This window comes from Muscardinus avellanarius (genome assembly GCF_963383645.1).
Source record: "Muscardinus avellanarius genome assembly, chromosome: 16".
Lineage (NCBI taxonomy): Eukaryota > Metazoa > Chordata > Mammalia > Rodentia > Gliridae > Muscardinus > Muscardinus avellanarius.
Window position 1 is genome coordinate 59,076,881 of NC_137802.1, and position 243,793 is coordinate 59,320,673.

General features: G+C 47.1%; 1 protein-coding gene across 1 annotated transcript; it reads right to left on the bottom strand.

Annotated features, from left to right (window-relative positions):
* Positions 1 to 103,385: 103,385 nt before the first annotated feature.
* PECAM1 (platelet and endothelial cell adhesion molecule 1) lies at positions 103,386 to 242,304 on the bottom strand (the record flags this gene model as incomplete). Its single annotated transcript, XM_080714107.1, has 26 exons — positions 103,386 to 103,509; positions 104,476 to 104,557; positions 131,004 to 131,276; positions 134,762 to 135,067; positions 135,930 to 136,223; positions 136,289 to 136,416; positions 136,685 to 136,752; positions 137,761 to 137,846; positions 185,353 to 185,409; positions 189,587 to 189,652; positions 192,091 to 192,141; positions 193,654 to 193,724; positions 194,835 to 194,862; positions 196,176 to 196,283; positions 198,025 to 198,309; positions 200,358 to 200,633; positions 201,818 to 202,066; positions 203,149 to 203,421; positions 206,627 to 206,932; positions 210,890 to 211,183; positions 220,105 to 220,131; positions 220,215 to 220,364; positions 220,407 to 220,552; positions 230,291 to 230,358; positions 230,571 to 230,635; positions 242,217 to 242,304. The coding sequence occupies 26 exons, from the start codon at positions 242,302 to 242,304 to the stop codon at positions 103,386 to 103,388; spliced, it is 3,969 nt and encodes a 1,322-aa protein (XP_080570233.1).
* Positions 242,305 to 243,793: the final 1,489 nt, after the last annotated feature.

A 243,793-nucleotide genomic window follows, 5' to 3' on the forward strand; every position in this document is an offset into this window, starting at 1 on the left:
CTGCCTGCAATGGCTATTCTCATCCCATTTTATCAACCTCGGCATTTCAGTATGAATATTCTGTAGCTTTCAAAAGAGGCAGCTATGTAGATTATACCTGATAGGTCGGGTCCCCTCCCCCTACGTGACCCGCAGCAGGGACAGGAGGCAGAAACCAGAAGCGGCGATATCGTGAGAATCCAGGTGCCTTGCGACTCCAAACATCGCGAGACATAGTCCAGAGGTTGTGAGACTACACATGTTGTGAGAGAATCGGCATGCCTATAAAAATTCCGTACTTCTGCTCCGCCAGGTGACTCAGCTGGCCGATTGGGACTACGTGAGACTCTCCAGATGTGTGGCTCATAGGTCCCTTCCCTCATAGCCAGCTGACTCCCTGAAGGTGCCTGGTTCTTGATTAAAGCCGTTGTTAACAACCTGGTTGGTGCTTGCCTCCTTCGCAACTCCCTAGGTCCATTTTCAACATTTCAATACTGCTTCTTGGCAATAAAGTATTAAATAACCATATGCCTCCAAAATGTGGCTTCTTGAGGATTTTATTTAATTTTTAAAAATGCTAACCATAATCTACCTAATTTCTATAACTCGCACAGTTTGAAAAACACTGTATTAATAAAACATGTCTCAGATACCAGGATGTGTTATCCTCAAGGAAGTAGGGCTGTGTTCTCAGCATTAATTCCCATGTACACACACATAATCCCAGTATAAACTACAGCATTTACACAGATTCTAACAATGGAAAATAAAATGCTAAACATAAATTTTGAGTGATTTAATATTCATCAGGGCAGTTTAATGTAGCCATTTAAATTCATAATACAAATGTTAAAGAATTGCCTGCTTTCTCAAGCAAAAAGAAAAAAAAAGACTTTTTGTGGTATTAGGGATTATAACTAGGGGAATTCTACCTCCAAACTGCACCCCCAGCCCTATTTTGTTTTTATTTGGAAACAAGGTTTCACTAGGTTAAGGAGTCTCACTACTGCCTGGCTTCCTTCTTCTTTTTGTTTGTTAGTCCTAGGGATTAAGCCCAGGGCCTCTTGCACGCAGGGTAAGTGCTCTGCCACTGGGCCATCCTGAGTCAATCCGGATATCAGAAGTGATTTTTTAAATATTTTTCCTGGATTTCCTGGAGCACTGTAATTATATATATAATAAGATACGAAATGAGACATACACAAGCACAATGAGTGGGTGTGTTTGCCTCGCTTCCCACCCCGACCACCAGGGGATTTTTGTAGGAGTAAAACAAAGTACCTTATTCCCAAGCAGCAGTCTTTACATGCACTTGGTGGTATTTTTAGCTTCAGGGTTAAATTCCTTTATAGAGCACCTAATGTGTGTGTGTGTGTGTGTGTGTGTGTGTGTGTGTGTGTGTGTGTGTGTGTGACTGAGGATGGAACACAGGGACAGTCTACGTCTGAACTATACTCCCAGGCCTGATGTAACGAAGTTGTGGAGACTGGCCTTGAACCAGCATCCTCCTGCCTCACCCTCCTCTATACTGAGATTCCACTCGTGTGCCACCACACCCTGGTAATAAGCACCTAATTTCATTCCCCACCTTTTTTCCTGAAATAGTAGAGTATTTCTAAATTTCTGAAATACATTATTTTTTTTTGGTGGTACTGGGGGTGGAACCCAGAGGCTTCTACCTCCGGGCTATACTCCCAGACCTATTTTATACTTTATTTGGAAACAGGGTCTCACTAAGTTGCTGAAAGCCTCACTAAGTAGCTGAGGCTGGCTTCAAACCCGTGCGATCCTCCTGTCTCAGCCTCACAAGCGCAGGGATTACAAGCGTGCACCACCATGCCCGGCTCATAAAATACATTTTTGAAAATGTATTTCAAGGGACTCAAAATTTAAACCAAAAGGCAATATATTACAAGCCATTTGCGTCTCCAGGGGCGTGATAATGGCGCCACCTACTGGAGGATTCGAAGGTTGGTTAAAAAACATAATTTATTAACTGTCAAATTGATGAACAATGGCTTCCCCTAAATAAGTCTTTTCTATTTGGGACACTCATCGCTTATTTAACAGTTATTACTTTTATAAGTTATTTCTAATAGTGGCATATCATTGATTTAAAACATATAACACATCATATAGTAAGAATATATTAAAAGAATAAAGATACAACTTCCTATTTTCTCTCCCCATAGTACTCTATGTATACTCAAATAAATTAACTGAATAATACACAAATAAATATATAAACAGATTAGTGTATATAGGCATATGTATACTTTTATAAATAAATAGGATAAGCCGGGCGTGGTGGAGTACACCTGTAACCCACTACTTGGGAGGTTGAGACAAGAGGGTTGCAGGTTCACGGAGTCTCAGCAACTTAGTTTTGTGAGATTTTCTGCAACTTAATGAGACCCTGTTTCAAAATAAAAGAATAAAATAGTGCTGAGTGTGTAGCTCAGAGGTAGAATCCCCCTGGATTCTATCCCTGGTAACACACACACACAAATAATTTAATAATAATAATAATAATAATAATAATAATAATAATAATAATAGTAATAATAATGGAAAACATGCATATGGTGGGGTACACCTGTAATCCAAGTACTTGGGAAGCTGTGACAGGAAGATCAGAGGTTCAAGGCCAGCCTCAGCAACTTAGAGAAGCTCCCAGTAACCCAGAGACCCTGTTTCCAAATAATAAAATAAGTCTGAAGCTGTAGCTTGGAGGTAGAATGCCTCTGCATTTGGCCCCCAGTACCAAAAAGAAATAAATAAAATGGGCAAAGGATTTGAAGAAGCATTTCTTCAGAGAAACCATACAAGTAGCTAGTGAGCACTGAAGAATAGTACCAGTCATTCAGGAAATAAAAACCAAAACTGTAATGATTCAGAGGAACTGACATGGGCACGTCAACTAAGAGTGTTTGGGTCTTTTTATCCCTTTTTAAACATTGTATTTGTGTGTGCAGAGTGCGCGGGGTGCGGGGAGCTCGGTGGAGGTGTGTGGGCCAGGGAGGCGTCTGTTTTCCCTCATGGTGGAGTGGGGCCAGGCTTGGGTCAGCCTCGCCTCCTTCCTGGGCTCCGTCAGGGCAGTGGAGGGGGCTCAGCACACCTCTCTGCCCTCTCTCTCTCTCTCGCCCCTCGCCTCACTCAGCGGGCTTTGGCAGCTCTGGGACCAGACCACTTACAAAAGTTGCTGATCATTCTTAAGCCACCACAATACATTATTCAACTTGTATCGAGGCCAGACAGGCGCTCAGGGCATAGGTCCTCCACTAGTTTGGAGGTCTGGCTTCCAATGTCTGGTCGGCGGGCGAGAACGACAAAAAGGAAACAAGGATCCCCATTTTCCTGATCAATCTTTTGGGAACAGGAGTTATGAGATTGGGAAAGACATCTCAATCCCTTCTCAAAACTGGAGGACGACCTGGTCATCTGGGGGGAGATCCCAGTGGACCAGAGGACAATGGGTCACCAAGTGCTTGGATGTTTAGGTCCCAGTAGACCGGCAGAAAGAGAGGACCCAAGTCTGAAGAGGAGGCAAGAAGCTGGAACCCACTGACCAAGGGAAAGGGAGGGAGCTTACCCTGTTCGAAAGACTTCTGTGGGGTGCAGGACCGCTGAGCCAGAATGGTGGAGGGCAGGTGCGTGGCTATGGGGCCTGCAGTGGGGCCTGAATGGCTGTGGGTGCTGGTGCAGAGAGCTAAAAGGCGGCACCAGAGCATGGCGGCGGCCTACATGTGGCAGCGGGGGGCAGAGCCACGGCTGCGGGACCCAGCGGTGGGTGGTGGCCAGAGCATCTGTGAGATGCATGCCACCCAGGGAGCCCAACAGCAAGGGACCTCCTGGGGGAATGGCTGGTGGATGTGCTCCACCCAACGAGCCTGGTGCGGGACTTTGGGAACACCTGGTTTGAAAAAAAGTGGTCAGTCAAAAGACAATTGAGGTTTGGATCGGAGAGTCTGGGGCTCAAGGAGGAGTACAGCAACAAAAAAAGAGAAAAAAAAACAAAAACAAAAATCCTCACGGGTTTTGGCACCAAATATAACATTGAAATTGAGCTGGGGAGTTGCAAAGGAGGCAAACAGCAACCAGGTTATCAAAAACTGCTGCTTTAATCAAACCGGTCACCTTTGGGCAAGGTCTGCTGCCTGTGGGGGAAGGGACCAACGGCCATGCAGCAGACCCACACAGTCAAGCAGGGTCACGGTTGGTCGGCAGAGTCACTCAGCGAAGGGATGTACCCATGTTTAAAGGGGGTGGATGGGCTGGGGTGGACTAGCAGTGTGGGAATACCAGTTCTCTTGTGACATCCGGAGTCTCACAATGCCTAGAGTCTGTCTTGCTATGTTTGGAGTCTCGAGACACCTGGAGTCCCGCGGCATCTCCCTTCTGGCTTCTGGGGTTCTGCCTCCTATCCCCGCTGTGGGGTCCCAGGGGGGAAGGAAGGGACCTGACCTTTCCATACCCTTTAATTCACATGACTTGAGTTTTTAACAAATAAGGTTAAGTTTATTGGAAAAATAAAAGTAATAGATATCATTAAAGATTAACAGATTTTTTTCCAGGTTAGCCAATTACGATTATATTGTCTATTCCTATCTGATGTTTAAATTGCAATGTTCATTTTTTTAGGATTATTACTTGTTAAAATAAAGACTTAAAGTGATAATTGGCTATTAAAATAGATAAACAAGATAATAAGTCAACTTTTTAAAATAAATGGCTTATCTTTAAAAATAAATGAAGTATGTATAAGGAAGTCAAATGATAAACATCAATAGCTAACTATAAAGTATTCTTGGCTTAACACCAGCAAAAGACAATATATTGAGTCTAGTAAATCTGTTTTTACATATGAATGGAGCAGGTTAAGACTGCATTCATGCCAGGCAGGCGTGGTGGTGGCACAGTTTGTAATCCCAGCATTCGGGAGGCTGAGACCGGAGGATTGTGGTTGGGGACAGCCTCAGCTACTTAATGAGGCCCTCTGCGACTCAGTGAGACCCTGTTTCAAAATAAAGAATAAAAAAATAGGGCGGGGGGTGTAGCTCGGAGGTCAAATGCCCCTGGGTTCCATCCTCAGACCTGAAAAAAAAAAAAAAAAGATTGCATTCATTAGGATGTCAATTAAACATAAGATAACATAAGTTACTAAGAGTTAAAGTTCTGGTTGATATGTTAACATCTTGGTGGGATAAAATTCTCATTTTTTTTTGGTCAGTATACATTGCATTGCAATGCTTTCTGTGGTTGGGGCTAATATCTCTCATGTTCATGCCTTTCTTTTCCAGAATATCAAAGAAAGATGGTTCTACAGTCAATAAAATTCCTGACCTCCCCACATCTCCTTTAGATCACTTAGGATGAGACTTTCATTCCCTGGAAAGGCAGTGCCCACCCACGTTCCTTGTCAGCTCAGAAGAAGCTATAGAACATGGAATTTCATCCTTCATCAACCTTCATTAAGGGAGCAAAGTTTTGGTGGGGGAGTGGAAATTAGGTTAGGATAGAAGAAATAAAATATTAGGCAGAAAGGAGACAAATCAGGAAAAAAAGAAATGTAAAACCTGCAAAGTTCATGACCTCTAAGTTCACCCTATAGGATGCCTTCTGTCTCAGGCAGATGCGTCAGTGAGCCCACACCCTTAATCACAATGGCGCCTCTCTCCACCTGAGATTCCTGAGATGCTTAGTAAACAAAGGGTCCACGAAGAGGATAAACGTCAGACACCAGCCACTCACCGCCCCTTGTTGCCAGGAAACCTGAAGATTAAGAGGAAGTTCAGACTCCATTGAGTGACCCCCACCTATGCCCTCATGGGGGGTCTATAAAAGAACTGAAAAAGCTGCAAAGACTGTCTTGTCTAGACACTCTCCACCAACCACTTAAGATGATCTGCCTTCCCCCTCGAATCCCTCACTTTCTCAAATAAAACCTCTGTCTATTTCTCTGACTGGTGTGTCCTGAATTTTTTTTCTGCCACATAAGCCAACAGCTACAGAATTGTCATGTTTTTCCATGATAGTAGAATGCCCTGGGGTTCAATCCCCAGTACCAATAAATAAATAAGTAAATAAATAAATGTAATAATACATTGTATATTTTCTGCAAAATACATTTTGTACCTTTTGCCCATTCTAAATATATTTCATAAAAATTCAGAGGAATAGTTGTGTGTGGTGGCCCTACTTCTTATTCTTTGTTTTTGAAACAGGGTCTGACAAGTTTAAGAGGACCTCACTAGTAGCTGAGGCTGGCTGCAAACCTGGATCCTCCTATCTCAGCCTCCTAAGTACTGAGATTGCAAGTGTGCCACCGCGCCTGGCTGACCGTCAGAGATTTTTGTAGCACGTCTTGTAAAGGCTTTTCCCCCCTCATGTCATTTCCTGGGCGTGCTGGACCAGGATGAGTGAGGCTCCCTTCCCGTGGTCATTATCTTTTCATTTGGAGTCATTAACCAGCCCTCCATGTCTTCAGTTGCTCCCTGGTCAGTTGCCTTCTCTCTCTCCCTCCCTTCCTCCCCACACCCCTCTCTCCTGGCTTGTATAAGGCCCATTCTGGAAACACTAGGACTGTAAATCACACTTTCTCTGGACTGAAACCTCCAACACTCAGCTCAAGTAAACCTGTTCTCCTTATAAATTGATTATCTTGCTTTATCTCCCCCCCCCAAAAAAAAAGAACTCATACACAATGAGGTATTTCAGAGCTATTTTAAAAAGAAAGAGACAGAGACAGAGAGAAAGAGAAAGAAAGAAAGAAAGAAAGAAAGAAAGAAAGAAAGAAAGAAAGAAAGAAAGAAAGAAAGAAATGCCAGGCATGGTGGAACATGCTTGTAATCCCAGTACGTGGCATACTGAGACAGGACGACCACAGGTTCATGGACACAGGTTTAGCAACTTAATGAGACCTTCAGCAACTTAGGAGATCCTTTTTTAAAGTAAAAAAATAAAATAAAGAAAATAGGTCTGGGGGTGTAGCTTGGAGGTAAAATTTCTCTGAGTTCAATCCCCAGGAACCTAGTTCCCCCCAAAAAAGGTAGGCTAAGACAAAGGGTTACAGTTTCAAGATTAGCACACTGATACTTAGGGGATGCTGTTTCAAAATAAAACTGAAATAGGGCTGGGGGTGTAGCTGAGAGGTACAGTGCATCTGGGCTTAACCCCCAGTATAAAAAATAACTAAATAGTAAATGAAATAAAAATTAAGGTAGACTGGGTATAGTGCACAACTTTTATTCCAGCTACTGGGAGGAAGATCCCAGTTCAAGGCAAGCTTGGGCAATTTATTCAGATATGGCCTCAAAATAGAAAATTAAAAAAAGCCAAAGAGATAGCTCATTGGTAGGGTGCCCCTAGCTTCAATTCCCAGTGCTGAGGAAAGATGCAACTCGTGTGTGTGTGTGTGTGTGTGTGTGTGTGTGTGTGTGTGTGTGTGTTAGGACTGAAACCATGAGCATTGTATCCCTGAGTTATACCTCCAACCTATTTTATTTTTTATTTGGAAATAGGATCTCACTAGGATGATGAGAGCCTCCCTAAGTTGCTGAGACTGGCTTTGAACCTGCTCTCCTGCTGTTCAGCCTCCCAAGTGCTAGGATTATAGGCATGGGCCGCCATACCCAGCTAGTTCTCTATGTATTCTTTATGGAATATATTTATAATGGGCAAAAAGTACAAAACCATTTTGCAGAAAATATACGACAAGTTCTTCCACTTGATTATTTTTGGTCCTGAGGGTTGAACTCAGGGGCATTCTACTCTGAGCTACCTCCCCAGCCCGATCCGATTTTACTGTGTGTGTGTGTGTGTGTGTGTGTGTGTGTGTGTGTGTGTGTGTGACTGCTGATGGGACCAGGGCATTCTACCTCCAACATATACCCCCAGCCCTATTTTTATTCTTTATTTTGAAACAGGATCCAAGTCATGGAGGGCCTAAGTAACTGAGGCTTGTACAAACCTTTGATCCTCTTGTCTCAACTCCCAAATCCTGGGTATACAACTCCCAATTTTCCTTTTTTTGTTTTTTTGAAACAGGGTGTGGCTAAATTGCCAAGGCTGGTATCCTCCTGTCTCCACCTCCCATGTCCTGGAATTCTAGGTGTTCTCCACCATTGCCCAGCTTATCCTATTTACTACATCTGTGGTTCCTGTATTTTATAAATATATAAAATCATGCAGCCTTCACTGCAATTCAGTTTGAGGACATTCCCATCACCCCAGACGTTCCCTCCTGCCCACGGGTGACCTCCCTCCCCCAGGCCCAGGCAACTGCTGCTGTACATGCTGTGTCTATAGATTTGGTGAAAGCTGCATTTTTACATTTACTTGGCTGTTACCTAATTTAGTTAAAACCTAGGTATTTGCATAAAGAGTCTGCTTCTGTCCTTTTCAAGGGAGACCACAGAGGAGACTGACTGGCCACCTTGCGTTTGATCTGACATCTGGATGGCCTCAGGGTAGCAGGTACGTGGATTATCAGAATCTTTTAGCGCCTACAAATCACAGAGTCACCCAGTTGTGGCCAGAGCCCCGTGGCCTGTCCCGGCATGTAGGGGTATTTTCCAGCCCCCAGGATAGGATGAGAGGGGCTGTAAGACAGTCAGAGGGAACATTAAAACACACAAGCATTCAGGTGTGGTGCGTGTTTTCTGTAGGAAACATGGTCTGGTTTTGGCAAAGGAAGAATCTGTGAGAGCAGCCCTAAAAACTTTGAGGAATGCCCTCTCGCTCCTATCTGGGGAAGAAATCTCTGTCACAGATCTAGCTTCTTCTGTGGCAAAAGACCTACTGCAACACCTCTGTGGGCCTTTGTTTTTGTTTGGGGGATTGAACCCAGATTCCAGGTGTGCGCCACCACACACCTGATTCCCCAGGGCTTGCGGGGCCTTCTGGGTCAGGAGAGAGACAGAGCAACGTGGAGGAGAACAGTGGCGATTCTGGTGCTTTCAGGTGACCCCACTTTTCCCTTTCTTTGAGGCATCCTAAGTCAAACCAGGACTCTTATTTTTCTTTTTTTTTTTAAATTTTTTTATTGGTGCATTATAATCATACAACTTATTGGGGTAAAAAACTTGTGCGTACAAACATGTACTCATCGCTGATTATTTTTCAATAGTTGCAGAAATAAAACAGCCCACCGATGTCCAATTTGGGTTGAGCTGATATTTCCATGACTAGTAGGCTGGCTATGGCAGTTATTGACAGCCGGATAAGGACAGATGATAATCTGATCCCGATTGTTCTTGTTTTGTCTTGTTTGTTTGTTTTAAAATCCTAGTCTGGTGTTTTTCTCTTTTCTCTTTATCTTTTCAGAAAAATTCTTAAAGTGCACAAACAAGATCTGGGTAATTCTGCTTCTATCCCTGAGAACTCTCCCCTTGAATGTATACTAAATAAGTAAAAAAGCCAAAGTAAGAGGACTTTCCTAGCTTGTGTAACTTGAGTTTTTAATAAGTTTAAGTTTGTTGGTAAAACCAAAACAAGAGATGTCATTAAAAGATTAACAGATTTGAAGAGCATTCTAAGTTGGAGTTGTACCCACAGGTCTTTTTATCTTTGATTTTGAAACAGGATCTTGCTGGGTTGTTGAGGCTGACCTCCAATCTATGATCCTTCTGTTTCAGCCTCCCCAGCACTGGGATTGAAGGCCTGTGCCCCGTGCCTGGCTTCAACAGACATTAAGTGCTCACTCCATGCTAGGAACTATTTTTGGTGACAGGGACACAGCAGCGCAGCAAAACCTCCTCTACCTTTGAAGAGCATATGTTTTAGCTGAGGAAACAATACATGCACCAATATATGTCCATGTCAACTGGGCATGGGGCACACACATGAAATCACAGAACTTGGGAGGTTGAGACAGAAGGATCACAGATTTGAGGACAGCCTCAGTAACTTAGTGAAAGCTTGTCTCAAAAATAAAAAATTTCTGAGTGTGGTGGTGCATGTCTGTGGTCCTAGTGCTTTGAAAGCTGAGACAGGAGGATTGCAGGCTTGGATCAGCCTTGGCAATGTAGCGAGACCCTGTTCTCCTCTGCCCCCAAGAAAATAGGGTTGGAGTTTAACTTGGAGGTAGAATGTCCCAGGGTTCAATCTTCAGTATCTCCCAAAATAATAAAGACATCAATGTAATAAGTAGGCTGGAGAAAAGGCGGAGAAGGGTGTTAGGAAATGTCTATAGGGCACTACAATTTTATAGAAAATGGTTACAGAGAAGACCTCATAAGCTGGGCATGGTGGCGCACGCTTATAATCCCAGCATTTGGGAGTCTGAGACAGGAGGATCGTGGTTTGCAGACAGACTCAGCTACTTAGGCCCTTTGCAACTCAGTGAGACCCTGTTTCAAAATAAAGAATAAAAAATTGGGCTGGGACTGTAGCTCCAAGGTAGAATGACCCTGGGTTCCATCCCCAGCACTACCAAAAAAGAAAAGGAAAAAAACAAAGAGAAGGCCTCCTTGGATAGGTGGCATTTTAGAGAGACATAAAAGACCAAGTGACCAAGCTTTGTGGGTACCTAGAGGACGGTCAGGCAGCGGCAGCGGCCAGTCCAAAGGCCAGAGGATTCCTGCACACTGGTCATGTAGGACTTTGGGCTTTGACCAGGCAAGATGGGGAGCCAGCCAAGAGACTTTAACAGAGAGGTGGTGTAATATAACACATTCTAGGAAGGTCTGGCTGCTGTGTGAAGAACACGCACATGGTGAGGTAGTAGCAGTAATAGTAATAAGAATAATGACATTTTTTGTTCTGGAGATTGAAAGCAGGACTGCTCTGCCACCGAGTTACATCCGCAGCCCTTTTAATTTCATTTTGAGACAGACTCTTGCTAAGTTGCTGAGGTTGGCCTCAAACTCAGGGTCCTAGTGCCTTAGCTTTCTGAGTCACTGGGACAAGGGGCGTGCACCACCACACCTGGCAGAGTAATGGCATTTTGAAGTCCATGAGAAATGGGCACTTACCATGGGTATCTGCACATACCTTGTGTCTTCTCTTAATCTTCCCATCCTGTTTCCTTCAAATCCTTTCCTTATAATGGCTCCTTTCTCAGCATTTTCATTGAGTTTTCACATGCGCACCCCCCTCCCACAATCTGAGCACCTCCCATTATTGCAAAGAGCCTGGGCATTGGGTCAAGGACTGCCCTAAGTGGAGTCCATCTGGGCCTGGAATCTGTCCCCTCTGCAAAGAGGAAAACCACTGGAAGCATGATTGCCCTCACCTCTGAAGAGAAGTAAGGCCATCTGCTCCCATCACAGCTGCCCTCAAAGACACGGATGCCTGGGCTTGGCAGGAGCCCCTCTGATCAGCCCTCTAACCAGCTGGACAGCACAACAGAGGAGCCTGGTGACTCTTGACGTGGTGGGTAAAGATATCAAACTTCTTTTAGATATAGGGCTCAATTCTCTGTTCTAACTAGGCCCCTATCTAAAGAGACAGGCATTGTAACTGGTGTTGATGGCACCCCCAAGGCCAAAAGATTCACAGTGCCTTTAACATGTAGATTTATTTGTTTGTTTGTTTGTTTATTTATTTATTTATTTATTTATTTATGGTGGTACTGTGGGAGGAACCCAGGGACCTTCTACCTCCGGGCTATACTGCCAGACCTATTTTATACTTTATTTGGAAACAGGGTCTCACTAAGTTGCTGAGAACCTCACTAAGTACCTGAGGCTGGCTTTGAAACTGCGCGATCCTCCTGTCTCAGCCTCCCAAGCACGGGGATTACAAGCGTGCGCCACCATGTGACTAACATGTAGATTTAGAGAACTAATCTTCACCCAAACCATCTTCGTTCTCCACATGAAGAAGTGTCCCTCTTCTTCACTCGGAAGCAATTTTTTTTTTAATCTCATCTGGGAGCAACTCTTACTATATCACCAAAACAAGCTCCCCCATTCCTAAATGCATTAATAATAAAACCAATAAAAGGAAAATATATCTGAGTATATTTTATGTCAGGTAGATCCTCAGGACTAGGCCATTAAAATCTCAGGAAAGGCAATTCTCACCCTGTTTCTATTTCATTAAAATTCCCAAAAGTATACTCCTGTAGGCAACAGTATCCCAGCAAGCCAGAGGTACACTGAGGCCTCCAGCCTCTTATTAATAAATTTCTTAAATAATGATATTTCTGAGCCAGGCGTGGTGGCGCATGCTTGTAATCCCAACATTCGGGAGGCTGAGACCAGAGGATCGTGGTTTGCAGACAGCCTCAGCTACTTAGTGATGCCCTCTGCAACTCAGTGAGACTCAGTTTTAAAATACAGAATTTTTTTAAAAGCCAGGTGTTTTGGCACACACTTGTAATCCCTGCGCTTGGGAGGTGGAGACAGGAGGATCGCGCAGGTTCAAAGCCAGCCTTGCTGACTTAGGAGACCCTGTTTCCAAATAAAAATATAAAAAATAGGTCTGGGAGTGTGGCCCAGAGGTAGAAGGGTTTCCCGGAACCCCAGTACCACAAAAAAAAAAAAAAAATAGGTGAGGGGGTGTAGCTCGGAGGTCAAATGCCCCTGGGTTCCAACACCAGACCTGCAAAAAAAAAAAAAAAAAAAAAAGATGTTTCTACTTTGGGGCTCACAGAAAAATAATATGGCACAGATGCCTAAAACTTCTGAGTATTTATAAAATGCTATAAAACTAAACCTATACCTATTGAGACTTTATAGAATCAAGGCTCTAAAGTCAGGAATAAACCTTTGGATGCTGATATGACCTGAAAACACTATTTCTGTGAGTATTTGGAAGATTAAAAGTATTTTAATCTATTCAGCCTTATGTGGTGGTACAATCTTGTAATCCCAGTGTTTGGGAGGCTGAGACATTAGAATCATGCTTCCAGGCCAGCCTCAGCTACTTCATGAGCCTCTTTGAAAAAAAAAAAATTCAGTGAGACTGTTACAAAATCAAGAATAAAAAAATAGGGCTGGGAGTAGAGCTCAGAGGTAGACTGTCCCTGAGTTCTATTCCCAGTACTGCAAAAAAAGAAAAAAGTATTATTCAAAAGAACCAAAAATACTGAATCAAGATAAATTTTATTTTTGTGGGTTTTTCTTTGTAACTACTTTTTGTCCATCCAGACTAAAAATAGATATATATCAGCTTATTTTTCTCCTACTTTTTACATCATTCTTCCAGAGAAAAGCAAACTGGGCACAATATATTTATAAAGGTGCCTGTTGCATTTGTGGGCTACTACCCACTCCAGTTCATACAAATTACCTTGATGGGGGTCCTCCCTGCAAGGAAACGATTGGTTAACATCTAGGTGGGATAAAATTCTCATTTTCTTGGCAAGCACACCTGCATTGGAATACAATTCTGTTTACAATTCTGTTTGATTTACTGTTGTCAGGGGCTAATATCTCACATGTTTTGTTTTCCAGAACATCAAAGGATGATGGCTCTACAGCCAGCAACAAAACCTGACCTCCCTATGTCTCCTTTAGATCAGTCAGGACCAGCTTTTGGTTTCTCGCTAGTCAGGGCCTACGCCCCTTGTCAGCTCAGAAGTGATTAGAGAAGATGGAATTTTGCCCTCCATCAATGCTTCAGTTTAAGGGATTGAAATCTCAGAGGAGGAGAGAAATAAGGAGAGGACATCAAAGAGAAGTTGTTGAGTCCCCAAGTTCTCTCTCTTTTCTTGCTCTCTCTCTCTCCCTCTCTCTTTCTTGAGACAAGTTCTTACTATGCTGCCAGGACTCATCTTGAACTCAAGAGCTCAACCTCCTGTATAAACACCCGCTCGCCACCACACCTGGCCCTAGAGCTGTGGTTCAGATGAGGCAGGCTGGAACACGAACCAGACCAAAAACTATTATTATTACAATTGAAGTTGTTTTCATGGTTCTTCCCAGTAATTGTGAGGCTGAGACAGGGGGATCACAGGTTCGAGGACAGCTTTAAGAAAGCAATGAGACTCTCATAAACTAAGGAGACCCTATTTCCAAATAAAAATAAAATACAGATGAGGGTGGAACTTGGAGGTAGATTGAATCCTTGGGTTCCATACCCAGTAACACACACACACACACACACACACACACACACACACACACACACGAAGCTTGAATGTTTTCCATGGGAATCACAGCCTTATTTTCATGAAGAAAGAGTCTCCGAGAGGACCCCCGAAGACTCTGAGGAATGCCCCATTACTCCACTTTCTCTCTTTCTTGCAAAAGCCTCAGTCAGCTGACTTAGGTCCTTCTGTTGTAAAGGGCTATTGTAAAACCTGTGTTGACTTTTATATATTTATATATTTATTTCTTTTTTACTAGGGATGGGATTCCAGCCACGGGCCACCATTCCTGGTCCATCTGGGCCTTGATGTAAGATAGGGACATGGAGTCACGCAGGTGGTATGCACTGACATCTTCACAGGCACGTAACCACCAGGTACTGGGCTAGCTCAGGACCTCGGACAGATTTAAGAGGGGCTGGGCTCCCTTGGCTTGCCATCTGACAGCCCTTCCTCCTCCTCCATCCTCTGCAGGTGCGTCTCGGGCTCAGCCTGGAGCGCCCAGGTGTCCAGCCAACTCCGAGAGGTACACTGGGAATGTGTTGGTGGGGCCAGGGGAAGGGAACATCCTGAGCTGCCCGTCCCCGCTCTGCGCCTTCCTGGTGACTCGGCACCGTGGAAACTGAGCTCCCTTCCTCTCTGGTGGGAGCTGGGGCGCTGTTGGGGCTGCTGCAGAAACGCCACAGGGAGCAGCACAGGTCCCAGCTGAGGAGCCCGGGTTGGGCTTGGGACCAACAATCCCCAGGGCTCCCAGGGCTCCGGGGTCAGCGGGGAGGAGAATGTGGTCTCGGGCTGGACGCTGGCCCACTCTCCCCTTCCTTGGAGGCCTTCCTAGTTAAATCAGGTGTAATGTGGACGTAGGGTGGCTGCAGGCTGTCTCATTGCAGGCGGAGAACTGGGAGGCAGAGTCCCTCTGTGGAGCCGCTCCCTCGGCCACTGGCCTCGCTTGGGAGGCCCCTGGAGGAGTCTGGTCTTGGGGTTAGGGCTGGAGAGGGCTGCAGGGCACGGATGAGGGATGTAGGGGAGGGAGAGGCTGGGGAGGCCGCACACCTGAGCCCTGTCAGTCACTCCAGCCTCCACGGGGCTCAGTGTCCTCAGCTGGAGGCCGGTCATGGCTGGCTCTGCTGGGGTTGGTCCAGCTCACAGGCCACTCCTTAAAGGCCAGCAGCAGGGCAGGCTGCCTGGCATTCCACAGGCCCGGCCAGGTCCTGGATGAGAGGCACCAGGGCAGGTGGTAAGAGGGCTCCTGAGATGGGCACGGGGGCACATGACTGTAATCCCACTTCTTAGGAGGCTGAAATGGGAGGATAAAAGGTCTGAGGCCAGCCTCAGGGACTTCATGAGACTCTCAGTGGCTCAGTGAGAACTGTTTAAAAAGAGAAAGATAGAAAGGGTTGGGAGAGGGGGACATCAAAGGTAAAATGCCCTGGGTTCCATTAACGAAAGAGAGAGAGAGAGGAGAGAGGAGGGAGGGAAGGAGAGAGAGAGAGAGAGAGAGAGAGAGAGAGAGAGAGAGAGAGAGAGAGAGAGAGAGAGAGTCTCTCCCAGGAACAGTGAAGGGAGCTTCCTGGCCAGGATGCCAGCAGGTCACATTCCTCTCCGTGAGCGGGAACAGTGTTCTCTGCCATTCCCCTGATTTGGGAGGAGGGAAACTGAGCGTCGGCCTTTGGGGTCAGCCCCCTTGGCGTGCGCTCCGTAGCCCCGATTCCTCACATTTTGTCCCCCTTTTCTGGCGGGGGCATTTGGATGGTCCCCTTTGTGGGAGCTTTTGTGGCTCCCCTCGTGTTGGAATCTCGGCTAACTGGGAACCATGGAATCTCGTCTGGGCGACTCGTCCCCATCTTGGACGCGGGGTCTTGTCCCGCTGGCTTATCTGTCGTCTGCGGATTCCCACCCGTCTGTCTGTGAGCCTGTCTGTTTGACTCGGTGTCTGTACCTTCTTTTCCTTTGTGAAATGTCAATGCTGTGAGGGTTTCAGCTAAAAATGTTGCTTATGACTATAGGGGGAAAAGTAAAAAGAAAAAAGAGAAGAATAAAGACGAGATTTCACAGTGACACGATGGGGTTGCTGCGTGTAAGGCAGACGATGTGTGGAGTATTCTGAGTATGGTGCGGTCTGACAGTTGGAATTGTTTGGCTAAATGGAAAGCGATCCTGGTCTCCTTTTGGGAGCATTTGTGCGGTTGCTGGGTCCTGGGCCAAGGGAAGGGTACGGAGAATGGCCCTGCTACTAGTGTGTCGCAGTCATAAGAAAGTTGAAAAAAACTTAGTAAGCTTGGGATGAGATCGTCCTTTCTGCCACTGCCTTGCCTGTGGGACGGCTCCCCATGGCAGCAGCAGCTCCTTGGCCTCAGCAGCAGCGGCAGCAAGGGGGTGCCCTTGACAGGAGTCCCTTGCTGTGCCTCAGACTCTGCCCAGCCCTTCATAGTAGACACCTTTCTCCATGTCCTACAGCCTGGGCTGGGTAAACCCTACAGTTCCTCTCCATCCTGCTATGCAGAAAGCAGACCCTCCTCCCCATCTCCAAGGACCAAGGCCTCTCCCCTGCCCTGCAGACCCAGGACAGGGCTGTCCTCAGAGGGCTTTTATTCAGCCTGTCATTGCTGACATCTCCATTACTTTAAGAGGAAGAAATTTTTTCTCTCAATAGAACTTAACTTCAGCACAAAATTTTTTTCAAAGGATCCACTGTACCCTCCCCTCTTGCCCTCACAGGGATGACTAAGGGGCCTGTTTCGGTTGATCAGTGCCCTATTAAAGGGGAGAGACTCCCCCATTTAAAGCAATTAGTAAAGAAGCCCTTAGATGCTGGACATACAGAACCATCGACCAGCCCTTGGACACACCTGCCTTTGCTCTCCCTAAGAAACCTGGCCAGTGGGGACTCTTCCACGATTTATGAGCTTTCAGTGCTGTTATTCCGCCCATGGGGTCTTTGCAGCCCGGTCTACCAAACCCTGCTACGAGTCCTCAAGACTGGCCTCCTATAGTTATTGATTTAAAGGATTGCTTCTTTACAATTCAACTTGCTGATGCTGACAAGCAATTGTATATTTTGGTATTGACAATAAATAATGCTGAGCCCATTCAAAGACACCGATGGAAAGTGTTGCCACAGGGAATGATTAATCATCCCACAATAACTCAAAATTGTGTGTGTGTCTGTGGTGCTGAGGATTCAACCCAGAGGCATTCTACTTCAGAGGCACACCTTCAGCCCTATTTTACTTATTTATTTTGAAACAGGGTCTTGCTAAGTCGTGGAGGGCCTCACTGCGTTGCTAAGGCTGGCTGGCTAAGTCCCTCACCCCGCTGCATAAAAGGGTTCTCAAACCCAGGCAAGACAGAGGCATGGCAGGTGTCACCTGTGCTCCCCTCCCCTCCACACAAAGCAAGTTCATTCGGTAGTCTCTGGGGAAATCTAGTCATTTCCTGAGGCAAGATGAGGCTGGCCTCCAGCCTGAGTCTGGGTGCCAGGGTGTGGTGACTGGGACGTATCTTCTGCCCCAGGTTGACACTCTGTGGGATGAAGATGTGGTCGTGGATGCAGCTCGGAGCCCTGCTGACACTGATACTCGGTGAGACTTTAAATTCTTCCCTCTTCCCTTTAACTTCCCAAGAATCGAAGCTTCTGAAATAAACATTTCTTCTCTCTCTTCCAGGTGTCAGCATTGAGGCGAAAGACATCAGTAAGTCATTGAGTTTCTGTTTCCCTTGTTGTGTATTTTCCATGATTCTTAAAACTCCCATCAACCCCTGGGGTCCACGCTCAGCTCCCAGCACTGGGGCTCCAGGTGTGCGTCTCCACCCCGGCTCTGCTGAAACCTTAATGTTCCCTCCGGCCCCGAGGTGGCGGCTCACAGGCTGCTCCCACCTCATTGGCCACACGTTGCCCCAGGTCTTGGTGAGAAGAGGGCAGCTTGCTGTCCTGCGCCTCCTACTGGAGCAGCACCCACGGCAGGATGGGCTCGGTCCAGGTGGGCATTGGGCACCGCACTGCATAGGGCGGTCACGGGTGTGTGTGCCCCTCCATTTGCTCTAGCTTCCACCATCAAAGACATCCGGATGGAGAGCAGGCAAGGCTGGACGGTGCCCAACGGGCAGAATCTGACCCTGAACTGCCTCATGCTCTTCGGCAGCACCTCACAAGGCAATTCTCAGCACACTGTGCAGTTCTATAAGAACGATAAGATGATCCACAAGGTCTCCTCCACTAACGACATGGAGAGCATCTTTATTCCCCAGGCCAGTGTCCATGACTCGGGAACATACAAATGCGCTGGGTTTGTAGATGACAGTGAGATGGACTCTGATGTCTACGTGCTGACTGTGAAAGGTGAGTCCCTGAATTAGAACAGAGCCCAGTGGCCACTGCACGTGCAGCTTAAGTAGAGTAACCCGACGCATGGCAACACTGCCCCCTGCCGTCCAGCACCTTCTTGTTCTTCTTTCTGGCATTTTCCTGCAAACCTGCTAATGTATGCATGGCTTGGGTTTGATATAGGCCAGGACATTTCTTTTATTTCATGTGTGTGATTGGGGAAGGAACCAGGGCCTTTGCATGCCAGGGAAGCGCTCTACCACTGAGCTACACCTCCAGCCTTATATCACCACCACCACCATCATCGTCGTCATCATCAACATCATTATTGTTATTGTTATCTGATACTGGGGATTAAGTCCAGGGGCATTCCTCCTCTGGGCTACATCCCCAGCCCTTTTTATTTTTTCTTTTGAACCGGGGTCTCGCTAAGTTGCTAAGGTTCTTAAGTTCTGAGGTTGCCCACTAACCTGCGATCCTCCTGCTGCAACCTCCAAAATACTGGGATTACAGGTCTGTGCCACTGCACTGGGATTGTTAGGTTATTATATTTTGGTAGTGGATATTTAACCCAGGGGCATATCTCTATACTCCACCCCCAGCCCAATGTTATTTTTATTTTATTTTTATTTTTATTGTTTATAAGTGGAACATATTGAGAGTGGTGTACATTCACATTGAGCTTCATGCCCTTCCCCTTCCATTTCCCTCCCCCCCCTCCAAATAGAGAGTGTCCAGGGTAATCATGTTGTATTTATGCAATAGCAACTTGCTAGGTTGATGAGAGTCTCACTAATTTGTGAGGCTGTCCTTGAACTCATGATCCCTCTGCTTGGACATATTTTATATTTTTTCAGAGTTCATGGCCTAGTGCTGGCACAAACACACTTGGTTATTTCCTGAGAGGTAGCACTGGGTGTTTTGGGTGCATATAGAAGCCTCAGATGGATGGATCACAGCACGGGAGGCTCCTGTGACCAGACCACACTGGCCCTCACTGACTTTTCTCGATCTCCAAAGGAGTGCCCAGTCCCCAGGTGACGCTGGACAAGAAGGAGGCATCAGAAGGCGAGGAGGTGGCTGTCACTTGTGCTGTTGAGGAGAAGGCCCCCATGTATATTACGATTGAAAAACTTGAAGTAGATACAAACCTTGTCAAAGAAAAAACAGAGAAGTTATCTCAGCGTGGCAATGTTGTGACGATAAAATTCCCTATTGAGGAGGATGACCATGATCTAGTTTTCCGCTGCCAAGCTACAGTCATTTCTGTGATTGACACAGAGACATCAGAGTTCACCAAGAGTGAGCTGGTCACTGTGAAAGGTCAGAGTCCTGTTCCTTATTCTTTGTGGTTTCTGGGTGGCGGAGGGAGAAAGCACCCAGAATTGGGAAAGGGGCTGGGCTTTCTGGCCCAGGCTGCTGTTCTCAGGACATAAGGCCTGTTCCTATTCACTTCAGAGCACAGTTTAAGTAATATGTATGAAATATATGTACTTATGTTATATGTTTAGTTATATAACCTATGTCAATTTCCCAAACAAAAGTTTCAAAAACAGTACTTTCCCCTAATCTATATGATGGAGTTTGGGTATTTTCTAGGTAGAAACAGAGAAGAATTCTCTTTCGATTTTTTAAATACTGGCCATGACTCACCAGGTCAAGGTCTCCAATGAGGAAGCTGCAGTTTGGAAGCCTCCGATTTAAGCCATGGCAGCTCAGAGGCAGGAGTTCGGATCTGGGGGCACAGGGAGGAAGAGGGGGCCAGGCCCTCACCTCTGCCTCCCTCGTGGACTCACGTTGACCAAATAAATAGGAGATGCATGAGGCAGCCTGAGAATGATGGTGGAGGAGAAGGAGGAGGCAGAGAGGCCTGGGGTGTCCAGGACAGATAGGGCTCCAGGCCAGGAGCCAGGTGCTCTTAGGACCCGGGGCTCACAGAGCTGCCAGAGGAGGGAAGGGCTGGCGCCCAGGCAGCACCACTGTGACCTCAAGAGGAGCCCAGAGTGGGTCACAAATGTCCTCTTCTCTTGGACCTCCCTCTTACCTAAGTGAGTGTGTGTGTGTGTGTGTGTGTGTGTGTGTGTGTGTGTGTTCATGGAGCGCAGTGCACAGGCTTGGCCCAGTTCCAGCCCTGCCACTCAGGCTGCTGTGACCTTGGGCGAGTTGGTGACCTTGCCTGGGCTCTGAGTTGGAGGTGATGAGGGCACTCACCTCATAGGGCTCTTAGGACCATTAAGGGAGACACTGTGCTGTGAGCATTAGCAAATGCCCCGCGCAGATCAAGCACTCGGGAATGTTCCCTCATTTTCTATGATTGTATTCCATTTATCTTTTCTTTGTGCCAAACACTATCTAGATCCCAGACACAGGTCGTGTGACAGGATTGGGAATGAGAAAGCATTTGCACACTCAGAAATAATGGTAACAAGTTTGGTGTGATGGTGCACACCTGTACCCCCAATACTTGGGAGGCTGAGACAGAAGGATCTCAGGTCTGAGACCAGCCTCAGTAACTTAGCAAGGCCCTCAGAAACTTAGCAGATCCTGTTTTGAAATAGAAAATTAAACAGGGCTACAGGTGTAGTTTAGAGGTAGAATGCCACAGGCTTCTTGCTACTTTGCTCAGTCCAAATGGGGTGCGAATTCACTTGCGGTCGATCTCAGTAAAGATGGGGAAGGATAGAGTGAAATACTGCAGATTCTTATCTGCAGCGATTCTTTTCCTTTTAGGAGATAATCCTATTAGCGGCGCTCTTGAAAAGAATCTGATATGGATCGATGCTTCTTGTGCAATTGAACACTTTATTCTGAACACAAGATTTTTTATATATTCCCCTCTCCCAGTGAATTTCTAGTAAAAAAGTGCAAATCACCCAAAGTAAAAAAGAGAGATACACATGCAAATCACCAACCCTGGACAAGACAAAGGTAAAGGCCTGGGATATCACAGGTCTTTGTGATTGAGATCAGTCCCATTATCCCAGGTGGGTCTTGTGCTTCGACCCAGCCCCCTTTGGCCTTGAAGCTGCAGAGGCTTTTATTTGGCTAATTCCAGAGGAACAAAAGTCATACCCAAAATCACTTGAAGAGTCCAGTTTGTTTTTAAGAGTTTTCTTTAACCCTTTTGGAACTTTCATTCCTAGGGCTTAGTCCAATGTCCTTCTTTATCTATCAACCTCCTTTGAAATGAATGGGGGACGAAGTCCGAGATTCCAGCTTTCATATAGTTATCTTAAGGAAAATCCATGTTCCTTTATGATGATTTAGAGAATTTCAATGAATGTCTGCTGGATTTTGTCTGCAATACAATCTGCTGTCTGAAAGCTTAAGCAAACTCATAACACAGTTTAGCAGGTAAATACCAAGAAATAATATGAAGTTTTTAGATTTAGTTGTCAGATATATTTCTCTAGCAGCTGAGCATTTTTCCTCAAACGATAGGCTTATTAGAAGCCTATTCCTCTTTTAATAATCCATTTTCCTATCACTAACCCTCTGCAACTTCCTTTTCTTTTCTGATTACCCTAATTCTCTCTTTCCCATTCGGGACAATCTTAGGATAAGCTCTTCTTCATACAAAATACTTTCTTATTCTCACCATATTTTCTTTCTTTCCCCTTTACACATCTATTTTATGTCTTTTGTTTTGACATAGCTATTTTTAACCAGGTGGTGTCACTATAACTCCAGGCATCACTATTACTAGGTGCAAAGGCCAAGATTCCAAAGATAAGGGTGGAGTTCTGCATTCGTAATTATTGACTGGAATGCTGCCATTGCATCTAACTGATTTTTACCATTTTGAACAAAGCTGAAAGTTTACCGGAAAGTTTATTTTTCACGGACTCAGTTTCTCTCACAGTCCTGATCTTTCACCACCAGAGCAATTTCATGTGGAGAGTTAAAAGAATCATTACTAAAAGAATAATAGTTATGAAAGAATATCTAAGAGTGGAGAATACTTTTGGCCAGCGACCACACCTTCTCTCGGGGCTTATTTCTCACGTTGAGAATTGCCTATGGACTGCATGAATAAGAATGCAGATGCCTAGAGGGCAAAGTCTTGGCAGTAGAATGCCACTGGGTTTAATTGCCAGTATCACACACAGAAACATACATACAATAGTAACAGTTTCCCATGGTTTAACACAGTACAATGGGTTTATAGCATTTTTATTTAATGTTTCCCAAAACTCCAGGGGGTGGATATTTTGGTGCCCATTGTGTGGATGTGGAATCCAAGACTAGGAGGTTAATAACTCACCCTGGGTCACAGGGCCACCACGTGCAGGACGAGAGTCACCCCCAGGCCTGTTTGATTTCCAAACCCATGTGCTTAGAAGTTCCCTCTCATTCCACCCCTTTACCTGGCTTCATTTCTCTCTAAAGTACTTGTCTCCCAAAATATATGTTCCACCTTTCTGGTTTATTCATGTGTTCAGCTGCTAGAATGTGGGCTGCAGAAGTCAGAAGCACTGTCCACCATGTTCAACCGAGTGTGTGTGTGTGTGTGTGTGTGTGTGTGTGTGTGTGTGGATGGAGCCCAGGGCCTCATGCATGCCAGGCAAGCGCTCTGCCACCTCCCTACACCCCAGCCAACGCTGTGTCCTTAGCACCTGGACAGCAGCTGGCGGCAGTAGGAACGCAGTGCCATTGCCGGAGAGGACAGAGCACTGGAGGGGGCATTTCCAGGGTAGAGAGGGCACCAAAAAAAAAAACAAAACATAAGGGAAAAAAACCAGCAAAGGGCTCGACTTAGCCCTACTCTTGGAACTGTGCTGACCCACAGAGGCGCTGCTCACATCTGGCCAATCTGGCTTCTGTCCCATTCTCTGCATCTCCATCACGTCCCACTAACAAAAACTGCTTCTGCCTCAAAGGGTCCAAAGGTGACATATCCAGGGGGTGATGTGAAGTCTCTTGGAATAAGACCAAGAGAAAACCTCGTTCTTTCTTCCTTTCCTTTCCTTTCTATCCTTTTTTCAAGCATGAATATGTTTGGTTTTCTTTCCTCTCTTTTATGGGTCTGCAGTCTTCAGCAATATCAAATGTGGTTGAAATGACCCTTCTTACCTGGCAGGGACCTGGACATCTGATACTGACTCTGGTTTTTCTCTTTCCTTTTGAAAGCCAAAGAAATCCCCGAGGAGATGAGCATGGAGATGTCCAGGTGAGACCACTGGGGTCCAGGTGTCCTCTGCACAGCCGCCCTGCCCACCTTGGTGACACTGGTCAGCCCTGGACCTTAGGAGTCGGGCATTGGCGAGGTCCCTGGTGGTTCGGACACGGGCAGCGCTGGCTGGGCGGGCACAGCAGGGCCGGCCTGGGGTCCTGAGGCGGCACTGACTCCTGCTTGTTCCCTCTTCCAGCTCTGGGGACAAAGAGCCCAGAGAAGGTGTATAATGGGACCCAGAACACCAACCCAGTGAGTGTGGGCCCTGACTCTCAGGGTGGGCTGGGGGCGGAGTCCTGGGAGCCTGATAAGGCCTTGGGAGTGGGGGAGGGAAGGATAGCAAGAGGGGACAGCAGCTCTTTCACCAATTTCAAAATCTCTCTATCACCTGAAAAAAGCAGCCACAGCTGGGCGTGGTGGTGCACGCTTATAAACCCAGCATTTGGCCGGGCATGGTGGCGCACGCTTGTAATCCCCGCGCTTGGGAGGCAGAGACAGGAGGATCACGCAGGTTCGAAGCCAGCCACACGCGCTGGCTTAGGAGACCCCGTTTCCAAATAAAAATGTAAAAATAGGTCTGGGAGTATAGCCCGGAGGTAGAAGGGCTTCCAGGAACCCCAGTACCACCAAAAAAAAAAAAAAAAAAAAAAAAACCTAGCATTTGGGAGGCTGAGACCAGAGGATCGTGGTTAGCAGACAGCCTCAGCTACTTAGTGAGGCCCTCTGCAACTTAGTGAGACCCTGTTTCAAATTAAAGAATAAAAAATAGGTCAAGAGATGAAGCTTGGAGGTCAAATTCCCCTGGGTTCCATCCCCAGACCTGAAAAAAAAAAAAAAAAAAAAAAAAAGGCAGCCACAGAGCTGGGTGAGGGGCATATGCCTGTAACCCCAGTACCTAGGGGCTGACTGGAGGATCTCAGGTTTTCAGCCAGACTCAGCAACTTAGTGAGGCCCTCAGGAACTTAGTGAAACCCTGTGTCTAAATAAACAGGGGAGTGTAGCTCAGAGGTAGAATGCTCCTGGGTTCAAAGTTCAGTAAAAAAAAAAAAAAAAAAAAAAAAAAAAAGAACCCACAGGCTCCATGTCTTATTCCTGGAGTCACTGAGCACCCACCACCCTGTGAGAGCAGCCGGGAGCCCCCTGTGCCCAGGCACCAGGCGCAGCCTCCCTCACTGCCTCCTCGCCCTGTGGTGGCCCCACCCCAAGGTCCTGCAGAACTGGGAGCTGTGTCTGTGATGATCAGGCCAGGCCTCCTCAGTGGACTGGCTATGGGTGGGCTCACGAGCCGCTCCCGCTGCCTCTGCTCTCTGCCCAGCCTTGCTCAGCCCCATCCTCCACTGCTTCCTCCCTGCCAAGCCTCCAGGACTGAGTGCAGCACCCAAGTACTCAAGTACTCACTGAGCGCAGACCCCAGGCTGGGGCAGCACCCACAGGCTCATCCTTGTCTCATTACAGTATCAGTTCTGGAGGAATGAGAAGCACAAGGATGGCAGTTATGTACATTATTTTTGTGGTTCTGGGATGGAACCCAGGGGCATTCTACTGCTGAGCCACGTCCCCAGCCCTATTTTATTCTGATATTTTGAAACAGGGCCTCATTAGTTGATGAGGTTGGCCTCAAACCTGCAATCCTCCTGCCTCAGCCTCACAAGTACTGGGATTACCAGCATTTACCACCACAACCGCCCAGCCAAGGAGGACTTTCATATTCTGAAAGTCAATCCGCAAGCCAAAGGCATAAACAGGGCTGGGGTGTAGCTCAGCAACTTAGTGAGACCCTGCTTCAAAACAAAATATAAAAAGTTCTTGGTCCTTCTCCTTTGGACGTGCAGCGCGCTGGCCATGTGGCTTCTCTCTGCCCCTCTGTTTCCTCACCTGCCACAAACGAGAAGACCTAGCAAGAGGCCCAGAGCAAGTCCTTTGAAATGGCGCCCTCAGCCCAGGTCCTCGGGCAGCCTCAGAGCTCACAGTGGGGCAGCGAGCACAGGGGCCTGAGCCCTCCTCTCCCTCTCCTTTCCTCTGCTCCACAAAGGCCAGAAGACGAGAGGACTGTCGCCCTCAGCAAAGATGTTTAATAGGAAAATGAAATGTGTAACTTTCTTACCACTTTTTATTTTTTTTTTAATTTACTCCTTCCTAAGGAAATGGCCTCCTGAGGGTTGAGATGTCTCTGAGGGAGTCGCAAGAGCTTGGGAAGGAGGCTGAGCTGGTCCAGTCCCTGCACGGCGAGTGCACCCAGCCCCAATCCCCTTCCATGTTCACCTCAGTGATGCAGCCACAGGGCCCCGAGGGCTGTTGTATTGAATAAATTTGGAATTTACTCTTCACAGATATGTGAAACTTCATTCTCTGAGAGGCCATGTGCAGACAAACACCAGCAGCACACCAGGACTCCTCGGTCTCTGGCTCACGGAGAGGCCTGGCTGGGTCTCATCAGCAGCCCAGGGCCTGTGGGGCTTCCAAAGAGACCAGGCCAGAGGCCATGTGAGTCAGGAAACCCACGGGCCAGCCTGGCATGGAACACACCTGTGATCCCAGGACTTGGGAGGCTGAGACAAGAGGTTTGCAGGTTAGAGTCCAGGCTCAGCAGTTTAATGAGACCCTCAGCAACTTAGTGATGCTCTGTTTCCAAATAAAAAATAAAATAGGCCTTGGTGTAGCTCAGAGGTAGTATGTCTCTTGGTTAAGTCTTAGTGCCAAAATAAATTTATAAAATAAGTCAAATGTGGTGGTGAACACTGTAATCCCAGTACTTGGGAGGCTGAGACAGGAGGACCTTAGGTTTGAAGCCAGGCTCAGCAACTTATTGAGACCCTGTTTCCAAATAAAAATGAAAATAGTTCTGGGATGTAGTCCAAAGGTAGAAGGCCCACGGGTTCAATCCCCAGTACCACAAAACTAGTAATAATAATAATAGTAATAGTAAAAGAATTCGCTAGCAGGACATGCTGGCACACACCTGCAATACTAGTACTTGGGAGGCTGAGACAGCAAGTTTTCAGGTTGGAGGCCAGCCTCAGCAACTTAGCAAGACCCTTAGCAACTTAGACAGACCCTGTTTCAAAATATGAAATGAAAAGGACTGGGAGTAGCCAGACATGGTATCACACACCTATAATCATAGTACTTAGGAAGCTGAGACAGGAGGATCGCAATTTCAAAGATGGCCATGTTAATGGAACTCAAAGACAAGAAGGACTAGCAACTCTGATATCAGACAAAATATACTTCAAGCCTAAACTTATCAGAAGAGACAAACAAGTCATTTTTTACGGGTAAGAGAAACAACCCAGAAAGAGGATATGCTGATAGTCAACATTTATGCCTTAAACATAGGTGCAACCACTTTCATGAAACTAAATCTTCATGACATTAAGTAAGTCACACATAGATCCCAATACAATAATATCTGGAGATTTCAATACACCTCTCAATCTTCTAGACAAAAGGTCAGTAAAGATGCCTCAGACCTAAGGAACACTATAAACCAAAATGTTCTACTAGACACATACAGAGCATTCCTCCCGACTACTGCTGAATTAACATTCCTTTTGGCTGCTCATAGAACATTCTCCCAAACAGACCACATCCTGGGCCACAAAGTGAGCACTAGCAATTCAAAAAATGCTATATAACCCCCTGTATCTTTTCAGACTACAATGGAATGAAATTAGAAATCAATTATAAGACACAGAGAAACTTCATAAATTCATAGAGACTGAATTCCACACTGCTGAATGAGAAATGGGTCATAGAAGAAATAAAAAAAGAATTAAGAAATTTCTAGAAGCAAACAAAAATAGAGACACAGTATATCAAAATATCTGCAGCACTTGGAAAGCAATTAAGAGGGAAATTCATAGCACTTAGTGTTCACAAAAGAACAGAAAATTACCAAATAAATAACCTAATGACACAGCTCAAAGCCCTTGAAAAACAGGAACATTCTAATCCCAAAGCCAATAGACTGGAAATCATTAAAACCAGTGGAGAAATCAATGAAATCGAGAATAACATATATGTATATATTATATATGTGTGTGTATATGTGTGTGTGTGTATACACAGCCAGGTGTCATGGCACATACTTGTTATCCCAGTAGTTGGAAGGCTGGGACAGAAGGATAACGGCTTCATGGCCAGCCTCATCTACTTAGTGAGGCCCTCCACAACTTAGTGAAGACCCTGTTTCAAAATAAAGAATAAAAAATAGAAAATAGGGCTGATGGTATTGCTGGAAGGTAGAATGCCCCTGTGTTCAATTCTCAGCACCACAAACAAACAAACAAACAAACAAAACCACAAAAGCTGTCTTCTCAAACAAACGACTAACAATACTTCAGTTTTTAGGCACAGGTTAAAATTTTCTCAAGACTCCAAAGGCACAAGAAATTAAAAGGAGGAAGTCAGTATGTGTAACTTCATTAAACTGAAGAGCGTCTGTGCAGCCAAGGAAACTACCAAGAAGCTCAATAGTTAATCAGCAGAATGGGAGAAGACTTTTCCAGCTACTCCTTCAATAGAGGACTAATATCTATAATATACAGAGAACTCAGGAAATTCACTGCTAAAAAAAAAAAAATCAAAAAATGGGCAAGTGAAGAAAATAGATACTTCACAAAATAAGAAATAAATGACTAATAAATGTATGAAAAAATGTTCAACAATTAGAAATTAGAAATGTTCAACAACTAGCAATTAGAAAGCTGCAAAAAAACCCCCAAAACTCTGAAATTTTACCTGACCCCAATTAAAAGGGCGATCACTAAAAATACAAACAACAAATGCTGGTAAGGGTGTGGAGAAGTGGGAATTCTAACACATTGCTGGTGGGAGTGCAAATTAGTGCAAGCACTCTAGAAAACCATATGGAAGCTCCTCAGAAGAATGGGAACGAACCTACCACACGACCCAGCAATACCACGTCTGGTACCTACCCAGAAGAATGGAAACCAAACGCCCAGACCAATGCATGCCTACCTATGTTCATAGCCACACAATCACCACTGCCACACTATGGAACCAGCCGAGATGTCCACCAACAGAGATGAGTAGATTACAAACTATGGGATTGTTCACAATGGAATTTTACTCACCATAAAGAAGAACAAAATTATGTCATTTGCAGGGAAATGAATGGAACGGGAGAACAGTATGCTACGTGAGATTAGTCAGTCACAGAAAGTGGAAAGTCAGAGGTTCTCCCTATTATGTGGAAGCTGGGGAGAAAACGGGTCATAGGAGGAACTCCAGACAAAGGGGGAGAAAGCTCAGAGGAGTGAGGGAGGAGACCTCACCGAGGGCCTGGGAGGGGAGTGGGAAACTCCTCTATGGACATGACACACATACACAGACGTAAGTCAATCACTGCTGACATGGGGAGAAGGAAATGGGGAGGAAATAGGGTGGGAACCGGGGAGGGCTGAATGAGTGCTGTGTGCACGTACGTCTCTGCCACCCTGAACTACCACCGCATCAAGGCGTGCCATTACAGTGCACCAATTAAAAACAAAAAACTCTCATCAACCTAGGGAGACTGTTTCAAAAAAGAAAAAAAAAATAGGGCTGGAGGTATAGTTCAGAGGGAGATGCCCCTGGGCTCAATCTCCAATAACAACAACAAAAGTTCTCCACACACCAAAATCACAGCACTTGAGAGGCTGAGGAAGAGGATCAGAGGTTCAAAACTGGCATAAGGCACACAGTACATCACAGCACCGTAAATGTGATGTGGCTGAGCTGGGCCTGGGGGCACACGCTTGTAATCCCAGCATTCGGGAGGCTGAGACCAGAGGATCGTGGTTCCCGGCCAGCCTCAGATACTTAGGCCCTCTGCAACTCAGTGAGACCCAGTTTCAAAATAAAGAATAAAAAATAGAGCAGGGGTTGTAGCTCCGAGGTCAGATGCCTTTGGGTTCCATCCCCAGATCCCCCCACCAAAAAAAAAGATGATGTAGCTGGAGACATATTCAACATGCTGCTCACATTTATGGATTTTCTGGCTTTTAAAGGAATGTTTCTGGACTGTAGAGCAGAAGAGGAAGGCCAGGGATTGGACTTGAGCAGCGGCTTAGTGGTGACTTCATTGTACAAATCCTCTCCTGTGCCAGCTTCCCAGAACCATCTGTGGCATGAGGTCCCACCCAACTGCAGGCAATGAAGGGGCTCATTCTGGATGTCACCGGCCAGCAGGCTCTGAGGGACTCTCTCTGGTGACCAGAGAAGAGAGGTCTTGGAAAGAATCTGTTTTGCAGCAACCTTTATTCATTTAAGTATTGGTGAGTCAAAAACAACCTGGCTGACCCTTCTGGACACATTTCTTCTGAAACGCTCCTTTGTATTCATTGGCCCATGTACCTGTGCTCCCCAAGTGGACACCTCTGGTGATCTGAGTGGGCCCTCCCACCTGGGGCCCTTCCCCAGCTAGTGGTGGTGTGCACACCCATCATGAACCCTTTCCCCCACAGCCTTTGCGCGAGCCCTGGGAACTCACAGCTTTTTACTTGGGCTGCAGCCCTTCTAGCCCAGTGCAAAAGCCTTGTGGTACAGAAGCAAGAGAGCTAAAGGGCTGGACAGAGCAAGAGATGAGATCGGTTTCATTGCCGATTATGAGATAAAAATAAAAGTTGCCTAACTATACATAGATATATTTCTTCAAATGCCTGTTTTAGAGCCCTGCCATCACAGTCAGCAGCCTGTTAGAAATGTAGAATCTTAGGACCCACTCTGGGTCCAAGACAGAATCCTGGTTAACAAGATCCCACATGTTTCCTGGGAAAGACAATATGTGCCTTTAGAAATATATGGGAACAGCCGGGGTTGGTGGCACACGATTGTAATTCCCGTGCTTGGGAAGCAGAGACAGGAGTATCACGCAGATTGGAAGCTAGCCGCGCTGGCTTAAGAGACCCTGTTTCAAAATATAAAATAGGTCTGGGAGTGTAGCCTGGAGGTAGAAGGGCTTCCAGGAACCCCAGTACCACCAAAAGAGAAAGAAAGAAAGAAAGAAAGAAAGAAAGAAAGAAAGAAAGAAAGAAAGAAAGAAAGAAAGAAACTATATATATGGGAACATCTAGCGTCATGTGCTTCCCAAGCAAAGCCTTGTCTGATCAACACAGAACAACTTTGCTTGGCCTTAAATGGCCCTTTCACGGGGCTTTTACGACCATGGGCTCTAACAGCGCCACCTAGTGGAGACATAAATAAGGCTTACATTTCCAGGGCAAAGATCAGAAGCAGATTGAGTCTCATATTTAAAGTAATTACAGCTTGGACTTTTCAAAGTTGTGCACGTTAGAAAAGATCAAGTTGGCCGGGTGTGGTGACGCACGCTTGTAATCCTCACGCTTGGGAGGCTGAGACAGGAGGATCGCACAGGTTCGAAGCTGGCCTCAGCTACTTAGTGAGGCTCTCAGCAACTTGGTGAGACCCTGTCTCCGAATAAAATATAAAATAGGTCTGGGAGTGTAGCCCATCCCTGTCCCCAACTCCACCTATTTCTGCTGAGCTGATAAACAAGTCAGAAAAGGACAACTTCCATTTGTACCACGCTTAACAACTGACTGAGCCCCTTTGAAAACTGATCTCAGTTAAGGGTCACTTGATCAGAAGAGAAGGTGTGATCTTAGTTTTATAAATGAGGAAAGTAAAGTTCAGAGAGGTCTAGCACTTGCCCTCAGTCACATGGCTGGATGAGGGGCCATAACCAGCCCAGTTCCCTCCCCACTATCCAACAACTTAGAGCACAGATTTGCAATGTTAGCAGCACATAAGAATCACCTGGGGAGCTTCCAGACCCTCAGAGGCCTGAGGACCACCCCAGAGATCCTCATTTATTTGGTCTGGGTGAATCCTGACGCTGGGATTTTTTAAAGCTGCCCGGGTGCTTCTGATGTTCATCAGGGGCAGGACCACGCTAAGTGTGGCTGCTCCAGGACTTCTGGTTTTCACAGTGAATTCCCCAAGAGCAAAGCTCTTCAGAAACAATAAACAAATGCGGGGAGGTCAACCTGTTTTCAGTCTTCTCAAAGCCACAAAGTTCGTGCTGAGCGTCCTCCAATCAGGTGCTCAGGTCAGCCAGGTAAGAGAGTCTCCAGGGGAAGGGACGAGGTCACTGCTCCTCTGCTTCTGTCTCTTGAAAGAGCCTTGGTTGGTATTGCGGCCCGCGCTTGTAATTCTAGTACATGGGAGACTAAGACAGGAGGATTGCGGGTTCAAGACCAGCCTCACCAACTTAGGGAGCCCTTAGGAGAACTTAGAGAGCCTTTGTCTCAAAATAAAAGACGAAAAGGGCTGAGGGTATATGTAGCTCAGAGATAGAATGTCCCTGGTTCAATTCCTAGTACCCAAACCCAGGAGTCACCAACCGGGACTGGAGGCTGAGACACAAGCTCAAGCAGGGCTGGAGGTTTTCAAGGTGGGATGGGGCGGAGGCAAGAATAAATGTAGAAGTGGGCCTGGGCCCAGGGAGGGAGGGGTTCAGGGTCTTGGTGAGCCAGGTGATCCCGGTCAGCTGAGGGTGGACACATGTCCTGGAGCCAGGCGGGAAGCCAGAGGATGGGAGGCAGGTTGAAGGGCCCACAGTCCAGTCCAGGCCATATGGTGAGGAAGTTTCCTCCAGAACCACTGTTTTCTAGGTAAGAATCAGCCATAATAATCTCCTGAGGTGAGGGGAGGTTTCCAGGGCTGGAGAGGTCCCCAGTAGCCTAAGACAGAAGGAGGGGAAGGGGCTGGGGCGACCGGGGACCCAGAGTGGAACACCTGGAGCAAGCCTGCAAATCGTGCTGGTCTGGGGAGGCCTAAGGCATGGAGGCCCTAGAGGCCGGCCTCAGCCCTGCCCTGCACAGACCCAGTTCCCCCCACTGTGAGACAAGGCAGGGCTTGAGAGGAGGGGGAGAATCTCCCTTCCCAAGGTCTTCCCTGAAGGCACAAAGGTTCTAGGAACCCAAGGAAGGGAGCACTGGCTTCCACTTGAGGTGGGGAAGGAGACGGAAGAAGGACTGAGCTGGGAAACAGGAAGTTGGGAGCAAGTGTGGTGGGAGCCACCAGCCTGGGCTGTGTGCAGGGCAGGGTCTGGACCTCAGGGCACAGCCTGGGTGGGAGCTGGGATGAGGGCTGGAGAAAACCCTAGCAATGGGCTGTGTTACGGCGGGAGATGTTACCGGGGCCCTGCTGGTTCTGAACTGTAACCGTGAGATGTAACCGTGGGTTCTTGTTCTTAGCTATGTATAGAAAACAATAGCCAGAGCTCTGTAAGCTTAAGCAATTTTATTATTACAAAGATGAACAGATAGAAACAGATGTTAAAGCCCTACACTCCCAAAGTGGGGGGTGCATAGGAGTGACTTGAAAATAAGTCAGTGCAGTTGTTGGATACAGAACAGTTTTATAGACACATGGTCCTTCATCTTGCTCTACCAATAATCTTCTGACTTGACTAGATCCTCCCCTTCTTCAGGGCAGGTTTTTTGATGTGGGGATTCCTTCCTGTAGGCCTGTCCTGTCTCCAGTACAGACCCCAAGCCTTGTGTTCCACCCCAAAATGCGTTAATTATCAGAGTCTGGGATCTCTTGAAGGCTTATGGCAACCCCCCAAAAAAAAACAAAAACATCCTTGGGGAAATTTTGCTTCTTTTTAAAACTTAAAAGATCCTGGGATCCCTCTATTTTCTTGCAATCACCCTTAGTGCCTGGAATTCTGCAGGGTCTCTTCCCTGTCTGAATGCCTGCCCGCACCCAAGCTCTGGCTCTCTATCAAAACTATGTCTAAATACATTTTGAAGCCATTTCTCAATACTAGCACATTAATACCAAAGCTATTTTCTTTTTTGGGGGGTGGGTGGTACTGGGGTTCCTGGAAACCCTTCTACCTGTGGGCTACACTCCCAGACCTATTTGTATACTTTTTTTATTTGGAAACAGGGGCTCTTAAACCAGTGTGGCTGGCTTTGAACCTGCGCAATCCTCCTGTCTCCACCTCCCAAGCGCAGGGATTATAAGCATGTGCTGCCATGCCCGGCTACCAAAGCTATTTTTAAATACATTTTGAAGCCATTCCCCAATACTGGCACAGGCCGGACAAGAGCTAGCACAGTAAAGGGGGGCGTGCCTGGTGGTCACCACCTTTATCATCTCTTTTCACGCAATCTCAACTCCACACCCACTCCAAGCCTATGTCCTGCTGCCTTCTCGGTGTTACAACCAGAGGGGAAAAGGTCCAAGAGGCAAAGTAAAACTGGTCTAAAGGTGCGAGTCACAGCTAGGTGAGGTGGAACACCCCGTAATCCCAGCTACTGGGGAGCCTGTGGCAGGAGGATTGCAGGTTCAAGGCCAGCCTCAGACTGTGTCTCAAAAAACAACAACAATTCTAGCCTCAGCAATCCTAGTCTGTAATCCTAGTATGTAGGAGGCTGAGACAGGAGGATTGTAGGTTTGAGGATAGTCTTAGCAAGTAGTTAGACTCTCATCAACCTAGTGAGACCCTATTTCAAAATAAAAATTAAAAAATAAGGCCTGGGGTATAGCTCAAATGTAGAATGTCCCTGGATTCAACCCCCAGTACCACAAAACTAGTCAGAGGTCATGACAGCACATACCTATAATCCCAGTACTTAGGAAGCTGAGATAGGAGGATTGCAGGTTCAAGGCCAGCCTCAGAAACTTAGCGAGCCCTGGGCAGCGCAGCAGCAGACATTCCCTGATGTATTTTCCAGAATTATTTACTCTTTTTTTCTTCTCTGATTTATCCATGACTGCCTTGTTTTTCCCGGATTCATCCCATAACTGCTCCTGCATTAAATCATTTTTTAACAATATTTTGTTTAAAACTCTCAAGAAAGAAAGACTGTCTCCTCCCCTGCCACCCTGTCTTCTCTAATAATAATTCTGACTCTGAGACATTCATGCCAGAGCCTTCTGGTCTCACTACAGTAACGCTGTTTAGTAGAACAGTGGTGGAACTGAGGCAGGGCAGAGGACCTGGAACAGGAGGTATTAAAGCAGCCAGCTGCACCCCCTTCCTGTGAGGGGGGAGACAAGCAGGAAGGTGAAAGGCTGGTGGGTGCCAGGAAAACAACACCCTGAGCAGCCCAAGGGTAATCATTCAAATTAAGGACTGAAACTGTGCAAAATTCATTGCTTCCCCAAGACCCAATTCTGGCCAATCATGAAAGATAGAAAATCTCAGGAAGATTTAAAAGCCCTCTACCCAAGGGCTTAAAGGTCACATTCTCTTTCTGGAGACCCCCATTTTTGGGGGGGGGGGAGCTGCTTTGTCCTCTATCTTTCTGTAACTTAAAATAAACTTTCATATTTCTATACCCTTCCTAGTCCTTAGACTTAATTCATCAAAATCCATTGGACATGAACCCTCATTTCAGAACAACCGTAACCAAATGATTCCATAAACCAATCATGGAATCGCTCGCTATTTTATCACCTCCAGGATTCTGGCAAAAAGCAACTCACTGGGGCCTAAAAAAGGCAGATTCTAAAACACGCCAATTAGAACTGGGCTTAGAACAAGTATTTCAGCCTAGGCCTTCTAAAAATGACACGACAGAATAAACTCTAGTTTTCCACTGGAACATTTTCCTCAATCATTATAATAAATACAGACCTGAGCAATTTGGCAGGTGCCTGAATGGGATAGAAATACAAGAACTTACCGCTTGCTTTGCCCTTGTGGCTGGAACCTGAAAGAAGTAAAAAAAAAAAAAAATTGATATGAGAATCTATAATTCTCTTGAAATTTAAGGGTCAAGGGAAAGGCTTAGAGAGTTGGAGGATAATCAGGCCTCCACATTGCATGCAGGGATCTCTTCACAAAGCAGCCTCAGGACCAGAGGACACGCCTACTCAGGGTAGATGAGAAAACAGCTCTCTGGTAACTTCTGTGATGTCCACAGATTGCATAGCATGAAGATGACTAGTCAGCCGTATATCTTCTCTGAAAATGATTTGATATCCTGATTGACCTATAATTGATCTTGCTTTATTGAGAGGGAGAAGCCCAACTGACATTTGCCATCTCCCCCACCTCTCTTTTGTGGTCCTGAAGATTGAGCCTGGGGCATGCTACATTTTAGCCCCTTTTATATTTTGTTTTGTTTGGAAACAGGGTCTTGCTCGATTTCTAAGAGTCTCATTACGTTTTTGAGGCTGGTCTCAAACCTGCAATCTTCCTGTCTCAGCCTGCCAGGTGTGTGCCACCATGCCTGGCTCATCCCTCTCCCCTGCCTGGGCCTGGGGACCCCTCTCTCGTGGCAGGGTGAGGGGCTTCCTCCCTCCCTCTCACTAGCTTCTTTCCAAGCACCCAGCAAGACCCATCTGCTCTCCCTGGGCCCCACCCCCACTGAGGGGCTCCGGTCACGCTGTATAAATCTGGGTCTTGACTTTCCCTCTGTCAAAATAGCGGGGTTTTGTTGGGAGAGCAGCCGCCGGGGAGCAGAGTTTGTAACTCTGAAACGAGGGCGCTGTCTCCAGCTTCCACACGGGTTTTGGTATGGGTGACACCGGCACCTATGAGGTGCCCACACCTCCCGGAGGCCCCTCCGGCCTGCACCTTCACACACATCCTACACTGGGCCGCAGGGAGGTTTTAAGATACAAATCAGTGAAGAGGTTGGCCTGGAAACTGTCCTCCTGTCTTCGCCTCCTATGTACTGGGATGACAGGCATGCACCACCACACTCGGCTTATAGTTGCTTTTATTTTTATTCTTGGCTATTTATTTATTCATTTGTTTGTTATCTCTGATCTACAGATCTCCCAGGGACTTGGGAGAGACAGGGCTGGGAGAGAGAATGAAGGTATGAGGAACTTACGTTCCAGTGTACTTTTCATTACCCACCTTCTGTCTTTTTAGTTTTAAAGTCATATGAATATATTACCTATTATAAATTAAGTTGAGAAATTGAATCTTCAGATAAAAGCTATGCAGGCAGATGTTGTGGCAGATGTCTGTAATCCCTGTACTTGGCTCAGCCCTGCATGGAGACAGGATGATCACAGGATTGAGACCCGCAATCCTCAACCCTCAGCAATGCTGACCAAGTCAAATTTAGAAACTGCAAATGTATTTGGGATCTTAGGGATGGCAATTCTGGAGACACGGGTCATCAAGCTCTCTGTCAGGGTCCCAGAGAAGGCGGGAGCTTCAGTGGGCAGACAGAACAAAACCGAACAATTCCCTTGGTAGGAAATGCAATTGGAATCGAGAAAAAACAAGCGTGGTAAGATGGAGGCTAAGTGACCAATAGAAGATAGAGAAAGAATGCCAGTAATTTGTAACGTATGTCTGTAAAACAAGTGTCTGCGAGCCTCTAGACTTGCCCTTGGGCCTCCCGGGTCAAGGAGAGCCTCTGTTCTAGGGCGCAGTCAGAGGGTGGAGGGACCGAAACCAGCCTTCCTGGGCTGCGGCTAGACTGCGCACACGTCCTGCCTCCCAGGGGCCTCCGGATTCTGCTTGGAAAGGCCCTTTCAATATTGTTTTCATCATGATCTTTCTCCTTTTGTATTCAGGACAGTAAGACGATAAGGATGGAAACAACCACAGGAGTGATAATAGTGGCTGCTGCTGTGGTTCGGGTCCCAGCCTGCCCCATCTGACCTTCCTCTCTTGGGCCAGGTGTGGTGACGAGTGCGGTGTTTATACAGGAGGCTGAGATTGGCAACATAGCGAGACCTTGTCTTAAGAAAAACATGAGAGAGAGAGAGAGAGAGAGAGAGAGAGAGAGAGAGAGAGAGAAAGAGAAACAGAGAGAGAGAGAAAGAGAAACAGAGAGAGAGAGAAAGAGAGAGAGAGAGAGAGAGAGAGAGAGAGAGAGAGAGAGAGAGAGAGAGGGGAGACGAGAGGACACGACACTGATGTTCTTAGTAACTGAGCTGTCTTAATAAGCTTGGGGGCCCAAAGACTTTTCTTTGATGGCTCACCTCACCCCCCTTGTTGGGTGTTCAGAGCCCCAGTCTGGCCTCTTACAAAGGTTGGCAGTGACAGCCAAGCATGGTGGTACATGCTTGTAATCTCACTACTTGGGAGGCTGAGACAGGAGGATCCCAGGTTCATGGCCAGCCTCAGCTACTTAGTGAGGCCCTCTGCAACTTAGTAAGACCCTGTTTCAAAATAAAGAATAAAAAGCCTGCATGCTTGTAATCCCTGTGCTTGGGAGGCGGAGACAGGAGAATCATGCAGGTTCGAAGCCAGCTGTGCTGGCTTAAGAGACCCTGTTTCCAAAAATAAAATAGGTCTGAGAGTGTAGCCCGGAGGACAAAGGGCTTCCAGGAACCCCAGTACCACCAAAAAAAAAAAGAATAGCTCAGAGGTAGAATATCTCTGAGTTCCATCCCCAGTACCAAAAGAAAAAAGAAAAAAAATTTCTTAATGGCATGTTTTATGTACAAACCAAATAATGATTTGTTGTTTATCTGAAGTTTGAATCCTGGGAGATCTTGATTTATTTGACCCCCTCCTTGGGAGCCCAGGAAGCAGCTTGTCCCAGGAGACCTTGTGCAGATGCCAGGTTGGCATCAGGGACGGTCATAGTCCACTTCCCAACCTAATTCAAGTTAGAATGGAGCCTTATCTAAGTTATTAGTAACAATATTCATGCTGGGTGTGGGGGCACAATCCTGTACTCTCACGACTTGGGAGGCTCAGACAGGAGGATTGCAGTTTCAGAGGCAGCCTCAGCAACTTAGTGAGGCTGTCAATTTAGTGAGACCGTGTTTCCAAATAAAAAAATAAAATCAGTCTGGGGGTGTAGCTCACAGGTAAAATGCCCCTGGTATCAATCCCCAGTACCAAACACACACACACACACACACACACACACACACACACACACACACACACTATGTGGATATAAAGAAAGCCATGCAGCACTCTACCAGAAACATGTGCAGAAATGGGGATTGAACTCCAAATATTTGGATTCTACCTCCAAGCTACACCCCCGGCCCTTTTTATTTTGAAGCAGGGTCTTGCTAAATTGCTGAGACTGGTTCAGGTGCTGAGCTAAGCCCTTCATACATGTCCTTCTCCAGAGACCATAGAAACAGGATAATAGACCAGTCTTGGTGGTGCAGGCCCTTAAGCCCAGTGCTGGGAGGCTGAGGCATGAGGATCACAGGTTCAAGATGGGCCTCAGCAATCTAGTGAGACCATCAGCAATTAGTGAGATGCTGTTTCAAATTAAAGTTAAATAGGGCTGAGGTGTGGCTCAGAGGTAGACAGCCACTAGGTTCAATTCCAAGTACCACCAAAGAAAAGGGAGAGACGAAAAAAATAAGAATTTGCACTATGGAATCAGAAAGACCTGAGCTGACGCCTCGGATCTGCCACACTTAGAGTGTGACCTCAGGCAAGTGACTCTACCTCTCAGAGCGCCCCCCAAAATGGTGCCCCCTTTCCCGCCTCCCCTCTCTTCCTGAGATGCTCTGAGGATCAGCGTCCCCTTCAGCAGGCTGCCTGGGCAGCTCTCCTGTTAGCGTTTGTTCTCTGGAGTCTGCAAGGAGCTGTCCCCTAAGGAAATGGCCTGTGTCTTTCAGACCAGAAGCTGAAGGCCACCGGCGCCCACTTGCAAGGCCTCTGTCACCAGCCCGGCCCGGGCACTGCGTCTTCTGGGCGGCACCGAGACTCACCCAAGCCCAGCGGTTTTCAGGTGAGAGCCGGGACTCATTTTCTCAACGCAAACGTATTCTTCCTTCTTTTGTTATTTTAAGCTGCAGAAAAGACCTAATAAAACCCTTGGGAGTCTGGCAAAGAAAAACAACTTGAAATGAGATTGGAAGCTGCAAGTGACCACTGTGTCTGCCGTCCTAAAAACAATCAGTCAATCAGAGAGTTGCTTTAGAGCCTTTAATTTTGGGTACTAGGGATGGAACACCAAGATATACACCAGCCCTATTTTTATTCTGTATTTTGAGTCACGGTCTCACTAAGTTGCAGAGGGCCTCACAAGTTGCTGAGGTGAAACTGTAATTTCCTTTCTCACCTTCCCAAGTACTGGGATTACAAGGACACACCACCAAACCCCACTAGAGCCAGCGCATAAGTCAGCCAAAAGGATCTGCATTAGAAAGAGGTGGCCTGGCATGGTGGCGCACACTTAGGAGGCTGAGGCCTGAGGATCCCTGTTCCTGGACAGCCTCAGCTACTTAGTGAGGCCCTCTGCAACTTAGTGAGACCCTGTTTCAAAATAAAGAATAAAAAATAGGGTAGGGGTGTAGCTAGGAGTTAGAATGTCCCTGAGTTCTATCCCCAGACCCGCAAAAAGAAAGAAAGAAAGAAAGAAAGAAAGAAAGAAAGAAAGAAAGAGGTGACTGAGCCAGGTGTGATGGTGCACACCCCAAATCGTAGTACTTGAGAGGCTGAGATAGGAGGATCACAGGTTTGGGGCCAGCGTCTGTAATGTAGGGAGGCCCTCAGCATCTGAGTCCCAGTTTCAAAAAATTAAAAATTTAAAAAGGCTGGGGTGTAACTCAGAGCCCTGAATTCAATCCCCAACACCACACACTCACACGCGCACACGCGCGCGCGCACACACACACACACACACACACACACACACACACACACACGATGATCATTTGCATCTCTACCAGACAAATATCATTTGCAATTTTTTAGGCTTTTTTGGAGGGGGTATTGTGTACTAGTATTGGGAAGAGATTTTTTTGTGTGTGTGGTATTGGGGTTCCTGGAAGCCCTTCTACCTCTGGGCTACACTCCCAGACTTATTTTATATTTTTAATTGGAAACAGGGTCTCCTAAGCCAGTGCGGCTGGCTTCGAACCTGCGCAATCCTCCTGTCTCCGCCTCCCAAGCGCGGGGATTACAGGCGTGCGCCACCACGCCCGGTTGGGAAGAGATTTTAAAATATATTAATGTATCAGTATTAGGAAAGATTTCCAATTTTAAAAATATATTGTTTGTACTAGAAAAACCAGGATTGGTAGGAAGGAGGGACTTGTAATTTACATTTCTAAAGAGAAGGAAGAAAGCCAGAGCCAGGGATGGGAGGAAATCCCAGATCCTGGAGAAATAATTTAACACATCTTGGGGGGATGGAACCAAAGGTGTTTGGAGCTGGGGCTGCCCCCCCTTCTGGGGCAAATCTGGCTGCAGACAGCAGAAAACAGGGCTAGAGATAGGGCTAGAGATATCTACAGGTCAAAGGACCTGCCACAGAACTGGTCTGGATAAAAACACTCAGTATACTGGAATTCTTTGGTATTTTCACTAGAATTGCCCCCCAGTGCCCCTTTCCGGCACAGGGCTTTAACTATCTCCTGTATTTCTATCTTTTTAATAAACTTCTTTAAATCTTCAGCAACTGTCCAAGCTATGCATATTTATTCTTAGCTTAGGACAAGAATCCACGTTTTTTTTTTTTTTTCTGTTTTTGGTCATTTGGGGTTTTGTTATGGGTTGGGGGAAAGTGTGTCCGGGACCCTAGCAGGGGCCCCCGGGGAACAGTTTCCCCAAACCATATTCTCATAATCTGTAACATATTGGAGATGAAACTCTAAGACATTCTACCTACAGGCTGTACCCCAAGACCATTTTATTTTAAAACAGGGTCTTGCTAAGTTGCTAAGGCTGGCCTCAAACATGTGATCCTCCTGCCTCAGCCTCCCAGCTACTTCCTAGTACAGGTGAAGTACTGAACTACGACTGAACCACTTCCCAGTACGAGCATGAGCTGACACTCCTGCTATAGCGTTCTCTAGATTAGTATCTAGAGTCTGAGCCTTAGGAGTGAATCAGAGGCTAAAGTGGTCATCCCATCGCCTTGGCTGGCCCACAGCAGCTGCCCAGAGGTGCTCCCTGGGGCCCTACACCGCCCCCAGCTGCTGGGAGATTCAGCTGCTAGCCTTGGTGTATGGCTTGGAGTGCCGCCTCACTGGCCACTGCCTGGCGTGAAGGGAACGGCCTGTCCCAGGCTCACACCCCTCATCTCCCAGCTCTGGAGGGTCCTGAGCAGGTGATGCCTAGCTGAGTCCTCTTGCTTCAATCTGGGGAGATGCTGAGGGCCCCCCGGCTCCAGAGCTCTCCAAGGGCACTGAGGCCTCAGGTGCATATTGCCGCATCCTTCTTTTCCTATACATTAAAAATGGTCATTTGCATTTCTTCTTTTGTGAAGTGTATATTTAATTCGCTTGCCCATTTTTGATTGGGTTGTTTGTTTTCTTAGCTGTGAGTTTCCTGAGTTCTCTGTATATTTTGGATATTAGTCCTCTATCTGAGGAGTAGTTGGCAAAATTTTTGTCCCATTCTTTCGGCTCTCTTGAGGTTCTTGATGGTTCCCTTTGCTGTACAGAAGCTCTTCAGTTTAATGCAACCCCGTGTCTTGATCTGCCTTTTAGTTTCTCGTGCCTCTGGAGTCTTGTTGAGAATGCTTTTACCTGTGTCTATGTGTTGCAGTGTTGGACCTATGCCCTCTTCAGGAGCTGCAAGGTCTCTGGTCTGATTTCCAAGTCTTTGATCTATCTTGAATGGACTCTGGTGCAGGGTGAAAAAATGGGCTTTGTTTCCATTTTTCTGCATATGGTTAACCAGTTTTGCCAACACCATTTGTTGAAGAGGCTATCTTTTTTCCAGTGAATGTTTTTGGTCCCTTTGTCAAAAGTCGATTGGCCATAAGTGTGCAGATTTGTTTCTGGGTCTTATGTTCTGTTCCTTGGTCTATGTTTCTGTTTATGTGTCAGTACCATGCTGCAGTTGTATTCCTGTGGCTTTGTAGTATAGTTTGAAGTCAGGCATTGTGATATCTCCTGCAGGTTCTTGCTACTGAGAACTACTTTGGCTCTTCTGGTTTTTTTGTTCCAAATGAATTTAAGGACTGATTTTTCTATGTCTGAGAGGAATGACCTTGTTAATTTAGTGGGTATTGCATTGAATCTATAAATCACTTTGGGAAGAACGCTACTTTTGGGATATTTATTCTGCCTATCTAGGAGCATGGAAGGTCTTTCCATATCCTAAGGACTTCTTCAAATTCTTTTTTAAATATTTTATAATTTTCCTTGTAGAGAGAGGTCTTTTACCTCCTTGGTTAGGTTTATTCCTAAGTATTTTATTTCTTGGTGGGATGTCCTGAGTGGAAGCATTTTCTGGATTTCTTTCTCAGTAGATTTATGGTTGACATTTGGAAATCTTCTGATGTTTTTTTAAAATTGATTTTGTATCCAGACACTTTGCTAAATTTGTTGATCAGTTCTATAAGCTTTTTGGTTGAGTTTGTTTGTGTCTTCTAAATATAGTATCATGTCATCTACAAATAGTGATACTTTTAGTTCTTCTTTTCCTATTTATACTCTTTTGATTTCCTTCTCTCACCTCACTGCTCTGGCTAGAGTCTTGAGTACTATATTGAAAAAAAGTGTTGATAATGAGCATCCCTGTGTTGTTCCTGGTTTTAGGGGAAACTTTCTCAGATTTTCCCCATTTGAAATGATGTTGGCTGTGGGCCTGTTGTATATTGCATTCATGATGTTGATGTATGTTCTTTCTATTCTGATTCTCTACAGTGCTTTTGGGATGAATGGATGTTGGACTTCATCAAATGCTTTTTCAGTCTATTGAAATGATCATGTGATTTTTGTTTGGTTCTGTTTATGTGGTGAATTGCACGAATTGTTTTTCATACATTGAACCAGCCTTGAATCTGTAGGATGAACTCTACTTGGTCATGGTGTATGCTTTTCTTGATGTGGTTTTGAATTCATGTTGTTGGTATTTTGTTTAGTAGGTCTGCATTTAAGTTCATCAATGTATAGGCCAATGGTTTTCTTTTCTTGAACTATCTTTATTTGGTTTTGATATTGTGATGTTGGCTTCATAGTATTTGGGAGAGTCCCATTTCTTTCTATTTCATGAAATAGAATGAGGAATATTGGGATTAGCTCTTCTATGAAGGTTTTATAAAATTCATTTGGGGAACCATCTTGTCCTGGGCTTTTGTTTGATGGTAAGCTTCAATCTCTTTGACTGCTATTGATTGGTTTAAATTCTCTATATCTTCTTAACTCAGTTTAGGAAGGTTGTATGTATCTAGAGATTTTCAGTCTCTTTTAGATTTTCCATTTTGTTTGGGCATAGTTTTCAAAGCAATTTCTGATAATCCTCTGGATTTCCATGCTGTCAGTGGTAATACTTTTTAACCTCTTATTTTAGTAATTTGGATTGATTCTCTCTTTCTTTTGGTTAGGTTGGCTGATGGTTTATCTATCTTGTTTATTTTTTTTTATAAACCAGCTTTCGGTGTTTTTGATTTTCTGTATTGTTCTTTTATTGTTTCATTGATCTCTGCTCTTAATTGAATAATTTTCTGTCTTCTATTGTCTTTGGGTTATACTGTTCCTGTTTTTCAAGGGCTTTAATGTGTTTAATTAGGTTATTTATTTGGTGATTTTCTGTTCTTCTTATGTGATCACTCAGTGCTATAAATTTTCCTCTTAATACTGATTTAAAGTGTCCCAAAGGGGTTTTTTTTTTTTTTTTTTTTTTTTGGTACTGGGGGTGGAACCCAGGGGCTTTTCTACCTCCAGACTATACTCCCAGATCTAATATGTGTGTGTGTGTGTGTGTGTGTGTGTGTGTGTGTGTATGTATGTATATATTACTTGGAAATTTGCTGAGAGCCTAATTAGCTGAGTCTGGCTTCAAACCTGTGTGATCCTCCTGTCTCAGCCTCCCAAACACTGGGATTACAAGCGTGTACCACCACGCCCGGCTGTCCCAGAGGTTGTGATATGTTATTTCTCCATTTTCATTTGTTTCTAGGAATTTCTTAATTTCACCCCTTCTTCTATGATCAGTTTTTCATTCAGCAGTGTGGTGTTCAATCTCCACATATTTATGTAGTTTTTCTGGGTCTTCTTAAGTTTATTTCTAGTTTAATCTATTGCGGTCTGAAAAGATGCAGGGGAGTGTGTCACATTTTTTAATTTGCTAGTGTTCACTCTGTGTCCAGGATTGATCTGTTGTCTTCGAGTTCCATTGGCATGGATTTACCTGCTCCAGCCTTTCACCTATAGTTTGTGACTATCTTTACTTATAAAGTATGTTTCTTGTGGAAGCAGATAGATGGATTCTGGTTTTTAATTCATTTTGCCACCTTTTGTCTTTTGATCAGAGAGTTGAGGCCATTTATATTTAGTATGATTATTGAGATTATTTTTAATTTCTAACATTTTGAGTTCTAAATTTGGTTTTAGGTAGTGTTTGTCCTTCTTTGCTTAGTTGTTTGATAGAAGTGATTGCTTCTCTGGTTCATTCATTCATTCCTTCTTCTTTATAATTAATCTCTTTATTACTCTAGTGTTGGTTTGGAAGACATAAATCCTATGTTGGTGATGGGTACTGCTGGGACCAGACCCAGTGCTTATATAGGGGTCCACATTCTCCACAGGGCTGGGTTGGTCTGACTTCTTCACGATTACCACTGGGTGGTCTGTGGCACTCTCTGGAGGCCCTACTCAGACACTATTCCCTGGAGACTGTAAGCCTCTTGGCCTGATTGTCCCTGGGGCTATCTGCTAATCCATCCCTCTACTGTGTCATACAGCAGATTCTACCCCCACCTTTACCAGGGTGAACTGCAAAGTCTCAGACCTTGCAAGCCTATCACTTTCTGTGCAAGTCTCTGCAGCTGAGCTCATTGGTCTCCCATGTGGATGGCCACTTCACTTAAGCTGTTGAGGGCTGCTCTGGATCTTGGAAAGTGGAGGTGGGCTCAGCCACTACTATAGGATCTAGCAAGGCATTCGGACAGTAGGATCTCTGTTGAGTGTGTAGAGAGGTGCCAGCTGTTTACAATTCTGATGAGCTGCAGCTGCTTACTTTATGTCAAGTCATTGGTTTTCTTGCTGGGGGTCTCTGGAGGTCACAGTGCCAGAAGTCCTGGTGAGATTAGATAAAATGGTACCGCTCTTGCCCCTGGGGCTGCAGCAATTCCCAGGAAAGGGGCGCAGGGTACTTTGCTGCCCTGTTCTCTCTTCTGCTTTGTTTCTGCAGCCTTTCAACTTTTCATTGCTTTATTCATTTTTTTTCTGTTTTTTCTCCTGTCAAGATGCTCTTTTCACAGTGATAGATATAGAGTGTCAGTATGACTGAGATGTGTTGCTTTGCTCAGTTGCCATTTTCCCAGAAGTAACTTGCATTTCTTGATGACTCATGAAATTGGTTGTGTTTTCTTTGTTAAAAGACAGTTGTTTTGTTTTTGTTTTTGTGGTACTGGGGTTCCTGGAAGCCCTTCTACCTCTGGGCTAAACTCCCAGATCTATTTTTTATATTTTTATTTGGAAACAGGGTCTCTTAAGCCAGCGTGGCTGGCTTTGAACCTGCATGATCCTCCTGTTTCCGCCTCCCAAGCACGGGGATTACAAGATTTCACCACCACGCCCGGCGGTTAAAAGACATTTGAATACCCACTTTTGTAAACTACCTGCTTATATCTTTTGATTATTTTTAAATAAATTTCCTGGCTTTGTCCTATTGTTGTTTTTTTTTTTTTTTTTGAGGGTCTGGGGATGGAATCCAGGGACATTTGACCTCCAAGCTACACCCCCTGCCCTATTTTTTATTCTTCATTTTGAAACCGGGTCTCACTGAGTAGCAGAGGGCCTCACTAAGTAGCTGAGGCTGTCCACAAACCACGATCCTCCTGGTCTCAGCCTCCCGAATGCTGGGTGTCCTATTGATTTATAAGAGTTCTTTATGCCTTTTATGTTACTATATTACTGTAAAAATTTGTAAAAAAAAGTGAGAAAAAAGAAGTAGCTTTCTTCTCACTTTATGATAGTGTCTTGGTTGTATGTGTTCGGTACTGTAAACTTTTACTTTACAGTATATGCTTTCTGAGGCCTATAAAAGAAATATTTGTTTATGAGCTAAATGTGGTGACTTATGCTTGCAATCTCAGTCATTGGGAGGCTGAGACAGAAGGATTGCAGGTATGCGGCCAGCCTCAGCAACTTATGAGGCCTTCTGCAACTTAGACTCTGTTTCAAAATTAAAAAATAAAATAAGGTGGGGGTGTAGCTCAGAGGTAGAATGCTCTTGGGTTCCATCCCCAGTAAAACACACACACACACACACACACACACACACACACACACACACACACAGAGTAATCTTTGCTTATTCCAAGACCATATAAGTCCATAAAGATGTTTTCCTGTGTTGTACCTTTTCTATTTAGTTCTAAAATCTCCAATAATTTATTTTAATTGATGGTATGGAGGATCAAGATAAATTCTGTTGTATATAGATATCCCATGGACACAGCACTGTTGTCAAGATTATCTTATCTTATTTTTATCTTATTTCTTTATTATCTTTTTATCAAAAAGATTATCTTATTTTTGCATTGTTCTATAGTCCACCTGTATAATAAATCACATTGTCATATACATATAAGTTTGTTGCTGACTTCTCTGTTATTTTGGTCGATTTATGTAACATCCTATTGTTACCACAGCCACAGTTTGGATCTGAAATGTGTCTCAAAGGCTAAGGGGTTAAAGACTTGGTCCCACCTTGTGACACTAGAAAATTGTTGCTTTACATATTTTGAAGTTATCTTGTTGGCTGCATAAAAAATTAGAATTACTATATGATTTGTTTATGACTTTGTTTGTAGAATTATTGTATGATTTGTTTATAAATCTGTTAGTATTTTAAACTTTTTACCTCATTTTTTCTTAAAGTCCACATATTTAATATATTTATACAAGCAATCTTTAATTCAGATCTCTCTCTCCATTGTTATTATTATTCTCTAGATAATCTATGTTAATTTGGGTTTACCCACATACATGTTATGTTTCTGGGCCTGGATCTTTCTTACACTTCCCATATTCCATTTGAGACAATGTTTTTATCTGTCTGCAATACATTTTAGTGTTCCCCCTGGTTTAAGTCTCCTGTTGAAGAATGCCCTTTGTTTTTGTTCATCTAAAATATTTTTGTGTGAGCTCCATTCTTTATTATGAGATCCTGTTGTTGTTGTTGTTTTTTTTTTTGCAGTACTAAGGATAGAACCCAGGGCCTCTCCCATGCTAGGCAAGCGCTTAGCCACTGAGCTACATCCCCAGTCCTTAACTTACATGCTTGAAGAATGTGTAGAATGTATGGAACATTCTGTTTGGCAAGTACCTTCTTTAAGCACTTTCCAGATACCATTCTGTTTTCTTCTACCTTCTATTTGTTTCTGCTCAGGAGTCAGCTACGAGACCCTACTGTTATTCTTTTAAAAGTAATATTTTTTCTTCTTGTGATTATTTTTAATATTTTGTCTTTGTCTTTGGTTTGCAATGGTTTAATATGATTGACCTAAATTTCAACATGTTTTAACTTCTTAAAAATCTGTCATTTGGTTCACAAGGTATCTTGAATATGTGGCCTAATGTCTTGTTAGTTTTAGAAATTTTATCTATTATCTCTCCTTCTGGAACTCCAATTACATGGTTTTTAAGAAAACCTTATTATTGCTTCATTGTCTCTGTCTCTCCCCATCTCTCTCTCTGTCTGTCTGTCTGTCTGTCTGTCTGTCTGTCTGTCTCTCTGTGTCTGTCTGTCCCTCCCTCCCTCCCTCCCTTTCTCTTTTTTTGTCTTAGTGGGTACACTGTAGTCATAGGTCTTCATGGAGTACGAGATGGCAGAGGCATACATGTACACACCACTCACTTATTTAGCCCTTACCCAATTCCCTCCCCATTTCCTGCCCTGTCCCTCCATCTCATGATTGGCTTACTGATTGACTTTGATACATTTGTGAATGTACATCATGTACCTTAGGGAATCCCCCTCTTCCCATCTCCTCTCCCCTCAGTTAGGTCGCCTTATTTGCTCATCTATGGTTTCTCCTTCTTTGTCTAGAGTTCCTCCTTTGACCCTTTTTCTCCCTAGCTTCCAAATATTAAGGAAAGCATCCAATTTTTTTTTTACCTTTTGTGACTGACTAATCTTACTTAGCACAATGGTCTCCAATTCCATTTATTTCCCTGTAAATGATGTAATTTTGTTCTTCCTTATGGCTGAGTAAAATTCCATTGTGTACATATCCCATAATTTTTCATCTATTCATTTGTTGATGGACATCTTAGCTGGTTCCATAGTTTGACAATTGTGAATTATGTGGCTATGAACACAGATACACATGCATTAGTAGTTTCGTTTCCATTCTTTTGAATAGATACCCAGAAGTGGCATTGCTGGATCATATACTAGGCTCATTCCCATTCTTCTGAGGATCCTCCATACTGTTTTACAAAGTGGTTACGCTAATTTGCAATCTCACCAACAATGTCTTAGAGTTCCCACTTCTCCACACCCTCACAAACATTTGTTGTTGTTAGTGTTTTTAGTGATTGCCATTCTAGTTGGAGTTAGGTGAAATCTCAGGGTAATTTTGATTTGCATCTCTTTGATTGCTAATGATTTTATGCATTTTCATACATTTACTGGCCATTTGAATTTATTTTTGTGAAGTGTCTATTTAGTTTCTTTCTTTTTTCTTTCTTTCTTTCTTTTTTTTTTTTTTTTTTTTTTTTTTGCAGGTCTGGGGATGGAGCCCAGGGGCATTCGACCTCTAAGCTACACCCCCTGCCCTATTTTTTATTTTTTATTTTGAAACAGGATGTCACTAAGTTGCAGAGGTCTCACTAAGTAGCTGAGGCTATCTGCAAACCACGATCCTCTGGTCTCAGCCTCCTGAATGCTGAAATTACAAGTGTGTGCCACCACACTCAGATGGCTGTGTTTCTTAAGTTCTCTACATATTCTAGATAATAGTCTTCTATTGGAGGAATAGTTGACAAAATTTTTTCCCATTCTGTCAGCTCTCTTTGGGGTTTTTGATGGTTTCCTTTGCTGTACAAATCCCCAATTGTATTCAGTCCCTAATACTGCAAAAAGAAAAAGAAAAGAAAAAAAGCTGGGCCTCCTGGGGGGATGTTTCTTATATGTCATCATCAGTCATTCACAGGCGTGTCTGATGTCTGATGGTACTGAGAAGGACCTGCGGGCCATCCAAGAAATAAGCAGTTAGCCGGGTATTGTAGCACATGCTTGTAATTCCAGTACTTGGGAGGCTGAAACAGGAGGATTGCAGGTTTGTGGCCAGCCTCAGCCTTACTTAGTGAGGGCCTCTGCAAATTAATAAGACCCAGTTTCAAATATAAAAAAGACTAAAAAATAGGGCTGGGTGTGTAGTTCAGAGGTACAATGCCCCTGGGTTCCATCCCCAATACCTCTAAATACATACATACATACATACATACATACATACATACATACATGGATTAAAGCTTAAAGGTAGAATGCCCGTGGATTCAATCCCCAATACCAAAAAAAAAAAAAAAGTTGCAAGCCCCCCGTGGTGGTGGGATATTTCCTCAATCTCCAAGGGGTCCATCTGTTTGCAGGTGGAGCCAGGACAGGCCCAGGGCCGGGGACCTCCCACCAGGCCCAGCTCTGCACCCTGCTGGTTTTGCGACCTTTGGCAAAGCATGCCATTGATCTGGGCCTGTCTCCTCCTGTGTAAATGGGCACACTGGTACCTCCTCCGGTGTCCCTGATACCGCGCAGCCTTGTACAAAGCGCTCAACTGCGCCATCAAAACTGGATCCTCCGTCAAGGTTGCGGCTCCCTCCAGAGGTGGGGGACAGCGGGCGCGATGCCCCCGCCCAAGGCCACTCCCAACACTGGCCTCTCATACCTCAAGCCTGAGGGGGCCATTACTGAGAGGGTGGTCCGTGGGAGGTTAGCAGACACCTGCTCGAGTGCCCGGGACGTCCACATCTGTGTAAACCTGCCCCCATCCTGGGCCCCAGGCCTGCCGGAGCGTTGAGTTCAGCGGCTTCTAAGTACAACAGCCGGGTGGCCGCGGCCGGGCCGGCGCTGCTCTGCAGCCCTGGAGCCGAGGCCTCACGTTCGCTAGGATGGAGCCTTCTCTGTACACGAGGAAGGAGGGAGAGCCAAGGAGGGACCAGGCCTGTCACTAGGACTTCGGAAGCTCACGACACCCCCTCCTGGCCGCTCGAGGGACTGCACCCTGCGCAGCAGCCTCAGGGCACCCTGCGGGCCTCAGCCCAGGACTGAGAGCGCGCTGGGTCCTGACTCCTCTAGTGTTTGGGACAAAGCACAGAGTTACCTGCATCCTTTTCCCTCCTCCTCCTCCTCCTCCTCCTCCTCCTCCTCCTCCTCCTCCTCTTCTTCCTCTTCCTCCTTTCATTTTTGGTACTGAGGATTGAACTCAGTGGCATTCTACCTCTAAACTACACCCCCAGCCCTTTTAGTTTTTATTTTGGATTTTTTTTTTTTTTTTTTTTTTTGGTGGTACTAGGGGTGGAACCCAGAGGCTTTCTACCTCCGGGCTATACTCCCAGACCTATTTTATATTTTATTTGGAAACAGGGTCTCACTAAGTAGCCGAGGCTGGCTTCGAACCTGTGTGATCCTCCTGTCTCAGCCTCCCAAGCCCAGGGATTACAAGCATGCGCCACCACGCCTGGCTTTTAGTTTTTATTTTAAAACAGAGTCTCACTAAGTCACTGAAAGTCTCCCTAAGTTGCTGAGGCTAGCCTCCAACCCACCATCCTCCTATCTCAGTCTCCCAAGTACTGGAATTATAGGCATGTTCTACCACACCCAGCTGTCACTTGCATTCTTAAGAGCTAAAGGTGATAAACCCCTTAGAATCTCAACCTGAGGCATTTGGCTGTGAAGGAAGGTTCTGTGGGAGCTGGGTAAGGGATGTGGAGATGCTAGGTTGGGTGTGAGAGATAGAGAGAGACAGGAGACATGCCCAGGCTTGAGGCTTCAGTGTCAGGAAACAGACTCCTGGTCTCATTCTTAGGAAGCCTTGTTTTGATCCTCTTACTCAATACAGAAGTTAAGAACTTGAACACAGGAAGTGTTTCTGTGGAGATTTTTAAAAAAATTAAATGGTGAATGCAAAGTTGGCCCTGAGCTCCAGCCTCTCTGCCCACGATCCAGCCAGCGAGGGGAGGAGAGAACGTGCCCTTCTCTTCATCCCAAATGCGGCCGAATTGTCAAATGAGGCTTTGTTAAAAATATTAAAACCCAGAGGTCATGCTGAATCCAGCTCGAAAGCATGAAGACATTCTTTTTCTTAATACAAGTATATATTTGGAATATAAATGCAAATTTTTTGGAGACAGACAGGCTTTCCTGGACAGAAGGTTTTGTTTGTTTGTGTGTGTGTGTGGTTTTTTTTTTTTTTTTTTTTTTTCGGTACTATGGATGGAACCCAGAAGCATTTTACCTCTGAGCTACACCCAAACCCTATTTTTTTATCTTTATTTTTTGAAACAGGCTTTCACTGAGTTGCAAAGATCCTCACTAAGTAGCTGAAGCTGTCTGCAGAATCGTGATCCTCTGGTCTCTGCTTCCTGAATGCTGAGATTACAAGCATGTGCCGCCACACTGGCCACTGGTTTGTTTTCAGTACTGGGGATGGAACCCAGGAGAATTCTATCTCCGAGCTACACCCCCAGCCCTATTTTTATTCTTTATTTTGATACAGGGTCTCGCTGAGTTGCAAAAGGCCTAACTAAGTAGCTGAGGCTGTCCACGAACTGCAATCCTCCTGTCTTAGCCTCCCAAGTGCTAGGGTTACAAGTGTGAGCCACCGCACCACGCTTGTTTTTGTTTTTTTAATGAATCCGAGTCTCCAACCTCACTTTTATTGGCAAAGATATACAGAGTTTGTTTTTGTTTTTTTTTTTTTTGAAAGAGAACAAGGGATTTACTTACTGTTTTTGTAAAACATTTCAAGCATGCCTGTAGTTCCTTAGACAAGTTTATAACTCAAGGCTAGAACAAGAAACTGAGATAATTGTTTGATCTTTTGAAAAAATAACATAAGCAGAGAAAGCAAAAGCAGAACTCACTGCTTGTCTTAGAGTTCCACTGGCATGGTTTACCTTGCTCCAGCCCTTACCTTTAGTTTGTAACTATCTTTACCTGTAAGGTATGTCTCTTGCCGGCAGTAGATAGATGGATTCTGGTTTTTAATCCATTTTGCCACCTTATATCTTTTTATTGGAGAGTTGAGGGCATTTATGTTCAGCATAATTATTAGAGATGATTTTTAATTCCCAACATTTAGAGTCTTAATTTCTGTTTGAGGTAGTGTTTGTTCTTCTTTGCTTGTTTGATGGAAATTATTGCATTTTTGTTTCTGGCATTTATTATTTATTTCTTTTGTGCAGTTAATCTCTTTGAGTATTTTCTCTATTGCCGGTTTAGAAGACATAAATTATTTCAGCTTCTGTTTGTCATGAAAGATTTTTATTTCCCCTTCGAATTTGAGAGATAATATTGCTGAATAGAACATTTTTGGCTGCAACTTATTTTCTTTCAGAGTTTGAAATATGTTTCTCCAGGCCCTTCTGGCTTTCATGACTTTGTTTGGGAAGTCTCATGTGATTCTAAACTGGTTTGCCCCTGAATGTTATTTGGTCTTTTGCTTTTGTTGCCCTTAAGATTCTCTTCTTGGCTTCTACATTAGTCAGTTTGACTATTATGTAGCCTGAGGGACCTTTTTCTGATCTTTTCTAAAGGGGTTCTGTAAGTTTTCTGTACATGTGTATCAATCTCTTTTTTTATGTTTGAATTTTTTCTGATATTACTTCCTTGAAAATATTTTTGATCCCTTTGTTTTCACCTGCTATTCCCTCTTCTATGCCTATTATTCTTATGCTAGCTCTTTTAAGATGGGTCCATATCTCTTCAATTTCAATACTATCAAAATTGTTTTTCTTTTTTTTACTTTATTTTATTTTTTATACATTTATTTATTTATTTATTTATTTTCAGAAAAAATCTATCCTAACATGAAGTATGAACTCTAAACACCCAAAACATCTCAAAAATAACAAAGCTGGAAGATGTACATTTTCTGATTTCAAACCTTATAAAGCTACAATAATCAAAACACTGTAGTACTGCTATAAAGGCAGTTATATAAACCAGTGGAGTAAAATAAAAAGCCTAGAAGTAAATTCTTCCACATATGGTCAAGTTATTTTTGACAAGGTTTCCAAGAACATTTGGTGATAATAATCTTTTCACTAAATATTGTTGAAAAATAATAATTACATGAACAAGCATAAAATTGGACCCCTACCTAACACCATATATGAATATCAACTTAAAATAGATAAAGGACCTAAATGTAAATCTTAAGACTATAAACTTTTAGAAGAAAACTTGGGTCATAAATCTTTTTTTTTTTTTTTTTTTTTTGGTGGTACTGGGGTTCCTGGAAGCCCTTCTACCTCTGGGATACACTCCCATGGGCTACACTCCCAGACCTATTTTTTAACATTTTTATGTGGAAACAGAGTCTCTTAAGCCAGCGAGGCTGGCTTCGAACCAGCACGATCCTCCTGTCTCCGCCTCCCAAGCGCGGGGATTACAAACGTGCGCCACCACGCCCGGCCTGGGTCATAAATCTTCACAGCATTGAAATTGGCAGTGATTTCTTGGATAAGATTCCAAAGACACAGGCAACAAAAGAATAAACAATCAAACTTCATAAAAAATTTAAAAAATTGTACATCCAAAGACAATGCAAACACAATTAAAAGTTACTGATAGAATGGGGTAAAATATTTCCAAATGCTATATCTGAAGATATATTAATATGCCAAATAGAAATCCTAAAAATTAGTAACAATAAAAGCAAACAATACAATTTAGACTAGGTAAAAGACTAAAATAGATAATGAATCTCCAAAGATTTTTATATGACCAATAAACACATGAATATCACTCATCATTATCATAATATAACTAATCATTAAGGAAATACAAAAAAAAACTATAGTGAAATACTACTTCACATTTATTAGGATGGCTACTTAACATGAATTACCTTGCTCCAGCCCTTTACCTTGAGTTTGTTACTATCTTTACTTATAAAGTGTGTTTCTTGTAAGTAGCAGATGGATGGATTCTGGTTTTTAATCCATTTTGCCACTTTATGTCTTTTTATTGGGGAATTGAGGCCATTTACATTCAGTGTGATTATTGAGAGATAACTTTTAATTCCTAACATGTTAAGGTTTTATTTCTGTTTGAAATACTGTTTATTCTTCTTTGCTTAGTTGTCTGCTGGATGGAAAATCTTGTTTCTCTGGTTCTGGTGTGTATTACCTATTTTTTCTCTTTAATCTCTTTGAGTATTTTCTCTAGTGCTGGTTTTGAAGACATAAATTCCTTCAGTTTCTGTTTGTCATGGAAGCTTTTTATTTCCCCATCTAATTTGATAGAAAGTTTTTGCTGGAAGTTGTTTTCTTTCAGAGTTTGGAATATGTTACTCCAAGCCCTTCTGGCTTTCATGACTTGGTTTGGGAAGTCTGGAGTGATTCTAATTGGTTTGCCTCTGAATGTCACTTGGCCTTTTGTTTTTGTTGCCTTTAAGATTCTCTGCTTGGCTTCCACATTGGTCATTTTGACAATTATGTGGCATGGGGATCCTCTTCTCTGATCCTGTCTAAAGGGAGTTCTATAAGTTTCCTGAACCTGTGTATCGACCTCTTGCTCTATTTGGAAAATTTTCTGCTATTATTTCTTTGAAGAGATTATTGATCCCTTTAGTTTCACCTTCTTTTCCCTCCTCTATTCCAATTATTCTTAGGTTAGCTCTCTTAAAATGGGCCCATATTTCTTCAATGTCAAATTCCTGCTGTCGGATTTTTTTCTAAGTTATAAATTATGCATTCGTTTTTGGAGTGATCATCTTCTCTGTGTGGTCTAATTGATTGTTTCTAGCTTGAATTGATGTCTTTACTTAAATTATTGCATATTTTATTTCTTTTAGACTCTCTAAATTCTTTTCAAAAGTCCTGTATTATTTCTACAGTTATATTCCTGATTTGATCTTCTGGAGATCTCTGAATTTCTGTGTTATCAGGTTCTGATATTATGGGGTTGTGGGCATTCATTGCTCTATTGTTGTTCCTCTTTCCCATGATTTCAGAATTTTTTGCCTTCTCTGGGTTCTTTTCTGGGTCACCACAACTTCACTTAGTGTGCTCTGCATCTTGAGTTTGTTGTAATCTCAGCTGCCACTACTCCTTTACTGGGTTGTATCATAAAGTCTGAGACCCAGGGAGTTAATTGAGGCTGCGTGAGATCGTGGGGGTGCCGGGCTGGGCATTTTCCCACAGGGAGATGCAACTAGGGTGTGGCATCTCTGTCACCACTACTCCTTCACAGGGTTAGACTTCACAGGTTAGAAAGATTTCAGACCCAGGGAGATTATCAAAGCTGTGCAAGTCCCTGGGGGATGCAGTGCTGGGATTTCTCCTGTAGGGGGTCACAATTTCACTTACAGTTATTGTGAGCGCCGATCTGGAGCTGTCGTAGATGTGGTGAACTTGCCGTTGCTGGTGGCAATATGGTGCTGCTGCCATGCCCTCAGCCGTGAGGCTGGCTTTTCTGGTTTTGAGCTCTGTTCTGAGTCCCTGGAAGGCATGATGAGCTTGGCCACTGAGAGTTTTAGACGTTATTTGTGCTGGAAGAACTGCTGAATTACACCCAAATGACCCACAGCTGTTCACTTCAGTTCCTTGTTTACCTTTCTTCTCTGGAGCCTGGTGCTGTGAGGGAAGATGGTGCCAGTGCAGCTCCACAGCTGCATTGCAGGCTGGTTTCTTTTCTGGTCTTTGGTTGTTCTTTTAGTCTTCTTTTTCTCTGTCCCTTGTGTTTACATTTTTTATTTCTCTGCTGATAGTGTTTTCTGGCTATGCTAACTGCTGATTTTGTGGCAATAGAGATCTAGTGTTAGCAGGACTCATAAACGCTGCTTTTCTTGGTTGCCATCTTCCCAGAAGTCCTGTTTTTCTTAATTATATACTATATGTTCACTTTTGGAGTGGTCATCTTCTAAGAGTAAGATTCTATTTTCCATGTAGTCTAATCTATTTTTGATAGTTTATATTGATGCCTTCACTTCAATGATTTCATCATTCACTTCCTTTAGAACTTCTTTCTGATTTCTGTTCAGGAGGTCAGATTATTTGTTTATTTGTTCCTTTTTTTCCAGGCTCTTTCTCAATTATTTTTGAAAATTCTGTATTTTTTTTTTTTTTTTTTTTTTTTTTGTTCCTGGAAACCCTTCTACCGCTGGGGTACACTCCCAGCCCTATTTTTTTTTGCTGTACTAGAGATGGAACCCAGAGGCATTCTACCTCTGAGAAGCACCTCCAGCCCTATTTTTTATTCTTTATTTTGAAACCCGGTCTCACTGAGTTGCAAAGGGCCTCACTAAGTAGCTGAGACTGTCTGCAAACCATGATCCTCCTGTCTCAGCCTCCCAAATGCTGGGATTACAAGCGTGCACCACCACGCCCAGCCCTCCCAGCCCTACTTTATATTTTTATTTGGAAACAGGGTTTCTTTTTTTTTCTTTTAATTTTTTTTATTGGTGCATTATATTCAAACATCATATTGGGGTAAAAACTTGTGTGTACAAACATGTACTCATTGCTGATTTAACCCCTACCCAATTCCCACCCCATTCTCTCCCCGTCCCTCCCTCCCTTGCTTGGCTTAGTGATTGACTTCGATATGTTTAAGTACATTGTGTTGGAAACAGGGTTTCTTAAGCCAGCGAGGCTGACTTTGAACCTGCGCCATCTTCCTGTCTCCACCTCCCAAGCGCGGGGATTAGAAGTGTGCGCCACCACACCCAGCGTAAAATTTTGTATCATTTCTACTATTAATTTTCTGATTTGTTCTTCTGGCAATCTCTGCAATTCTGTGCTGGAGTGTTCTGTTATTGTGAAGTTGTAGGAGCTCATTGCTTCCTTGCTATTCTTCTTTCTCATGATTTCAGGTTTCTTAAGTTTGTATCTTTGTTGCTGTTGGTAGCTTTCTCTCCCTCTGTAGGTGTCAGCTGGTATACACAAGGGCAAGTTGTGTTGTATCCAATGGTGAAGGTTCAGTGAGGAGGAAAGTGATGAAGTAGTAAGTGCAACAATAGGGTGAAGTAGCAGATAGGATCAAATAGAATGAGAGTTTGAGTTTAGAAAGGTAATATATAGTAGAGGTTAGAGATTCTAGTACAATCTAAATGTAGATTATTTAGTGTAGTGAAATAAAGTGGATTTAATACAAGAAAAAAGAAGGGATGGAGAGAAGAGAGTAGAAATGGATGAGGGAATAAGCTTGTAAAAGGGGTGAGGAAGAGAGCAAACAAGCACACACAACTCAACAACAAAAAAACACAACAACAAAATAATACAACCCTACAAACATATGACTACTAAGCAGACTTATGTCTGCAGTCCTCCTGGGTCTGTGTAGATCCTTTCAGCTACTAAGATCCACATTCTATAATTGGTTCTTGAGTATGTGCCAAGCACTCTCATTTGCTCTGTAACCTAGAGTAATAATGTCAGTTTTTAGCCCCACTCTTTGGTCTTCTTCAATGATTGGGACCCTGGCCTTGTGTCTCTGTGCAAGCACCGAGTACTCTGGCACCTTTTCCACTGCAAGCCTAGGCCTCCGAGCTCTCAAAAATGACCTGTCTCTGAGACTCTCTCAGTCTGTGAGGGTGCTGGTATCATTGGGTGATCTAGTGTTAAGCACAGGTCTCCATGCTTCTCAGAGACCCTGAGCCCGTGTCTCTCCCCACCTGCATAGGTGGCAGGAGACACTGGGACCAGACCCAGTGTATATGTAGGAGTCTGAGTTCTCCACAGATAGGGCTAAGTTGGTCTGAATTCAACCTGGTCTCCATGACTGGGGGGTCTGTGGTCATCTCCAGAGGTCCTACTAGGGTCCTGAGCCCTGGAGACTTTAGACCTTTTTGCCTTATTGGCCCTGGGGGCTGTCAGTGAATCCATGCCTCTGCTGTGTCCAACAGCAGGCTCCATCCCCAACATCACCAGAGTGAACTGCAAAGTTTCAGACCATGGGAGTCTATTGCTTGCTGAGAGAGTCCCTGCAGCTACGCAGGGTGTTCTCTCATGGGGACTGCTGGTTCACTTATACTGTTGTTGAGCACCGTTCTATATCTCTGGAGGATGCAGTGAGCTCGGCCACCACTGCTGCACATCATAGCCAGGGTCTGTGCAGGAGCTTACCAATTAAAATTCAATGAGCTACAGGTGCTTAATTTATTTCAAGTCATTGGCTTTTTTTGTTGTTGTTGTTGATGTTGTGGTAGAAGGGATGGAACCCTTCTACCTCTGGGTTATACTCCCAGAACAATTTTTATATTTTTATTTGGAAACAGGGTCTCTTAAGCCAACAAGCTGGCTTTGAACCTGTGCGATCCTCCTGTCTTCACCTCCCAAGGGCGGGGATTAGAAGCGTGCACCACCACACCCGGCTAGTCATTGGCTTTTTTGCTGGGGATCTCTGGAGGCCACAGTGCTGGCAGTCCCCTCCCACTATTCTGTGAGGACACCATGCTCTCACTTGCCTCTGGGCCTTCCTGAACCTTCTCCCTCTGTCTGCTAAGTTCCTCACCCTACCCTTCCCACCCAGCACCCTCCACCTGTGTTTGGGTCTTTGGTGAGCCCCCAGCATCCTCTTGAACTTTTTCTGATTCCCCAAGTCTGTGCCGGAGCCCTCCGAGTACCTCTGTTTGTGGTTCATGTTGCATCCAGACCCTCGCAGCCCTGCACTGTGATTGGCGCCCCCTCCCCTGTCTCTGCGGGCCACAGGACTCCTATGACCTTCCTGCCTGCACTCAGCAGAGGAGGCAGGAATGCAGAGCACAATGGGTATAAGCTTTTTATGGGAATGAGCTGATAATGGGTTCATTTTGGACTTGACCATTCTCTGTCGAGGAAGCCTGTCTCATGCATGGAGGGGTTTTGGCAGTATCCCCAGTTCCTACCCACTGCCTGCCAGGAGCACATGCACCCAGGTGTGACAGCCAACAATGTCTCTAGAAACCATTCAGTGAACACTGGAGAGAAAACGCCTAGCTAAAACCCATGGCTCTCATGAACAAGTGTTGACCGCGGGGGCCCCCTTGCCACCTCGAGTCTAGCTCAGGAATGAGCTTGATTAATCCACCAGTGAATGCTGATGGAGAAACCTGCGTAGGCTCATGAGATGGAAGCCTCTCCTGGCTCCTCTGAAGAGTGAAATATTCTCCTAGGTGATATTCTACTAGGTGACTGTTTTGTCCTTTGGTGACCAATTCCATCACAAGGACACAAGAGGGCGCTGTAACCAAAGAGCTCCCTTACTGAGTGCCCTGGGGTCGGTGCTCAGACTGATGCTTGGTGATGTGGGCTGGTTTTGAGGCTGCAGCAGGGTCCTGGGTTTAAACAGTTTTTTTTTTGTTGTTGTTGTTTTGTTTTGTTTTTTGTTTTTTGACTGGGGGTTGTACCTAGGGACATTCTACCTTCACGCTACTGCCTCCAGCCTTTTTAAAATTTCTTTTATTTTGAAACAGGGTCTTGCTAAGTGACTGAGGCTGGCCTTAAAACTGCACTCTAATTATTTAGATAGGCATGCACTGCAAAGCTGACGTGGGCAATTTCTTAAGGCACTAAACTAAGGAAGTCCCTGTGTGTGGTTCCCCCTCAGAAGCATAGGCAGAGAAAAAAATAAAATAATACAACTTGAACCAGCTCCCATAGACAGGGCTTCGCAGTGGAGGAGCATCTTTGCAGCTTCCACGACACTGACCTTTCTCTAGAGGCAGCGAGGGACTGAGGGGTTGACACAGAGGCTCTTGGCTCTCCCCAAATCATGGACACGTCAAATGTGAAGGGCGTTCAAGGTCATGTCATCTGGCCTTTTAATCTTCTTTCCTCCATCTTGGCCCATGGCCCCAATACCTTGGAACTATATTTTTGTGATACAACTTTGTGTGTGTGCTGGGGGAGGAGAATCTCACTCTCATCCTGTGTATGTGTTTGTGTGTATGTGTTTATTTCAAACCCAATGCGTTCTGTCCTTGAGCTACACATCAGCTCTTTAAATATTTTGTTTTGAAATAAGATCTCACTAAATTACTGAGGCTGGCCTTGAACCTATGATCCTCCTGTCTAAGACCAAGTACATGCAGTCCAAATAATTAAGTTATATTTAGTTTAAGTTTATCCCAAACATTACGTGGGACATACTTATACTGAAAATTATTTGTTGTTTTGGTTATTATATCTACATTTATATTGTGGTACTGGGGATAGAACCCAGGGGACTTTTACCTCCGGCTATCCCCAAGACCTATTTTACTTTTGATTTGAGAACAGAGCTTGGCTGTGTTGCGGAGATTCTCACTGGGCTGCTGGCCGCAAACCTGTGATCCTCCTGTCGCACTCTCCCAATGATCGGGATTACAGCGTGAGAGTGTGCCACCACGCCCAGGGTATTTGTTGTTTATCTGAAGCTCAAATCAAACTGGGTATCTTGAATTTACTTATTTTAGGTGTGTGTGTGTGTGTGTGTGTGTGTGTGTGTGTGTGTGTGTAGTGTTACTAGGGATTGAACTTAAGGGTGTTTTACCTCCAAGGTACACACCCAGCCCTTTACTTATTTATTTTTGTGGTACTGGGGATTTGTTTGTTTGTTTTTTCGGTGGCACTAGGGATTGAACCCAGGTGCATTCTACCTCTGACCTACACCTCCAGTCCTATTTTATTTTTCTTTGAAACAGGGTCTCACTCTGTTGATAAAAGTCTCACTACTTGCTGAGACTGTCCTAGAACCTGCAATCTTCCTGCTTCAGCCTCCCAAGAACTGGGATTAAAAGCGTGCACCACCACGCCCAGCTTGCTTGCTATTTGTTTACTCATCCATTCACGTATTGTGGTCCTGGCCATTGAACCCAGAGGCATTCTACCTCTGAGCTACACATCAGTCTATTTTATTTTTTATTTTGGAAATAGGGTCTCACTAAGTTTTTGAGGGGCTCACTAAATTGCTGAAGCTGGCCTCTAACCTGCAATCCTCTCATCTCAGCCTTCCAAGTCCTGGGATCACAGATGTGTGCCATGCACACCTGACTCACACAGCCTCTGGCCTGGTCTCCATAGAAGCCCCACAGGCCTTGGGCCTGCTGATAAGACCCACCCAGGCCTCTGTGAGCCAGAGACCGAGGAGTCCTGGAGTGCTGCTGGTGTTCTGTTTGCACATGATCTCTCAGAAGATGACACTTCACAGATCTGCGAAACGTAAATTCCAAATTTATTTAATACAACAGCCCTTGGAGCCCTGTAGCTGTCTCTATTGTTGACAGGGAAGTGGGCTGTATGCGCTCACTGCTCAGGGCACTGGACCCTCTTCCCACGCTCTTGAGACACCGTCAGAAACATCTTAAGACCCAACAGGCCATTTCCTTAGCAAGAATAACTGAAAAAACTAGTAAGATGAATATACATTTCATTTTCCTATTAAACATCTTGGCTGCAAGCGACGGTCCTCTCGTCTTCTGGCCTTCAGTGGAGCAGAGGAAAGGAGAGGGAGAGGAGGGCTCAGGACCCTGTGCTCGCTGCCCCGCTGTGAGCTGTGGCGCTGTCCACAGGACCTGGGCTGCAGGTCGGCATTTTCAAGGACTTGTGTTCCAGGGCAGCTTGGTCCTCTCTTTAGTGGCAGGTGAGGTAATATAAGGGACACAGAGAAGACACGTGGTCAGTGCTGTGCACATGCAAAGGACAAGGACGATCCAAACTTTTTATTTTTTGTTTTGAAACAAGGTCTCACTAAGTTGCTGAGGCTGGTCTTGAAGCTCTGGTCTTCCTATCTCAGCCTTCCAACTACTAAGATCATAGGTATGTATTACCATGTCAAGCCTGCCTTTTAAAACTGACATCAAATACTCATCGTAAGGTAGAAATAATAGACTACCTGCTTGGAATCATTAGCCCTGTGACCCACCATCCATCTCATCCCCTTTCTCACTCAATACCATCCCCACTGAGAAGCTGAAAAGCCGAGTCTCTGAGGGCTGAGACGTCTTGGTGGAGGGCACACACCTGGTTTAGAGGCAGCACCAGGGCAGGCTCCATGTCTCCCACAAAGCCAGGGCTCCTCACCCCTCGAGCCCTATGAGATGGGTTCTAAGGTACCTAGGGCTCCCGCCTGAGGGAGCGGTCGGTCAGCTCGCAACTGCTCGGTGCTGAGTGAGCTGGAACCAGCCAGGGGACCCGAGAGAACCCACTGAGCAGGTGGCCACCCTAAAGCACAGGTAGGCATCTGCTCCTATGGCCACCCGGGATCGCCCAGAAGCTTCTCCAGCCCTCTGCTCGCCCGCCCCTCCTGCAGCCAACCTACCTGTGACCTTGACCTCGATGCTGCTGACCTTGGAGAGGTGACCATATTCCACTTTACACGTATAGTTGCCGCTGTGGTCCACCCGGGCCGTGACCCTGTACATGGCCGTGTGGCAGTATCTGCTGATCACGATCTCCTTGTCCTTCTGGATGATGAGTTCTGGAGTCTCTGAGGCCCACGGCTTCGCCTGGATGGTGCACCTGATGTACAGCTCATCGCCTTCCTTGATCAGGCCAGGGGGCCTGACGTGGACCGTGGGAACAGAGAAGACCTCTGCAAGACAGGAGGATGAGCGCTTGGCGGGGCTCACACCTGGCACCCTCTCTTCTGCCCTCTTTGCTGCTCCCCTCTACCCCACTCGGCTTCTCCTCATTCCTGTTAAGGACACGACCTTGCCTCCCCATCCCTAGGCCCGCCGGTGCCTTTCCTCCTGGCTCATGTGTGGCCTTCTGCCTTCCTCACTGTGATGCTCTTTCTCGAGCTTCTCAAAGGCCAACACCTCCTCTAGGTGTTCTCTACAGCCTTGAGAATTAGCCACAGGTGGGGCATGGTGGCCCATGCCTGTAATCCCGGTCCTTGGGAGTTTGAGACAGGAGGATTGCAGGTTCGAGGCCAGCCTCAGCCATTAGTGAGACTCTCGGCAACCTAGCAAGAACCAGTTTCCAAACAAAATGTAAAAAGGGCTGGGGGTGTAGCTCTGAGGTAGAATGCCCCTGGGTTCAATCCCCAGTATTCCCCCAACACCCCCCAAAAAAACCCACAGCAGGTAGAAATGGAGTCGGCTCCTGCCCACAGTAACGATTCTCATTCCACTTCAGGAACCTCGGCATTTCAGTATGAAAATTCTGTAGCTTTCAAAAGTGGCAGCTGTGTAGACTATACTGCTTCATGGCAATAAAGTATTCAAATAAACATATGCCCCAAAATGTGGTTTCTAGTCTATTTTATTTAATTTTTTAAAACGCTGGCCATGATCTACCAAGTTTTCATAACTCACACAGTTTGAAAAATACTGTATTAATAAACTAGGCCTCAGATACCAGGGTGTGTTATCCTAAGGGACATAGGAATAAATCTTCAGCACTAATTCCCATATATACAGACACAGACACACCACCCACACCGTAAACTACAGCATATACACAGATTCTAACAATGAAAATAAAATGCTAAAAGTAAATTCAGAGTGATTTAATATTCAAATATTCATCAGGGCTTTTTATATAGCCATTTAAATTCATAATAACAATGTTCTTTAAAGCCAAATGTGGTGGTGCACACTTGTAATCCTAGTACTTAGGAGGCTTAGACAGGAGGATCGCAGTTCACGGCCAGCCTCAGCTATTTAGTGAAGCCCTAGGTAACTTGGTGAGATCCTGTTTCAAAATAAAGAATAATGTGGTGGTGCACACTCATAATCCCAGCACTTGGGAGGCTGAGACAGGAGGATCACACAGGGTCAAAGCCAGCCTCAGCTACTGAGTGAGGCCCTCAGTAACTTAGTGAGAACTTGTTTCCAAATAAAGTATAAAATAGGTATGGGAGTATAGCCCAGACATAGAAAAGCCCCTAGGTTCCACCCTCAGTACCACACACACACACACACACACACACACAAAAAAAAAAAAAAAAAAAAAAGGAAGGAAGGAAGGAATAGGGCTGGGGTTATAGCTTGGAGGTAGAATGACCCTGGGTTCCATCCCAAGTACCAAAAAAAAAAAAAATTATTTAAGAAGTAGCCTGCAAAGCCATGCGTGGTGGCGCACGCTTGTAATCCCAGCATTTGGGAGGCTGAGACCGGAGGATTGCAGTTCCCAGACAGCCTCAGCTACTTAGTGAGGCCTTCTACAACTCAGTGAGACCCAGTTTCAAAGAATAAAAAATTGGGCTGGGGGTGTAGCTTGGAGGTCAAATGCCTCTGGGTACCATCCCCAGACCTGAAAAAAAAAAAAAAAAAAAAAGTAGAGTGCTTCCTCTGATGGCTAAGAGGCATTGTATCTCCTGAAGGTCTTATGGGTACCTAAATTTGTCCAAAAGAGACATTGTATCATCAGATACAATCCCCCCACCAGCAGCCACCAGCCACAAACCTATGCTAATTCTATATATTCATCTACTGATATATAAACATACTTAATTGTAAAATCTTTTTCAATCAAAATTTCAGCCGGGTGTAGTGGCGCACACTTGTAATCAAAGCATTTGGGAGGCTGAGATCGGGATCACGGTTCACAGACAGCCTCGGCTACTTAGGCCCTCCATAACCTAGTGAGACTCTGTTTCAAAATAAAGAATAAAAAATAGCTTGGAGGTAGAGTGCCTCTGGGTTCCATCCCAGACCCACAAAAAGAAAAAAAGAAAGAAAAATAAAATAAAGAATAAAAGAAAAAAAAGAAAAATTCAACTGACTATGAATTCTCAGTATCAGTTGTATCTAAATAATGCATTTTCTTTTTCTCTTCTGGTGATAGGATTGAATCCAGGGATATTATACCTCTGAAGTACACTCCCAATCCTCTTTATTTTATTTTGAAACAGTGTCTCACCAAGTTGTTGAGACTGGTTTCAAGTCTACAGTCCTCCTGTCTCAACTTCCATAATACTGGGATCACAGGCATGTACCACCATGGCCAGCTATGCTTTGTATTATTAATAATGGAATATGAGTTAAGCATCAAGCTGATGATGTGGAAACACAAGTTGTATTTTTTATATAATTACATTAATAAGATATAATTCTTAGGTTAAAAATAGCCTGCTTTCTCCAGCAAAATACATGAATAAATAAAAATTAAAAGGATTTTTGTGGTACTAGGGTTTGAACCCAGGGGCATTCTCCCAGGAGGTACACCCCAGCCCTGTTTAATTTTATTTTGAAACGGAGTCTCATTAGGCTGTTGAGGCTGTCCTTGAACCCTGGTCTTCCTGTCTCAGCCTCCCAAGTACTGAGATTGAAGGCCTGTGACACCAAGAGGCTTTTCTCTCCTGTTTTGTGTTTGTGTGTTTTCAGTGCTAGAGATCCAATTCAGGACGTCTTGCAGGACCTCAAGCATGCTAGGTTCGTGCTCTGTCACTGGGCAATACCCTCATCAGATGATATTTTTAATCTTTAGTGAGGTTCAATATGTTCCTTATGTTTTTTAGTCTATTACATTTTTCCCATAAATTGGCTGTTATCTTTTACCCATTTTTATTGCTTCTGATTAATTTATTCGAGCCCTTCATAAATTAGAAGAATTATCTCTTTGTCAGAGGCGTTCTGCCAGTATCTCTCCGTGTGGTGTCGTGTGTGTGTGCTCAAGCCTGTGACTCTCCTGTCTCAGACTCTCAAGTACTGGGATTACAGGTGGGTGCCACCATGCCCAACCATACTGCTACACTTTTAAACAAGTTATCAAATAATGAGTTTGATAAGTCTCCGGGGGGTTTTGTAAAAAGAATACTCCTGTTGGGTGTGTGTGCATGTACATGAGTAAAATATATAAATACATGTAGGGAAAGTGTAACCCACCACATGAGAGCTTTGCTCTGAGTAGTGGCGGAAACAATGGCTATCACTATACTCTTTCTATTCTACCTTTTTTTTTCCCTGAAAATTCAACTGAAAGCACATGTTTTATAATTAGAAAACACACACACACACACACACACACACACACACACACACACACACCACACTCACGGGCAGGTAAGAGGGAGGTCCAAGAGAAGGGGTCATTTGTGACCCACTCTGGGCTCCTGCTCGAGGTCACAGTGGTGCTGCCTGGGCACCGGCCCTTCCCTCCTCTGGCAGCTCTGTGAGCCCCGGATCCTGAGCGCTCCTGGCTCCTGGCCTGGAGCCCTATCTGTTCTGGACACCCCAGGCCTCTCTGCCTCCTCCTTCTCCTCCATGATCATTCTCAGGCCACCTCACGAGTCTCCTATTTATTTGGTCAAGGTGAGTCCACGAGGGAGGCAGAGGCTGATTGTGCCCCAAGGTAAATAGGAACAGGTCTTAACATCCTGAGAACAACTGCCTGGGCCAGAAAGCCCAGCCCCTTGCCCAGTGCTGGGTGCTCTCTCCCTCCACCACCCAGAAACCACAAAGAATAAGGAGCAGGACTCTGACCCCATACGGTGAGCATCTCACTCCTGGCGAACTCTGAGGTCTCCACATGTCGCCCAGAAATGACCGCAGCTTTGCAGAAGAAAATTAGAACGTGGTCCTGCTCCTCAATCGGGAATTTTATCGTCACAGAGTTGTCGTGCTGAGAAGTTTTCTCTCGCCTTCGCTTTACAATGTTTCTATCTAATTCAAGTTTCTCAATCATGAAGTGTATCGGGCCCCTCTCCTCCTCGACAGCACAAGTGACGGCCACCTCCTCGCCTTCTGTCGCCTCCTTCTTGTCCAGCGTCACCCGGGGACTGGGCACTCCTTTGGAGAACGAGAAAGGCCAATGAGTGTCAGTTTGATCTGGGCACAGGAGCCTCCTGTGCTGTCGTCCACCCATCTGAGGGTTCTCCCTGCACCCCAAACATGCATTGCTACCTCTCAGGAAATAACCAAGTGTGCATGTGCCCGGCACGTGCCATCAACTCTGAAATATACAAAATATGTTGAAGCAGGTAGATTGCTAGTTCAAGGACAGCCTCGGCAAGCAGTGAGACTCTCATCAAACCTAGCAAGACCATTTCCAAATAAAAATAAAATAGGGCTGAGGGTATATCTCAGGGGTAGAATGCCCCTGGGTTCCATTCCCAGTCCCAAATAAATAAAGAGAGCAGATAGATTTATGAGAAATACGCTCACATATAGCTAAACAACGGAGAATCATTCTAGTAAATGCACCTAGGTGATTTCACCAAGCCAATGGAGTATATGACCAAACCAAGATGGCTATGATAGCACTTGGCGATTTTCTCTTTTTTAGTAGGGATGAACCCAGGGCCCTGCACAAGCACTCCATCACTGAACCGCACCCTCAGCCCTTTGCTTTGAGACAGGGTCACACCCAGTTAAGAAGACTGGGCTCACACTTGGTGATCTCTCAGTCCCAGCCTCCCAAGCACCGGGATAAGAGAGGTGTACCACTGTGCCTAGCTGGCCCTCTGACCTCACTACAGGTAAATCCCACTCCCTGTGGAAAGAGCGTGAAGCTCGAAGGACTTGGAGTGACTAACTTTGCTTTGAAAACCCTGGAGCCTTGAAGAATAAATGTGGCTTGCCAGATAATATGTAGGAAGGTTTTCTCAGAGAGGAGCCAGTGTGCACAAACTCAAGGAATTTAGAAAGAGCCTATCTAGGTGGGGTGGTGCACACCTGTAATCCTAGTACTTTGGAGGCTGAGAAAGGAGGATTGTATGTTCAAGGACTGATTCAAATGAGTGATACTCTTCAAAATAAAAAAAAATTAAAAAGGGCTGGAGGTGTAGCTTGGAGGTAGAATGCCTCTGGGTTCAATCTCAGTACCATGGGGTGGGGGGGGGTAAGAAAAGAAAATAAAAAGAAAGAGAGAGAGAGAGAGAGAGCCTACCAAATTCAGTGTGGCAGTATACACATGTAATTCCAGTATTTGGGAGGCTGAAGCAGGAGGATGGCAAGTTAAAGGCCAGCCTCAGAAACTTAGCCAGACCTTCAGCAACTTAGCAAGACTCTTTCAAAATAAAAAATAAGCCAGGCATGGTGGTGCACGCTTGTAATCCCAGCTCTTGGGAGGCTGAGACAGGAGGATCGCGCAGGTTTGAAGCCAGCCTCAGCTACTTAGTGAGGCTCTCAGCAACTTAGTGAGACCTTGTTTCCAAATAAAATATAAAAATAAGTCTAGGAGTATAGCCCAGAGGTAGAAAAGCCCCTGGGTTCCACCCCCAGTACAAATAAATAAATAAATAAATAAATAAAGTACAAAATAAAAAAGGGCTGGGGATGTAGCTTAGAGGTAGAGTGGCCCTGGATTTCCAAACAACAACAACAACAGTAGTAGTAGTAGTAGTAATTAATAATAATAAATTAAGACTGGGGTGTAGCTCAGTGTAGAGCACTCGCCTGCTGTGCACGAGGTCCTGGTTCCTTCCCCAATGACACACATACTTTAAAGAAGAGAAATGGCCGGTCTATTGGGAAGACTTGGCTACATTTGCAGGACAGGAAAATGCCAGAAAGGACGCGAAGGGCCTGGGCGCGGGGCCGGTGCGGCCGTGCACGCGGCCACTCCTCTTGCAGCTGCCTCTGGCCTTCGTTGGAATTCGGGGGCTCACCTTTCACGGCCACCATGTAGCCCCCGGTGGTCTTCTCCAGTTTGTTCAGGATCACGGTGCATTTGTACGTCCCTGAGTCATAGACCCGGGCCTGGGGAATGGAAATTTTCTCCATGTTCCTCCTGGAGGAGACGTTGTGGACCATCACGTCGTCCCTATAGAACAGCATTGTGCGCTGGGGCTTGACATTGGAGGTGCTGCTGATGTCCACGACGCACCTCAGGGTCAGGTTCTGCCCGTTGGGCACCGTCCAGCCCGGCTGGCTCTCCATCCAGATGTGATTGACGGTGAAAGCTAAAGGCAAATGGAAGAGCGCACACACACCCGTCATCTTAGAGAGGACGCTGGCTGGGGACCGTCACCACACACGTGTGCTGTTAGCACATCTTGCGCAGTGCAGCGTCCAAAAAGTCTGCAGGGACCGAGCCCATCCTGCCGTGGGTGCTGCTCTGGTAGGAGGCGCATGAGAGCAATGTGGCAGTACAGGGTGGAAGCAGCCTGTGAGCTGCCACCTCACGGCTGGAGGGAACATTAGGCAGGGCTGGGTGTGGTGACGCACACCTGTAGCCCAGTGCTAGGGAGGCAGAGGCAGGAGGATCCCAGGTTCAAGGACAGCCTTAGCAAGTAGTGAGACTCTCATCAACCTAGCAAGACCCCATCTTAAAATAAAAATAAAATGGGGCTGGGGGTGTAGTTCAGAGATAGAATGCCCTGGGGTTCAATTCCTAGGACCAAAAGTTAAAAAGATTTAGGCAGAGGTGGGTGTGGCGGCACACACTTATAATCTTGGAACTTGGGAGGCTGAAACAGGAGTAGTGCTGATTCAAGGCCAGCAACGTACTGAGACCCTGTTTCAAAATTAAGAATGAAATTCAAAGGGCAGGGGGTTCTGTGTGGAAAAAGAGCACCCCTGGGTTCAGTTCTCAGTACAAGAGGAAGGAAGGAAGGAAGGAAGGACTCCACTAGACAAGTGTTCAAAACTCATCACTTACTATGTGACCTTGGGCAGTTATACCCCCTAAATCCGGTTTCCTCGTTTGTAAGACGGGATGGTAATATAACATATTTATAAGAGAGTAGTCAGAAAGTACCAGTATATTGTTTGCTACACAGTAAGTTCTAAACAGTGGCAACTATCTCTATTCTGAACCCAGATAATCATGCCCCAAACTCTCCTTCCCCACCTAGACCTGATCAAATTCTTACAATTCTTCCTTTCATTCTTCCTTCCTTTTTCTTTTCTTTTTTTGGGGGTGGGCACTGGTGATTAAACGCAGGGATATCTGAGCTACACCCCAGCCCTTTCTATTTTTTTTTAATTTTGAAACAAGGGGGTCTCACTAAGTTGCTGAGGCTGGCCTTGAACTTGCAATCCTAATGTCTCATCCTCCCAAGTATTGAGATTGCCCTTGTGCTCTGCTCTTTGTTTCTTTTTAAAAGGATTTTAATTTAAGACCTTTATTAACAGGTACTTCCAGCCACCATGGGCTACCAAGAGAATTCCAGCAACTAGAGATCACATCGGGAGACAGAGTTCCAGTGGTGGCTGACGGGAAGAAAGACTGCCTAGAACCACATACTTCTCTGGCTCTTTTAATCAGTATTTCTATCAGCTGGTTGGTGGCAGGCCACTGCTCTGAAAACTTACCAGGATAAAAAATTGGCCAGGGCTTTTTGTCTATGCTTCAGAGAATACTAGGGAAGGTTTAGGTTTTATTTTTAATTTTTTGTTTCCAATTTTTGGTACTGGGGGTTGAACTCAGGTGCATTCTACCTCTGCCCCTAGCCCATTTATTTATTTGTTTAATATTAAATTTTGATACTGAATTTGCTACGTTTTGGTGCTGGGGATTGAACCCAGAGGTGTTCTACCTCTGAGCTTTATCCCCAGCCTTATTTTATTTTTTATTTTGAAACAGGATCTCACTAAGTTGCAGAGGGTCTTGCTAAACTACTGAGGCTGGCTACAAACTTGCAATTCTCCTGTCTCAGCCACTCAAGAACTGGGTCTGCAGCCTGCTCCACCACACTTAGTGCCTTCTCTGGTATTTTTGTCTCTATTTTTCAGTGCAGGAAATGGAACCTAGGCTTTGCAAAGGCTAGGCAATACTCTCACTGAGCTGCACCCCAGCCCCTGGTATTTTTATCTTAAACAAGGGAGCCAGGATGTCTGAGGGTCTGAAGGGGCCATGCGCTCCATGCCCTGTCCTGCTAGGCATTCCTTTCCTTCCTCCTCAGCATTACTTAGAGCAAACATTCCAGGGGCTTCTCTGTGCCAGGTACTGTCCACATCCTGAGTGGTGCAGAGGAGAGTGAGGCTGGAGATTCGGCCACGGGGAATCTGGGTCTGTGTTCACAACTCTCCCTGTTCTGAGCTTTCCAGTCTCGGCACTGTTCCTCTCTGGGCTTCCTACTGACCGGGCCTCACTCTTTTTCTTTTACAGAAACCCTAGCATCTGGGGCCAATTTAAAGCCACCATGGCTCCAGCCAACTTGGTCTTCTGTACAGTGCTTACACACATCTCCATGTATAGATGGGTTCAGTAGATGCACGGCTACCATGGCTATGATCAGCCAGCAGAGATGATGGCGAAAGGAAGGCAGGACAGAAAAGGAAAAGCATTTTATAAGATCGATGAGCCCAGGTCTTGGCCAGGAACCATGGCACACGCCTGTCATTGCAGCTACTCTAGAGGCTGAGGAAGAAGGATTAAAGTTTTGAGACCAGCCTGTGTCACTTAGCAAGACCAGCCTGGGCCACTTTGCAAAATTAAAAATGAGAAAATAATAAAGGCTGGGGATATAGTTCAGAGGTAAAATGTCCCCTGGATTCAATCCCCAGTATCAAAAAAAAAAAAATTAAAACAAACAAAAAGGGGCAGACAGGAGACTCTAGAAGACTCTCTAGGATTGGGGGAGAAGGGATGACAGCATTCTAGAACAATCAGGATGATTGATAGCCTTGTGAATGCACTACATGTCACTAATAGTCCATTTTTAACTTATTTTTTGTTTTATCACAAGTTTTAAAAGACTTGCTTAAATCAGGTGCGGTGGTGCATTCTGTATTCCCAGTACTTGAGAGGCTCTGAGACAGGAGGATTGCAGGTTTAAGGCCAGCCTCAGCAATGTAACAAGGCCCTTAGCAGAACTTAGTGAGCCCCCATTTCAAAATTAAAAATAAAAAGGGCTGGGGGTATAACCCAGATACAGAACACTCCTGGTTCAATCTCCAGTACTAAACCATAAGTAAAAATAAAGAAATAAGTAAATAAATAGTCTCCCCTGGAATAGAAGGAGAAGGAGTTCTTAGAAGGAATAAGTCTAAAGCCGGGCGTGGTGGCGCACGCTTGTCATCCCCGCGCTTAGGAGGCAGAGACAGGAGGATCGCGCAGGTTCGAAGCCAGCCACGTGCGCTGGCTTAGGAGACCCTGTTTCCAAATAAAAATGTAAAAATAGGTCTGGGAGTGTAGCCCGGAGGTAGAAGGGCTTCCAGGAACCCCAGTACCACCAAAAAAAAAAAAAAAGAAAAAAAAGAAAAAAAAAAGAAGGAATAAGTCTAAAAGGTCAAAGAAGGAGGCTTTCAGAGCCTGAGCCATCACCAAAGGCAGCAAAGTATCTCCGTTGTTATGGTTGGGGGAACTGTTCCGGGGACCTCTGTTAGGCTCCAAAACTGTTCCAGTAGCCGCGGGTTCTTATTCTGAACTAGGTATAGATAAAATGCTAGTCCAAACTCTTACTGAAAGCTTAAATGAGTTTATTATTACAAAGATGGAAATATAGAAGACAGTTTAATACAGCCCTATACTATCCCTAAACCGGAATAAGAAGTTACTGATGATTCCTGGATACAGAGTATTTTATAACCAGTCTTCTGACCCGACTAGATCTGTCCTTTCTCCAGGGCAGGTCTTTTGATATGGAGATTCCTCCCTGTAGATCTGCCCAGTCTCTGGCCCAGACCCCACACCTTTTGTTACACTCCAAAATGTGTTGCTTATCAGGAGTCTGGAATTCCCCCACATCCTTGAGGAAGTTTGCTTCTCTTAGAAATGTAAAAAGACCCTAGGCTTTTGGGCTCCTTCTATTCTCTCGCTAATTACTCCTGATACCTGGAAATCTTGTCACCCTTTCCTTGAAGCTCCTGGCTTTTATTTTATTTTTTTTTACTACCAAAGATATATTTTGAAAATTGAAAATATTTCCCAATACTGGTACACCCATCATGGAAGGACCACAAGTGTCCCTTGCATCTGACGGGAGTGGGCCTGTGGAGAGGAGATTCCAGACAGGTGCATGGGGCTGAGGCTGCACTACTGTGATCTAGGGAGGGAGGGACTGGCAGCAGGAGGCAGAGACTCTCAGATTCTAAACTAGCCTCCAAGTTGAGCAGGAAGGGAAGTGGATACATAGAGGGACATCAGATAAATGGAGGGGGCAGGTTGCTTGTGTTTGATTTTTCTTCTTTCTAAAAACACAAGAGTTATGTGGGGCATGCTGGCACATGCCTATACTCCCAGCTCGGGAGGCTGAGACAGGAAGATTATAGGTTGAAGACCATTCCCAGCAATCTAGCAAGACCTTGTTTCAAAATAAAATATTTTAAAAATGGTTGGAGGTGTAGCTTGGGGATATAAAATGCCCCTGAGTTAAATGTCCAGTACCAAAAAAAAAAAAAAAAAAAAAAAGCCATAACCAAACTGTACTAGTTTTGGGAAGAGGTTTCAAAATGTATTAATGTACAAGTATTGGGAAAGATTTCCAATTTTGAAAATATATCATTTGTAAAGAAAGTAAAGAAAGCCAGGATCCAGAGAAAAGGGCCTCTTTACATTTCTAAAGAGAGACAAACTGCCTCAAGGATGGGAGCAAATCCCAGATCCAGAGAAGCAACTTAACACATCTTGCGAGTACAACAAAAGGTGTGAGGTCTGTGCCAAGACAGGGCTGCCCCGCCCGACCCTGCCTTGAAAGGGGCATATCTGGCTGGGCTAGAGATAGGGCAGCATATCTACATATCAAAGGACCTGCAACAGACTTGGTCTGGATAAGAACAATCAGTAGGTGGAGACTGTGGGTGTATTCACTCAAATGGCATGGGGCTTTAACTGTCTTCTGTATTTCTATCTTTTTAATAAACTTCTTTAAATCTTCAGCAAGTGTCCAAGCTATGTATATTTATCCTTAGCTCAGGACAAGAACCCCCGGTTTTTCTGTTTGTGTGGTTGTATTGGTGCAATTATTTCTCCCCTCACACACCACAACATATTTCACCATAACACAAACTAAACAATCAAACAAACAAAACACAAGAGTTACCAATTGAGGCTGGAGGCTGAAGGAAGAGCCAGGGCTGCTAGAGGTTTTCCAGGTGGGGTGGCGGGAGGGGCAAGAATAAATGCGGATGTGGTCCTGGTGATGGGGGGAGGGGTCCAGGGTCTAGTGAGACATTGGCCTCAGTCAGCTAGGGGTGGCCTTGTGCCCTGGAGCCAGGAGAAACCAGGAGGATGGGTGGGGAGGTAGATGAGCCCCGTCCAGGGGGAAGTTGGGGCAGTTGCCTCTAGACAGGCTGTTTTCTAGGTAAAAATCAGCAAATCCATCTCCTGAGGTGAGGGGAGGCAGTTGGTGCTGGAGGAGCCCCAAAGGGTTTTTTTTTTTGGTGGTGGTACTGGGGGTGGAACCCAGAGGCTTTCTACTTCCAGGCTATACTCCCAGACCCATTTTATATTTTATTTGGAAACAGGGTCTCACTAAGTTGCTGAGAGCCTCACTAAGTAGCTGAGGCTGGCTTCGAACCTGCGCAATCCTCCTGTCTCAGCCTCTCAAGCGCGGGGATTACAAGCGTGCGCCACCACCAAAGGGCTTATAAGTAAATAATATGGAATCACTCACTCCTTTATACCTCCATGACGCCAACAAAAAGCAGCGCCCCCCCCCCCAGGCCTGGAAAAGGCCAGTTCTAAAGTGCTGATTAGAACTGGCTTAGGACAAGGTTCATCTTAAGCCTCCAAGGCAGAATTCCTGCTGCTTTCCCACTGGGGTGTTTTTCTCAATCACTATGAATATCAAACCCGAGAAATATGCGGTAAGAATCACAGAAAAGATGCTATGAAGCAAGATAGAAACACAGTGACTTACAGCTTTTTTTCCCCTCGAGGCCGGAACCTAGAAGAGATAAGAGAAATAGGTTGATTTCAGAAGCTTTGGTCTCATGAAGTTAAAGTGAGGGGGGAAGAGAGTCAAACTCACAGAGCAGCAGCAGCGTCAGCAGGGCTCCGAGCCCCCTCTCGGCCCACCGGGCCCACCCGGGCTGCATCCTCAGAGTGAAGACCGCAGGGCGCAGACGGTTCTGCCTCGGGGCCACGTGGCGGGGCAGAAGGCGTGTGCCACTTGCCACCACCGCTGGTAAACAGCCCTGGGAAGAGCAGAAGCCACTCTGGTCACCTCTCTGGAGCCCACGGAGAGACTGGCTGGGGGGCTGGTCAGGTAGTGGTGGCCACTGCTGGAAACCCAGAACCATGAAGCCTGGGCCGGCCTGATGTCTCCTCAGGAAATGGCTGGCCTTCCTGAGAGACCACTCAATGCAGTCGCTTTGCTTAAAGGGGGAAAAAGCCAAGTGACACTGGCCCGCCTGGTTTTGAGCATCCCTCTGTCTCACTGGGTCTGGGGACCCCTCTCTCGTGGCCGGGCAAGGGGCTTCCTCCCTCCCTCTCGCTGACTTCTTCCCAAGGATGTCTCTCATTGACCAAAGAGGGTGATGTCACCAAGCAAACGAAGAGCATTATGAAGACTCTAACACTGGCCTCAGAGTTGATGTGCGGGACGAATCCCCTGCCCACTGCAGTGGGTCTCACCCAGCCAGAGAATGGGCCTGTCCTAGCGTGAAGTCAGAAGCCCGAGGTCTCAGTCTCTTCTCCACAGCTCAATGGCTGCAGTAATTGGGGCTGATGTTCCTCACCTACAAAGTGGGAACTGTTACGGTGAAATATGTTGCGGTGTGTGAGAGGAGAAATAATTCCCCCAACACAAGCACACAAACAGAAAAACCGCAGGTTCTTGTCCTGAGCTAAGGATAAGTATACATAGCTTGGACACTTGCTGAAGATTTAAAGAAGTTTATTAAAAAGATAGAAATACAGAAGACAGTTAAAGCCCCATGCCATTCAGAAATGGCATGGGGGGGGGCGACCCGAGTAAATACACCAGAAGACCCCGCATGCTGAGTGTTCTTATCCTGACCAAGTCTGTGGCAGGTCCTTTGATGTGTAGATATGCTGCCCTATCTTGAGCCCAGTTTTCTGCTGTCTCCATCCCCATTGGATCTGTTCCTCGGAGGCAGGAGGCAGTGGGGGCAGCCCTGTCTCTGGGCACAGACCTCCACACCTTTTGTTACCCTCCCAAGATGTGTTAAGTTGCTTCTCCAGGATCTGGAATTTCCTCCCATCCTTGAGGCAGTTTGTCTCTCTTTAGAAATGTAAAGAGACCCTTTTCCCTGGCTCCTGGCTTTCTTTGCTTCTCTTTAGAAATGTAAAAAGGGACTTCAGGGAAGATGGCGACCGAGAAAAGCAGGGCTTAAGAGCCCCGCTAACAACCAATCTCCATTACCACAAAATCAGCGCCTTTCATAGCCAGAAAACACCATCACCAGAGAAACAAAAAAATCACCAGGCTCCAGAGAGAAAGCGGACTGAGATCAGAGCTCAGAGCCACAGAGGAGATACACTGGCCTCACGCCCGAGGACGCGGCAGAAGTGCCATACTGCCAGCGGCAGCGGCAAATTCACCGGACGGCTACAGCAAGCCGAGGTGAGCTGTTGCGGAACAGCCAGGCGGGATTTCTCACTGCAGGTAAAATCTAAAGCTCCAAGTGGCTGAGCTCAGCACACACTGTAGGGATTCAGAGTGGAAATCAGAACCAAGAAGAAACACGCCAGCCTCACGGCTGAGGGCGTGGCAGCGGCACCATATTGCCACCGGCGGCAGCAGAAGAGAATTCACCAAATCCAGTACAGCTACATCTGCGTACTCAAGAACAGTGAGTCAAATTGCGGGCAACAGAGGAGAAATCCCAGTACTGTACTCCCTGGGACTTGACCCAGTGGGGGAGGGGTGGTGGCAGATATCACACCATAGGAGAACACCCAACCTGGCACCCCCCACAGTCTAAAGCAGCCTCTATCGACTCTCTGGGCCGGAGACTCTGTGATACAACCCAGTAAAGGAGTAGTGGGGTTTGAGATACTACTGACTCGAGATCCAGAACACCTTAAGTGAAGTCATAGTGACCCAAGGGAAGAACCCAGAGAAGGCACAAACTTCTGAAATCATGGGAAAGAGGAATAACAATGGAGCAATGAATGCCCACAACCCCACAACATCAGAACCCGATAAAACAGAAAATCAGAGATTTCTAGAAGATCAAATCAGGAAAATAACTGTAGAAATAATAGAGGTGCTTCGAAAAGAATTCAGAGAGAGCCAAAAAGAGATAAAGGATGCAATTAATGAAGTAAAGGCCTCAATTCAAAGCACAAACAACCGATTAGACCCCATGGAGAACAGAAGCTCGCTCTTAGAAGATGATCGTTCAAAAAATGAATGCATAGTTTCTAATTTAGGAAAAAATATCCAACAGCAGGAATCTGATATTGAAGAAATATGGGCCCATTTTAAGAGAGCTAACCTAAGAATAACTGGAATAGAGGAGGGAAAAGAAAGTGAAACCAAAGGGATCAACAATCTCTTCAAGGAAGTAATAGCAGAAAATTTTCCAAACATAGAGCAAGAGGTCGATACACAGGTCCAGGAAACGTATAGAACTCCCTTTAGACAGGATCTGAGAAGAGGATCCCCACGCCACATAATTGTCAAAATGACCAATGTGGAAGCCAAGCAGAGAATCTTAAAGGCAACAAAAACAAAGGGCCAAGTGACATTCAGAGGCAAACCAATTAGAATCACTCCAGACTTCCCAAACCAAATCATGAGAGCCAGAAGGGCTTGGAGTAACAGATTCCAAACTCTGAAAGAAAACAACTTCCAGCCAAAAATCTTCTACCCAGCAAAACTTTCTATCAAATTAGATGGAGAAATAAGAAGCTTCCATGACAAACAGAAACTGAAGGAATTTATGTCTTCAAAACCAGCACTAGAGAAAATACTCAAAGAGATTAACTACAAAGAAGAAATAGGTAACACACACCAGAACCAGAGAAACAAGAGTTTCCATCCAACAGTCAACTAAGATTGGTTATCTGTGGAGATTCATTATTTATGTTAGTCTTTTACCTATCTTTAAATGGTATTGTTTGCCTTTATTGTTGTTAATTTTTAGGGTTTCTAGTTGGAATATTAATATACCTTCAGATATAGCATTTGGAAATATTTTATCCCATTCTATTAGTAACTGTTAACTCTGTTTACATTATCTTTGGATATACAATATTTTTTTTTAGGGAGTTTGTATACTCTTTTGTTGCCTGTGCCATTGAAATCATATCCATGAAATCACTGCCAATTTCAATGTTGTGAGGTTTTATGACCCAGATTTTCTCCTAAAAGTTTATAGCCTTAAGATTAATATTTAGGTCTTTTATCTATTTTGAGTTAATATTTGTATATGGGATTAGGTAAGGGTCCAACTTTATTCTTTTCCATGTAATTATTATGTTTCAACAATATTTAGTTAAAAGATTATTATTTTCACCACCAAATGTTCGTGGAAACCTTGTCAAAAATAACTTGACAATATAGGGAAGAATTTAGCTCTAGGCTTTTATTTAACTCCAATGGTTTATATATCTGCCTTTAGAACAGTACTACACTGTTTCAATTATTGTAGCTTTATATGGTTTGAAATCAGAAAATATATGTCTTCTAGCTTTGTTCTTTTTCAAGATCGTTTTGGGTATCTAGAGTTCATATTCCATATTAGGATAGATTTTTTTTCTGAAAAATAAATATATAAATATATGATAGTTTCACTTAAAAAATAGAAAAAAAATATTCTCTGGTAAGAAAGAAAGTAAAAAGAAACATTGAAGTGTTATCTTTAAGTCATCAAAAGCTTGGTATCAGACAAATGAAACTGTTATGTGAGATTATCATTTTTAATTTTGGATAAATTGCTATAATACTAGATGTCAACCACTAAGCCAAGCATGGGAGGGAGGGATGGGAAGAGAATGGGGTGGGTATCGGGTGGGTGCTGACTGGGCGATGTGTGCATGTATGTCTACAAAAGTTTGTATCCCACTATGATGTATGAATACAGTGCACCAATAAAATAAAATAAAATAGAAATGTAAAAAGGCCCTTCTTCCTGACACGCCTGGCTTTCTTTAGTACAAATGATATGTTTTCAAAATTGGAAATCTTTCCCAATACTGGTACATTAATACATTTTGAAACCTATTTCCAATACTAGTACAGGAACAGTCCACCATCTACCCATCACCCGCATCTGCGAGGAAGTCCAAACCAGAGCCAGTCTGTGGAAGCACATCGGCTGGCAGAGCAACGTATTGACCGATTCAAATTTAGAAACCGCCAGAGTATTTGGGGTCTTAGCAACTGCAATTCGGGAGACATGGGTCATCTAGCTCCCTGTCAGTGTCCCAAAGAAGGCAGAGAAGCAGGAGCTTCAGCGGGCAGGCAGTTCAAAGCAGTCAAATTTCCTTGGCAGGAAATGCTGTCAGAATTGAGAGAAAAACAAGTGTGGGGTGACGGAGTCAAAGTGACTAACAGAGGAAAAGAAAAGAATGCCAATAACTTGTGAAATATATCCAACAAACAAGCGTCTGCTAGCCTCCGGACTCGCCCTTCGAGTCTCTGGGTGCAAGGTGCTTGTTCTGGACGTGCAGTCCCAGGGTGGAGGGACCGAGCCACCCTTCCTGGGCTGCAGCTCCACCCTGCACAGGTCCAGCTCCCAGGGGCTCCCGACTACGCTCTGGAAAGACCTTTCAGTATTGTTTTCATAATGACCTTTTTACTTTTACATTCATAACAATAAGAACATGACAGTGAAAACAACCACAATAGTAATGATAATTGTTGGTCTGATTCAGGTCCCAGCCTTGTCCCATATGACCTCCTGCTCTTGGGCCACCTGTGGTGGCCAGTGTGGTGCTTATACAAGGGGCTGAGCTTGTGAGTTCAAGATGGGCCTTGGCAACATAGGAAAATGCGTCTCAAGAAAAAAGGAGACAGAGAGGGAGGGAGAGAGAGCACGAGTGCTGATGTTCTTGGTAACTGAGCTGTCTTAATGAACTTGGGGTCTCAAATCCTTTTATTTGATGTCCCCCTTTTGGGCTATCAGAGCCCCAGTCTGTCCCCTCGAAAAAGCTGGTGGTGGTAGTCAGGTGAGGCAGTGCATATCTATAATCCTACAGATTCAGTTATAGATAATTTCATACCACGCCCTGTCCCAAAGTAGAGCGGGCATTTAAAGTATTAAAACAGGCAGCTTCTTACAGAGCCCAGTCTGCCAGAGAGCAGGCTGCTGCTGAAAATGCTGGGTTGGTATGGCAACAGAGAGAAGAAAAGTTGAAGGCAGACCCCGAGAGAAAGTCAAAAAGTTACAGACCTGGAAGCCGGGCATGGTGGCACAGGCTTGTAATCCCAGCATTCGGAGGGCTGAGACAGGAGGATCCGGGTTTGCGGCCAGCCTCGGCTACTTAGTGAAGCCCTCTGCAACTCAATGAAACCCTGTTTCAAAATAAAGAATAAAAATAGGGCTGGGAGTGTAGCTCAGAGGTAGAATGCCCCTGGGTTCCATTCCCAGTACTGAAAAAAAAAAAAAAAAGTGGGCCAAGTCTATTGGCAGGACCACAAAATACTAGGCACCTGCATTTGGTGGGAAAATGAGTCATCAGCATAACAATCCAGAACCCTATTTATGATCAACAATTTTAAGAAAGAGCAGAGTTTCGGTTCTGAGCTCTCTGATACACCCTGTTCTCCGGCTTGGTGTTCCTCTCTCCCCCTGACCCTCTTTCTCTTTCTTTGGACAAAGGAGCTGGGCGTGGTGGCTCACACTGGTAATCCCAGTGATGGGAGGCTGAGACAGGAGGATCACAGGTTCCTGGCCAGCCCCAGCAACACAGCCAGATCCTCAGCAGCGCAGTGAGGCTCTGTTTCAAAGTAAAGAATAAAATAAGCCAGGCGTGTATTTTGGAGGTAGAAAGCCCCTGGGTTCAATCTCCAGTACAACAACAACAAAAAGGGCTTATATAGTATTTGGGGCCCAGCAGGTAGGTGCCATTCTAGGCCTGGAGGTGTAGGTCAACCCTGTCCTGTCCTACCATCCAGCCTGCCATCCAGAAAGTGTCTCAAGTTTTAAAAAAGAAACAGGTGGGGAGCCGGGCGTGGTAAGTGTGTGGATTTGTTTCTGAGTCTTCGATTCTTCTCCATTGGTCTATGGATCTGTTTTCATTCCAGCACCACGCTGTTTTTATTACTATTACGCCCCTGTATTCCCAGTACTCGAGGGGCTGAGGCAGGAGTGTGTAAGAGCGCACACTTGTAATCCCCGCGCTTGGGAGGCAGAGACAGGAGGATCGCGCAGGTTCGAAGCCAGCCGTGCTGGCGTAAGAGACCCTGTTTCAAAAATATAAAATAGGTCTGGGAGTGTAGCCCGGAGGAAGGAGGGCTTCCAGGAACCCCAGTACCACCAAAAAAAAAAAAAAAGAAAGAAAGAAACAGGTGGGGAATTCCAAAATCAATATCCCAGCAGCCTTCACATCTATTAGGCAGATAGTTTATCAATAAAGACTCATGTTGCGTCTAAGCGTCCCTCAAACTCATATCCTAATGATGCACAGCTTACCCATGTGAAGACTGCAATAAATTCTTATTTGGGGAAAGAATTACAGAGGGGCCCAGGCCTCTGCACTGGCGTTTAGGGAGGAGGAGGCAGGTCAGGCCTGACAAGGCCTTTCATCAAGGTCATGGCCAGGAAAGGGCAGCCCGGGGACCCAGAATGGCTGGGGTTTAAGGAATGCACAAGGCCTGGCAGCTCAGTGGAGGGACAGCGGTGGGGCCCAGCACAGAGCGGATGGATGGGGATCAGAGCAGAAGAGGGTGGGCAGAGGGCACATCCAGCTCCCGGGCAGGAAGATCCCCAGAAACCAGCAAGCACCTAAACATAAGCCGAGACACGCTGGCCTGGTCTTTTGGTCATTAAGGTTACTAGTGTGCTGGAACTCTAAGACGTTCCATGAGAAGGATTTCTAGGTCTCAGCAGGATGTCTACCCAAGTCTCTCCTGGGTCCTCCTGGAGCGTGTGTGTCGGCATTAGCAGAACGATGACACTCACGGTTTGTGAAATGGTGCATCAAAAAAGTTGAACCTGTGACCCTCCTGCCTCAGCCCCTCGAGTACTGGGAATACAGGGGCGTAATAGTAATAAAAACAGCGTGGCGCTGGAATGAAAACAGATCCATAGACCAATGGAGAAGAATCGAAGACTCAGAAACAAATCCACACACTTACAGCCGATTGATTTTTGACAAAGGGTCCAAAAATATACACTGGAAAAAAATAGCCTGTTTTTTTTTTTTTTTTTTGCCAAAACAAATGGTTTTGGCAAAACTGGTTAACCATATGCAGAAAAACGGAAATGAACGTAACCGATCACGCCGGGCTCTGCAGCGTTCTGACTGCAGTTTTGGCTACAGGTAATAGGGCCGTGTGGGATTTGGTCCCCCTAAGGCACAAGGGAGTAATAGTGAAGCTGGTGAATACGTTAAAAATCTGCGAACCTATCGACAGGAATATCGTGGCTGTGATATCACTCTATAGTTTAACAATGTAAAATTGTAAAAGTGGGGAACTTTGGCAAAGTGCCGTTATTTGCTATATTATTATTATTATTATTTACTATAAAAGCATGAGCAGCTACCATTACCTCAGTAGAAATATCTATTTCAAGACACAGTGGCCAGTTTCTGGGGTAGCGCGGTGTTTCTGCTGGGATGATCCCCGGGTCAGATGTTGTGGGATTGCTGCATTTCGGGGAGCCCTGCACCCTTCCATTCTGCAGTTCTCCCGAGGTCTTTTGACAGTGAGACCCTTCTGTCCGCAGAGTACTGTGCAGAGGTGCCCACGTCCTCCCAGGAAGAAGTGGGGTGTGCGTGGCTCTGCAGCCTTGTGCGCTCCTCATTTTTTTCCCTAAGGTCGGCATTTCCCCAGGATCTGGGGGTTCAGGCTGCTCAGCATAAAACACAAACCTCGCAGTGGTGCGTGCCTGTAATCCCAGTACTTGGGAAGCTGAGACAGGAGGTTGCAGGTCCAAGGTCAGCTCTTGCAACTACTGACACCCTCAACAACTTAGTAAGAACTATTTCAAGATTAAAAAAAAAAGGGCTGGAGGTGGAACTCAGAAGTAGAACATCCCTGGGGGCCCTCCTCAGTGCCAAGAAAATGAAAAGCAAGTTGGCTTTTCATACTTAGAATGTGGAAGAAACTCAGAACCTTTGCTAAGGGGGAGAAGGAACAGACATGCTCCGAACAAAAGAAAATTCTAGCTATGAAGCAAACAGGACCACGATGGACCTAAGAAAGGTCCGTGGGTGTCCAAGGCAGAAGCCTGTTCTGGAGAGGAATCGGACGTCCCCGCTCCTACATGAAGGCTTCCCTCCGCGGCACGCCAAGGTGCCCTGAGCTCCCCTCCACCACCTGCAGGAGGCCTTCGAGACGGGTCCCTCAGCTCCCTAATAGACAAGGAGCCCACGGCCTGAGGCGGCTGCCACTTGCAGGCGTCCAGCCAGCGAGCTGCCCTCACTGTTTTGAGAAACCTTCCTACCTCTTTTTTTTTTTTTTTTGGTACTGGGGATGGAACCCAGGGGTATTCTACCTCTGAGCTATGCCGCCAGCCCTATTTTTTATTCTTTATTTTGAAACAGGGTCTCACTGAGTTGAGAAGGGCCTCACTACTGAGGTAGCTGAGGTTGTCCTTGAACCAAGACCCTCGCTTCTATCTCAGCCTCCCAAATGCTGAGATTACAAGCGTGTGCTTCCATATTCGCCTTTTTAAAAAAAAATTTCATTACTGGGAATGAAATCCAGGGCATATTAACTTTGAGCTATACGACCAGCTCTTTCTCTTTTTAGACAGTTCTCACTAAGCCTCTGAGAGTCTCATGAAGTCCCTGAGGCTGGCCTCAGACCTTTGATCCTCCCATCTCAGCCTCATAAGAACCGGGATTATATTCATGTGTCCCCGTGCCCAGCTTCAGGAGCCCTCTTACCACCTGCCCTGGTGCCTCCATCCAGGACCTGGCTGGGCCTGTGGAATGCCAGGCAGTCTGCCCTGCCCTTTGCCTTTAAGGAGTGGCCTGTGAGCTGGACCAATTCAGGCAGAGCCAGCTCTGACCAGGCCTCCCGCTGAGGACACTGAGCCCCGTGAAGGCTGAAGTGACTGACAGGACTCAGGTGTGCGGCCTCCCCAGCCTCTCCCTCCCCTGCATCCCTCATCTGCATGCCCTGCAGCCCTCTGCAGCCCTAGTCCCAAGACCAGACTCCTCCAGGGGCCTCCCAAGCGGATGCCAGCGGCCGAGGGGGAGGCTCCACAGAGCGACTCTGCCTCCCAGTTCTCCACATGCAATGAGACGGCCTGCAGCCATCTTACACCCACGTTACACCTGATTTAACTGGGAAGGCCTCCAAGGAAGAGGAGAGTGGGCCAGCGTCCAGCCCAAGACCCCGTTGTTCCCCTCCCCACTGACCCCTAAGCCCCAGGAGCTCTAGGGAATCAGGGGATTGTTTTTCCAAACCCCAAGTTCGGCTCCTCTGGTACAAACCGCTGCCACCCATTATGTCTTTTCCAAAGCGTGAAGGAGGAAGGAATTTGTGACCTGTGCAGACCTGGCACCGATAGTGCGCCCCCACCAGCTTTGATGGAGAGGAAGGGAGCTCAGTTTCCACGGTGCCGAGTCACCAGGAAGGCACAGAGCGGGGACGGGCAGCTCAGGATGTTCCCTTCCCCTGGCCCCGCCAACACATTCCCAGTGTACCTCTCGGAGTTGGCTGGACACCTGGGCACTCCAGGCTGAACCCCAGAAGCGCAGGCGGAGGACGGAGGAGGAAGAGGGGCGGCCACCTGGAGGCGAGGCGAGCACAGCCCCTCTTAAAGGTGTCTGAGTTCTGAGCTACCCCCAGTCACCCGGTGGTTACGTGCCTGTACAAGGTGTCAATGCATACCACCTGCGTGACTCCACACCCCTATCTCACATCGAGGCCCACATAGGTCAAGCCTGGTGGTCCATGCCTGGAATCTGGGTTCAGTCCCCAGCACACACACACACACACACACACACACACACACACACACAAAGGCACACACAGGTGTTGCAATAGCTCTTTTACAACAGGAGAAGCTAGGGCTTGTGACAGAGTTTTCTGCCAGAGACAGAGGAGCCAGGAGGGCACTCCTGCAAGTCCTCAAGTCCTCTCAGAGACTCTTCCCTTGCCAAAATCAGACTGTTTCCCACAGAAAACAGTCAAGCTGTGTGTGTGTGTGTGTGTGTGTGTGTGTGTGTGATGTGTGTGGTGTTACTAAGGATTGAATCCAAAGTCATTCTGCCTCTGAGTTATACCCCCAGCACTATTTTATTTGGAGTGAGGGGGTCCCCTTAGGTTGATGAGAGTCTCATTACTTTCTGAAGCTGTCCTTGAAACTGTGATCCTCCTGTCTCTGCCTCTCAAATACTGGGATTACAGGGGTGTGCCGTCACCCCGAATGTTTTATTTCTTTTTGTGTGTGTGCTACCTTTTTAATGCTCTGAAATGTCATTTTTTGTCCCAGTTCTCAGGCCTCTAAACTTTGCCTGTGCTGATCCCTCCACCTGGAATACTGTTCCCTACTCCTTTGGTCAGCAAACACACCTAGGGAGATTCTCCGTCCTCCTTCCCAGCGGCTCAGGTGCCTTGTTTTCTGGGGTCACACACTGATCACACCTAATCAAGGGCCACACAGAGTGGCGGTAAGAGGAAGGCCCTGGAGGCCCAGGCCAGCTGAGTGTTCCTGGGGGACTCAACTTGAGCTTGGTTGCTCATAGGCAAGATGCATATGGTAGCATGTGCTTTGCATGTTTGTGAACATTACATGCTAATATACATGAAGCACTTAGCAAATGAATTAACCTTGTATGTGCGTTCACGTGTTTATGTATGTGTATAATACTGATAATTCAACTCAGGGGCAGTCTACCTCTGCATTACTCCCCCATCCCTATTTTATATTTTAATTGGAAGCAAGGTCTCACTAAGTTGCTGGGGGGGGGTATCTCACTAAGTTCTGAGGGCTGGATGGCAAACCTGCAATTCTCCTGTCTCAGCATCCAAAGTGCTGAGATTACAAGTGTGCGCCACCACGCCCAGCAGAATTAACTGTGTTAAACTGGGAAGCATATTTCATGTGTGTTCCTAGACCAAGGTGCTTTGGCCTTTAGTGGATATTGAACAAAGAGGTGATTTTGAATCCATAGGTGTCTGGAAAATAGCCATTCATGGATTCAAAGACATCCCAAGTTAAGTTACCCCAATACTAAGCCCAGACAGCCAAGGAAAAGTATCTGTGGTTTTAACATGCAGTGTGCCTGCCTGCCTGCCTGCCTGCCTTTCTTCTTTCTTCTTTCTTCCTCTCTCCCTTCCTTCCTTCCTTCCTTTATCTTTCTGTCTCTGTGGTTTTAACATGCAGTGTGCCTTCCTTTCTTCTTTCTTTCTTTCTTTCTTTCTTTCTTTCTTTCTTTCTTTCTTTTTCTGTCTCTGTGGTTTTAGCATGCAGTGTGCCTGCCTGCCTTTCTTTCTTTCTTTCTTTCTTTCTTTCTTTCTTTCTTTCTTTCTTTCTTTCTCTTTCTGACTCTCTGTCCTTCCTTTTTCTGCCTCAGCAACTTGGTGAGGCCCTCAGCAATGTATTAAGAACTTGTTTCAAAATAAAAAAATAACATAGGGCCAGAGTGTAGCTTGGTGGATGTCCCTGAGTTCAATACCTAGTACCACCACAAACAAAACAAAACAAAAAATACTATGCTTCAGGGTGTTCATTTGAAATGGCTGCCATCCTCATGCCCCTTTAATCCACACAGTACTTCAGGGTTACCTTAGCAGAGATCCCAGGAGCCAGATCATCAGATTCTGGAAGGACTGGTCCTTCGCAGTATTTGAGGATCCTCATGGGAGAGAGCCTCTCCCATCACTGTGAGTCTGTTTCCATGGAAACCTTACTCTTGATTCTTAGGGAACACCTTCTTCCCCTCTCATGTCTGGCTACAATATAAAAACTGAACCATATATTATCCATCACATGTTGATTGAGGAAATGATGGTTGCTCCTTATTTGTAAAGTATAAATAGGTTATTAAAATTAAAAATATATAAGTGAAAATTTTTCTATTTTATCTTTTCATTTATTTAAATTTCAGCTTCTTGTTTTAGACAGCTCATGAGTTCAAGATGAGCCTTGGCAACATAGCAAGACATTGTCTCACAAAAAATGATAAAAAGAGAGAGGCAGAGAACTGATGTCCTTGTTTACTGAGCTGTTTTAATGAGCTTGAGAGCTTACAGCCTTTTCTTAGATGCCCCTTTCTTGTTGGGCAATCGGAGCTCCAGTCTGGTTCCTCAGAAAGTTTGGGGGTGGTAGTAGCCAGGTATAGTGGAGCACTCCTGCAATCTCCCTACTTGGGAGGCTGAAACAGGAAGATCACAGGTTGGAGGCCAGCCTCAGCAACAAAGGTGGGCAGCTGGGCCAGGACGAGGCAGGCTACAGTCCTAGGGGGTCTGTGCTGTCCACCCCCCTGGGGACCCCCACCCAGAGACAGGGAAAGGATTGCACTGACTCGTGGCTGTAGGCAGTGTTATCTTTGGAGCTTCTTCCTCCATCCAGAAAAAGAAATTATATTTTACTACTGCTTTGTCTTAAATAGGAATATATTATGATTAGATTTAAAAATTTTTTTTGAGTTAACAGTTCTATTTTAATTATCCTGATTTTAAAAAATCCTGTAATGGTGCCCCACATTGTTGGGCACCAAAACTGTAATGGCTGTGGATGTCAGGGTGAGTTCTTGTTTTTAGCTAGTTTAGAAAAAATAGCCAGGACCTCAGCAAGCTTAAGCAAAGTTTATTATTACAAAGGTAGAAAGAAGGGACAGATCAGTAAAGCACTACGTCAGAGAAGACATAACGGAGTGCCTTGAAGGTAAGACACTGGGGTCTCTGAACACGTAACATTTTTTAATAAGAATTTATTATCTCCTGTTTCCCATCCTGCTTAGCCAATAGTCCTCTTTTCCCACCAAAAGCAGATGCAGGCTTGCCAGTTATCCCTGCTGTGTAAGCCTTTTTGATAGCCTTCTTTGTCCATCCTCATGGGGACAGACAGTTCTGATCAAAATGTATTACTTGGTTCATAAAGTCAGAGGGCTGTACGGAAGGAGCCTCTTTGAACAAAGCCAGAGAGATGCACAGAAGAAACCCGCTTGGTCTTTGGTTTTAGCTTTAAAGCATGCATTGCCTACTTATGTTCTTGGTGAGTCCATAGCCTTTCCTTATATCTGTCTGCTAAAAAGTTGCTTATTATGTTAAAACTTGTCTTACAACAAAGAAAAGAAAGATACGGGAATATAATCTTTTAAGGTATGAAGGTTTTGGGCTATAACTATTTTGTGTAACTAATACTTGATGTTGGGTTAATAGAGTTTGCCTGTTTTCTTTAACTTTAGCCTAAACTACTGTGAAAATCCATATAATAGTGTCCAGCTGGGCCAGCAACCAACTCTTAGCTGACCCAGGTCAATTCTGGCCGCAGCTCTTGGCTGACAGCTTAGAGGCAGAGAAAATGATTTTATTGTTTTGCTTAAGTATGAAAGCATGTTCTCATTACCAATGAATACAGTTCTTATCAACAATCAATACAGGCTCAATCCCCATCAAATCCCATGCCTCACTGAAAATGTTTTTTTTTTTTTTTTTTTTTTTTTTCACATGGGCTTGGCAGTCTAGTGGAGAATTGGGGCCTCCCAAATCTAACAAAGAAGATGGCTCTGACGGGATGAGCCACACAGTGACGTCAGGGGCCACGGCCTGTGAGCTTCTCCTGGAGTGGCCCAGGCTCTGACCTGAGAACAGGGAGAAGAGCTTTGCTACGTTTGAGGTAGTGAAGCAAAAAATGGTGTTCACACACTTTTCTCAAAACCGGGAAAGCACAAGCAGCAACATAAAAAACACATCATTAGCCGGGCGTGGTGGCGCACTCTTGTAATCCCCGCGCTTGAGAGGCGGAGACAGGAGGATCGCTCAGGTTTGAAGCCAGCCGCGCTGGCTTAAGAGACCCTGTTTCCAAACTTAAAAAAAATATAAAATACGTCTGGGAGTGTAGCCCGGAGGTAGAAGGGTTTCCAGGAACCCCAGTTACCCCCCCCCCAAAAAAAGAAATACATCATTAGTCTTCATTAAAATTCTATGTTGCAAAGGACACCATCGGAAGAGTGAAAGGTAATTCACAGAATGGGAGAAAATATTTTGAAATCATGTATTTGGCCGCCACATGTTGGCCAGGTTCCCTTGGTCATCAGGATACCAGCATGCTGACTCTCTAAGACATGGTAGGGGCAGGGTTTCTGGATAACAGCAAGTTGTCTCCCCACATCTCTCCTGGGTCCCCCTGGAGAATGTGTTGGCATTGGCAGAATGGTGAGATTCGCGGTTTGTGGAAGGATTGAGATAAAAGGGTTTTGGTCAAGGTCTCAGGTGGAGTGCTGCACGGCTCCCTCCTCTTCTCTTCCCTTCTAACACGTTGATTGTTGGCTCAGATAAAGACACCCGAGAGTGGGCTGACTCATCTGCTGGGTGACACAGCACTAGGGAGAACAGATAAGAGTTCAAATGATAGGATCCAAAGTCATAATGTCAGGAGGGTGAAAATGGACCGAAGATGGACACATACTCGGACATTAAGTTCCTCAAAGCTGACCCTTCCAACTCACAGTGATGAGACATAGCTTGCCAGCAGAATGCGTGGAAGGGACTGGCGAGTTTGAAGGTGGGTGGCTGCCGCCTCCTTCGTAGCACTGACCAGAGGGTTCAAAAGAGCCGGGCCTGTGGTGCACGACTGTAATTGTATTGACTGACCAACCAATTGATAAATGGGTATCTGCTATCAGGAATGCTGAAATAAATTTGGTTAATAAGCTGGGCAAGCCGGGCGTGGTAGCGCAGACTTGTAATTCCAGCATTCGGGAGGCTGAGACCAGAGGATCGCGGTTTGCGGACAGCCTCAGCTACTTAGTGAGGCCTTCTGCAACTCAGTGAGACCTGGTTGCAAAATAAAGAATGAAAAATAGGGCAGGGGTGTAGCTCAGAGGTCAAATGCCCCTGGGTTCCATCCCCAGACCCCCCCCCTCCCACCAAAAAAAAAGAAAAAGGAATAAAGAAAAGAAAAGGCTGGGCAAAGGGACACACACCTGTAATTCCAGTACTTGGGAGGCCGAGACAGGAGGATCCCAGGCTCAAGGACAGTCTCAACACGTAGTACAGTTCTCATCAACCGAGACTCTGTTTCAAAATCAAAATAACAGGAGGCATTGGTATTGGTATAGTGGCGAGCCTAGCTGCCTTCCAAAAGAAAAATAAAATAGGGCTGGAAGTGTAGCTCAGAGATAGAATACCTCTGGGTTCAATTCCCAATACAAAGAAGGAGAGAAGAAGAAAAAGAAAAAAAAAAAAAAAAGAAAAGATTCTAAAGGACTTGAACCCGGATTCCAGGCGTGCAGCACCACGCCTGGCCAGTGTGGACCTTGATGTGAGATAGGGGTGTAAAGTAAAGCAAATGGTATGCACTGAAACTTTACAGAGGCCTGTGGTAACCCGGGAGTGGCTGGGGGTAGCCCAGGACATCAGGGGTGAAGGGTTCATTCCACACCTCAGCAACTCAGAATCTGCAGGGTCCTTGGCCTTCATGGCAAAAAGAATTTCAGCACTTGCCAGTCAAAGACAAAGTCAGAGGTTTATTTAGAAAAGTGAGGGATATACATTCAAGGGAGAAAAGTAGCCATCTCAAGAGGGAGAGAGTGCATGGTATCTTTACGATCCTTGTTTTTATAGGGGACCCCCCGGGGGGGTAGTTAGGAATGCATGGCAGGAATAAGGTGACTGGTCTTTTTTATGACTCCTCAGGTTCTCGCCTTTCATTGGCGGGTGCTGGGGGATGTCTGGCCTTCACAAGCAGTGAGACTTGCTTTGGGGAGCTTTTGTTTGCCAGGCATCTCAGAAGGTTTAGGTGTAAAGATAGGTATTAGTATTAAAGGTGTGTTAGTATTAAAGGTGTGGATCATTAAGGGCTTTTGTCTAAGAAAGTGCAGACCCCATAAGATAAAGTTAAGGATTATAAAGTTTATACATTTTAAAACTATATTTTCCCAGTTCTTCTTTCTACATAAAACTTTACTTCTCCTGTCCTACCTCATCCCCCACCTGAGACTTCAAACCCTTAATCGTAAAGGTTGGTGAAGGTTAGAGTCTGTCTTCTGTAGCTTCTTCAGTGCCGACAAGGTTTGGAGGTGCTGCCTAGCCAGGGACCAGACTTCTCATGTTAACTGACCTAAAGGAGACAGAGAAACTGGTCTTAGCTATTGAGCTGGGTTCTGAAGTCAAATTGGAAGGTAGCACCATTGAAGGACACAGCGCCAGGAACGTGAGGATCTGAGGTGGTCTTTCCTTATGTGCCTAAAGGGCTTCCTTGTGTCCATCGTGGGAAGCCGGCATCGGACCTGCTGAATGGATGTTCATAAGCCTACTTATTTGGTCAACAATGCCATTTGTCTACTTTTTAATTGTATTGCAATTGCAGTTATTGCCCCACTTTATGGGAGACCCCCCCCCATTAGCTATTTTATCATCTTTAAAGTTCCTGGTTTAGCAAAAACATTTTCATCATCAAAAGAAAAAGATTCCACAAAAGTGAAAAGGAGCAAGATTATTGGTTTATAGTATATATAGAAGAACTTAAACATGTTCTAGTTGTTTTTATTTTTTTATTTTTATTTTGTTTTGTTTTTACTTTGAACAGAAATCATGAAGCCGGGCATGGTGGCACATGCTTGTAATCCCAGTACTTGGGAGGCTGAGACAGGAGCATCGCGGGTTCAAAGCCAGCCTCAACAACTTTACAAGGCCCTCTACAATATAGTGAGACCCTGTTTATAATAAGAAATAAAATCAGGCTGGGGGTTTAGCTCAGAGGTAGAATGCCTCTGGGTTCAATCTCCAGTACAGAAAGAAAGAAAGAAAGAAAGAAAGAAAGAAAGAAAGAAAGAAAAGAAAGAGAAAGAAAGAAAGGAAGGAAAGAAAGAAAGAAAGAAAGAAAGAAAGAAAGAAAGAAAGAAAGAAAGAAAGAACTCTCCAGTATTTTATAGGGATAGAAACTTTTTTCTTTTAGGGTACCAGGATCACTCAAAGCTTCTCAGGGTTCCTCCTAGACTCCTAGGAAATCTATGAGGTCATTTCCTCTACCAGTTCTGCCATCTGCCAGGATGGGTTGTGGTCTTGCTTCCTCTGAAACATAGGGAACATTTCCCTCTCCAATAAACATCCTTTTTGCAGAGTATGTACTTGTGGCTCCCAATCTCTGGGACCTATTAGGGAAAAAACAAATCTCAGCCTCTGGGGATGATTAGGGGGCAAAACAAAACCCTAATAGGACAAAGAAATCCAGTGCGTATAATAGATCTGATAATATTTGGTGACATAAACATGTTCCCTTTAAGTTTGAATATATATAATTACCCATTTTTAATCAGACTGGCAGAATTTGGAATGCCAAGTGTTCAAGCACCTCAAAGTTGTGTGTGAACTTTGCACACAAATATAAACCTTAAAATATAAACCCTTTAAAAACCTTAAAAATAAACCTTTTTAATATATACTTTTTATGCCTGTAAAAGAGCCTCTGAGCTAGCTTGGGGATCCTTAGAAAGGAGAAAGGGAAAAAATAAAACAAAAAAAATGCTCCTTAAAAATAATATCTCTGAGATCCCCCAAAGTAACTTTGTGTGCTTTGTTTTTTTGTTTTGTTTTGTTTTGTTTTGTTTCGGTCCTGGGGATTGAACTCTGGGGTGTTCTATCTCCAAGCTACAGCCCCAGCCCTATTTCTTATTTTTTTTTATTTTGAACCAGGGTCTCACTAAGTTGCAGAGGGTCTCCCTAGGTAGCTGAAGCTGGCCACAAAACTGCGATCCTCCTGTCTCAGTCTTCCAAGTACTGTGATTACAAGCATGCGCCACCCTGCCCAGAGTTTGTGTGCTCTTAAAACTTATAACCTCACACATGCAAGATTTCAAAACTCTATTTTCCTTTCCTTCCCAATTTGTCTCCTTTCTAATATTTTATTTCTTCTATCCTACCTCACTCCTGTCTCAGCTTCCCAAGTAGTGAGATTAAAAAGTAGTACTGCCAACCTTCTGAGAGAAGTTGTTGAGCCCAAGTTCTTGGTAACTGAGTTCTATGTAACTAAAGGGAGAATCAGTCTCTCCTCTTCTCTTCTCTTCTCTTCTCTTCTCTTCTCTTCTCTTCTTTTCTCTCTCTCTCTCTCTCTCTCCCTCCCTCCCTTTCTCTCTCTCTCTTTCCCTCGCTCTCTCTCTTGAGACAAGGTCTTACTATGCTGCCAGGACTCATCTTGAACTCAAGAGCTCAACCTACTGTGTAAAAACCTGCTTGCCACCACACCTGGCCCAAGAGCTGTAGTTCAGATGAGGCAGGCTGGGAGCTGAACCAGACCAAAAACTATTATTATTACAATTGCAGTTGTTATAAGGATCACAGGTTTGAGGACAGCTTCAGAAAATAGTGAGAGTCTCATGAACATGGAAGACCCTATGTAGCTCAGAGGTAGAATACCCCTGCGTTCAATCCCCAGTAACACACACACACACACACACACACACACACACACACACACACACACGAGGCTTGAATGTTTTTCGTGGGAGGACCCCTGAGGACTTTGAGGGATGCCCCCATCGCTCCATGTTCTCTAGCAGCAGCCTCAGTCACAAGACCTAGGTCCTTCTGTTGTAAAAGCGCTATTGCAAAACCTGTGTTGATCTTTATTTATTCATGTTTTTGCACTGGGGTTTGGATTCCAGCCACGGGCCACCATTCCTGGCCCATCTTGGCCTCGATGTGAGATAGGGGTGTGGAGTCACGCAGGTGGTATGCACTGACACCTTTCACAGGCACGTAACCACCGGTGACTGGGGTAGCTCAGGACCTCGCACACCTTTAAGAGGGGCAGTGCTCGCCTCGCCTCCAGGTGGCCGCCCCTCTTCCTCCTCCGTCCTCGGCCTGCACTTCTGGGGCTCAGCCTGGAGTGGCCAGGTGCCCAGCCAACTCCAAGAGGTACACTGGGAATGTGTTGACGGAGCCAGGGGAAGGGAACATCCTGAGCTGCCCGTCCCAGCTCTGCGCCTTCCTGGTGACTTGGCACCATGGAAACTGAGCTCCCTTCCTCTCTGGTGGGGAGCTGGGGCGCTGTTGTGGCTGCTGCAGAAAAGCCATGGCGAGCAGCACAGGTCCCAGCTGAGGAGCCCGGGTTGGGCTTGGGACCAACAATCCCCAGGGCTCCCGGGGCTCCGGGGTTAGCTGGGAGGAGAATGTGGTCTCGGGCTGGATGCTGGCCCACTCTCCCCTTCCTTGGAGGCCTTCCTAGTTAAATCAGGTGTGACGTGGGTGTAAGATGGCTGCAGGCCGTCTCATTGCAAGCGGAGAACTGGGAGGCAGAGTTGCTCTGTGGAGCCCCTCCTTCGGCCACTGGCCTCGCTTGGGAGGCCCATGGAGGAGTCTGGTCTTGGGGTTAGGGCTGGAGAGGGCCGTAGGGCACAGATGAGGGATGCCGGGGAGGGAGAGGCTGGGGCGGGAGGCCGCACACCTGAGCCCTGTCAGTCACTTCAGCCTTTACGGAGCTCAGTGTCCTCAGCTGGAGGCCTGGTCAGAGCTGGCTCTGCCTGGGTTGGTCCAGCTCACAGGCCACTCCTTAAAGGCCAGTGACAGGGCAGACTGCCTGGCATTTCACAGGCCCGGCCAGGTCCTGGATGAGAGGCACCAGGGCAGGTGGTAAGAGGGCTCCCGAGCTGGGCACGGGGGCACACGACTGTAATCCCAGTTCTTAGGAGGCTGATATGGGAGGATCAAAGGTCTGAGGCCAGCCTCAGTGACTTGTGAGACTCGCAGTGGCTTAGTGAGAACTGTTTAAAAAGAGAGAGATAGAAAGGGTTGGGAGAGGGGGACCTCAAGGTAGAATGCCCTGGGTTCCATTGATGAGAGAGAGAGAGAGAGAGAGAGAGAGAGAGAGAGAGAGAGAGAGAAAGAAAGGAGGAGGAGGAGGAGGAGGAGGAGGAGGAGGAGGAGGAGGAGGAGGAGGAAGGGAGGAAGACGGAGAAAAAAATCCCAGAAACAGTGAAGGGAGCTTCCTGGCCAGGATGCCAGTAGGTCACCTTCCTCTCCGTGAGCGGGAACAGTGTTCTCTGCCATTCCCCTGATTCGGGAGGAAGGAAACTGAGCGTCGGCCTTTGGGGTCAGCCCCCTTGGCGTGCGCTCCGTAGCCCCGATTCCTCACATTTTGTCCCCCTTTTCTGGTGGGGGCATTTGGATGGTCCCCTTTGTGGGAGCTTTTGTGGCTCCCCTCGTGTTGGAATCTCGGCTAACTGGGAACCATGGAATCTCGTCTGGGCGACTCGTCCCCATCTTGGACGCGGGGTCTTGTCCCGCTGGCTTATCTGTCGTCTGCGGATTCCCACCCATCTGTCTGTGAGTCTGTTTGTCTGACTCTGTTTGTCTGTACCTGCTTTCCTTTGTGAAATGTCAGTGCTGTGGGGAAAGCTAAAAGTGTTGCTTATGATGTGGGGATAAAAGAAAAAAGAAAAAAGAACGAGAGAGAGAGAGAGAGAGAGAGAGAGAGAGAGAGAGAGAGAGAGAGAGAGAGAGGTGAGACTTTACAGTGACACGAGGGGTTGCTGCGTGTAAGGATTGTGGCAGACGATCTGTGGAGTATTCCGAGTGTGGTGCGATCTGACAGTTGGAATTGTTTGGCTAAATGGAAAGAGATCCTGGTGTCCTTTAGCGAACATCTATGAGGTTGCAAGGTACTGGACCTAAGGGAAAGGACAGCCGCCCTCTGGTGTCCTGGCCAGAAGAAAGTTGAGAAAGTTAGTAAGCTTGGGATGAGATCATCCTGTCTGCCACCACCTGGCCTGCGGGGCGGCTCCCCACGGCAGCCGTAAAGTTCTCATCAGGCTAATGAGTGTTGCTGCAGATGTAATGATGGCAATTCCTTCTCAGCAAAGAGAGAGGGGGCGCCCCCTCAAACTTCCCCAAAACAATCCTAGGGTCACTCCCAAGCCTTTCTCTGTTAGACAAGTGTCACGTTTCTGACATCTCAGCGCCACGGCCGCAGAAAGTCCCAACCTGGCCTCGGCAATAAATCAACACCAATTCTCAAAAGAAGTCAGGGTTTATATGGACCTTTTGTGGCATGGCGGCCTTTACCAAGATGAATGGCAGGCATTCTTTTGGGGTGATCTGGAAATAGTCTGAAGGAAATTAGAGTCGCAACAGAGTCATTGGCTCAGATTATGAGGAGGAACTACAGGTCAGCGTTTTTTATGTTTTTCTGCCATTATTAATACCCTTTTGTGTTTCAAATAAGCTTCTAACACAAAGAGTTACTCATGGTTTTGGAAGTATGAGTCAAACATATTTTTTGGACTTCTTGATAAACTCTTGTTAACAGAGTTAAAGATGAAAGTGTTAGAGAATTAGTGATGCGGGGGCAGGTGTTGCTGGTTTTGCTCAGAAGGACTGGCCTTCTTCTTGACCGTTACAACCAACTTCCATGACAGTCCTTGGTGTGGAGGACAAGCTTTTTTCCTACATAGTGCCCGGCTTCTTTGCTGTGAAGGTCCAAGACTTCATAAGGCTTTTATCCAGCCTGTCGTTGCTGACATCCCCATTACTTTATTGGAGGCAAATCTTCTCTCAATGGCACTTAACTTCAGCACAAGATAATTTCACAGGGGCCACTGTACCCACTGTGGTACTGGGGATTCAGCTCAGGGGCATTCTACTTCTGAGGCACACCTTCAGTCCTATTTATTTATTTATATTGTGAAATGGTCTCGTTAAGTCGTGGTAGGCTTCACTAAGTTGCTAAGGCTGGTTGGCTAAGTCCTTTACCCAAACCCAGGCAAGACAGGGGCATGGCAGGTGTCACCTGTGCTCCCCTCCCCTCCACACAAAGCAAGTTCCTGCGGTAGTCTCTGGGGAAATCTAGTCGTTTCCTGAGGCAAGATGAGGCTGGGTGCCAGGGTGTGGTGACTGGGACGTATCTTCTGCCCCAGGTCGACACTCTGTGGGATGAAGATGTGGCCGTGGATGCAGCTCGGAACCCTGCTGACACTGATACTCGGTGAGACTTTAAATTCTTCCCTCTCCCCTTTAAATTCCCAAGAATCGAAGTTTCTGAAATAAACATTTCTTCTATCTCTTCCAGGTGTCAGCATTGAGGCGACAGAAATCGGTAAGTCATTGCGTTTCCGTTTCCCCTTTGTGATTCTTAAAACTCCCATCAACCCCTGGGGTCCACGCTCAGCTCCCAGCACTGGGGCTCCAGGTGTGCATCTCCACCCCGGTTCTGCTGAAACCTTAATGTTCCCTCCGGCCCCGAGGTGGCGGCTCACAGGCTGCTCCCACCTCATTGGCCACACGACTTGGTCCCGACGGGCATCGGGCACCGCACTGCGCAGGGCGGTCACGGGCGTGTGTGCCCCTCCATTTGCTCTAGCTTCCACCATCAATCACGTCTGGATGGAGAGCGTGCCAGACTGGAGGGTGCAAAACGGGCAGAACCTGACCCTGAACTGCATCGTGGACGTCAGCACCACCTCGCAAGTCAAGCCCCAGCGCACGGTGCTGTTCTATAGGAATGACGAGATGATCTACAGCGTCTCCTCCACGAAGGACACGGAGAGCATGTTTATTCCCCAGGTGCGAGTCCATGACTCGGGGATATACAGATGCTCCGTGATTCTGAACAACCATGAGGAGACCACCAAGGACTACGTGGTGGCCGTGAAAGGTAAGTTTCTGAATTTGGTGGAGGCCAGTGGCCACCACGCGTGCAGCTAAAGGAGAGTCATGGATTCGTGGCAACACCGGCTTATCTACCTGGCATTTTCCTGAAAACCTGCAAAATACATGGCTTGGGTTCCCAATAGGCCCAGACATCTTTTTTCTTTCATGTGTGTGTGTGATTGGGGAAGGAACCAGGGCCTTTTGCATGCCAGGCAAGCGCTCTACCACTGAGTCACACCTCCAACCTTAAATTATTATCACTATTATTATTTTTATCATTATCATAATTACTATTATTATTTTTTTGCAGTACTGGAGATGGAACCCAGGGCCATTCTACCTCTGAGCTGCAACCCAGCCCTATTTATTTTTTATTCTTTATTTTGAAACAGGGTCTTACTGAGTTGCGAAGGGCCTCACTAAGTAGCTGAGGCTGTACGCGAACCGTGATCCTCCAGGTCTCAGCCTCCCGCATGCTGGGATTACAAGCATGCACCATATTATCATTATTATTTGGTACTAGTGATTAAATTCAGAGGCATTCTTCCTCTGAGCTACACCTTCAGCCTTTTTTATTTTTTATTTGAAAACAGGATCTTGCTAAGTTGCCGAGGTTTTTGTGACGTATTGAGGTTGGAGGATCACTAACCTGTGATCCTCCTGCTACAGCCTCCCAAATACTAGGATTACAGACATGTGCCACTAGACATTCTACCTCCAAGCCCCATCCCCAGCCCAGTTTTATTTTTGTTTTGAAATAGGGTCTTGCTAAGTTGATGAACGTCTCACTCCTTCCTTACGTTGTCCTTAAACTTGTGGTCCTCCTGCTTGAGCATATTGTTTTAATTATTAGAGTTGATGGCACGTGCCGGGCACATGCACACTTGGTTATTACCTGAGAGGTAGCACTGGGTGTTTGGGGTGCAGGGAGAACCCTCAGATGGGTGGACCACAGCACAGGAGGCTCCTGTGACCAGATCACACTGACCCTCACTGACCTTTCTCGTTGTCCAAAGGAGTGCCCAGTCCCCAGGTGACGCTAGACAAGAAGGAGGCGACAGAAGGGGAGGAGGTGGCCGTCACCTGTTCTGTGGAGGAGGAGAGAGGCCCGATACACTTCACAATTGAAAAACTTGAACTAGATACACAGGTCGTCAAGCAAGAAAAGGAGAAGTTTTCTCGGCATGACAATTTTGTGACGATAAAATTCACGGTTGAGGAGCAGGACCACATTCTATTTTTCACCTGCCAAGCTGGGATCCTTTCTGTGACTGACATGGAGATGTCAGAGTCTACCAGGAGTGAGCTGGTCACCGTGCGAGGTCAGAGTCCTGCTCCTTATTTTTTGTGGTTTCTGGGTGGTGGAGGGAGAGAGCACCCAGAATTGGGCAAGGGGCTGGGCTATCTGTCCTGGGTTGCTGTTCTCAGGATGTAAGGCCTGTTCTTATACACTTCAGGGCACAGTTTAAGTAATATATGGGATATATATTTGCTTATATAATAGGCTTAGTTATATAGGTCTATATAAACCCATGTACATTTTCCAAACAGAAGTTTAAAAACTAACTTACTTTTAATCTGTATGGAGTTTTGGTATTTTCTGGGTAAAAACAGAATAGAATTCCATTTTTCTCATTCGAAATACTGGCCATGATTCACCAGGTCGAGGTCTTCAATGAGGGAGCTGTAGCTTGGAAGCCTCTGCTTCAAGCCGTGGCAAGTCAGAGGCAGGAGGCCGGATCTGGGGGGACAGAGAGGAAGAGGCGGCCAGGCCCTCAGCCTCTGCCTCCCTCGTGGACTCACATTGACCAAATAAATGGGAGATGAGTGAGGCGGCCTGAGAATGATCGTGGAGGAGAAGGAGGAGGCAGAGAGGCTGGGGTGTCCAGGACAGATAGGGCTCCAGGCCAGGAGCCAGGAGTGCTCAGGACCCGGGGCTCACAGAGCTGCCAGAGGAGGGAAGGGCCGGCGCCCAGGCAGCACCACTGTGACCTCAAGAGGAGCCCAGAGTGGGTCGCAAATGTCCCCTTCTCTTGGACCTCCCTCTTACCTGCCCGTGAGTGTGGTGTGTGTGTGTGTGTGTGTGTGTGTGTGTGTGTGTGTGTGTGTGTGAAGATAAAATTCTGGTATCTGAGATATTTTATTAACATAGTGTTCTAAAAACTGTGTAAATCATAAAAATTTGTTAGATCATGGCCAGCATCTATAAAAATTAAATAGAATAGACTAGAAGCCACATTTTGGAGCATATGATTATTTAAATACTTTATTGCCATGAAGCAATATAGTCCACACAGCTACCACTTTTGAAAGCTACAGAATATTTATACTGAAATGCCAAGGTTTCTGAAATGGTATGTGAATAGCCGTTGTGGGCAGGGGGCAGATCCATATCTGTGGAGTTAGTGAGAATTGAACCCAGGGGCATTCTACCTCAGAGCTACAGCCCAGCCCATTTTGCCTTTTGTTTTGAAACAGGCTCTTGCTAGGTTGCCGAGAGTCTCACTACATGGCTGAGGCTGACCTCGAACCTGCAATCCTCCTGTCTCAGCCTCCCTAGAACTGGGATTACAGGCATGGGCCCCCATGCCCCACCTGTGGTTAATTCTCAAGGCTGTAGAGAACACCTAGAGGAGGTATTGGCCTTTGAGAAGCTCGAGAAAGAGCATCACAGTGAAGAAGGCAGAAGGCCACACATGAGCCAGGAGGAAAGGCACCGGGGCCAAGGGATGGGGAGGCAAGGTCGTGTCCTTAACAGGAATGAGGAGAAGCCGAGCGGGGTAGAGGGGAGCAGCAAAGAGGGCAGAAGAGAGGGTGCCAGGTGTGAGCCCCGCCAAGCGCTCATCCTCCTGTCTTGCAGAGGTCTTCTCTGTCCCCACGGTCCACGTCAGCCCCCCTGGCCTGATCAAGGAAGGCGATGAGCTGAAAATCACATGCGCCATCCTAGTGATGCCGTGGGCCCCGGAGGACCCTGAACTCCTCATCCAGAAGGACAAGGAGATCGTGGCCAATGGATATGGGGAGATCACCTACTCTGTTAAGGCCCTGGTGGACCACAGCAGCAACTATACCTGCAAAGGGCAAGCCGGGCGTGTCTCCAAGGTCAGGAGCATTGAGGTCAAGGTCACAGGTAGGTCAGCTGCAGGAGGGGTGGGTGAGCAGAGGCTGGAGAAGCTCCTGGGCTGCGATCCCGGGTGGCCATAGGAGCAGATGCGCCTTCTGCCCTCTTCTGGATGAGCGTGCTCAGCCGGGGCTTCAGCCCAGGCTCCTCCTCCCTCTCGTGGGAGAAGTCACTGCACAGCGAGGAGGCAGTCCTCCATGGAGCACAGTGCAGGGCTCAGTCCAGTCCCAGCCCTGCCACTCAGGCCGCTGTGACCTTGGGCGAGTTGGTGACCTTGCCTGGGCTCTTGGTTGGAGGTGATGAGGGCGCTCACCTTGTAGGGCTGTTAGGATGAGTAAGGGAGGCACTGTGCTGTGAGCGTTAGCAAACGCCCCGCGCAGATCAAGAATATTCACTTGTTTTCTGTGATTGTATTCCGTTTATCTTTCCTTTGTGCCAAACACTATCTACAATCCAGGCACAGGTCATGTGACAGAACTGGGAATGAGAAAGCATTTGCACACTCAAAAACAATGGTAGCAAGTTGGGCGCGGTGGTGCCTCCCAAGTGCTGGGATCACAATCGTACACCACTACACCCAACCAAATGCTATTTTCTAAGGAAAACCAATGGTGAGCATGGTTCCTTCCTTCATATCTGACAGGTTGTGCCAGTCAGGAAAGTGGCCTTGGATGTGCAGTGCACCATGGGAGCTGAGGAGATGCAACTGATGCTTCTCTTTGGGGTGTGGCCTTGATAATCAGAGTCCAGCTTCAGTGGCTGTGGAATTTTTTTTTTTTTTTTTGCCAACACTGGATTTTTCTAGGCAAAAATGCAAGTGATTGCTTTCTAGTTAGGCAAGTTGATTTGCAGAAGTTGGGGGAAGTTGCATTTCATGTGATCAGAAGAGGCAGCTGACCTTCATGTTTCCATGGGGTTTGGCCACACCTAGGCCTGAAACTGATAAGAGTGTGGTGTGGGGACACATGTGCGCACGCGCACACACAGACACACACACACACACACGCCAAATGCCTCCCAATTAATCTGCCAGTTGTATAGCACTTTCCACCCTCTGCTCTGAGTCAGCCAAGCATGGCTGGGAAATCCCAGCCATCCTGGCCCTCAGGAATCAGGTCAGCTATCCCAGAGTCCAGGAAAGGGACACAGCATGAATACATTCTGCAAAATCAATGTTGCGGGGTACGCTGGGTTCTTTGGGAGCTGCTGCCTGGGATGGGAAGGGGCAGGTGTGATGAGAAAGAGGCTGCAACCCCCCACCCCCAACCCTCGGGTAGGAAACCTGCAAGCCCCTAGGAAGAAACAATCTTCCAGACAAGCCCTGTCCAAGGCTGTCCTGGGTCTTGGTAGCAAGTGTGTTTGGAATTAAAAGCACAGGGCTTAGCTCAGTGAAGTGGTACATGCCTGTTATCCTAGTACTTGGGAGGCTTGAGAGCCAGGAGGACCACAGGTCAGAAGCCAGCCTCAGCAACTTAGTGAGACCATGTTTCCGAACAAAAATAAAACAGGGCTGGGGATATAGCTTGGAGGTAGAATGCCCCCGGGTTTAATCCCCTGCATGCATGTGCACATGTGTGCACGTGTGCGCACACACACACACACACACATTAAAAACAAGGAGAGGGCTTCACTTAGCCCTACTCTTGGAACTGTGCTGACCCACAGAGGCACGGCTCACATCTGGCCAGTCTGGCTTCTGTCCCATTCTCTGCATCTCCATCACGTCCCACTAACAAAAACTGCTTCTGCCTCAAAGGGTCCAAAGGTGACATATCCAGGGGGTGATGTGAATTCTCTTGGAATAAGACCAAGACAAAAGTTCTTCCTTTCTTCCTTTCCTTTCTGTCATTTTTTTTCAAGGATGAACATATTTGGTTTTCTTTCCTCTCTTTTTATGGGTCTGCAGTTTTCAGCCGTCAAATGTGATTGAAATGACCCTTCTTACCTGGCAGGGACCTGGACAGCTAATACTGACTCTGGTTTTTCTTTTTCTTTTTAAAAGCCTAGGAAATCCCCGAGGAGATGAGCATGGAGATGTCCAGGTGAGACCACTGGGGTCCAGGAGTCCTCTGCACAGCCGCCCTGCCCCACCTTGGTGACACTGGTCAGCCCTGGACCTTAGGAGTCGGGCAATGACAAGGTCCCAGGTCGTTTGGACACGGGCAGCGCTGGCTGCGCGGGCACAGCAGGGCCGGCCTGGGGTCCTGAGGCGGCACTGACTCCTGCTTGCTCCCGTTTCCAGCTTTGGGGACAAAGAGCCCAGAGAAGGTGTATAATGGGACCCAGTGAGTGTGGGCCCTGACTCTCTGGGTGGGGGTGGGGGCGGAGCCCCGGGAGCCTGATAAGGTCTTGGGGGTGGGGCGAGGGAAGGAGAGCAAGAGGGGGCAGAAAAGGGCATCAGCTCTCACATCAGTTTCAAATTCTTTACCACCTTGAAAAAGCAGTCACAGCCGGGCGTGGTGGCGCACACTTGTAATCCCCGAGTTTGGGAGGTGGAGACAGGAGGATCCTGTAGGTTCAAAGAACGGCTGGCTTAAGAGACCCCGTTTCCAAATAAAATTTTAAAAATAGGTCTGGGAGTGTAGCCCAGAGGTAGAAGGGTTCCATCCCCAGTACCACCAAAAATTAATTAATTAATTAATTAAAGCAGCCACAGAGCTGGGTGTGGGGCATATGCCTGTAATCCCAGTACTTGGGGACTGAAACTGGAGTATCTCAGGTTTGCAGCCAGACTCAGCAATTTAGTGAGGCCCTCAGGAACTTAGTGAAACCCTGTGTCTAAATAAAACGGGGCCGGGCATGGTGGCGCAGGCTTGTAATCCCCGCACTTGGGAGGCTGAGACAGGAGGATTGCAAGGGTTCGAAGCCAGCCTCAGCTACTTAGTGAGGCTTTCAGCAACTTAGTGAGACCCTGTTTCCAAATAAAATATAAAAAAGTTCTGGGAGTATAGCCTGGAGGTAGAAAGCCTCTGGGTTCTACCCCCAGTACCACCATAAATAAATAAATAAACAAATAAATAAAGCAGGGGAGTGTAGCTCAGAGGTAGAATGCTCTTGGCTTCAAACTTCAGTAACAAAATAAAAAGCACCCACAGGCTTCATTTCTTATTCCTGGAGTCACTGAGCACCCACCAACCCTGTGAGAGCAGCCCTGAGCCCCCTGTGCCCAGGCACCAGGCCCAGCCTCCCTCACTGCCTCCTCACTCACCCTGTGGCGGCCCCACCCCGAGGTCCTGCAGAGCTGGGAGCTGTGTCTGCGATGATCAGGCCCGGCCTCCTCAGTGGACTGGCTGTGGGTGGGCTCACGAGCCGCTCCCGCTGCCTTCGCTTTCTGCCCAGCCTTGCTCAGCCCCGTCCTCCACTGCTTCCTCCCTGCCAAGCCTCCAGGACTGAGCGCAGCACCCAAGTATCACTGAGCGCAGACCCCAGACTGGGGCAGCACCCACAGGCTCATCCTTGTCTCATTACAGTATCAGTTCTGGAGGAATGAGAAGCACAAGGATGGCAGTTATGTATTTTATTTTTGTGTTTCTGGGGTGGAACCCAGGGGCATTCTACCGCTGAGTGACACCCTCAGCCCTATTGGATTCTTTTATTTTGAAACAGGGCCTCACTAAGTTGACGAAGTTGTTCTCAAACCTGCAATCCTCCTGCCTCAGCCTCACAAGTACTGAGATTACCAGTGTTTACCACCACAACCGCCCAGCCAAGGAGGACTTTCATATTCTGAAAGTCAATCCGCAAGCCAAAGGCATAAACAGGGCTGGGGTGTAGCTCAGGAACTTAGTGAGAGCTTGCTTCAAAACAAAATATAAAAAGTTCTTGGTCCTTCTCCTTTGGACGTGCAGCGCGCTGGCCATGTGGCTTCTCTCCGCCCCTCTGTTTCCTCACCTGCCACAAACGAGAAGACCTAGCAAGAGGCCCAGAGCAAGTCCTTTGAAATGGCGCCCTCAGCCCAGGTCCTCGGGCAGCCTCAGAGCTCACAGCGGGGCAGCGAGCACAGGGGCCTGAGCCCTCCTCTCCCTCTCCTTTCCTCTGCTCTACAAAGGCCAGAAGACGAGAGGACTGTCGCCCTCAGCTAAGATGTTTAATAGGAAAATGAAATGTGTACTTTTCTTACCACTTTTTTAATTTACTCCTTCCTAAGGAAATGGCCTCCTGAGGGTTGAGATGTCTCTGAGGGAGTCGCAAGAGCTTGGGAAGGAGGCTGATCTGGTCCAGTCCCTGCACGGCGAGCTCACCCAGCCCCAATCCCCTTCCCCGTTCACCTCAGCGATGCAGCCAAAGGCTCCAAGGGATGTTGTAGTTAATAAATTTGGTCTCTATGTTTCAAAGATCTGTGAAACTTCATCCTCTGAGAGGCCACTTGCAACTGGTTATCCATATGCAGACAGAATACCAGCAGCACTCCAGGTCTCCTCAGTCTCTGGCTCACAGAGAGGCCTGACTGGGTCTCATCAGCAGGCCCTGGGCCTGTGGGGCTTCTATAGAGACCAGGCCAGAGGCCGTGTGAGTCAGGAAACCCATGGGCCAGTCTGGCATGGCGCACGCCTGTGACCCCAGGACTTGGGAGGCTGAGATAAGAGGTTTCTAGGTTTGAGGCCAGCTTCAGAAATTTAGTGAGACTCTCAGCGACTTAGTGAGACTCTGTTTCTAAATAAAAAATATAATAGAACTGGGGTATAGATCATAGATAGAACGCCTCTGGGTCAATCCCCAGTACCAAAATGATATAAAAATATAAACCGGGATTGTAATCCCAGTGTTTGGAAGGCTGAGACTGGATGATCACAATTCGCAGACAGCTTCAGCTACTTAGTGAAGCCCTTCACAACTTAGTAAAACTCTGTTTCAAAATAAAGAAAGAGAGAAAGAGAGAAAGAGAAAGAAAGAAAGGAAGGGAGGGAGAGAGGAAGAGAGAGAGAAAGAGAGGAAGGAAGGAAGGAAGGAAGGGAAAAATCAGTCCTTAAATTAATTTGGAACAACATAAAAACAGAATAGTGAAAGTAGTTCTCAGCAACAAAAACCATGCAGGAGACATCACAATGCCTGACTTTATACCACATGCCATAGTAATAAAAACGACATGGTACTGGCACAAAAACAAACACGTAGATCAATGGAACAGAATAGAAGACTCAGAAACAAATCCACACACTTAGAGCCAATTGATTTTTGATACACACTATCAAAATACCAAAAATACACACTAGAAAAAAGATAGCCTCTTCAACAAATGGTGTTGGCAAAACTGGTTAACCATATGCAGAAAAATGGAAATAAACTTCACTTTCTCACCTACATAAAAGTCAATTCAAGATGGATCAAAGACCTGGAAATTAGACCAGAGACCTTGCAGCTCCTAAAGAGGGCATAGGTGCAACACTTCAAAACATAGGCACAGGCAAAAACTTCAACAAGACCCTGAGGGCAAGGAGGATCAATGCATGGAATTACATTAAAATGAAGAGCTTCTGTACAGCAAAGGAAACCATCAAGAACCTCAACAGAGAGTCGACAGAATGGGAGGAGATTTTTGCCAGCTCCTCCTCTGATAGAGGCCTAATATGTAGAATAAAAAGAGAACTCAAGAAACTCACCACTAAGAAAATAAATGACCCAATCAAAAAATGGGCAAGTGAACTAAATAGACACTTCACAAAAGAAAAAATACAAATGACCAATAAACATATGAAAAAATGTTCAACATCATTAGCAATCAGAAAGAGGCAAATTGAAACTACCCTGAGATTTCCCCTAACCCCAATTGGAATGGCAATCATTATGAACGCTAATAGCAACAAATGCTAATAAGGAAGTGGAGAAGTGGGAACTCTGATTCATCGTTGGTGGGATCGCAAATTAGTGCAACCACTTGGGAAGACAGGATGGTGGATCCTCAGAAGAAGGGGAACTATCTTACCATATAATCCAGCAACATCCCTTCTGAGTATCTACCCAAAAGAATGGAAATCTAGGTACCAGAGTAATGCATGCATACCTGTGTTTATAGCTGCATAGTTCAGAATCGCCTAATTATGAACTGGTCGGGATGCCCGTCAACAGATGAGTGGATTACAGAACTATGGTATATGTACACAATGGAAATGTACTCAGCCATAAAGAAGAACAAAATTATGCCATTTGCAGGCAAATAGGTGAAATAGGAGAACATTATGCTAAGTGAGATCAATCAGTCACGAAAAGTGAAAAATAGGATGTTCTCCCTAATATGTGAAAGCTGGAGAGAAAATGGGTCATAGGAAGGACTCCAGACAAAGGGGAAGAAACCTTAGATGAGGGAAGAAGGTGACCTGACTGAGGGGATGGGAGGGGAGAGGGGGAAATCCTCAGTGGCTATGACAGACATAACAAACGTACCAAAGTCAGTCCCTGTGCTGAGCATGGGAAAGGGGGAGGAAATAGGATGGGGCTGGGGATGGCTGAACGAGTGCTGTGTCCTGTATGCCTCTACCTCCCCGAACCTTACCATGACGTGTGATTGCAATTCACAGATTAAAAACAAAGACTCTCATCAACCTAGGGAGACTCTGTTTCAAAAACAAACAAACAGCTGGGCGTGGTGGCGCACACTTGTAATCCCTGCGCTTGGGAGGCTGAGACAGGAGGATCGCACAGTTTCGAAGCCAGCCTCAGCTACTTAGTGAGGCTCTTGGCAACTTAGTGAGACCCTGTTTCCAAATAAAATATAAAATAAGTCTGGGAGTATAGCCCAGAGGTAGAAAGCCTCTGGGTTCCACACCCAGTACCACCACCAAAAAAAAAAAAAAAAAAAAAAAAAAAAAATAGGGCTGGAGGTGTAGTTCAGAGGTAGAATGCCCCTGGGCTCAACCTCCAATAACAACAACAAAAAAAGTTCACCATGCAACCAGGTGTGGTGGCACACACCAGTAATTCCAGTACTTGGGAGGCTGAGACAGAAGGATTAGAGGTTCAAAAGCAGTGTAAGATAATTTAGCAAGAACCTATTTCTAATCAAAACACAGACATGAATAGGGATGGGGGTTTAGCGCAGAGGTAGAATTCCTCTGGGTTCAAAAAAAGAAAAAATAAAAGTTCAAGCGTCAGAAAAAGGCTTTGGGAAATCTGTAAATTACAAAAGGATTGGAAACTGGTCATGGTGGTCCATGTCTGTAATCCCAGTATTCAGGAGGCTAAAATAGGAGGATCACAGGTTTGAAGACAGCATCAGAAGGATAGCAAGAGACGGAAGACAGCACTTCATGAAGCTTGAAGATCCAAGGCTGCCTTCCCCTGGCCTCGGTCCTCTTCCTCTCTGCCCTGGATACGGCTGGCCTGATGGTGCCCCTGGGAAGGCAGAAAGGAAAGATGAGAGCATTTGTACTAGAAACTCAGTGAGTCCTTGGGAGAACACAGACACCCAGTTCATGACCTGCTGTGGCTCCATGGTTAGCAAAGACCTGCATCATCAGGCCTTTGTAAGATATGTTTGTTCTCTCGAGAGTCTCCCTTAGTTTCTGGCCTCAAACCTGCTATCCTCCTGTCTCAGGCTCCCATATTCTGAAATTGCAGGCTGTGTCACCAAGCCTGGCCTGTGAGATTCTCCTAGACATGTTTAAACTCTTCAAGACGCTCTAGAAGAAGAAACTAGATTCTAGTTTTTGTTTTTGTTTTCACTTGGATCCTCACAACATAGCTCTCCTGAAACCCAAGAGTTAATGTAACTGACATTATATTCTCAGCCTTTGCAGAGAAAAGGATGCTAGTCTCCAACCATGACTCTGGGCTTTTTTGGTCAGCCTGGTCTAATCTGGGGCCTAGTGGATGTTTCCTTACCAAGTTCCTCCTAGACGTGAGTCCTGCTGAGTCTTGGGCCTTCTGAAGCCACACAATGAACACTGTGTGGTCCCACCGGCTTCCTGTTGAACCTCAGCTGCCAAAGAACTTAGAGCCAAGTTCTGTGCCCCATTAGTATAATTAACCACCATCAAGTGCTGTTACCACTGCTCCCTCTTCTCTTGGATCATATCTCTTCATTTTGACCCCTAACTGCTCCATCCTGTGTGACCTTTCATCTTAGCAGCTGCTTTGGGGAAAAGGCTTGACACCAGTAATAAAAATAAACCAGTGTGGTGGTGCACGCCTGGAATCCCAGGAGTAAGGGAGACTTAGTGGGGTGTGGTGGTGCATATCTATAATCACAATACTTGGAAGGCTGAAACAGGAGGATCACAGGTTCCAGGATAGCCTCGGCAACTTAATGAAATCCTGTTCCTAAATAAAAATAAGGGGCTGGAGTTGTAGCTCAGTGGTAGAATTCTTTTGGGTTCAATAACCAGAACCTCAAGAGGAGAAGAATAGAAGAAGAAGAAGAAGAAGAAGAAGAAGAAGAAGAAGAAGGAGGAGGAGGAGGAGGAGGAGGAGGAGGAGGAGGAGGAGGAGGAGGAGGAGAAGAGGAGGAGGAGAAGAGGAGGAGGAGGAGAAGAGGAGGAGAAGAGGAGGAGGAGGAGGAAGAAGAGGAGGAGGAGAGGAGGGGAGGAGGAAGAGGAGGAGAGGAGGAGGGGAGGAGGAGGAGGGGAGGAGGAAGAGGAGGGGAGAAGGAGGGGAGGAGGAGGAGGGGAGGAGGAAGAGGAGGGGAGGAGGAGGAGGAGGAGGGGAGGAGGAGGGGAGGAAGAGGAGGAGGAGGAGAGAAGGAGGAGGAAGAGAGGAGGAAGAGGAGGGGAGGAGGGGAGGAGGAGGAGAGAAGGAGGAGGAGGAGAGGAGGAAGAGGAGGGGAGGAGGGGAGGAGGAGGAGGAGGAGAGAAGGAGGAGGAGGAGAGGAGGAAGAGGAGGGGAGGAGGGGAGGAGGAGGAGGAGGAGAGAAGGAGGAGGAGGAGAGGAGGAAGAGGAGGGGAGGAGGGGAGGAGGAGGAGAGAGAGCAAGAAAGATCAGCTTCACTGCTAACTATGGGATAAAAGTTGCCTAACTACAAATAGATATATTTCTTCAAATGCTTGTTCTAGACCCCTGCCACTCAAGGTGCCACCTGCAGCATCACAAGTCATCAAGTAGCCTGTTAGAAATGTAGACTCTTAGGACCCACTCCGGGTCCAAGGCAGAATCCTGGTTAACAAGATTCCCAGGAGATTCATAGGAAAGAAACCACTGCCTTTAGAAATGTATGGGAACTTTCGGCATCATGTGCTTCCAAATCAGAGCCTTGTCTGATCAACATAGAACAAATTTACTTTGCCTTAAATGGCCCTTTCACAGGGCTTTTAAGGGCCACGGGCTGCAAACAGCATCACCTGGTGAAAACATAAATAAAGCTTACATTTCTAGGACAAAGATCAGAAGCAGAGTTAGAGTATCATTTTTAAAGTCATTACAGTTTAACATAATTGGATTGGTGTTAGTGTCAGATCAAAATTGGCTGAGGAACTTCTCTAGATTATAATTAGCCAAAGAAGCTGAACACAAATGAACACATAACCCTGGATTGGACAAATTACTTTTTTTGTGTGCTGAGGATTTAGCCCAGGGACCTTCTATCCCTGAGCTACACCCCCATCCCTATTTTATTTTAATTTGAAACAGGGTCTCACTAGGTTGATGAGAATCTCACTACTTGCTGAGGCCATACTTGCATTGACAATTCAATTCTCCTATCTTAGTCTCCCAAGAACTGAGATGACAAGCGTGCGCCATGATGCCCAGCCAACAATAAACCTTTAAACAACTAAAAAGGTAACATAGTATTTATGTTAAATTTGGCATCCAGGAGTGTGTGTGTGTGTGTGTGTGTGTGTGTGTGTGTGTATGAGTGAGCAGTAGTGAGACTCTTAGTAACCTAATGAGACCATCTTTCAAAGCAGAAAAAAAAAGTCTGGGAGGTATAGCTCAGAGGTAGAATGCCTCCGGATTCCATCCTTAGCAGGATTTCTCATGAACATAGCTAGTTTAGTGTGGTAAATTTGTGTGTGTGTGTGTGTGTGTGTGTGTGTGTGTGTGTGTGTGTAGTACTGGGGATGGAACCCATGGACCTTCTACCTCCAGGCTACACTCCCAGACCTATTTTATATTTTATTTGTAAACAGTGTCTCACTAAGTTGCTGAGAGCCTTACTAAGTAGATAAGGCTGGCTTCGAACCTGTGCGATCATCCTGTCTCAGCCTCCCAAATACCAGAATTACAAGCATGCGCCATCATGGCCGGCTAGTGTGGTAGATTAAAGCACACCTTTTGGGCCTGTCCTCTAGTTAAGGAAAGCAGAGATGTCTTTAAGTGAGAGAACCCTGTGACTGGGAGTAATGTAGGATAGAGGAAATAAGTAGGTATAAAGGAGACAGAAAGGAAAAGTAAAATATAACTTTAATATAAAAACCCGGAGCTGAAGTACTTCAGCCTCTAGTCCACAAATCAGTTCTCTTTCCCAGGGCTGATTCTCTCAAATTCCTGGGAAACCTGTGGATCCTAGAGTTAACCATAATTAATAAAAATGAAACCATAATTGCCCTGTGTGCTGATAACAAGACAGATACCATATTTCAAGAAACCTATAATTTAGGACACTCCAGCTTGTCTGTCAATCAGCTAATGAGGACCTGAATCAGCCTGAGGCCTCTAAGGCTGACTAAACCACCAGATCCCAGAAAGCACCTCGTGACTACCAGACTTAGCTCATTCAGCCTAAAGCTGACCAGACTACCAGAACACCAGAAACTGCCTCGGGAACTACCAGAATGAGGTCATCCTCACAAAGTCCCCTATAAGAAGAGAGCCCTAAACTCCCCCAAATGCCTTCCTCTTGAAATACCTCTCCAAAATGCATTATTTCTTGAATGTGGATTTCTCCCCTTTCCTCCAAACGAACCTCTGTCTAGATCTCTGACTGGCATGTGTTAAAATTCTTTTCTGTCACGTTATCCAAGGCCCCTGAAGATCCTGAATTTCTCAGCTGAGAACCCACCCTGACAGGAGGAAGCAGCAATATCGCTGGACAGTTTTGCCACAAGGGTTCACAGAGTCACCTAACTTATTTGGACAGTTCAAGAAAAGGTGCCAGAGGAATCTGAGTTTCCTTCCTCAACTGGACTGATCTAATATGTAGATGATCTACTCCTCTCTGGGACAGATAAAGAAAGGGTTACAGATACCACAGCAGACTTACAAATTTTCTGGGGCAACAGAGCCTGAGGGTTCAAAGACCAAATTGTAATTTGTAGATAATGAAGTAAACTATTTAGGGCACCTAATCAGCAAGGGAAAAGGAGATTGGGTACAAAGAGTCTCAGGGATAACTAACATGCCTCCTCCAGGTACCAAAGGGAATTAAGAAAAATGGTAGGGCTTTTCAGGTACTGTAGGTTACGGTTTGGTTCATAGCCCTTAAAACTAAGAAATTATATCTTAAATTCCTAGATGAAAAATCTGATCCCCTCCTCTGGAAGCCGGAGTAAGTACAATTGGTTGAGGTTCTCAAGCAGGCCTTGATCACTGCCCCAGTAACTGGCTTTACCATCCCTAGAAAAAACCGTTTCATCTCTACAGTAATGGAGATAAGGGGACAGCATTAGGGTGTTAACCCAAGAACGTGGAGGAAAGAGACAGCTCGTGACGTATATGTCCAAGCTCTTGGACTCTGTTCCCAGTCTGGCTTGAATGCATTCAATCAATAGCAACCTCAGCCCTACTCACAGGGGTGGGGGGTAGAAAACTGGCCTTTTGTGCAGCCTTAGTTGTAACTACTCCACATCAGGTTAGGGTGATTTTAAACCAGAGGGTGGGTAGATGGCTGACAGATTCCTGAATACTTAAATATAAAGGAATCCTATTAGAAAAAGATGATCTGATCCTCACTACTGATATCAGCCTTCACCTAGTTGAATTTTTCATAGAAGGTGGAGTCCAAAAGCCCTCAGAGCATCATTGTCTGAATTTCACAGCTGCATACCTGGGAGTACACTTTTTTGCAAAAAGAGTAAAATCACCTTGCTTAACAATTTTCAAATATATGTCTTTTTGATGGCATGGAAATTTATTATTAACGGGTTCATTCCCCAGTATCAAAAAAAAAAAAAAATGGAAATCTCAGGCCAACCCGAATCAGTTGGTCACCCCAGCCATGCCCCGGTTCCCAGCCTCTGTGATGGGAGGCCCCTCTGAACCCAGGGCTATTCCCCTAGGTGAGCGTTCTCCATCCAAGCTCCACAGCACAGTCACCTGGGTGTTGCGAGGTAACTCACAGAGACACTCCAGATTCCAAGGTGCCAAAGAGGTAGTTTATTTACCACCAGCCAGGGCAAACAGTACCCTTTATACTGTTGCCTAGAGTGTCAGTTTCAACTGCCTTTTGTATCCCTTGGTTACAGAGTTGGGAGAACAGAAAAGTAAGGTTTTCATGGTTACAAGAATCATAAGATTGTTTGACAAACACCAAGTGTTTCTTCAGAACAGACAACACATTTTACTCAGATGCTATCTTGTAGTCAAGACAGCTTCCTCATACCATGCTCAGTGAAGCAAATTACAAAGGCAGATAATAGCAGTTAAAATTCCTTTCCATGTCCTGGTTGAGTTACAGGATGCCCCATTGACCAAGAGCACTTACTTAAAACTGCTGCCTAAAAGAAACACACTGCCTCGTGAGGAACTTAAAAATGCTGGTGCCCAGGCTCCATTTCAGACAACAGATGATGACCGAGGCTCGGGCAGCAGGAATTTCAAGTCTCCCCAGCGATCTGACTGTGCGCTCAGAGTTGAGGACCAGGGCTGTAGGCTCCTGCTTCCATCCTGAGAAGAGACAGCTCATCCCCATAGGATCTGGACATGTCTCCATGTGGCCACCAAGGGTCCCGTCACTGCAGCACAGAGCACCAGGCCATGAGGGTGCAGGGGCCAGGCTTGCCCGGGACTGATGGTGCCCAGGTCCATGGAGAGAGATGCGCCTGCAGGAGCCAGAGGCACAGTGCGCAGTCACCTGCAGCCTCCTCCCAAGACCTCATCTGTGTGCGCAGTGGATGTGGTGGCAGAGAAGGACATGGGCCTCAGTGGGTCCTTGTGGGGCACCAGCACCACAGTGGTCCCTGGCTCCCTCGCCCTCCAGCCCTGGCTGAGCCACGGGCTCTGGTCCTGCATGGCCACTCATCTTATTTCTTCATTTTCTATTATTTTAGGTTGCAAACATGCAGTATGATTCTCGTGGGGGAAAAAATTGAACAATACAGAAGTGTAAAGAGTAAAACAAGAGAACCTGGTTTACCCCATTTCCCTGTCCCCTCCACCCTGCCAAGAGAATGTGTCAGTGCTTCCTCCCGCTGTGCCATGGCATGTCTCCATCCCTCAAAGAGAGAAAATAAATCCCCCAAGCCTGGGAGAAGCAATGCAGTCATGTGCGCTCGCTTGCAAAATTACCAGCCCTAGCATTAGCAAAATTACCAGCCCTACGTTCCAATTCTCAATCTCTGCAGAAAAAAGTAAAGAGGCTGTGTGTTCCTCAGCTTGATTAAACAGTAATTAGGCTTCCAAAGCTTGCTAAATGCCCCACTTTCAAAAGTACTCAGCAAGGCAATTTTTCTTTCACATTTAATAGCAACTGTTCATATTCATTTTAATCCAAAGTGGCCATAATTGTGGGAGTCTGACAAGATGGGCATCCTCGGAGGCTGCTGCTGGGGGAGGAGGTGACAGACTTCCTACAAGTGTGACTGGATCTATCCTAAGAGCCTGGGAAGCCTTCCTGCCCTCAGGCCCTGAGGTTCCATTTCTAGGATTCTATCCTAAAGAAACAGAAGACCCAGAGATGGAAGTTTATGTAGGAGGATGTTATAGCAGCCTTGTTTAGAGTGCAAAAATATTAAAAATCACCTAAGCAGTGATCCTTAATGAGCAGTGAATTTTGGAATCAACTGGAGGTTTATGAAATACATGTGATTGCATATGTATGCACACACACATGCACACACACACATGCACGCACATGCTGGAGCAGTGGCTGGGTGGTTTCTCTGCAGTTTGAGCATCTCCACTTTTTTAGGGGTAGAGGTTACTAGAGATTGAACTTAGGTGCATTCTACCTCTGAGTTATGCTCCCAGTCCATTTATTTTATTGTGTGTGTGTGTGTATGTGTGTGTGTGTGTGTGTGTGTGTGTGTGTGTGTGTGTGTGTTTTACTGGAGATGGAACCTAGGAGCCTTCTATATCTGGGCTATACTCCCAGACCTATTTTATTTGGAAACAGGGTCTCACTAAGTTGCTGAGAGCCTCACTAAGTTGCTGAGGCTGGCTGTAAACCCGGATCCTCCTGTCTCAGCCTCCCAAATGCTGGGATTACAAGTGTGCACCACCACAGTCGACTATTTTTATAGTTTTGAAACAGATCTTGCTAAGTTGCTGAGGCTGGCCTTGAACCTACTTCTGTCTCCGCCTCTCAAGTACTGGGATTACAGATGTGTACCAGCATGTGCAGCTGAGAACCTATATGCCCATTTTATTTTTTATTTGGAAACAAGATCTCACTAAGTTACTGGAAGGCACACCAAGTTGCTGAAGCTGGCTTCAGATAAACATCTCTCTTTTTAACAAGCTCACTCAGGTCCTTCATCTATTAACTTCAGGCTGAGCATCATTCACCTGATCCCTCTAGGTAGTGGGTATTTGTCCTCCGTCTCCTCCTCCTCCTCCTCTTCATCCTCCTCCTCCTCCTCTTCATCATTCTTGTCTACAGTGAGTGAAGAATGACACCCGCAGACCTCAGGAAGGGGAGTAAAAGGTTTATTGGAAGCAGCAGGGAATGGGGGGGAGAGTGACTGAACACCCCCAAAGGGGCTGGAGCTCTGGGTCCAGCAGCTGCCTTCAGGACAATACTTGAGAGCAGCCCAAGCCGAATTGCCTTCAGGTGCAGGCTGCTTTCTTCCAGCATCCATGCGATCTGCCAGAAGGGAATAGAGAAAAGTGGCCGAACACCCCATAGGGGCAGTCGGAACTCAGGGTCACTACCTGAGTGTCGCCCGGGCACTTAGTGCCCATCAGTTGCAAACTACTTTCTCCCAGAGTCCACGCGATCTGCCAGAAAAGAGGTGCAGGTCACCCCTAGGAGCCTGGTCAGCCTAGAGGCCTTCAGGTCACTACTTGAGAGTCGCCCGAGCCACGTGCCCTCAGATGCACTCTGCCTTCTCTCAGGACCAACACGACCTGCGAGAAAGAGAACAGCTCCTTAAAAGGGGAGGGGGTCCAGAGAGGAAAAGTCCCCCTTTTGCCATCCGGTCAGGCCTTGCCTGACCGCTTGCAAGTCCGTTTTTGGTTAGGGTGACTTTGGGATTCCAAGGAGAATTTGCATAGGGTATTTGCAAGTCTTTTGAAGGGTCTCCTTTTATTTAGTAGGAGTGTCCAACTTGCTCTGTGCTGGCTCCTGGGTTTGTTGATTAGTAAACAGATGGCTTTGTGAAGCTCTGGCCCTCTTATCTCTGAGCCTTTGGAGTTTCAGGCATTTGTTGCCCCTCAGGAAACTCAGGAAATTAACTTTTTTCTACCAAGGGCTTTTCCCTATCTGCCTATTTCCTTTCTATCTCCTCACGCCTCCTCTTCCTCTTCCTCCTCATTCTCCTTTCTTCTTTTTCTTCAATTGAACCCAGGGCATTCCTCCTCTGAGCTACACTCCCATCCCTTTATATTATTTTTATTCTGTAATGGGGTCTCACTAAGTTGCCGAGGGTCTTGCTAAGTTGCTGGATCTGTCCTCAAACCTGCATCCTTCCCATCTCCACTCCCCAGGTGTTTGATCACAGGTGTGCACCCCCTGCCCGACTAGTGGGCATTTCTTCTCACTTGCATTTTATATACTTTTATTAGCATATTGCATTTATACATTATAGTGAGAGTCAAAGTGACACGCTAACACAAGCACACATTTACGTGTGTTTTTGAAATCTCACAATGGTGTGAATTGCTTTTGATAGTAAGGAAAACATAGAGAGAAAACAGCCTCGAAGACGGTAGAGTTCAGTGGAAGCACCTGTTGCACGCCAGGCCCTGCGCTTGGCAGTGAGGACTCTGAAGTCCAGAAAGCACAGACCGCCCTTCAAGGAGTCCAGGGTCGCCAGCAGGATGCAGCCATGCAAAGCAGATGCTCTTCGCCACCCATGGAGACCCGGGAGAGAGCTGTCCTGAGGTGAGTGCTGATCCAGAGACAGCACAGGGAGGCAGCAGCTGGCTCTGGTCAGAAGTCTGGGGACAGTGCTCCCAAAGCAGGGAATGTGCCGGCTGGTGTCAGGGGCACACAGAGTTGGGAAGGAAGGAAAGTGCTCCAGGCAAAGGAAATGAACAGTCTGTGTAATGGCCTGAAGCATGAAATGTGGGCGGTGAGCTGTGGTCAGAGCAGAAAGCTGACCTGGGGCACAAGAGGAGGTGAAGCCGGAACACAGGCAGGGCCAGCTCGGGCTGGGGTAGCGACTACCTTGCAAGCTGGACAGGAGGCCAGGGGCGCCCAGACTGCGCCAGGGAGCACCGTGCTCAGAGCACAGGCTTCCATGAAAGAGTGCCTTTGGAGCCAGGCTGGTGGGGCACGCCTGTCACCCCAGGACTCGGGAGGCTGAGACAGGAGGACTGCAGGGTCGAAGCCAGCATCAGCAACTTAGCGAGACTTTCGGCAACTCAGTGAGACCCTGTTTCAAAATAAATAATAAAAAGGGCTGGGGGTGTAACTCAGAGGTAGAGTGCCCCTGGGTCCATCCCCAGTACGCCATGAAAGAAAACAGTGGCACCATTTTTTGGGTGCTCAGAAGGCTAAGTCACTTGCCTGAGGTCATGCAGCTACGTGTGGAGATCAGACATCAGCTCAGGTCTTTCTGATTCCACAGTACAAATTCCATTACCCTGTTTCTTTTATCTTTATCTTTATTTTCCCCTCTCTTGTGACTCTGGGGAGTGAACCCAGGGGCTCTCTACCTCTCTGCCACACCCCAGCTTTTTTTTTTTTTTTTGAAACAGCATCTTGCTAAGTTGCTGATGGTCTCACTAAGTTGCTGAGTCCGGTCTCAACCCTGCAATCCTCCTGTCTCAGCCTCCCAAGTACTGGGCTTACGGGCCTGCACCACCTCGCCCAGCCATTACCCTGTTTCTAACGTCCCTGGAGAAGGATGTGTGTGAAGGGCTTAACTTGGAGCCTGGCACACAGGAAGCCACGCACTCAAGTCTGGCTTCTCCTACTATTGTGGCCGCTCCTAAAACTCAGAGCAGGAAACTCTGCCACGCAGGGTCTGAGAGCGACTTTAAGGGCCCCGCCCCGAAGGTAATGGTCGCACCTGTTTTTGCCAAAGGTTCTCATGGGAGTTTCCTTTCAGCTTAACTCAACTTATAGCAGGAAGGAAAAGTCCTCTGTAACCCAGTTCAGGAGCCTGACAGGTAGGGGGTCAAAGAGGAGTCACAGGCCACCCACCTGGTCACCTGGTCACCCGGTAGGAGGCACAAAGGGCCGGACTCCCTTGCTGGGCCTGCCTGCTGTGGGCCCAGGGAGGCTGCAGAGAGCTGTCAAGGTGTGTGTGTGTGTGTGTGTGTGTGTGTGTGTGTGTGTGTGTGTTGCCACCCAAGTGCTTGGATTACAGGCATGTATCCCCCGCACCCAGCTTCCTGAAATCCTCTTTACCCTAGAGTGAGTCCTTAACCAGGGCCACGGGAACATTCCATTTATCTCGTTATCACTGATAATCATCATGCATAATTACTGGGAAGCTGTATTGGTGTCCTAGGGCCACTGAAACAAATTAGCACAAACTACCTGGCCTAAAGCAACATATTTCTGTTCCCCGGTGGCTCCAGAGTCCAGAAGCCCAAAGCCTGTTGTATCTCTGGGTGGAAGCCACGGTGGCATCCTGGGAGGGGGGGGGGGCTCTCGGGAAGCACTGGTTCCTCATCTCCTGTGACAGAGGCAGTCCCTCCCTCTGGACGTCAGGGCCACATCTTTAAGTCGCTCTGCTCAGCGCCTCAAATCTCCCTCTGCTCCTTTGTCACAAGGATGCTCGTGACTGTATTCAGGACCCACTTGTATAACCCACCCATCTCAAGACCCTTAACTTAGTAACACCCTTTCCCACCTAAGTATGGTGTGACACACCTGTAATCCTAGTACTGGGGAGGCTGAGACAGGAGGATCCCAGGTATGAGGACAGCCTCGGCAAAGTAGTGAGACTCTCTGCAGCATAGGGAGACCCTGTTTCAAAACAAAGACATAGAGAGCAGGGGCTTGGTGGCGCACGCTTGTAATCCCAGCATGCGAGAGGCTGAGACCAGAGGATCATGGTTTGTGGACAGCCTCAGCTACTTAGTGAGGCCCTCTGCAATTCAGTGAGACATGGTTTCAAACTAAAGAATAAAAAATAGGGTAGGGGGTATAGCTCGGAGGTCGAATGCCCCTGGGTTCTATCCCCAGACCCACAAAAAAACCCCAAAAAAACAAAGACATAGAAAAGGATAAGGGTGTGGCTCAGAGGTAGAATGCCCTGAATTCAATCTCCAGTCACACACACACACACACACACACATACACACACATGCACGCACGCAAGGTGACACAGTTCCAGGGATTAGAATGCAGACATCTTGGGAGGGGCTTTCTCAGTTGGAGACATCAAACTGCCAGCTGTCTTTTCAAGCCCTGGGGAATGGGTGTGAGGAGGAGAATACCAACTACTGAGGATACCAACAACTGTCTCAGCCTCTCAAGGACTAGGATACAGGGATGCTTTTTTTTTTTTTTTTTTTTTTTTAATTTTCAAACAGGAACTCACTCAGTTCCTGAGGACCAGGCTAAATTATTGTGTTTGGCCTTGAACTTGCAATTCTCCTGTCTCAGCCCCCCAAAGACTGGGATTATGCCTGGCTTCGTGTTTGCATCTGAATAGAGACAGAGCAGCAGACAGAGTTTAGAAGTTAAGCACATGGCCCACAATCCTAAAATAGCTCCACTCTGTCCCTTTAGGTTTGTCTATTCCTGCACTGCAGGAGGAGGTAGGCAGGGAGGTATTACTCTTTTTGCTTCTTAATCTTCAGTCCCTCCCATTTTATTTTGGGCAGTGTAAAATGCTACGCCTTCAGGGTTACTCCCTGAGGCATACGATCTAGAGTTAATCTCACTCCGTGCATCTCCATCCCCCACCCCAGCATCATATTTTTCCCCTCTAGAAGTTGAGTTTGGATCATTTATCATATTTTTATATCTATTCAATATGTTCCGCCTTTCTTCCATCTTGATCCCAGAGTATATAATAACTATTATAATAGCTGTATTCTCTTTACTAAGTCTGTCCTCTGTGTTCTGATTCGTCGCTAATTCTATCCTTGGTTGTAACACTGTGCTTTTTTTTTACCCATTATCCTTTCCCTCTGGTCTCCAAATTCACCCTTCATTGCCCGCTCTGTGATAACTGAGCTGAGCCCTGTAAGCATTTCTCCTTTGCAGTGGGCATGGTGGTGAACACTGTCAGTAGAGGGCGCCGGAGGGACACTCTGGGCAAGAGGGGCTGCTCTTCCTTGATGGGTGTGCTTCTGTTGGTTTCTTGCTCTTACTGCATGGTAGCCAGTGGGGTGTGGGAAGCATCCAGTGGTCCTTACCCACTCTGATCCCTCCCATCACTTTCAGCAGCTCTCCCCGGGCAGACCCTCAGTGAGTCGCACAGGCCCAGGGTGGTTGACGTCTGCAGCCTGGTGGGGATTCCTGCTTGCCAATCCGAGCTGCAGTACTTTGCCCATCCGCCTCCACCTGCTTGCACCCCCCCCCCAAGCTCTGGCGTGGGGCAACCCACAGAACTTCATTATCCAGTGGGATGCAATCTGACTCCTCCACGGGTGTCCAAGTTCCAGCCCCAGGATGTTCTTCAGAATATCTCTTCACCCATTTCCAGTTAGTCAGTCCTCTTTGGTGGTTCATCCTTCTGTTGGTGTGATGGTGCATGACTGTAACCACGGTACCTGGGAGGCTAAGACAGGAAGATCACAGACAGTTACCAATAGGAGACCTTGAAGTGGAAGAGTAATCTCCCATCTGTAATTTTCAAGGAGGAATTGAGCTGGGTATGATGGCACAGTCCTGTAATCCCAGGACTTGGGAGGCTGAGATAGGAGAAATGCAGATTTTAGGTCAGTCTGAGCAACTTAGCAAGGCCCTCTGCAAGTTGTGAGACCCTATTTCAAAATAAAAAAAATAAAATCGGGCTGCAGATGTAGATCAGATGTAGAATGCCTCTGGTTCAATCCCCGGGACCACAAAAAAAAAAAAAAAAAAGGAAAAATTGAAATATTTGCAGGGAGGCAAGTGTGTAGGCCCCTCTCTGAGATGGGATGAATGGAATAGGACCAAAGGTTTTTACCAAAAATGATAGGAAGTCAGGTGTGGTGGGCATGCTGATAATCCCAGTACTTGGGAGGCTGAGACAGGAGAATTGCAGGTTCAAGGTCAGCCTCAGCGACTTAGCAGGACTCCCACGACCTTCCTGCCTGTGTTCAGCACAGGAGTCAGGAACACAGAGCATGATGGGTACCAGCTTGTTGTGCGAATGGGCGGTTAATGGGTACGTTTTGGACTTGACCATTCTCTGTCGAGGGAGCCTGTCCCATGCACGGAGGGTGTTTGGCAGCGTCCCTGGTTCCTACCCACCGCCTTCCAGGAGCACATGCACCCAGGTGTGACAGCCAACAATGTCTTCAGACACCCTCCAGTTAACACTGGGGACAAAACGGCCTGGCTGAGACCCACGGCTCTCATGAACGAGTGTCGACTGCGGGATCCCCTTGCCACCTCAAGTCTAGCTCAGGAATGAGCTCGGCTAGTCCATCAGTGGACGCTGATGGGGAGACCAGCATGGTGCCCGACCTCTCTTGGCTCCTCAGAACAGGGAAATATTCTACTAGGTGCTTGTGAAGGACTGTTTTGTCCTTTGGTGACCAATTCCATCACAAGGACACAAGAGCAAGCTGGGTTACAAGTATGTGCCACCATGCCCAGCCATTTGTTGTTTATCTGAAATTCAAATCAAACTGGGCATCTTGAATTTACTGCTTTAGGTTTTTTATGCTAAGGCTGACAACCTCGTCTGGCAGTGATGACCCAGGAGTCTTCAGTGGGGAAGCAAACCTAAGGCTCCAGCCAATGTGTGAGTGACTAGGGACTGAACCCAGGGGTGTCCTGCCTCCAATCTATGCCCAGCCCTTTCTTTCTTTCTTTCTTTCTTTCTTTCTTTCTTTCTTTCTTTCTTTCTTTCTTTCTTTCTTTCCTCTCTCTCCTTCTTTCTCGGTGATACTTGGGATGGAGATATATGTTTGGGTTTTTTTTTTGTAGCACTAGGGATCAAACACAGGGGCATCCTACCTCTGAACTATAACTCTGGCACTTTTTTTTTCTTTGAAACAAGGTCTCAGTAGGTTACTGAAAGTCTCACTATTTGGTGAGGCTGTCCTTGACTGTGCAATCATCCTGTCTCAGCATCCCAAGTATAAGGATTGCAAGTGTGTGCTAGCATGCCCAGCTACTGCCCAGCTACTCCCAGCCTTTTTTTTTTTTTTTTTTTTTTTGTGGTACTGGGGTTCCTGGAAACCCTTCTACCTCTGGGCTACACTCCCAGACACCTATTTTTTATATATATATTTTTATTTGGAAACAGGATCTCTTAAGGTGGCAAGGCTGGCATCAAACCTGCACGATCCTCCTGTCTCTGCCTCTCAAGTGTGGGGATTACAAGCGTGTGCCACCACATCCAGCCTCCCAGCCCTTTTCATTCCTTTTCTTTTCTTTCTTTTTTCCTTTTTTTTTTTGGGGGGGGGGTGGGGAGCGTACTGGGGATGGAACCCAGGGGCATTATACCTCCAGGCTATACCTCCTAGTTTTTAGTCTTTTTATTTTTGAAACAGGGTCTCACTGAATTGCAAAGAGTCACGCTCAATAGCTGAGGCTGTCCACAAACTGCGATCCTCCTGTCTCAGCCTCCTGAATGCTGGGATTACAAGCACACGCCACTATGCCCGGCCTCCTTTTCATTCCTTATTTTGAAAAGGTGTCTTGTTAAGTTGCTGAGGCTGGACTCAAACCCCCAATCTTGCTGTCTCAGTCACCTACGTAGAAGGATTACAGATGTGTGTCACCATGCCTGCTAGTCAGTTTTATTAATTGTAATTAAATAATTAAAAATAATTAATTTGTGGGGATGGAACCCAGGGCCTTCACCCTTTAGCCTACACCCTCAACCTATTTTATTTTTTATTTGGAAACAGGATCTCACTAAGTTGCTGAGAGCCTCACTAAATGGCTGAAGCTGGCTAAGGACCTGGGATCCTCCTGTCTTAGTCTCCCAAGCACTAGAAGTACAAGCATTCACCACCACACCTGTCTTAGTTTTTTATTTATTGTGGTACTGGGCATTGAATCCAGAGGCATTCTAGCTCTGAGCTACACCTCAGTCCTATTTTATTTTTTATTTGGAAATAAGGTCTCAACAAATAGCTGAGGCTGGCCTCGAACCTGGAATCTCTTGTCTCAGCCTCCCAAGTCCTGGGATCACAGATGTGCACCATACCAGGCTGGCCTGTGGGTTTCCTGTCCCACACGGCCTCCGGCCTGGTCTCTATGGAAGCCCCACAGGCCCTGGGGCTGCTGATGAGACCCAGCCAGGCCTCTCTGTGTGCCAGAGACCAAGGAGTTCTGGAGTGCTGCTGCTGTTCTGTCTGCACATGGCCTCTCAGAGGATGAAGTTTCACAGATCTGTGAAGAGAAAATTCCAAATTTATTTATTTATTTATTTATTTTTCCCTTTTTATTGGTGCAATGTATTCATACATCATAATGGTACAAAGAAAATACTTTTGTAGACATACATGCACACATTGCCCAGTTAGCCCCTACCCAATTTCCACCCCGTTCCCTCCCCGTCCCTCCTTCCCATGCTTGCATAGTGGTTGATGTACTGGTATTGGGAAGAGGGTTTAAAATGTATTAATGTGTCAATACTGGGAAAGATGTCCAATCTTGAAATATATCTTCTTTACTAAGAAAGCCAGGGTTAGCTAACATGTCCTTGCATTCCTAAGAACAATTTAACACATTTTGGGGGAGAAGACGAAAGGTAAAAGCCTGTGTCTGGAGACAGAGATGCCTCCCCCTCAGGCCATAAATCTGGGCCTGTGTTTGGAGACAGAGATGTCTCCCCCTTTAGGCCATAAATTCGGCTGGAGAGATAACAAAAGCAGAGCCGGGGTTGGAGATAAGGTGTAACATGATCTCCAAAAATCAGAGGGACCTGCTGGACTTAGACAGGATAAAAACTCAGTAAACTGGAGTTCTTTGGCATTTTCATTCGAATTGCCCCCCTGTGCCCCGCTCCGGCACAGGGCTGTAACTATCTCTATCTTTTTAATAAACTTTAAATGTTCAGCAGCTGTCCAAGCAATGAATACTTATTCTTAGCTTAGGACAAGAATCCATGGTTTTTCTGTTTGTCTGTCTGTCTGTGTGATAGTGGGGGGGGGATTACTTCTCCACACACACACCACGCACATCCCCCCCCAACCTATTCCCTGCAACAGTTGACATCTAGTTTTATAGCAATTTATCCAATATTAATGATGATAATCTCACATAACAGTTTCATTTGTCTGATACCAAGCTTTTGATGACTTAAAGATAACATTTCAATATTTCTTTTTGCTTTCTTTCTTACCAGAGAATATTTTTTCCTTTTTTTTAGGTGAAACTATGATGCATTTATTTATTTATTTATTTTACAGAAAAAATCTATCCTGATATGGAATATGGACTCTAGGTACCCAAAACGATCTTGAAAAAGAACAAAGCTAGAAGATGTATATTTTCTGATTTCAAACCATATAAAGCTACAGTAATTGAAACAGTGTAGTACTGTTCTAAAGGCAGATATATAAACCATTGGAGTTAAATAAAGGCCTAGAGATAAATTCTTCCATATATTGTCAAGTTATTTTTGACAAGGTTTCCACGAACATTTGGTGGAGGAAATACTAATCTTTTAACTAAATACTGTTGAAAAATAATAATTACATGAAAAAGAATAAAAGTGGACCCTTACCTAACACCATATACAAATATTAACTCAAAATAGATAAAAGACCTAAATATACATCTTAAGACTATAAACTTTTAGAAGAAAATCTGGGTCATAAAACCTCACAACATTGAAATTGGCAGTGATTTCTTGGATATGATTTCAATGGCACAGGCAACAAAAGGGTATACAAACTCCCTAAAAAATAAAAAAAAAATTGTATATCCAAAGACAATGTAAACAGAGTTAAAAGTTACTGATAGAATGGGATAAAATATTTCCAAATGCTATATCTGAAGGTATATTAATATTCCAACTAGAAATCCTAAAAATTAGCAATAAAAGCAAACAATACAATTTAGAGATAGGTAAAAGACTAACATAAATAGTGAATCTCCAAAGAGAGTCAATCTTAGTTGTCAGTTGGATGGAAAATCTTGTTTCTCTGGTTCTGGTGTGTGTTACCTATTTCTTCTTTGTAGTTAATGTCTTTGAGTATTTTCCCTAGTGCTGGTTTTGAAGACATAAATTCCTTCAGTTCCTGTTTGTCATGGAAGCTTCTTATTTCTCCATCTAATTTGATAGAAAGTTTTGCTGGGTGGGAAATTTTTGGCTGGAAGTTGTTTTCTTTCAGAGTTTGGAATATGTTACTCCAAGCCCTTCTGGCTCTCATGACTTGGTTTGGGAAGTCTGGAGTGATTCTAATTGGTTTTCCTCTGAATGTCACTTGGCCCTTTGTTTTTGTTGCCTTTAAGATTCTCTGCTTGGCTTCCACATTGATCATTTTGACAATTATGTGGCGTGGGGATCCTCTTCTCCGATCCTGTCTAAAGGGAGTTCTATAAGTTTCCTGGACCTGTGTATCAAGTTCTTGCTCTATGTTTGGAAAATTTTCTGCTATTACTTCCTTGAAGAGATTGTTGATCCCTTTGGTTTCACCTCCTTTTCCCTCCTCTATTCCAATTATTCTTAGGTTAGCTCTCTTAAAATGGGCCCATATTTCTTCAATGTCAGATTCCTGCTGTCGGATTTTTTTTTTCTAAATTAGAAACTATGCATTCATTTTTTGAACGATCATCTTCTAAGAGCGAGATTCTATTCTCCATGTGTTCTAATCAGTTGTTTGTACTTTGAATTGAGGCCTTTACTTCATTAATTGCATTCTTTATCTCTTTTTGGCTCTCTCTGAATTCTTTTCAAAACACCTCTATTATTTCTACAGTTATATTCCTGATTTGATCTTCTAGAAATCTCTGAATTTCTTTTTATCAGGTTCTGATGTTGTGGGGTTGTGGGCATTCATTGCTCCATTGTTATTCCTCTTTCCCATGATTTTGGAAGTTTGTGCCTTCTCTGGTTTCTTCCCTTGGGTCACTACGACTTCACTTACGGTGCTCTAGATCTCGAGTCTGTGGTATCGGTCCCCACTACTCCTTTACTGGGTTGTATCGCAGAGTCTCAGACCCTGGGAGTCAATCGAGGCTGCTTTAGACCATGGGGGGTGCCAGGTTGGGCGTTCTCCTATGGTGTGATATCTCTGCCACTGCCACTCCCCCACTGGGTCAAGTCCCAGGGAGTACAGTACTGGGATTTCTCCTCTAGGGGCCACAATTTGACTCACTGTTGTTGAGTGCGCAGATGGAGCTGTTGTGGATTCGGTGAATTCGCTGCTGCTGCCGCTGGTGGCAATATGGCACTGCTGCTCTGCCCTCGGCCGTGAGGCTGGCGTATTTCTTTTCTGTTTTTGAGCTCCGCTCTGAGTCCCTGCAGGATGTGCTGAGCCCAGCCTCTGGGAGCTTTAGATGCTCCCTGCGCCGAGAATCTGCCGAATTCCTCCCGGCTGATCCGCAGCGGCTCACCTCGGCTCGCTGTCCACTGCTCCTCTCTGGAGCCTGGTGGGCTGTTGAGTGCATTGGTCTGGTGCTGTCCGGTGAGCTCGCCGCTGCTGCTGGCAGTAAGGAGCTGCTGCTGCGTCCTCGGGTGTGAGGCCAGCTTATCTCCTCTCTGGTTCTGAGCTCTGTTATGAGTTCCCCTCCTCTCTGGAGCCTGGTGCTGCAAGGGAAAATGGTGTCCGCTGCTTCGTGCTGCGGCTCCGCCTGCAGCACTGCGGTATGGTTTCTTTCTGGTGTCTTGTTTTTCCAGCCCTCTTTTTCTCTGTCCCTTGTAATTACATTTTTTGTTTCTCTGCTGATGGTGTTTTCTGGCTATGAAAGGCGCTGATTTTGTGGTAATAGAGATTAGTTGTTAGCCGGGCTCATAAGCCCCACTTTTCTCCGTCGCCATCTTACCGGAAGTCTCCCCCCAAGTTTATTTAATAAAACAGCCCTCGGGGCCCTGTGGCTGGGTTGCTGAGGTGACCAGGGAAGGCGAATTGGGTTGGGTGTGCTCACCGTGCAGGGACTGGACCAGCTGCAGCCCTCTTCCCACAATCTTGTGACACTCTCAGAAACATCTTTTTATTTATTTATTTGGCGCATTGTAATCATTCATCTTTGGGGGGTACAAGATGGTAGAGGCATACATGCACACATCGCTCATTTAGCCCTTCCCCAACTCCCCCCTCTCCTCCTCACATTTGGCTTCGTGATTGCCTTTGATAGGTGTGTGAATGTACATCATGTGAATTTGGGGATTTCCCTCTCCCCCTCATCACTCTTAGTACGGCGCCTTATTTGCTCATCTATGGTTTCTCCTTCTTTGTCTAGAGCTCCTCTTATGACCCATTTTCTCCCTAGCTTTCACACAGTAGGGAGAGCATCCAAATTTTTTTTAACGGTTTGTGACTGACTAATCTCACTTAGCATAATGTTCTCAGAAAATCTTAATCCTCGAGAGACTATTTCATTAGCAAGGAATAAATCTAAAAGTGGCAAGAAAACTACACGTTTCATTTTCCTATTAGACATCTTTGCTGAGGGTGACCGTCTTCTCGTCTTCTGGCCTTCAGTGCAGCAGAGAAAAGGAGAGGGAGGGCAGGGCTCAGGCCCCTGCGCTCGCTGCCCTGCTGTGTGCTCTGACGCTGCCCGCAGGACCTGGTCTGCAGGTCAGCATTTCAAAGGACTTGTGTTCAGGGCCTCTCTATCTTCTCATTTCTGGCAGAGGGGACAGAGAGAAGCCATGTATATGGTCAGCGCTGTGCACATCCAAAGGATAAGGACAACCAAGAATTTTTATTTTTATTTTTTTATGAAACAAGGTCTTAGTATGTTCCTGCGGCTGGTCTTGAACCTGTGGTCCTCCTGCCTCAGCCTCCCAACTACTGATATTACAGGTATGTCCCACCACGCCAAGCCTTCCTTTTAAAACTAATATCAAAAACTCACCATAAAGTACGGATAATTCACTACCTGCTTGGAATCATTAGCCCTGTGACCCACCATCCATCTCATCCCCTTTCTCACTCAATACCATCCCCACTGAGAAGCTGAAAAGCCGAGTCTCTGAGGGCTGAGACGTCTTGGTGGAGGGCACACACCTGGTTTAGAGGCAGCACCAGGGCGGGCTCCATGTCTCCCACAAAGCCAGGGCTCCTCACCCCTTGAGCCCTACGAGATGGGTTCTGAGGTGCCTAGGGCTCCCGCCTGAGGGAGCGGTCAGCTCACAACTGCTCAGTGCTGAGTGAGTTGGAACCAGCCAGGGGACCCGAGAGAACCCACTGAGCATGTGGCTGCCCTAAATCACACGTAGGCAATCAGATGGTGCCACTCCAAGAGAGGCCCATCTACACAATGTGCCAGGATTGGAATGGCCTAGGAAGATTTGGGAAAGCTCTGATTATTAATATATTTCAAAAGAAAATAATTGGTATATTTCAAAATAGTTGTGTCAAAATGGCGGCAGACATGGGTAAAGAAAGGACTTGGTTTCTGCCTAAAACAGGCAGCTATTCCAATGTAAATCAACCTAGCTCAAAGTAATTAACAAGTCAATAGAGGAGAGCAAGGGCTTCCTCTTTCTACAGACAGATCTACAAGATGATCTAGGGAGGATGGGGCAGGATTTGACCTTGCCCTTCATGAAAGGAGACACCTCACCACACCTTGCTAGGGGAGGTACCTTACAGGGTTAAGGGGAGGTACCTTACAGGGACGTTCACTACGTCAGAGTCACGCAAACAAGATGGAGGTCATGTGTATAAAAGGCCGAGTTCACGTGTAAGCCCTTTGGTGTACTCATTTTGAGTCACCCCCTCATGCCATTTTGGCATGGGGCTGTATTTCTATTTTCTGTATTTCTACCTTTCTAATAAACTTCTTTAAATCTTCAGCAATGGTCCAAGCTATGCATATTTATTCTTAGCTTAGGATAAGAATCCACGGTTTTTTCTTCTGTTTGGGGTCGTTTCGGGTTTGTTAGGGGTTGGGGGAAGTGTGTCCGGGACCCTAGCAGGGGTTCCCGGGGAACGGCTTCCCCAAACCATAGTCTCCCAATCCGTAACACACAAGATGATTCTGAGCTGGATCAAATGAAAACCAACAGACACAGAAAGGAGACTGCCAGAGCTCCTTATCCAACTAGCAGCAGTAACTGCTGACAGATGAAGACTACAGGTGCGCATCATTGAATTTTCTCCTGTGTAATGTCTACTGCACGTGATTAAAAACTCTCTCTCCCTCTCCCTCTCCCTCTCCCCCTTCCCCTCCCCCTTCCCCTCCCCCTCCCCCTCCCCCTCCCCCTCCCCTCCCCCTCCCCCTCCCCCTTTTCTCTCTTGCGCGCGCGCGCGCTCTCTCTCTCTCTCTCTCTCTCTCTCTCTCTCTCTCTCTCTCTCTCGACACACCATGCCAGGCTCTACCACTGAACTACACCCCCAGCCCTGTTTTTCTATCCTTAGTCTTATTTGTAAGCCCCAGGCAAAAACCTAGAAGCCCAAAGAAAAAGGCCTGTTCCCTTCTGTACAGACTCTGTGCGGTCCACACTGAGGTGGCCTTTCCAGCTGTAAAAAGGTCTCTGTTGGTCTCCTCAGATGCCCAGAGACCAGAGGCCTCAGGCAGAGGGTTGAGGGGCTGGCGACCTGCAGCAGGATCTGTGTGACCCTGTGGCCTCTGTCTATCTCCTCCCCCAAACCAAAGTCAGTGTTGCTCAGTGATTTAAAAACACTAGCCCTAATTTATTTATCTACTTAGAAACAGGATCTGCTAAGTTTCTGGAAGCCTGGCTAAGTTACTGAGGTTGGCCTCAGACCTCAGATCCTTCTGTCTCAGCCTCCCAAGTATTCGGGTTACAAGTATGCACCACCATGCCTAGCTTGTTACCATTATTTCTGAGTGTGCAAATGCTTTCTCATTCCAACCCTGTCACACAGCCTTGGCACAAAGGAAAGATAAATGGAATACGATCACAGAAAATGAGGGAACATTCCCGAGTGCTTGATCTGCAGTGCCTCCCTTAATCATCCTAACAGCCCTACAAAGGTGAGCGCCCTCATCACCTCCAACCAAGAGCCCAGGCAAGGTCACCAACTCGCCCAAGGTCACAGCAGCCTGAGTGGCAGGGCTGGGATTGGGCCAGAGCCCTGCACTGTGCTCCATGGAGGACTGCCTCCTCACTGTGCAGTGACTTCTCCCACGAGAGGGAGGAGGAGCCTGGGCTGAAGCCCAGGCTGAGCACGCTCATCCAGAAGAGGGCAGAAGGCGCATCTGCTCCTATGGCCACCCGGGATCGCAGCCCAGGAGCTTCTCCAGCCTCTGCTTGCCTGCCCCTCCTGCAGCTGACCTACCTGTGACCTTGACCTCGATGCTCCTGACCTTGGAGACACGCCCGGCTTGCCCTTTGCAGGTATAGTTGCCGCTGTGGTCCACCAGAGCCGTTACTGTGTAGACGGCCTCCTTGCCGTATCCCTTGGCCACGATCTCCTTGTCCTTCTGGATGAGGAGTTCAGGGTCCTCCGGGGCCCACGGCATCACTAGGATGGCGCATGTGATTTTCAGCTCATCGCCTTCCTTGATCAGGCCAGGGGGGCTGACGTGGACCGTGGGGACAGAGAAGACCTCTGCAAGACAGGAGGATGAGCGCTTGGCGGGGCTCACACCTGGCACCCTCTCTTCTGCCCCCTTTGCCGCTCCCCTCTACCCCGCTCGGCTTCTCCTCATTCCTGTTAAAGACGCGCCCTTAAGCCGGGCATGGTGGCACACACTTGTAATCCCCGCGCTTGGGAGTCTGAGACAGGAGGATCGCGCAGGTTCGAATCCAGCCTCAGCTACTTAGTGAGACCCTGTTTCCAAATAAAATATAAAATGGGTCTGGGAGTATAGCCCAAAGGTAGAAAGCCTCTGGGTTCCACCCCCAGTACCACCAAAAATAAATAAATAAATAAATAAATAAATAAATAAATAAATACACGACCTTGCCTCCCCATCCCTTGGCCTAGGCTGCCCACCGGTGCCTTTCCTCCTGGCTCATGTGTGGTCTTCTGCCTTCTTCTCTGTGACGCTCTTTCTCGAGCTTCTCAAAGGCCAGCACCTCCTCTAGGTGTTCTCTACAGCCTTAAGAATTAACTACAAGTGGGGCATGGGGGCCCATGCCTGTAATCCCAGTCCTAGGGAAGTTGAGACAGGAGGATTGCAGGTTCGAGGCCAGCCTCAGCCATGTAGTGAGACTCTCAGTAACCTAGCAAGAGCCTATTTCTAATAAGTGAATGAATGAATGCATTTTAAAAAGGATCGGGGTGTAGCTCTTAGGTAGTAAGAACCTGGGTTCAGCTGGGCGTGGTGGCGCACGCTTGTAATCCCCGCGCTTGGGAGGCTGAGACAGGAGGATGGCACAGGTTCAAAGCCAGCCTCAGCTATTTAGTGAGGCTCTCAGCAACTCAGTGAGACCCTGTTTCCAAGTAAAGTATAAAATAGGTCTGGGAGTGTAGCCCAGAGGTAGAAAGCCCCTGGGTTCCACCCCCAGTACCACACACATACACACACACACACACACACACACACATACACACACACACACACACACAAAAAAAAACCTGGGTTCAATAACCAGTACAAGTACCCCCCCAAAAAAAAATCCCCACTATAGGTATAAACTGAGTGTTCCCTCTGCCCACGATGGCTATTCTCATACCACTTAGGAACCTCAGCATTTCAGTATAAATATTCTGTAGCTTTCAAACGTGGCAACTATGTAGACTATATTCCTTCATGGGAATAAAGTATTTAAATCAACATATGTCAAAAAAGGGGCTTCTTGTATATTCCGTTTAATTTTTTGTGAGTGTGTGGCACTGGGGACTGGACCCAGGGACATTCTATCTCTGAACTATATTCCAAGTCCTATTTTATTTTTAAACAGCATCTTGCTAGATTGATGAGAAATTTACTACTTGCTGAGGCTGTCCTCAAACCTATGATCCTCTCGTCTCAGCCTTCGAAGTGCTGGGATTCCAGGAGTGCGCCGCCTGACAGGGCTTCCTTCTGCTTCGTTGATTTGTTTATTTTCAGTGCTAAGAATCAAGTCCAGGGCCTCTGGGCTAGATAAGTGCTCTACCACTAGGATATACCCTCAATTAATATTTTTTCGGTTTTAGTGAGGTTCAATATGTACCCTATTTTAAGCCGTGGCAGGTCAGAGGTGGCAGGCTGGATCCGGGGAGACTGGGAGGAAGAGGGTCCAGGCCCTCACCTCTGCCTCCCTCGTGGACTCACCTTGACCAAATGGGAGATGCATGAGGCGGCCTGAGAATGATCGTGGAGGAGATGGAGGAGGCAGAGAGGCCTGGGGTGTCCAGAACAGATAGGGCTCCAGGCCAGGAGCCAGGAGCCTTCAGGACCCGGGGCTCACAGAGCTGCCAGAGGAGGGAAGGGCCGGCGCCCAGGCAGCACCACTGTGACCTCGAGAGGAGCCCAGAGTAGGTTGCAAATATCCTTTTCTCTTGGACCTCCCTCTTACCTGCCCATGAGTGTGTGTGTGTGTGTGTGTGTGTGTGTGTGTGTGTGTGTGTGTTGCTTGGGGACCGAACCCAGAAGCATTCTACCTCTGAGTTACACCTCTGGTTTTATTTTATATTTGGAAGCAGAGTCTCACTTAGTTGCCTTACTAAGTTGCCCAGACTGGCTTAGAGCCTGTGATCCTCCTGTCTCAGCTTCCCAAGGGCTGGGATCACACATGGGCACCACCACCCCAGTTATATTGTTACATTTTAAGCAAGTTATAAATAGTGTATCTGATGGGTCTCCATTTTTTAGTAAAAAACAATCCCCCTGTTGGGTATGTGTATATGTGCGTGTATATAATCTACATGTAGGAAAAGTGTAAATAGCCACATGAGTTGTTTACTCTGATTAGTGGCAGAATGAATGGCTGTCATTTTACTCTTATATGCCATCTTTTCTGAAAATTCATCTGAAAGAAGATATTTTATAATTGGAGGACACACACACACACACACACACACACACCCACCCAAACCACACACCACACATACACACACACATACACATACACCCAAACCACACACCACACATACACACACACATATATACACACAAACCACACACACACACACACACACACACACACACACACACACACACACAGGCAGGTAAGAGGGAGGTCCAAGAGAAGGGGACATTTGCGACCCACTCTGGGCTCCTCTTGAGGTCACAGTGGTGCTGCCTGGGCGCCGGCCCTTCCCTCCTCTGGCAGCTCTGTGAGCCCCGGGTCCTGAGCGCTCCTGGCTCCTGGCCTGGAGCCCTATCTGTCCTGGACACCCCAGGCCTCTCTGCCTCCTCCTTCTCCTCCACGATCATTCTCAGGCCACCTCACTTGTCTCCCATTTGGTCAAGGTGAGTCCACGAGGGAGGCAGAGGCTGAGGGCCTGGCCGCCTCTTCCTCTCTGTCCCCCCAGATCCGGCCTCCTGCCTCTGACCTGCCATGGCTTGAAGTGGAAGCTTCCAAACTGCAGCTCCCTCATTGAAGATCTCGACCCAGTGAGTCATGGCCAGTATTTCAAATGAGAAAAGTGGAGTTCTATTCTGTTTTGTTTTGTGGTACTGAGGGTGGAACCCAGGGGCTTTTCTACCTCTGAGCTATACTTTCAGACCTATGTTATACTTTATATGGAAACAGGGCCTCACTAAGTTGCTGAGAGCCTCACTAAGTAGCTGAGGCTGGCTTCGAACCTGCGTGATCCTCCTGTCTCAGCCTCCCAAGAGCTGGGATTACAAGTATGCGCCACCGTACCCAGCTTCTATTCTGTTTCTAACTAGAAAACACCAAAACTCCATCATACATATGAAGGGTAAATATTGTTTTAAGAGATCTGTTTGGAAAATATACATGGGTTAGATAACTAAACATATTAGATAAGTAAATATATATCATATATATTACTTAAATTGTGCCCCAGAGTTAATAAGAACAGGTCTTAAGTCTTGAGAAGAGCAACCCAGGCCAGAAAGCCCAGTCCCCTTTCCCAATTCTGGGTGTTTCTCTCTCCACCACCCAGAAACCACAAAGAATAAGGAGCCGGTGTCTGACCTCTCACGGTGACCAGCCGACTCCTGGTGAACTCTGACGTCTCCATGTGTATCCCAATAAAGATCCTGGCTTGGCAGCGGAAAACTAGAGTACGTTCCTGCTCTGCAGTCAGGAAGTTGAGCGTCACAAAGTTGCTATCCCGAGAAGTCACATCTATTTTTTCCTTTACAATGTTTGTATCTGGTTCAAGTTTTTCAATTGTGAAATACATGGGGGCCTTCTCATCCGCGACAACGCAACTGACGGCCACCTCCTCGCCTTCTGACACCTCCTCCTTGTCCAGCATCACCAGGGGACTGGGTACTCCTTTGAGAAAGAGAAAGGTCAGTGAGGGCCAGTGTGGTCTGGTCACAGGAGCCTCCGGTGCTGTGGTCCACCCATCTGAGGGTTCTCCCTGCACCCTAAACACCCAGTGCTACCTCTCAGGAAATAACTGAGTATGCAAGTGCCCAGCACTGTGCCATGAATTCTGAAAACTATAAAATACGTTCAAGCAGAAGGATTGTAGGTTCAAGGACAGCCTCAGCAAGTAGTGAGACTCTCATCAACCTAGCAAGACCCTATTTCAAAATAAAAATAACATTGGTCTGGGACTAGAGCTGGGAAGTAGAAATCCCTTGGGTTCAATCCCCACTACCAAAAAAAAAAAAAAAAGCCTAGCAAGCCCAGCATAGTAGCACACACTGGAAATCATAGTATTTGGTAGGCTGAAGCAGGGAGGACAGCCTCACAAATTTAGCAAGACCCTCAGAAACTTAACAAGAACTTGTTTCAAAATAAAAAGTCAAAAAGAGCTGGGATATAGCTCAAAGATAGAATGCTCCTAGATTTAATCCCCAGTACCAGATAATAAATAATAATAACAATGATGATGATGGTGGTGGTGGTGGTGGTGATGTAAGGCTGCGGTGTAGCTCAGTGATATGGCACTTTCCTGACATGTACAAGGCCCTGATTCCTTCCCCAATCACACATACACATGAAAGAAAAAAAAATGGTCTGGCCTATACGAAACCAGAGCCATGCCTACATTTGCAGGTCAGGAGAATGCCAGGCAGATAAGTTAGAAGGACGCTGGACGGAGGGCGCCGGTGTTGCCAGGCATCTGATTACTCGTCTTGCCACTCTTGAGCAGCCCCACTGGCCTCCATCAAATTCAGAGACTCACCTTTCACGACCATCATGTAGTCCTTGCTGGTTTTCTTTTTGTTGTTCAGAAATACAGAGCATCGGTATATGCCCGAGTCATGGACCCGCGCCTGGGGAATACGAATGGTCTCTGTGTCCCGATTGGAGTAGATGCTGTAGATCATCTCGTCGTTCCTATAGAACAGCACCTTGCGCTGGGGCTTGACTTGCGAGGTAGTGCTGACGTCCATGATGCACTTCAGGGTCAGGTGCTGCCCGTTAGGCACCGTCCAGCCCGGCACGCTCTCCATCCAGATGTGATTGACGGTGGAAGCTAGAGCAAATGGAGGGGCACACACGCCCGTGACCGCCCTGCACAGTGTGGTGCCTGATGCCCACCTGGACCGAGCCCATCCTGCCGTGGGTGCTGCTCCAGTAGGAGGCGCAGGACAGCAAGCTGCCCTCTTATCACCAAGACCTGGGGCAACGTGTGGCCAATGAGGTGGGAGCAGCCTGTGAGCCACCACCTCAGGCCCGGAGGGAACATTAAGGTTTCAGCAGAGCCGGGGTGGAGACGCACACCTGGAGCCCCAGTGCTGGGAGCTGAGCGTGGACCCCAGGGGTTGATGGGAGTTTTAAGAATCATGGAAAATACACAAGGGAAACGGAAACGCAATGACTTACTGATGTCTTTCGCCTCAATGCTGACACCTGGAAGAGATAGAAGAAATGTTTATTTCAGAAGCTTCAATTCTTGGGAAGTTAAAGGGAAAAGAGAAAAATTTTAAATCTCACCGAGTAACAGTGTCAGCAGGGCTCCGAGCTGCATCCACGGCCACATCTTCATCCCACAGATTGTCCACCTGGGGCAGAAGATACGTCCCAGTCACCACACCCTGACACCCAGACTCAGGCTGGAGGCCAGCCTCATCTTGCCTCAGGAAACGACTAGATTTCCCCAGAGACCTTAAATGAAGTCAAGGGGGGGGGTGCGGGGGGCACAGGTGACATCTGCCATGCCCCTGTCTCGCCTGGGTTTGGGAATCCCTTTCTTGTGGGAGGGTAAAGGACTTAGCCAACCAGCCTTAGCAACGCAGTGAGGCCCTCCATGACTTAGCAAGACCCTGTTTCAAAATGAAAAATAAATAAAATAGGGCTGAAGGTGTGCCTCAGAAGTAGAAGGCCTCTGGGTTGAATCCTCAGTACCACAGACACACACACACATACACAATTTTGGCTTATTGTGGGATGATTAATCATTCACTGGGGCAAAATTTTCCACTGATTTCTTTGAATGGGCTTAACATTATTTACTGTGGATACATAAAATACAATTTTTTTTTGTCAGCATCAATAAGCCACCCCCTCCCCTGCATCCCTCATCTGTGCCCTGCGGCTCCCTGCAGCCTTAACCCCAAGACAAGACTCCTCCAGGGGCCTTACAAGCGAGGCCAGCAGCCGAGGGGGAGGGGAAGATTCCACAGAGGGACTCTGCCCCCCAGTTCTCCGCCTGCAATGAGATGGACTGCAGCCATCCTACACCCATGTTACACCTGATTTAACTAGGAAGGCCTCCAAGGAAGGGGAGAGTGGGCCAGCATCCAGCCCAAGACCACATTCTTCTCCCCACTGACCCCGGAGCCCCGGGAGCCCTGGGGATTGTTGGTCCCAAGCCCAACCCGGGCTCCTCAGCTGGGACCTGTGCTGCTCGCCGTGGCGTTTCTGCAGCAGCCCCAACAGCACCCCAGCTCCCACCAGAGAGGAAGGGAGCTCACTTTCCATGGTGCCGAGTCACCAGGAAGGCGCAAAGCAGGGATGGGCAGCTCAGGATGTTCCCTTCCCCTGGCCCCACCAACACATTCCCAGTGTACCTCTCGGAGTTGGCTGGACACCTGGGCACTCCAGGCTGAGCCCCAGAAGTGCAGGCCGAGGACGGAGGAGGAAGAGGGGCGGCCACCTGGAGGCGAGGCGAGCACAGCCCCTCTTAAAGGTGTGCGAGGTCCTGAGCTACCCCAGTCGCCTGGTGGTTACGTGCCTGTGAAAGGTGTCAGTGCATACCACCTGCGTGACTCCACACCCCTATCTCACATCGAGGCCAAGATGGGCCAGGAATGGTGGCCCGTGGCTGGAATCCAAACCCCAGTGCAAAAACATGAATAAATAAAGATCAACACAGGTTTTGCAATAGCGCTTTTACAACAGAAGGACCTAGGTCTTGTGACTGAGGCTGCTGCTAGAGAACATGGAGCGATGGGGGCATCCCTCAAAGTCCTCAGGGGTCCTCCCACGAAAAACATTCAAGCCTCGTGTGTGTGTGTGTGTGTGTGTGTGTGTGTGTGTGTGTGTGTTACTGGGGATTGAACGCAGGGGAATTCTACCTCTGAGTTACACCCCAGCCCTATTTTATTTTCATTTGGAAATAGGGTCTCCTGGGTTCATGAGCATCTCACGACTTGCTGAAGCTGTCCTTGAACCTGTGATCCTCCTGTCTCAGCCTCCCAAGTACTGGGATTGTGAGCGAGCACCACTGCGCCCAACAGAATTAACTGCATTAAAGCTGGAACCGTCTTTCATGCGTGTTCCTAGACCAAGATGCTTTGGCCTTAAGTGCCTGTTGAACAAAGATATGATTTTGAATCCTGGGGAGCTGTCTTCCAGTCCCCTGGCACAGTGCTGGGCACCTTGAACTGTAATATTTTCTCTAGTTAAGTCATCCCAAGACTAAGCCCAGGTAGCCAAGGACAAGCTTCTTGTTGTAACATGCAGTGTGATTTTTTTTTTTCTTTCTTTCTCCCTCAGCAACTTAACCCCTCAGCAACTGAGTGAGGACTTATTTCAAAATACATAACAAAATAGGGTCAAGGGTAGAGTTTGGAGAATGTCCTGAGTTCAATCCCAGTTAACACCACCACCACCAAAAAAAAGGACACTATTCTTTAGGATGGTGGAAATGACTACCATCCCACCCTCTCTAACCCACACAGTACTTCAGGATTACTTCAGCAGAGGCCCCAGGAGCCAGATCATCAAGATCTGGAAGGACTAGTCCTTCTCAGAATGTGAGGATCCTCATGGGAGAAAGCATGCCCCATCACGGTGGGCCTGTCTCCATGGAAACCAAACTCCTAGTTCTTATGGAACTGTCTTCCTCCTCTCTGATGCCTGCCTACAGTATGAAAACTGAGCATATATATATATATTCTCCATCACTTATTCATTGAAGAAATGACGGCTTCTCTTTATTTGTAAAGTATAAACAGGCTATTAAAATCTAAAAATGTATAAATGGAAATTCTTCTACTTTCCCTTTTTTATTTATTTAAATCTTAGCTTTTCTCAGGGATGAGGTTAAAGCCCAGGGCCTCGTGCACAGTAGACAAGTGCTCTGCCGCTGAGCGTCACCTCCAGCCCTCACTTCACATTTTCTTTTCTTTTTTTTTTTTTTTGGTGGTACTGGGGTTCCTGGAAGCCCTTCCACCTCTGGGCTACACTCCCAGAGCTCTTTTTACACGGCTGGCTTCGAACCTGCGCGATCCTCCTGTCTCTGCCTCCCAAGCGCGGGGATTACAAGCGTGCGCCACCATGCCCGGCCTTACTCCACATTTTCAAACTAAGAGATCGAGTGGCTTTTCTTTGGTATGTGGCTTTCTAATGTCATCCCCTCTCCTTCTTGTCCTTAGTGGGTTCCTGGATGGAGGGAGACAGGGCAGGTCCCCACACTTGCTTTGGCTCCTTGGTAACTCATCAAGACTGACCTAGACATCGCCAAGGATGGGGCCCTACCGCTCACACACTCTCGAGGTGGCCCAAGTTTCTCCTTGGATGTGTTCTCCACTGTTCTTGAATAAAACCTCTGTCTTTGTCTCTGGCGCGTGCTGAAATTCTCTTCACATGGAAGCCAAAGACCTTGAGGGTCTTGAGGTGAGTTTCCGTTTCCAAACCCATGAATAGAACTCTCTACGGAATTGTCCTGTTTTCTGGTGACATGAGGATCCCAGATTTGAGGCCAGCCTGGACAATTTATCAAGGCCCTGTCTCAAAGTAAGGTGGGGCCAGGTGTGCTGGTATATGCTTGTAATCCCAGAATTGGGAGGCTGAGACAGGCAGATCACAGGCTCGAGGGCAGCCTCAACAAGTAGCCAGACTCTCATCCACCTAGAGATACCCTGTTTCAAAATAAAAGAGGCCTGGGGTGTAGGTCAAAGGTAGAATGCCCCTGAGTTCACTTTATAATAACACACACACACACACACACACACACACACACACACCCCTAAGCCAAGCATGGTGGCATATGCTGTAATCCCAGTACTTTGGTACTTGGGAGGCTGATTCAGGAGGATCACAGCCTAAGCAATGTATAAAAACTCATACCAACCCAAGTATTAGGGTTGCTGAGAGTTAGGGTTAGAGTTAGAGTTAGGGTTAGACAGATCCTGTTTCAAAACAAAAGAATAGTGGGCTGTGGTGGCACATGATGGTAATCCTAGTACTTGGGAGGCTGACAAAGACACATCAGAGGTTTGAGGACAGCTTCAGCAAGTAATGAGACTCTCATCAACCTGGCAAGCCCATTTCAAAATGAAATTTAAAAAATAGGGTTGGGGGTATTGCTCAGTGGTAGAATGGCCCTGGATTCAATCCCTAGTACTACAAAAAATAAATACATAAAAGAATTTAAAATAGGCTGGGAGTGTACCTCACAGGTAGAATGCTCCTGGGTTAAATCCCCAGTACCAAACAATAGAAAGTAAAAATGGCTAGGGGTGGCTCAGTAGAACAGCATCCCTTAGTTCAGTTTCTAGTACCGCCAAAATAAACGAATATTCTTTTACATACCACTCTCCACTGGACCTGATTTCAGTAATGACAGACGAATCCTACTGAGTGTGTCGAGCACTTCTCATGGACTGTCTTATTTAATCCTATGAGCCAGATACTATTTTTACCCCCATTTCTTTTTATAACCAGAGACATGAAATGCTCAGATAGGTGAGTACAATCACCCAAGCTCCCACAACTAATCAAAGTGGTGAAGTCAGTCAGACACTTGGTGATTCCAGCCCTGAGCCCTGAACTCCACACACAGTTCAGGACTTCTTGAAATGTCCCAGAATAGAAAAATCATTGGGCTAGAATAAAGACAGAAGGGTCAAAGTGTGAAAAGCTGAAATGCAACTTGGTGAGACCCTACTTCAAAATAAAGAATTAAAAATAGGGCTGGGGGTGTAGGTTGAAGGTTGAATGCACCTGGGTTCCATCCCCAGCACTAAAAAAAAAAAAAAAAAGATTTTGTTTTATCAAAATAATCCCTTGTGTTGACTGTCATTCTTAGACCTTTGACTGCTTCACAAGCAGCACCTTAGCAAAGCCAGTGTTTAAATGTCTGAATTTTACAGCTGTTTAATGATTACTTTGTAACTTAGGCTAAATGAACAACTATAACTTTGCTATATTTGACACCCTGTATATCTGTGACAATAAATGTGTATATATCTGAGAGCTAAATATGCTGTGTATCTGAGGTTCATCTAAAAGTTTCATAAAAGCTCACAAAAATTAAAGTATATGGGTTTATGTACATGCAGGCTAACCAACAAGTGATCTCTTTATGCATTGTGCATTGTGTTTGTGTAACTTAATCATATAAAAGGCTAATGAAGTTATTAAAGCTTCTGCCATCTATGCTTAGTGTCATTCAAAAATCCATCGTTTAAGATCTGGTTGACAGGCCGGGCGTAGTGGCGCATGCTTGTAATCCCCGCACTTGGGAGGCTGAGACAGGAGGATCGCGCGGGTTCGAAGCCAGCCTCAGCTACTTAGTGAGACCCTGTTTCCAAATAAAGTATAAAATAGGGCTGGGAGTATAGCCCAGAGGTAGAAAAGCCCCTGGGTTCCACCACACAAAAAAAAATCTGGTTCACATATGTTTGCTTTGACTGAATAAATGTCTTATTATTGTTTTTTAAAAGATACAACTGGGCCGGGCATGGTGGCGCGCGTTTGGGAGGCAGAGACGGGAGGATTGTACAGGTTTGTAGTCAGCCTCGCTGGCTTAAGAGACCCTGTTTCCAAATAAATAAAAAATATAAAATAGGTCTGGGAGTGTAGCCTGGAGGTAGAAGGGCTTCCAGGAACCCCAATACCACACACACACACACACAAAAATACTGTCCATCAGGTAAAAAACTTACTTCTGATTATTAATAGTGTTCTCTAAACTTATAAAACATCTATAGATATTGATTAATTTTTGTCAATGCTTTTAACCTACATGAATTTGTAATTATGGTTATCTTACTGAGTCACGAATACTAAGTTTCACTCCAATAGTAAAGGTTAAGGTTAATATATGTGTTAATTTCTATATAACTGTAATACTAATGAGTACTTGTTCCTTTGTAAGTTGAATATATTTGTGTTCCTAAAGTATCATCTAAGGCTGGGCGTGGTGGCGCACGCTCGTAATCCCCTCGCTTGGGAGGCAGAGACAGGAGGATCTCGCAGGTTCAAAGCCAGCTGCGCTGGTTTAAGAGACCCTGTTTCCAAATTTTAAAAAGTATTAAATAGGTCTGGGAGTGTAGCCCGGAGGTAGAAGGATCTCCAGGAACCCCAGCACTACAAAAAAAAAAAAAGTATCCTCTATAATACAAAGCTTAAGAGAACACTTTACCCAGCTGATGTCCTCTAAACAAAAACTGTTAATAATGATATACTTTTCAAGGTTTATATTTGTGTGTTCCTAAATTGTATTATGACCACCTTTTTTTCAAAGTAAAAACAAAAACAAAGGTTTCTTTTGAGACAATCTGGATATTAGTTGTGATTTTTTGTATACTCTTATTGGTATATTATAATTATACATCATAGTGAGATGGAACATGACACAAACATATATGCACACATCAGTGAATATATTTGTCTCTGTATCCCATCCTGTTCCCCGAGGTGATTTTTATTGGAATAAAAGAAAGTAACTTGCTCCCAAGCAGCAGTCTTGACATGCACTTGATGGTATTTTTCACCTAGCGATTAAATTCCGTTAATATGCACCTGATTTTTTTGTGTGTCAGTGATACTGAGGATGAAACACAGGGACATTCTACCTCTGAGCTAGACCCAAGCCCTATTTTATTCTTTCATTTTGCAACAGGGTTTTACGAAGTTACTGAGGCTAGCAGCGAACGGGCAATCCCCCTGTCTAAGCCTCCCAAGTACTGAAATTACAAGCCTGAGCCACCATGCCTGGCTAATAAGCACCTAATTTTATCCCCACATTTTCCTGAAATAGTAGACTATTTCTGGATTTCTAAAATACATTTTTTAAAAGTATTTCAAGAGTAGAAATTAAAACAAAAATAAAGGCAATACATTACAGGCAGTTGAGGCTCCAACAGCGTGATAATGGCGCCATCTACTGGACAATTCGAAGATTAGACAAAATATCCATTGATCAGCAATGCTTTCCCCTACTTGGGACACTCATTACTTATTTAACGTTTATTACTTTTTTTTTCTTTTTTGCGGGTCTGAGGATGGAATCCAGAGGCTTTAGACCTCCTAGCTACACCCCCTGCCCACTTTTTTATTCTTTATTTTGAACCAGGGTCTCACTGAGCTGCAGAGGGCCTCACTAAGTAGCTGAGGCTGTTCGCGAACCGTGATCCTCCAGTCTCAGCCTCCCAAATGCTGGGATTACAAAGCGTGCGCCACCACTCCCGGCTTAATGTTTATTACTTTTATTAGTCATTTATAATAGTATACCATTGATTTAAAATACATATAATATAGACCAATAGAAAGACCATATTAAAAGCATATAAGATATGACTTCCTATTTCTACTCCCCGTAACACTCTATGTATATATAAATTAACCGATTAATACATAAATAAGCCGGGCGTGGTGGCGCACTCTTGTAATCCCCACGCTTGGGAGGCGGAGACAGGAGGAAAGCGTAGGTTCAAAGCCAGCCGCGCACGCTGGCTTAGGAGACCCTGTTTCCAAATAAAAATGTAAAAATAGGTCTGGGAGTGTAGCCCGGAGGTAGAAGGGCTTCCAGGAACCCCAGTACCACCAAAATAATAATAATAATAATAATAATAATAATAATAATAATAATAATAAATAAAAATAAGTGTATATAGGCCTATGTTTGTTTGTTTGTGGTTTGTGGTATTGGTGGTGGAACCCAGAGGCTTTCTACCTCCGGGCTATACTTCCAGACCCATTTTATATTTTATTTGGAAACAGGGTCTCACTAAGTTGCTGAGAGCCTCACTAAGTAGCTGAGGCTGGCTTCGAACCTGCGCAATCCTCCTGTCTCAGCCTCCCAAGCACGGGGATTACAAGCGTGCACCACCACGCCCGGCTGGCCTACGTATATTTTTATAAATAAATATAATACACTGGGTTACAGGTGGAGCACACCTATAATCCCAGTACTTGAGAGGCTGAGACAGGAGGATGGCAAGGTAAAGACCAGCCTCAGGAATTTAGCGAGACCCTGTTTCAAAAACAAGAAAATCAAGCTGGGCGTGTTGACGAGCGCTTGTAATCCCAGCATTTGGGAGGCAGAGACTGGAGGATCGCGGTTCGTGAACAGCCTCAGCTTATTAGCAAGGCCCTTTGCAACTTAGTGAGATCCTGTTTCACAAATAAAAGGTCTAAAAATTAGGGCCCCTGGGTTCCATCCCCAATATCATAAAAATAGAATAAAATAAAATAAAATAAAATAAAATAAAATAAAATAAAATCAGGCTGGGTATGTAGCTCAGAGGTTGAATAGCCTTAGGTTCAATCCCCGGTACAAAAAATAAACAAGTTGGATAATAATATGTTGTATATTTTTCTGCCAAATGCATTTTCTACTTTCATCCATTATAAAAATACTCCATAAAAATAACAGAGATCTAGCTGGGTGTGATGGTGCATGCCTGTGATCTCAGTACTTGGGAGGCTGATTATAGGTTCAAAACCAGTCTCAGGAACTTAGTGAGATCTGCAGCCACTTGGGAGACCCTATTTCAAGGAAAAAAAAAAAGAAAAAGAAAAGAAAAATGAATTAGGGCTAAGGATATAGCTTGGAGGTAAAAATTCCTCTGTGTTCAATCCCAGGATTAAAAAAAAAAAAAGTATGCTGAGACAGAAGGATTGCAAGCTTGAGACCAGAACAAAGTACTTAAGTGGGATCTTGTTTCCAAATAAAAAATAAAATAGGGCTGGGGGTATAGCTGAGAGGTAGAATGCCTCTGGGTTCAACCCCCAGTACCAAATACCTAAATAAATAAAATAAAAATTGAGGTAGGCTGGGCATAGTGGTGCACACCTTTTATCCCAGCTACTGGGAAAAAGATCACAAGTTCAGGGCCAGGTGTGCGCCACGTTGCCCAGTTAACCTGATATTGTCATTGTCGTTGTTGTTGTTGTTGTCGTTGTTGTTGTTGTTGTTGTTGTACTGGGGATGGAACCCAGGGGCTTTCTACCTCAGAGGTACACCAAAGCCCTATTTTCTTCTTTTTTTTTTTTTATTTTGAAACATGATCTCACTAAGTTGCAGATAGCCTCACTAAGTTGTTGAGGTTGACTATGAACCTGTGATCATCCTGTTTCAGCATCTCAACAACTCGGAATACAAGTGTGTAGCACCACACCGGTTCTTTCCCTTCTTTTCTTTTTCTTTCTTTCCTTCCTTTCTTCCTTCCTTTCTTTCTTTCTTTCTTCTTTCTCTCTCTCTTATTTTCCTTTTCTTTTTTTTGTGTGTACTGAGGACGAATCCCAGGGATTCTACCTCTAAACTACACCCTCAGGTCTTTTGTTTGTTTTGTTTTGTTGTGTTTTGCGGTACTGGGGATGGAACCCAGGGGCATTCTACCTCCGAGTGACACCCCAGCCCTACTTTTTATTCTTTATTTTGAAACAGGGTCTCACTGAGTTGCAAGGGCCTCACTAAGTAGCTGAGGCTGGCCGTGAACCACGATCCTCCTGTCTCAGCCTCCCGAATGCTGGGATTACAAGCATGCGCCACCACGCCCAGCTCTCAGCCATCTCCTATTCTCTTGTTTTGAAACAGAATCTTACTATATTGCAGAGGGCCTCATTAAGTTGCTGAGGCTGGTCCTGAACCTGTGATCCACCTGTCTCAACTCCCAAGTACTGGTGTTACAAGTGTAAGCCACAATGCCTGGATTTATTTTTCTTTTTTCTTTTCTTTTTTTCTTTTTGGTGGTACTGGGTGTTAGGTCCTCGACCCCCATATGGGACAGGGGCGGGGCTGACCCGCCTCCTTACCCTGCAAGTTCCCACGGAAAGCCACTCCCCTTTGATAAAAAGGGGAACGCGGCGATCTCCAGACACACAGAGAAGCCACACACAGAAGAAGCCTGTGGGACGGAGAGATTTCTACACCCGTGGAAGGCTCTCTTCCACGCCCCTCCCACCCCCACCCCGCACCCGCGACACGGGGGTGGGGGAGGGAGCTGCCTGGGACTAATGGGCTGATCTAATAAAGACTTATGCCACCTGCATGGCCGATCTCGCGTGTCTGTGGATCTTCACTCAATCAATCACTGGGGTTCCTGGAAACCCTTCTACCTCCGGAGTACACTCCCAGACCTATTTTATATTTTTATTTGGAAGCAGGGTCTCTTAAACCAGCGAGGCTGGCTTCGAACCAGTGGGATCCTCCTGTCTCCGCCTCCCAAGAGCGGGGATTACAAGCGTGCGCCACCATGCCCAGCAGTGGATTTTGGATTTTTTTTTTTTTTAATGGCTCCAAAATACCTCATTTTGGGCGAGTTTCATTTTAGGTTAATGCAAATATTCTAAAATTGGACTGGCCAGGTATGGTGGCACATGCTTGTAATCCCAGTACTTGGGAGGCTGAGACAGAAAAATCACAAGTTCGTGGTCAGCCTCAGCTACTTAGTGAGGCCCTCCACAACTTAGTGAGACCATGTTATAAAATAAAAATAAAAAAAAATAAAAATAGGGCTGGGGGTAGAATGCCTCTGGGTTTAATCCCCAGTACTGCAAAATATAAAAAATAAAAAGTAAAATAAATTGTATAAGTTTTGTGAATATATTGGAAAGCATTTATTTATTTATTTATTTATTTATTTATTTATTTATTTATTTATTGGTACTGGGGTTCCTGGAAACCCTTCTACCTCCGGGCTACACTCCCAGACCTATTTTATACTTTTTTATTTGGAAACAGGGTCTCTTAAGCCCGCACAGCTGGCTTCGAACCTGCGCGATCCTCCTGTCCCCACCTCCCAAGTGCAGGAATTACAAGCGTGCGCCACCACGCCTGGCTGGAAAGCAACATGCTTTAAACTTATGAACTTTATGTTATATAAGTTATATCTCCATGAAGCTTTTTTTTCTTTCTTTCTTTTTTTTTAGGAACAGATGTTGTAAATATCCCAATTCAAGGAATGCTTATCTAGCTAGTTAAGTAGCTAGTTCCTGGCGGGTGGGCCTTTAGGTGTTTGCAGTTTTCATGATTCAAGCCAACTTGTCCAGATGCCCCTGGATGCCTGCCTTGGCACACCTGTAGACCTGAGTGGAAAGTTCTAGGTCTACATAACGCAGGTCTGGGTCTGAAAGCAGGAATGCCAATGTTAGCTGGTGTGGCAGCAACCACTTCAAATGTCTTCCAAGAGCATAAATGTTTTGCAGGGCTAAAGGAGCCTTTCCATGGAGGGTGGGCCTCTGTTGTCTCCAGTGGCCTCAGGAGGAAAGGAGACAAATATCTGAGATAATCAAATTATAAAGACAAAAGGTGTACTCCGGCTGAGTGTTAGAGGGCTCAGCTCACGCTCAGTGGGCCATTGTGGGGGCCTGAGGTGGCATGTCTGCGGGAGGGAGTGGTAGAGCAGAACTGCTCACCTGTTGATCAGGAGGGGCAAGGGAGAGAGAAAGAGGAAGAGAATCGTGGGGGCCCCACGATTCCTTTCTAAGACACGCGCCCCATGGCCTAAGGACTTCCCACGTGTTTAGTCTCCATCAGCTTCCAACAATGCCAGGCTGGGGCCAAACCTTTGACACGTGGGCTTTGGGGGAACACTTAATATCCAAACTATAGCCAGGTGGTTTCAACTTCTAGTGACAACCCCAGAAGGCAGGAGGGGCTGGGCATGGCGAGTGTCCGGCTTTGCCTCCACCGGCTGGACACCAGGTCTGTTTTGTAACACCCGTGTCCTCTGCGGACCACAGCAGCTCTCTGCGCTGTTGGGAGGGTGGAGTGAGCTGGCCCGCCCCGTGGGCTGACCTTTGACCAGAGCTGCTCAGGATGTGCCAGGTCCTTCTGGCTGGTCCTCAAAAGATGTTGGGGAGCCAGGTGTGGTGGCGCACGCTTGTAATCCCCACACTTGGGAGGCGAGACAGGGGGATGGCGCAGGTTCAAAGCCAGCCTCGCTGGCTTAAGAGACTCTGTTTCCAAATAAAATAAAAAATAGGTCTGAGATTATAGTCTGGAGGTAGAAGGGTTCCATCCCCAGTACCACCACCAAAAAAAAAAAAAAAGATGTCAGGGAGAGCACAGCGAACTCACAGAGGTGAGATGAGACAGTGTGTCCCCTTTAGAAAGAATTCTAAGGCAAGTGCTCTCAGCCTCCGTGATTAAAGGTCAACGGGGTGCCCGGCGTGGTGGCGCACGCTTGTAATCCCCGTGCTTGGGAGGAGGAGACAGGAGGATCGCGCTGGTTCGGAGCCAGCCTCGCTGGCGTAAGAGACCCTGTTTCCAAATTTAAAAAAGATATATATATATATATATATATATATATATATATATATATAAATGTATCAGGTCTGGGAGTGTAGCCCGGAGGTAGAAGGGCTTCCAGGAACCCCAGTACCACTACACACACACACACACACAAAGGTCAATGGGGCAACTTGTAACTAAACCAGGATGTGGAAAAGGAATTTTATTTTATTTATTTTTTTGTGTGGTACTGGGGGTGGAACCCAGAGGCTTCCTACCTAAGTTTCTGAGAGCCTCACTAAGTAGCTGGGGCTGGCTTTGAACTTGTGCAATCCTCCCGTCTCGGCCTCCCAAGCGCGGGGATTACAAGCATGCGCCACTATGGCTGGCTGGAAAAGGAATTTTAACTGCTATTCTTTGCTTCTGTAATCTGCTTCACTGCATGTGTTATGAGGAAGCTGTCTTGGCTGCATGATAACATCTGAGTAAAACATGTTGTCTGTTCTGGATGAATACCTGGTGTTTGTCAAAGGATGTAATGATTTTTATAACCATGAAAATCTAAAATTTCCATACCCCAATTCTGTAACCAAGGGCAGCTGAAACTAACCCTTGGGGCAGCAGTATAGAAGGTATTGCTTGCCCCGGCTGGCTGGTAAAGAAAGCTTCCTCCTTGGCACTTTGGAGTCTGGCGTGTCTCTGTGAGTTACACACAACATCTGGAAGCCCCAGTGAGACGCAGAGACCCAGGTGAGGGGAGAGGCCCCAGAGGACTCCAGCCCTGGGGGAACTGCCTGAGTCCCTGGCTTCTAGGGAGGAACCTCCCTGAGACATCCCAGGGCCCTGAGACCAAAGCAGTGGCAGTCCCCTTAGGCCGGCGAGGGACTGTGAAAATTGGAACCGTAAGGTTGATCAAATCAGGTCCTCCGGAGAACAGGTAGGGGCTCCCAGGGGCAGGCCTAAGTTGGCGAGACTGGACATGGTCGTTGATCGGAAGTCCTTGGGTTCAAATGCTATCTCCAATCCAAGTGAATATTGCTGTATGCGTGACTGTGGCCACGATTGTGTGTGAGAATGTCTCTCCTTGGATCCTCCCACCAGAGAAGAGTATATGGTTCCGTGGCTGAGGTCCTTGAGATCCCTAAAGCTGTGGTATCCAATTGGACAGACTCTGGTAAGACTGGCAAGAGCTGTCACTTCACAGAGGCATACAATCTGGGTGGTATTGAAACACAGAAAATAAGCCGCAAGCCACAATGTTGGGCCGCCAGAGTTACGTCTCCACCGGCCGAGTCTGTGAAGCAAATACTTGTCTGTGAATTGTCCTGTCTTGTATCAGTCCATTTGTTGTCATCCGATTTCTTAGACGTCCATTGGCTCCACTTTATTTTTTTTTTTCCTGGTCGGTATTCTATCCTTGGATCTTAGGTCTCTACAGCTCCGTGATTTTTGTCTTTGCTATTGGTTTGAGTTCTACCAATCCACTGGACTGGTGTTGGGTAGAATACCTTTTAATTTGCCAGTCGTGGTGGCACACGCTTGTAATCCCCGCGCTTGGGAGGTGGAGACAGGAGGAGGATCGCGCAGGTTCTAAGCCAGCCACGCTGGCTTAAGAGACCCTGTTTCCAAATAAAGGCCTGGGAATGTAGCCCAGAGGTAGAAGGGTTTCCAGGAACCCTAGTACCACAAAAAAAAAAAAAAAAGAAAAAGAAAAAAATAGAGCTGGGGGTGTGGTTCAGAGGTAGAGAGCTCCTGGGTTCACTCCCTAGTATCACAAGAGAGAAAGGAAAACAGATAAAGATAAAAGAAACAGGATAATGGAATTTGCACTGTGGAATCAGAAAGCCCTGAGCTGATGTCTCTGATCTCCACGTGTACCTGTATGACCTCAGGCAAGTGACTTAGCCTTCTGAGCACCCAAAAAATGGTGCCACTGTTTTCTTTCATGGCGTACTGGGGATGGACCCAGGGGCACTCTACCTCTGAGTTACACCCCCAGCCCTTTTTATTGTTTTATTTTGAAACAGGGTCTCACTGAGTTGCCGAAAATCTCGCTAAGTTGCTGATGCTGGCTTCGACCCTGCAGTCTTCCTGTCTCAGCCTCCCGAGTCCTGGGGTGACAGGCGTGCCCCGCCAGCCTGGCTCCAAAGGCACTCTTTCATGGAAGCCTGTGCTCTGAGCATGGTGCTCCCTGGCACAGTCTAGGCGCCCCTGGCCTCCTGTCCAGCTTGCAGGGGAGTTGCTACCTCAGCTGGAGCTGGCCCTGCCTGTGTTCCAGCTTCACCTCCTCTTGTGCCCCAGGTCAGCTTTCTGCTCTGACCACAGCTCACTGCCCACATTTCATGCTTCAGGCCATTACACAGACTGTTCATTTCCTTTGCCTGGGGCACTTTCCTTCCTTCCCAACTCTGTGCGCCCCTGACACCAGCCGGCACATTCCCTGCTTTGGGAGCGCTGTCCCCAGACTTCTGACCAGAGCCAGCTGCTGCCTCCCTGTGCTGTCTCCGGATCAGCACTCACCTCAGGACAGCTCTCTCCCGGGTCTCCATGGGTGGCGAAGAGCATCTGCTTTGCATGGCTGCATCCTGCTGGCGACCCTGGACTCCTTGAAGGGCGGTCTGTGCTTTCTGGACTTCAGAGTCCTCACTGCCAAGCGCAGGGCCTGGCGTGCAACAGGTGCTTCCACTGAACTCTACCGTCTTTGGGTCCTTACTATCAAAAGCAATTCACACCATTGTGAGATTTCAAAAACACACGTAAATGTGTGCTTGTGTTAGCGTGTCACTTTGACTCTCACTATAATGTATAAATGTAATGTGCTAATAAAAGTATATAAAATGCAAGTGAGAAGAAATGCCCACTAGTTGGGTAGGGGGTGCACACCTGTGATCATAGCACCTAGGGAGTGGAGATTGGGAGGATGCAGGTTTGAGGATGGATCCAGCAACTTAGCAAGACCCTCGGCAACTTAGTGAGACCCCATTACAGAATAAAAATAATATAAAGGGATGAGAGTATAGCTCAGAGGAGGAATGCCCTGGGTTCAATTGAAGAAAAGAATGGAGGAAGAAGAAGAGGAAGAGGAGAAGGAGGAGGACAACGACGATGACGACGATGAAGAATACCCCTTACCTAGAGGGATCAGGTAAGGATTCTCAGCCTGTAGTTAACAATTACATGAGTGCGCTTGTTAAAAATAGAGATGTTATTTGAAGCCAACCTCAGCAACTTAGGGTGTCCTCCACTAACTTAGTGACACCTTGTTTCCAAATAAAAAATAAGTCTGGAGGTATAGTTTAGAGGTAGAGCATTCTGGGTTCAATCCCCATCAACAACAACAGCAACAAAATAGCAATGCTCAGCTGCACATGCTGGTACACATCTGTAATCCCAGTACTTGAGAGGCTGAGACAGAGGATTGTAGGTTCAAGGCCAGCCTCAACAACTTAGCAAGATCCTGTTTAAGGGTCAGGTAGTGAGACTCTCAACCACCTACTGAGACTCTGTTGCAAAACAAAAAATAAAATTGGGCTGGGGAGCTTGGTGGTAGAATACCCCTGGGTTCAAGCTCTAGTACTTCTCTCTCTCTCTCTCTCCTCTCCTCTCCAAATAGATAATTAGATAGAGGATGATAGATAGATAGATATTTGGGTTTGGTGGCACTTATCTGTAATCCCAGTTTGAGAGTCTAAGACAGGTGAATCACAGGTTCAAGGACAGTCTCAGCAAGCAGTGAGACTCTCATTCTCATCCTAGTGAAACCCTGTTTCCAAATTTTTTAAATATATATTTATTAGTGCACTGTAGTCCAACATCACAATGGAATACACGATTTGTGAGGGTATACAAGTACATATCATCCAATTAGCCTTTATCGCCTCCCCATCCCATTTCTCCCCCCCCATCCCATGCTTGATTTGGTGATTAACTCTGATTCATTTGTTTACATATATCATGTGTTTTAAAGAGATTCCATCTTCCCCCATTCCATCCCCTCTGATTGGTCACCTTAATTGCTCTTCCATGGGGCCCTTTCTTCAACAAGATCTCCTCCCATTACCCATTTCTTCCTAGTTTTTGTATATTAGGGAAAGCATCTGATTTTCTATTTTCTGTGATGTTTCTCAATGTATGCGGCATTGCAAATTCTGATCCTACTCCTGAAGGCCCTGGTGCTGGCCTGGCCCCACCACCCCCAGAAGACTCTGATCCCAGCCTCTCTGGCTCAAGCACTGGCCTTGCCTCATGGCAGGCCCCAATCCTGGCCTCACTGGCCCCAGCTCCAGCCTCATCCCTCGGCAGGTTCAAGTCCTGGCCTCGGAGGCCCCAACACCAGCCTTGCCTCCCAGCAGGCTTCAATCCCAGCCTCACTGGCCCCATCACCGGCCTAACCCCTCGGCAGACTCTGATCCCAGCCTTGGAGGCCCCAGCACTGGCCTTGCCTCACGGCAGGCTCCGATCCCAGCTGCAGATACCAGCAAAAGCCACGCCCTCTCGGCGTCTGCATTCTTATTCATGCAGTCCATAGGCGATTCTCAACGTGAGAAATAAGCCCCGAGAGAAGGTGTGGTCGTTGGCCAAAAGTACTCTTCACTTTTAGATATTCTTTCATAACTATTATTCTTTTAATAATGATTCTTTTAACTCTCCACATGAATTGCTCCAGTGGTAAAAGATCAGGACTGTGAGAGAAACTGAGTCCGTGGAAAATAAACTCTCAACTTTGTTCAAATGGTAAAAACTAGTTAGATGCAGTGGCAGCATTCCAGTTAGTAATTACATATGCAGAACCCCCCCCCCCTATCTTTGACCTTCAATACAATAGAGCAAAGGCTAAAAGGAATCTTGGCTTTTGTACCTAGTAATAGCGATGCCTGGAGATATAGCGACACCACCTGGTTAAAAATAGCTATGTCAAAACAAAGGACAGATAAAATAGATGTGTAAAGGTGAAAGAAAGAAAATATGGTAAGAATAAGAAAGTATTTTTGTATGAAGAAGAGCTTATCCTAAGATTGTCCCAAAATGGGAAAGAGAGAATCAGGGTAATCAGAAAAGAAAAAGGAAGTTGCAGAGGGTCAGTGATAGGAAAATGGATTATTAAAAGAGGAATAGGCTTCTAATAAGCCTATCGTTTTAGGAAAAATGCTCAGCTGCTAGAGAAATATATCTGACAACTAAATCTAAAGACTTCGTGTTATTTCTTGGTATTTACCTGCTAAACTGTGTTATGAGTTTGCTTAAGCTTTCAGACAGCAGATTGTATTGCAGACAAAATCCAGCAGACATTCATTGAAATTCTCTAAATCATCATAAAGGAACACAGATTTTCCCTACGATAACTATATGAAAGCTGGAATCTCGGACTTCGTCCCCCATTCAGTTCACAGGAGGTTGATAGATAAAGACGGACATTGGACTAAGCCCTAGGAATGAAAGTTCCGAAAGGGTTAAAGAAAACTCTTAAAAACCAACCGAACCCCTCAAGTGATTTTGGGTGTGACTTTTGTTCTTCTGGAATTAGCCAAATAAAAGCCTCTGAAGCTGCAAGGCCAAAGGGGGACTGAATCGAAGCACAAGACCCACCTGGGATAATGGGACTGATTTCAATCACAAAGACCTGTGATATCACAGGCCTTTACTTTTGTCTTGTCCAGGGTTGGTAATCTGCATGTGTATCTCTCTATTGTACCTTGGGTGTTTTGCACTTTTTTACTAGAAATTCACTGGGAGAGGGGAATATATATAAAAAAATCTTGTGTCCAGAATAAAGTGTTCGATTGCACAAGAAGCATTGATCCATGTCAGGTTCTTTCCAAGAGCGCCGTCACTAGGGACTTAAAGAAATTTAGTCCCTAAAAGGGAAAGAATCACTGCAGATAAGAATCTGCAGTATTTCACTCTATCCTTCCCCATCTTTACTGAGATTCTTGACCGCGAGTAAATTCGCGCCCTGATTGGATTAAGCTGGCCTTCGGCACCCAGCCTCACTGGCTCCAGCAGCGGCCTAACCCTTCTGCAGATTCCCAGCCTCAGAGACCCCTGCACCGGCCTTGCCTCATGGCAGGCTCCAATCCAGGCCTCGCTGGCCCTGGCACCGGCCTCACCCCTCGGCAGACTCCAATTCCAGCCTTGGAGGCCCCAGCACCGGCCTTGCCTCACAACATACTCTGATCCCAGCCTTGCTGGCCCTGTCAGCAGCCTCACCCCTCAGCAGGCTCTAATCCCGGACTCGGAGGCCCCAGCACTGGTCTTGCCCCATGGTAGGCTCCAATCCTGGCCATGATGGCCCTGGCTCCAGACTCACCCCTCGGCAGGCTCCGATCCTGGCCTCAGAGGCCCCAGAATCAGCCTTGCCTCATAGTAGGCCCCGATTCTGGCCTTGCTGGCCCTGGCACCAGTCTCACCCCTCAGCAGGCTCTGATCCTGGCCTCAGCAGCTCCAGCACTGTCCTTGCCTCACGAAAGGCTTCAATCCCAGCCTCGCTGGCCCAGGCTCTGGCCTCACCACTTGCCAGGCTCCGATCCCAGCCTCGGAGGCTCCAACACCAGCCTTGCCTCATGGCAGGCCCGGTCCTGGCCTCACTGGCCCCAGCACCAGCCTAACCTCTTGGCAGGCTCTGATCTTGGCCTCGAAAGCCCCTGCACCAGCCTTGCCTTACGGCAGGCTCCGATCCCAGCTTCACTTGCCCTGGCACCAGCCTCACCCCTTTGCAGGCTCCAACCCCAGCCTCACTGGCCCTGGCATCAGTCTCACCCCTTGGTGGGCTCTAATCCTGGCCTCGGAGGCCCAAGTACCAGCTTTGCCTCATGGCAGGCTCTGCTCCCGGCCTCACTGGCCCTGGCATCGGCCTCACCCCTTGGCTCCGTCTGAGGCCCCAGCCCTGGCCTTGCCTCACAGCAGGCTCCAATCCAAGCCTCCCTGGCTCTTGCATCAGCCTAGTTGCCCGGAAGATTCCTATCTTGGCCTCAAAGTCCCCAGCACTGGCCTTGTTGTGCATTGGGCTCTGGTCTCTGTCACTATGAGCAGGTCGTCTGCAGATATTCCTTTTTCTTTCTTTTTTTTGGTGGTATTGAGGTTCCTGGAAACCCCTCTCTATCTCCAGGCTACACTCCTGGAGATATATATATATATATATTTGGAAACAGGGTCTCTTAAGCCAGCAACGCTTAAATTTATTTTCCACGGACTCAGTTTCTCCCACAGTCCTGATCTTACATCACCGGAGCAATTCGTGTGGAAAGTTAAAAGAATCATTACCAAAAGAATAGTTATGAAAGAATATCTAAGAGTGGGGGAGTACTTTGGCCAGAGACAACACATCCTCTCGGTGCACTGCTTCATTTAAGCTTAGCCAATTTTTTGCACGCAAATCTTTCACGCATGCAAATTTTTCACGCATGCAAATGCCGAGGAAAAGGAATTAGAGGCGGCATAGAAGTGTCTCTTTAAGCTGTCCAATTATGATATTACAACAAAATCTGGTGTCCAGTGTCGCAGACCAGCTCAGTCCTGTTGGGGCGCGAGTCCACTCGCGGTTGAAAACCTCAGCAAAGATGGGGAAGGATTAGAGTGAAGTACTGCAGCCTCTTATCTGCAGCGATTCTTTCCCTTCTAGGAACTAAGAGTTCCTAGTGACGGCGCTCTCTAGAAAGAATCTGATATGGACAAAGGCTTCTTGAGCCAATGACACTTTACTACAAAAACCCCCCAAAATTTATACCCTTCACCAGTAAAGTTAATAATAAGAGAAAAGGGAGTAAATGCAATCACTGTGAAATAATAGTGAATGACATGTAAACAAAGGTAATAAAACTAGTCCTTCAGCTCCGGATTCTTTCCCAGGTCTTGCAGATAAGCAGTTCCAAAGGGCGACCTCCCAGAAGAGACAGGCACGCCCAAGGCTTGGAGGCTTCTCGGGGAATCTTCTTTAACTTTCTTGGAACTTTCCATCTTTTGGGCTCAGTTCATATAGCAAGTGTGGGGAGATGTGGTGATTCAGGTGAATGTGATAGGGTTTCTTCAGGTGTTGGCATCTTACCTTCTAAATCTGAAAGCTTAAGCAAACTCACAACACAGTTTGGCAGACAAAATACCACAAACACCACCACAAAGTTCTTGGTTTTAATTGTCCAATGTATTTCCTTAATTGCTGAACACTCTTCTTTAGACAACAAGCCTATTAAAAGCCTATTCATCTTTAATAATCCATTTCCCTGTCACAAACCCTCTGCAACCTGCTTCTAACCTTCTAATTCCTTTCTTTCCCAGTTGGGACGTTCTTATAAGTTCTTCCTCATGCAGAAATGCTTTTCTTACTCTTATGGTATTTCCTTTCCTTCATACATATATATTTAGAACATCTGTCCTTTATTTTGTCATATTCATTCCTAACCATGCGGCCAGTCTCTCTGTCTCCGGGAATGCTTATACTGGGCGTAAAAGTCAGCAATCTTTTTCCTTGGCTCTATTGTATTTGGGCAACTAAGTTGTTCATCAACTAAATTGCTTTGAAGTCACACACAAAGTTTTATCTTCTCTGTCTCTAGGCAGGATCTCAAGGGTAAACAGAGTTACCTTACACTGAGCTACCTTACTGGAGTTAATGTCTTAACCTAAGTTAGTGATAGGAATGAGAGTCGGAGACCATTTGTGATTGCTGCAGCTGGAATGCTTATCACAGCATCTGAGTTCTGGCCAGTTTTTCATTATTATTGAGCAGAGCCAAGGACGTTTAGACAAATTTTTTAGGGAATTTATTTCCACGGACTCAATTTCTTTTATAGTCCTGATCTCACATCACCGGAGCAATTCGTATAGAGAGTTAAAAGAATACTAGAAGAATAATAGTTATGCAAGAATATCTAAAAGTGGAAAATGCTTTTGGCCAGCGACCACACCTTCTCTCGGGGCTTATTTCTCACTTTGAGATTCTGCCTATGAACTGCAATAATGCAGATGCCGAGAGGGCGTGGCTTTTGCTGGTATCTGCAGTCCAGGGCTTCCCCATGAAATGTTTGTTCTGTTTGGCAGCTGTGGTCACCCCTGCGACCATGGCTGCCACCATCTTCCTCCTCTTCCTTTCCCCTGTTTCCAAATTAAAAAAATAAACTGGAGCATAACTCAGAGGTAGAATGCAGCTAGTTTCAATCCCTCCCCCCAAAGAAGTGGAGGTGCTCAAACTTCAGAGAGGCCACCCAGCCACTTGTGTGTGTGTGTGTGTACATACAAATGAATGTACATGTATTTTATAAATTTCCAGTTGATTCTAAAACCCACTGCTCATTTAGAGTCACTGCTTAGGTGATTTCTAATATTTTTGCACCCTAAACAAGGCTGCTATAACATCCTTGGACACAAACCTCCATCTCTGGGTCCTCTGTTGCCTTCAGAGAGAGTCCTAGAAGTAGAGTCTGGGCCTGAGGGCAGGAAGGTTTCCCAGGCTCTTAGGACAGATCCAGTCACACTTGTAGGAAGACTGTCACCTCCTCCCCCAGCAGCAGCCTCCGAGGGTGCCCGTCTCATCAGCCCCCAACAATTAGGGCCACTTTGTGATTAGGGCCATATGGATTAAAATGAATATGAATAGTTGCTATTAAATGTGAAAGAAAAATTGCCTTTCTGAGTACCTTTGAAAGCAGGGCATTTAGCAAGCTTTGGAAGCCTAATTACTGTTTAATCAAGCTGAGGAACACACGGCCTCTTTACTTTTTTCTGCAGAGATTGAGAATTGGAATGCAGGGCTGGTAATTTTGCTAATGCTAGGGCTGGTAATTTTGCAAGCGAGCGCACATGACTGCATTGCTTCTCCCAGGCTTGGGGGATTTATTTTCTCTTTGAGGGATGGAGACATGCCATGGCACAGTGGGAGGAAGCACTGACAGGTTCTCTTGGCAGGGTGGAGGGGACAGAGAGATGGGATAAACCAGGTTCTCTTGTTTTACTCTTTACACTTCTGTATTGTTCAATTTTTTTTTCATGAGAATCATACTGCATGTTTGCAACCTAAAATAATAGAAAATGAAGGAATAAGATGAGTGGCCGTGCAGGACCAGAGCCTGTGGCTTAGCCAGGGCTGGAGGGTGAGTGAGACCACAGGTCCCTTCGTACTGCAGAGAAATAGTCTATTTCTTCCTAGGTGAAAGGACTTTATCATTGACATATTCAACTAACAATTGGCAAAAACAATCCTAATTGGGACCAAACTTTGGCCAGAATACTGATGGTCTGAGGGTGAGTTCTTGCATCCAAATGAAGCAGCAACATATCATTTGCTGTTTTTTTCCTGCCATCCTAGGGCTGTCTTCCCAATGATGGAGCATCTGAGGGGATTTGTCTAATGTCTCTCTCCCTCCCTGGGAAACTTCTCACTGGGTGAAGAACTCTTATTTTCCATCTTGGCTTACTTAGTTGTGTAACCCTAACTAGATACTTGGCTGAGACCTAGTCCCCTCCCCACTACTGGATGTGTCTAGTATTCCTCTCCAGATATGCTTTGTCTCTCTCTCTCTGTCCATCTCCCTTGTGGGAAACATAACCACGGTAGGCACTTCTTAGCCTTTGGGAGACTACTATAAACCCTAGGAGGCTCCTCCAGAAAGACTACCTTATGCTGCATGAAGCACCAACAATATAACAGAATGGTAGATCCAGACTCCACGCCTGCCATGTCTCATTCAGTACCACATACAGCTTCTACTTCCCACCCTGGCCTTCCTGGTTGTGTAACCACAGCTCAATGCTTGACTGAGACCTAGTCCTCCTGCTGGAGGTTTCTGGTATTCCTCCCCAGATGAGCTTTGTCTTTCTTTGTCCATCTGCCCCGGGGGAACTATGTCCATGGATAGGTGCTTCTTAGCTATTGGTGGGCTAGTATAACCCCTAGCAGGCTCCTCTAGGGAGGACACTTTATGCCGTACGAAGTACCAAGGGTATAGTAGAATGGCAAGATTCAGACACCATCCTTGGTTACTCAAGCACACACATGCACAACTTCCTGGCTGCTGAATTTAACATGAATACTACATTATAATCTAATAGACATTCCATATCCAATTTCCCCATTTGGCCCAATGATGTCTTCTGATATTTTTGTTGTTGTTGTTTAAAGGTCTGTTGTCAGCTGGGCATTGGAGTGCATGCTTGTCATCCCAGTACTTGGGAGACTAAGATAGGAGGATTGCCAGTGTAAGAATAGCCTTGTTCATGAACAGCCTCAGCTACTTAGCGAGGCCCTTCACAACTCAGTGAGACCCTGTTTCAAAAACAAAAACAAAAAAAAGACTAAAAAATAAAGGGCTTGGGGTGTAGCTCAGAGGTAGAATGTCCCTGGGTTCCATCCCCAGTACGCCCCCCCACACACACACACACAATAGCCTCAACAAGTAGTGAGACTCTCATCAACCTAAAGACCCTGTTTCAAAATAAAAATAAAATAGAGCTGAGGTGTAGAATGTTACTGGGCTAAATCCTCAGTACCAGAAAAAAGTCTCTTACCCAATCCAGGATCATGTGTCCATTTGTGTTCAGCTTCTTTAGTTACTTATAATCTAGAGAAGTTCCTCAGCCAATCTTGATCTGACACACATCTTTGAAAAGTCCAAGCCAATTATGTTAAACTGTAATTACTTTAAAAGTGATATTCAGGACTCTGGGCCCCGGGCGGGGTCATGTGGAGCACGCCAGACCCCCGGAGAAACCGGGCCCAGGTCCCAAGGCCCTGGGCCTCGGGTGGAGGTCAGGCAGGGAACGCCAGACCCCCTGAGAAACCGGGGCCTGGGTCACAGGACCCTGGGCCCCAGGTGGGGGTCATGCGGGGCACACCGGATCCCCAGAGAAACTGGGGCTTAGGTCGCAAGGTCCTAGGCCCCGGGCAGGGGCCGCACTGGACCCCTGGAAGAACCAGGGCCTGGGTCGCAGGACTCTGGGCCCAGGGCAGAGTCCTGCGGGGCATGCCAGACCTCCAGAGAAACCAGGGCCGGGTTGCAAGGTCCTGGGCCCTGGGTGGGGGTCATGTGGGGCACTCCAGACCCCCTGAGAAACCAGGGCCTGGGTCGCAGGACCCTGGGATGCGGGCAGGGGTCAAGCGAGGTACACAGGACCCCAGAAGAACCAGGGCCCAGGCCACAGGACCCTGGGTCCCAGGTAGGGGTCGCGCGGGGCACACAGGACCCCTGAAAGAACCGGGGCCCAGGCCGCAGTGCTACTGAGTGCCTGATCCCACAACCTGCTCAAACCACACATACTGTCTTCTCTTATTTAAAGAAAAAGGAAAGACAAAGAAAAGAGAAAAGAAAATATCAGAGAGGGGTCAAGAAGGCCGTGGTGGATGCCAGGACATTGGAGATGCAGACAAAACTTTTCCAAATGAGCTGGAACTTTTGGAAAAATTCCCCGCGAAGGAGGACTGCTTCTTCTCTACATTCTTTAGAATCCTGGACATCACCTGTAAGGAGAGAGTTTAGCGAAGACCTAGGAGGAAGGTGGTGTTGGAAGCGGTCGCCACAATGGCAGTGGAGGCTTGTATTCAGGAGAGGCAGAAATCTGATCCTACCAACCTTATTTTTTGGAGAAATTACACCAGACACCGAATGCTACCGTCGAACATGCTTAGGAACACTGGACAACATTCAGAGTGGAAAAAGAGCTTGGGAAAGATTTGAAATTGTGGAGACAGTGGCCAGTACTCAGGGGAGGCAGAGATCTGATGCATTACACCTGGAACTTTTGAAGTAATAACCCCAGAGGCAGAATGCTACCACCACGCGCTCTCAGGAATGTGGGACAACCTGCTGGGTGAAGAGAGTGCTCAGATTGGAGCCTGCCGAGGGGTAAGGCCAGCGACAGGGACAGCAAAGCTGGGATTGGAGCCTGCCATGAGGCAAGGCCAGTGCCAGAGCCTCCGAGGCCGGGATTGGAGCCTCCCGAGGGGTTAGGCCAGTGCCGGGGCCAGCGAGTCTGAGAGTGAAGCCTGCCATGAGGCAAGGCCAATGCTGGAGCCTCTGAGGCCTGGATTGGAGCCTGCCAAGGGGTAAGGCTGGTGCCAGGTCCAGCGAGGCTGGGATCAGAGCCTACCTTGAGGCACGGCTGCTACTAAGGCCTCCGAGGCCAGGATCAGAGCCTGCTGAGAGGGTAGGCCAGTGCCGGGGCCAGCGAGGCCGGGATTGGAGCCTGCCATGAGGCAAGGCCGGTGCTGGGGCCTCCAGGGCTGGGATCGGAGCCTGCCAAAGGGTTAGGCTGGTGCTGGGGTCAACAAGGTTGGAATCAGAGCCTGTCATGAGGCAAGGCCGGTGCTGGGGCCTCCGAGGCTAGGATCGGAGCCTGCCGAGGGGTAAGGCAGGTGCCAGGGCCAGCGAGGCTGGGATCGGAGCCTACCATGAGGCACGGCTGCTACTAAGGCCTCCGAGGCCAGGATAAGAGCCTGCTGAGGGGTTAGGCCGGTGCCGGGGCCAGCGAGGCTGGGATCGGAGCCTGCCATGAGGCAAGGCCGGTGCCGGGGCCTCCGAGGCCAGGATCAGAGCCTGCCGAGTGGTTAGGCTGGTTCCGGGGCCAGCGAGTCCAGGAGTGGAGCCTGCCATGAGGCAAGGCCAGTGCTGGGGCCTCCAAGGCCAGGATCGGAGCCTGCTGAGGGGTAGGCCTGTGCCAGGGCCAGCGGCCAGCATCAGAAACTTATTTTTTTTTTTTGTTTTGGCCATAAGGCAAGGCCAGTGCCAGGGCCTCTGAGACTGGGATCGGAGCCTGCCGAGGGGTTAGGCTGGTACTGGGGCCAGCGATCCCAGGAGTGGAGCCTGCCATGAGGCAAGGCTGGTGCTGGGGCCTCCGAGGCCGGGATTGGAGCCTGCCAAAGGGTTAGGCCAGTGCCGGGGTCAACAAGGTTGGAATCAGAGCCTGCTGTGAGGCAAGGCCAGTGTTGGGGCCTCCAAGACCAGGATCGGAGCCTCCCGAGGGGTTAGGCCAGTGCCAGGGTCAGCGAGACTGGGACAGAGCCTGCCTTGAGGCAACACTGATGCTGGGGCCACCGAGGCCGGGATCAGAGTCAGCCGAGGGGTTAGACCAGTGCGGGGGCCAGTAAGGCCAGAATCGGGGCCTCCCATGAAGCAAGGCCGCTGCTTGAGCCAGCGAGGTCTGGATCAGTCCACCCGGCAGCCAGGCCACTACTGGGGCTGTCAAGAGTGGGATCGGTACTTGCAACGCGGCATGCACAGAGAAATATCGCAGAAAATAAAAACCAGATGCTTCCCCTAATCAGCAATAACTAGGAGGAAAGGGGCAACAGGAAGAGGTCGAGCTATAGAAAGGGCCCTATAGTGAAGCAATTAAGGTGACCAATCAGAGGGTATGGAATAGGGGAGGATGGAGCCTCCTTAAAATGCAGGAGGCACATAAACAAATGTATCAAAGTTACATTTAATCACCAAACAAGCATGGGATTGAGGGAGGGGGAGGGAATAGGATGGGGAGTGGATGAGGGCTAATTGGATGATGTGTGCTTGTATATCCTCTCAAGTCTTGTATTCCAATGTGATGTATGATTACAATGCACCAATAAAAATAAATTTTTAAAAAATGATATTCAGCCGGGTATGGTGGTGCACACTTGTAATCCCAGTACTTGAGAGGCTGAGGCAGGAGAATCGAGGTTTGCAGCCAGCCTCAGCTACTTAGTGAGGCCCTCCACAGCTTAGTGAGACCCTGTTTCAAAATAAAAGAATAAAATTGGGCCGGGCTGGGGATTGTACCTCAGAGGTAATATGCCCCCTGGGTTCAATCTTCAGTACAACAACAACAACAACAACAACAACAACAACAACAAATTTAAATCAGTTTGAGATCTTTGTCCTGGAAATGTAAGCTTTATGTTTCCACCAGGTGGCGCTGTTTGCAGCCCTTGGTCCTTAAAAGCCGTGTAAAAGGGCCATTTAAAGCAAATTTGTTCTATGCTGATCAGACAAAGTTCTGGTTTGGAACCATGTGATGTTGGAAGTTCTCATATATTTCTAAAGTCAAGTGGTGCCTTTCCCATGAGTCACTTGGGGATCTTATTCACCACAATTCTGCCTTGGCAGACTCTGAGTGGATCCTAAGATTCTACATCTCCTCCTCCTCTTCCTCCTCCTCCTCCTCTTCCTCCTCCTCCTCCTCCTCCTCCTCCTCCTCCTCCTCCTTTCTTCTTTCTTTTCCTTTCTTCTTTCTTTTTCTTTCTTTTTTCTTCTTTATTTGTCCTTTCTTCTTCTTCTTTGTGATACTGGGGATGGAACCCCCATGGGCCTTTTACCTCCAGGCTACATTTCCAGACCCATTTTATTTTTTATTTGGAAACAGGGTCTCACTAAATTGCTGAGGCTGGTTTCAAACCTACAACTCTCCTGTCTCAGCCTCCCAAGTGCTGGGATTTCAGGCACGTGCCACCACACCCGACTTATTTTTGTTTTTTTGTTTTTGTTTTGTTGTTGTTTGTTGTTGTTGTTGTTGTTGTTGTTGTTGTTGTTGTTGTTTGGTGGTGCTGGGGTTCCTGGAAACCCTTCTACCTCCAGGCTACACTCCCAGACCTATTTTCATTTTTTTTTTTAAATTTAGAAACAGGGTCTCCTCAGCCAGCGCGGCTGGCTTCAAACCTGCATGATCCTCCTGTCTCTGCCTCCCAAGCGCAGGGATTACAAGCGTGCACCACCACGCCCGGACACCTGACTTATTTTTATTACTGGTGTCAGGCTTTTTCCCTCAAAGCAGCTGCTAAGATGAAAGATCACATAGGATGGAGCAGTTAGGGGTCAAAATGAAGAATGATCCAAAAGAAGAGGGAGCAGTGGTAACAGCACTTGGTGGTGGTTAATTATACTAATGGGGCACAGAATTTGGCTCTAATTCTTTGGCAGCTGAGGTTTAACAGGAAGCCTGTAGGACCACACAGTGTTCATTGTGTGGCTTCAGAAGGCCCGAGGACTCAGCAAGACTCATGTCCAGGAGGAACTTGGTAGGGAAACATCCACTGGGCCCCAGATTAGACCAGGCTGACTGAAAAAGCCCAGAGTCATGGTTGGAGGAGGAGGAGGAGGAAGAGGAAGAAAAAGAGGAGGAAGAGGAGGAAAAGGAGGAGGAAGAGGAAGAAAAAGAGGAGAAAGAGGAGGAAAAGGAGGAGGAGGAGGAGAAAGAGGAGGAGGAGGAAGAGGAGGAGGAGGAGGAAGAGGAAAAAAGAGGAGGAAAAGGAGGAGAAAGAGGAGAAAGAAAAGAAGGAGGAGGAAGAGGAGGAGGAGGAGGAGGAGGAGGAGGTGAGGACCATGATCTTTTCCTGATCAAAACCCTGTGGGAAGGGCAGCCATCTTTGAGGGAAGAAAGGGCCTGTAACAGGCTTTGCAGAACAGGCTTTAGTCTGTGGTAGTTATTTGTGCACACCTGCTTTTTTTGAGTATCTGCTTCAAAATAAAGAATAAAGGGGCTCTGGGAAGATGGCGGCTGCCGAAAAAGACATGTATTCCTCGGAGAAGCTCTGGACATCAGATTTTGGTTTAATATCTGATTGAAACAACTTAAGGAGACATTTCCAGACATGACTTCTTATCTAGAATACAGGAGAGAAAGTGCATAATGGTGGAATTAGAAGTAAGATGACAAGGAGGCGCCCGCTATGCAAGAAAAGTGATTTTTGGAAGAACATCCCAGAAGAGATTAGAGAAAAGTCTGCTTCAGCATACCTTGTAAGAAAAATGACTGGGGCATGGTGGAGGGAGCCCAGCCACGCGTCCTGGGGAGCTCAGCACGCCTGGCCTCTGTGCTCCTCTATGCTATGCTGGGGGCCGCGATGTGTTCAGAACAGCAGAACCTGCTCTACATGGTGAGGCTGTGGGCCTCCACTCGTGGAGGGGAGATAAAAGTCATTGCTGCTGAGTGCTCACTCTCACAACTCCAAAACACACATATTGTCTTCTCTTATTAAAAAAATATTGGAGAGGGGCCAAAGTGGCGGTGGTGGCAGCCAGGATTCAGGAGCTGTGGGCAAACCCTATCCAATCCACCTTGAACTTTTGGAAAAAAAAAAATCTCTGCGAAGGGGGACTGCTCCTGCCGCACATGCTTAAGAATTCTGGACATCATACCATAAGGAAGGTGCTCAGCAGAGAACCTGGAGGAAGGCGGTGGTGGCAGGGACGGCGGAGGCCAGTATTTGGGAGATGCAGAGATATGATCCAATCCACCTTGAACTTTCAAAGAAATCGCCCCACAGGTAGGCTGCTATGGCCACGCATGCTTAGGAATTCTGGACAACTTGCTGTGTAGGAAAAGTGTTTGGGAGAGAACTGAGATGGTGGAGGCAGCAGCAATGGTGGCAGCCAGTATTCAGGAGAGGCAGAAATCTGATTCAATCCACCTTGATCTTTTGAAGAAATCTCCCCAAAAGTAGAATGCTACCGCCACACATGCTTAGGAATGTGGGACAACATGCTGTGTGAATAAGGTGCTCGGAAGAGAACCGAGATGGCTGTGGCAGTGGCAGTGGTCATCAGTATATTGGTAGAGGCAGAGATCCAATCCACCTTAAATTTTTTGTGTGTGGTACTGGAGGTGGAACCCAGAGGCTTTCTACCTCCAGGCTATACTCCCAGACTTATTTTCTATTTTATTTGGAAACAGGGTCTCATTAAGTTGCTGAGAGCCTCACTAAGTAGCTGAGGCTGGCTTTGAACCTGTGTGATCCTCCTGTCTCAGCCTCCCAAGTGCAGGGATTACAAGCGTGTGCCACCACACCCGGCCATCCACCTTAAATTTTTAAAGAAATGTCCTCAAAGGTAGACTGCTACTGCTGCACATACTCAGGAAGTCTGGAAAATATACTGTGTGGGAAAGGTGTTCAGGAGAGAACCGAGATGGTGGTGGTGGCAGCAGCAGTGGTGGTGACCAGTATTTGGAGGGGCAGACAGATCCAGTCCAGTCCACCTTGAACTTTTGAGGAAATTTCCCCAAAAGTAGACTACTCCTGCCACACATACTCGGAAATTCTGGACAACATGCTAAGTGGTAAAAGGGTTTGGAGGGTATCAGAGGGAGCCCCGCATAGCCAGGATGGGCCATCACACTGCATGTTCTGGGAGACATCAGCCCTCATGGCCACCGCACTCCTCTGTGCAGAGCAGAAGGCCAGTGTGCACATGGAGCAGCAGAGCCTGCTCTCTGAAGTGAAGCCTTTGGAGGGAATACAAAATTCATTGCCACTAGGTATTTTGGGTCCCAGCTTTTGGCAAAAGACATGTACTGCTTTCTCATATTAAAAAAAATAGAAGAACACCGAACGTGGTGGCGCACACTTGTAATCCCAGTGCTTGGGAGGTGGAGACAGGAGGATTGCGCAGGTTCAAATCCAGCCTCACTGGCTTAAGAGACCCTGTTTCCAAATTAAAAAAAAAAAAAATAGGTCTCTGGGAGTGTAGCCCAGAGGTAGAAAGGTTTCCAGGAACCTCATACCACCAAAAAAAAAAAAAAAAAAAGGAAGAAAAAAAGGGAACATCTGTAGACGACCTGCTCATAGTGACAGAGACCAGAGCCCGATGCACAGCAAGGCCGGTGCTGGGGCCTCTGAGGCCAGGATAGGAGCCTGCTGGGAGGCGAGGCCGGTGCTGGGGCCTCCGAGGCTGAGATCAGAGCCTGCCGAGGGGTGAGGCTGGTGGTACCGGGACCAGCGAGGCCGGGATCGGAGCCTGCCGTGAGGCAAGGCTGGTTTTGGGGCCTCCGAGGCCAGGATTGGAGCCTGCCTAGGGGTGAGGCCAGTTCCAGGGCCAGCGAGGCCGGGATGGGAGTCTGCCATGAGGCAAGGCCAGTACTGGGGCCTCTGAGGCTGGAATCGAAGTCAGCTGAGGGGTGAGGCTGGTGCCATGGCCCGTGAGGCCAGGATCGGAGCCTGCCAGGCGGTGAGGCCGTTGCTGGAGCCATTGAGGCCAGGATAGGAGCCTGCCATGAGGCAAGTCTGGTGCTGGGGCCTCCAAGGCCGGGATCTGGGTGGCCAGGCCAGTGCTGGGGCCTTCAAGAATGGGATCGGAACTTGCAATGCAGCATACACAGAGAAATATCACAGAAAATTTTAAAAATCAGATGTTTTCCATAATATGCAAAAACTAGGAAGAAATGGGTATTAGGAGGAAATCTAATTGAAGAAGGGACCCTATGGAGGAGCAATTAAGGTGACCAATCAGAGGGAATGGGGTGGGGGAAGATGGAATCTCTTTAAAGCACATGATGTACTTAACATATATCAAAGTTAATCACTAAATCAAGCATGGGATCGAGGAAGGGGGAAGGAATGGGATGGGGATTGGAAAAAGGCTAATTGGATGATGTGTGCTTGTATATCTTCACAAGTCTTGTATTCCATTGAGATGTTTGACTACAATGCACCAATAAAAATATATTAAAAAATAAAATTATAAAATAAAAATAAAAATTTGAGAAAAGGAAAGAAAAAAATAATAAAAAAACAGGGCTGGGGGTGTAGCTCAGGGGTGGGATTTCTCTGGGTTCAATCCCCCATTCTCCCAGGCTGTTGGAGCAATTAACACTGGCCTCAGTTGGAGTATGCCTCCCCTCTGGGGCTGCACAAGGACCTGGAGGCTCTTGCGGTCTCTAGAGGACAGGGAGTGAGGAAGGGCAGATGGGAGGCCTGCTGGGCAGGGAGGGGGAGGCTCCACGCCTCTCCTTCAGGGCCAGCTGTGCAAGCCAGGCTTCTAGAGCATGCACAGCAGCGGCCAGGCAGAGGCAGGTGCCAGGGAAAATTGAGAACCAGTGACATCTGAGCGAAGACCCTGCCGCAGGGACCCAGAGAGCGGCAGCCTCCCACGTCTGATCCTCAGGGCCGCTCCATCAGAATCCAGGATGGAAAAGCTGCAGACCCCTGAGGGTCGCTGGCAAGAGCTTCCAAAGCAACTCTCCTTTTTTTCTTTCTTTCTTTTGGCTTTGGAGGTTGAAGTCAGGAGCACTCTACTTCTGAGCTACACCCCTAGTCTTTTTTTATTTTTTGTTTATTTTGAAACAGAGCCTCACTAAGTTGCTAAGGCTGGCCTTGAACCTTCAGTCCTCCTGTCTCAGCCTCCCCAGTACTGGGATTATAGGTGTGCATCGCCGAACTCTTCTAAAACTCCTCCTTTTGCTGCCTCCTCCTCCTCTCTTACCCTTTCTTCCCAGGAGCATCCTTTTTTTTTTTTTCTTTAACTGGGGGTTGAACCCAGGGGCGCTCTACCTCTGAGCTACACCCCCAGCCCTATTTTTGTATTCTTTATTTTGAAACAGGGTCTCACTAAGTTGCGGAAGGCCTCACTAAGTAGCTGCCGCTGGCTGTGAATCTGAGCTTCTCCCGTCTCAGCCTCCCAAGTACTGGGATTACAAGCCTGCGCCGCCACACCTGGCCCAAGAGCATTCTTTTTACACCCTCAGCCCTTTTTACTTTTTGTTTCAAAACAGGGTTTAAAGACAAACCCTGCGTTTGTTTTGAACCCACTAAGTTGCTGAGAATCTTGCTAAGGTGCTGACGCTGGCCTTGAATCTATGATTCTCCTGTCACATCCTCCCAAGCTCTGGGATCGCAGGCGTGTGCCACCACACCCAGCACAACTTGCTCTTCTTTAACTGGGCCAGAGGAGCCACCTGCAAACTGGGTTTATTCCAACAGAGGGACACACACTCGCCCTCCATGTCCATAGCACGACAGAGCCTCTGGAGACTTAGATTCTGGCCTATGGTCTGTGCTCTCTTTGGAAGGCTCCAAAGCCCACTCCTTTGTCTTCTCCTGGGACCCGCTTCCAGATTCTGTAGGAAATCCCAGCAATGGGAGAGTTCCTCAAGCCACAAACAACCAACCCTGAGAAGGGAGGCCCGGTATACCAGAAATGAGTGAACCGCTGCTGGCAGCGAGTCAGACCCTCTTGTGCCAAGAGCTTCCAGGAAAACCAGCACAGCCCAGATCAAGAGGAAGCAGAGCAGCAACTGGGGACTTTTTCCCAAATGAGTCCAATGATTCCTTGGAAAAAAATAATCTACCAAGGGTCAACTATACAGAGAAAACAACTCTGTAGACTTTTTGCTGTTGTTTTCTCCTGAAGAGAGAGACTATATATATATATATATATATATATATATATATATATATATATATATATATTTCATGTATTGGTTTTCCAGTTAAATAACTGGGAATATAAAACTCACCAGTAATAGAAGCAATGTGTCAACTTCAATCCCATTCTGGCCTATTCACAGGAGATGAAAAGTAGGAAGAAAAGAAGGGGAATGGAGCATGGAGCAGGCGTGGTGGTACACGCCTGTAATCACAGTACTCTGGAAGCTGAAACGGGAGGATTGCAGGTTCAAGGCCAGCCTCAGCAACTTGGTGAGACTCTGTTTCCAAATATGCGCACAGAAGGGGGAAAAGGAAGAAGCAGAGGAAGAATAAAAAAACAGGGCAGGGGCTATAGCTTGGAGGTAGAATGCCCCTGGGCTCCATCCCCAGACCCACCTCCCCCCCCAAAAAAAAATAGTGCTGGGAATGTAGCTCAGAGGTAGAATGCCCCTGGGTTCAATCCTCAGGACCACACAAATAAATAAATAAATAAATAAATAAATAAATAAATAAATAAATAAATAAAAATAAGATAGGGCTAGAAGTGTAGCTTAGAGGTAGAATGCCCTGGGTTCAATCCCACCACAGACAGAAAGACAAATGGACAGACACACACACACACACACACACACACACACACACCCCAGAACTGGGCTCCTGAGCTCTGCTGTTTGTAAGTCTCTTCACCCATGTCATTAGCACAATGGGAAGAAGACCTCTGTGCAGCGGCCACATTCGGCCTCAGCCTAAAACCACGCAGTGCAGGTGAGAAGGTGGGTGGGAGATGTCTCCAGTGGGGCTGCTGGAGGACACAGTGCAAGCTGAGATTGTGGACAGGGGTCCACAGGAGGGCCTAGGGTGCTACCCAGGAATCTCCAGATAATGCGGGAAGTGGGGAAAGTGTGCAGTTTTCTGGCTGAAAATTCAGAGCTTTTATCTGTTTCTCTAAAGGGAGACATGAATTCCTCTTTTCCTATTTGTACTCCTTTGATTTCCTTTTCTTGCCTTATTCCTCTGGCTATAGTCTCAAGTACTATATTGAAGAGAAGTGGTGTATTGGAGATCGAAGCCAGGGTCATTCTACCTCCAAGCTACACCCCAGCCCTTTTTATTTAGAAACAGGGTCTCACTAAGTTGCTAAGGCTGGCTTCAAACCCGTGCTCCTTCTGTCAGCATCCCCAGTTCCTACCCACTGCCTGCCAGGAGCACATGTACCCAGGTGTGACAGCCAACAATGTCTCTAGACACCATCCAGTGAACACTGGGGAGAAAACGCCTGGCTAAAACCCATGGCTCTCATGACAAGTGTCGACCGCAGGGGCCCCCTTGCCACCTCGAGTCTAGCTCAGGAATGAGCTGGGTTAGTCCATCAGTGAATGCTGATGGGGAGACCAGCATAGGCTCATGAGATGGGGGCTCCTCGGAAGAGGGAAAAATTCTAGTACATGCTTGCAAAGGACTGTTTTGTCCTTTGGTGACCAGTTCCATCATAAGGACACAAGAGGGCGCTGTAACCAAAGAGCTCCCTCACTGAGTGCTGGGATGGGTGCTCAGACTGATGGTTGGTGATGTGGGCTGGTTTTGAGGCTGGAGCAGTGACCTTTCTCCAGGGGCAGCAAGGGGCTGAGGGATTGACACAGGGGCTCTTGGCTCTCCCCAAATCATTGACACATCAAACTTGAAGGGTGTTCGAGGTCATGCTGTCTAGCCACCTTGTCCTCTGGCCTCCCTCTTGGCCCATGGTCCCAACACATTGGAAGTCCTTTTATTTTTGTTTTGAAACAGGGTCTCATTAAATTGCTGAGTCTATGCTGCTGAGGCTGGCCTCGAAACCTGTGATCCTCCTGTCTCAGCCTACCAAGTACCAGGATTACAGGCATGCAATTCACATAAATAAGCTATATTTTAAGTATATCCTGAATATTACTCAGGACATACTTATACTAAAAATCATTTTATTTGTGGTACTGGGGATGGAACGCAGTGGCCTTCTACCTCCAGCTACAACCCCAGTCCTATTTTATTTATTTGGAAACAGGGTCTTGCTAAGTTGCTGAGAGCCTTGCAAAGTAGCCGCAGCTGGCCATGAACCTGCGATCCCCCTGTCTCAGCCTCCCAAGTACTGGGATTACAAGCGTGTGCCACCACACCCAGCCATTTGTTGTTTACTGAAATTTAAATGGAACTGGGTAGCTTGAATTTACTTTTTAATTTAGTTTTTTGTGCTAAATGTAACAACCTGTCTGTCAGTGATGGCCCAGGAGTCTTCAGCTCTGAAGCAAACATTAAGACAGCAGTGTGTGTGCGTGTGTGCGTTTGTGCATGTGTGCATGTGTGTGTGTTACTAGGGATTGAACCCAGCACCATTCTACCTCCAAGCTATACCCCAGACCTATTTTATTTATATTTTGAAACAGGGTCTCACTAGGATGATGAGAGGCTTAAATAAACCTTTGATCCTCTTGTCTCAGCCTCCCAAGTACTAGAATTACAAGTGTAAAAAGTGTGCGCCTCTATGCCTGGCTTGTGGCACTGGGGATTAAATCCAGGGACATTTTGCCTGTGAGCTATACCCCAGGAATTTTTTCTTTTTTTTTTTTTTTTTCTTTTTTTTATCTTTTTTTTTTTTTTTTTGAAATAGGGTCTCACGAAATTGCTGACAGTCTCACTACTTGGTGAGGCTATCCTTGAACCTGCAATTCCATCTCAGCTTCCCAAGTACTGGGATTACAGGTATGTGCCACCATGCCCCACACCCAACTAGCCAATTTGTGTGTGTGGTGGGGGGTGCTAGGGATTGAAACCAGAGGTATTCTACCTGAGATGTACTCCCAGTCCCATTTTATTTTTTATTGGGAAACAAGATCTCAATAAGTTGCTGAGGCTGACCTTGAACCTGCAATCCTCTCATCTCAGCCTCCCAAGTCTTGGGGTCACAGGCATGCGCCATGCCAGGCTGGCCTGTGGGTTTCCTGACTCACCCTGGTCTCTATAGAAGCCCCACAGGCCCTGGGGCTGCTGATGAGACCCAGCCAGGCCTCTCTATGAGCCAGAGACCAAGGAGATCTGGAGTGCTGCTGGTGTTCTGTCTGCACGTGGCCTCTCAGAGGATGACACTTCACAGATCTGTGAAGAGTAAATTCCAAATTTATTTAATACAACAGCCCTCGGGGCCCTGCAGCAGCATCACTGAGGTGAACAGGGAAGGGGATTTGGGCTGGGTGCGCTCGCCGTGCAGGGACTGGACCAGCCACAGCCTCCTTTCCACGCTTTGCGACTCCCTCAGAGACATCTTAAGACCTCAGGAGGCCATTTCCTTAGCAAGGAATAAATTAAAAACAATAGTAAGAAAACTACACATTTCATTTTCCTATTAAACATCTTTGTAGCAGGCGATCATCTCCCCGTCTTCTGGCCTTCAGTGGAGCAGAGGGAAGGAGAGGGAGAGGAGGGCTCGGGTCCCTGCGCTGGCTGCCCCGCTGTGAGCTGTGACCCGCAGGACCTGGGCTGAGGGTGCCATTTCAAAGGCCTTGCACTCCCAGCTGCTTTACTGTTTGTGGCAGGTGAGGTAACAGAGAGACAGAGAGAAGCCATGTGGTCAGCGCTGTGCATGTCCAAAGGACAAAGACTTCGCAGAATTACAGGCTTTTAAAGGACCAAAGAAAAAAAACAAAAATAAAATAAAAAACTAGCCCCTAGACCAGGCCATTCGCTACAAGCAATTGATTACAAAACTTAAACCAGTTTCTGTGTAGGAGGGCGCGTCTCTGTACAAGACAAAATATTCAAGTTCCAAGGTCTACCAATAGCTCGCTGGCCCAGAGCCTCCTTCTGCTCTACCAAACGGCAAGGATGCTCCCGCTCAAGAGGGCCACATGGGCAGCTAACCAGCCTCCACACCTCTTCATACCCCAGGTGGGTGCAGCGGGATGGGGTTAAGAACGGGTGGCTTGGCCTGAGGAGCTGCTATGTCCAGCGGGAGCGGGGCAGGTCCATAAATAAATGCACAGAGCTCTTGGAATTCAGGAATCGTCTGCTCTTCTTGGGATGAGGGTGTCTTTCCAGGGATCAGCACCGCCTTTGCTGGCCTAAGTTCCATCAAGGGAGTCTTCCGTTCTCTGCAGCGACAAGAGACAAGCTATGGTCACACCCCTCGGGACTGAAGGTTGCCCGGGTGGGGGGATACGCAAAACCATGGGCAGCACTTTGCAGAGGAGCTCTGCAAAGCTGTGCAGTCGTCATGCCCAGGTCCCCGCCCGCCAGGGCAGCTCCTGCCCACGCGCATCTCCCCTCGCCCAGGCCTGCTCTGTATACAAGTGATGGCAGCTGACAGCCATGTGGGCCCAGCTCACTGTCCTCGGTGCTCACCCACCTGCAGGGAGAACGGACCTGGCTTCTACCCCATCTTCTAACAGATGTATCCTTGCTTGGTCTAGTTTTTATTTTATTTTTATTTTTTGTGGTATTAGGGATTGAACCCAGAGGCATTCTACTTTGGAGCTATGCTACCAGGACCCCCTCTTTTATGTTTTGTTTTAAAACAGGGTCTCTCAAGGTTTCTGAGAATCTCACTGAGGTTGGTCTTGAATCTTTGCTCCTCCTCTCTCAGCCTCCCAAGTACTGGGATTACGGGCATGGGCCGCCATGCCAGCTTGGTTTTAAATTTGAAAAAATGAAGGACTGAGGCCGGGCGTGGTGGCGCACGCTTGTTATCCCCGTACTTGGGAGGCAGAGACAGGAGGATCGCGCAGGTTCGAAGCCAGCCGTGCAGGCTTTAAAGACCCTGTTTCCCAAAATAAAAATAGGTCTGGGAGTGTAGCCCGGACATAGAAGGGCTTCCAGGAACCCCAGTACCACCCCAAAAAAAAAAAAAATGAAGGACTGAAGCTAGGCGTGGTGGCGCACACTTGGGAGACTGAGACAGGAGGATCGCACAGATTCAAAGCCAGCCACAGCTACTTAGTGAGGCTCTCAGAAACTTAGTGAGACCCTGTTTCCAAATAAAGTATAAAATAGGTCTGAGAGAATAGCCTGAAGTTATAAAAGCCCCTAGGTTCCACCCCCAGTACCACCAAAAAATTAAATAAATAAAAATTCAAATAAATAAATACAAAAATGAAGGACTGAACTTAAGTGGCCAAATTTAAATGCTTCAAAATGATATGACTCTGCCTGGATGTGGTGGCCCACTTGTATAATCCCAGCTACTCAGAAGCTAAGACAAGAAGATTGCAAGTTCAAGGCCACCCTGGGCAACTTAGCAGATCCCTAACTCAAAAAAATGTATACATAAAAAATAACAAGGGTGAATTCGTTCGAACCACCCCGTCATGGTAACATGAGAATGTAACTGTATTCTGCATTTCTATCTTTTTAATAAACTTCTTTAAACCTTCAAAAAAAAAAAAAAAAAAGCAAGGCCTGGGGACATAGCTCAGTGGTAGAATGCCTCCGGGTTCGAACTTCAATACTGCAAAAAGAAAAAAAATAGGTATTCTTCTGCCTTAAACAAAAAGAATGAAATTCAGATACATTTCAACATGGGTCAATGCGAAAAAGAATTATGCTAAGTGAAATAAGCCAGATACAAAAAGACAAATGTCATGATTCCACCTGCAGGGCATACAGAGAAAGATCAAACTGATACAGACAGGAGGTGAGCAGGGGGCGGGTGGCCGCTCAACAGGCCGGGGGCTCAGTCTGGAGGAGGAGAGAGCTCTGGAGGAGAAGGCAGCGGCCACAGCAGCAGGAGCCCAGCCCGGCCGCTGGGTGAGTGCCTTTCTTCCCATCATCGCCAGGGCCTCCTGCGCGCTAGTCAAGCGCTCTGCCATGAGCCGCGCTCTCGGCCCCCGACTTGTGCATTTGAAAATATTCAAATGGTAAATTTCAGGTTTGCATATTTCACCACGAAATAAGTTGTTGTTTTTTTGTTTTTGTGTGTGTAGTACTGGGGATGGACTCAGAGATGTTTTACCTCCCGACCCTATTTTATTTTTTATTTCTTTTACTTTTTTGTGGTACTCGGGGTAGAACCCAGGGGCTTTCTACCTCCGGGCTACACTCCCAGACCTATTTTATAATTTATTTGGAAACTGGGTCTCACTAAGTTGCTGAGAGCCTCACTAAGTAGCTGAGGCTGGCTTCGAACCCGTGCGATCCTCCTGTCTCAGCCTCCCAAGTGTGGGGATTACAAGCGTGCGCCACCACGCCCAGTTTATTTCTTTTACTTTGGAACAGTACCACACACATACCAAAAAAAAAAGAAACGAAAGAAATTTATGCTTTTCTTCCTTGTACTTGGGATTAAACGAGGGGTGTTCTGCCATTCAGCTACATCTCTAGCTATTTTTATTTTTATTTTATTTTTTGTGGTGCTTTGGATTGAACCCAGGGGCATTCTACCTCTGAGCTACACTCTCAGCCCAATTTTTTATTCTTTATTTTGAAACCAGGTCTCACTGAGTTGCCGAGGGCCTCACTAAGTAGCTGAGTCTGGCCACGAACCCCAATCCTCCGGTCTCAGCCCCCCAAGTACTGGGATTACAGGCGTGCGCCACCTCGCGGGGCAGCCGATGCCTCCCTGTCATGTTCTTTAACTGCTCTATTCATTATTATTATTATTATTATTATTATTATTATTATTATTGTACTAGGGAGTGAAACTATGGGAGTTCTGCCTCTGAGCTACAGCCCTAACCATTGTTGTTTTTTTTTTATTTTGAAATCGGGCCACACTAAGTTGCTTTGGGGCCACTAAATTGCTGAGGCTGGCCTTGACCTGCGATTCTCTTGTCTCCGCCTCCTAAGTACTTGGATTACAAACATGTGCCACCATGCCCGGCTTTAACTTCCTTAAGTGGCACTGTGTTACCCTCCAGCTACCAGTTGCCTGGACCCTTTTCTGACCCAGCACTGCTCTCTATGCAAAGGACGCAAGACCCAGCCGAGAATGCCAGCCTATCAACTCCTGATAAGCAATTCTACTGTGAAGCAGGAGGTGGAAAAGGCCTTGGCCCTGTGCAGGAGGACGCAGGGCAGAGGGGCCACAGCTGGAAGGCCTGGGCTCTGGCCCTCCGCACTGGAGGGCCCTGGGCATGTGGTCAGAGAACCGGCTGGCCGGGCTGGAGGTGCGCGGGGCTGCCAGCGACCCTGAGACATGGCCCTGCAGTCCAGCCTTTTGCAGGCCCCAAACCAAGTCCCTCCCCAGGCACCTTCGCTTTCCCTCTAGGGGCAGACACCGTGCAGGACCAACACCACAGACGGGAAGGGCTGGCTACTGTCCAGCGGCCTCAGGGATTTTAAAGTAAAGGTTAACACGCTCACATGAACGTATTAGGCTAGCCGGGCTCAACTCAGCGGCCAGCTGGCAGCCACCCAAGAACAGTCACAGAAATACCCTGCTTCTTCTCAGAACGTGATGTAGACCTCCTTGAGGGTCATCTTGCTTCCAACACCCTCTAGGACCTCAAATTCCTACTTATAGAAAGTACTCAGTATGAGTACTTCCAAAATACCAGGGCTGCACTAGGTGCTCTATTAATCCTTGCAACAACTAATTAAGAATTTTATTTTCCTCACTTACAGATGAGAACACAGAGGTCATGAGAGGTTAAGAAGTTTGCCCACTGGGGTGTAGACTGGCAGTTAAGCACTGGTCTAGCATGTCCAAGGCCCTAGGTTCAATCCCCAGTGCGCGCACGCGCGCGCGCGCACACACACACACACACACACTTGCCCAAACTGACACGGATGATATATGACTAGTTAGGGGCAGGCCAACTTGAAATGGGTATCCATTTCCTAAGTCAAAGCTTGGTTTTAGCCAGGCATGGGATGCAAGTCTGTAATCCCGGTACTTGGGAGGCTGAGACAGGAGGATCACAGGTTTGAGACCAGCCTCAGCAACTTAGCAAGGCCCTCAGCAATTTAATGAGATCCTGTTTCAAAATAAAAAATAAAATGGGGCTGGAACTACAGCTCAGAGGTAAAACTCCCCTGGGTTCAATCCCCAGAACTCCCCACCCCAAGCTTGGCTTTGGTTGCCTCTTAAGCCTTGGGACAAGCAACTCCTATATTCCCCCTCCTTCATGTATGGAAGGAAAATTTCAGAGTCAAATAAAGTAAATCCCTCAACCACATCTACTACAACCAAAGTGTTTGATACAAAGGTCTTTATAGTAGATACCCAGTTAGCTTTTATATGCTGTTTTAGGACTTGCCAAGTTTCTTATTTTTTGCAGTACTGGGGATTGAACTCAGGGTCATTCTCCTCTGAGCTATACCCCAGTCCTTTTTATTTTGAAACAGGGTCTTGCTAGGTTGCTGAGTCTCATGAAGTTGCTGGAGCTGTCCTTGAACCTGTGATCCTCCTGTCTCACCCAGCGTTTTAGAGATGAGGAGTCTCAAGCTTGGGAAGGACAGGGTCACCCCAGAGAGGACTGCGGTGCCGAAACCCACTCTTCAGCCTCCTGACCCTGCTCCTGGCCCGATCCATTGCTGGGCCAGGACAGAGGAGACCAGCTATCACGGGCAGCCCCCCACCCTTTTCTGTAAAAATCTGGGGCTCTCTCCAGGATTCCCCAGACCCTCGCAGGCCCAGAGTCAGCCCTTTTGCATAAGCACAGGGTGTTCTCTTCCACGTTATCTGTCTGAGTCGGCCACGAACACGATTTATAAACAAGGAAAAATGGCAGAAGCAAACTGAAATCAGAATGTACCACTGAAGCAAGTCAAACAATACCAAATTAGTAGTTGGCGAAGGGGCTGTCTCATTGTTAAGATATTTCCTCTAATATGTTTTCAGAAGCAACGGCCATTAAACAAGAGGGGAGCGATCGCCAGGTTTGATTTCAGGAAGGAAATCCCTCCCATTTCCCCCTTAGGCAATTCAGTTAATTTTCTCCTGACCTGCTCGCTGGGGCTGATTAATAGGGAAACTATACCTGCTTCTTTTATAAACAAAATCTGCTTAGTTAAAGATTCAAAATCCCTTTCCTGGTGGCCGGGGACCCCTGTGCTCCTGCCAGATGGCTTTCGTATTTCAGGGGGCAAGAGCAATCTGGGTGAGCTCTCGGGGGCACCCAGGAAGCCGGCTTTTGGATCCATGTCCAGCTTCTGGAGAAAGGGAAAGTTCAGTCTGACCTGGAGCTCGGAGCCTTTGTCCAAAGAGACTCTTTGGATGGAAGACAAAGTAAATAAGTCCGGCCTCGGTGTGTCCTGGGCAGCAGCCCTGCCGGGGACATGGCCGCGTCTATCACAGCAGAGAGAATGTATCTTTATCAGGGTCCCACACTGCCTATGGGACAAAGTCCTCATCTCTCTCTCCCTCCTTCTCCATCTCTCCCTCCTCCTCCCTCTCTCTCCCAGACATTCTACCTCCAAGCTACACCTTCAGCCCCATTTTTTATTCTTTATTTTGAAACACGGTTTCACTCACTCAGTTGCAGAGGACTCACTAAGTAGCTGAGGCTGTCCTCAAACCAGGATCCTCCTGTCTCAGCCTCCCAAATGCTGGGATTACAAGCATGCGCCACCACGCCAGGCTCTCACAGATTTTTTTTTTTAAATAGGGTCTTTTGTTTTGTTTTGTTTTTTGGTGGTACTGGGGTTCCTGGAAGCCCTTCTACCTCCGGGCTACACTCCCAGACCTATTTTACATATATATTTTTATTTGGAAACAGGGTCTCTTAAGCCACCGTGGCTGGCTCTGAACCAGCGCGATCCTCCCATCTCCGCCTCCCAAGCATGGGGATTACAAGTGTGCGCCACCACGCCCGGCTAAAACAGGGTCATTTTTACGTCACTGAGAGTCTTCCTACAGAGCTGAGGCCCTCCTCAAACCGGTGATCCTCCTGCCTCCGCTTCCCAAGCACTGGGATTATAAGCATGTATGACCATGCCTACATCAGCCCTTTTAACGTTGAAACAGGGTCTCACTAAGTTTCTGAGGGTATCCTCACATTGTTGAGGCTATCCTCAAACCTGCAACCTTCCTGTTTCAGCCTCCCAAGTCCTGAGACTACGGGCATACGCCACCATGCCTGGCCTCTCCACTCTCTTGAAACTATTACTGTTGGGACAGCGAGGAAGAAATCTTGTGTTGAGGGCAGAGCCCTGGCCAGGTAGCCTGGAAGCCCAGGTGACCCTGGGCAAGCTCTTCTACCACCCGGGCCTCAGTTTCCCCATCTGTAACCTGAGTTCCCTGATCCTTCTGGTTTAACAATCTCTGATCCCAGGAGTCTGGGTGGATATGGGCTACAAAAAGGCATTCACTTCATTCTTCTTTTCCTTAAATTGATAGCTTTCCTCCATAAAAAAAATGTCAGCGGCTTCCTGTCCGTCAAAGGCATAATGAGCTCTGTTTTACAAGAATTCAGACTTGAGCAAATCAGAGGAAGCCAGAGGCCCGCTGGAGGGTCAGCAGAAGTCCTGCTCGGAGTTCTTCCCAGACTAGTTCAGGAAGCGAGTTTCTCATTCCTTAAGAGAATAGCTGCCCCGTTAACTCCTGCACTGCTGGGGAGCTCACAGAAAGGTTGGGAGTAGGAAGGTCTTTGAACTGTTTGAACTGTGCCCCTGTGTCCACACGCATCATCCCAGCTACTCAGGAGGCCGAGGCAGGAGGATCTTAAATTCAAGGCCAGCCTGAGCAGCTTAGCCAGACCCTGTCTCAAAGTTAAAAATAGAAAGGGCTGGGCATGGTGGCACACACTTGTAATCCTCCTGCACACCTGTAATTCTGCTACTTGGGAGGCTGAGACAGGAGGATCGCAGCTTCAAGGCCAGCAAAGGTACGCAGCTGAGAAAGGAGGCAGGCTGTGGCCGTGGGGGTCCGTGCTGTCCTTCCCCCAAGGCCCCTCTCCAGGGACGGGGACAGGATCGCGCTGACTCACGGCTATAGGCAGTTTAGTTACCGAAGCCCTTTCCTCCATCCAGAAAAACTAGAAATTATATTTTACTATTGCTTTGACTTAAATAAGAATAGATTATGATTTCTTTGGAGTAAATTTTAATTCCTCTAATTAAAATAATTTTTCCCCTGGCCCCTTAAAGTTCTTTCAGGTGGGCCCGGGAGCCTAGGAGGGAAGCCGGCTCTGAGAGGAGGAGCCACGCAGTGGCCCGGGCCGAGGCCTGTGCCGTCTCCCCACGGCCCAGGCACTGGTCTGGGAGCAGGAGAAGAGCTTCACTGTGTTCTAAGCACTCAAGTTAAAAAAAAAAAAAAAAGGCATTCACAGTCTGTTCTCAAAAGCACAAAGGAGCCGGGCATGGTGGCGCACGCTTGTAATCCCAGCATTTCTGAGGCTGAGACAGGAGGATCTCGGTTCGAGGACAGTCTCAGCTACTTAGTGAGGCCTTTTGCAACTCAGTGAGACCCTATTTCAAAATAAGGAATAAAAAATAGGGCTGGCATCGTAGCCCGGAGGTAGAATGCCCCTGGGGTCCATCCCCAGTGCCACAAAAGAATGTTTGTTGCTTTGTTTTGTTTCGTTTTTGCAGTCTGGGTACTGGGGACTGAACCCAGAGGTGCTCTACATCCAAGCTCCACCTCAGCCCCGTTTCATTTTTTATTGTGAAATAGGGCCTCACTAAGCAGCTGACGGTCTCACTGAGCTTGCTGAGGCTGGCTTTCAAACTTGTGCTCTTCCCAGCTCAGCCAAGTGCTGGTATCATAGGCGTGCACCACCATGCCCAGTTTAGGCAAATAATTTAAAAGAGCAAATAGCCAGGCATGATGGTACTATAATTCCAGTACTTGGGAGGCTGAGACGGGAGGATCACAGGTTTGAGGACAGCCTCACCAGTGTAGCAAGAGGCCGTCAACCTAGAGGCCCTCCTGCTTCAAGACAAAAAAATAGCCAGACGTGATGGCGCACGCTTGTAATCCCCGCGCTTGGGAGGCGGAGACAGGAGGATCGCGCTGGTTTGGAGGATCGCGCTGGCTTAAGAGACCCTGTTTCCAAATAAAAAGTATAAAATAGGTCTGGGAGTGTAGCCCAGAGATAGAAGGGCTTCCAGGAACCCCATTACTGCAATAAATAAATAAATAAATATTAAAAAAATAAAAGGGCTGGATATACAGCTCACAAGTAGATTGCCCCTGGGATCAATCTCCAGTAATCACACACACACACACACACACAGAGAGAGAGAGAGAGAGAGAGAGAGAGAGAGAGAGAGAGAGAGAGAGAGAAAGTAACTTAAAAACTTCAAGTGTTAAACTTGCCAATCTAAATTACTATAAAGGAGGATTGGAAAAAGAATTTAAAGAAAAAATGGAAAAGGGGCTGGGGCTCTAGCCCCATAGTAGAGCACATGCGTAGCATGCCTGAGGCCCCGAGTTCCACCCCCAGGAACTACAGGAACAAACTAACCTTGAGGAGGAAATGAGCCGGGCTGGCCCTAGGTAAGCCGAGGTTACTGGAGGGCAAGTGCCGCCCGCGCCAGCCCGCCTCCCTCCTCCCCCTCACTCGGTTTTACTTCTTTCTCATATACTTTCCCTGCTTCTGAGACCCCTTCTCCTTCCTTCTGAACGGGCAGGGCACATGGCAGAGCAAGGAACTATTTAGCAGCTGGAAGAGGAAAATGCTCAGAAATCTAGAGGTTTCCTTGCCTGAGACAAAGAATTCATGGCCAGGTCAAGACGCCAGCATTAGCTTAGCCTCAAGTCAACACACAGCAGGGTCCACACAGGACAGCAGACACACAGGAGCCGGGCCCAGGCTCCGAAGGCTTGAGTGGGAAGAGATGCAGCCTCCTCCCACCCATTTTACAGACTCCGCTCTGCCGGCCCTGGCCCTCACCACGGGGCCACTGAGGTGCCTGCGGGGCGCTCTGGGGTTTCACCAGGCCACACGCATTTTATGGAGAACTGATAAACTAACATCAGAGGGTGAAGGGTGAAGGACGGTTTGGGGCCAAATCACAGAAGCCGATAAGGCCAGAGCAAGACCAGAAGCCAGGCCTCCATCTCCAGCTTAGGTGTTTACCATTGAGTTCACTGCACAAAGAACCATCCGGTCTGGACTCTGGCCAACGTGAATACCGCGGAAACACAGTAAGCAGCCCCTGAGATCCAGGACTCGATTCAGATTTGGAAGAAATTGTAGGAACAAACACCCATGAGAGCTTAGAGTCAAGAGAGAATCTAGAGTGGGGTCAGGATTAAAACTGGCTCCAAGCCGAGCACACACACCCACCAAGGGTGGTGGCGCACGCTAGTAACCCCAGCGTTTGGGAGGCTGAGACACGGTTCGAGGCCAGCCTCAACTACTTAGTGAGGCTCTTTGCAACTCAGTGAGACCCTGTTTCAATATAAAGAATAAAAAACAGGACTGGGGGTGGAGCTCAGAGGTAGAATGCCCTAAAATGGGTTCCATCCCTGCCACTGAAAAAAAAAAAAAAAACTGGCTCCAAAGACTCATGCAGAGAAGCAATGATTCCCAGCAGGGCACAGGGGTACGGACATTATACTTGGGAGGCTGAGACAGGAGGATCACAGGCTCCAGGCCAGTCTCAGTTACTTTGTGAGACCCTTAGCAACTAAGTCAGACCTCATTTCAAATTAAAAAATAAAATAGGGCTGGGAATCTAGCTCACAGGTCCCTGGGTACAATCAACAGTACAAAAACAAACAAACAAAAAACCTGATGATCCCCCAGGTGGCCCCAATATGATTAGGTAGACAGGTCTGGAGTGGCCAAGGCAAAGACAAATGACCTCCACTTTCAAAGGCCAGGATTTCAAAGGTTAGGATTGGAAGGAACTTAGGATCATCGCCTTGGCTACTTTGTTTGGCAAATCAAAAAGCTGAGCTTGGCCGGGCGTGGTGGCGCACGTTTGTAATCCCAGCACTTGGGAGGCTGAGACAGGAGGATCGCAATTTCGCAGACAGCCTCAGCTACTTAGTGTGGCCCTCTGCAACTTAGTGAGACCATGTCTCAAAATAAAAAATACAAATCAGGGCTGGGGTATAGCTCAGAGGTAGAATGCCCCTGGGTTGGATCCCCAGTACAAAAAAAAATAAAAGCTGAGCTTGGCCAAATTTATACTCTGTGTGAATTCAGAAACACTCTGTGTCTCTGTATCATTGCCGGGGGTAGGGGAGAGCAGAGTTATTGGTTACTGGGTATGGAGGTTCTGCTAGGAAAGACGAGAAGGTTCTGGAGTTGGGTAGTGGCGATGACTGTCCAGCAATAGGAATGGACTTCATGCCACTGAACCATACACTTGAAAATGGTAAGTATATCCAGGGGTGGTGGCGCATGCCTGTAATCCCAGTTCTTGGAAGGCTGACACGGGAGGATCGCAGGTTCGAGGCTAGCCTCAGCAACTTAGTGAGACTCTCAGAAACCTAGTGAGACTCTGTTTCAAAACAATATGGGCTTGGGGGTGTAGCTCAGAGATCAAATGCTCCAGGGTTTAAACACCAGTACTGCTACAAAAAAAAAAGAAAAAAGGTGCTAAGTATATTGTACATTTCACAACAATTAAAAGAAGAAAAAGCTGACCTGAGAGCCTAAAGTCAAGAATGCAAAGACCAGGCGGCTCCCAGACCTGGCATGCCCCTTAGCCTCTCCTGCCTCCTCGAGGCCCTGAGTCCCTCCTGGTCCCGCCCTGGGCTGCTCCTCCGCAGCCAAGCCGAGGCTGCCCAGGCCCTTTTGCTTATCGAGGGGCGCAGTTTTCCTTCGTATCACTCAGGGGAAAGGGGGCTTAAGAGCCAGAACTACGCCCTGTGAGCCATTTCCCAAAATAGCTGGCACTGAAGGGCTGCCAGTTACGGAGCTGAGGCCGTGGTCTGCGCCCCGCTGGCCCCACGCCCTCTCCCCACCCTCGCCGGGCCCTTCATGTGGCAGCAGGGTCACCCCTGCCACACCCGGGGGTTTCCTTGCCAGACAGCCAACCCTGAGAGATTGCCCTAGCTAAGAAGGCTGGCCGGCTGGCACCTAGGCATGGGCTGCACATGGCTGATTCTTACAGAGTCAGTAAGTGCTCACCAACCACAGAAATGGTCAGTGTAACCCGGGCTGCCTTTATTTATTTTATTTTTTTGTACTGGAGGCTGAACCCAGGAACATTCTACCACTGAGCTACACTCTCCCTATTTATTTATTTATTTATTTATTTATTTATTTATTTATTTTGGTGGTACTGGGGGTGGAACCCAGAGGCTTTCTACCTCCGGGCTATACTCCCAGACCTTTTTTATATTTTATTTGGAAACAGGGTCTCACTAAGTTGCCGAAAGCCTCACTAAGTAGCTGAGGCTGGCTTCGAACCCATGCGATCCTCCTGTCTCAGCCTCCCTAGCACGGGGATTACAAGCGTGTGCCACCACCCCCGGCTATCCCTTTTTATTTTGAAACAGGGGTTTTGCTCAGTTGCTGAGGTTGGTTGGGAACCTGCGATCCTCCTGTCTCAGCCTCCCAAGTACTGGAATTACAGGCATTGGCTCTGTCTTATTTAAAGTGGTAGAGAGAAAGAATTACACCTGGCTCTGTCTTATTTAAAGTGGTAGAGAGAAAGAATCAGAAACTCTAGCATGAGAGCTGATGCCCTTTTAACCCCGCCTTGCCTCCCTCTTCCACCTACTCCCAAGTCCCCATCAAAGCTCCCAGCACTGAGCCCCCAGCCCCTCCCAGGAGACTCAGGGCCCGCACTCACTGGGGTCGGTTTTCCGGATCTCACTGTACACCGTCTCTGGGCTCTTCATTCCCAGAGCTGAAAAAGGGAGTAAACACAAGTAAGTTCCTGTCTCAGGACCCCAGGCCGCCTGGTGCTGTGCCCACCCCAGCGCCACGGTGCTGTGTCCAAAGCCACCAGAGAACCTGTCAGTCCCCGACTGCTAAGATCCAGGCCTGACCACTGTCTCTCTGGGCAGCCTGTGCAGAGGATTCCTGAGCCCGAGGGGCCAAGGCGAGGGCTCAGCGCCGGCCTGCAGCCCCCACTCAAGGCCCCAGCCTCTTCCCCTGCCACGCAACCATGCGCCCACCACTCCGCCTGGCCCTTCTGCCCGAGCTGGGCTGTGCCTCCCCATCCCCCAGGAATAAGGACCCCAGCACCCAGAACTGGACCCCGAGATCCAGGTTGGAGCCTCCATTGCCAGTGACCATGAGAATCTGCGGACCGAGGACCGAGGACAGTTCGAGGTGGCTGTGTGTGCCGCCCTCAAGGCCAGCCCCGGCCTCAGTGAGGTCTCACGGGACTGATCTGGGGTTGGGGGCTGGCCCTGGTGTTTGCAAGAGCTCCCCAAGGGACTGCAATACACAGCCAAGCTCAATATCCTCTGGGCTAGATCCTCTCAGAACAGCAGACTAGATGACGAAGCAGGGGTGTGACTTCTACCCAGAGGTGACTCTCAGGCTTGGGGACAGCGAGCACCCTAAAGATACTTGTTTATGTCATACTGGGATGTGTGCACAGGATGTGTACGCACAAACACGCACATACACATATATCTTCACACACTGTATACCACATTCATCTTCACATAGCGTGTGCACACATGCACACCGGCATGTACACCGTGTGTACACATCCGTGCACAGCATCCTCAGGCATGTCTACACACACACACCCATAGACCCCAAGAATCAGGGTGACACCGGGCCATGTAGGAACAGTCACCTTGGGGGCCCTCTAACACTCCCTGGACCTCAGCAGCCACACTCGAAGTCCTCCCTGTCACCCCATAACCCAGGCAGAGCAGCGGCGTGCTTTCTATTTCTAGGTCTGCCCAGCTCAGCGACGCAGCGGGTGCCGTGGGTAACCATCCCCCTCTTCTCCCCGAGCGTGCCACCAGCTGCTGCTAATGACTAAACCAGGCCAGCGGGCTGTTTGTCTCTGCTGTCAGCCGTGTTTCCGGATGGGGCTTTATTTTGGCTTCTGTTTTCCTCCGAGTTAACAGAGAAAGCCGTGGTTCCACGTCATGGGGTTTTCCCAGCACTAGTCTCAGAGCAAACAGGCAGCAAACCTGGATTTTACAAGTTCCTTCCCGCCCCTCCTCCACCCACAGTGGCCACTGGTCAGCTGCCAGGCAGGATTGGAGCTGGATGTGAACCTGGTCCCCGTGTCCTTGAGCAGGGGCCTGGGTGGGCCTAGAGCGGGCCAAGTTTACTGGTCACTGGTCTTGACCCACAAAGCCCTTTCTGCATGTAGTGATTCCCCTCCCCACCCTGGGACAGGAAGACCGACAACAGAGGCTTGGCCCGAAATCCCCACTGTCCCTCGGCTCCCAGGAGAAGCCGCATTGAGAAACTCAACCCGCTGCGCCTAAGTGACCTCGTCACGGCTCTACCAGGGCCCTGCCGCGCACGGAGCACTTTTACGCAAGTTGGAAAGGCAGCCAGTCAGCGTGGCTGTAGCCTGTAGCTGCACCATTTGGCAAGGACAAGTTCATAAAGACCCTCACCCTTGCCTCCCCCAACCCCTTTCCCTCTAACCCCTCCACACCTTCAAGTGAGAAAGAGAAAACCCAACCCTAACACGGACATGGAATGGGAGACACTTTTCCCAAGGCCAGAGCCCCACTTTCTTCTTCCCTCGGCAGCTTCCTTAAAACCAAAGCTTCCCGGGCACTGTGCAGAGCCCTCAGGGTCCCACCATCCCCGCCCCATCGGCAGCGGGGCCCAGGGTGGCAGGCCGCTGCACTGTCTACTGCACAGAAGAAAACGTGCCGTGTATGGGTTGCCCGAGTCCTCTGGTGAGGGCTGCGCTGTCCACTGCAGCTCTCCTCTTCAAGAACGAGGAGGACAGCGGGGTTTTTCCACTCACGGTCACAACCTTTGAGCAGCCCTGCCCGTTATCCTTCCAAACCCCACGTCCCCTTGGGAAGAAGTAAACTGCCACCCGGGACCACGCCCAGGATACAGAGTGACAGAGTGGATATGCCCTGCCCGGACTGGACCAGGGAGGCTGGCGGGGAGCCGGTACAGTCCTGTCCATCACAGCCGAGCACCAGACCCCCGCGCACTCTCGGGCTGTCTCACAGACATCTCAACCAAATCAGATGTCACCGTGAGCCTGTGCCTCCCAACCTCAGACATCAAGACCATACTTGCAGTCGCTCCATCAATGAGGGAGTAAGAAACCCCCTCTGACTCCCCTACTACCTGCCCAAAGCCATCCAAAGGCCCAACCCACTTGGAATCGGGCGCAAAGGAAGCCTCAGAGGCCCTGCCCACTGCGGCCCCCACCATCCTCCACTGCTCTGTCTACCTCCTTCTGTCTCTCTGCAGACAGACAGGCCTCCTTGAAATGAGCCCAGCTCTGAGCCACTTCCATGCCCTTCCCATTTCCTGGGTGCTCCTAACACCCTCTTGGTAGGGGCACCTTCTTTGCACCCTTCGGGCCCCAGCTTAAATGCCAGCCCTCAACGAGGCCCCCATGAACTACCCAGAAAAGGCCAGAGCAGGGGTCCCCAGGTACGCCTCTACTACACCTCACCTGCCCCTTCCCAGCCCTTACAATTGCCTGGCTTCCCCGAGGATGCTTCCTCCAGGGGGGACCATATGTGCCTTTACTTCTTGCAGGGTGGCTAATCCCTTATGGGTCTTTGTTAGTGGTCATTATCTCAACGAAACAAAAGAGAACTTCAAAAAAGAGAACAACAAAACAAAAGAGAACTTCAGGCCTGCTGTGTCTCCCCATCCTCAGTCCAATTTGGACCTGGAGGTGGATGCTCTGCTGTGCAGATCAGGCAGTTCACGCTCCGGGGGCCATGTCTAGGATGGGGGCCACAGGAAAGGGGCCCAGTGCGGTGGCACACAGCCCAGTGGCTACACAGGGTGGCTCCATTAGGAAGCTCTCTGCCAACACCTGCTGACATGGTGTCTAGAACTGCGCTGAACAAGAGAAGAAGGAAGGACTCCAAATTCTTCCCAAACCATCGAGCAAGAGGTGGCTTCTGGACGCCATTACCACAGAGCTCTGGTCAACAACAGACAGGCTTCGGCTGGAAAACTGCCCAGGCCTGCCTGGCTGAGGACGCAGCCTGCACTCGGCCAGGGGGAGGGGGAGACAGATGGCAAGAGTCTTAAGGAGTGTCCCAGCAGGGCCGGAAGGCTCTGCAAGCCTGTTTCCTTTGAGCAGGCAGGAACCTCTGGTGAAGCCAAGGTGGAGGAGGGTTAGGAAAAGCGGGATTTTTTCATGCTGTCAAATGCAACTGAGATTGATGTTCCGGCGTTTGCTGTGGACCGACCTGCTCTGCCTCAGTCTCTGAGCCCTGAACAAGAGACAGGGGCTTCCAGGCAGCCTGCCCTTGAGAGATAAACACACTTTCTTAGATTCTGTGCTTTCAAAAACGTTTCTCTGCCAGGCGTAGTGATGCACGCTTGTAATCCTAGCAGTCGGGAGGCTGAGACATGAGGATCGTGGCTCGAGGACAGCCTCATCAGCTATTTAGTGAGACCCTTTGCAACTCAGTGAGACCCTGTTTCAAAATAAAGAATAAAAAATAAGGCTGAGGTATAGCTCAGAGGTAGAATTTCTCCAGTACTGAAAAAAAAAATATATTTCTCTAAAGGGCAAAGCTGTCAATACCTCCAAACCTAGCATTTGATGGATGGACACGCATTCAGTCTGCACAGGCAATATTTTTAGGGGACACTGCATGCCAGCGGGGGCTGCCTCTGGAACAAAGTCAGGGCCCAGGAGCTCAGCTGCTCTCAAGCCCCCGCGGCCCAGGATCAGTTTCCTGGACGCACGATCATTGCTCTACTTCGGCTACTGCAGTGAGCAGCGTCATAGCTAATGACGGTTAAACACTCTCCACTCCTGCCTTGGGCACGTCCATAGGTCTGCTGACCACCTCCCTCTGAGAGACCCTCCTCCCCGAGCACAGCACCCCACCCCACGTCTACACCCAGACCAGGACCTGGCGTGCGTGCATGTGGCTCACTTGCTTGGTGGGGCTCCACTGCAGATACTTCTACTTCTGTGTACTCCACGCCCGAGTCCAGAGAGTCTGTCCAAAGCAAACACAGCACCCTATGTTCAGACAGCGTCACTTTCGGGGTATCAGGCCACATTAAAGTACTATTAATATCAAGGTGGTGGTCAGACATAGGCTTAACTCTGTTCTTTTTTTTTTTTTTTTTTTTTTTTTTTACGGTACTAGGGATGGAACCCAGGAGCACTGTGCCTCCGAGCTACACACCCAGCCCTATTTTTTATTCTTTATTTTGAAACAGGGTCTCACTGAGTTGTAAAGGGCTTCACTAAGTAGCTGAGTCAGTCCTCGAATCACGATCCTCCTGTCTTTGCCTCCTGAATGCTAGAATTACAAGCATGCACCACGCCAAGCCCTAGTTTAACTCCATTATAAGTGGATGAGAAACCTCAGGCCAGGGAGGCAGAGGCAGGGCACAGGGTCACTGGCTGCCTCCCTCACTTCCCCATCACCCGGATGTGGAGGAACCCTCTGGCCTAAGCCCCAGTTTCTATGGTGGGAGGAGTTCTAACAGGTCCGTAGATACAAAAAACAGCCCCAGGTCAGCCACAGCAGTTAACTCAGCTCAGTCTTACACCTGTGTGCAATGTTTTCGATGCCATCCCGGAGGACACAGGAAAGTACCTTAGGAAGTGGGGTCACCGGCCTAAAACTACTTTGAGAGTCTGAGGCAAGGAGATTGCTCGAGCACTACACAGAATCCAGAAAGTCGGGTCCCTTCAACTCAGGATGTTATTAATTTGTTTTTAAAGCTCCGAAGAATTAGGGGTTTTCACTAGAGGCTAAAACAAGGCTCCTGCAGCCAAGGAGACTTTACAACAACAGGCCTTCCCAGAATCCTTGGACATCCTTAGGCCTTTTAGCTTGCTTGATAGAAACTTAGAGTGGAAAGAACTCGCCCGGCGTGGTGGCGCACGCTTGTAATCCCAGCATTCAGGAGGCTGAGACCAGGATCGCGGTTTATGGACAGCCTCAGCTACTTAGTGAGGCCCTTCACAACTCAGTGAGACCCTGTTTCAAAAATTAAATTAAAAAGACTAAAAAATAGGGCTGGGGGTGTAGCTCTGAGGTACAATGCCCCTGAGTTCCTTCCATTTCCGGTACCACAAAAAAAAAAAAAAAAAAAAAAAAAAAGAACTCAGACAAAGCTGAGCCCGACTCCTCTGAGCTTTCAGCAGAGGCTGGCTCTCTATCGTTTGTTCTCTTTAAAAATCTCCAACTTGTCTGCCCAAGAGAAAGGACATCCTGTGAGCTGCTTACTCAGGAGCCCATTCTTTTTTTTTTTTTTTAATTTTTTTTTCTAAGCCGGGCGTGGTGGCACACGCTTGTAATCCCCGCACTTGGGAGGCTGAGACAGGAGGATCACGCAGGTTCGAAGCCAGCCTCAGCTACTTAGTGAGGCTCTCAGCAACTTACCGAGACCCTGTTTCCAAATAAAGTATAAAATAGGTCTGGGAGTATAGCCTGGAGGTAGAAAGCCTCTGGGTTCCACCCCCAGTACCACCAAAAAAAAAAAAAAAATTTTTTTTTCTTTTCTTGGTATTGAAGATTGAGCCCAGGGGCATTCTACCTCCAAGCTACATCCTCCAGCCCTATTTTATTTTACTTTTTAATAGTACTGGGAGCCAGACATGGTGGCGCGCGCTTGTAATCCCAGCATTTGGGAGGCTGAGACAGGAGAATCACAGTTCATGGACAGCCTCAGCTACTTAGGCCCTTTGCAACTCAGTGAGACCCTGTTTCAAAATAAAGAATAAAAAATAGGGCTGAGGGTGTACCTCAGAGGTAGAATGTCCCTGGGTCCCATGCCCAGTACAGAAAAAAAAAATTATATATATATATATATATATATATATATATATATATATATAATAAATTGTACTGAAGATTAAATCTGGAAGCATTCTACCTCCAAGCTACATCCCCAGCCTTATTCTATTTTTAGTTTGATATAGGGTCTCACTGGGTTAAGAGTCTCACTACTTTGCTAAGGCTGCCCTCAAACCTGCAATCCTCCTGTTTCAGCCTTCCAAGTACTGGAATGTAAACATACACCACTCCCCATCCCCCGACTTCCTGTTTTATTTTGAAACCACGTCTTGCTAAGTTGCTGTCTGGCCTCCAGCCTGGAATCCTCCTGCCTCAGCCTCCCAAGCACTGAGATTACAGGTGTACACCACAGTGCTCTGCTTCTTGGTAGCCCATTCTGAATGGGGAAGTTGCTTAGGTATAAACCAGTCCTTCCCCACGTGGGTTTGGGTCATGTTTGCGATGAGGACACAGAGCATCTTTGAGGAAACACCCAATGGTCTCCATCCTACATATCAGTTGATCGCAGGGTCATTGGAGGGCAGGGAAAGTGTCTAGCCACCTAAAAGTTTTGGTTTCTATCCCTCTGGGTCTTTTTTTAAAAATGTGTAAGTTTCTGATAAAACAGCTAATTAGATAATTACCTTTATTTTCATTTAGTGGCTTCATTGCATGGTTCCCAACATCATCGAAATCTGCTTGAAAAGCAACAATTAATTAGGATGAGCAATGATGAAAATTCTAGTATTTTTATAATTAGAAAAAAATTCAGCTAGGCGTGGTGGCACACACTTGTAAGCCCAGTACTTGGGAGGCTGAAACAGGAGGATCACAGGTTCGTGGCCAGCCTCAGCTACTTAGTGAGGCCCTCCACATCTTAGTGAGACACTGCTTCTAAAAATAAAAAATGAAAAATAGGGCTAGGGGTGTAGTGCAGGGGTAGAATGTCTCTGGGTTCAATCCCCAGTACAGCAGAAGGAAGGAAGGAAGGAAGGAAAAAAAGGAAGGAAGGAAGGAAGGAAGGAAGGAAGGAAGGAAGGAAGGAAGGAAGGAAGGAAGGAGAAAACAAAGGAATTCAGTGCCACTATGAAAGCCAAGCATCCCTCTTCAGTATAGGTGACAAACCCCAGGGTGTCTGGCCTCATCTCCCTCTGGGTCCACCTGGCCTGCTGGGTGGTCTCTCCTTAACAGTAGACCTCAGCCATCACATGAGCAGGCTGCATGGGTGAGGGGCACACTTTTGCTTGTGAACAATTTGGAACTCCGAATTATTCCATGAGAACAAGTCCATGAAAGGACCAGGCAGGACCCATAAGCATGAAGGATGCGGGTTAACTAGCCCTCTCCAGTCAGAGAATTAAATCAATGAAAGTATAATGTAAAGAAACCAGATAATCTCCATATTATCAGCCAGTGGGGAAAAAAGATGGGGCTTGGGGGTGTCGCTCAGTGGTAGAGTGCTTGCCTAGCATGTGCGAGACACTGGGTTTGTCCCCAGTAAGATAGACAGAAAGACAGACAGACAGACAGACACACACACACACACACACACACACACACACACACACGGTTTCTGTTATAAAGTTGTTTTTACTAAAAGATTTTCATGAATGTTATAAATTCCATTCTTGAACACATACTTTTATCAATTAACAAATTAGTATTGTAATTATTAAATTTGTTTATTTACTTATTTTGTGGGGCTGGGGGTGAATCCAGTGGCATTCTATCTCCTAGCTACACCCCAGCTCTTTTTATAATATTTTGTGTTGAAACAGGGTCTCACTACACTGCTAAGAGTCTGGCTAAGTTGCCGACGCTGGTCTTGAACCTGCGATCCTCCTGTCTCAGCCTCCCATGTGCTGGGATTCTAGGTGTGCCCACTACTCCCAGCTTTAACAATGCTTTAATTTGCTATCGGTCTCTGCCTTGCCAATGCAGACTGCTTACCCTTGGCTAGTATTCAAAATTTTTAGAGGCAACAAGGCCCTGGGATTATTCTCCATTTTTCATTCCACAGGAAGTTTAGTAGGTGGTGAAAATAGAATAAAATGTTCTGCCTTTTCTTTTAGGTTTGTGTTTTGTTTGTTGCCCCACCATCCAATGGCTGATTAGATAAGGCGCTCCAGACAGGCTTCCCTGTGAACACTAACCCCACCCACTCAGCTGGCAAACCCCTTTGCAACCAGCGGAAACCAGGACTTTACCATAAGGACTGCTGGCTTCCACATTGGAATCCGACACCTTCTTGTTGGAGTTCAGAAGTGGTACTGCTGGCCTTAAAATCAAAGTTAAAAAGGGGAAAAGATACATATATAAAACATGTTTTCACTCTAACCCCAAACCCACACAATCATCATAGGTAGTCATAAGAAAGCAAGAGGAGCTTTCTAAAGAAATCTTTACTCTCCTACTGGGATAACAAACGTGTTTCTCAGCTCCAAGACAATTACTTATTTATATATAGCACTGAGGATGGAACCCAGGGGTTCCACTTCTACTGAGCTACCTCCCCAGTCTATTTTCTTATTTTTTTATTTTGAGACAGGAGCTCACTAAATTGCTGAGGCTGGTCTCTGATCCTCCTGTCTCAGCTTCTCCAAACTAGGATTACAGGCCTGTGCCATTTCACCCTACGACCATTTGACCAAACATTTTTTCTACTGTTAAAATAAGTATCAGGGCTGGCTGGGCGTGGTGGCACAGGCTTGTAATCCCAGTATTTGGGAGGCTGAGACAGGAAGTATCACAGGTTCAAGGCCAGCCTCAGCTTATTAGTGAGGGCCTCTACAATTTAGAGAGACTCTGTTTCAAAATAAAGAATAAAAGATAAGGCTGAGGTGTATCTGGAGGTAGAATGTCCCTGGGTTTAATCCCCAGTACTGCAAAAAATGTAAATAAATAAATTAAGTATCAGGGTCAAAGGGCACACAAATATATCAGGATTCCTTTATGAGGCCACTTAGGATCCCCCAAACCCTCAATCCTCCTCCTGCACTACTACTGTTTCTCTCCACAACACAGCAATCATTTCCATACACTTAGATTTTGGATTTCAAGACCAATAAAGATAGTAAAAAAAAAAAAAAAAAAAACTGGGCATGGTGATGTACACCTGTAATCCTACTACAAATAACAGTCTAGAAAGGACATGATCCCAGACTAAAAGTTATTTCCTCTCATGAAAGGACAGCTGGCAATATTCCACTCAACACACACACACACACACACACACACACACACACACACACACACACCTCACACCCAAGGCCCTTGTTTTTCAAGGTTTGCCAAGAACCGCTGAATATGCCTTAGTGACCAGACCCTCCCTACAGACAAGTCCACGCGCGCCCACAAAGCAGCCGCCCCGTCCTACACAGACACCGACCTGGACATCTCCACCGGCTTCTGCTTCGCTTTAAAAAAAGAAAGAGAAAGACCAAAGTCAGTATAAGGTCCGTGCCAGGTAAGAATAGTTATTTCAATCACATGTAACTTTGCTGAAGATTGGATACCCATAAAAAGAGAGAGAGAAAAAAAAACCAAATATATTCCTGCTTGAAAAAAAAAATAGAAAGGAAAGGAAGACCGAAAGAGGTTTTCTATTGGTCTTATTCCAAGAGAAGTCACATCATTTCCTTAGATATATCACATGTGACTCTTTGAGCCAGAAACAGTTTTTGTTAGAGGCAAACATGGTAGAGAAACCAGATCAGCCAGATGTGTGTACACTGTCTTTGTGATTCAGCACAATTCTAAAGAGTAAAAGCTAAGACCTGTGCCGTGTGTGTGTGTGTGTGTGTGTGTGTGTGTGTGTGTGTGTATCTGTGTTGTAGGGGATTGAATCCAGGGGCATTCTACCTCCAAGCTATACCCCCATTTTATTTTTATTTGCAAACAGAGCTCACTAGGTCGTTGATATTGGCTTCCCTCTTCTATCTCAAGCCTCCCCAGTACTGGGGTTAGGCTTGCACCACCACGCCCAGCTAAGATACTTTTAATTCCAAGCACACTTGATACCAAGGCCCGTGCACCCTTGGGCAGGGCTTGTCTGGAAGCCTGTTCTTCCCAGGGGCTTGCAGTTTTCCTGCCTGGGGTGGGGGGACCAGGTTCTTTCTCATCGATGCCACCTGCCCCTTCCCATTCCCAGGCAGCAGCTCCCAAAGAACCCACCTTTACACCACAACATTCATTTTGCAGAATATATTGATGCTGTGTCCTTTTCCTCGCATCTTGGCTAGCTGACCTGACTCCCCAGGGCCAGGGCGGTGTGGGCTTCCCACCCATGCTTGGCTGACTCAGAGCACGGTGTGGAAAACACTGTACAACTGGCAGGTTAATTGGGAGGCATTTGGGGTGTGTGTGTGTGCATGTGTGTGTGTGTGTGTCTATACCACACTCTTATCAGTTCCAGAACCAGGTGTGGCCAAACCCCATGGAAACAGAAGGATTGCTTCTTACACCATATGAACTACAGCTTCACCCAACTTCCGCAAGCCGCCTTGCCCAGCTAGGAAGCAATTGCCTGCATTTTTGCCTCACAAAATTCAGGGTTGCAAAAGAGACCTTAACCCCCACAGCCATGCCGGACTCTGGTTATCAAGGCCACGCCCCAAGGAGAAGGGCCAGTTGTGTCTCCTTAGCTCCCTGGGCCCCACACCTACACAGCCACAGCCCTGGGCCCTGGCCGGGACAACCCATCAGACATGAAGGAAGGAACCGTGCTCACCCTTGGCTTTCCTCAGAAAATAGCATTTGGCAACAACTATCAAGGCGGCAATGATGACTCCGATGACGACCACTGCGATGAGTCCTTTCTTCCATGGGGCAAGAAAGACTGGAAATGGAGAAAGAAAACAGGAAACATAGAGGTTCTTCCTCTGCCAGCAAGAGACGACATCAGCAACAAATTCAGACTGACTTTTACAATCTTGTACCTGGCATCTGGCCTTAGCATTTACCTCTGAGGGACACTGTACTCGTGGTTGGTACAGAAATCATCGTTTCTGCTCTAAACCGAGGCTGGCTGTGGTCTTCAAGGCGGGAGAGCCCAAGGCTGCCCGGATAGGCTCCTCTCTGGGTTATCTTTTTTTTTTTTTTTTTTTTTTCGGGTCTGGGGATAGAACCCAGGGGCATTCGACCTCCGAGCTACACCCCCTGCCCTATTTTTTATTCTTTATTTTGAAACCGGGTCTCACTGAGCTACAGAGGGCCTCACTAAGTAGCTGAGGCTGTCCGCGAACCGCGATCCTCTGGTCTCAGCCTCCTGAATGCTGGGATTACAAGCATGTACCACCACGCCTGATTTAGGGGTATCTTAATCTGTTCAGCCCTCCTCTAGAAAACTACCCTTTACCCGTGTGGCCGGACCCCTCTGCCCATCTTTATTCTGCCTGACCCGATCGCCTTGGCCCCATGGGTGGATGTCTCTCTATTAAGAATTCAGAATTGGGCAGCCAGGTGTGGTGGCTCAGGCTTATAACCCCAGTAGTTATAAGGCTGAGACAGAAGGATCACAGGTTCAAAACCAGCCTCAGCAACTGAGACTCTATTTCAAAATAAAAAATTTTTAAAACAGGGTGTGGGTATAGCTTGGAGGTAGAATGCCCCTGGGCTCAATCCCCAATGATACACACACAAAAAAAAAAAAAAAAGGACCTGCATTAAATGCTTCCAGTTCATTATAATAATCAACTCATTTTAGCCAAGTTAATTTGAGTGTGTTTCTGACACTTGCAACCAAGAATCCTGAGCATTGGTCTCTAAACCCTCAGTCCCACAGGCTGACTCCAATCCATTCCATTCCTCCTCCTCCTCCTCCTCCTCCTTCTTCTTCTTTTTCTTTCTTTCTTTTTTTTTTTTTTTTTTTTTTTTTGGTAGTACTGGGGATGGAACCCAGGGGCCTTCCACCTCCAGGCTACACTCCCAGACCTATTTTATATTTTATTTGAAAACAGAGTCTCTTAAGCCAGCCTCAGCTGGCTTCAAACCTGCGCGATCCTCCTGTCTCAGCCTCCCAAGCGCGGGGATTACAAGCCTACCCCACCACGCCCGGCTCTTCTTCTTTTTCTCTACTACTGGGGATTGAACCCAGGGCATTCTACCTCTGAACTATTTTTTTTTTAAACAAAGCAAACTTAGAATTTTTTTGTGTGTGGTTCTGGAGATTGAACCCAGGGGCATTCTACCTCTGAGCTACACCCCCAGCCCTATTTTTAAATTCCTTATATTGAAACATGATCTCACTAAGTTATGGAAGGCCTAACTAAGTAGCCGAGTCTGGCTTTGAACCTATGAGCCTCCTGTCTCTGCCTCCCTAGTACTGGGATTACAAGCGTGTTCCAGCACACCCAGCTGAACTACTATTTTTTATTTTGAAACAGGGTCTCACTAAGTTACTAAGGGCCTTGCTAAATTGCTGAGACTGACTTCACAGCTAAGATCCTCCTGTCCCATTCTCCCTAGTGCTTGCTTGCAGGCAGTTGCCACCGTGCCCAGAACCACTCCCTCCTATGAGGGTATCTTTGTTGTCCTCCCCCTTGGAGCCCACGCTGCTCCCCTGTTGAGGCCCGACCTACCTCTGACCGTCAGAGTGTTGCTGTGGGTGCTCCTGGCCAGGCTGGCTCTGTTGGAGGCCGTGCAGTAGTACTGGCCCTCCTGCTCCTTGCTAGCCTGCGCCTGGCGCCAGAACGCCTGAGTCTCGTTCAGGGTGGTTTGGTGGAAGGGTCTGTCATCCTGTCCTCTGAAAAACTTGTATGTGATTGGACCAGTCCCTTCATTCACAGAACACCGAAGGACAATTTCTTCCCCAGATTCTACCTCCTCATTCAGCAGGATAGAAAGCTTGACCTCATCCACTGGAGCTGGAAAGCAGGAAAGAATTAGCACTGAGCAAAGAAGAGGGACAGGGAAGGAACAACCTCTGCTTGTGGCCAGCTCTTTGCCAGGCTGGCACTCGAACCTGGACTGTGCCCATGGACTCAGTGGCTCCTTTCAGCCCACCGTCCTCCCGGCCTCTCTCCTGATCAGCCCAGAAGGCAGTGGTTTACACCTCCTGTCCTCAGAAGAAACAGGAGACCCCAGTGGGGGCTTCTTTTACCCACCGCCTTGGGCATCGCTGACCACACAGCCCATCTCTAAGACTGCCTCGTGTGCACATGTGCTAGTGTGTATGTGAGTGACTTCTCTCCTTCTGTTTACAAAGGTGCGTAGCGCTTCCAGATCTGACAGGTACCTGTGGCCCTCTGCCTGCGCTAGCCGCGGTCCTTTTTCCTCCTGTCCCTCTGAGCTTTTGCATGCTTGCTTCCCACTCTCCTGCTCCCCTGAAATCTCACTTCCATTCCTTGGCTTTTGAAACAGTTCTCTTTCTCCCTCTCTCTCCTCTTTCCTCTCTCCTCTCTCCTCTCTCTCCTCTCTCTCCTCTCTCTTCTCTCCTCTTCTCTCCTCTTCTCTCTCTCTTCTCTCTCTCTTCTCTCCCTCTCTCCTCTTTCTCTCTCCCCTCTCTCTCCTCTCTCTCTCCTATCTCTCTCTCCTCTTTCTCTTTCTCCCTCTCTCTCCCCTCTCTCCTCTCTCTCTCTCTCCTCTCTCTCTCTGGCTCTGAAGGCACCTGGAGGATCACCTGGTCCTCTGACCATCACCTGGTCCTCTGACAGTGGTCCTGCAATACATCAATGGTGGATGCTCATAGTCTGTCCACCCAGTCCTTCCTGTTGAACTCGGCCTTCTCTAAGCTTCTGTGCTGCCTCACAGCCCTGCTTTCTCCAGTTCTCTCCCATTACCTCCTCCCTAGTCACTATTTATTTATTGGGGGCACTGAGGATTGAACCAAGGGACATTCTACCTCCAAGCTATACTCACAGCCCTTTTGCTTTCTGTTTTGAAATAAGATCTTGCTGCGGCTGGCCTCACACCTGCAAGTCTCCCGTCTCGGGCTCACAAGTACTAGGATTATAAGTGTACCTCCCCACACCCAGCTCTACCCTGAGTATTAATTAGAATAATTTACTACAATACTTCACACAGGGTCAGACATGTGGTCAGAGCTCAGTAAATGCCAGACACTGATAAGAACCCAAATTAAACCCACAGCTTCATGGGCTTCAGCGTTCGCCTCTCAGCGTGTTCTGAGGTCTCACACCTCCGCTTCTTCTCAGAGAGGCAGCATCAGGTTAATCTTCCCAAGAGCCCCTTCTTATCACATCCTTCTCCCTTCTTCTGGCTCCTCACTGCATGGCTACTAACCACATCACCCACAGTTAATAAGCTGCATCTTAGTGGTAACGTGTAGTCATTAAAAGGGGACAAACGGCAGAGAGGAGGAGACCTACTTAAGGTTCTTAAAACTGGATGCAGAAAATCTAAGGTGCCATCGATGGCACATCTACAGTGTTCTGCCCGGCATAAAGTAGAGGCTTAAGAAAAAGTCTCCATGCCTGAGACAGGGGCATGCTTCTCCTGCATGTGAGAATCCAGGCAGATGTTAGCAATCCCCATAAGACTCTGGCTCGCAGCCAAAGGACACGCGCCACCAGCATCCACAACAGAAAAAAGAAACGGAAAAGAAAAGAGCTCATACCAAAACTGTCCCTGTAATTCCCAGGGGCAGCTCCCCGCACTCACAACTTCAGGATTCCTAGTCAGGATGCTTTCCCTTCTACACTGTTTTAGCAGTTCCCTTGGAAGGTCTGACAAGAGATCACGCTGGCCACATCCACAGTCCCCGACTACATTCCAGCCCCCTATTCCAGCTTTGGTGCATGCCTTGTTTATAAACCTTGTTTATAAACTTTGCACAAATTCTACCCATTTCTCTTAGTGTTCCCACAATCCCATAGCAACCACAAATATTCCAAAATGTTACCTAGAGCCCCAATCCCACGTCTAGGTTTCTTCCCTTAACATGGCCACTTACCTACCACCTTGACCCTCAGAACCTCGCTGGCCACTTCAGGGTTGGAATGGCAATTGTCTGCCAAGCACTGATATTCCACATCTTTGGTCGGTGTATCTTGGAATATTACAGGATCATTTGAGAGCTTTGTAGATATATCCAAAACGTTAGTTGCTTTTAAAAGGCGAAAAGTGATAGGGGAACTTCCATTCACTGACTGGCAACTGATTCTGATGGTCTTTCCTTTTATGATCTCAGACTTGGCATCGTGAGAAATCCTGGGCTTGGAGAGCTTTTCTAGGATGACAGAGGGAGAAGTGATCAAATGGCTTCGAAGCAACGAATCCAGCCCAGAGGTGGCTCCTGCAAACTCTGGGCTTTGCGTTCTCCTTCACTAGCAAAATTTCAAATGCCCGCCTGTGTTATCCGCCTTTAAGGGACTTCAACGAGACAAGACTACCTCCCAGTGTTGGGTAGTAAGGGGGAAGAAAAGAAAAAGACTTAGGAAAAATAAAATAAAGAATGCTACCAACAGGGTGTGGTGGTGCACGCCTGTAATCCAGTACACGGGAGACTGAGACAGGAGGGTCAGATTCGAAGCCATGAATTATCAGCAGATAGCAAGAACTATCAGATAGCAGATAGCAGACAGCAAGAACTTCATCAACTAGTGAGACCTTAGTACCCCTGGGTTCAATCCCTAGTGTCACACAGAAAGAAAAGAAGGAAGGAAGGAAGGAAGGTCGGTCAAAGAAATCATCACATCTCCATAAATTCATATGTGTATGTATACAAATATTTATAATATATATAAAAATATATATGTATATAAATATATATGTATATGTATATACATATGTATATACATATGTATATATATTTATATAAATATATACATATTGGGGGTCCTAGGGGTAGAACTTAGGGGCATCTACCTCTAAGCTACACCTCCAGCCCTTTTTATTTTTCATTTTGAAACAAGGTCTCCCTGAGGATATTGCTAAATTGCTGAGGCTAGCCTCAAACCTGTGATCTTCCTGTCTCAGCATCCCAGGTTTGGGGATTACAGGTGTGTGTTGCCACACTCAGCTCAGAATCTGTGTTTTAACCTGATGATGGGTGCAAATTCAAGTTAGAGAAGCTCAGCTCTACATTCTGCCCATTGGAAGTCCTACCCCTTATAGTTTACCCAGGATATGGATAAATCATAAAACTTGTATTTTCGTGTGTGTGTGTGTGTGTGTGTGTGTGTGTGTGTGTGTGTGTGTGTAGAGAAAGAGAGAGGGGGGGGAGAGAGAGAAAGAAGGGGAGTGGAGGGGAGAGGAGAAGAGAGGAGGAAGGGAAAAGAAAAGGAGAAGGAAAAGGAGGAGGAGAAGGAGAAGAGGGACTCTACCATCCAACCCAAGCAGGTGGCAGCTGGCTTGGGCTCCCTTCCCTTGCTCCATCCCAGATGTGCTCTGAGGCCGTGAGGACCCACTCACCACACACGGTGACCTGGACCGGATTGCTTTTCTTGGCCACTTTGCCGATGCGTGCGGTGCAGGTGTACATCCCGCTATCCCACTTCGAGGTGATCTTGGTGAACGCCCCATTGTACGCCACAATCATGTCTTCCTTCTGGATGGTGAAGTTGGCTAGATGCCCTTCTGGGATGTGGCACCACAAGTCCAGCTTTTCCCCTTGGTCCAGACGGATGGAGGAAGATTCCAGCTTTGGCTTGGCAAATAGTTCTGAAACACAGCAAGTGGGAAGGAGACCAGATGTATCTAGGCACCATCCAGAGCTCCTGCCTGGAAGAGACCCATGGCCCAGCTACTTTGTGCAGAACCAACTCCTACCTTCCTGCAAAGTCTTTCTTTGCTTGCCATATACCTGACGAGCACACCCTTAGAGCGCTAGAACTCATTCTGTGCCTGGGTCCCAGAGGATGGGCTCTCTTGGCTGCCTCATCCAATTTACTTCACAGACATGGATAAAAAGTTTTGCAGCTTGTAATGCAGCGATTCCTCATTCCTTGGTTTATCGCACATTCCATGCCAGGTGTATTTATTGAGGCGATCTCTATAGCAGGCGCCTTGCTAGGCATGGGGGACGCATGAGTGAGGAGCAGCCCCCAACTACCTGACTTCAAGGTGCTGACAGCTAGTGGGAGAGTGACACATGGAATTTGCTGCAGAGCCCATAGAAGGGATACCAAACTTCACCCTGGGGAATCAGGAGCCGTCCCTGGGAGGAAGTTATCCAAGGAAAGCGTTCTAGGCTTAGTCCACTGCGTCTGTAACAAACTGCCCTAGACTGATCTGTTTGTATCTATAAGGTCCTCAGAAGTAAAGCTTTCTCATTCTCAACCATATCACAAGGCCCGTGTCTGGGATCTAGATAGTGTTTGGCACAAAGCAAAGATAAATGGAATACGATCATAGAAAATGAGGGAACATTCCCGAGTGCTTGATCTGCGCGGGGCATTCACAGCACAGTGTCTCCCTTAATGGTCCTAACAGCCCTACAAGGTGAGCGCCCTCATCACCTCCAACCAAGAGCCCAGGCAAGGTCACCAACTCGCCCAAGGTCACAGCGGCCTGAGTGGCAGGGCTGGGACTGGGCTGAGCCCTGCACTGCGCTCCATGGAGGCCTGCCTCCTCGCTGTGCAGTGACTTCTCCCAGGAGAGGGAGGAGGAGCCAGGGCTGAAGCCCAGGCTGAGCACGCTCATCCAGAAGACGGTAGAAGGCGCATCTGCTCCTATGGCCACCCGGGATCGCAGCCCAGGAGCTTCTCCAGCCTCTCTCGTCTGCCCCTCCTGACCCAACCTACCTGTGACGTTGACCACGATGCTGCTGACCTTGGAGAGGCGGCTGGACTCCACCTTGCACGTATAGTTGCCGCTATGCTCCGCCAGGGCCATTACTGTGTAGACGGCCTCATTGCTGTGCCGGCTGGCCACGATCTCCTTGTCCTTCTGGATGATGAGCTCTGGGAACTCCTGGGCCAGGTGTGTCACCTGGATGGTGCACCTGATGTGCAGATCGTCTCCTTCCGTGATCAGGCCAGAGGGTGTGACATGGAACTTGGGAACAGAGAAGGATTCTGCATGACAGGAAGACAAGCCGGTTGGCCGGGGCTCATACCTGGGCATCCCCACTCTTCCACCCCTAAGGTTCAACCCCCAGTAACCCCTCCCCTCAAACAGCCCCCACAACAGGTAGAAACAGGAGTCTGGCCCTGTCCATGATGGCTATTCTCATACCATTTCAGAAACCTTGACATTTCAAGTATGAGTCATCTATAGCTTTCAAAAGCAGTTGTGTAGACTGTATTGCTTCATGGCAATAAAGTATTTAAATAATCATATGCCCCCAAAATGTGGTTTCTAGTCTATTCTATTTAATTTTGGGGGGGGGGATCTGGGGATGGAACCCAGGGGCATTGTGCCTCCGAGCTACACCTCCTGCCCTGTTTTTTATTCTTTATTTTTGAAACAGGGTCTCACTAAGTTGTGGAAGGCCTCACTAAGTAGCTGAGGCTGTCCGCAAACCGCGATTCTCCAGTCTCAGCCTCCCAAATGCTGGGATTACAAACATGTGCCACCATGCCCGGCTCTATTTAATTTTTTTAAATGCTGGGCATGATTTACCAAATTTTTATGATTTGTATTTTGTTTTTGTTTTTTGGTTTTTGGGTTTTGGTTTTGTTTGTTTGTTTGTTTGTTTGTTTGTTTTTTGGTGGTACTGGGGATGGAACCCAGGGGCCTTCTACCTCCAGGCTACATTCCCAGACCTATTTTATATTTTATTTGGAAACAGGGTCTCACTAAGTTGCTGAGAGCCTCACTAAGTAGCTGAGGCTGGCTTCAAACCTGTGCGATCCTCCCATCTCAGCCTCCCAAGCGCAGGGATTACAAGCGTGCACCACCACACTTGGCTTATGACTCATATTTTGAAAAACACTTTCCTAATAAAATATGCCTCAGATACCAGGGTGTGTTATCTGCAGGAAAGTAAGGCTAAGTCCTCAGCATTAATTCCCACATGTATATACACACATATGCACATGCACACACACACATAGAATAAACAATAGCATGTATAAAGATCCTAACACTAGAGAGTAAAATGCTAAAAGTAAAATTAAAATGATATAATATTCATCCGTTTTTTTTACTATAGCCACTTAAATTCAGAATAAAAATGTCATTTAAAAAATAGCCTAGCAGGGTGTGGTGGCGCAAGCTTGTAATCCCCACGATTGGGGGGCGGAGACAGGAGGATCGCGCAGGTTCATGCAGGTTCGAAACCAGCCTGGAGAGCTGGCTTAGGAGACCCTGTTTCCAAATAAAAAATATAAAAAATAGGTCTGGGAGTTTAGCCTGGAGGTAGAAGGGCTTCCAGGAACCCCAGTACCACAAAAAAAAAAAAAAAACAGCCTAGCAGGGTGTGGTGGCACATACTTATAATACCAGCATTTGGTAGGCTGAGAAAGGAAGATCATGGTTCACGGACAGCTTCAGCTACGTAGTGAGGCCTTTGCAACTCAGTGAGACCCTGTTTCAAAACAGAGAATGAAAACAAGGGCTGGGGTTTAGCTTGGAAGTAGAATACCCCCTGGGTTCTATCCCCAGTACCACAAAAAAAAAAAAAAAAAAAAGAAAGAAAGAAAAAGAAAAAAAATATCCTGCTTTATAAAGGAAAAAAATTGTGTGTGGTTACTAGGGATTGAAACCAGGGGCATTATATCTCCAAAGTATACTCCCAGAAATTTTACTTTTATTTTGAAACAGAGTCTCACTAGGTTGATGGGAGAGTCTCCCTACATCACTGAGGCTGTCCTTGAACCTGTGATCCTCCTGTCTCACTCAGCCTCCCAAGTACCGGGATTACAGGCTTGCACCATCACACCTGGCTTCCTTCTCTTCTTTTTATTTGTTTTTCAGTGATAGGTATCAAGCCCAGGGCCTCTTGCCTGCTAGAAAAGTGCTCTGCCACTGGGCGACACCCTCAGTCCATTCATACTTTTTAGTCTTTAGTGAGGTTCACTGTGTTCCTGATGCTTATTAGTCTATTGCATTTTTCCCACAAACTGCCTGTTTATATTTATATATATATTGAACCAACCTCCAAGTTACACCCCCAGTTCGATATTATTTTATATTTGGAAACAGGGTCTCACCAAGTTGCCAAGGCTGGCTTTGAGCCTATGAGTCTATCTCAGCCTCCCAAGGATTTTAGGTGGATGGGATTACAGTATTGTAACATTTTTAAACAAGTTATAAAATAATGCATTTGATGAATCTCCAGTTTTTTTTTTAAACCAATCACCCTGTTGGCTGTGTGTACATGTGCCTGAGTTTAATCATAAATATATGTAGGAAAGGTGTAAGCAATCATATGAGAGCATTGCTCTGAGTAGCGGCAGAATAAATGGCTGTTACTTTCCTCTTTATATCTCAAAATTTTGTTTTAAAAATTCAACTGAAAGCATTTATTTTATAATTGGAGAACACACACACACACACACACACACACACACACACACACACGGGCAGGTAAGAGGGAGGTCCAAGAGAAGGAGTCATTTGTGACCCACTCTGGGCTCCTCTTGAGGTCACAGTGGTGCTGCCTGGGCGCCGGCCCTTCCCTCCTCTGGCAGCTCTGTTAGCCCCGGGTCCTGAGCGCTCCTGGCTCCTGGCCTAGAGCCCTATCTGTCCTGGACACCCCAGGCCTCTCTGCCTCCTCCTTCTCCTCCACGATCATTCTCAGGCCGCCGCATGCATCTCCCATTTGGTCAACGTGAGTCCACGAGGGAGGCAGAGGTGAGGACCTGGCCCCCTCTTCCTCCGTGTCCCCCTAGATCCAAACTCCCACCTCTCCCTGCCATGGCTTAAAGCGGAGGCTTCCAACCTACAGCTTCCTCATTGGAGACCTCGACCTAGTGGGTCATGGCCAGTATTTTAAAAAATTGAAATAGAATTCTTCTCTGTTTCTACCTTGAAAATACCAAAACTCCACCATACAGATAAGGGTAAGTATTGTTTTGGAAACTCCTGTTTGAAAAATATACATGGGTTATATAGCTAAACATATTATATAAGTAATATATATATATATATATATATATATATATATATATATATATATATATCATATTACTTAAACCGTGCCCCCAAGTGAATAAGAACAGGCTTTACATCCTGAGAACAGCAGTCCGGGCCAGGAAGCCCAGCCCCTTTCCTAATTCTAGGTTCTTTCTCCCTCCCCAACCAGATACCGCCAAGAATAAGGAGCAGGACTCTGACCTCGCACGGTGAGCAGATCGCTCCTGGTGGACTCCGAGATCTCCATGTGGGTCCCAGAAACAATCCTAGCTTGGCAGCGGAAAACTAGAACGTGGTCCTGCTCCTCGATCGGGAAGCTGAGTGTCACAAAGTTGTCATCCCGAGAAGTCTTCTCTTTTTTTTGCTTGACAATTTTTGTGTCTAGTTCAAGTTTCTCAATTGTGAAGTGTATTGGGCCCCTCTCCTCCTCCACAGCACAAGTGACGGCCACAACTCCGCCTTCTATGGCCTCCTTCTTGTCCAGCGTCACCCGGGGACTGGGCACTCCTTTGGAGAACGAGAAAGGCCAGTGAGGGTCAGTGTGATCTGGTCACAGGAGCCTCCGGGGCTATGGTCCACCCATCTGAGGGTTCTCCCTGCACCCCAAACACCCAGTGCCACCTCTCAGGAAATAACCAAGGAGGCAAGTACTGTGCCCTGAACTCTGAAAAATATGAAATATGTTCAGGCAGGAGGATCACAGGTTCAAGGACAGCCTCAGCAAGTAGTGAGATTCTCTTCAGTCTAATGCAACCCTGTTTCAAAATAAAGGTAAGATGGGGCTATGGGTGTAGCCCAGAGGTAGAATGCCCCTGGGTTAAGTCTCCAGTACCTAAATAAATAAATATAATATATATATCCAGGCATGGTAGCACATGCTTGTAATCCCTGTACTTTGAGGGGCTGAGACAGGAGGATTTCAAGTTTAAGGATAGCCTCAGCAAGTAGTGAGACTCCTATCAACCTAGTGAGGCCTCCTTTCAAAATAAAAATAAAGTAGGTCTGGGGTATAGCTCAGAGGTAGAATGCCCCTTAGTTCAGTACCACAACAAATAAATAAATAAATAAATAAATAAATAAATAAATAAATAAATTCAAGATATAGTTGGATGAACTGAGTGTGGTGGCACAGGCTTATAATCCCAGTACTTTGGAGGCTGAGACAGGAGAATCCCAGGTTCGAGACCAGTCTCAGCTGCTTAGTGAGGCCCTCCACAACCTAATGAGACTCTGTTTCAAAATAAAGGAAAAAAATATAGGGTGAGGGTATACCTCGGTCAAATGTCTCTGGATAAAATATAGGGTGGGAGTATAGCTCAGTTGAATGTCCCTGGGTTCAATCCCTAGTTGGGCAAAAAAAAAAAAAAAAAAGATATGGTTGGTGCTTTTAATGGTTTATAATCCCCTTGGGATTATGGTATAATCAGATTCCCAACTGAAACAATTTTTTAAAAAACAGCCAGTGTTTATTAATATTACTGTGATTATTATAATTTTCTTTTATTTACACACTAGGGATTGAACCCAGGAACAATTCTACTACTGTGCTACACTCCAGCCCTATTTTTTTTTTTTTTTTTGAGGGTTTGGGGATGGAACCCAGGGGCATTCAACCTCCAAGCTACACCCCTGCCCTATTTTTTATTCTTTATTTTGAAACCAGGTATCACTGAGTTGCAGAGGCCCTCACTAAGTAGCTGAGGCTGGCCATGAGCCTGCGATCTTCCGGTCCAGCCTCCCGAATGCTGGGATTACAAGTGTGCGCCACCACGCCCAGCTACCCAGCCCTATTTTATTTTTATTTTTAAACAGGTTGATGAGAGTCTCACTACTTGTCAAGGCTTCTTCAAACCTGCAGTCTTCCTGTCTCAGCCTTCCAAGTGCTGGGATTCCAATCATATGCCACCAGCCCCAGCTATTATTATTTATTAGATACCAACCACAGGTTAGAGTTGACTGAAATCTAATCCATAAACATTTACTGAGTGCCTACCATGAACCAAATTCTTTTAGTATATAAAAATTGGCCAAATACTATCTTATCTCTCTTCTCATAATTTAACAGGTCAGAAGAACAGAGAGAGCTGGGCATGGTGGCACATGCATGTAATTCTAATACTTGGGGGGCAGAAACAGGAGGGTTGTAGGTTTGAGGCCAGCCACAATGACTTAGCGAGGTTCTCTGCAATTTATTTTGAGACCTTGTTTTAAAATAAAGGAAAAAAGCCGGGCATGGTGGCGCACGCTTGTAATCCCCGCGCTTGGGAGGCAGAGACAGGAGGATCGCGCAGGTTCGAAGCCAGCCGCGCGCGCTGGCTTAGGAGACCCTGTTTCAAAATAAAAATGTTAAAATAGGTCTGGGAGTGTAGCCCGGAGGTAGAAGGGCTTCCAGGAACCCCAGTACCACCAAAAAAATAAAAATAAAAAATAAAATAAAATAAAATAAAATAAAGGAAAAAAATAAGTCAACTGCAGTGGCATATACTTGTAATCCCAGTACATGGGAGGCTGAGAATGAAGGTTCGCAAGTTCAAAGCCAGCCTCAGCAACTTAACAAAACTCTCAGCAGCCTAGTGAGACCCTGTTTCCAGATAAGAAATAAAATCAGGCTGGAAAGTAGCTTGGAGGTAGAATGCCTCTGGGTTCAATCTCCAGTACCAAAACAATAAATAAAATGAAATAAAATGGGTCTGGGGGTATTGCTCAGAGGTAGAATGCCCTTGGGTTAAATCCCCAGTACTAAATATATATATATATATATATATATATATATATATATATATATATATATATATATATATATTGAGCAGATAGATGTGTGAGAAATACAGTCACATGTTCCTAAACAACAGAAAAAACATTCTATTAAGCGTAGCTAAGTGATTTTACCAAGCAAACAGAGTGTGTTACCCAAACCAAAAGGACTATGACAGCACTTGGTGATACACTCCTTTTTAATTTTTTTTTCTTGGTACTGGGGATGTAACTCAGGCCCTTGCACAAGAACTCCATCACTGAACTGCACCCTAAGCCCTTTTATTTTGAGACAGGGTCACAGTAAGTTGGCAAGGCTGGCTTCAAACCTGGTGATCCTCCTGCCTCAGCCTCCCAAGTACTAGAATAACACGCCCGGCTAGCCCCATAACCGTACTTCACATAAACCCACTGATGGAAAGAGCATGAGAGCTCTAAGCCTGGGGTGGGTAATTTTTCTTGGGAAATCCCTGAGCCCTGAAGAAAAAAGCATAGTTTGTGAGATAAGAAATAGAAAGGTTTGCCGGGCGCGGTGGCGCACGCTTGTAATCCCCGCGCTCGGGAGGCTGAGACAGGAGGATCGCGCGGGTTCGAAGCCAGCCTCAGCTACTTAGTGAGGCTCTCAGCAACTTAGTGAGACCCTGTTTCCAAATAAAATATAAAAAAGGTCTGGGAGTATGGCCCGGAGGTAGAAAGCCCCTGGGTTCCACCCCCAGTACCACCAAAAAAAGAAAAAAAAAAGAAATAGAAAGGTTTTCCTGGAGAGGGAAGAGTGCTTGCAAACACAAGGAATTTAGAAATAGCCTATCTGGGCACATGGGTGCACACCTGTAATACCACTACTTTGGAGGCTGAGAAAGGAGGATTGCAGGTTCAAGAGCTGCCTCAACCCAGTGAGACCCTGTTTTTAAAAAAAAATTTAAAAAGGGCTGAGCATGTAGCTCAGAGGTAGAATGCCCCAGTGTTCAACCCCCAGTACAGAGGAGGAGGAGGAGGAGGAGGGAAGAGGAGGAGGAGGAGGAAGGAGGAGGAGGAAGAAGGAGGAGGAGGAGGAAGAGGAGGAGGAGGAAGAAGGAGGAGGAGAAGGAGGAGGAGGAGGAGGAGGAGGAGGAGGAGGAGGAGGAGGAAGGAGGAGGAGAAGGAGGAGGAGGAGGAGGAGGAGGAAGGAGGAGGAGGAGGAAGGAGGAAGAGAGAGGAGAAGAGAGGAGAGGAAGGGTGAGCCTAGCAAGTCCGGCATGGGGGCACAAACCTATGATCCTAGTATTTGGGAGGCTAAGGCAGGAGTATTACAGGCTTAAGACCAGCCTCAGAAACTTGGCAAGACCCTAAACAACTTAACAAGACTCTGTTTCAAAATAAAAAATAAAAAAGAGCTGGAGTGTACCCCAAAGGTAGAATGCCCCTGGATTTAATCCCCAACAAAACAAAAATAATAAAAATAAGGAGGCTGGAGGTGTAGCTCAGTGGTAGCGTGCTTGCCTGGCATGCACAAGGCCCTGGTTCCTTCCCCCGTGACACACACATAAAGAAAAGCAACACCCTGGCCTATTGGGCACCCGGGCCATGCCTACATTCGCAGGTTTGCAGGAAAATACCAGGCAGATGAGCGAGGGGGCGCCGGGGGGCTGGGACCCGGAGTCGCGGCGCATCGTTACTCTTCTTGAGCTGCATGTGTGGCGCCGCTAGCCTCCATCAAATGCAGCGACTCACCTTTCACGGCCACCACGTACTCCTTGGTGGTCTTCTTTTTGTTGTTCAGAATCACAGTGCATTTGTATGTCCCCGAATCATAGACCCGCGCCTGGGGAATAAAAGTACTTTCCGTGTCCCTCGTGGAGGAGACGTTGTGGATCAACGCATCGTCCTTGTAGAACAGCACCGTGCGCTGGGGCTTGATGTGCGAGGTGGTGCTGATGTCCACGACGCACCTCAGGGTCAGGTTCTGCCCGTTGGGCACCGTCCAGTCTGGCTGGCTCTCCATCCGGATGTGATTGATGGTAAAAGCTAAAGGCAAATGGAAGAGTGCACACAAACCCGTCATCTTAGAGAGGACGCTGGCCTGGGGGCCGTCACGACTCACATGTGGTGTTATCACGTCCTGCGCAGTGCAGCGTCCCTGATGCCTACAGGGATCAAGCCGGTACTACCATGGGTAGAGGGTCAAATAGGAGGCAGAGGATAGCAAGCTGCTCCTCTTCTCACCAGGACATAGGGCAGTGTGTGGCCAAGACAGGCGGAGGCAGCCTGTGAACCGCCACCTCACAGCCCTGGGAAGACACGACTCAGCAGAGCCGGGCGTGGTGGTGCACACCTGTTATCCCAGTGCTTGGGAGGCTGAGACAAGAGGATTGCAGTTTAAAGGGCAGCCTCGGCAAGTTAGCAAGACCCTGATTCAAAATGCACGCTTGTAATCCCCGTGCTTGGGAGGCGGAGACAGGAGGATCACGCAGGTTCGAAGCCAGCTACGCTGGCTTAAGAGACCCTGTTTCCAAAAATAAAAAAGTATGAAATAGGTCTGGTAGTGTAGCCCGGAGGTAGAAGGGCTTCCAGGAACCCTAGTACCACCAAAAAAAAAAAAAAAAAATTAAAAAGAAAAAGAATTCAAAGGGCTGGGGGTTCAGCTCAGAGGAAGAGCACCTTTGGGTTCAATTCCCAGTTACAAAAAAAAAAAAAAAAAAAAGACTCTGGCAGACAAACATTGAAGACTTGACTCATCATTTACTGTGGGACCTTGAGGAGTTCTACTCCCTAAGTTCAGTTCCTTTATTTATAAGATGGTAATACCTCATTGATTTGTTATGACAGGTTTACAAGATAGAGGCCAGTACTGTGTCTGGTACACAGTAAGTACTTAATAAGTGGTAAAGTATATGCTTAGTATATACAAGGTCCTGGGTTGATCACCAGCACCAAAATAAAAGGAAAAAAAATAAGAGTATTGATAAATGGGAAAAACCAGGCTTAAAAAATGTTCAAAGAGATGCTATGTAAAGGTAATAAGACCCCAGGCTGCAGCCAGCCGCTGTTTTCTGTCTAATGGGCTCAGACATGTCAGCACATAGCAAGGACTTAAGGCATATGTGAGGCGGCCCCTTGCGCTCCCCACCCCTGCCCCAGACACTCAGAAGCAAAGAGCCACCCAGGCCAAGCACCCAGCGCACACACAATGCTCAGCCACCTGCCCATCCTGCGCCAGGAGCCAGGCTCTGCCAAGACAGCCACGAGCATCACGTCCGGCCGAGGTCCTCCAGCACGGCACTGACCTATATCCAGCCACCGTGGGCTACCAAGAGAATTCCGGCAACTAGCGGTCCCATCGGGAGACCAAGTTCCAGTGGTGGCTGATGGGAAGAAGGATTGCCTAGAACCACATATTGCTCTGGCTCTTTTAATAAGTATTCCTATCAGTTGGTTGGTGGCAGGCCACTGCTCTGAAAACTTACCAAGATAGAAAATTGGCCAGGACTTATTGTCTATGCTTCAGAGAAGACCAAGGAAGGTCTAGGTTTTATTTTTTAGTTTTGTTTTTGTTTTTAACTTATGGTACTGAGGATTGAACCCAGAAGCATTCTACCTCTGCCTCCAGCCCATTTATCTTTTTATTCTTAAATTTTGCAAATGAGTCTTGCTAAATTGCTGAGGGCCTCACTAAGTTGCTAAGGCTGGCTGTGAACCTGTGATTCTCCTATCTCAGCCTCCCAAGTGCTGGGATTACAGTCATGTGCTACCACGCCCAGCAGAGAAAACAAATTTCTATTGTTTAAATGACCTAGTCTGTGGGTTTTTTTTTTTTAAGACAGGGTCTCACTGAATTGCCCAGGCTGGCTATCAATCTGATATCCTCCCTGCTGAGACCTTAGGGTTGCAGGAATGCACCCCTTCTTCTGAGAATCTGACGTGTGCATGAGATGAAACAAATATGACAGGCATTCATTCTTAGAATTCTCTGCTTTGGGCCGGGCGTGGTGGCGCAGGCTTGTAATCCCCGTGCTTGGGAGGCAGAGACAGGAGGATCCCGCAGGTTCAAAGCCAGCCGCGAGGTAAAAGGGCTTCCAGGAACCCCAGTACCACCAAAAAAAAAAAAAAAAAGAATTCTCTGCTTTGTCTTTTTCTGCAACTTCTTTTCTGGGTGAGCTCTCAATACAGAAATCTTCTTTGGACCATACTCGTTTCTTCTCAGTCACTGTTTCCCACCCAGGCACTTTTCCTCCTCGTTCCTCTTCAACACCTCCTCCTTCATTTTAAACCAGGCTGTTGTTTTTTTTATTGGTGCATTGCAATCATACATCACATTGGAGTACAAGACTTGAGAGGATATACAAGCACACATCATCCAATTAGCCCTCATCCAGCCCCCATCCCATTCCCTCCCCCTCCCTCCATCCCATGCTTGTTTGGTGATTAACTTTGATGTATTTGTTTATGTACCTCCTGAGTTTTAAAGAGGCTCCATCGTCCCCTATCCCATACCCTCCTCCTTCATTTTAAGCCAGGCTGTTTAGTCAAGCTGTTTTACCAAGAGAAAATAGAGACCAGACGTTAAGTGTAGAACCAGGCATGGTAGCACACACCTGTAATCCTAGTACTTGGGAGGCTGAGACAAGAGGATCACAGGTTCAAGGCCAGTCTCAGGAATTTAGTGAGGTCTTCAGCAAATCAATGAGACCCTGTTTCAAAAAAAAAAAGAATAAAATAGGACTGGGGTATAGCATGGAGGCAGAATGCCCCTGGGTTCCATCTTCAGTCCCACACACATAGAAAAAATTCAATTAAAAACCGAAGTTAAGAGTATGGAGGCAGATGACCTTGGCCAAAAACCTCTGTTGCTACTAACAAGCAGTGTGACCTTTGGCAAGTTACTAAATGTCTGAGACTCAGTTTTCTTATCCATACAATAGGCATAAAAACAGTAAGTGAAAATAAGAGCCTGTGGTTAAGTACTTGAAGTACATTTCCTGGCACCTGTGAGGTGTTTGAGAAATGTTAGCTGGATTCTACCAACCACAGAAATAAAATAAAAGCAACTCGCCGGGCGTGGTGGCGCACACTTGTAATCCCTGCGCTTGGGAGGCAGAGAGAGGAGGATCACGCAGGTTTGAAGCCAGCCTTGCTAGCTTAAGAGACCCTGTTTCCAAATAAAAATATATAAAAATAGGTCTGGGAGTAAAGCCCGGAGGTAGAAGGGTTTCTAGGAACCCTAGTACCACAAAAAAAAAAAAAAAAAAAAATTCTGTCTTATAATGCACCAATAAAAGTATATATATTTTAAAAATAAAAAGTAAATAAAAGCAACTCTTGGGAGCCTTTTTTTTTTTTTTTGTACTGAGGATTGCACCCAGAGGTATTCTTACTCCAAGCTACACCACGAGCCCAATTTATTTGGAAATAAGGTGTCTCACTAGATTGCTGAGAGCCTCGCTATGTTTCTGCGGCTATCATCAAACCTGTAATCCTCCTGTCTCAGCCTCCCAAGTCCTGGGATTACAGGCATGCCACGCCACGCCTGGCTGGATGCTTCTATCAATACTACAAAAATCATCCTCTTTGTAAGTAACTTCTGAAGCACAGCCCGGGGTCCCTGGGAGGTGCACAGGCGAACGTTAGGGTGTCTGTGAAGCTCCTCAAATGATAGGTAAGAGTTCATTTCTTTGGAGGGAAGGCAGCAGGTTTCCTCACAGAACCCCAAAAGGTCCAGAACTGCTGTGATACAGGATGGGCTGGAGGCAGCCTAAGGAGGCGGGATCTTTTCAACCAGCAGAGACCATGGTTGATGGAAAAGGATCCAAAGTTACAGAATCTTTATCATAGCCCAGACAAGGCACGCAGGACCACAATGGCAAGTAGCTTTTTTTCCTTTTCTTTTTTGCAGTACTGGGGATGGAGCCCATGGGCATTCTACTTCTGAGCTACACCCCTAGCCCTATTTTTTTTTTAAACAGGGTCTCACTAAGTTGCAGAGGGCCTCACTAAGTAGCTGAGACTGGCCATGAACCTGCGATCCTCCTGTCTCAGCCTCCCGAGTGCTGAGATTACAAGCGTGCGCCACCACGCCAGGCGGCAAATGGCTATTTACTAAGATGACTGGACCTACATCCTCCATCTACCTCAAGGCCACCAGGCAGCGGCGGCCGATGCTCCCTGGAAAGATGGGCGTCATAACTTAGCCGACCACCTGGCCCTCATCCTGGAAAAGACAGAGAGAAGGGACAGGAGAAGGAGGGGCACCAGCCATCGTCAGGAGAATTACAGAGCTCCAGGAAGCACGACTTCCCCAAGTGAGCTGTCCCCAGAGAGAAAGGTGGCCCGTGTTCCCATCCGCATCTCAAACCTCTCCAAGTGCAGCTCAGGTCTCCATCCACGAGTCATTTATCACACACGCCAGGCTTCCAGGGTGAGGAGAATCACTCCTGCTGTCCAGGACAATGCAGAGTGGTGGGGGCCCAGTGAGCCAGAGTTCAGTGATATCAGTGACCCCCAGGCTGGACCGCCTGCCTGGGAGAGGCCAAGGACTGCCTGAGGAAGTGACCCAGGTCCGAGCCTCCCAGGCCAAGGACAGATGGTGGTGCTCTGGAAGAACAGCGTGTACCAGGCACCAGGGCATGAAAAACAGGTACACTCTGGGCACAGCCCGTTACAGGAAGCAGAGCGTGGGGTGGGCGGGCAGGTCAGCCATGCCAGGATAGGAAGCCTGGCCTGCCACGTGGACATGGACGGGCAGCATGCTAATCTAAGTGTCCTCCGGGAGGGGCGCGACAGTCGCGATTAGAGCCTTAGAAAGATCCAGAACAAGACGCAGAGACTGGTGTACATCCTGGGGCAGTTCAAGAGGGCGCTGATGAGACCGGGCCTGGGCAGGAGGGTGGGACGGAGCAAAGGGCAGACAGGGGACTTGAGGGGACTCTAAGGATTTTTTGGAAGGTATGTTGGCAATATTCTAGATCTAGACAATCATGATGACTGCTAACACTGTGAATGCACGAAATGTCACTAATAATACGTTTTATGTTATTTGTATTTTATCACAAGCTTTAAAAGACTTGCTTAAACTGGGTGTGGTGGCACATGCCTGTAATCCCAGGATGTCAGAAGCTGAGACAGGAGGATCCCAGGCCAGCCTCAGCAACTTAGCAAGGCCCTTAGCAGAATTTAGTGAGCCCCGGTTTCAAAATCAAAAATGAAAAGGGCTGGGGGGGGCCGGGCGTGATGGCGCACGCTTGTAATCCCTGCGCTTGGGAGGCAGAGACAGGAGGATCGCGCAGGTTTGAAGCCAGCTGCGCTGGCTTAAGAGACCCTGTTTCCAAAAATAAAATAGGTCTGGTAGTGTAGCCCAGAGGTAGAAGGGCTTCCAGGAACCCCAGTACCACCCCCCCCCAAAAAGGGCTGGGGGGTGTAACTCAAAGGTAGAACAACCCCTGGTTCAATCCCCAGTACGAAAGAAAGAAAGAAAGAAAGAAAGAAAGAAAGAAAGAAAGAAAGAAAGAGAGAGAGAGAGAGAGAGAGAGAGAGAAAGAAAGAAAGAAAGAAAGAAAGAAAGGAAGGAAGGAAAGAAGAGAGAAAGGGAGAAAGAAAGAAAAAAAGAAAGGGTTGTATATGGACGTTGAAGAGTGAAAGTTTCCTGGATTCTCTTCCTAGGAGGAGGTTATGGTGCCACCAATTAAAATAGGCAATGCCAGAGGCCCAGCGTGGTGGCGCACGCTTGTAATCCCCACACTTGGGAGGCGGAGACAGGAGGATCATGCAGGTTCAAAGCCAGCCGTGCTGGCTTAAGAGACCCTGTTTCCAAAAATAAAAAAGTATAAAATAGGTTTGGGAATGTAGCTCGGAGGTAGAAGGGCTTCTAAGAACCCCAGTACCACCAAAATAAATAAATTAATTAATTAATTAATAAAAAATAAAATAAAATAGACAATGCCAGAAAAGAAAAGGAAGGAAGACAAAGGCCCGGTGCTGCGGCTGGGGAGGAAAAGGAAGGCCGGGGGACAGCAGGGGTGGTCCCAGGTTACACCTGCGGCTTGGGGAGAGGCCAGGCTGGATGTGGTGGGGACAGGCAGAGGAGAGGGTTGGGATCTAGGGAGGACAAAACCAAGGAGCCTGCAGAGAACACAGTGGCGGGTTCAGAGCCTGGAAAGATCAAGGTCTCCCCTGGGAGAGAAGGAAGAGGACTGTTAGAGGGAACAGGTCTACAAGGTCAAAGAAGGAGGCTCCAGAGCCTGAGCCATCACTGAAGGCAGCAAAGCGTCCTGTCAGGGAAGGGCCAGAAGTGTCCCTTGCATCCGACAGGAGTGGGCTTCTGTGGCCCCATAGAGAGGAGACGCCAGACAGGCCCGTGGGGCTGAGGCTGCTGTGATGCAGGGAGGGACTGGGCGGCGAGGAGGCAGAGACGGGACTCTCAGATTCTAAGCTAGCCGCCAAGCTGAGCAGGAAGGGAAGAGGATTCATAAAGGGAATCGTCTCCTGAGGCAAGGGGAGGCTGCAGGGGCTGGAGGGGCCCCAGGAGCCTGAGACAGAAGGAGGGGAAGGGGCTGGGGTGGCCGGGGACCCGGAGTGGAACACCCGAAGCAAGCCTGCAAATCGTGTGTTGCAAGTGCTGGTCCGGAGAGGCCTAAGGCATGGAGGCCCTGGAGGCCAGCATCAGCCCCGCCCTGGGCTGCGCTGACCAGTTCCCTCCACTGTGAGACAAGGCAGGGCCTGAGGAGGAGGGGGAGAGTCTCCTTTCTCAAAGTCTTCCCTTGAAGACAAAGGAAGTTCTCTAGGAACACAAGGAAAGGAGCATTGGCTTCCGCTTGAAGTGGGGAAGGAGATGGGAGAAGGACTGAGGTGGGAGACAGGAAGTGGGGAGCAAGTGTAGGGGGAGCCACCAGCCCTGAGCTGTGTGCGGGGCAGGGTCTAGACCTCAGAGAGTGGAGCTGGGGATAGGGCTGGAGCAAACCCCAGAGAGTGGGCCGGACAAGAGCTAGCACAGTAAAGGGGGGCGTGCCTGGTGGTCACCACCTTTATCATCTCTTTTCACGCAATCTCCACCCCATACCCACTCCAAGCCTAGGTCCTGCTGCCTTCTCAGTATTACAACCTGAGGGGGAAAGGTCCAAGAGGCAAAGTAAAACTGGTCTAAAGGTGCGAGTCACAGCTGGGCGTGGTGGCAGACCCCATAATCCCAGCTACTGGGGAGGCTGAGGCAGGAGAATTGCAAGTTCAAGGCCAGCCTCAGCTACTTAGGGAGATCCTGTCTCAAAAACAACAACAAGCCAGCTTCAGCAATGTCTATAATCCCAGTACTTAGGAGGCTGAGACAGGAGAATCGCAGGTTCAAGAACGGCCTCAGGAAGTAGTAAGACTCATCAACCTAGTGAGACCTTGTTTTAAAATGAAAATTAAAAAAATAGGGCTGGGGATGTAGCTCAGAGGTAGAATGCCGCCCCTGGGTTCAATCCCTAGTACCACAAAACAAAAACAAGACTAGTGACACACACTTCTAATCCTAGTACTTGGGAGGCTGAGATAGGAGGATCACAGATTCGAGGCCAATCCTAGCAATTTAGCAAGACCTTCAGCAATGTAACAAGACCCTGTCTTAAAATAAATAATAAAACAAGACTAGGGGTGGATGTATCTTAGAGGTAGAATACCCTTGGGCTCAGCCTTCAGTTTCAAGAAAAAAAAAAGGCAGGTGGCATGGGGTGTGGCTCTGTGGTAGACAGCACAGGCAAGGCGATCTCCAGTACCATGGGGGACAGTAAAGATAAGAATCGGCAGGAGTGGGGGCAGCAGCTGGGTTGTGGACAGTGGCGGTTCCAGTGTGGATGCCCAGATAATGGCTCCTGCATGGACAGATATCACTTCAGAGCACACTGATAACATCGGGCAGAGTGGAGTGACGGGAAAGTGGTTGATATCTTGCCTCCATGGGCTGCTGAAGGGGTCAAATGCCAAGGCAGCACACGGACAGTGGAGCGGAGACTCCCGGGGACTGTGTCTCCTGGTAGCCACCGTGGTTTCCGCCACCCTGGGGCCGCCGTGCCCAGCCTCGGCTCAGTCCAGCATTGACTCTATACTGATCTCCAAAGACCTGGACAATCGGCCTGAGACCCAGCCGACTTCTAACAAGGGGGCTGTGATCTGCGGGCTGCCCTGCCACTCTCAGCCCCCAGACCCAGCTGAGCCCCCTCCTCCACCTGGCCCCAAACAAGGAGAACAAAACCCTCTATCTTGAGGTAAAAGTGCTAAATCAGGTCTAAAGTGGACGGGTGACAAACCCGATGAAATTGGCACCTCCCAGACGGGTGGAAATGAGACCCAGGATCTTCTTTTAATCGTTTAAAATAAAGAGTTGTACTACCAGTCTAAGCTATGTTCTCTCATAACAAAATTGGACAAATCAATGGTATCGCATTTGTGAATTAAAACAACTGGAAGCAAATAAGAAAAAAAGTAAATAGGGGATGGAGCAGGAGATCAGAAAGTAAGCCGTTTTGGGTAAAACAACCACAAAACGATTATGGAATCAGTCGCTTCCTGTTTTACCACCTCCATGATTCTAACACAAAGCAGCCCAAAAGAGCCTAAAAAGGCACAGCCAAAAACATGATAAATCTTTTATTTATTTATTTATTTATTTATTTATTTATATATTTATTTATTTTGCAGTACAGGGGCATTCTACCTCTGAGGTACATCCCCAGCCCTATTTTTTAGTCTTTATTTTGAAACAGGGTCTCACTGAGTTGCAAAGGGCCTCACTAAGTAGCTGAGGCTGTCCTCGAACCATGATCCTCCTGTCTTAGCCTCCCAAATGCTGGGATTACAAGCGTGCGCCACCACACCCAGCTTACCAAAAAACATGATAAATCTTTAACCCAAGCAATTTGACAGGAGATTTAAGAATTGCAGAAAAGACCCAACAGTGAGATAGAAACACCATGACTTACAGCTTTCTTGGCCCTCGAGGCTGGAACCTGGAAGAGATAAGAAACATCTGTTGATTTCAGAAGCTTGGTCTCATGAAGTTAAAGTGAAGGGGGAAGAGAGTCAAACTCACAGAGCAGCAGCAGCGTCAGCAGGGCTCCGAGCCCCCTCTCGGCCCGCCGGGCCCACCCGGGCTGCATCCTCAGAGTGAAGACCGCAGGGCGCAGACGGTTCTGCCTCGGGGCCACGTGGCGGGGCAGAAGGCGTGTGCCACTCACCACTGCTGGTAAACAACCCTGGGAAGAGCAGAAGCCACTCTGGTCACCTCTCTGGAGCCCACGGAGAGACTGGCTGGGGGGCTGGTCAGGTAATGGTGGCCACTGCTGGAAACCCAGAACCATGAAGCCTGGGCCGGCCTGATGTCTCCTCAGGAAATGGCTGGCCTTCCTGAGAGACCACTCAATGCAGTCGCTTTGTTTAAAGGGGGAAAAAGCCAAGTGACACTGGCCCGCCTGGTTTTAAGCATCCCTCTGTCTCACTGGGTCTGGGGACCCCTCACTCATGGCCGGGCGAGGGGCTTCCTCCCTCCCTCTCGCTGGCTTCTTCCCAAGCACGTCTCTCATTGACCAAACACACAAGATCTTTCTGCTCTCCCTGGGCCCCACCCCCACTGAGGGGCTCTGGTCACACTGTGTAGATCTGGGTCTCCAGACCTTTCCCCCTGTCCAAATAGCAGGGGTTTTGTTGGGAGAGCAGCCCCTGGGGAGCAGAGTTTGTAACTCTGAAATCAGGGTGCTGTCTCTAGCCTCCTCGCGGGTTTTGGTGTGGGTGACACAGGCACCTCCGAGGTCCCACACCTCCTGGAGGCCCCTCCGGCCTGCACCTTCACACACATCCTACACTGGGCCGCAGGGAGGTTCTAAGATACAAATCAGTTCCCTTCACTTCCCCATTTGAAGCCCAGCAGTGGCCCCCGGTTCTGTCAGAAAGCCAGTTTACAACCCTCCAGAATCTGCTCCTTGCTTCCCCTTCCAGCCTGGACTCCCAGCATTTCCTTCCTTGCCCCACACTGTGGTTGTGTTACAGGGTTGATTCCATGGAGCGTCCAAGGTGCTCCCAGTGCTGGAGAGAGGGCCATGACTTGGGAGGGGCGGGTCCCCGGCTCTCAGGACTGAGAAGAATTTCAGCATGAGCCAGCCAGGTTTTTTTAGGAAAGCAAGAAGCGCACATCTAAGGGAGAATGCCGGCCACCCGCAGGGTGAGGGACATTTGCGGGGGTCGTGGCTTCTTTTTTTATTTTTTATTTTTTTTATTTTTTTGCAGTACTGGGGATTGAGCCCAGGGACATTCTACCTCCAACGTACACTCCCAGTCCTCTGTTTTTATTCTTTATTTTGAAACAGGATCTCACTAAGTAGCTGAGGCTGTCTGTTAAACTTTGATCCTCCTGTCTCAGCCTCCCAAGGACCACGCCTGATTATGGCCCTATTTTTTTTTTTTTCCCCAGTACTGGGGATGAAACCCAGAGGCATTCTACTTCCAAACTATACCCTCAGCCCTAATTATTACTAATTATTATTCTTATTTATTTATTTATTACAGTACTGGGGATGGAACCCAGGGGCATTCTACCTCCAAGCTACACCCCCAGCCCTATTTTTTTATTCTTTATTTTGAAACAGGGTCTCACTGTGTTACAAAGGGCCTCACTCTAGTTGAGGCTGTCCATGAACCCCGATCCTCCTGTCTCAGCCTCCCAAATGCTGGGATTACAAGCATGCACCACCATGCCTAGCCTTATTATTTATTTTGAAAGAGGGTCTCACTAAGTTGTAGAGGGCCTCACTAAGTAGGTGAGCCTGTCTGTGAACCTGCAATCCTCCTGTCTCAGCCTCCCAAGTGCTGGGATTACCAGTGTGCTCGGTTGAGGTTGGGTATAGGAAGGTATCTGTGGATGACACAGGTGACAGTGGATGCTTTGTGGCGATCCGGCCATCTCCCAGTCCTTAGGCTGATCATGGCCTCCATCATCTGACCAATAGATAAACTGGGCCAAGAGTGCTGGTGCACACTTACAAGCTCAGTACTTGGGAGGCTGAGACAGGAGGATTGCAGTTTAACAGCCAGCCTTAGCAACTTAGTGAGGCCCTCCCCAACTTAGTGAGACTCTGTTTCAAATTTTTAAAAATAATAAAATAGGGCTGGGAGTATATAACTCAGAAGGGGAAATACTTATGGGTTCAATCCCCAGTACCACACAAGTAGGTAAACTGGAAAATCCCCTAGATTATAGATTTCTCAAAAATACCATATCTCTCTGGTTAACAGTGTACAGGGTAATTGTAGTTTGGGTTTAATTGTTTAGTTTGGGTTAGTACTGAGGATTGAACCCAGGCACATTTTACCTCTGAGATATACTCCCAGCCCTATTTTATTTTGAAACAGAGTCTAGCTAAGTTGTGGAAGACAAGGAGACAGGCCTTGACCACACCCAGCTTGTAGTTGTTGTTCCCCCCCCCCCAATTAGCTTATTTATTTAACTTTGGTTTTACAGATCTCCCAGGAATTTGGGAGAGGCAAGGCTGGAAGAGAGAACTGGTTTGGGGAGTAAAGGTATGAAGAACTTTAACATCAGGCTTTTTTCTTTTCTTTTTTTTTTTCTTTTTTTTTTTTTGGTGGTACTGGGGTTCCTGGAAGCCCTTCTACCTCCAGGCTACACTCCCAGACTATTTTTTTAATATTTTTATTTAGAAACAGGGTCACCTAAGCCAGCGTGCTTAGGACCTGTGCGATCCTCCTGTCTCCGCCTCCCAAGCGCAGGGATTACAAATGTGCGCCACCACGCCCGGCTAACGTCAGGCTTTTCTATTAAAGTTATATTGACTTCTCTTTCCTTTGTCTCCTTTGACCTATTTCTTTTATTTCTTCTATCCTACCTCAGTTGTAAAAATGTATAGTTCCCACAGTGCACTACAGGTCTTTGCTTTGGCCAGTGCTGTTCCCTGCCTCGAGTGCCCTCTCCTCTCTTCTTTACTAGCTGATTGCTACAAATTCCTCCTTCATCTTAGGACCAACACCTCGAGAAATTTCCCTTCCTTCCCAGACTGAGCTGCCCTTCCTCTGTGCCCTCTAGGCTTCCCTGTCAGACCCTTTCTGCAGCTTTCAGTAATGGCCTGTCCTCCCATAATGAGTCTCTGGCTCCTCGATGGCGGGGCAATGCCTGGTATCCAGAAGATGATCCAGGAATATGAGGCAGTAGGGTAGGTAGCTATCTAGGTGAAGTCACTGTACTTTCAGAGTTGGATTATCTGACTTGAGGGTGCTATGTTGTTTATGAAAATCTATGGTCAAGGAAATACATTTCAACTAGGGGCAGTAGAAACCACACTTCTCTGCTTCAGAGAAAGAACTAAGAAGTAGTGGCTTCCAGCTAGAAAAGAATTCCTCTGACCACAGTGCAATGGAGTTATTTGCATTTATTTTGGGTTTCGGGGTTTTTTTTTTGGGGGGGGTGGTTCTTGTGGGGGGGTACTGGGTATTAAGCCCAGGGATGTTCAATCACTGAGCTACATCCTCAGATTTTTGTTTGTTTTTTTATTTTGAGACAAGGTCTCACTATGTTGCCCAGACTGGCTTTGAACTTGTGATCCTCCTGCCTGAGCCTCCAAGTAGCTAGGATTATCGCCATACACCACCATGCCCAAGCCAGCACCATTTGTTGAAAAGATTACCATTCTCCAATGAATTCTCTTGGTACTTTAGTTGAAAATTAATTGTCCATACATGTGTGCTTTATATCCGGAGTCTCTATTTTGTAATATTGGTCTAGTTATATATCTTTACACAGTACTATATGCTTTTATTACTACAGTAGTAAAATATCTCTTGAAGTCAAGTCGAACAGTGTTATTCCTCAAACACTGTTCTTCCTTTTTAATTGTTGGGGCTATTCTAGCCCCTTTATTTCCATAAGAATTTTTAAATTAACTTGTCAAATTCTACCCAAAAAATACCTTCTTTTGCTGGGTATGGTGGCACTCGTTTGTAATCCCAGTACTTGGGAGGCTGAGACAGGAGGATTGCAGGGTTGAATCTAGTCTTGGCAACTTAGCAAGGCCCTCTGCAAGTTAGTGAGACCATTTCCAAATAAGAAAATTAAAATGGGGGTGTAGCTCAGAAAAAGAAAGCCTCTGGGTTCAATTCCCAATACAAAAAAAAAAAAAAAAGCCTTCTGACATTTTGACTAGAATTGCATTGAATCTATAAATCAGTTTGAAGAGAATTGACATCTTAACAATATTGAGTATTTTTTTTTTTTTTTTTTTGCGGGTCTGGAGATGGAACCCAGGGGTATCTGACCTCTGAGCTACAGCCCCTGCCCTACTTTTTATTCTTTATTTTGAAACAGGGTCTAAGTTGCAGTCACTGAGTAGCTGAGGCTGTCCACAAACTGCAATCCTCTGGACTCAGCCTCCCAAATGCTGTGATTACAAGAATGCACCACCACACCTGGCTAATATCGAGTATTCTTATCAATGAACATAGTATATCCCTCCATTATTTAAGTCTTTTTTACTTCCTATCAGCAAGATTTGTAGTTTTCAGTGTATTTTTCATTACCAACCTTTGTGTCTTTAGTTTTCAAGTCATATTATTGTATTACCTATTGTAAATTAAATTGAGAAATTGAATCTTTACATAAAAGCTATGCAGCCAGATGTTGTGGCACATGCCTGTAATCCCAGTACTTGGGGGGCTGGGACAAGAGGATGATAGGTTTGAAGCCAGCTTCAGCAACATAGGTCCTCAGCAACTTAGTGAGAACTTATTTCAAAATAAAAAATAAAGCCAGGCATGGTGGCACACGCTTGTAATCCCAGCATTTGGGAAGCTGAGACCAGAAGATCGTGGTTCGCAGACAGCCTCAGCTACTTAGACTCTCTGCAACTCAGTTAGACCCGGTTTCAAAATAAAGAATAAAAAATAGGGCAGGGGGTGTAGCTCGGAGGTCGAATACCCCTGGGTTCCATCCCAGACCCGCAAAAAAATAAATAAATAAATAAATAAATAAATATAAATAAAAAATAAAAATAAAATAGGGAGCCGGGTCTGATGGCGCATGCTTGTAATCCCCGTGTTTGGGAGGCGGAGACAGGAGGATCACACAGGTTCGAAGCCACCCTCGCTGGTTTAAGAGACCCTGTTTTCAAATAAAAATATATAAAATAGGTCTGGGAGTGTAGCCCAGAGGTAGAAGGGTTTCCAGGAACCCCAGTACCACAAAAAAATAAATAAATAGAATAGGGCCAGGGGTATAGCTTGGAGAATGTTCCTGAGTTCAAGTTCAATCCCCAGTACCACCACCATAAAAAAAAAAAAAACTATGCTCCAAGGTGTTGAAAATCATTTGAAGTAGCTGCCATCCCCACCCCTCTCTAACCCAGACAGAACTTCAGGGTGACCTTAGCAGAGGTCCCAGGAGCCAGATCATCAATTCTGGAAGGACTAGTCTTTTACAAAATTTGTGAAATTCATGGGAGAGAGCCGAGAGCCTCCCCCATCACTATGGGCCTGTCTCCATGAAAACCTCACTCCAATTCTTATGTAACCATCTTTCTCCTCTCTCATACATGGCTGCAATATAAAAACTTAGCATACATGCATTCTTCATCGTTTACTGATTGAAGAAATGATATTCTTCTTTATTTGTAAAATCCAAATAGGTTATTAAAATCTAAAGATATGAAAATGGAACTTTTTTTGCAGTACTGGGGATGGAACCCAGGGGCATTCTACCTCCAAGCAACACCCCCAGCTCTATCTTTTATTCTTTATTTATTTATTTATTTATGGTGGTACTGGGGTTCCTGGAAGCCCTTCTACCTCCGGGCTACACTCCCAGACCTATTTTATATTTTTGAAACAGGGTCTCTAACGCCAGCGCGGCTGGCTTCGAACCTGTGCGATCCTCCTGTCTCTGCCTCCCAAGCACGGGGATTACAAGCGTGCGCCACCACGCCCGGCTTCTTTTATTCTTTATTTTGAAACAGGGTCTCATTGAGTGGCAGAGGGACTCACTAACTCGCTGAGGCTGGCAGCAAATTTGTGATCCTGCTGTCTCAGCCTCCCAAGTATCATGATGACAAGTGTGTGCCACCATACTGGCTCAAATAACAATTTCCATTTTACCTTTTATTATTTATTTAAATTTTAGTTTTTTGCCGGGCTGAGGATAAAACCCAGGGCCTCGTGCACACTAGGCAAGTGCTCTGTTGCTGAGCGTCACCTCCAGCCCTGACTCCACATTTTTAAACTAAGAGACTGAGTGGCTTTTCATTGGTATGTGTCTTTCTTACTTCACCTCGTCTCCTTCCCCTTGTCCTTAGTGGGTTCCTCGACAGTGGAGGACAGGGCAGGTTCCCCACAACTGCTTTGACTCCTTGGTAACTCATCAAGGGACTGACTCAGGCATCGCTAAGGATGGGGCCCCGGTTGTTCCCACCAGGTTGATTGAAGAATTTCCCCAGGACCCTATTTCTTCTATGGTGTCGCTCCTTCTCCTCCTTCTCCTCCAAGGGGACCTGAAGGAGGACAGAGGGAGCCATTTCTACCTGCCATGATCCTGCTTTCATATCAGGGAAGAAACATAGATCCCGGACTCAAAAAAAAAAAAAATCTGTCTGTTGCTGTAAACCTCAGGAAGCCGCTTTTCTGGGCAGTTGGGGTGGGTGAGGCAGGAGCAGGAAGGGAGGGGCAGGCAAGCTGGCCTCCGAGGACTAAGAAAATGGGACTGGAAGTAAGACACACAGCCATTTCCCCAGCCTGTGGCCACAGTGAGCTGCTGGGCGGGACGAATCCCCTACCCACTGGAGTAGAAGCCCGAGGTCTCAGTCTCTTCTCCACAGCTCAATGGCTGTGGTTTGGGGCCGATGTTCCTCACCTACAAAGCGGGGACAGTCCACCATCTACCCATAACCCGGATCTGCGAGGAAGTCCAAACCAGAGCCAGTCTTTGGAAGCACATTGGCTGGTAGAGCATAGTATTGACCGATTCAAATATAGAAACTGCAAGAGTATTTGGGGTCTTAGGAACTGCATTTCGGGAGACATGGGTCGTAAAGCTCTCCATTAGTGTCCCGAAGAAGGCAGAGAAACCAAGAGCAGGCGGGCAGGCAATTCAAAGCAGTAAAAATTCCTTGGCAGGAAACACTATTGGAATTGAGGGGAAAAAAAGTGTGGTATGATGGAGGTTAAGTGACCATTAGAAGATAAAGAAAAAATGTCAATAATTTGTAAAATATGTCTGTAAAGCAAGTGTCTGTGAGCCTCTGGACATACCCTTGAGCCTCTGGGGACAAGGTGATCGCTCTCAAGGCCCAGTCAGAGTAGAGGGACCGAAGCCACTGGCCTGGGCTGCAGCCTCACCGTGCACACGTCCCGCCTCCCAGGGCCCCCCGACTCTGCTTGGAAAAGCCCTTTCAATATAGCTTTCATCATGATCTTTTTCCTTTTAATATTCAGGACAGTAAAAACATAGCAATGGAAACAACCACAAGAGTGATAATAATGGTTGTAATAATGGTTGTTGCTGTGGTGCGGGTCCCAGCCTGCCCCATCTGACCTTCCTCTCTTGGGCCAGGTGTGGTGACAATGCGGGTTTATACAGGAGGCTGAGCTCATGAGTTCAAGACGAGCCTTGGCAGCAGAGTAAGACCTTATCTCAAGGGGGGAAAAAAAGAGATAGCTGGGGAAAACTGATTTCTTGGCAACTGAGCTGTCCTAATGAGCTTGGGAGCTCAAAGCCTTTTTTTTTTTTTTAATTTATTATTTTTTGTGGGTCTGGGGATGGAAGCCAGAGGCATTTGACCTCCAAGCTACACCCCCTGCCCTGTTTTTTATTTTATTCTTTATTTTGAAACAGGGTCTCACTAAGTTGCAGAGGGCCTCACTAAGTAGCTGAGGCTGTCGAGGAACGGTGATCTTCCGATCTCAGCCTCCCAAATGCTGGGATTACAAGGGTGTGCCCCCACGCCTGGCCTTTTTTTTTTTTTCTTGCTGCTTCTCTTGTTGACCAATCAGCGCCCCAGTCTGGCTGCTCCCAAAGGTTAGTGGTAGTAGTCAGGAGTGGTAGTGCACACCTGTAATTCTGCCACTTGGGAGGCTGAGACAGGAGGATCGCAGCTTCAAGGCCAGCGAAGGTGCGCAGCTGAGAAAGGAGGCAGGCTGTGGCTGTGGGGGTCCGTGCTGTCCTTCCCCCAAGGCCCCTCTCCAGGGACGGGGACAGGATCGTGCTAACTCATGGCTATAGGCAGTTTAGTTACTGAAGCCCTTTCCTCCATCCAGAAAAACTAGAAATTATATTTTACTACTGCTTTGACTTAAGTAAGAGTAGATTATGATTTCTTTGGAGTAAATTTTAATTCCTCTAATTAAAAAAAAATTTTTTCCCTGGCCCCTCAAAGTTCTTTCAGGTGGGCCCGGGAGTCTAGGAGGGAAGCCGGCTCTGAGAGGAGGAGCCACGCAGTGGCCCGGGCCGAGGCCTGTGCCGTCTCCCCATGGCCCAGGCACTGGTCTGGGAGCAGGAGAAGAGCTTCACTGTGTTCTAAGCACTGAAGTTTAAAAAAAAAAAAAAAAAGGCATTCACAGTCTGTTCTCAAAAGCACAAAGGAGCCGGGCATGGTGGCACACGCTTGTAATCCCAGCATTTCTGAGGCTGAGACAGGAGGATCTGTGTTCACGAACAGCCTCAGCTACTTAGTGAGGCCCTTTGCAACTCAGTGAGACCCTATTTCAAAATAAAGAATAAAATATAGGGCTGGTATTTTAGCTCGGAGTTAGAATGCCCCTGAGTTCCATCCCCAGTGCCACAAAAAAAGAAAGAAAGAAAGAAAGAAAGAAAGAAAGAAAGAAAGAAAGAAAGAAAGAGGGAAAGGAGCTGGGTGTGGCAGTGCACACCTGTAATCCCAGTACTTCGGAGGCTGAGGCAGGAGGATCACAGCTTCTCAGACAGCCTCAGCAACTTAGGCCCTGTTTCAAAATAACAATAAAATAGGGCTGGGAGTGTAGCTCAGAGGTAGACTGCCTCTGGGGTTCCATCCCCAGTAAGAACAAAAAAGGAGGTGGCAAAAGAGCCGATTTGGCAGCGAACATCTGTAATCCCAGTACTTGGGAGGCTGAGACAGGATTACAGGTTCAAGACCAGCATCAGCAACTTAGTGAGGCTCTCAGTTACCCAGCGAGACCCTGTTTCTGTAATAAAAAGATAAAATAAAGTATAGCTTGGAAACAGAATGCTTCCAGGTTTGACCTCAGGCACCAATAAAAAAAAAGAGGAGAAAATTTGATGAGATATTTTCTCTAAGTACCTGAAAAATTTGCTTAATATTATTAGTCATTTGGAAATAAAAATAAAAGCCACAATATGGTTGAAATACCACTCGAATCAAGAAGACACACAGGGAGCTAGCGATAACAAACACTTGCCCAGCACACTCAGGTCCTGGGTTTGATACCCAGCCCCCACCCCCACTCATACTCACACGCACACACACAATAAGTATTGGTAAGGATGTAGAGAAAATGCTAGCGGAATTGTAAAATCACCTTCCAAAGCCACTTTCAAAAATGTCTGGCTATTTAAAAAGTATAAAAAATACGTCTGGAGTGTAGCCCAAAGGTAGAAGGGTTTCCAGGAACCCCAGTACCACCAAAAAAAAAGTCTGGCTGTAGCCGGGCGTGGTGGCGCACGCTTGTAATCCCAGCCCTTGGGAGGCTGAGACAGGAGGATTGCACAGGTTCGAAGCCAGCCTCACCTACTGAATGAGGCTCTCAGCAACTTAGTGAGACCCTGTTTCAAATAAATTATAAAGTAAGTCCGGGAGTATATCCCAGAGGTAGAAAAGCCCCTGGGTTCCACCCCCCAGTACCACATACACACATAAAAAATGTCTGGCTGTTCCTCAAAAGGTTAAAAAGAGTGTTACCGTATGACTCGGAGCAGTTCTACTTTTAGGGAATCAACCTCCACCGAGATAACAAGAGAAATCAACATGCGCCCCAATCTTGGGCACCAATGTTTAGAGCAGCCTTATTTATAGTAGCCTACGTTTTTAAACAGAAACAACCCAAACATCCATCAAGTCATCAACAGGCCACAGGACGCGCTACATCATGGTACACCTGAACATCATTCACCCCAGCCTGGGTTACCTGGGGATCGGCGGTCGCCCCACGCGGCGTTCCTCAGGTGCCAGCTGCTGCCGCTGGCCGTGGCGTTTCTGTGGCAGGAAGGACGAAGGACCTCGTAGCCTGTGCAGGCCTGGCCTCAACAATGCGCCCCCGCCAGTCCCGCCAGAGAGGAAGGAAGCTCGGTTTCCATAGCGCTAAGTCTCCAGGAAGAGACAGAGCGGGGACAGGCAGCGACAGGATTTTCCCTTCCCCTGGCCCCCGCTAACACATTCCCAATATACCTCTGAGGTTGGCTGGACACCTGGCCGCTCCAGGCTGAGCCCCAGAAGCGCAGGCGGAGGACGGAGGAGGAAGACGGGCGGCCACCTGGAAGGCAAGGCGAGCCCAGCCCCTCTTAAAGGTGTCCGAGGTCCTGAGCTACACCCAGTCACACCTGGCCGGCCACAGGCCTCTGGAAGTCTCGATGCCTACCACCTGCGTTACTCCACGCCCCTTTCTTACATCAAGGCCCACGTAGGCCGCTCTGGTGACCCTCGCCTGGATCCAGTACTGGGAAGGCTGGGTCAGGAGGATCTCAAATGTGAGGCCAGCCTCAGCAATTTAGCGATGCCCTCCATAACTTAGTGAGACCCTGTTTCAGAATAAAAAATAACAACAGGGCTGGGGGTGTGGCTCAGAGGCAGAATGCCCCCAGGATCAATCCCCAGTACAAAAAAGCCTTCCCCCCCGCAGGTGTTGTAAGGGCTCTTTTACAACAGAAGAAGCTAGGGCTTGGATTGGAGGTTTCTGCCAGAGACACAGGAGGGATGAGGGCATTCCTGAGTCTTCAGGGCTCCTTCCCTGGTTAAAATCAGACTCGGTTTCCCACAAAACACATGAAAGGCTTTAGGATTCCCACAGAAAATATTAAAGATTTTAGGGTGAATTTGTTTGTTGTTTTTGTTACTGGGGATTGAACCCAAGGGCATTCTACCACTGAGCTACATTCCCAGCCCATTTTATTTTCTGTTTTGAGACAGGGTCTCCCTTGGTTGCCCAGGCTGACCTCAAACCTGTGATCCGCCTGTCTCAGCCTCCCAGGTACTGGGATTACAGGTATGCATCTCCACGTAGCTCACCTGGATACAGGTGTTTTAATGTCCCCTCTTATTGTCTCACGGCCCCTCCCATCTTGTTCCTGGGGGCTAGAAAAGGCTGCTGCTACGTGCTGGGACAGGCCGGGAGGCTCTGTGCCTCGCCACAGCTGGGTGACCCGCGTGATCCTAGGTACAAAGAGGTTCCGACAATCCACATACCTGCGCCCCGGAGGCTGCGCGATGTCGACAGACCAACACCACCCCAGCCAGCCAGTCTCTTCTCTGGTCAGCTTTGAAAAAGACGAAACCCACCCCCTCATGCAAATAGCTAGGTTTTAACTAAATTAGGTAACAGCCGTGTCTCTCCACTTAGAAGTGCTGCTTTCCCCAAATCTATAGGGACAGAATGCACAACAGCGGTTGCCTGGGCCTGGGGGAGGGATGTGGGATGGGTCACCGGTGGGCAGGAGGGAACTTCGGGGGTGATGGGAAAGTCCTCAAACTGAATTGACCGAATAGTCACAAAGTACAGGGGCCCCAGAACCAGCCCACAGAAACCCAGGCCACTCGGCTCAATTCAGATTTCAGATAAGCAAGAATGGTATCAGCGGAAGTATATCCCAGATACTGCACTGGACAAGCTTATGCTAAAAAGCATCACAACTGCTTCAAACAGATTGCATGTATGATCGCCGATAAACCTAAGAATCCCGATTCTTAGCTCACATAAGGATTTGGGCATTTCAAGCAGGGAAAAGAAGTGTGTGTGTGTGTGTGTGTGTGTGTGTGTGTGTGTGTGGCTGAGGATTAAACACAGGGACATTCTACCTCCAAGCACATTGCCAGTCCTATTTTATTTTTTATTTTGAAACAAGGTCTCACTAGGTTGCTGAGGGCTCCACTAAATTGCTGAGGCTGGTCTCGAACCTTCTATCTTCCTATCTCAGCCTCCCAAGTACTGGGATTATATGTATGCGCCATCACATCCAGATAATTCATCAATGTTTTAATCTTTATTTTTTTTGGGGGGGGGTTGGCAGTAACAGAGATTAAACGCAGGGTCTCCTGTGTGCTAAGCACACACTGTATACTGAACTACACTCCTATCTTTGATGAATGAGATACGGAAGCTGGGCTTCATGGCCCAAGCCTGTAATCTCAGTACTTGGGAGGCTAAAATAGGAGAATCTCAGATTTGAGGCCAGCCTAGGCAACACAGTGGAATCTCAGAAACTAAGCCAGACCCTGTATCCAAACAACAACAACAACAAAAAAAAAAAGTAAAAAATGTAAAAGTACAGCACAAAGATAAAATGCCCGAATTCAATCTCCAGTACCAAAAAACAAAAAATAAATCAGACACACATATATGTGCAAAATAGAAAAATTCTTAACTACTCAGTAAATGTCATTTTGTGTAAAATCTTCCCAATAACAGGATTTATAAAATAAAAACAAAGGAGAAGGTGTCGGTGGTAAAAAAAAAAAAAAAAAAAAAAGTTAGGCATCTCAATCTGCTCAGAATTATAGACTAATTTGCTGGGCATGGTGGCGCACGCTTGTAATCCCCGCGCTTGGGAGGCTGAGACAGGAGGATCACATGGGTTCGAAGCAGGCCTCAGCTACTTAGTGAGGCTCTCAGCAACTTAGTGAGACACTGTTTTTAAATAAAATATAAAATAGGGCTGGGAGTATAGCCTGGAGGTAGAAAGCCTCTGGGTTGCCGGGTGTGGTGGCGCACGCTTGTAATCCCCGCGCTTGGGAGGCAGAAACAGGAGGATCGCGCAGGTTCGAAGCCAGCCGCGCGCGCTGGCTTAGGAGACCCTGTTTCCAAATAAAAATATAAAAATAGGTCTGGGAGTGTAGCCCAGAGGTAGAAGGGCTTCCAGGAACCCCAGTACCACCAAAAAAAAAAAAAAAAAAAAAAAAAAAAGAAAGCCTCTGGGTTCCACCTCCAATACCACCACCAAAAAAAAAAAAAAAAAAAAATTCTACAATAGCTGGCAGCATTTTTCTCTTGAGACAATCAGGATATTGGTGGTGATTTTTCATATACTTTATTGGAGCAGTGTAATTATACATCAGTGATCTGCAAAGCAATACACGCATGCATGCACACGATGGGTGTCTGTCTCCTATACATCCCGTCCCCGGGGGGGTTTTGTAGGAGTAAAAGAAAGTACTTTGTTTCTGAGCAGCTCAGCAGCAGATTTTACAAGCCCTTCATGATATTTTTCACCTAAGGATTACATTCCTTTATTAAGCACGTGTGTGTGTGTGTGTGTGTGTGTGTGTGTGTGTGTGTGTGTGTTACTGGGGATGGAACACAGGAGCATTCTACCTCTGAGCTACACCCCAGCCCTATTTATTTCTTTTATTTTGAAACAGAGTCTCACTACTTGCTGAGGCCGTTCTCAAACCTGCAATCTTTCTGTCTCGGCCTCCCAAGTACTGAGATTACAAGCGTGCGCCACCACACCCAGATAATAAGCACCTAATGTGATTCCCCATACTTTCCTGAAATTGTAGGGTATTTGTGAATTCCTGAAATACACATTTTCTTAAATGTATTTCCAGTGACTCATAAAAATAAAAGCCAGGCAGTTTGAAGCGCCAGGAGTTCGACAATGGCGCCATCTAATGGAAGACTTGAAGGTTGGATGAAAATACCATTTCTAAGGTGTCAAATATAAAAGTCATTTTATAATATAAAAGTCATTTTATAATATAAAATAATATAATGTAATATCATATATTATATTATATTATATATATCATTTCTAAGGTGTCAAATATAAAAGTCATTTTATAATATAAAAGTCATTTTATAATATAAAATAATATAATATAATATAAAAATATCATTTCTAAGGCATCAAATATAAAGGTGGCTTCCCCAAACAAATCTTCTGTATTTCGGACACCCATTGCTTACTTAACTATTATTACTTCTATTAGTTATTTCTAATATAAATATATCATTGGCTAAAAAATATACAATATTGAAAGAGCATGTTAAAAGTCTATAAAATACAACTTCCTCGTTCCTTTCTCCATAGTAGTCTATGTATACACAAATAAGTTAGTTGATTAGTACATAAATAAATATATAGCCAGACATGGTGGTACACGCTTGTTATCCCAGCATTCAGGAGGCTGAGACCAGAGGATCACGTTTTGCGGATAGCCTCAGCTACTTAGTGAGGCTCTCTGCAACTCAGTGAGACCGTTTCAAAAAAAAAAATAAAAAATAGGGCAGGAGGTGTAGCACAAAGGTTGAATGCCCCTGGGTTCCATCCCCAGACCCACAAAAAAAATTATATATACGTATATATGTGTGTGTGTGTGTGTGTAAGTATATATATGCATGTGTATACTTTTATAAATAAACAGGTTAAACTGGGCATGACAGTGCATGCCTGTAATCTCAGTACTTGGGAGACTGAGACAGGAAAATGGCAGGTTCAAAGCCAGTCTCAGCAACTTGTGGAGGCTTTGTTTCCAAATAAAAAATAAAATAAGAGCCAGAGGTGGTGGTGCACGCTTGTAATCCCAGTATTCTGGAGGCTGAGACCAGAGGATCACGGTTCGCGGACAGCCTCAGCTACTTAGTGAGGCCCTGAGCAACTTAGAGAGACCCTATTTCAAAATAAAGAATAAGACGCCGGGCGTGGTGGTGCACGCTTGTAATCCCCACACTTAGGAGGCAGAGACAGGAGGATCACGCAGGTTCGAAGCCAGCCACGCTGGCTTAAGAGACCCTGTTTCCATAAAAAAGTATAAAATAGGTCTTGGAGTGTAGCCTGGAAGTAGAAGGGTTTCCAGGAACCCCAGTACCACTAAAATTTAATAATAATAATAATAATAACAACAACAACAACAACAATAAATAGGGCAGGGGTATAGCTCGGAGGTCAAATGCCCCTGGGTTCCATCCCCAGACCTGCAACAAAAAAATAAAATAAGATAAAATAAGGTTGGGGTGTCCCATTTCAAATCATTACAAACAGTGAGTGTGGGCTTGGAAGGTCAAACCAGCCATTTCTTTCTCTTTTTTTTTTTTTTTTTTTTTTTTTTTTTTGGTGGTGGTACTGGGGTTCCTAGTAGCCCTTCTACCTCTGGGCTACACTCCCAGACCTATTTTATATTTTTTTTTAATTTGGAAACAGGGTCTCTTTTTTACAGATTGTATAAGTATTTATTTTATTTTTTTATTTTTATTATTTTTATTGGTGCATTGTAGTCATATATCACATTGGAGTATAAGACCTGAGAGGATATACAAGCACACATCATCCAATTAGCCCTCATCCAGCCCCCATCCCATTCCTTCCCCCTCCCTCATCCCATGCTTGTTTGGTGATTAATTTTGATACATTTGTTTATGTACCTCATGCTTTTTAAAGAGGCTCCATTCTCCCCTATTCCGTACCCTCTGATTGGTCACCTTAATTGCTTCACTATAGGGCCCTTTCTATAGCTCGACCTCTTCCTGTTGCCCCTTTCCTCCTAGTTATTGCTGATTAGGGGAAGCATCTGGTTTTTATTTTCTGCAATATTTCTCTGTGCATGCCGCATTGCAAGTACCTATCCCACTCTTGACGGCCCCAGTAGTGGCCTGGCTACCCGGTGGACTGATCCAGACCTCGCAGGCTCAAGCAGCGGCCTTGCCTCATGGGAGGCCCCGATTCTGGTCTCACTGGCCCCAACACCAGCCTAACCCCTCAGCTGGCTCTGATCCCGGCCTCGGAGGCCCCAATAGCGGCCTTGCCTCACGGCAGGCTCTGATGCCAGCCATTGGCCCCAGCACCGGCCTAACCCCTCGGCAGGCTCCCATCCCGGCCTTGGAGGCCCCAGCACCGGCCTTGCCTCCTGTCAGGCTCCAATGCTGGCCGTTGGCCCCGGCATTGCCTAACCCCTCGGCAGGCTCCGATCCCGGCCTCAGAGGCCCCAGCACCGGCCTTTCCTCACGGCAGGCTCCGATGACAGCCTTGCTGGCCCCAGCCCTGGTCTAACCTCTCAGCAGGCTCCGATCCGGCCTCGGAGGCCTCAGTAGCAGCCTTGCCTCACGGCAGGCTCTGATGACGGCCTCACTGGCTCCAGCCCCGGTCTAACTTCTCAGCAGGCTTCGATCCAGCCTCGGAGGCCTCAGTAGTGGCCTTGCCTCACGGCAGGCTGCAATGATGGCCATTGGCCCGGCACCAGCCTAACCCCTTGGCAAGCTCTTATCCCAGCCTCGGAGGCCCCAGCACTGGCCTTGCCTCACAGCAAGCTCCGATGCTGGCCACTGGCCCCGGCATTGACCTAACCCCTTGGCAGGCTCCGATCCCAGCCTCAGAGGCCCCAGCACTGGCCTTGCCACACAGCAGGCTCCGATCCCAGCCATTGGCCGCGGCACCAGCCTAACCCCTTGGCAGGCTCTTATCCCGGCCTCGGAGGCCCCAGCACCGGCTTTGCCTCACAGCAGGTTCTGATGCTGGCCGCTGACCCCGGCATCGGCCTAACCCCTTGGCAGGCTCAGATACCAGCCTCGGAGCCCCAGTAGCGGCCTTACCACACGGCAGGCTCGGATGCCGGCCATTGGCCCTGGCACTGGCCTAACCCCTCGGCTGGCTCTTATCCTGGCCTCGGAGGCCCCAGCACCGACCTTGCCTCACAGCAGGCTTCGATGCCGGCCTCGCTGGCCCCAGCACTGGCCTAACCCCTTGGAAGGCTCCGATCCTGGCCTCGGAGGCCTCAGTAGCAGCCTTGCCTCACAGAAGGCTCCAATGCCAGCCATTGGTCCCGGCACTGCCCTAACCCCTCGGCAGGCTCCAATCCAAGCCTCGGAGGCTCCAGTAGCGGCCTTGCCTCACGGCAGGTTCCGATGCCAGCCATTGGCCCCAGCACCGGCCCAACCCCTCGGCAGGCTCTTATCCTGGCCTTGGAGGCCCCAGCACCGGCCTTGCCTCATGGCAGACTCCAATGCCGGCCTCGCTGGCCCCAGCACCAGCCTAACCCCTCGGCAGGCTCAGATCCCGGCCTCAGAGGCCTCAGTAGCTGCCTTGCCTCACAGAAGGCTCCGATGCTGGCCGCTGGCCCCGGCACCAGCCTAGCCCCTTGGCAGGCTCTTATCCTGGCCTCGGAGGCCCCAGCACCAGCCTTGCCTCATGGCAGGCTCCGATGCCGCCCTCGCTGGCTCCAGCACCGGCCTAACCCTTCAGCAGGCTCCGATCCTGGCCTCGCTGGCCCCGGCACCAGCCTTGCCTCACGGCAGACTCCAATCCCAGCTTTGCTGTGTCCGTCACCAGCCTCACCCCTCAGCAGGCTCCAATCTGAGCACCCTGTTCGCCCAACCAATTGTCCCACGTTCTCGAGGGTACATGATGGTAACATTCTGCCTCTGGGGTTATTGTTTCAAAGGTTCCAGGTGTAATGCATCAGATCTCTGCCTCCCCTGAGTACTGGCCACTGCCATTTCCACTGCCTCCACCATTTCAAATCCTTCCCAAGCTCTTTTTCCACTCTGAATGTTGTCCAGTATTCCTAAGCATGCGTGACGGTAGCATTCAACATTTGGTGTATTTTCTCCAAAAAAATAAGGTTGGTAGGATCCAATTTCTGCTTCTCCTGAATACAAGTCTCCACCGCCATCGCGGAGACCACTTTCAACACTGCCTTTCTCCTTGGTCTCCGCTAAACTCTCTCCTTACAGATGATGTCCAAAAATCTTAACAATATAGAGAAACAGCAGTCTTCCTTCACGAGGAATTTTTCCATAAGTTCCAGTGCATTTGGATAAGTTTTGTCTGCATCTCCAGTGTCCTGGCATCCGCCACGGCTTTCTTAACTCCTCTTGGATATTTTTCCTTTTTCTTTTCTTTTTTTTTTTTTTTTTTTTAATAAGAGAGACAGTATATGTGGTTTAAGGAGGTAGTGGGATCAGGCACTCAGTAGCACTGTGACCTGGTTGGTTTCCCCATGGGCCCAGCATGCTCCGCACTACTCTGCCTGGGGCCCAGAGTCCCGCGACCCGGGCCCCGGCTGGTGTGCCCAGAGCGACCCACGCCCGGGACCCAGGGTACTGGGCCCAGTTTCTCCAGGGGTCTGGCGCGCTACGCGTGTTCTACCCGACCCCCGCCCGGGACCCAGGGTACTGGGCCCCGTTTCTCCAGGGGTCTCGAAACTGGGTCTCTTAAGCCAGCAAGACTGGCTCCGAACCTGCGCGATCCTCCTGTCTCCGCCTCCCAAGCACGGGGATTACAAGCATGCACCACCACGCCCGGCAAAAACCAGCCATTTCTAAACATCACCAAAGCTTTGGAAATTATAAGAATAATTTAATGAACAATTTCCATAAAAACTTCTATCACTTGATAAATCACTTTGTAATATAGGTCAGTTTATTCAGAGGAAAAGCAGAGGTTGGGTGGAATCTAGTTTTAAGATTTTGATCCATTTATATTTATATATTTATATTACTCTACTGGCTGTTTAAATTTTTTTTTTTTTTTTTTTTTGCAGCAACCGGGATGAATCCAGGGGCATTCTTCCTCTGAACTACACTCCCAGCCCTATTTTTTACTCTTTATTTTGAAACAGGGTGTCACTGAGTTACAAAGACCCTCACTAAGTAGCTGAGGCTGTCGGTGAACCGCGATCCTCCTGTCTCAGCCTCCCAAATGCTGGGATTACAAGCATGCGCCACCACGCCTGGCTGCTACACTTCCTTTACTTCCTTTCTTTCTTCTTTCTTTTCTTTTTCTTTTTTTTTTTTTTTTTGTGTGTGTGGTGGTGCTGGGGATTGAACCCAGAGCTACCCCCCATCCAGCACTATTTTTTATTTTATTTATTTATTTATTTATTTATTTATTTATTTATTTTTGCAGGTCTGGGGATGGAACCCAGGGGCATTGTACCTCCAAACTACACCCCCAGCCCTATTTTTTATTTTTTTATTTTGAAACCGGGTCTCACTGAGTTGCAGAGGGCCTCGCTAAGTAGCTGAGGCTGTCCGCATACCGCGACCCTCCAGTCTCAGCCTCCTGAATGCTGGGATTACAAGCGTGCGCCACAATGCCCGGCTTATTCTTTATCCCCCTCCCCCTTTTTATTTTCGGTACTGGGGATGGAACCCAGAGGCATTCTATCTCCTTTATTTGGAAAGAGGGCCTCACTAAGTAGCTGGGGCCTATCTATGAACTGCAATCCTGTCTCAGCCTCCCAAATACTGAAATTACAGCGTGCATTACCACGCCAGCTTTATTCTTTATTTTCAAACAGGGTCTCACTAAGTTGCAGAGGTCTTCACTAAGTAACTGAGGCTGGCTGCAAATCCTTGGTCCTTCTGTCTCGGCCTCCCAAATACTGGGGTTACAAGTGTACATCACCATGCCTAGCTCGATTTTTTTTTTTTTTCCATTTGGAAACAAGATCTTGTTAAACTGGGGACAGCCTTACTAAATTGCTGAGGCTAACTTTGAATCTGCGATCCTTCTGCCTCAGCCTCCTAAATACTGGGATTACAAGTGTGCGCCACCATGCGCAGCTACCCCGCCTCCTTTCTTTATCCAGGGACAGTTACTAATTTGAGCATCCCTAATCTGCAAATCCAAAATGCTCCCAAATCCAAAACCTCTTGAGCCCTGACAGGTCCCTAAGGTGGAAAATTTCCCACCTGGCCCACATAATGGGTTGCAGTCCAAACTCAGGCGCACAACACGCAGTTTATTCAGCACCCCCAAATGAAAAAGGAACTCCCTGGGCTCCTGCAGCTGTGACACATCTTTTCCACACAGGCCCGGGCTCCTCCCTGCTGGGCCCACAGAGGGCAGATGACGCATGCGCAGACCGACAGCCAACAGCCACCACCAGCACCCCCACCACACCTCGCTGGTTGGTTTTCTTTTTCTTCTGTTTTCTTTACTCTGCTCCGATGCAAAGATACTGTTGAATATGTAAAACAGAAACACCCTGCATTTAGCCCTCTGTAGAACAGAGATGGAGAAAAAAAAGAAAAAAGAGGAAGCGTTGTGATTATCTGCAGCACGGAAGCAGGAGGCTGGAGAAGCCCCCGTGGTATACACAGAGAGCTGTCCTGGCGCCCTCCATCCGGAGAACTAGGCTGAGCGGGACGCCAGTTAGCGAGCACTCAAGAACGCTGCAGAAAACAGAAGGTGAAGATCTTGGTGGTGCGCTCCGAGGGCAGAGCCCAGGAGGAACCGAAATCGAAGGGAGCTGTCAGTGTTCAACGAGCTGGTTACAGAAATCTAAGATAAGATTTGTTTGGTTTTGTTGTGGTACTGGAAGTTCAACTTGGGCGTTCTAACCCAAGCTACACCCCTGGCCCTCTTTATTTTTTGTTTTGAAACAGCGTCTCGCTACGTTGGCCATAGTCTTGCTAAGTTGCTGAGACTGGCCTCAAACCTCAGATCTTCCTGTCTCAGCCTCCCACAGGCATGGCTACGCATTGTTTAAAGATGTGTGATGATAATGAAGCATCTGTAGAGCTGGGTGTGGTGGCCATGCTTGTAATCCCTGTACTTAGGAGGCTGAGACAGGAGGATCAAGGTTCCAGGCCAGCCTCAGCTACTTAGGCCTTCTGCAACTTAGTGAGACCTTTTTTTCAAAATAAAGAATAAAAAAATAGGGTTGAGGGGTGTAGTTTGAAGGGAGAATGCCCCGGGTTCCATCCCAAATACTACAAAAAAAAAAAAAAAAAAAAAAAAAAGCATCTGTAACCCAGTACTTAGGAAGCTGAGACAGGAGAATCAGGTTCAAAGACATCTCAGCAAGTAGTGAAACTCTCACCATCCTACTGAGACCCTATGTCAAAATTAAAATAAAAGCCGGGTGTAGTGGCACACATTTGTAATTCCAGCATTCGGAAGAGCATCATGGTTCACGGCCAGCCTCAGCCACTTATTGAGATCCTTCGCAACTCAGTGAGACCCTGTTTCAAAAACAAAAAGACTAAAATATAGGGCTGGGGGTGTATCTCAGAGGTACAATTCCCCTGGGTTCCATTCCCAGTACCACAAAAATTAATTAATTAATTAATTAATTAAGCCGGGCATGGTGGCACATGCTTGTAATGCCAGCACTTGGGAGGCTGAGACAGGAGGATCACACAGGTTCGAAGCCAGCCTCAGCTACTTAGTGCGGCTCTCAGCAACTTAGTGAGACCCTGTTTACAAATAAAGTATAAAATAGGTCTGGGAGTATAGCCCGGAGGTAGAAAAGCCCCTGGGTTCTTCCCCCAGTACCACAAAAAAATCAATCAAAATAAAAATAGAGCTGAGGGCATAGCTCGGAGGTAGAATGCCCCTGGCCTCAATCCCCAGTAAAACACACACACACACACACACACACACACACACACACACACACACACTGTTTATAACCTGCTCTTCTGTATCATCATCCTTTTACATGATAAAACATTCTTCTAAATCATCATTTAAAAATCTTATTTTATTAAAGCACCTCTCACCTTTGAGGTGGCCTACATTCTCCCTTTAATGTGTTTTTCTTACTTTCATAAATAAATCTCTGTCTCTGAAAAAAAAAAATCTTTACTAAAAAATGTTAGTTGGGCTGGGCATGGTGGTGCACACCTATAATCCCAACTGAGACAGGACTGAAGGTTTGAGGCCGGCCTCAGAAACTTAGCGAGGCCCTCAGAAACTTAGCACCCTATTTCAAAATAAAAATAAAACCAGGCTGGAGGTATAGCTCAGGGGGCTTCCATCCCCCACATCCTTACTCAACCACACACACACAAATGTTTAAAAGTATAAAACAGTATTTATAATTGAGCAAACATTCAAATTCTGTTTTTATGTATTTGTGGCACTGTGGCTTGGACCCAGGTGCACTCTACACTGGGCTACCCTCCCGGGCCGGTTTATCTGTCTTCTGCAACAGGGTCCCACACATCTCATAGAGGAAACACACAGGAAGGCGAAACCAGCTCACCATGTTGCACAAAGCTCGTCCAGAGCTTCTGATTTCTTTGGTTTGCCGAGGCGAGAAGGAAGTTGTCAGGCTGCCCGGCCGCTCCCGAGGGGCCCTCGGGGACGTGCCGCCCGCTCTCGCCTGCACTCAGAGGATGCGGAGACCTTGGGGTGCGCTCTTCTGTGGGGGCATCTTTTCTTCGGTCACATGTAAGTCGAATCCCCAAAGGGAAGGAGGCCCCGTGGGGAAAGTGAGCCTTCTCACGCCCTCCTCTCTCTCAGTTCCAGAAGCCGTGTTGAACTGTGAGCCCAGGAAGGCCAGTGGTGAGTCTCCCCACTTCTCTCTTACCAAAGCTCTCACGAAACAGCGAGACGGCCTGCTGTAACATAACTGTTCATTGACAAGATTTTTTTTTAAGTTTTTAGATGAACAATCAAACTGAAAAGAGCAAAGTCTTTTCAGTTACTGCTTATTTCAGTGAACGGTCACACAGCTGTAATCCCGGTACTTGGGAGGCTGAGACAGACGGATGGCAGGTTTGAGGTCAGCCTCGGCAGTTTAGGGAGACTCTAAGAAACCTAGGGAGACCCTGTCTCAAAGAAAAGAGGGAGCGTAGAGTGGGGGAGGCTGGAGTGTAGCTCCGGGGGGAGAGTGTGCCTGGGTTTGATTCCCAAGCACCACAATAAATAAACTGATTTTAGGGAGGGACTTGGAGCATTTTGACTGGGACTTGGCGACATAAGTATTGAGATTGCTTTCACAATGAAATTCTTCTAACTTTCTTTGCTGTAGCTTCTTCTTTTCCTTTTCTCTTCCTTTGTTTTGGTCTTACAGACTTGCTAAGAACCTTGGTGAATTGCCGAGGCTGGCCTCAAACCTGCGATCCTTCTGTATCAACCTCCTAAGTACTAGGATCATGGGCATGTGCCATTATGCCTGGCTTGTGGTCATTTTCAATAGAAAACCAACACATAACCACTGTAAAATAATTCAAGCAACTTAAAAGATTGGAGGCAGTCTATCACGTCACTTGGTTGACCAGCTGGCAGCCTGGGAACGTGTGTGTGTGTGTGTGTGTGTGTGTGTGTGTTACTAGGGATAGAATCCAGGAACATTCTACCTCTCAGTTACCTAACCCTATTTTATTTTTTATTTGGAAACAGGGTCTTACTAAGTTTCTGAGAGCCTCACCAAGTTGCTGGGACTGGCCTTGAACCTATGATCCTTCGGTCTTAGCCTCAAGAGTACTGGGATTAGAAGTGTGCGCTGCCATACCCAGCTCTTTTAATATTTTGAGACACTTCTCACTTTGTTGCCCAGGCTGGCCTCGAATTTGCAATCCTCCTGTCTCAGCCTCTTTAGTGGCTGAAATTATAGCCTATACCACTATGCCCGGCTGCATGGCATTTTGTGTGTGTGTGTGTGTGTGTGTGTGTGTGTGTGTGTGTGTGTGTGTTTTACTGGGGGATGGAACCCAGGGGCATTCTACCTCTGAACTACACCCCCAGCCCTA